Source organism: Clarias gariepinus, chromosome 11 (genome assembly GCF_024256425.1).
Source record: "Clarias gariepinus isolate MV-2021 ecotype Netherlands chromosome 11, CGAR_prim_01v2, whole genome shotgun sequence".
Lineage (NCBI taxonomy): Eukaryota > Metazoa > Chordata > Actinopteri > Siluriformes > Clariidae > Clarias > Clarias gariepinus.
In genome coordinates, this window is record NC_071110.1 from 6,755,250 (window position 1) to 6,985,000 (window position 229,751).

General features: G+C 39.2%; 2 protein-coding genes across 6 annotated transcripts; both read right to left on the minus strand.

Moving 5' to 3' along the window:
- Nucleotides 1-1,508: 1,508 nt before the first annotated feature.
- arfip2a (ADP-ribosylation factor interacting protein 2a) lies at nt 1,509-16,377 on the minus strand. 5 transcript variants are annotated; one of them, XM_053506675.1, is made up of 11 exons: nt 16,194-16,377; nt 13,410-13,512; nt 12,933-12,956; nt 10,294-10,402; nt 10,103-10,165; nt 8,273-8,353; nt 7,993-8,108; nt 6,153-6,374; nt 5,683-5,840; nt 4,691-4,865; nt 1,509-3,447 (listed from the first exon to the last, which is right to left on the minus strand). In XM_053506675.1, exons 1-11 carry the CDS (start codon nt 16,217-16,219, stop codon nt 3,292-3,294), a joined length of 1,233 nt encoding a protein of 410 aa, XP_053362650.1. In that variant the 5' UTR covers nt 16,220-16,377; the 3' UTR covers nt 1,509-3,291. The 5 variants fall into 5 exon arrangements, with proteins under 5 accessions (XP_053362650.1, XP_053362651.1, XP_053362652.1 ...); XM_053506676.1 differs by lacking the exon at nt 12,933-12,956; XM_053506677.1 differs by lacking the exon at nt 10,103-10,165.
- Nucleotides 16,378-65,337: 48,960 nt separating this feature from the next.
- On the minus strand, nt 65,338-194,884 carry dchs1a (dachsous cadherin-related 1a). The gene is made up of 21 exons (XM_053507256.1): nt 194,600-194,884; nt 181,554-183,368; nt 92,311-92,499; nt 90,818-91,049; nt 90,455-90,691; nt 88,978-90,021; nt 86,561-86,736; nt 85,587-85,683; nt 85,016-85,173; nt 80,574-81,423; nt 78,091-78,330; nt 75,071-75,196; nt 74,626-74,835; nt 73,085-73,951; nt 72,298-72,411; nt 71,976-72,187; nt 71,497-71,648; nt 71,273-71,403; nt 70,651-70,937; nt 70,343-70,481; nt 65,338-70,230 (listed from the first exon to the last, which is right to left on the minus strand). Exons 2-21 carry the CDS (start codon nt 183,345-183,347, stop codon nt 67,628-67,630), a joined length of 9,858 nt encoding a protein of 3,285 aa, XP_053363231.1. The 5' UTR covers nt 183,348-183,368; nt 194,600-194,884; the 3' UTR covers nt 65,338-67,627.
- Between the last annotated feature and the right edge of the window lie 34,867 nt (nt 194,885-229,751).

Genomic DNA, 229,751 nt, shown 5'->3' on the forward strand with positions numbered 1-229,751 from the left:
CCTGTTTATCGTGTCTCAGATGCCTTTCATTTAAGCCCAAGCTATGCAGTGCACTTGTACAGAGAGTAGGTGAGGAGGGATTTATAGTGTGTATACACTTACAGTAGCTAACATTGTTTATGACGATCATGATGAAAGACGATAGCTGAGGACAAAAGTCCAAATGCTCATCGTAATTAAACTGTTTAAATTTAGGATGATGATCAGAAGTTAACCAGCTGCCAGGTCCAAACTATGGGGAAATAATGATGTTCAATTACTGTAAAATGGTGGAAAATGTAACTAAGAAGAATGGCATGACTTTGATGGCAACACTAAGTTTAAAACTTAACCTCAATAACAAACTCATACTGCCCAAGTGTCTATATTTAATACATATATACTGTAAAGCTACGCCAAAGTTGGTCCAATGTTCCCAATGGCTCGTTTGAGCATTTAATTTATCCACAAATAAAATAAAACTGTATAGGTTCTGCTACGGTCTGTAAGTAATTAAATATGCAACGAAAATATTTTTTTGTTTGTTGAATCTGCCTACCTGATCCCGTAGTTCATGTTCATGTGGATGAACACCCCCCTCCACCATGGGGTGAGACGTTAATGGTTTGAACCCCAGCCGAGACTTTAGGATACAAGCGTAAATGGTTCAGAAAACAGTTGACAGTGCAGGAGGGTGTAATCTTGGGGTTACATCCTAGATTAACCACCCCCCCACACACACACACACACAACCCAACCTCCACCCCCCACTCCCCAGGGTCAGAGAAAGAGAAGAAGGTGGTCATGAAGCGAGTGTCAAGTGAGTTTAGGGGTAGTGGTGGCTCAAACTGGGTTACCGATCAGAAAGTTGAGGGTTCAAGTCCCAGTACTGTCAAGCTGCCACTGATGAGCCCTTGACCCCTATCTGTTCCTGACCTTGCACTCTGACCTCAGCTTTCTAACTGGGATATGAGAAAAAATAGCCTTATTTCACTCTGCTTTAACCTACATGTGACGAATAACTGAATCTTAATCTTAATACAACCTTTATCTAACGTGTAAGCTACCATTTACCTAGTTATGTTACGCTGTTTAGCACGTCAAAGGGTCAATGGGCTAATCAGAGAAAATGGGAGCCATTGACCTTTGACCTGTTGTGGCTTAAGGAAAGGTGCATACAGTAATGGGATAAGAGAGCATGCTATCTAGAGTGCTAACAGCCTATTAGTGATGAAAGAGTTAATCAGGGACAATCAGAATCTAGAATGAGTTAAAAAAAAAACATTTACACATTAGAGAGAAAGAGTATCTATGTTAAAACAAAAATAAGATAATTAAATTATAATGTGTGTCATTGTTAGTTGACTTTTGCTCTTTGTTTAGGACAAATGTCCCGATAAAGGATACACTCACACTTCACATATAATGCCAAGGGGGATGCAAACTTTTGCAAACTTAACTCTTAACCCATAAGAATGAAATAATGCAAACAATAAATAAATCAGGATGCGTGTGGCATGAGGCCGGCTTTTTTTAAACTGTGTTTAATTTGATATGTGGGACTTTACACTGTAATTTACACAAGAATATACATGAATAAACCTTTGAGAACATGTACTGTAAACAGTTATCCATGGCATGCCTCAAATCTGAAGCACCGTACCAGAGAAAACTCCTGTGCACATACACACGCTTTCCGTCACTGGGCCGTATACAGAGTTGGTGAGTCTAAAAGTCTAACGGTTACATTAATGTTTATGAAGGGCGATCTACATGTGTGCAGAATGTGACCATGCAGGCACTTAAGTAGATTTTCTGGGCTTTCCATTTAGATTTTTCAAGATCACGTGTGTGTAATTCACACTTCCAAGGTTTCTAGACTGTTCTTGGCTATATGGGCCTAGAAGACTGCTTTTAAATGCAAGCACTTGGCAACATTAAAGCAAGTGACAATAAACTATGATAAATAAAAAAAAAAAAAAAAGGCTAATTTGATGACTAATAACATTTTTGAAAAAGTGTCTTTAAAATCTAAAAAATAAACATCTAAGACTAATATGATGATGCTAAATAAACCTACAAGGGGCATTCAAGTGAAAGTGGGACTTGTGATGGCATTTGCAGACGATTTCAATCACAGTCTGGTGATGAGACTCTAAGCCGCAGTAAAACATTTAAATGGTGCAAAACGTTTTAACGAAGGCTGTATGTCTGTGAATGACGATCCCAGCCGAGGTGGCTCTGAGTCCAGTGCAGAAGAGATGCATCTGTCTGTGGGAACTGTAGACATACTGTAATCATCACCATCACCACTTGCAGATTACAGGAACTCACATCCCTTCTACAGTCTTGACCTCGCTCCAAGCCATTTCCACATGTTGTTTCTGGGAGGCCAGCGTGTCAGACGTGAAGCAGGCAGTCCGATCGTGGTTGAAGTTATTTAAGCACTAGAGAAACCCTCAGGTGAGATGAGTGCATTAGTTTTGCAGGGGACTATATAGAGAAATAAAGCTAGATTTAACTCCATAACCTTGTATTTTGCGCCAGCAAAAGTTTTGATTTCACTTGAACATCCCTCATAGATGCAAAAACCACATTACTGAAAATGTTGGTTTAATTTTTACCATCATTGTTAAGAAATCTATAAAATTGCACTTGATCCGGCACATCCAGGTATTTATATATATATATATATTTTTTTATAATATACATTATATCCTGTTCTGACAGTTAAATGACTTCAAATAGATAATATGCTAAATTGATTAATAGTGTTATATTTATTTAACTATTTTAAAAATTGACCTTGGGTAACCTTTCCTTTTTTTTCATAATTACAGCCCAAAACATCAATTTTAGTCTGATGTATTATTCATATTGCATAATTTCAGGCAGTGGAGCCAGACTTAATACTGTTTCCCGCTTGAACTAATATCATTCATGTGGGCTTTTACCAATATCAGTATTAAATCCTCATTACTAAGGATACAACTCGGAATACGGCCCACTCTACAATAAAATTAAGGTCTGTCATACAGTATGTATATAGACAAAAATGCGATTATGTTCCACTTTACTTTGCATGACAAAATAAATTCAATACAAAGACAAAAGGCATGGGAGGCATCTCTCCTTTCTCATTCCTCAAGATAAAACCTGCCTTTAAATATAAACTACATCTTTTACACCATGATAACATTGAATCCTTTCTTCAATTCAAACCCATGACATCTGCCAACACAATCCATACACCACTCCATCCTCCAGCCTGTCTGAGTCTCTAGCGGCTGAGATTAACTGTCTTCCGGTTCGTTACTGCTCCTCCAGCCACGACGGTCTGTCCGAACCGGGACGCTTCAACTTGACGTTGAATTGCCTGAGAGTCTGTTCAAGCTGCTGCTGGTTGCCAGCGAAGTAGGCCGAGATGGCATTGTGGAAGAGGAGGAGCTGCTTGTGCATCACCTTTACCTGCAGCGCACAGGGTGGGGGAAAAAAACAACAACATGGCTACTGCAAATAATAAATATCTCACTGTTTTTATTATTATTATTATTTATAAACAATCTATCCATCTATTTTTTAGCTACTAATATTATATTCACTATATAGATTAAAATGATTTGGCCAAACTTGTTAATTATTAAATTCAGGTGTTTCAATCAGGCATTTTATCCCCTTAGTGAAGGGCAATTTTAATGCTTCAGCATGCCAAGACATCTTGCACAATGCTATGCATCCAACATTGTGACAACAGTTTGGGGAAGACCCTTTTCTATTCCAACATGACTGTGCCCCAGTACACAAAGCAAGGACTATAAAAACATGGCTTGAAGAGTTCGGTGTGGAAAAACTTGACTGGCCCTAACACAGAGCCCTGACCTCAACCCCATCGAGCACCTTTGGGATGAACTGGGCTGGAGATTGTGAGCCAGGCCTTCTCGTCCAACATCAGTGTCTGACCTCATAAATGCTCTACAGAATGAATGGACATCAATCACTCCAAAATCATGTGGACAAAAGATTAGAAGCTGTTATAGCTGTAAAAGGGGGACTCCATATTGAGGTATACTGGATTTGGATACAATGCCATTGCACTGGTTAAACAGATGTTAACATTAAATGTAAATATAAATGGATAAACTTTAGCTACAACACATATTTTAATAAATAAATTACAGTACAACATTGGAACTGTTGCTAAATTGCTTTGTTTTAAGAGAATGTAAAACTTTGGAACATGTTGCTGGGCGTTTGGGTAGGAGACACTAACTATGGTTTGTATTGTTATTTTTTTTTCCTATAACAGCACAACCCCTAGGTGTTTTTTTATACCTTATGTTCAGCCATGTATTTTTTTGGATTGTTTTTTTTTTTTTAAAGCAAACTATTAAGAACTTTTACTAATGTACCATCTTTTGGATACAAATAGTACAAGAAGAAGAAAAAGAAGCAGAAGAAAAAAACAGGGCTGGTTTAATCCAGAGGTTCCTCATATGGCTGGTCCAAAAGGTCTGGATCCATAGGCACTTTTATTTATATGATATATAAGGTCAGAGTTTAATAATTCTTTTCTTATAACAGACCCAATATGACAACATAAGATCTAACAGAATTAATTTATTCAATTACACAATTTTATGAAAGTTGACTTTTTAAACACCCTGCATAAATGTCCTTCCTAACTTTATAGCCTTGCTCAAAGCAAATGTACCTTATTCTCTTCCAGGAATTTCAGTTTGATGGTGACGTCACTCCGTAGCCTCTCGTACTTGTCTCTGTGGATCTGGTACTCCTGCTGGGCGAATTCGATACGCACCACCGCAGCCGCATCACGCGGGCCAGCACTCAGCTCCTCCAGGTCTGTTCTATAGGCATCATACTCCAACCTAACACACACACCAATACAAAATGCTTTAAGTATTTTCATTAGCACAGGATCTGCATTCAATTTAAACCAGTCTATATATAAACTGGATTTTAATTCTTTTTCTGAATCAAAACTCTAGGATCACAAAGATTTCTTGTAATAAAAATTACATACAGGACTGCGCAAAAGTCCTGAGCCAACCCCCCCAACAACAACAAAATGTTTCTTCATAGTTTGCTTCCAGAGTCAGACTTTCTTGTATTCTTTTAAATGTACTGTTGAGCAATACAGTAGTTCTCCAATAGGCCAAGTATTTAAACTTTGGTAACCTAATAAACGAGCAAAGTCTTGAAATACGAGTAGTACGCATGTGCTTTGTCTGCTGAATGTCACATAATCACAACTGAGCCAATGATTCCTCTTTCTCACGCGCTGCAGGATTGTAGGTAATCCATTATTTCTTATGGGAAAATTTACCTTGATATACGATTGCTTTGGATTACAAGAACGCTTCCCTAAAAATGTATTACTGTATATCTATCAGTTAAACCTTGGATGGCAAGCATATATTTATGTAAACAAATTCTGCTCTACAGAATATGTGTATGTGATATTATAGTATAATAAATGATACTTTTGTAATAATTTATTATTACTTTATCAAAATGATCGCAATAATAACAATAGGATAAATAATAAAGATAATAAAAATAATCACATTTTAGTAACAATGAATTCCATCCATATACACAAGGTTAAAAACAAATATCCGTGAACTTTTCATGAACTTAAAAACAAGCTCATTGTGTTTTGTCTTCCAGAGAATTTCGCTTCACCTTGCGTTCTCGTACATCTTGATGGTCATGAGCGTGTCCTCCATGGTTTTGTTCACCAGCGTGTTGATGCTCGACACGAAGAAGTTGATTGCGCCCAATAGCGTCTCTCCGTTTTTACACAACAGCTTTTGTGTCTCTGCATTGTAGCCGAACTCGTCCTGGGGAACGTTGCAATGTGTTTAATACTACACACCTGCGTTTCTCTCCAGCTTATTCAGTAAAACCCTATATAACTGAATAACCAGAGATTTACCGGCACATTTTTTTAAAAACGCTAACATGATTCCACATTTAAGTGAATCATCCAAAAAAATTGGATCTGTATTTATGCACGACTTAACCAATCATTTAAAATATGTATAAATCTTCATGGTGTTTATAACATATTTGAAAAAGCTTTCTCGCTCATTTTCATCAGTACAATCCAGAACAGTCTCTCCATGATGATATCAGCACTGTGTTACGGTTACCTGCAGTTCTGGAGATTTCTGGCTCAGATCGGAGAACGTGTCTCCCAGCGCCTGCTGCGTCTGCACTACGTCGTAGAAGTGCGTAGTGAGCGCCTGCGCCAGTCTCAGGATGTGCTCGTATTTCTGCTTGGTTTCACGCAGCACGTCGATCTGAGCCTCCAGCTCCAGGTCCACGGTCCGCGAGCCGCGACCAAACCTCTCCGAGAACATCTGCTTCGTGCACTGGAGGAGAGAGGGATTCGAAAGTGGATCGTGCAGCAGCCTTACTATGCACAGAGTCATTTACATATTATTTGCATCACTCGTACATTTCCCGCCCTCCGTACTTTAAACTCACCCTGTTTTACTCCTCCTTCAAATGTGCTATTTCAGTGTATATGTAAATGAGCTACTGCTGGGCCACGCCCCTTAAAGAACAGCAGAGCTCAGAAACAAGCAGAGGGGGCTCTTCTTATACAGGTATAAGGTCACACTTTGGGGCGACAATCTAACCGCCTTGATTAAACTCAGGCCAATGGCCACAGGAAAGATATAAAAAGTAAAAACATGGTATTAATGCTAAAAAAGTTTCTTGTCTAGGTGGCAAAGTGAATTTTCATAAATAAAATTTTCTTAATACTTAATGCTTCTTATCTTCTAATCCATGCTTGTTTTTTTTTAATTATATACATAGACGTTTATATTTTCATCAGATAAAAAGAAACACGTTTGCTAAATACAATTTCATTCCCTTTTATGTAGTGTCTAACGTTTTTAAATTAAAATCTTTCAATGATCTTAATTGTTATTCAGATGAAACAATATAAATTTCACATGAACAGACATAAACCTGAAAAAATGTGTATTATTCTAAAAAGCAAAATTGTTAAGATATTACAACATGAAATTGACATGGTTACAGACACTACAATTTTTTATTTTTTTTGCTTTTTAAGATTTTACCAAAAGACTATTTTAGCAACAATTTTTGCAGTTTTTATACTTTTTACAGTTTTTATACTTCTAGAAGCTTACACCAATTTCGATCAATATTCATAAAGAAATATAAAAAATATTTTGCATTTTTAATTATTATTGTTTGAAGAAAAACGGCCATTTTTGGGGGCAAATATAAAATCATCTCTCCAAAACAGCTAAAGTTAGCAACTTGAATTTTTTAGGGAAGCAAGATTGATTACTTTCATGTTGCATAAACTTTAAACGTAGCTACTTTGACACACATATTTTCTGTATTATATGCATGAAATAAAAAATGTAATAAAATGAAAAATTTCAAAAGACAATTAAATTATTGTATAAACAAATTACAATTTTTTTTTATAATAGGTGCACTTTAAGACCATTGTAAAAGGCTTGTTATTCACTGTTAGCTTTTACAGAAACAAAAACCAATACATTTTTCAGCAAAACCAACATCGAAATAGAAATATATTTAAAAATCTGATGTGTTAATAAATCAGTTAATCGCTCTTACACATTGCTAGTTTTAATTACCGTACAGTACAAAGATATACAGATGCACCAATTTTATACTCGTGATTTTTTCCCCAAAACATCTCTCTTTTTTTTCTCTTCTGCAAATGTTTAAATTTAAATTTAAAATTTAAAAGCATTTATTTCTTTGATTTCTTCAGGTTTCAAATCATGTCAGTAGTCCTAGTTTTAACACCACCGTTGTTCAATGGAACCCTTACACAACATGCTATTTGCAGAAACAAAGTCTTGTCAATATTGAAAAACAAAAAAAAGATTTTTGTTAGGTGGTGTTCCCATCTCATACTTATCTCAGCCTGATACACTAATAAACTACGAGAAGTAATGACCTTATAAGGGCGTCTACCTTATAAGTATTGATGCTCCATTTCTTCATACTGTCGAATTTCTCCACTGCAATCCCCCGTGTGGCCTCCTCCGCCATCATGCTCGGATTGCTGTTACTGTGGTGCATGCTGGGAGCTAGAGGAAGTGAGAAGAAATTGTACTGCATAAAAAAGGCGATCATTAACCCCCTGATCTGATTTGACGGAAACATTCCAAAGAATTAACTTTCACTAAGACAGTGCTGATGATTGATTGACAGATGTGAAATGACGTGAATGACAGGAGGACTGCTGAGATACCTGGGTAATGATCAGGCTGGCGTGAGACCCGACCAGCCGCTGAATGAATAGGTGGAAAGTCCCTAGGCTTGGAGCGAAGGTCTGAAATGAGTGCACACGAATGGAGAATTGAGAGATTGAAGATGTTGTAGTCATTTATTTCATCAGGGATTAGATGCAACACATGCAGTGAGATCAGTGGCAATGAGGTTTAGAAAAATGAACCCGAACAGAATACATGGCAAGACGATGGCGTGATGGATATGACCAGTGTGAATGAACAAGCGAGCAAGCGACAGGTTGAGTTCAAGGAGTCGATGAGAACAATCAGGGGTGAAAGGGCAGAGAGAGGGCGATGCCGATAGACAGCAGAGAGGTGATGAAACAGTAAATGTGCAGCAAATCAATGAAAAAAAAAAAAATCAAGAACTGGCTCAAAGTCCAGCTCACTGAAAAGAAACAAATTCTCTTGACAGTGCTGTGTTGTTGCACAAAGCATTAAACCAAAAGTAAGGTCCAAAAGTCTGCGACCACAAAATCTTAAAATCAGACATAGGTCCTAGGTGGCTAAAGTCTTCTGAGTGTACTACTGGCTTTCTTTTCTTTTTTATTAGGGGTCAGTGGTTGAGGCATCGGACTACAGTTCGTGAGGTTCCAGGTTCAATCCCCATAACCACCAAGTTGCCACAAGCAAGGCCCTTAACCATCAACTGCTCAGAAGTATAATGAGATTGAAAAAAAAGAAAAGAAAAATAACTCGTGTTTAGCTTTGACAAAGTATTTAGCATCTGCCAAATGCAGTAATGTAAATACACCAGGGCACAAGGTGGAGTACGTCCTAGACAGGGTGCCAATCCATCACAGGGCACAAGCACACACCTATTCGCCTATACACTACGTTCAATTTGGACATGTTGGACAGGACATATGGGAGAAACTAATACAGGAGAAACTGAAAGGTGACAGTGCTAATCACTAATCGTGGTTTAAACAAGTGTTTATATAGAATAAATATAATAAATAATAAGTGGTGTTTATGGACCTGCTGTATATAAGCAGCATCACAGTATAACATAATCAGCATCGCTTATGTTCAGTACAACAGCATCCCTCTCGTGTTATACTGTTTAATTATATGATTTAATAATAAAAAAAATAAAAAAAATATATATTTATATATATATTCAGCATCAGAATACATTTACATTTTTAAAAATAAAATTATTTGAGTCATTTTAAAAAGATATGCCATTTTAAGTAAAGAAGCTTAAATTAAGGCATGTATAATAAAGCACAGTGGGAATGATTACTGAATTTACAGTAAATCTGTGAGAATTATTATTATTATTATTATTATTATTATTATATTAAATAAGTTATTAATATAGTGTTCTTTATTTTCTCTGAGACAGTATTCCAGAATTTTGGGTCAATGTAAGAGAAATACAGTACAGCACCTCCCAGCTGGATTATCAGGATCCTCTGGACACCTGCCGCAACTTAGAGAAGTGTTCATGATGAGCTACACTGCTTCAGGAGATCAGGAGGTATTTTGATATATATATAGGTATAATATTGTGCCAAACGTTTGGACCTTACCGTTCTCAGAAACATACAAATATATCCAAATAAAATATACTGCGGTTAGTCTTTCCATCATAACATCGCATGCAGATGGTTGTGTCCTAAGCCTGTAGACGAGAAGCAATAACCTTCTAGGTTAAGTTAATAAAAATGACTGAAAATGTTACAAATCTTCTGCCACGTGCACGTCGCTGGGAGAAAGGGAAAGAAAGAGCTGGAAAAGGAAAGATTTGAAAGTAAGTTCATATACAAGGTGTTTAAAGACACCTGGCTTGGGGGTGTTTCCGCATCTCCTTTCAAAATATTCCTCGTTGAAAAGTATAGCTGGGCCTAAAAGCATTTCAACAACAACAAAAATATGGAAAAAGTAAAAAAAATCTCTAGAGACTTGACGTTTAAATTGAAACTAAAAGACATCTGAAGATATCCTAAGTTACAGTAAGGGACTCGTACAGTACCTTTGATGGAGCCGGTGGGGATGATGCCCTCGGCCGATCCTCCGTACCCCCCCGACACGATGCTCGTCTCGTTCAGGTTCGGCCCAGACACCATCACCTGCTGCAGGTCCTGAAGATCACGAACACTATCAGCACAATTGCTTTACTTTTTTTTCTTTCTACTGTTTTTTTTATGACTCATAAAATGTTTAAAACAGTTTCAGCACTGTAAAATATATATTTCCAGTCATAAGTTTGGACACACCTTCTAACTCCACTGTAAAACAATGCTAAAGGCACACAAAATACACAATAATTTCTTATGGACAGTTGATATTGAGATGTATCTGCTATTAATTCTCTGTAAACGGCTCTAATTGGAGGTGCTGGTTGTTAATTGGTGATTTCTGAGACTAGTGACTTTAAATGAACGTCTCCTCTGCAGCAGAGATAAGTTTTAGTCTTGCTTTTACTGGGAAGGTCTTCATGGACAGTTTCATCATGGAGCTTGATGGCTTTTGCGAATGCACTCGACACATTACTGTTCCAGAACAGCTGACCCTCATGTCTTAAAATCATGATTGACTGTTTGTGTTGTTACTTAATTACCTTTTGATCCATTACTGTTCTAAAACGTATGAAATAAATATAAACTACCAGTCAAACCTTTTACTGGAGGGATGTTTAAAACTTTGGATGAACATGAAAATGGTACAGCAAAGGAAAAATCTTGGCTATTGAAATTTTAAATTCAAATTTGAATATGTTATGTTTAAAGAAAATACATTTTTAGATCAAATATATAAACAAAACACAGCAAATTTGAAAACACAACAGGAAAAAAACACAATAACATAAAAAAAAAAACAATGGCAAACAAACACACAAAGAAATGGAATTAAAATAAAAAAATGTAAACCATAACAGCAAATTTGGGGAAAAAAATTACACCAAATATGAAAATGCGACAATTTCAAAAACATGACAGCAAATTTAAAACATGACAGCAAATAGGAAATAGAAAAAAACTTTGAAAAAAATAAATCATGACAGCAAATTCAAAAACACTTTAACGAACCAAAAACAAGGCAGCAATTGTACGTACTAACTTTGTAGCAACAGTTTGGTGAAGACGGATGGGAGTGTCTTCAGTAAACCAAATATATTCTACACACACACACATCTACACACACACACACACACACACACACACACACACACATGCACACATGCACACACACACACACACACACACACACACACACACACACACACACACACTTTTGTAAGCTGTTAGCACCACCTAGAGCCCACTAGTGTAACTGGATGTTCAGAACCGCATCACTTTCTCACAGAAGACCTTGATCAGTATAAATGACACTAATGTCAAAAAACATTAATATCAGACTTTTACATGCCATCAGTGTGATACAATACAGAAACTCAAGAAAAACAAGAAAAGACAGCAACAGACCATAAAAATGTTTTTCACCAAAAAATTATTCAATGGAGAGAAAGAAAGAGAAAGAGAGAGAGAGAGAGAGAGAGAGAGAGAGAGAGAGAGATTTAAAAAAAAAATACTGAAAATGTTGTTTATAAACCAATAGGGAAAGATTTGTTGCTTTTGTATCCCCTCATATTATTATATTATATTATATTATATTATATTATATTATATTATATTATATTATATTATATTATATTATATTATATTATATTATAATAATAATATTAATCATCATCATTATCATCATTCATTATAAATTTTTTTTCTGAGTTGGAACTCTATAAATCCATAAATTCAACACAGTGAAAATAAAGATAAACTAATAAACTACATGTGTGTGTGTTTAAAAAGATATACAGTATAGAGTACACTAAATATTATATGAATGTCCAGTAGGCCTATATATATTTTATATAGTACCATATTAGCATACCTTATTTTCAATAATAAATAAATAAAATGCATGATTTAATTAAAATAAAACACACATACAGAGACACATATACATTTTGATTGGGATTTATATTGTAATATTTAACTATTAACTTTGGTCAACTGTGTTGGATTAAATGTGCTTTAAAAATAAATTTGACATTTATGACAGTTATTTAAAAAACATAACAAATACTTAAATTGTTGACAAAACTAAAGACATAAAGTATATAGTCTTTATAAAAAAAAAGGTATATAGTCTTAAAAGTATATAATAAAAAAGTCTAAGTATAAAAGTATATAACAGAAAAAAAAAATATATATATATATAGTCCCTGACTGTACTCATATTACCCGTGCATATAATCGCAGACTTTTGTGATTAAATAATTGCAGGGGTCCATATTATGATTTAAATTTTTCTATGATTAATTGTGCAGCACCAAATAAAACATAAAGAAGTTTTTTGCTCTAAGGCAGAAATTCCCAATAATGGTCTCGCACACTGCGTTAAAACAAAACCCAAGCTACAGTAGGAACTCACTACAGTATGAACCTCACACAGTAATCATCTTTCACACGTATACAGCTAGAGCTTAACCATTTCAAACATTTTAAACAAACCCACATCTAAACTCTCAGACACACTGAGACACATGACGCTAATCTAAGGACACACTTCCACTTTGTCCTTTATCCCAGCCAATGAAAGACTCCCTACCTTCCTCTCTAAGCTCCAGTGAATCTGTACAAATAAAAAAGAAAAAACGAGACATAAAGACAAAAACACGGCACGTCAGCGTGATGTCAGGAATGAAATGTCAAACTATACAGTACAGTATGTTACACAAGTGACCAGAAGCAATATGATTTTAAAAGGAAAACAGAAAGAGGGACAGGACATTTACTCCATGTCAGGTCTTTGTGTTACGCCTCAATAAAAAACGTTTATATTAGAGAGACGTCACAGAGCGGTATCAGGTTAGAGTAATCGTTAGTGATGAAGTATAACTTTGGAGTTTGAGATAAAGCTGGATGATGTTTTACAAACATCTCGACTCATATAACATGACATTTAAGCGAGACCGGATTCCTTGAGGTTGAATTCGAACCTTTTACATACCATTTTGTTATCATGGTATTGGGATTATCATACCGTATCACATCACCCAGCTCTAGCTTCAGCGTGATCTCTCACCTGCTCAAGACTGTCATCTTCAGACGTCCTCGTGTCTCCGTTGCTGTTGATGGGGATTTCCATCGTGGCAGCTTTGCTCATGATGCTGTCCGTCATGGTGGAGCTTCACAGAGGACACACAGGACACGTCAGTGAATTGTTTAAAGCTGATAAGGTGACAATATAAACAAGTCTTTGCTTTGATCTGTTAATTTGTTCTACTGGGAAAAATAAAGATTACTACTTGTTTTTTTTACCGTTTACCAAAATTTTATAGTGAATTTTGGTGTGTAAAGAATATATATTTCATACGCACAAATGTGAAAAGGAGTGTGAGGCATTACTGTTTATATTTAGATTAAAAAATATAAAGATAAAACATCATTATTATGCCCCATTGCTCCTTGCTTTGCATTGAAACCATTCTTTTTAGCCTTGCACTGTTTGATCATGCAGTTTCAAATCTTTTTTCCTTCTGATTAAGAAAATTAAAGCTCTCAATGTCCTTATATTATATGCTTATATATATATATAAGGACATATATATAAGGATATATATATATATATATATATATATATATATATATATATATATAAATCTGACATTTAATCTTGACATAATCTGACATTTTGAAAAATGTCACATGCCTAACTATTTATCAAGAATATAATCTTTTAAAAAGGTACTGTGCACCTGTGTCAGATCAAACCAGGACCTTTGATTGTGCACAATGACAGAATAAACTGGCACAATGCCATAGTGGTTGGCAATGTCGCCTTGCACCTCCAGGGTCCAGTTTTGATTCCCGTCTTGGGTCTTTGTGCATGGTGTTTGCATGTTCTCCCCATGCTTGGTGGGTTTCCTCCAGTTCCCCCGGTTTGGGGGGGTGGGGGGTTTCCCTTGGCAGGTTTCCTCCCACAGTCCAAAGACATGCAGATTAGGCTAATTGTTGTTCCAAAAGGTCATAGTGTGTAAATGAACATGTGTGTGCGTCTGTGTGTGTGCCTTGCAATGTACCCCGCCTCATGCCCTACGTCTCCAGGCCCCCCACGACATATTTATCCTGTATAGAGGATAAAGCGGTATAGACGATGAGTGAGTGAGAATAACAGAACACAGTTATAAGAGTAAAAATTCACTTTATTTCTCTATATAATCCCCTGCTGCACTAATGCACTTATCCCAGTGTTTCACTAGTGCTTGGACACCATCAAGGTAGAAAGTTTTCTTTGGTACGCCAAAGCGAGTTTTCTTAGGTACTGCCTGCTTCATGTCTGAAATGCTGGTCTCCCTGGAACTCTACTAATGGCTTAAATATCCTAGCTTGACTTGAACGGCCCTTGACAATGTTAATACAAGTAGACTTATTGTCCGTTAATAATAATGTCTGTTTATAAATGCCTTATTTGGCTGTTAATGTATATATTTGTAATGATTTTCCAAAAGCGGATTAGTGCATATATTCATTCATCATTATAAAAGGATTCTTCTGCTTCTTTGTTGTTTAACGGTGATTGGAATCCAGTAGGTTACATTACCGTCAACTGTAGCTCTCATCTTCCCTGGCTCTTAAAGACGATTTTTTCCAGATCAGCCTCCCTTAAAACACCTAATGCATCTCTCCCTGATATTATCTTGGCATCCTCTGCATCTTCTGTGACTCTCCATCTGCTTTACCTGGTACTTTCTTCTCGACACATTTCTCTTTCAGTACCACTCAGCATCAAGTTAGAGTCCCGTAGGTTGCATCTACAGAACCTATAGATCTCTCTCTCTCTCTCTTTCTTCTCAGCTTCCCTGTCCTTTAAAGTGAACTTTGAAGTCTACTCTTTTTCAAAAACAACATTAAATGCTTCCTTTGGAGCAGGGGTCTCCAAATCCAGTCCTGTGGGGCCAGTGACCAGCACAGTTTGTAATTCACCAACACCTAAACACACCCACTGAACCTAGTAATTAACAGATTAGTTAAATCAGCTGTGTTTGAGAAAAAAAAACACCAAACTGTGTTGGACACTGGCCCTCCAGGACTGGATTTGGAGACCCCTGCTCTAAAGGAAGTAAAAAGTAATATTAAAAACAACAATAATAATAATAATAATAATAATAATAATAATAAATATAATAATAATAATAATATTGACAATTTGTGAAGGTGATAGAAAAGTTCAAGGGGGGTGAATATTTATGTAATGTATTGCATTCAGTGAATGTAATCAAGGAAACAACATTTGTATTTATTTATTTATTTATTTATTTATTTATTTATTTATTATATTGCACATTTTATTTTCATTATATTATATTATATCATATTATAATACATATTATATAATATTATGTTTTTATATACTTTATTTACAAATAGATCTCACTGTTTTCCTTTATAAATTACTTTAAACCACAGAGGCCTGTGTGCCTATTAGGTTACCATGGTAACAGGTTTAGGAAGGAGGAACACCGGAAGTGAGGTTTTACGCCCCTCCGACATAAAAAAAAAAAGGCCACGACACGTCGCAGGCAGCATCACACATTATTATTATCATTATTATTATTATTATTATTTTATATATTTATATAATATGACGCATGCGTAGAGCACAGAGAACGCATGCAGATGTGTATCCAGATGTTACACCAAGCTATCATTAACGGTCACACGCGATAGGAAGGTTACAAAATGTTACAATGTGTCACCCAACGTGTACTATTCATCATCATGTACATACATATTTATCATAAATATTTACATCACATGCATGGTTATGAAGCTGAGCTATGAGACGTTATGAGCTGGCATGATTTACCTGGATCCCGGTTCCAGCTTTATCATCGATTTATCTCCGATCGGACCCGCTTTGTTGCTTCTCCCATACAATCAGATATGCTGTAGGTTTTATTTAAGCGTCGATCAGAATTATTTTCCCTTTTACTTTTTTTCCCCTTTAAATCTCTCTATCTCCTTCCCTGCCTTATGCAAAATCCTGCTTGCGTTCTCCAGGCGGAAGTGACGTCACGCGAGGCGCTGCTGCTGCTGCTGCTCTCGTCAGGATCTGTGAGGGGTTTCATGTCGTGACAAACCTTCAGTCTTATCCTCTATCTGCCTGCTTAGATTGGATACAATTATACATCATTTATCTAAATGTGGATGAAATTCAATGTTTATATAAAAAAAATAAAACGCACACAGAACTGTCCACATGGTGTCTCCATCACCACAGGAATCATCACAGCACTTTATTCACTGTTGGGGGGGATTTAGTTTTGAGTCAGCAAGATGTCCATCCCACATGCAGTCACTTCCAAAATTATTATCAACCTAAGTAAAAGTAGTATACAATGATACATGATTTTTTTTTTTCTATTAATGCATACGTTAATGTCAAGGTCACCACCTGTGATACGAGACAATAGGGCATTGGTGGCTCAGTGGTAGGCGTCTCACCTGCCAAGTGGAAGACCTGGGTTCAAATCCCACCCAATACCCAAACCCCCGCCACTGGATGCAGTGCCAGTCCCAAGCCCGGATAAAAATGGGAGGATTAGATCAGGAAGGCCATTCTGTGTAAAAGCTGTGGCAAGTTGTGTGCTCAATAGATGGTACTTGGTGTCTATACTGAGGGCACTGGTGGCTCAGTGGTAGGTGTTTCGCCTGCCATGCGGAAGGCCTGGGTTCGATTCCCAGCCAATGCCCGAAACCCAGCCACTGGATACAGTGCCAAGTGCCAAGCCTGGATAAAATGGGAGGGTTGTGTCAGGAAGGGCATCTCCTGTGCCAAGTTGTAGTGCTGACTGGGTATTCCGCTGTGGCGACCCCTTGTCGGGAGCAGCCGAAAGACCAACAACAACTTGTTTTCTATACTACTTTATTCTGTATACAAGGTTGCGGGGAGGCTTACGCCACTTAGACTGGGGTGCCAGTCCATCAGAGAGCACACACATGTATACAAAACACATTTGCTGGTCAAGCTGGTCAACAGCTACAGTATGCTGGTCTATGCTGTTTTTTTCAACAGGGACACGCTTATACATGCACTACAGGGCAATGTGGGTAGGCCATTGGATGGTCTGACGTGGTGACCAACAAACTAACAAACAGACTGAAACAAACTAACAAACAAACTGAAAGACTAACAACAACAACAACCTGTGACATGGGACTACTGACTGACGCAAAGACAAGAAAGACTGACCGTCCTGTACAAAAAAATTGTGGAATGTGTATTTGCTTTATTTTAAAATATGTACCAGAACTACCCTCTATTTGTCACATGTCAGCATAGCCATTCTTTTCTTTACATAGCTTGTTAGGAAGGTTGAGGTTTAGTGGTTTTGAGCACAGGGTCAGCCATGATGCAGCACCCCAGCAGGTTAAGGTTAAGCCACAAAATATTGCTGGCGTTTGGCAGCGCTGGAGTTTGAACCCCCGACCTTCTGATCAGTAACCCGGAGCCTTAACCGCTGACCCACCCTGCACTAAATCCACCGTATGCTTACCTTATTCTTGGGAAAAAACCCAGACTGGAGGCAACCGTTTTAATTCATCTTCATTAACAGTTTTATCCTGGTTAGGATCTTGATGGAATTGAAGCTTAACCCAGAAACATCGGGCAGGGATGCCAGTCCATGTAAACACACCTGGGGCAATTTACTGTAGCGGTTCCACATATCAGTGTTTTTAGAAGATTGTATGACACCATTTCCCTGCTGAAATTGGTTCATCAGGCCGAGCACATAGCTGCTGAAACCCCAGATCAGACTGTGACGCATCTACAGAGACAGTGCACACGACAGGTAAAAGTAAGGGGCACCGAAACATTAAAGCAGCATGTAGAGTGGAAGGGAGTTGAATGCACACACTCCATTTTCAGGTAATGGTAGCAAGCAGACAGGCAGAGACGTGGATTACTCTAGTAAATTAAAATGTAAGAGTTGACCAGGAGCATTTTTCCTACGCATTAGCTCTTTGTATTGCATCATTTACAATTATAGTTAAATGGTGAGATGTAACAGTAGATGATTAAATGAGCTGACAGCAATACAAGAGCTCATTCATTTCTTTCTAAAAAACAAAGCGGTGCTGGTGTGAACATAAAGAGGATTTATACCTCCAGCTGTGATTACAATAGACTTTTTTAATGAGCTTTTAGTGTTGGGTTTATTAAGAGTCTGAGGTCATTATCTGGTCAAATAACCCTTCTAGAATCAAGTCTTGGCAGGCAACCAGGGTTTGGGGTAAAATGTCCAGATATGGATAAAATATTGTGGACCAAGTTGCAAACGAGCCTCAAGTGATCAGTAATCAAGAAACATGTTTTATATGAGTTAGGGGCCTTTTCCTTGTATGCAATTACAACTACTGATCTCATCATACACCTTTAAACATCTTGGTCATATGAAGGTGGAGCAACAGTGGAGAATCTGGATGCAGTGAACATTTATTTTAATTAAGTTCCAGCACCCCTCCCCCAACACACACACATTTTTAAGGGATCTACAAAAATGGTATATTAATTTGAACAAAGGCAAGATGTTCCTCCAGTTGTTTAAGCAGCAATAAAAAAGTGATTTTTGTGGCATTCAAGTCAAACCGGGACTTTTAACTGTGCAGAGTAACAGAACAGAGTTGTGAGAGTTAAGACTCCCTTTATTTCTTTATCTATTTATTTCTCTATATAATGCACTTATCCCAGCATTTCACTAGTGCTTGGATACCCTGCTCATACCATAGCCGTGATCAGACTGCCTGCTTCATGTCTAAAACGCTGGCTCCCCAGGAACTCCTTTAATGTCCCCAAATTGTGGAAATGTTACGTAGGAAATGAAGCAAGGTCAGAACTGTAAAATGTAGCTGGCAGTGGCAGCGGGCTGCGAGTCACCCTGGGATCTTAATTTTTACAGATGTAAGACGTTCTTTAAAAATGTTTGCATGGTTCAAACGTTTTACTGTGGCTAAGAGTCTTATCGCCGTAGTGTGCTTAAAGTCTTTAGTAAAGAACAATCAGGTTTTATGCCTTCATTCACAAGAAATTTTGATCACAGGTCCTGGTTTGATTTGAACGCCGCTTGTATTTTATATATTTATTTTTGACCATTATTTTAAAGGGTGCCTGAGTTGTCTACATTTTTAAACCGTAATGAGATGGTTGTAAAGAATGAGATATGATATAATATGATATGATATAATATGATATGATATGATATGATATATGATAAGTGAAACCTCTTTATTAATATTTATTCAAAGTTTTTAAATAAACCAGTCTGTAACAGGTGAATAAATAAAAGGAGGAGCGTTAAAGAAAAATAAAACTAGTGTTCTTAATAGTGACCTTCAGCTAAAACAAGTATAAAAGCCAGATCAGTGTGTAACATTTAACAAAGACTGGTATGAAGCTGAATGCACTATAGTAAAACTGACTGGAACTAAAGCATGTCTGCTGAGTTGCCAGTTTATTACACATCTAGTATTGAGTTGCACAGGACTGATGCATTCATGCTGAAATATTAGACCATGCAGAATTTACTGCGTTTCCTATGTGCCACTCAGTGTATCGCTGCACGGTTTTGCTGAAACAAATCCTTTCCTCCTCTCCTCAAATATACCTGATGAAGCTGAGATCTGGGGACTGAGGCTATAAAAAAAACTAATCACTGGAATCCTTCAGTAATACTTTTCTGCATGGTTGTGACATGGTGCATTAATATCTTAGCAGTGTCTTTTTAAGTATAACTAAAGTGAAAATATGTCGCTTGGCAATGCTGTTCAGATACACCCTACTATTCAGACACACTTTAATGTGCATTGGCTGTTCGCAGTTAGGGTATTCCCCACTGCAAAAGACTGCTTCTTAAATTTTTGCATGTTTTTGAGAAGTGAGATAAAACCAGAAAACACAGAGAAAGTGATACCAATTGCACTGTTGTGCCTAAATTGTATTATGTTACTTGCATTAAATTCTGATCGTGCCATTAGCTTGGGTGTGTGTGCAAGCCCGCGTTCTAGCATACACCAAAGTATCTGGTACATTTCAGCACTATACAAGACAAAGAAACGTCTACTTTAAGAGAAATTGGCGATTTGATTGACATGGCAAATGAACAACTATGAATCTTTTTATGTAACTCCTCATCAAGCATGAAATTATTTCCTTTATAAAGATCAAATGCAACTATGAGAGGATTTCAAGTCAAACTTTGAGTTTTCATTCTGCAGAATAACAGAACACAGTTATAAGAAAAACAACAACTTTTATTTCTTCATATTATCCCTGCTACACTAATGCGCTTATCCGAGCGTTTCACTAGTGCTTGGATAAAATCAAGCTAGAAAGTTAGGTAGGTAACTCAGAATGCCGGAGCCATGATCAGGCTCCCTGCTTTACATCTGAAACTCTGGCCTCCCAGGAACTCTTTTAATGGTGGGCCCTGAGACACCTTGTGCGTAATCGACATTCATGAACGTTTTGCATTCTTTAAAATGTTTGCACCATTAAAATGTTTTACAGTGTCTAAGAGTCTAATCACTAATTGGTTCTAATTGGTTCTTAATTGGTTCACTAAATCTAATCATTAATTTGTTTTATTCCTTCAATCAAAAGATTGCCTTACTGTATACTTACTTACATATACTGTATATAACCAGTATTTTAAATAGTACAAGTACAGAAGTCCCAGTTTGACTTGAACACTCTTAAACAGAATTTGTTCAATTTATCCTCATTCTAAAAAAAAGCAAATCCACACACACACACACACACCAACATCATCTACTGTACTGTACATTCTCCAAATTTGTTGCAGTGGAAAACTTTGTGTCAAGACTTTTTACAGTTTTAGTCCAATGGGGAAAAAACACAGAAAAAAAATGTTGAACTTTCCCGACTGTCATGTATATGTTTGCTTGTAATTTTCACACTATTCTCCATTATGCACGTTTACCAAGATTGCTTTTAATCATGATAAGGTGATTAACCCCCTTGAAGCTCACTCAGCACCAAGGGAAGTCATTAATGTCACTGGTATCACTCAACCCAGTGCGCAGTAAAACACTGATAGTAGAAACCTTATTAAGGTGCCACACACATAATTCACATGATGGCAGAGTCACCATAAAGCGCAGTTTATTTGGGATTTGGTCATGTTGGTGGTGGTGGTGGTAGGAACAGGGGGTACTGGGGCAGGCTTGATGTACCCAATAAACTATAAAGTGGGTGTATATATATGATTTATGTTATTGCTTGTCTCTTATTTTCTTCTCAGTAAATCTACAGCATGGGACACATTTCGTGCTAAACATGACAACTATAAAGTCTATCAGAAGTGTTCTTATTCCACAAAAAGCGTAGAATTGTACCCATGTTAAAGTTCATGCAGGGGTAAGAGACACGGTTCACTGTAAAGTCAATACTGCCTATGAATGTTCATGTGTTACTCTTGGCCCAAGCCAATGTCACTCCGGAAAGGTGGCCGTGATCTCTATATGGATCATAAAGCAACAGCGTGGGGCGTACGAGCATCAACATTACATCAACAGCGTCTTTTGAGGCTCAATATCACAGTCTCACAGTCTCCGGGGGTTTGTAGTTCAAAGACAAGACTGATATACAAGTCGGCGAAACCCGTCTAGCCCCTTTTGTCTGAATGAACTTCCCTTATGTCTGCTTTAAAGTCTACTGTAGAAAATGCCATTCATACATCAGATATAACAACATAGTTACATTTTTTCCTATGAAGTCTTGAACATTCAGTATGGATTTGCTTCGGTATTTTTGATGAACCTTACCAAGGCTTTTTTTTTTCTTTTTTACTTTTTTACACCTTAGCAAGGTTGAAATTCTTCATGCTAGAGACAGACGTGAAAAATTCGGAATGGTTTTCTGCTTGACGACTGAAGTAAAGGATTTTAACCTGCAACCCTCGACCTGCATATTTTCCATGCACGTCAAGTCAAATGATGGGGACAAATGAAAAAACAGTTGTGTGGACTATCTCTGAAAAAGTAGGAAGAAAAAAACCCACTACAGACATCTGTTTATTCTACTGAAACTTTATTGATTCACACTGTACCTTAAATTCAAGTAGTTTCATATTTATGACAGTAAATACTTGAATATTGTGTTAAACATTAGTAAGTTATGTTTTTTACCAGGGGGTGCAAATTAAGAAGAATATTCTGTTTTCTCCCCCCAGCTTTTATTTGTCACAAATACAATACTGAAGTTCTTTTCTTTACATATCGCAGCTTGTTAGCAAGCCAGGTTGATGATATGGCAACTCTGGAACAGAGAAGGTTAAGGGGATTGCTCAAGGGACCAACAGTGGAAGCTTGGCTGTGCTGGGGATTAAACCCCCGACCTTCTGATCACTAATGCAGAGCCTTAACTGTTGAGCCACCACTTCCCAGAGCAGCTTATAAAAAAGTGACAGACTGGCCTGAGTTGTAGGGGGGAGTCTTTTATGGGAATCCCTACTCATACAAAAGGCAATCAGCAATGAAAGGATGCTTTCAAACCTAATAATAATAATAATAATAGGGAGGCATTCAAGTTAAACCATGACTTGTGAAAAATTTCTCATAAATGGTGTGAACTCAATTGACATTAGACAGAAGAAGGTACTGTAATACGTCCTACGTTTTAAAGAAGGACATACCGTACGTCCAAGAATGACGATCGCGGCCAAGGTGTTTCGGCGCTCACTGCTGTTTTTCCCGTGAACACCTGATCCTTAAAATTGACCTCGCTCCAAGATGCTTCCACATGTTTGGGCCTCTAAAGGGGTTCCTGGGAGGCCAGCGTTTCAGACATGAAGCAAGCAGTCTAATCATAACTTTGGTGTACTGAGAAAACTTTCAACCTTGATGGTGCCCAAGCACTAGTGAAACACTGGAATAAATGCATTAGTGTAGCAGGGGATTATATAGAGAAATAAAGGGTATTTTAATTCTTATACATTTCAATTAAATGCTTTAAAAGAGGAGGTCTATAAAAATTGCAAATGGAAACCTAAATCTAGTAGTTGTTAGTAATAAGTTATTGTTGGGTCGGCAAAAGCTCCATGCTACTCAGTACAGAGAATAAGCAGTGTAGACAAATGACCAAATGAAAAACCTGAATATCCTGCAACAAGGGACTACAGTATGTGGAGCAAAAAAGAAATAAAACACTCAGGGGCATGTAGTTTATATATAATAATAATAACATAAAAATTGTCTTATGATGTGGCCCAAAGCAATGTGGACGTACTGAAGTTAACATACAGTATATACAATTTTTTGTGTCATAAATTGTTTTTTATTTATTTTTAAAACATTGATTCTTTTTAATTTATTAAAGACCCAGCTATCACCTCATTTTAAAGATTTATTACCTCTGACTGTTATAACATTCTAACACTGGAGTCTCCTTCTACAAATGTTAAACGAATAACATTTTCCATTACAAAAAACCTTTACCATATTTAGACTTGAACTCTGGTCATTATTAGTCTTATATCACATAAAGCATCTTCTATACAAAAATCTACGTACGAAATACTTTTTACTATAGGAGAAAAATAATAGAATTAGTGAAATATAAATCCTGTGATTTGCTTTAAAGCTGGAACTACTGTCCTATCAGAGCTACTAATAGGTCATTAATAGAAAGTTAATCACAACTTTCTGAGCAGTTAAAAATTCTCAAATTTAATTTGAAAACAGTGAACTTGCTGTTGTAACCTGTATTGTTTATTTCTGACGAGGCATGTGCCAGAAAGTGAGTCACATACAGTATTAACATCTTTTGCTCTCAGACGAATCTAACAACTGAACTCTGTAATCTCTTCTTAAGTCTGTCTTGATGATCATTAAATGCGATTCCAGATGTTTCTGAGCAACTGTCTGCGCTCGTCACTACAGCACGACCTCCATCATGATCTACTGCGCTAATCAACGCACAGACACAATAGAAGCTCAGAGAAAGCACAAGACCTCGCTTTCTCAGCCGAAGATTTCTCACCCGTTATGTCATTACTCCGAAGCCAAACAGTTACAAACACGGCTGTGTGTTTACAATCTAAAGCATGTGGCCCTGATCCCTTTATAGTTTTGGTGTAATGCACCATTTTAAACAAACTGTCAGCCTTTTTTCCCTCTCGCGCTTGTGGTCTAATCAGGGAAAGAGACACACCGCTATTACGGGTTCACAATGTGCGTGACTTTCCTTCGAATATCAAGCCTTGGCTGGAAACGAAGCAATTGATATACTGTATAAAGAAACAATGTGATGCCTGGTTGTTCATCTATCTCACTGATCTGGCAATAACACACCTCTCTGTTGCTCTGAAAAACACATGTAGTGTTAATTAAATGAAGTTAGTTTAAGAAAAAGAAGTAAAAAGTATTCTTTACATGGAAAATTGACCGCAATGCCCTTGAAACATGGACGGAAAAATAAAAAGTAAGCTTATGATGAACATCTGATGGAAGACTGATGATGTTCATTTACAATGTGACAACATATTGTGGCTTTTGATCAAAGTGGCTAGTTTAAATGATAAGCATACGGGCTTCAAGTGTGTCTATAAATGATGGACGTTAATCCTTTTGACAATCACAAATACGCTGCATTGTACACAAATAACCACTGTCTTTGTTTAAGGTTGGATTATAACATTATTTGCTTTTGGAACTTTAGCAGATTAGCCAAAGCGTCTCATACAGACAGAAATCTGCCAACAAAAATTGTCATATTTGTCAATTTATAAGTTAATCTTTTCCACATTTTATCACATTACAACCACAAATGTAAATGTACTGTATTGGGATTTTATGTGATACACTAACACCGAGTGGCACACACTGTAATTGTGAAGTGGAAGGAAAATGATAAATGGTTTTCAAAATTTTTCATTCAGCCTCCTGAGTCAATACTTTGTGGAACTACAGTACAGTACGGTACCTTTCACAGCAATTACAGCAGCAAGTCTTTTCGAGTGTGTCTCTACCAGGTTTGCCCATCTACATAGTGAAATATTTACACATTTGTCTTTGCAAAATAACTCACGCTTAGTCAGATTGTCTGCGAACAGCAATTTTCAAGTCTTGTCCCAGAGTCACAATTTAACTCCGGTCTGGACTTTGTTCTAACACTTGAATATGCTTTGTTCTGAACCATTCCGTTGTAGCTCTAACTTATATGTTTAGGGTCGTTGTCCTGCTGGAAGGTAAACCTCCACCCCAGTCTCAAGTATTTTGAAGACTCTAACAAGCCGAAACATCATTCACCGAGCTCTCAAACATCCGAAACACAGATGAACATTTTGTCAAATCTTTTTCAAACTTCTGCCTGATTCTTAAATATTGTTATTACATCATAACAGTATGGAGCAGCCCTCTTTTGTGCTGTACTGGTAGGATCAGAGGGATTATAACTTTTTGAAATTCAACAGCTTCTTTATGCCTCACTGTTATATAGAATAGCATAGCAATGTGGGACTGTTATTCAGCACTTCTGTGCGAGAAACTTGACAGTTATTACAGGATCAAATCCCTTTATTCTTTTTTTTTTTAGAAAGCCTTCCAATAGATATTGCAATGTGGCTGTGGGGATTTGTGTTCCTTCAGCCACAAGCGCATTACCGAGGTCAGGCGCTGATGTCAGGTGAGAAGGCCTCGGGTTCAGGCAGAGTTCTTGCTCTTGCAGGGTTGAAGTCAGGGTTCTGTGCAGGACGCTCTCCTCTCCTTTCTTCATGAGCACATGAGCATTGTCATGCTGGAAAAGGTTCAGGCCTTTTAGTTAAAGTGAATAAATATTGTTATACTGCAGCATACAGTACAAAGACAGCATATAATCCTGTGCTTTCAATATTGTGGCAACAGTTTGAGGGGGAACCATATTAAGCCGTATTAAGTAATTTGGGGTCATTTAAATTAGGCATATTTTCAGATTCCTGGTTCAATAAGCATCATGTCCGATTCCTTAGATATGGAAAAAAAAAGGGGGAAAAAAAGTCTAAATCCTCTTTTTAGAACATTTAAATGAGGATTCTGTGACGTAGTAAGAAAGAGGGAACCCTCAGCCTCATTGTGATCTCCTGCTACTCCTAAAATAACTTCTCCAGCAGGGTGTGGTTTTACAGCCAAAGGAAATGCATGTTTTTCTATCACAACTGAGGTCGCCAGCTTGGATAATGATTATTAAAGTGCTTCAATCGACTGCTGGACGAAATTTATTGAAACTTTTGCAGCACTCACATATCTGCCTGAAGTTTAACCTGATTAATGAAATCAAAATGTAGAATAAAAGCCATTTTAGGAACAGCTATGTGCTAGATTTAATGATCTACTTCTACTACTAAAAGCTTTTAATGAGCTCCTAATAAGCTTTTTATTCAATGTAAACAAACACGTGCACCAATAAATATTCATTGGAAAAGCTTAACTGAATATTTTTACTGGGATTAGTTCATATTTTCACAGCTGAAATAACAGCGCTGGAGTTATTTAAGTGAATTTTAATGTGCTGGAGTTATTTAAAACAAAACTTTATCTTTATGCAATTGACTTTATATCTAAATATATATATGATAATATTATGGCTATTATATTAATATAATGAATTTATATATCATGCTCTTTTTATTTAAGTACTTTTGGTTGTATCATGGTCATCTTTCACGTTACTGTCCTTGCTACTAGATGTTGGAAATTTCCTTTGGGATTAATAAAGTACTCTATCTATCTATCTATCTATCTATCTATCTATCTATCTATCTATCTATCTATCTATCTGTCTATCTATCTATCTATCTACCATCATTAACGGGTACTTATACTAGTAAGTGATAATAGGAACCTGTAGCACAACATTTTACATTACTATATTTTGGATAAAATTAGGACTGAGACACAAAAAAAACAGCTTATGGTTCGTAACATCAGACCATACCATTGTACCATCGAGACATTGATGATTATATAACTGCACATCCAACTTTTTTATTCCTAATTCTCTAATACACATACAGTATAACTCCAGAATTATTGCCAATGCATTTGTGAACGTTATACTAAAACAAAATCTGTTTATACATTTGGAGTGTAGCATGCAATAAGAAAAAAACAACATGAAAGCTTTCATGTAGCTAAAAAACAGAAAACAAAAAGGACTCTTTCCCTTTAAGGCTGCCTGCCAGCAGTTTTGAGCCGGTGAAGTTCGTGAGAACGTGAGGCCCGTAAAACACCAGCGGCATGTGATGAAGCAACACCCTAAAAACAGGAGCTGGACCACCTCAGCAGGATCTCATTCATTTCCCTGTAAAAAGTCACCTGCATAATCAAAAGCCCACTACAGAGCCTGCAAATAAACAGACTTTTTTAGGTGTCATAAATCCTATAAAGGGGGTGGTTTGCATTTTACCCCAATTGCTCATTTAGGGATTTTTTTTATGGCTGCTACCTGTGGTTGGGTCATAATGCTGGTGCAAAGCATGGCCATGCACGCAACAGTATACACATGCAATTTAAACAAGGCCTTCCTGTGTAGTTACAGGCCACGCCTTCGCTCCATGTGCCATTTCCTTTTTTATCTTTGATCCTAGTGAGAATGCGAAGGAAATATGTAGAAGTTTAAATCATCCAATTAAACACAAAAGAATCTCATGCTGGTTACTGCGAGAGTGAAGTGTCACACGGATGTGTGTGTCACATGGACGTATCCATCGAAACAGGATTTAACCTTAAGCTTGATGAAGTCTTCATTTTCCCTTTGGGTGCAAATGTATGATAAAATATGCTCTACTCCTGTCTGTCTGCCCTTTGGGAAATTGCTTAAATGTCAGGAGCTCAGAAACAGCTGCGATCTGCACATCCAGCCTTTCACTACTCAGCTCGGCTTATAACATACAGTACTTGCTAGGCTTAGATCCCATAAGGAAAAAAAATCTAATATCCAGCCTATAAAACAGAGTGTTGGTGTTAACATAAAGTGTTGGGTAGGGACGGGAGGGCTAAAATCTAATATCTGTCAAGAGCCCCAACTCAGGGTACATCCCTAAGACGTTTCCCAAAGTAAAACGAATCCCACAAAATTATTCAAGCCGAGATAACCAATATAACTAACTAATGCTGTGCTTGGTGGGTTTCCTCCAGGGACTCCGGGTTCCTCCCTTAGTCCAAAGACATGCAGGTTATGTTCATTGGCGTTCCCAAATTGCCCGAAGTGTGTGAATGACAATCGGGCATTGAGCTTCCAGCCGGACCCCTTAAGTAACTGCTACAGAAACAGCGGCTGTACAGTATCTCCAGGGTAGGTTGTATCTGTCGCCTGATGTGCTGGATGGATGGGCAACAAACAAACAAATAAATAAATAAAATGTTTGCATTAAACTGAAATGAATTTTCAAAAAATTTAATGCAGCACAATTATAATTTCTCCGTACATCTAATAAAATAACTAAAAAATTTATTCATGAGGTAAACACATTTTAATAGTATTTATTTTTGTAATTGTATCAGTTTTTGCTTAAATAAATATTAATTATTAAATTTCCCTAGTGTAAAATCTCCACATTAGCTTAAGTTACCAGGGTAACGCACAGGTGAAGCGATGGTGATGCCACAGGGTGTTCCGAATGGTGTAATTTTGTCTAAGGAAGTTCTGATATCATAACTGCACACTTTATAAAGAACACTGTGGAATGGAACACAGCCATAGACACTGTCAAAAAATCAAGAGCTTAAATAATGATACGCATCAACCGTCCAAACCGAACAGACCTGTGAAGCAACAACGAAGCACTGAGACAGTGAGAAACTTAAAAGTCCCAAAACACATCGAGTCCAATGGGTGCACCCACAGTAGTGCACCACTAGGGGGTAACCCTGGCATGAATGAGGTACGGGAACTTATTTGCTGAAAATTCACTGTGTCAGTATTGAATAATGAGCAAGATTGTAATCCTAGAGAGATTGTTTTTGGTATAAGAGCAACAAGGACATGCTTTTATACCGGAATAATGAACTTCAGAGTGGTAAGAATAACTACACATACTGTACCTTTGCCTATGGTTACATCACTCCATCCTGTCCTCGAGTGTTTTATTGCTCACTTAGAGGTTTATATAGCAGCTGAATATTTCCTGAAAGCATGGAACGAAATGATGTTTCACATAAACATTTGCTGGTTAATGAGTAATGTATAAGCACTGTAAATGTTCACAAAAGATGCTATAAATAGAGATTAGTTTAAATAGAAATCCAGAACATATAGTATAGAGTAAACTGAGACCATCATCCCGCTCGGGCCCTCATGGCCCTCATGCCTGCTTAATCCCTGGAGCGGTTATAAATCCGCCTATGTGTTATGTATGACTTTGTTTTCTGACCTTCCTCTTGGCCTCCTCATCAGATAAAAAGATGCTTCATGCTTACAGCCCAGACGTCCATCGATCGGCACGGCTTTGACATCGGCACCTGGGAAGCTGTCCTCTAAATCTCGACGACGGCACACATCTGCCGACCGTCTTCGTCTTGATGAGCGGTCCTCCCGTCCTAACCTTTGCACCTCTGACTTCACCAGATGCGGCATTTTAAAAAACACAATGTTTTCTTTTGCCCCTTCCGCATACGTACCTATATGTTTATAGGGTGGAAATGTCTCTTACGGTCATTTGATGTATTTTACAACCACTGTTGTATAACTTTTATTACAAGCCTACTGCAGTCTTTTTTTTATGTTGTTTTAAGGGGATTATATTGTATTATACTGTAGGTGCACTTTGTGAGCGAAAGCAAGGTTATTGTCGTCTTACGAAGAGGAATGCAGATCACACACACACACACACACACACACACATCTGTGTAAAAGCCTTCAAAGCATCTGGTGGAAGCAAAACCACTTCCACAATGGCAGGAATTTTTAAAGTCCATCAGGTCACATGATCACTATATATATATATATACATGAAATAAACTTTTTTTTTGTTTTTACACATTTTGGGTAAAATGTGTTATTTATTAGAAATAATTAATAAATCAATTAATTGTAACAGTTATAGAGTATCAGAGTATCCCAGCTTCTAATCACAGATTTCTATTAAAGCACACATTGTTGTTTCCATAGTAACAAGGTACACAGATAGCACATTGAGCTCACAATCATGTAGAACTGTTGATGTGTTCGTTTTCTTTGTTGCTTGTTGCAGGAGTCTCCAGTGTCAGCACCATTAGATCCAGATGACAAATGAATGAGTCCTATTATAACTTATGAGGCAACTCACTTTTATTTACCCTGACTGGCCACTTCCTTACACCTCGCAAGTACTGCGTCGCCCCTTTTACATTAGTGCACTCATTACTGTAGTGTTTCCATGGTAACAGGAGACACAGAACTTGTGTGGCACATGGAGCACCGGGTTAACACATTAGCAATCATGTACTTTACTGTAGAACTGTTAATGTGTTCATTTTCCCATTTTTTTTGGAAGAAGTTTCCAGTGTCAGCGTTTTCTAAGACTCAAAAATAAAGCAGTAAATGAAGGTTTAATGCAAAAATGGAAAGACTTCAGATTGAATGGATTTGTAGTTCGTGGTAACAACCTGCATTTATTCTGTTACTGTAGCTTCTGAAGCAGAGCCCTATACAGCCCTATACACTGAATATGAATACGAGATCCAAAAACTGCCCCGTCTCTACTTGCATCAAAGCATATCTGTATGTTAATAACGCCGATGAGATAATGAAGTAGAACTATAATTCTGGGCATGAGAAAAAATGAGAATGATCAATCAGGTCCGATTGTTTCTTCTCCGAGTTTAATGTCAGCAAATAACAGTAAGGCCAAGTTGATGTGCTAGATTGCAGTATATCTCCCTCCAGTCTGTCTAGCACTGTATCGTTGGTCTGTCTGTTCGTCTGTCTGATTGCTTGTTAGCTTTATCCATGGCTGTCATTTATTTCCTGAAAAATGTGAGTAAAATACAGTAATTTAATATTTTTAACAGTGGCTTAGTCGTTACTATAGCACCGTGGCCTCGCCCTACAGGGTCTAGGTTCAAATTCCCATCTCGGGTCTGTGTGCGTGGTGTTTGCATGTTCTCCCCGTGCTCGGTGCACCCTAAAAAATGCTGGGTTAAAAACAACCCAATCTGGGTTGTTTTTAACCCAGCTGCTGGGTAACTATTGGACTAACTAAATGCTGGGTTGATTTAACCCAGCAAAATGGGTTATTTTTTTTAACCCAGCAAAATGGGTTAAATATTCAACCCAAATGCTGGGTTGTATTTAACTATACTGCTGGGTTAATTCTACCACATAAATTGGTTAAATGTTCTACCCAGATGTTGGTTCATTTTAACTGGAATGTTGAGTTAATTCTACCTCACAAATAGGTTATTATTTTCATGTTTTACAGTGAATCTGTAAAAAAAAAAAAAAAACTACCCAGGTCTATTAAACAGTTAAATTACTTTGATATACTGGTTTATTACAAAAAAAAAACTTAAAAGTTTTGCAAACCATACATATATGCAATAAACAACATCCTATTAAATGTTAATAGAAAAAACGTTTATTTTTCAAAAGCACAAGAACAGATAATCAACTAACATCATTACTATACTATTACTCACAAGGGCAGAATGGAGTAATAACACAAATAGGCTGAGGCAGCTTCTACAGAGCAGGATCTCTTTGTGACATTAGATATCTTTTCTGCAGAACAAAACTATCCAGCCCTGGTCCCGTTTTAACATACAAACACTGTCTATGACTTTTCAAGTTGGCCTTGCTATTTCATAGCAACATTACAAAAAGTCCTATACAGGTGCACACTACTTTAAATAGTTAATGTCAAAAATATAAAATGCTTTGAAGCACACATCAACCGCCCCAAGTAGTGTGCATTGCTCCAGAGCCTGTCCCACCAGAATGACGAATGCCTGAGAGCAGCGCTGGTCATCATCTCCCAACGTCAGGATGTGCAGTAGGGGTACGGCCTTGACACTTCAGCCTGCTTGAGGTATTCCACCATGTTGGTGCCAACCTTAGAAAGAAATGAAAGAAAGTTAAACATTTGTTGAATAACAAAGATTAAACTGAATAAGACTATCAATTTAATGTGTAATAGGATTTATACTAAATAAAAAAATGGCAAAGCTAGGGTATAGGTAACCTGAAACAAAAACATGGAGACAGCTACTACCAAAAATAAAATAAGCAAAATAAGCATGGCTTTTGGGATAAAGCTCATTTATATATATATATATATATATATATATATATATATATATATATATATATATATTAGTCAGACTGGTTGATCTTGTGATCTGTGTTGATTTTTAGCTAATTACAGAGGAGATGCATTGTCATAGCTGGGGTCATACTGGCACTTTATAATCACCCAAATATTAATACTTCCATCTAGTAGTTATCTGTACAGCTGACTGATAGTTAATTAAGTCTGAGTCACAAGCAACTTTGGTTAAAGAGGGCTACCTGGTTAGCTTACATGCAGCAGTCATATTTACATACTACTTGCCAAATGGGGAAAGGTGTAAAATATTGTTATAACTCGGGTGAAACGCGGGCGACTTTTGACCGCGGAGTAAATTACTATCTAGTGAAAAACGGGAGGGTTAGCAGGTGTGTATATTTGTGAGAGGGTCAGTGTTTTGTAACACCCCAGCATTTTATTGTCTCCAACAGTGAGATTAATAAAGTTCTAATGTTAACTAAATGCTAGCGTCATGCTAATACTACAGTTACAGTTTCGTCACCCTGCAAACATTCTACAGAGAAAGATAAAAAGCTCAGACTTCTTATCCGTTTCTTTCACACACAGGTGTTTTTTTTTTTTTTGTTTAACTATAGCAGCTATTGTCAGCTAAATTAACTTACCTCAGACCAGCCTGAAAGTTTGAGTGTAACATTAACACGGTAACAGTAATAAATCTTACATATAGTAATATTTTTTAGTCATATGTGACTTAGGTGAGTGAACATGTGTATACAGACCTTGTATTTAACGTCATTTCCCCTTAAATGAACCGTCATCAGCGGTGTGGGAGCTGAAGAGAGACACGAAGCTCTGACTGACAGCCGCTGAATCCACCGGTGAACTTTGGGGGAGGAGCCAAACAAAATTCAACCCAGCAGCTGGGTTACACAAAAACTACCCAACTCTCTGTAAATAACCCAGAAAAATGACCCAACAGAGGCAACCCAGCGCTTGGGTAGAAAAAACAACCCAGCGTTTTTTAGAGTGTGGGTTTCCTCCAGGCTCTCTGGTTTCCTCCCACAGTCCAAAGACCTGCAGGTTACGCTAACTGCCGTTCCCAAATTGCTTAAAATGTTTGAATGACAATAAGAATATTTGAATAACAACCCGACCCCTTAAGTAGTTGCCGTGGAAACAACTGATATATGTCCAGGATCAGGAGTGTTTGTCGCCCGATGTGCTGGATAGCACGTGGACGGACGGATAAGAAATATGTTTTATAAAAGCAAACAGCCCACAGTGTTTAGAAACTGCAGTTCAGAAAAGAACGTGTCGCACAGTTTATATGCGCGAAATGAATTTCACACTTTCCAGCACCAACCTCAGTGGGAGCCAGCACAGATAATATATGGGTGTGATGGCACCACTCGTACGGGCACTTACTTTTAAAAGCAAAACTCTTCCTGTATTCTCTCAGTCATGGTTTAGTTTTAACTCTGGCCTGAAGCAAAATGGAAAGGAATGGATTGACATTTGATTTGACTATTAATTAAATATTGACTTTAAAATGTTAAAATTAACTGGGAATACACGCTTATATGAATGCACATCATTAAGGGCCCTAAAAAAAATGATTCTGGTAATGGAAAAAAAAATCTTCTTAATTGCTAAAACGTAATATAATATAGTGAGCTTTTATTCATAAGGATTGTTATTGATGGCAAATTGCTTTAGTGTATAAAGAATAAACCACTGAAATAGAAAAATAATCCACTTTGAGGTGATAAAAGTAACAAATTCGCATAACACCATTACATCATCCATTACTTTCCTATAACAGAAGAGCCCCAAAGCTGTGACTTATTCTGTTTTAAATATTACATATACCAGTCTCTAATGGTTACCTTCTGGAAATACGCTGTCATTTACTTTTTATTTTATTCATTTTATTATTTTTCTCAGTACATCTAATGGACTTCTGTGATACTTGAATTTATAATGACGCTGTGCTTCAGGCTGTCTGTGGGTGGAAAAAGTACTGAGGGAAAAAAAGTCTAGATTGGATGATCAAATTTTGAGTTAATGTATAACAACTCAGTTTGGGTACATCATGGATTTGTAGATGAATAAAAAACGAAAGGACATGGAAATCAATAAAACTATTAAATCCTGTCAACAAATTAATTAATGGATAAGTCGCATTATACTGTAGCTTATGAGGCGAATTACTATTTACTCTCACTGGCCACTTCATTACACTTCGCTAGTACTGGGTTGGATCACAAATGCTTTAATTCTCCATGGCATAAATTCAACAACCTGCTGGGAATATTTCTTAGAGATTTTGGTCCATACTGACATGAGAGTATCACGCAGTTGCTGCAGATTTTGTCAGCTGCACATCCATGGTGCGCATCACCCATTCCACCACATTCACATCTCAAAGGGCTTCTACTGTATTTGAGTGAGATCTGGTGACTAGTGACTTTATTGTCATGTTCAAGAAACCAGTTTGAAATGATTTTGGACATGATCAGCAACAGTTTTCAGGAGGCTATGGAATTTAAACCATGCTCAATTCATAATAAGAGGCCCAAAGTATGCTAATAAAATCTCCACCACACCATTACATCACCAACACCAGCAGGAACCAGTTGTACAAGACAGGATGGATCCATGCTTTTAAGTTGTTTATGCCAATTACTGTACCAACCCTACCATCCAAATGTTGCAGACTTATCAGACCAGGCAATATTTTTCCAATCTTTTATTCTCTAAATTTGGTGCGCCCATGCCAATTGCAGCGTCAGTTTCCTGTTAGGGGCACCTGGTGTGGTCTTCTACTGCTATTGCCCATCTGCTTTAAGGGTGTAGGTTCCGAGATGTTCTTCAGCATACTTCAGCTGCAACAAGATGTTATTTAAGTTACTGTTGTCTTTCTAACAGTTCCAACACATTTGGTCATTCTCCTCTGATCTCTGGCATCAAAAAGGCATTTTCAGCCACCTCCCTGGATAGTTTCTTTTTTTCATACCATTTTATGTAAACCCTAAATATGGTTGGCATGAAAATTAATCCCAGTAAGATATTTATTTCAGAAATACTCAGATCAGCCTATCTGGTACTAATGTCCATGTCACATTCACTCACTCATTCACTCACTCACTCATCATCTATACTACTTTATCCTGTATTCAGGGTCACGGGGGGCCTGGAGTCTATCTAGGCTTAGTGCACGAGGCGGGGTACACACTGAAACGGGTGCCAATCCATTACAGGGCACACATGCGCACACACTATGGGCAATTTGTGAATGTCAATTAGCCTAATCTGCATGTCTTTGGACTGTGGGGGGGAAACCGGAGTACCTGGAGGTATCAGGTTTGGGTGTAGTGGTAGAAGGGGAGGGATGACTTTTTCACAAAGGGCCGGGAAGGTTTGGACAGCTTTTTTCCCTTAATAAATGGAATCATAATTTTACAAATGAGTGTGACAAATATGCCAAAAAACAAAAAAGGAAGGGGGTAAAAACTTATTTAGATCACTATAATGCGTATACAACAGGAGTTCAAAGGACTGCTTGCGTAGACACGAAGTTACGACATGAAGTTAGTAGACACAAGGCTTCCTCTTCCACTGTTATAACGCATCCGATTTATATTTCTCAGAGCTGTTGTGCTTGGCACCCGAGCACAGATGAGAGGCACACATAGGGACTCATGAGAACAGCTCAGAAAGTATGCTCATCCCTGTGAGAGATTAAAAAAAAAACAAGATTAAGTCCTGTTTTCAATGAAATACATGACATGAAGTTAGTCAAATAACCAAATGTCAATTATCTAATCTGTGTAACATTAGTACAGGAAGTGTTCTGGGTCTGAAGTAATGATTTGGTTTAAGATTAAAGCATAGCTCGAGACAAACATCAATATACAAGGCAGACTAAATAGAATGTAGCCCTTGATGGTGTTCTTTTACAGGAAAAAAAAAAAATCAGGGACGGTGCCTAATGCAAAGCATGTCACTCAGAAGTTGATTAGTTTTCTAGAAAAGCATGTCCTGAAGTGTGTTAATCATTTTGTCAATGCACATTTTTTTCCCACTCAAAGATATACATTTTTAATAATTAATGCCAAAAACAATCCTTCCATGAATATTAATTAAATGTAGAAAACCTTCCCTAACAACAGTTACGCACCTTTTAAAAAGCAATTCGTGTAACACCTCTGCTGTACAAGACCCTGTGTACGTTGCTGACATAAAAATTAATAAATCTTAGAACATATTAGAGCTGAATTTCCAGTCAGAGCTGCTGTTCTAACACATTACTCCACACCTTCTGACCAATCAGAACCAACCGTTCGACAGCTCTGTGGTATAATGACCAACAAAGCATAGCAGACGCTTTGTTTTCGCCCACCAAGAATCTATAAAATATCACCGCAAACCGCTCACTATTCATCTTTAAACACACACATACGAGCTCGTTTAACTGCTACTTTCTCGGAAAACAGTTTTCAGTCTTTAGGCAAGGTCATCATCATTTGTTTCTCGTTTCGTGGATGAAGAAAGTAATGCCTCACTCATTACTTTTGGCGAAGTCCTAAAAGCTTTCCGCCATCCCTTTTTTTTTTTTTTTCCACTGGAGCTTATATCAAAGTGATACCTTTTACTTCTTTTGTAGCTAAGATAGGAAAGTACAGTTTGTCCATTCAGGAGGAAAATCTGTATTATTAAACTATGCAACTCTTGCTTTGAAATATACACCAATCCGCTGTAATCTTAATTACAACCATTAGTATTATAATAACCTAGGTTTTAGGTTTCCCTTTTGCCAACAGGGTGACCCTGGCACCTCGGGGAATGGCTCCACAAGACCTCTTGGGGTGTGCTGGCATCAGGACATTGGCACTGGATACTTTGGGTGCTGTGGCTTGCATTGGTGGGACCTCCATGGATCAGAACTGATTGTCTGCCGCTCAATCGGATTGGGACCTGAAGAGTTTAGAGGCCGGGTCAGTCAATGGCTTTGGGCTCTTTTTCTGCTGGGCGCGGTGTGTGGCACAGTGGGTTGTTCTAGTGCATTTTTATCTTGCCTATCAGCCTTAATTTTCTTCACTGATTAGTGATGCATTGGTTTTTCTCTTGGATAAGAAGAAAAGCCTGGTGTGCATGGGTGAGACTTGGGTAACCATGATCCTGTCACCAGTTTTTCTGGAGATTTCAAAACTCTGAACTAACACAAATGGAAATAAGTACTTAATTAACAACAATGAAACCCTTGAAGAATCATGATGAAACTGTCTCTCATGAAGACCATCCCAGGAGAGCAAGACCAAAACTTACCTCTGCTGCAGAAGAGAAGTTCATTTAGAGTCACCAGCCTCAGAAATCACCAATTACTTTAAGAAACAGCACCTCAGATTAAAGCCGTTATGAAGGATTTACAGAGCATACTGTACTGTAAGTAGCAGAAACATTTCTACTGTTTCTCTTTTGTGGATTTTGGGTTCAAAGGGGTTTATTGTGTATTTTGGACATCTTCAGCTTTGTTTTATAATGTAGAAAGAAATAAAAAAAAATAAGGAAAGACCATGGAATTAGAAAGTGTGTCCAAGCTTTTGACCGTACCATGTGTAGTTGCTGATCAATGTTGTTCAGTACACCTGGTGGTGGTGTTGATGTCACAGCTGTTCAGTGTAAACAGTTCTACTATACCAAATGTTCTATGGAATTTCTAGAGAAAGTATGAAATCAAAATCAGCAGTTTCCATAATTAAATAAACATTATGTTGAAATATATAAGAAATATAAGGTATTAGACCTCGTAAGTAAGGACGTGGTGTCCACCAAGCAGATCATTAAAGGTGCCGTAAAATGTGGAATTTTGCATATCTTTTACACTTTGAGAAGTTTGAGTTTCCAAACAAGAGGATGTGTTTCCATAGAGAAAGAAACATCAGGGTCGATGAGGTCTTTTGGTGTTAGTTTTGCAAACACAAGAAGCGGAAACCGGGACAGAAAAAGAGGTGTTTATAGATTTGCCACCCACGAAAACACTCGCCAAACTAACCTTCATTAAAGGTGTCATAAAACAACGAACCATGTTGACATTTTAGCATTTGAATGTGGATTCAGTAACCACTTTCCAAAGTAATTATTAGTGACGTTTAAAAAGTCATGAAAATGAGACGCTTGTAGCAAACATCGCCTTGACCTAAAAGTCACGTTTTTTTTTTTTGTGTGTGTGTGTGTGTGTGTGTATGTTTGTTTTCCAAACCCATCCAGGCTTGGAGACTTTTCTGAAGGCCATATGTAAAGGCAGCTGTGACTTTCGGTCTAACAGGACGGTTTTGAAAGACGGCAAACTAATTTCTCAAAAGCGCATCGTTTCCATCTGGGTTTTTTTTTTTTTTGTGCGGGGCACCGAATTCCGTCCACGCAACACAGCTTGCTAAATTAATTCAGCCCTCTTTTATAAAGGGCGAGAAAAGAGTCAATTACTTTTTCGATGGTTGATGTTTTGCACAGACTTAATAGACAGGAAGACCCTGTTTCAGATTGCAGCAGAAAATGGTGGAATATATTGTAGGTAGAGCAACAGGGCTGTCTGAATGGGTTCATGCACCTAACTGCAAGGTGCTGCATGCTTCCTTTGTTAGGCGATAAATTTCCTCCACGCGCATAGCTGCTTTAAGGGCTCCAGAGATCGCTGACCTCTACCCTCCGGTCAAATGCTTCGTGCATGACCTGCTGTGTCGATATCCTGTTTTCTCGTTAAAAAAAAAAAAAAAAAAAGAATGAAAAAAAAATTCAAAGCACATTTGCATTCCATGGTCTAGTCAGCCAAATGCCAATCAAACATGGACCTATAACCTAGCAGTAATCCTGGAACCGACTCAGGACCACCTGAAAGTCTGGTTTGCTGTGTACCGACATGCTGCTTTTATATACAAAAGGATAATTGCATGATATTTGGACTACAAGAATAACTGCATCATATTTCGGCTTCTCGCTTTGTTGCAAACCATTAAATATTCCCTTTTATTAACAGTGACAGGATCTGGCTTTAGCTTTCATTAAATATCACAGTAAACAGAGCAGCCACCGAGGAGAAACAGCTACAACAGTACCTTTTTGTGTATCTGTTTAAAAGATAGAGCCTGGAAATTTTTTTATACCTGAATAACCTTTCCTTTGTGAGGAGCACATACAGTAGCTTGTCAGATATGCTTCCCCCCCCTTGTTACTCACATACAGCAGTTAGCATTCCTAACACAGCCTGGATTCGATTACTTTGAAATAACGCAGAATGAGCACAGCTGTTATTACTGATATCAAAAATGTGGACTAAACACATTCATCAAGTTTCTTGTTTACAGTATGTCACATCTAACGCACTAATTAAGAGGAAAAAAACACACTTTGAGATGAGCTGTTGTAGAGAAATATTACTGAAAGGAAGTTGGACATGACCTCATGATAACAAAATCACCATTGTATCCCAAAGTTCATTAATTTCCAATGGCATCATGTTCTGAAAGAGATTATTTCTTCTGATTTTCAATAGCTATTAATTGAATAATGATGTTTGATTTTGCTACAATTAAACTTAGATGTAGAACATTCGGAAAACAAGTTCGCTCCTGTAATCACTTAGGATATAACAGCTATAAAATCGGCTCTAGAAATTCCTCTTTCTTAGTGCAAAAATATTATTTATTTCATCATCAAGTGTGGCACAAAAGAACAGCTTGGTTACTAAGTGGTTAGCACTGGTGCATTGCTAGAAAATGAATGGATGCTAGAAAAGGCACTTTAATCAAAAAGGTGTCCGAGCGTCTCACTCATGCTTGGATAAGATTGAAAGTTGTCTTACTATGCCGGAGACATGATTAAACTGCCTGCTTTATGTCTAAAACCCTGGCCTCCCAGGAACTCCTTTAATGTGGCAAACATGTAAAAACAGGTTGGCGTGAGGTCAGGACTGTACGGGAGATGTAGCAATAACTCGCAGACAAGTTCCTATAACTTGCAAGTAGTGTAGTGTTTGTGAATGATAGTGTGTTTAGTTCCCACAGACAGATGCGTCTCTTACTCGTCTCTTCATGCGTCTCTTCCGCTTGTTGGCAACAAGTTGTTGTTGATTTTCAAGCCTCAGCCATTCCATTCTGAATCTTCGAGAAACGACTGTAGTGGTCTCTGAGCCACCTCGGCCATTCACTGCCATACGACCTTCTTCAAAACGTTCAAATGTTTTACTCCAGCTTAGAGTCTCTTTTACTACAGCTTTAAAAGCTTTGTTCATCAGAAAGTTCATCCTGAGTATTAAACCTGTACTTCGTCTTTCAGCCAGCAATGCAGTCAGAGCATACATAATCAACACCTTCAAGCCAATTTTTTTGTTACACACTAATGATGTTCTGGAGGTACGTTACAGATACAGAAGAACACTTTATTTAAATCGCTTCAGCTTTCATCGCGTACCTTTTTTTCCTGCTTTATATTCTCGCGAAAGTCAGAACTTATTTTAGATTTGAATAAGGAAATTATTCTAATTATCTCATTTAGAAATATTCAGCTCAGCACAAGAACAAAAATGCACCAAGGTGCTCGGCATGATGGAGATCCTCATCACTGGCTCTGTGTGCCTTTCAGTTCAATCACTATAAATTGAAGTCGTCTCAGTATGTCAAAATCGTATGAAAAGATAAATATATATGCTCATGTTCTGCAGTTAGTGCTCACATGGAAGACAGCTCCGATGTTCCAACTTATTAAAACGTAGCAGTGAGACAAAGCTTGCCAATGTTTCCTTTCAAATCTAATTCACAGTATATCTTCTATTTGAGGTCAAAAGATGTCCAAGAGAAGACCAAAATGAATTAGTTTTCCTGCCCTGTCTCTAATTATAACCGTTCCGCAAGACAGCTAAAACATTCAAGAGCAAGCCAAATATTCAAGTGTGTTTAAAGTGTCTGCTGATAAATTCAATTTAAACACCCAAGCCGTATGAAAATGTCTCAAGTCACGGTGTGAGCTTCACCGTGCCATTCGAGGCAGCAGAGCTGGAAATGAAACCAACACAGAAGGATGGGATATGAAGTGAAAGCAGATGAGTCTGGCAGATTTTTCACTCTAGTCCCAGCTCTCTTGTCTGTATGCTTTTCCATCCAGCTGGGTTCGGTCCAGAGCTACTAAAGAGCAGAATACTTGACCCTCATCAGGTCAGGACTGACTGACAAAACCAATGCATGAGCACGGACTAACGCTGGGTAAAGCTGGAAATAATCTGAGATCTTTCTTTGGTCTTGTTTAAGTTGGCAGAAACAGTCTTGGCTTTGAGATATCTGATTGATAAAACCAGTGGTTCGTAATCCATAAGACATGAATTTAGGAGGCTGTAAAAGTCTTGGACTGGACACTGTAAATGCTGGGACTGGACACTGTGAATGCTCGGACAGGGACTGAGCAAGCTGACTTTTTAATAATATAATTCGAGGCCAAAAGTAAGGTGTTGAAATTATAAAAGTTATAACAGGACTTTGTTAATTCCTGCATCTCCATAAAAAAAAAAAAAAAAAACATACAAAAAAACAGCTTGCTGCTTTCTAATGAAAATTTCAGCCTTTCACATTATGTTTTGTTTTCCATTCATACGTCTGCATGAGCCAAATCTTGTTATTCACAACCACCCCCCCCAAATTCTTGCTGTTTATTCAAAATCTGCCAATAAGAAGGAACCAGAACAGGGAGCAGATAGAAAGTGTGTATTTTTGTGTGCTCAAGTAGAACGTGTGAAATGTTTGAACATGAAAAGATCACACGAACACGCCAGTGATTATGAGTAGCTGTGAAAACAACAAGCCATTTATCGAGCTGGACTCATGTTTATTACTGTAAATCAATCACAGCATTCATATTTACACTGCACAAATTTGGTATTTATGAAAATCCAGTTAGAAAAAATATACACTATTACATTTGCATACATTTACATACTGTATAAACAGTTTTGATTGCGAAATTGATTGGCTTCAAAGTGTACACCTCTACATGTTTTTAGGCTGACTGATATTTTCAAACCGCTTGCAGTGTATTAGTGTATTTGTAAAGTTGGGTCCTCAGGAATGTCATTTTCCCTTTACAGCAATGACCAATAGTTTAAAATCCTGAAAACATGAAAGTGGCAAAATGTGCAGTTCCTCGAACTTCCACTGGGGGCAGAGTGATGGGAAATTTGAATCATTTTAGTGACTCGGTTCTTTGAATCTCGTTCACCAAAATGAACGAATCTTTTTTTTTTTTAAGTCATTTCGTTCATTTGATCAGAAATGAATTAAAATGTTGCGTTTTCAATAAAAAAGACCCCCAATACGTCTACATACAAAAATTTTGGTTATAGTTCCAGTCATGAAAATATTACAATGCAACTAAGGACATAATATAATAAACAGAACGAATAACTCACCATCATTAAATCTATTGCAGCGCATATCGTCTATGGGAGTCACGTGACAAAGGAGCAGGATGCTTTGCGCATGCGCACTCTCCGAGACTACTCGTTCATCTGAGTCATGTTAAAGATTCGTTCAAAAAGAACGAATCGTTCATGAACGACCATCTAGACGACGTGGTCGATTTGAGTGACAGCTGCCTTGCAACGGCTAACCACTAGTTGAAAGGCAATGACATGTTTGGTATTGATGACAGAATTTAATCAAATGCTAAATAAGTTTAGCTTAGAGTTTAAGCCAAGCTAAAGATTCAAGATTCAAAGAACTTTATTAATCCCAGAGAGAGTTAAGCTAGCTAGCATGTAACTGAGGTAAGTAGGTGAGTTGCTGCAGTAGCTAGTATGTGCTAACTGAGGTGAGTAGGCATAATTTAACCAACAGCTAGGCTTTATTTATTGTGCACGTTTTCCCATTTATGGATTAACCAGGGTTTTCCATCCATTGATCCATTAACCTCTGTAGACTATTGTATTTATTCCTATTTTTACAACCGTGATAGGACCTCTGGTCAATATTTACACACTACTGGCAATTTGGGAACCCCAGTTAGCCTAATCTGCATGCCTTTGGACTGTGGGAGGAAATCAAAGTACCAGGAGGAAACCCACCAAGCAAAGGGAGAACATGCAAGTTCCACGCACGCAAAGTCCGAGGCGGGACTCGAACCCAGATCATAAAGGTGCAACGCGACATTGCTAACCTTTAACTTTGTCGCGATCATTACATTTAAACATACATAAGCAATTTCCATGAATTTTACCATCCCGAAAAACTTCACTCTTAAAAAAAAACGGTTCATACAGAATTTTTGCTTAAAACACACCACCTGCAGTACTGGAGTCCAGGTACTGTCACAGTATTTATTATCCAGGTAGTTAACAGAACATTCCTGAAAGGATTGTTTTATTTAAACTTGGAGGTTTCTCGCAAGGTTTCGTATTTAGGCCAAATCATCCATCTACCCCTTCACGATCCCTGAGCTGCAACATGGAAAGCTGAGGAGAACGGAGAACGATGGTGGATGTAGGATGGTATGTAGTTCATTCTCACCTTCACATGCGCACTGTCGTGTTTGCTTACATCTACAAGCGTCTGAGAGCGTTCAGAGTGTGTCTGACATGAACCTGGGATCGCTTAACGGGCCACAGACCAAGGTGCTCTATAAATCTTTACTGCTTTTTTTCTGGGTTGCTGGCAGAGAAACGTTGGCTACCATGTGAGAGCTCATACAGTGCATGAGTGTGTGTTTAAGTGTCTTTCTAAAAGAAATATGCTGATAGGTTTCAGTGGGTGCTATACAATATCATATAAGAGCTAGCTAGTGCCAACGTTACACCCTTTTAAATGCAAATAACCAGGCGTGTCGAAGGTCTGTCGATTTTGTTTTAAATGTATGTCATAGTCTAACCTTTTTTTGAGGTGAACGATTGCTCAAGCCAAGACAAAAGAGAGGAACATTTGAGGTTTGATTTAAAAAAAACGCATCTTTTCATACAAAATATCAAGTTCATGTCTCACCATATCATTTGTGCCTGCGTTGCATTTTGTGGTGGTTGTGTTCTGCTTTTCCTTCTGTACTCTGAGCTTCTCCTATTCTTATGGCAATGAAACGATGTGAAAATATTGGAGGAATTCTGCTGATTTAATGTCCATATCAACATCAAGCCACATGCAGTCCCACTTGAAATGACCATGCTAACGTCAAACATATTTTCCCATCTTTTTAACGAGTGTCGACGGAGGTTTCTTGTTGGCTGAGATACTCTGCAGCTCATTTTCATTTGCTGGAACAGATTTTTTCACGGATCTTGAATGCTAGAGGCGGAGAGAGTGTAATAAATCTCACAATCATCAGGAAAATCTAAATGAGCCAGTCTACATCGATACTTCTTCTCAGAGTACACTTGCCAGATCAGTGAACGTCAGCTTCGCAGTAATGAAAATTGCTCGGTAGCTTGGATAATAAATGCTTGCTATGGGCCTACAGGAGCACAGCAATGCCAAGCAAATATAAAAAACAGATACGTTTCTAAAAGAAATTGATCTATTTCACTAGACAACAAAAACAATGCATCTGCATAAAGATTGCTTCACAAAAAGACTCAATTGAAACAACATACAGTATCTTTGCACTAATGCACGTTATTCAGTAGTTTCTAATAACTTTTTTGACTTTTGGCTTAAAGATTCTAAGACAGTTACAGATTTCATTTTATTGCATGATCGTTCAAAGCAGCACTTTTCCACGTCAAAACCATGAAGCACATTATGGGAAATAGGCACAGGCTGGTTACTTAAGAATACACAGATGAAAAACAACTGACCTAAACTTTTTTTTATTACCGGGGCTACAATGAAAAGCGTCTCAACCTGGAAAATCTCATTTTAGGGCGATCTTGCTGGACATCAGTTCCCTGCCCCCTAACTATCAGACATCAGAAACATTATCCTGAATAATTGCTTGAGTGCTTACATGCCTGGACAAGAAGTTGTGCTTGATATTGGAACATATAAGGTACACCTCAGCCCTTGTAACTTCTATTCTGAGAAATTTGGCTAAAAAGAACTGTAAAATTCCTGAATGGTCTACCCTGTGATAGTCCTTTTTAGTATTTTGTTCTCCCTAAAGAAATAAAGAGCTATTGTATTGTCTTGTATACTACTTTGTTTAATGATTTTAACAAATTGTTTACTTATTTTTTTTAATTTAACATCAAACTCATTTCTGTAGTTTTTGGATTTTTGCTTTGAAATAAAAACTATTGTTAAAAGTCCTATATTAATAACACTGCTTTGAAATTTAATTAATTTCAACTATCTTGAGTATATGCAGAAAATGTAACATAAAAAAAAATCCTATTATATTTTAAGCATAATTTAATTTATGGGGTTGTTTTTATCTTGTATTTGAACTTTGAAGTATACAGAAAGTTTAACCTCATTATCAGATAGGGGACCTCAGTACAGGGTGCTTACTCACTCTTTGTCTATACTGCTTTATCCTGTATACAGGGTAGCTGGGGGCCTGGAGCCTATCCCAGGAGACTTAAATCTCTTCTCGCCAAACCATTGCAGGGTACACACACACTTATTTACACACTATGAGCAATTTGTAAACTCCAATTACCTAATCTTCACGTTTTGAATTGTATCAGGAAACTGGAGGAAACTGAAATTCCCAAAAGAAATCCAATAACCATGAGGAGAAAATACAAACTCCATGCACATAGATGTGAGGCGGGACTTGCTACCATGCCGCGAACAGCTACGGTAGTTTAAATAATAAAATCAATTTTACCTTAACATGTATTTTACAACCATTTAACCCACCATGGGCAATGAAAAAGTCAATGTTGCAAACAGTGCAGCGAGCAAAACTGCCATTATTTTCATTATTATTTTTGGGGAGAGTACACTTTTACAGTAATTTGGGGTGAAGTATGTGTTTTTTTTTTTTGTTTTTGCTTCTAAGAAAAGTCCATTCATCACAAAGAGATGAATAATTATGCGCACACAGTCTCTCTCAACAATTTCCAGGACATTGTATATGAGTTGCAGGTCATGGAGCTGTTATCGGTATGTGTGAGTCTCCTAGAACTTTCAGGACACATGGGATGGCTGCAATAGAACTGGAATAAATATATAAAAACATCCCTTTGTAGTGACCATTTTGGAGGAAACGTCTCCGGTCTGATCAGACTAAATTGTAACTTTTTAAGCTTAGCAGAATACTTTATCTGATGGAAACCGACCACTAACACCATCGTAAAGTAAAGCACGATGCTGGTATGTGCATGCTTTTTATCAGCAGGGATGAGGAAACTGGAAATTGGTCAGGGCTGAGTTAAGGGGTAATGTATGGATTCAAATTCTGGGCAATTCCAGAAGAAAACTTTAAGTCTCCTCAAGAAAGAGATTTCCATCTGGACAACGAAACTGCCAAAGCTACACTAGAGTGGCCAAAGAAACTGAATGTGTTAGCTCGGGCACACCCAGACATCAATCTGATGGCACAACATAGACTTTTTACTAAGACAAATGGGCAAACATACTGTATCAGGAACCAGATGTGCAATGCTGCTAGAAACATATTCCAGAACAATTCTAATCCCTGACAAAGGTGTTACCAAGTACAGTACTATACAAGGCAGGTGAAAGCTTATGCAACCATCAACCCCTTTTTTTTGTTTGTTTTTGCAATGAATATATTTCACACCTTCAAAAACCTTCAGTGGTAAAATTTCTATATGAAAAATGTTGCAAGTATCTTTTTCATTCTCTATTTTAAACAGAGGATATATTTTATAGAATAAAGATGAAAACAAAGAGTGTAAGGTAATAAAATAAGCCATTATATTATATACAATATTACAGGAAAATATTCCTAGAAGTCTGATAAAAACCTTGCTCATGCCCCTAAGTTTATACCCGTCTGGAAGCGTTTTCTTTTTCTTTTCTTTTTTTTACATCCGACATCCATCCATGGTTTGGAAAATATTTAGGAAGTGGTTGGATACTTTTCAATATACAGTATGTTACACTTATGAGCTACAGGTACAGTTGGGGAAAAAATAGCATTTTAAAACTTTGGAATATTCCCAAAGCCTTACATTTCCAGGTTCTCATATTCCCAGTTTGTTGTGGTTTTACTTTCAATTTCCCCTAATCACCTTATCCACATGACCTCTGCTATGACCATTTTGGAAAATTTTCCTATAACAAGATCTGAATTACTGAAAACAAACATCTACTTATCAGATCGGAGTCCTGTTCGTATGTGGTCTGAGATCGGCTGGATATCCGATACCCGACAATACAACTATACAGCGATTGAGACTTTACTGTGCATATTACCCCTCCAGTCACACGCGCACACACACACACACACACACAGAGATCTCTGAAATGGCACTAATAGCTGTAAAAACAGCATAAAAGCTTTGTATCTGAACTTTATTTCATCATTTTGCTCTAATAATATACTGTTGGCAAGCTGTCAGAGACAATAATCTTGGTGATGAAGGCTTGCAATGCTAGTTTTGCTTTGTATCGCTACTGCAGTAATGGTGTTTTTGTTTCTGGTCATGACGCAGGGAAATGGCAATGAATATGACGTTACCGATGTAGAAAATGAACACGTGGGTCAAGAGTTTTTTTTTTTTCTACTAATAACAGATATGAGTCACGTACAACACGGGCATGAGGGGTTTCGATGGGATCATAGATGAAAATCAGTATTCAGAAATTAGTATTTGAATGCCAAAACGACCCTGTTAACTTCTGACTTCTTTTGCTCTCCATTTATTCTGCTGAATGAATTTCCTGCAGTACTTGGGTGGATCAACATGTTTGTTTTTTCATGCCAGCATTTGAAGGTAATCTCCAGATAGAATTTTTTGTTTTTTTTTACTTTTTTTGCCATAATTCTTGTCATAGAAATGATCAAGCTCTCAGGTTTTCAGGATGCTCCAGAAAGCTTTTTATATTTTTATTATTTTTTTCCTACATAACACATACAAGGGGCGATGAAGTCTAACCAGGGCTTTTAATTGTGTAGAGTAACAGAACACAGTTATTTCTCTATATAATCCCCTGCTACAATAATCAAACATGTGGAAATGGCTTGGAGTGAGGTCAGGACTGTATGGTGGATGTTACAATAACTCCCAGCCGAGTTCCTATAATGTGCAAGTGGTGTTGGCAAATGATTGTGTGCACATTTTCTATTAACAGATGTGTGTTATCTGCAAGTTGGTGACAAGTTACTGTATGCGCCGAATTTCCAGGGTTAGACGTTACAATCGCTGAATGTTCACGTGAACGACTTCAGTGGCCTCCTCATCATTCATGGGTATACGGCCTTCTTTAAAATGTTTTCACCATTCACATATTTTACTGCAGCTAAGAGTCTCATCACTGTACTATGCTTGAAGTCTTCTGGAAATTACATCTTCATTCACAAGACATTTTATTAGAAATCCCAGTTTGACTTGAATGTCCTTTGTATAAAATGTCCTGCAATAGTTTTTTTTTTTAATATTGAGCTTTTAAGCACTCAGGTGTCTAGGTTCAATCCTGAGCCGTGCAGATTGTTGAGGCTTTTCTGGTTTCTTTCTACCTCCCAAAAACATCCTGCTAGACGGATTGCTAATTTGCAGAAACTAAATTGACCCTCCATGCCGACTCTTCCTTCTCCACAACAAAGCTACAAGGCTGACCAGGATATTCTTGCTAAAGACAAATAAATTTTAGTTGTAAGATTTTTGTTCCAACAATACTGTGAAGTTATTATTCCAAAGGATGTGTTTAGATTACTGCTGTTCTAATATCACATCCCAATTTCTTTTAGTAGCTTAGCAGTACTTTGCTTAATGTTCTAGTAACATTTTCAGCTTACTGCTAGGAGCATCCTTCATGAAAAAACAAAAACCATTAGACTTCCAATCACAATATAGTTTAAAAAAGTAAGATATGGGTGATGGTCTGGAGCTGCATGGTAAAAAAAAAAAAAAAAAAAAAAAAAGGTTTGTGGGTGCTTTCTATTAATCAGTTGTGGCTTTAGGAGGGATTGTGGAAGACGTCAAGAATTCAGAGAACTTTCAGAGGGGTAAAGCTCTGGGAATCTTGCTTGGCACTCAAAGGTCAGCTGAAGACGTGACAGTAAAGCGTAGGAGTTACAGAAAACTCAGAGAAGAGACGTGAAGGTGACAGGGTGTGAAAACCCGTCACGGAGAACTGTATTGGTGAAGAATGGTCAAGTAGGTTATATATTATCTAAAATAGAAAATTTTTAAATGTGGTCCATCTTTTGACTTTCGGTTATTGCATGGATTCATGTGCGACATGTGTAACTAGCATCAAGATATGATTTATTATATCATGTATTAGTAATAAAATTTGAAATGACAGTTTTATCCATTTTTCTGGCGCACACAATAAATTCCTATATACAGTGTATGCCCACAATTTGTCTTTGGAATTGCTTGAATAATTTTGTATCCTCTGAAGAGCCTGTGGATTCTCTTAATGTTTCACCGACACCTCCTCCAGCCCTGTACGATATGTCACTGACGTTTATGTTCTTGTAGATAAATATACGTATTGTATGGCTAAGGAAAATTCGTTTCATCTAGAACACTGACCAACTACTTATATTGTTCAGCCCTGTGACTGTATTGTTTAAGATTGCAATGTGTTTTAGCCTTGGACTGAAACATGGTGGTGGTAGCATGATGTTCAGAATTACATGACTTTTGACTACTTAACTCTTAGCTGCTGCTACAGTATCTTCACCCTTTCATTTACTTCTGGGCAGGGTTGTCGTTGTGCCAAATTTTTTAACATTAATTTAATAACTATGTTAAAGTTTCTGGGGGTTGGTGGTAATGGTGGCTCAGTAGTTATCATTGTTGGCTCGCACCTTCAGGGTTGGGGGTTTAAATCTCACCTCTGTTCTGTATGCATGAATTTCTGTCTGTGGTTTGTGGGTTTCTTTTGAATCCTCTGGCTTCCCCCTACAGTTCTATGACATGCATTACAGGCTATTAGTGATGCATAGTATATGACTTGGTGTGTGTGTGTGTACATGTACCATGTTTTACACCAACCACCAACATTAAAACCGCTAATTATATTATATATTAATTATAAACGCTAAAACTTCATAAGTTTGGGTTTCCTTGTGCCATTGGGGCAGCTTTTGGACCTTTAGCGGTGTGCTATGGTGTCTGGCAGACCTGGACATCAGCAGCGGATTGCAAGGTGGGGCCTCTTTGGAATAGACTTGATTGTCTGGTACATCCCATGGATGCTCGATTGGACTGGGATCTCAAGAGTTTGTAGCCCAGATCATTGGTCTTGGGCTCTTTGCCTGCTGTGACTGATGCTCAGTGGGTTGTGGTTCACTGGGTGTTCCTCGTTGCCGGCATGGACTTCCTGGGCGATTTGTGCTGCATCAGCATCTCAGTGGAATTGGACAGGATAGGCTTGGGTGCCCGTGATTCTGTCACCTGTAGAGTTAATGATAAGTGTTGTATACTTAACCTAGCGGTGGTGTTGATGTTATGGCTCATTGTGTACTGTACCTTATCCAAAGGATCCCCTGCCTTTTTCCCCCTGAGGCCCCTGAGATAAGCTCTTGGTCCCCTGTGATCCTACACAGAATAAGTGGTATGGAAAATAAATGACGTTTATGATTTTCGTTTTTGTTAACAAATATTCACTGAAAATTTCGAAGTTTTGCAAGAACAGGACTCAATAAATCCAGTGTGAATTTGTATTTACAATAGTTACTGAAGATCATAATATAGATGCATTCCATTCTTCTTGTTATGTAGTTGTAAGGAAGTGTTCAGGGATCTACATTAGCATCAATGAGCTGATTCTATCTGTTACTGTATGACAATAACCACAGACAAAGCAGCATAATTAAAAGTTGAACATTTTGTTACAACTTCATGGAAATTAATATATATCTGGGCCAGGTTCTGCAAATGAGGCCTAATAGTACTGTATTCTCAGCTTTACTTAGACTTTTTTCTTTTTGCTGGCTAAAAGAAATCATCATAATTCAGCAAAAACTGACTGCGTAAGCAAAAGTGTATAGAAGAAAGCTTCATCAGTATGGTTGAGGTGTGTGTGTGTGGTGCTTTTGTTAGTAATGTGATACAGCTGCACTTCAATTTTGCCTGCGTTATTTTGAACTTTAATGTGATTTCTAATCTTGCTGTTGTCTTTCTCTTTTTGATTCACTGTTCCCGAAATCATATTCAGTCTGAGCTACGACCGAGACGCCACAGACTATGTGCTATATATATATGTACAGTATATTTATATTTTCACATGGAAAATCAATCTACAGCCACCTCCATTTTCTTAATGGTGTTAGTGTAGTGTTGGCTGAGCGATTCCATACAGCCATCCATACATAAGAGTCTGTAGAATGCTAATGCTCGAAAGTCTAACTTTCCCCTAATGCCTTCGCGTGTTCCCCCAGTGGCCCACCCTGCCTGCTTTTCCTCATCGCTATAGCACAGTGGGAGAAACCACACTCCTAAAAACCTTGCCTCCATAAACCAGTCATCTTAAGACCCGAGAAAGAAATGGTATCGACTGAGCACGTCTGAAATCACACTCACAGGAAGGCAGTGCTGGCATTTAGTATATCCTTCAGTAAATCAAAGATGCCATTAAGTATTTTCACATGTAACAGGCCTCCAGTTTGTGGTCCTAATCTTTAATTCTAGACTCCAGTTAGTGGCAGCCTTAAAACAGGTATAAAAATGTTGCCTTTCTACCAGACGTGGTGCGCTCTAAAAATGTAGCAGATGTATGTTCTTAAATGCTGTACATTATAGCAAAAAAAAAAAAAATAATAATCGTTTCGTGTGAATTTGGCAGTAAAGCAGTCAGGAGTGTAGTCCTGATTTATAGGTATTTCTGGCGCTCCCAGAGCGCGCTGAAGCATAAACGTTAATTGGGAACAGTCGATCACAGCCAAAGAGCTTAAAAGCTGTGGATAGCTGACAACTTCATTAGAAAAGATTAAAAAGAAATCAGAAGTAACTAATTAAACAAACTCCTCCTTATGGTCACATGGAACGGAACAAAAACGTGATCCTAAAATTTCTGTACAGCCTGATATTGTTTAAAATGTCCACGAGTGCAAAATTTTTATTATCTTATGATTCCTCTCTGGTGGGCTGTAGAATCACAACAGTTAAGGTAATGGTTTGGAGTTAGAACGCACCTTTGGGTCCTTAAGCCTGATTAATGCTTCTGCATCAAGTCTACATGGAGCCAACGCTGTAATCTACACAATTGGCCTATGGTGTTGTAAGCATTTCTACTTGTGCGCCTGTGTGTCTCTACCTAACCTCTAGTTGGTGGAAGGGTTACTGTGCTACTTACCTGAATCTCTTTCTGAATGTCTTTGTAGTGTAAAACAACAGTGGATCTTGGAGTTGGAGCCAGTAGATGTTAAGCAAAAGTTACTTTTACTGAAAGTGCTGAAATTCCTTAATGGGAAAAGACATCTAAGGAGATGACCAATACGATGTTTAATTAAATAAAAAATTAAAAAAATGGAAGCATAGAAGCCGGAAATGTGCTGCTACCAGGTGGACCAATCACAGTTGATTTGCCGCAATGTCTAGTTACATTTCTGGAGAGGTGCACGTCAGGCTAAACCATAGTCTACGCTGCTATGCGAGACCTACAGCATAGACTTGATGCAGCAGCATAAATCAGCCTTTAGACACAGCCATCTGTAGGAAACCTTAAGCAACGGTGTATTTTTCTATGCATACAAGTTTCAATCTTGAACCCAGTAACTCTTAACTCAAAGCTACGCACACATCACTATATATAATATAAACAACCCCCAAAACTCCTTAAATGTCCCATATTTTAATATTTCTTGAAGTTAACACAGGTCTCAGCGGTCCTCCAAAATGTGTGCCGGTTAACTCTAACTGAAACACCGTCAAACAATGCTTTTTTTCATACCTCTAACCCCTTGGTTTTACTCTTCATGTCTCCATAAAAAAAGCAACTGCCGAGCCTTTTCCAAACGGAAAACAGCAGAGCTTAGGAAGGGTATCTTCTTATATGAGGTCACATTGGGGAAAAATCTAATGTAGTTGGCTTGTTTAAACCCCAAGCAACAAAAATGGAAAATGTATTGTTCTCCAGGTGGATTTCCTTTGGGTGCTCTGGTGTTCTTCCACATTGCAAATACATGCAGATCACTTTGATTGGCGTTCCCAAATTACCTGTAGTGTGTGAATGTGTAACATCCCGTCCTGTTTGTACCCTGCCTCGTCTCTTGGGATAGGTGCCCTTTAAAGGAAGCTACATCTAAGAGCATGGCTGTTGGGTCCTTGATTGCTTTTACAAAATCTATATAAGGAATTAGTATTTGCTGATATTTTCCTTTAACTATATGAAATTACTCATGCATCACCTGCTTTGTTTAATTGAGTTTGTCTTCATTCCTTCTATGTCTATAGAATATGCAATGGCTCAGGCTCATTGATGTAGTTGCACATGTACCTCTCAAGCCTCCCTCAGGCAGCCTGCCTGGTGATTGTCCCACATATTACTTTGTATTTATCCAGGGCATTGGCTCAGGACTTGTGCGTGTGTGTGTATATATATCTTCTGTGAATGATCCAGAGAACTTACCGATACAGTATACTCCATTTCGGGTGTGTGAGATTGTGTCCCTCTTGATCGGCAAGTGTTTAAGTTAAGTGTTGTCAAAGTTTAACCTAAAAAATTAACATAATGTCAAACATCTTACAGTATGTGTATGCTGTATATCCGTTCTTTGTTAACTGTCAGTTGTAACTTGTGAATGACAGAAGAAAATCTGGTTTACCACAAAAAAAATGTTTACACCATACTCTCTCAATTTGTCAGGTCCCACATCTACTGGCTCTTCTGACCACATGACAGTAACGAACCAAGGAGAATAATGGCTAACATGTGGTAAGTGCAAAGACACCTGAAGCCTCTACATCTTTTAAACTGCTGCTCATGCTACAGTACATCACAGGAAAGCGTGACACACTCGGAGGAAATCAGTAACTGCTCTCTTCTGAACACAAGCTCACAGATGTACATTACAGACTAGAGATTCTGGGCCTCTTGAAAGCCTAATGTACTGGACCACCAACGTTGAAGTAACCAACTCTTTTTAATTGTCATAGCATTTTTTAGGAGTCAACTGTCACTCAAGGGCTTCTGGAACCACCTCGCTCTTCCCCGCCCTTTACGCCACTCCTGACGCACATCTAGAGAACATGGTCAGTTTTGCTCTCCTGGACTCCTGGCTATTTAAGGTTGTAGCATCATCGGGTTTTAAATTGGGCAAAGGATTTTCTCCTTTCAGAAGCCCCTGAATTGTACTAAACTTTAATTTACTGGACAGAATTAGAATTAGCCACTTTTAAAAGGACACTGTACAATGCTGTCTTCACGTTTTGGCCAAGTTCTAATGCACGATTGTGTATCCGCTACATTCACTAAGTAAACACAAAGAGAGATGGAAATTCAGGTTTCCCAACGGTCATTTTAAAAAAAACATCATGTGTAGGTCTTGAACAATTAACATCACCATTGGCATGTCCTTAACAGCTAACAAGGACACTGCAGGAGAAGAATGGCCTGAGGGAGAGAGCAGGTGCCAGTGCAACATGATATAAAGACGGAGTCCAAGATCTTTTCAGCAAGACATTCACTCATACTCATGGAAAAGTTTGCCAAGAAAATTCCACATAATAAAGAATAAGAAGCTTGTGGTAAGGCGTATGAATAAAAAAAAAAAAAAACGGGCAGACCTTATGCTTGAAAAGTAAGAGTGGGAGTGTTGACTAGACACCCTGTAGAGAGACACTCTGTCACGTCTGTCAGCCAAAGCTGTTCAATAGCAGGCTAGATGAGGAAAAATTTATAAATGAATACAGTTCGTATCGTGTTTCACTAAATTTGGTTGCTCTTTAACATTTCTTTATGAGACATTTGTCTAGCTTGTGAAAAACAGGTTGGATAAATGATTTTTTTTAGCAAGTTATTAAAATTTTCCGTCTATCAGCCTTGTTAATTCTCCAACTTGTCCTTGCCAAAGATGACAGAAAAAAATCATGTTTAATAATCATCTTGTTGAATTAATCAAAGTTTTTTTAATTATACAATTATGATACCTTTTTGACACTCTCTTCCCATAATTTTAACTCATATATATATATAGCAATGGAAACCACAGATTTTCCTGGATTGAAATAAGTTTCTCTTTTGCACATATCATAACTAAAAGCAAATTCAGAGCATGCAAAGTCTGATTGCTGTCAAAAGTGACAGTTTTCAATTCCGTTTCATTTCAGCTGGGGTGCACGGGCATCATGGATGTTTCTGACAGCCAGTATCTGATTACAAATTAAATTGATTAGACTTGCGTCTGTTTAACCGCAGCATGTCAATCTACAAAAGCGTAGTTAAAGTGTGACATTGCTTGTGTGAGGAAATTCCACTTAACTAGGACACTTTTTTACCGCCGTATTTAACATGATAACTGCAGGAATATAACATAAAAGACCAAAAACAAAATCACAATAGTAACTTTTTTGGTTATATGTTGTGTAGTTTCATATAAAATGCTATATAACCAAAAGTTTGTGAACACCTGACCATTACACATATATGTGGTTCCTCCCCAAACAGCATTTAATTGTAAAGAATGGAACAATTTTCTTTCATGGAAACTAAGATGAGCAAACCTGTTCCAGTGCATAATGACGAACTTGGGTGTTCTGCACAGAATCCTGACTTCAAGCCCACACAACACCTTTGGTACACCCCAGGCCATCTGACTCGAAATCAGTGCCTGACCTCATTATGCTACATATGTAATAAATCCTATCCCAGGAGACGTAGGGCACAAGTCTTTAAACCGTAAGAGTAACCTGGAGTACTAGGAGAAAACCCACCAAGCATGGAAAGAACATGCAAACTCTAAGCACACAGACCATAAGGTGGGAATCAAACCCGGACCCTGAAGGTGCAAGACGAGAATGCTAATCACCATGCCACTGTGCCACCATGACCTCACTGATACCAATATAGTGTACATTATCAACAGAAAAACCCAATACTTTTTTGACATTGTTTTGCAGACATCTAACAGGTGTTTCTGTATCATACATTTTAGAGAGATCATTAAGCATATGTGCAGATCTTTGTAGTTATCTCAAGTTTTTTTTTATTGGCAGCATTTGACGGCATCTTTTGCATTATTTTTCTAGATTATCTTAAACAAAATTTAAGATAAGCTAGAAAAAAAAAAATTAAACACATCATACGAGACAGATGGTGGGAGAATGTTATAGTTGCAAGAAATAGGAAAGGTAGGGGAGTTTAAACATTTAGGGTCAACGTTCCAAGACAATGGGGAGTGTGGTAGAGAAGTAAAGGAAAGATTGCAGCCAGGGTGGAATGGGTGAAGAAGAGTAGCAGGAATGATCAGTGACAGGAATGTATTGGCAAAAATGAAAAGGAAAATTAACAGGACGGTAGTGAGACCAACACTTTGTACAGTTGGAGACAGGAAAATATAACAATTTACATTTGGCAGATGCCCTTATCTAATCTAAATCAACAACCCCATGGTTGTGGGGTTTAAACCTGGGACCTTCCAAACCGTACTGTAGTTGGGGTTGACAAAAGTGGACAGGATTAGGAATTAGAGGGACAGTGCAGGTAGGGGGGCTTGTGGACTGTTGAGAGGCCACATAAAGATGATGTGGACATGTGCAGAGGGAGGTATGAGGGGTATATCGGGAGGAGAATGTTAGAGATGGAGCTGCAAGGCAGGAGGAGAAGAGAAACGCCCAATAGCAGGTTTATAGATGTGGGTAAGGGAGGACATGCAGGAGGTTGGGGGGACAAAGAAAGATGTGGTAGACAAAGTTAGATGGAAACTAATGGATGGCATGGCAACCCCTAACAGGAGCAGCTGAGAGGTGAAAAAAATTCAAGATATGGATGCATGAATTGAAGACAATCCAAGTCAACTTGGATTGCATAGTATATAAATAATTTTCATAAAAATAATAGGTATGCTATACAAAATCAGGATGTTTTTTCCCTAAATCTAATGCTCCACACTCCAGTCCATTAGGTGGCAGTAGTGAAGAAAAAGTTTACATGCTTTTACATCAATCATCTTGCCTTGTTTCCAAGACCCAGTTGAAGCATGAAGAAATCATTTGAGTCACTGACTCTAATGTCTAGCTTACTAGTTGACTAAGATGTCAGTTCGTTTATTGTCCTCCTCTCTACAAGACGCATATTCCCAGAAATGACATCCCAGGCATACCAGATCTTCTCTCCTTGGCTCTCCTCTCTCTTCTCTGCACTGATGAGAGACTGGAAGATGTCTGTATTCACTCCATCAATCTCGTTCTCCATCCAGCCCCAGAGGCCGGGCCAGAATGAGAGCCAGAGAACCACTGAGATGGAAACATGAAGAGAATAAGCAGGACTTGTGCTGATGAGGTTAGAACAACAGAGTCGCTACTCAGGAATAACAGCGTGACAAAAAGGAGCTGATATTTGAGCGACTTTCAGAACTAAAGTGCCTAAAATACTTAGTTTAAATTATTATTCTTGGATTATGTATATTATTCCACTCCAAAAAAACTGTTTTCATCTGCTGCCCACGGTTTGATATATGGACATATATAGATATATTGAGCATTGGTGGAGGTCCACAGTTAGCAGCTAAATCAAACAAACATTTTCCCAGGTTTCTAGTCAAGCACTTGAGTCTGTCATTGTTTTAAAGTTTATCCAGGCATCCTCAGCAAGAAGGTCCCGCACTCCCAGGAGAGCAGCAACGGAAATGTTGTGTCTGCAGCCATCGATCAGTCGTTCTGAAACATAAACAGGGAGAATGGCAAGCATGGCAGGCCACAAGATGAGAGCTGAGGCCATAAACAGCGTCTTGCCTCGTGATTGTGGTGTTGATTTTTTTGGGTTCCGTAAAAAAAAGAGGAGCTGAACATGGTTCTATCCTGCTGGTTCTTTCAGCAGGAGCCTGAATTATGAGTTAAAGCAAGACATTCCGAGACAGCATGTGTTTCAACTTCTTAAAGTCAAAGCCTCTGTTTTCAGTGGAAGAGTCTCGGTTTATGGAACATTAGAATAAACCAAAGTACCTTCTTCCATAAACGTTTGACTCAGTTTATGTAGAATGTTTGGCATGGAACTTGGTGGAGTATGTCATTGCAAAGTGAATTAGGAAGAAATGATGAGACAAGTAAGAGTTAAATACACACTGCGAAGAGAGTTTGGCGGTTTGGTTGTGTTTGATGGCGCGGTAACCCGGCTGTAAATTGTTCCGTAAATACTACGTTTAAAATATAAAAATGTTGCCAAAACCATTTAATCAATTACTTCGTCATAAGGATTTGTTTGGGCTTTTGTCATTTTCTGTTTGCTTTTATAATAAGGCGTGATTGATCCGTCGAGGCAACTTAGAAGTACAAATGATCAAGCATAACCACTAAGCAGCCTAAGCGGGTCTGCTTAATTCGGTTCAGTTTCAAATCTTTGCTTTGCCAGTATTTTGACTAAGCGATGGCATCTCTGAAGACATTTTGGAGCTGATGATGACTAGCCAGCTGAAGTACATTTTATTCTGTCAGCAAGACTGATTTACCAAAACAAGTCATCTAGTGTGCATATCGGTGTAAATATCACCAAGAAACCAGATTTCTCCTTTTTCAATTAAGCATGGCCAGCTTTCGGGTCTGCCTTCTGAGCCAGACTTTCTTTAATGAAAATGAGGCGAGAATGAGGTAGTGCAACGGTTCCATGAGGAATGAAAACGGCTAAACAGAACGGAGAAATTAATCAAAATACTGAAAGTGTGGAAGCTTGCGGATTGAGCAGCTGGGAAAACACTAATGAGAAGCAGCCCAGGGTGTCTGTTAAGTGACAGAGGCTGGAGCGGTAGACATGGAGCCAGAGTCACGGTGGCCTTCCTCTCCCCACCGCTGCGGCGTGCTCGTTCTCTGGCAGCGTAAACCAGGGAGGCAGGGCGGCCTGAAAATGAGAACCAGACCCCTTCATCTCCACCACTGGCTCTCTTCGCCCATGGCTGAAAAAGTTTTTTTTTCTCTGTGTCTTACGTTGAAAGGGAAAAAAAAGTGAGCGTGCTTCAAAAATAGATCAGGCTCGCGTGCCAATGGGGTTTTGAAGACTCACTTTTTTTCCACTCCCTCTAGTCACGCAAGTGGCCTGACAAGACCTTGAAGAACGAGGCAGGAAAAAAAACAACATAGACAGAAGAAAAAGCAGAATCTCTCTAAAGTTTTTTTTTTTTTTTTTGCAGGGGGGGCTGTAAAAGTAGGAAGACACCACATTTTAAATTTCCAGGAACTCGGGAAGAATGCAAAGGTACACAATGTCACATTTTCATTCCAGATTCCTAGCTATCTGCAAACACTCATGTGTGCAGGGAACGTTTAGGCTTTTTCCTGCTTGTGCCAATTTTATAAATTTAAAACCCACAATTCCACTTTTAATACATAAGATTCCGTCCTCTGAGCACACTCTTGGACACTCGTTGATTCAAAATACCATCTGTTTCTGCCAGTGAAGCTCGGCCTGACTCATTATGAAAGCGTCTTTTTAAATATGAGACATAAGAACAGCAGTCTTTCTCTGTTAAATCTATTAAACTCAGCCAGTCGGTATTGTCATTATATTCACAACGCTATGCCAGTCTTATTCAGAAAGGGGGCACGAAAGCACTGCAGAACAACAGAGTGAAATGTTGCAGTTATAGGAGAGTTTATGATAACTTGTCAGAAGTTTTGGTTGTCTAAAGGTATCAGGTTATTTAAGATAGTTCATTAATTAACTATGTTGGTTGTAAACGTTTTGATGAACCTAATCTTATACAGTAGCTGTCAAAAGTTTGTAGACATTTTCAACCTCAATGCTTTTTGTTAAGTGATTTATCTTCTACATTCCAAAGCAATACTGGAGATTTCCAAACTATAAAACACATATGGAATTGGGTAATGAAGGAACAACAACAACAGTAAGTTGACACGAAGGGCAGCTGTTCTGAAACAGTTCTTGCAAGACCAGTATTGTCGAGTGCATTTGCAAAACCCATTAAGCACCATGATGACACTGGCTTTCATGAAGAACATCCTGGGAAAGCAAGACCAAAATGTACAGTACCTCTCCTGCAGAGAAGTTCATTTAGAGTAAAAGCCTCAAAAGTCACCAATTAATAACAACTCCTCGGATTAGAACTGTTATGAAGCTTTGTAGAGCATAAGTAGCAGATACATCTCAATATCAACTGTTTAAAGGAGGTGATTGCATATTTTGGACACCTTTAGCAGTGCTTTACAATGTAAAAAGAAATAAAAAATCTGCTTTTATGTGGCGGTGTATAAATATCCGTAAGGCGCTTCCAGGGTCTGGGTTCGATACCTGCCTCCCCTTGCTTGGTGGGTTTCCTCCCACAGTCCAGAAACATGCAGATTAGGCTAATTGGCGTTTCCAAAAATGGAAATAAATACTTTCTGGTTGGACTACAGAGGTTCTTAGATGGGTGGATATGGTAACATCCCTAATTCTTTGGACTTTACTAAGCAAATTTGCTGGAGGTTATGGTTGAGTTTGGATCTCTGCACAGGGTACAATAATCTTGATGGCCTGGATTTTCAATTAAGTTTCATTTGTAAATCCGCACAGAATCTTGAAGGTGTTGAAATAGGAAAGCAATATTGAAAGACATAATATTGCAGTATTTCAACTTTAATACAGTAGATCTAATCCCATGTTTAAACTGATCAGTTAACTGCTAGTAAATCAGAAGCTGGGAATTGCAGGATGTAGATTACACAACAGGTGTTGACTCAAATCGCTTTCTGCTTCTCATCCAGCAATGGTGCTGATGTCAACAGATGATGCAATGTTAAATTGCTATTTTAAAATGTTCTCACCATACATAACATTTAAGTACTAATATCTAAAAAACTAGGACATGGCCTGGGTACACGTTAGATTTACTGTTCACTGAAGTCTGTATGAATGTGGAATGTTTTTGCTGAACAGCACTTGAATCACAGCTCTATGGCTGGGTCACGATTTGCATTTCAAAGTACTCACTTCATCATTAACACCAAGTCGAACGCTATGAGTCATCCTGATATTGCTCTGGCGCAACGCAACCTAAATATAATGCTTGATGTATTTTCAATTAAAGACAATTAAAACTGGTGTAGGCATGAAGCAGAAGGTGAAAACCATCAAGATTGAAATCAGAAATAAGCAGCAGTAAGGATTAGTCATGCAAATCGAAAGCTTCATACTATTTTTCATTATACAAATTAACACCCCCCTTATTTTATTGCTTTTTTTGTGAAATATTTGAAGCATCTAAGGTGAACAGCTGAAAAAATAGACCTGATCTTTGCAGGGAGCAATCTGAGAAGTCAGACACTGTTTTTTAATTGTGCTAAACAAATACACCTGCACTTCATCTGACATTATTTTAAAGAAAATCTAATAATGTAGATATCTTTCGCCTTAAATTTAAACATTTCTTTTTAATTTAAAACATTTATGCCATGCTTTCATCTATTTTTTAGCATAAAAAACAGACATTATACAAATATTAGTTCAGACAGACATTATTGATTGGATAAGGGGCATTCCCTGAGTGCTGATATGGAGCATAACAGCACTGGGATGTTTAACTATACATACAGTACATAGCACTCATTAATTACTCTCATTACTCTCATCACTCATTAATTATACTGTCAGTCGTAGTATGGGTGAAAGTAGGTTTGTATGATCTGCAGGACTGGAAAGAGAAGGACTGGAAGACAAACTGACTGCCAAAACCCATATTCAGAACCAGTCACATCTGATAACGCTATGTCATTTTAAACAACACTTTGTCTGCTTAGTAATTAAGTCTAAGACGTTCTAAATTGCCTCTGTGTTGTGAACTACAAACCTAATTAGCCTCACAAGGCAAAAGCAAATTTCTCTGCTTATGGGCTCTACATAATTTGTGAAACAAGGGATTTTAATTTACAGTACACCCTACATAGTGCACTCGATAAAGCTTTCCATTTTCTATACAGGGCTTATAATAAGTTGCGACACAATGTTAATACTTCATGTAATATTGTTTTACACGTTCAAATAATGAAAGAAAGAATGTTATGTAATTTAAAGAAAATGACCATTAATTATCATTAGAAGCGGAATTTAACCGATAAAGTTTTAAGTTACTATTGCACCAGCGGTACAAGAAACATTAAAACAGAAGTCTCATGCATATCTCTCAAACATCTGTAATTATCACCAGATAATGGGGATACAAAATAAATACTAAACACGAAGAGATAAATGGAAACACATATAGAGATATTTACACCACACCACTCATAGCAACAATAATAATAATAATTATTATTATTCTAAAGTATGTAAAATGTCCTTTATGTATATCTTTAAGTAAAACAAACAAAGACTGGTGTACAACCCTCTAGCATTACCTTATAAAATATCCATGCATTTCTTCTAAAAGACCAAAGTACATGAAAATACTTATACTAATAATTATTTCTTCAGAAATTACTAAATGACTGTATAACAATATATTTTTTAAAAAGTACCTTATAAATATTTTCCCTTTGTGGAATATGCAGAAAAATAAGGCATACACTTAAGAGTACCACTTCTGCGGCAGTCGATAATACTGGAACACCTTGAGAACAGATGTTTCAATGGATAAACTTTATTTTTTTTGTAAACAAATGTTCATCCGTATTTAATCTGCAGAAATTGCTGCATCTTGATTCCACCTGGTGCTTACTTACAGTTCCTCACACCACTGATGCTCCAGTTTATTTTCAGGCTTAGCCAACTGATCCATCCTTCACAAGCCTCAGAGGTCAGACACCTTGTGCCTTCTGTTTGATTAGGCGATTAGATAAAGTAGGCTTTTGCTTTCCAGTTAAAACGAGGTATTGATTTAATTTAAAAGTAAAACCAAATATAGAAATCAGAAAATATTAATGTCAAGCGTATGCACGCTCTCACCTCAGACCTTATATGAAAATCCTTGTAGAAATTGAAAAACAAACCGGTTGTCACTGCCATTAAAGGGGGAAAAAAAAAGAAAAAAACAATGCGCGAGAAATGCCTGGCAGTTCTGGGTTATGAATAAATTTTAATCAGGCACTTTAACATATACAGTACAAATGTACTCTTGTCCAGGAGACTGTAATGAAATGGTCAGTAAGTCCTGATTAACATTTACATAAGCAAAAATAAAAAAAAACCCAAAACAACAGCTTTTAAACCTTTGGGTTGTGAATTAAAAAACCTGGAGAAGTGACAAGCGAGATTTTAGAGAGCAACATTATTCATAGGGTAGCACATAGTCAGCTTTATGGTGACATTACTGAGAACACAATTCAAATAAATCATAAATCTAAACATCTGTACATTTATTATTTTTTTCTCAAAGACATCATAGATATGGCACATCCTGAATTTCACAGTTAATTGGATTCAGATGTTGCTTGGTTATGCAACAGTACATGACGAGCTATCTATAAGACACCTAAAGAAAAGCAGCACTGGCAAAGAAACAGGGCAAGTTATTATAATACAAACTCATACACACACACACACAAACAAACAAAACAACAAAAAAAAAAAAAATAGATTGGAATAGTGAGACTTACTGGTCACCAAAACTAACTCTACTAGTTGGGCAAAATCAGTTTAACTACTGTACAATGAGCAGCTAGTTATTATTAGGCACACTGGGATTGGGCGATGAGTACAAAATGGCAAGTGTTATAGCTTGATCATATTTAAATGCGATGAGAAAATGTGTACAAATAAAATCTTTTCAAACAGAAATACAAACACCAGCAACAAAATAACAGAATGCAGGCTTAAAATAATACTACAGTTTCTAAAAGTGAAATGTGGCAACACTTTTTATAAAAAGAACACTTTCTCATTTTTTTTCTTTTTAAAAAATTTAACTTAGATTAACCAGTATTATTTATTGTGTATTAACCTTTATTAAGAACTACTTGCTATATAACTAGACACTCATGTAAAAGTGACTAATAAATTATATTATTATTCATGATAATGCACAAAAATGAATAAAGCTATACAAACAACTGAGCATATAATAAAACATTTCATAGCATATGATAAGCCATTTTAGTCTCAAATTATTTATTTTTCTACTAGCTAGTGACAGCCAGAGTCTGTATAAGTCCTCATTTAAAACTATTATTTAGTATACTGTATGTAGCATTACAGTATGAATGTATTAGACACTAATTTAGATTTTATTAGCTTTAACTATTATCAAAATTCCAACATTGAAAGACAGGACTAATTCTACATTATTCCATTATTAATTCATAATCAGTAGTTTGTATAACAAAGATTTAAATTGTTTATTGCATATCATTTTTTTTCCTTACAAAAAACATAATTATTAGTCATTTTTACATAAACGTCATGTATTCGTACGAGAATTTACAAATACAAAGCTATACATATCAAATAACAATTTTAGAAGTGTGTACTTTTGGCTTAATCCATTCTTAATTAATCCCCTATGGGTCGGTTAAAATAAACTGTTACCCGAAATCTTGCATGCATGTGAAAGGAAGGCACAGCCGTGTGTTCTCAACACATTATTAACATTCTCAACAAGGCTTTGTTTAACTCCATTAAGGGTATATTTTCCATTGCAAAAGGCAAAAGTGATTGTAAAAAGGCTATTCACAAATCCAAAAAAACAAGACATTCTTTTTTTTTTTATATAATCGGCAATGTTTTTGATTTTGTATAATATCACCTTTCAAGCTGAGCAGCATTTTCTATTCATCCGAATGGAACTGTAAGTAAACACTGATGAAGCTTTCATTCTGGTAAACTGTATGAAAAAAAAAAAAACAGCATTATGTAGTATATTATAGGTGGAAGTAAATTGTGAAGTTTAATAAATTAAAAGGTATTGGCATGTAGTCAAAGAAAGACTGTCTTTTTCACCAACTGGACTCCAACGGGAGGTTTAGCAAGTAGTAATAACTTACAAATGCCTTTTATGCTGTTTCAGAAAAATAATAAAGCGAAGTAAGGTTTTTCCTGATTACTTTTTTTATGCAAAACCTAAATTAAGTAACAGGTATTTGAAACAACCACAGCCATTTAGTCAAGGCCATATTAAAACCATATTACCATCATTATAAAATGACAATAACTTATACTCATGGACAAAAAAAACTGTACACTTTAGAAAAATTATACAAAATTTTGTACTGTTACAAAAAAAAATATGACACAGCTACAGTATAATTACTATCACGGTCATTACTTTATCACAGATGACATAATTCACTTCTTTAGAGGTGCCATGCACATGCGAACGTAAGGAAAACATTCTGTTTGCACATTTTCCCCTGTCTAGACAATGCTAGCTGAGAAAGGGCCATCGGAATGTTTCCACTGTGGATTGTCCATCGTCTGGAAGGCCAAGAGTGACAATTTAAAGACAAAATAGATTAATTTAAAAATTTGGTATTCCAGGATTACACACAATAAGTTGACAGACATTTTGTTGCAGTTAGACTTACTGGACATGCATGATTTTGGAACAATTTTGACTCTATTATTGTCAATGTCATTTAAATTTTTAATTAATTAAATTAACTTTATTTACTTGACGAAAATTCCTTTTGTAAGAAATTTATATGTGCAATGTTTCTTTTGTCCATGAGTACTTACTTTTACAATATCGTTCTTACTTTTGGTCTGTAGTGCAGTTTTGCAAAGCTGATGCAGGATTAATTTGCAGTTAATTTGCTGTTCAGATGCACATCCAGTTAGTTTCTTCTTTTTAGTTAATTCCTTAGAACTATTTGCCAAACTGACAGAACTGCCTTCAGCAGCAAATGGTTAATAAAAAGCAACATGTCAGACTGCCAAGCAGGTTTCCAGTTCCAGTAAAGCACATTATTACAGGTAAAAAGTTTATTAAAATCAAGTGTTGACACAAGCTGCCATAAGAAAAAATGGTGTATTGACTAGAATGTGAGATGGCTTTTTGTTTGTCCAGCAATTAAAATCTATTATTCGGCAAAAAAGCACTGGCCTTTGGTGTCCAATCCATTTTATGAAAAGCGGAACCATAACTACTAACTTTGTATGGAATACTGCTGTCTTTAGTAATATTAAGTGTTTAAACTTCATGACAGGAGTGCTTATGTTTCGAAAATAAAGCTGCTCCTTATTTCAAATTTTGCTAGCCAGGTTTGTTGTGTATGCCCATTGTGTATAGGGAGAGCAGAATAAGTAACTAAATGCTTTATAGACTTATGTCTGGTCAACCTGTAAGAAATTGGGTCCTTTATAAATACTGAAGTCCTTCATAACATCAAAGAAAAAAAATAAGAGCATGATTTTAACACTGTTAGAACAATTGCGAATGCCAGCTGTAAACTAGAACAAAATCTTACTTATTATTACAGTCACATATATACAAATTCAATAGTGTAACAGTTTCTTCAGAAAACGGTATTACTTTAAGCCATTTTCTAGTCCAAAAAAACCCCCACAAATATCAGTACAAAAATATATCATACAAAAATGTCTTACTTTTAAAAACATTAACATCAAACTTCGCTCCCGTGTAAAATGTGCAAATGCAGGAGATAGTACATGTCTTTTGCTATCTAGCTATGTTTTCTGGAGAGAGAATTTTAATGAGTCACTGTCTGTGTCCTTCATGGTAATTCAATACTGCACCCTCAACTCTCTGGCCAGCCAGTGAGGCAACATGACATTTTACATGACATTATCACCATGTTGGACAACTGTCATGCATAGGGTCCTGAGTCAAGTAGGATGCTTTATGAACAGTAAAAAAAAAATTGAAAATGTTAAATCCTAAGCTCAGTCTCCTCGCTGTGCTCTACTGAGTGTTCATTTGTACTAATAATGGAGGCAGATGGAGCTTGGGTAACGCCAAATGGTGAAATGGCTGGAGAACGGGCTGCAAGTGGGGATAGGGAGGGTGAGAAACTGGGTGACATGGCTACCGAGGAGACTGAGCCATCATGGCTGATTGGTGATCGTTTATGGGTGGACACGTGAGGAAGAGTTCGTCCGACAGCAGGTTTCGGAAGGACAGTTTTAGCCCCAGGATGAGCTACTGATGTGATAAGTGGAGGGGGGTCAATTCGTGGCTTGGGATCTGTTTTTGCTTTGGGTTGAAAAGGTCGACGTGGGTTAACTGGGGCATTTTCATCCTTTAATCGAGCGATTTCGGTAAACACATTTGCCAAGGGCTGGAACTGCGGGCACCAGTTAAGGAGGTAATCCCAGTTGTAGCTGCCTCTCAGTTCCTCATCACTAGCCACTATTGCTGTGAGAGAACCATCCACTATGGGTTTCCCATCCTCTGGGAATGTATAATCTTTAGACTGAGAGATGCTAAGCCCTCTTCCGACTCCAAGGTATCCCCCACCGTCATCCCGATACACTGTTGTCTGGCCTGACAAGAGACTTCCACTTAGACTACCCATCTTTTTCCCTTTAAGCCATTGGTTTATGTCCATGCCAGGCTCACCAGAGATGTCCGAGAGCTGATCAGCATCTTGCTGGATCCCAGAATCAGGCCCACGGGCAGATATATGCTCCTGCATGGAGGATGAAATACTCGAAACCCGGGGATACTCGTTGATCATGCGGATCTCGTCATCTTCTGCTGCTTCTGCCTCAGCCGAGCCTCTTCCACTAGAGTGAGAAGGATCCAGTGATCCTCCTCGAGTGTATGGTCCTCCTCCACCTGCACTCTGGTCTTCGGCATATCCAGGTAGAGCTTGGTGATAAAGTTTTTCACTTCCATGGACTTTGGGTTCATCAAGAGTATCTAGTACTGTACCAGAGGTCAACATCCTAGCTTGAGCCTCTTGGTACTTTTTCCTTCGAGATCGCAGAATGTAGAGCACCACAGCAATTATTATTAAGATCACTATGGCTGCCAAGGATACAGCAATGACACTAGCCAGCAAAATGTTCATATCTGTAGTTAAACCAAAAGATGTGTGAGTGACATCAATGACAATCTGTGCAGTAGCTACACGAGAACTCTCCAGTGGGCTATGCGCTATCACATCTAAAGTCACTTGCCGGGTCTCCCTTTTAGATCGGCCAGCGTGCCGACCATAAGCATCCATCTTGAGGGAAATCACTCCTGTAGAGATGTTAACCTCAAAATAAGGAGAGGTCTCAGCTAGGCTGTAGAGGACAATGCCATCTACACCGCCATCCTCATCTTTGGCAACTACTTGGCCAATGCTCTGCCCCTTCTTTGCTCCTTCGGGGACATGGAAGGCAATGTTTGAACTGGTAAAAACAGGGTCATACTCATCTTCTCCTGTTACATATACTTGAACTGTAGCAGTTGCAGAGTAGTTTCCTGCATCCATTGCCACAGCAACAAAGTGAAACGTGTTCATTTTCTCAAAATCAAAACTGAAGCGGGTTCGTATCTCACCAGAAGTATGGTTAACTATAAATGACTCTTTTCCATTTCCTAATTTATCCAATATGTAATATTTCAGTTGACCAAATGCCCCTGCATCATGATCAATAGCGTGCAGTATGGTGACGACGGTGTTCTGAGGCTGATTCTCTCGGATACTTGCTGTAAGAGTTTTTAGAGGAAAAAAAGGCCGATTGTCATTAATGTCCTTGATCTCTATAGTAACAGGAGCAAGAGCAAAATGGCCCTGTCCATCTGATGCTTGCACAATAAGTATGTGAGATGACTCCTGCTCGTTGTCCAATGACCTCCGCAAACGGAGAGCGCCAGTCCACTGATCTAACAAGAAGAGCTCACTTTCATCTCCAGAGATAATCGAATAGTGCACCTCGCTGTTAGGTGTGGAGTCTGGGTCTAAAGCAGATAACTGAATTACGTCTACTCCAGTCTCAGCACCCTCACTCAGGACAATGTTGTACTCTGCCCTGCTGAAGGATGGTGGGTTGTCATTAGTATCTGTTACTGTGATTACCACAGGGACGCTTGAGCTTTGTTGGGGAATTCCACGGTCTGAAGCAACAACAGTCAGATTATATGTATTCACTGATTCAAAATCAAGCTTCTCAGCCAGCACTAGAGTTCCAACTATCTGAAATCCACGGCCCTCAAGGAAGCGTATGCTACTTTCAACTTGAAACGCATTGCCAGTGTTTCCACTGGCAATGGCGAAGTCAAATCCACAGTTGTCCCGAGACAAGTCTCCATCCATAGCCTCCAGCGTGAGGATGGTGGATCCTGGGGGTTCGTCCTCTGATACAGAAGCTCTGTACTCAGTTTGGTGGAACACCGGGGCATTATCATTGACATCTGACATCTGAACCTGTACTGTGGTAAGACCAGTCAGTGATGGATTTCCACCATCACAAGCCTCGATTACCACCAGGAAAGACGGACGTTCGGAATCAAACTCGGTGCTCTGTTTGATGAAGAGAGTCCCTGTATAAAAAACAAAATATTATGTTTTAAACTAGCATTTGAATCAAATAGATATCGAGCACATGAACACAAACACAATTTTGAGGTTTATAAAGACAGATAACGCTCTTACCATTACTTGGGTCAATGTAGAATAGGTCTCTTGTTGACACTACTCTATATGTGATCTTGCCATTTTCTCCTGCATCTTGGTCAGTAGCAGTCACAGTAATAACAGAACTACCAGCTGGAGAGTGCTCAGCAAGTGTCACCTAAGGGGGAAAAAAACCCACAAACAGCTGTATTCTTAGCTGTTAAAAAAACTTGGACAAAATCAAGTGGCATGAAAGTGTGAGTAGGTTGAGAACATTATTATATGTAATGGCACAATGTGATTTCTGTTCACAACCACAATTATGGAACATTGCAAAATGACTGCACCTGGTAAAGGTCTTGTGTGAAGACTGGGACATTGTCATTCACATCCTCCACCAGTATTGTTAAATTGGCCTCACTCTGGTGCATGGAGTCAGATGTTCGGACAGTCACAGTGTACCACGTCCTTTTCTCATAGTCCAGCTGGTCTGTTAGGGAGACCCCTCCTCCATAGCGATGTATCCCAAACTTCCCCTGGGAGTCCCTGTCCAGGTGCAGTGTATAAGACAGGGCAGGACCAGAGTCCACATCATTCCCTGTCACTTGAGTGATAACTGTCCCAATCAGTGTGTCTGTAAGAAGCAAAATGAAATTTAGATCCTGAAACTGATTTATAATGAGGTCACTTACAATAATACCGTGTGTACATGAATAGGCTATTACAGCTTTTCTGCCTTAGGCTGTCATGTCCATGTATTTGCTTTTAATTTTCACAATCCCAGGAAAACACGATACTACATCCTTCTGACAGGATATGATCACCAAGATCTTTGGGGGGAGAGGCGGTAATTGTAATTGAGTTGACCTTTCAGCTCTGTTAGCCTGGCTGTTTGCCCAATGCAGACCAGAGTGGTTAGATTTCACTGATAACATCAATGGTACTGAGTTCACCAAGCAGTCAACTCACTCTCAGGAACTCGCACTTCACGAGGAACCGGGATAGTAGGCCGGTTGTCGTTCTGATCCACTATGATAACAGTGAGAGTGGCAGAGCCTGCTAATCGAGGGCTGCCCCTGTCGGTTGCCGTGATGACCAGCCTAAAGACACACAAAAAAATGACCAATAATCCTTTTATTTACAAGCAGGACATTGTTGCAACCAACAAAAGTGAGTAACAAATGTGATCATACTTAGTCTGTGTCCAGATTTCTCTGTCCATGATGGCAGCTGTCGAGATACTTCCGGTGAGAGCATCGATCTTGAACAAGCCACTCATGGATGATGACCTGATGGAGTAAGTCACCTGTCCATTCTGACCTTGGTCAAGGTCGTCTGCCAGAACCTGAGGAAATTACAAATTTGGAAAGAAAATACAGGCGGATTTACAACAGCTGCTCCAACGTAATGTGAGACTGGGAGCAATATTGGGTTTGGAACGTTCCTTTTATTTGGGGAAAAAGGAAAACAAGTGAGACTGTTAAGAACAGCTGAGACTATATTTAAATCACTGGTAGTGAAAAAAACATCAATAAGAAAGCAAATTTTAAAACAATTTTGGTCCACAACAAAGCTCTTTTTCTTTAAAAGGCATGGGGATGCTACACACTTTTACCACTCTAACCACTATTAAAAAAAAATAAAATAGAAAAGTAAATTTGAAAAACTATACCTGAATGATTGGGAAATCATATCCTTGTGCCTCCCTAACATAGGCAACATAATTGTGGAGCTGAAAGCGTGGCAGGTTGTCATTGACGTCCTGAAGAATGAGGTTAACTGCCATGAAGGAGCTAGAGGATGCAGTTTCAGCTTTAATCACCAAGCGAAGTCGAGGGGTCTCCTCAAAATCCAACCCCTTGGAGCTCTCCACCCAAATCTCACCTAAATGTTCAAACAATGTACATTGGTGTTGGATGTTGGTTTTTGTTCCAAATCAGAACAAAAACCAACATGTTGGTTGTGTTTCATTCAGAATTCTTATTACAACTTACCTGTAGTGGAGCTGATGCTGAAAGACTGTAACTTGTTGCCACTGAAAATGCTGTAGGTAATGCCACTCCGGGAGCCATCGGGATATTGAGCCTGAATCTGTACCACAGCAGTACCTTAAGAAAACCACAATCCAGATCAAATTACACTGCTACTACAATTTCAAATGAACACTGTCTTAATATTTAAAATATGGCATTTAAAACATATATGATCTTATTACAAAAATGTATTGTGAATGTACAGTTAGAGATTAAATCAGTGGCAGCTTGTTCATTTGGAACGTAGGGAGGAGCCCCATTATATACTAGACACTATATGGCCAAAAGGTTTGTGAACACTAATCAGTACACTCATACAGTATTTGCTTTATGAGCATAGGTACTTCATTTAATCTATCCTTTCCTTCTCTACTGAGAAGGATTTGCATTAGATTTCGATTATGGAAATTTGTCAATTCGGCCATAGGAGCATAAGTAAGGTCACGCACTGATGTCAAGTAAATAAACTTAGGGCCCAGTGTCAATTATCCCAATGTTCAATAAAGGTGAAGTTCACCCCTTCCTTGACAAACCATGTTTTCATATTTCAATATATGACTGTGATGGCAGGGGACCACACACTGTTGGTCATTTACTGTACATCTCCATAAAGTCCTCGTTTATAGCTCCATATATTTTAATAATTTAATTTAATTTAATTACTAATGCCCACTTCTTGGTGACTATTTGTTTAAAAATATAGCTGTTGCCATAAAAAAAACGAAAAACAATGATTTAAGTATCTTACCTTTGGCTGCATTTTCTTGAAGGCTGACGTCCCTGGAGTTGCGATTGAAACGGATTCCATTGTAGCTCTGTTCACGGATATAGACCACCACAACTCCTAATGAGGACTGTGGAGGTGTGCCTTGGTCCATTGCCTGGACTATGAGTGTCCTCTGGCTTTGGGTAAGACCATGAAGTCTCTCAGTGGCCTGAATGTCCCCTGTCAATGAGTTTATAGTGAAGCCTTTTACAGGATTTGCAAAACGATAGAAGACCGAACCATTAGCTCCAAAATCCTTGTCCTCAGCTCTCATGGTGGCCAGTACGCGATGACTGCTAAAGCTGCTGCTGGACACATTAATGATGAGTGGATCTGTAATGAAGATGGGTGCATTGTCGTTCACATCGAGGATGTAAATGGTCACTTGAGCTGAGGAATTGCGAGGATTGCCAGCAGAGGAATCCACAGCAAACACCTGGAAGGAGTAGGAAGCGACCTTCTCCCTGTCCAGTGCTGCAGCGGTGACGATCCGTCCACTATGCTGGTCCACAATGAACATACCTCTGGACTCTTGGCTCAGGAAGTAGACCACTTGGCCATTGGAGCCTTCGTCCTTGTCAATGGCAGTCACCTCAAGAACAAATGTGCCTTCTTGGGTATCCTCATCAATCTCTACCATGTAGCTGCTACTGGTGAAAACAGGACTGTTGTCATTGATGTCCAAGATGCTGATGTCCAAAGTGGCCGTGCTGCTCAGGGCAGGAATGCCCTGGTCTCGAGCCTCCACGGTGAATGTGTAGCGTGCTTTCATTTCTCTGTCCAAACCCTTGGAGGTGGACAGTATACCAGATTTCTTGTCCAGGTGGAAGTCACCTGAAGGGTCCCCATCTTAATAAATAAATAAACCAGTGCAAATCATCAAATCAATGTTTTAATGTGGTAAGTATTCTGTTAATAGTAACTCATTTATATTGCTTTATCAGTTATCAGACTGTGAACCAGGGAAACCTGGACTCAAAAACACCATATATCTAAATGTATCTATCTAAAAAAAAAAAAAACAATAAACTAGCATAAAGCATAACATTTGCGACATTGGCGACATTGCATGACACAAAATATTACTTCCAACAAAACAACTGGACATGAACTGTCATGGCAAGGTGTTAATAATACATTTACATGGCTGTGTCTACTGTATGTACTATACTGTAGGTATAAGGAAAAAATTTACCCTAGCAGTTGTTTTGGTTATATTGGAAGTATACTGATACTGTATCTTGTGCATTTAGAATGAAAGCAATTACTATAAAAGGTACTATAGTATCGAAATCGAAATAAACAGCCACTAAATATGGGGTTCTTAGGAATACTGGATTACTGAAAACCTTCCTAGACCACTTGACAAAATTACTAACTGCTGTGTGTCAATTTTGAGTTTATGATTCCACATAACACATAATCACTTTTATGATCTTAAAGTGGAAGACACATGAAACATCATAAAAAAAGAACACCACTTGTAAACATAAGACTGAATTCATGGCTCCAGCAGCTATTACCTGTGATTTTATACTGCACGAGCCCACTGTCTCCTGAGTCCAGATCGATCGCTCTCAGCGTGAACAGAGTCACTGGCTCCTGGTTTTCTGGCACTTCAAGACTGTAGTACACTCTGCCAAAAGCGGGCCTGTTGTCATTCTCATCCAGCACTGTGATACGCACTGTGGCCTTGGCAAAGTTTGATGGAAAACCGCCGTCTTTGGCATAAACTGTTTAAAACAAAGATTAACATGAAGAGGGATTTTCTTCTTTTTTTGCTTCATCATTTTAAAGAATTTCCTGCTCGTTTCCTACAGCAGCTGTGTTATGACATTAAATTGGCGTAACTGAACACATTTTCACTCATGAATTAAGCAATTACATGCCCGCTTGGCAACTGGTGAAAGAAAAGGCAGATTTTTTTGCTCACTATAATGCTGTAAACAAGCTATTTTCTCTGTGTACCTGTCAGAGTGTAGTCCTCTTTGGTTTCCCTGTCTAGGGATCTGGTGGTTGATATAACACCTGTCACTGGATGGATGGTGAAAACATCATCTCTGAGTCCTCCGTATGTCACTACACCATTGATCCCTGAAATAATAACGAAAACGAAAAAACTATGTATGTGTGTGTTGGTGCATGTGCGTTACAGTACCAGTCAAAAGCTTGGACACAACCATACTGGATTTAAAAAAAACTACACGACATTACATAATTAAGTAACAAAAACAACTACAACATCAGTTGCCATAACGCACCATGATGAAACTGACCTGACTGATAAAAAAGACCAAAACGTACCTCTGCTGCAAAGAAGAAGTTCATTTAGAGTTACCAGCCTCAGAAATCACCAATTAACAAACAGCACCTCAGATTAGTGCTGTTATGAAGGCTTTACAGAGTGTAAGTAGCTGACACATCTTAATATTAGCTGTTTAATGGAGATTATACTGTAGTATTTTTTTGGACACCTTCAGCATTATTTTACAGTGTAGAAAAAAAAATAAGGAAAGATGATGTAACTAGAAAGTATGTTCGAACATTAGAATAGTAGTGTGTGTATGTATTGCAGTTGTTTTGTGTGGCAATTCACATATCAGCACACAGACTTCAATAATTTATATATATATACAGTATATATATATATATACAGTGGAACCTCGGATTACGAGTAACGCAGTTTACGAGTGTTTCGCAAGACAAGCAACAATTTTTAATAATTTTTGCCTTAAAAAACGAGCATTGTCTTAGTTTACGAGCACCGAGTATCATGTTTCACGCATGCGCTTCTTGTTTTAACAACAAGCGTTACATCATCACAAGTGAGCCAACGGTTTTTCTCTCTCTTGCAGCAGAATTGTAGGTAATTGCCTCTCCTGCTGAGTGAATACACACACGCACACATACTGTGTGTGTGTGTGTGATGTACATGCGCGCGCACACACACATTAACGGAGAGACCATTTTTAAAACCGTTTAAAAATTAGCAAGGAACATTCCTAGTCACACTCACGTGAGCGCATACTAACAGGATCACTGCTGTAAGTAAAACAACAACAAAAAACAAATTAAACAGCTCCTCACCTTTGAAAACAATCGCGACAGAGTTTGTGTGTTTATTTGGCAACCTGAGAGAAGGGGAGCTGTAAAGCCGAGACCTATCGTCTCCCCTGCTGGGTCTTAGTGCTTGCAGTGTTTTTGAGTCCGCGTGTGTGTTTGTGTCTGTGTTAGGCAGAGAGTTTGTGTGTTTGTTTGGCAACCTGAGAGAAGGAGGCTGTAAACGCGAGCGAGCCCCCATTCAGCCCCCCTCTTCTTAGGTTGCCAAATAAACACACAAACTTCTCTTTGTCGCGATTGTTTTCAAAGGTGAGGAGCTGTTTAATTTTTTTGTTGTTGTTGTTGTTTTACTTACAGCAGTGATCCTGTTAGTATGCGCTCACGTGAGTGTGACTAGGAATGTTCCTTGCTAATTTTTAAACGGTTTCAAAAACGGTCTACCCGTTAATGTGTGTGTGTGTGTGCGTGCACATTTTACACACATACACCCTGCGTGCACAAACGAAAACCCTTATCTGTCGGGATTTATTTTAAAAAAAATTTAAGGTGAAGTACAGGTTAATTTGTTTAATTTTTACTTTATATTTTGTGTTAATTATATTTATGTATTTATTTTTTTGGGCTGTAGAACGAATAATTTAAGTTTTCATTATTTCCTATGGGTAAATTAAGTTTGGTTTACGAGTGTTTTGGAATACGAGCCTGCTTCCGGAACGAATTGAGCTCGTAATCCGAGGTTCCACTGTATATATATATATATATATATATATATATATATATATATATATATATATATATATATTTTATGTATCTACCTACAGGTGGTGCATTCTAAAATATTCACACTTTCGCAGGCAGAACAGCATCCTGTGTGACAGGAGTGAACTATATCAAATTTCCAGATTTGATATAAAAAATAATGATTTTGAATCAGGATTCTAAAATTGTAATATTAGGAATAAAGAGAATAGCACTACAAATGAAATCGGCACCAAGGTATTGTGATATAAATTGTACTGTCTGGTCCCTGATGACTCCCTTCTCTAATAGATAGATAGATAGATAGGTAGATAAATAGAATAGATTTTAATAAATGTATCAAATGCCGAATGAAAAAAAGTTAATTCATGTTTAAATAATCTACAATCTTTGTTATAAACAGACTTAAACCTAAATCTTCTGACTCCATGTTTCTAATCATTGCTCTTAGAGCATACGCCACAATTGCCGTTTGTCACGGAACGAGTAAATGCGAGCGCTGTGCTGGATCATTTTTTATTTGTTTTTTATTTGTTGTTTATATTGCTGTATTAACAGTTGGCTTTACTGGCTTTCGCCTTAGGTTTTTTATGCCAAGTTGCGTGCTAAAGGCAAACAATCTGGCAAAGCATCACCTGTTTTTTGCCCTCTTCGCTCCTGGGGAGCGAGTTTATAATCCTTCTGTTTTATTCGCTCCTGAGTAAGGCCTGGAGAATGTGGCCCCAACTCCGCCAAATCCATTACTACCAATTAAAACCAGCTGCTTTTATTCACATGCTTAGTTCAAGTGAGCTTGACAAAGATGTGAGAGAAAAAATGACGCTAATAAACAAAAATGCTTGCCCCATGCTTGACAGGAGCAGGACAGACCTCCGACGTACAGAGAAGGTGAAACTAACAGCAGCTGAGCAGAAAGTGAGGTTTAAGTCACACAGAACAAGAATCAGGATGTTTGTTGTAAATCTAGGTTGAAAACTCTAGACTGCACATAAAACTGCACAGGACAGCTTGGTTACAGGTACAGGTATCATGGCTGCTTCAAACCGTATGTCGCTGAAATGTCACATTTCTTGAAATAATTCATTATTTGTTTAGGGTGAATAATACCAATTGAATGTAATTAAAAAATATTAATTAAAGGATTAAAATCCATCAGGGTTATGTCTTACCTTGGTCCAAATCTGAAGCTGAGACCACTAGCACAGTGACTCCTGCTGGCTGGTTTTCAGTGATGAACGCCTCGTAGGTGCTTTCTTCAAAAACAGGCACTTCGTCGTTCACGTCGATCACCTGCACTGTCAATTGCTGAGTACTGGACAGCCGGGGGACACCATGGTCCTCGGCGACAACGGTCAGATTAAACTGTGCCTGCTCCTCACGGTTAATGGCCTTCAGGATAGAAAGAGACCCTGCGGGAGAGTGGAGACCATGCTGAGTGTTTCTCAATGCACAACAACTTAGCATCTTATGTAACTACCTTAATAAGATTTCTTTTGCAATCATTAGTTGATACCATTGTTTTCTATCACTTCAAAATAGAGCTTAGTGCTAATCCCTATTTACATGCTCCTGCACGTAGTTAGCTGCTTGCATGCGATCCTCCCTGCCACATTCATAAACTTAAGAGCACACATGGTGAGCCAACGCCTCTTGTGGTGTCCAAATGAGATGAGAAGTCAAAGAAGGCTAGACAAGAAGAAAAAAAATAACACATCTCCCCACACTGAGCCTTCCCTACCTGAATGCAAATTATTTTGCCTCTGTAACAGCCCGCAGTTTATGAGTTTTTTCCAGAACTAACATTTTAGTGCTGGGAGGGAGGGAGAGAGAGAGAGAGAGAGAGAAAACACGAGCTCAAGACACGCAACAGACTCTGCCTGCCGTGCCCTGATGAAATTAGGGCTGCCCTCGCCTGGGATGCCAGCATAGCAAGAACAGCCATCGATCTGATCTCTATTTCACGCTTTTGCACAACCCACCACACCCGTTTAACCGAGCAGCGGCGATCGGGTTCACTGGAGGTTGTTTTGATTTTGGTTTTTATTTTTACCCGGTCTCTCGCTAGCAGTCGACTAAGATTGCTCTGAGCCATTAATCTGGTTAGAATTACCAGTTCAAATAGAGACAGCCTCTTTGACTCTATAGTGATCCTTCTCCAAAAATCTGGCTCCATGGTCATGCTGGGGTTAATGCCGGGAAAGATTCGCTTTTGGGGTAACAAAAAATTATAAATTCTCATCTTTAAATGAATCGAAACTTGTTACACTGAGGTGCATGCAATGTAGTTCGTGAGAATGGACAGTGAGGATGCTTTAATTTGGAAAAAAATATTTGAACAAGATGAGGATTGCAGTGCAAACAGGGTCTGAACCCACATGGCATACAGGCTCCTGCACATGTTTGAACTGTTTCCATATTTGTGCAGTCTTCAGACTTGTTAGTTCAATGACTGGTGAAGCTCACAACAAAGCCTGCCGGAGGAGAGAAACACGCCGCTCTGTCTGTCGGTCGCTCGGTTTGTCTGGAAATAAACAGGCAGTAAATAGCTACCAGCAGTGTGGGGCATGATGTCTGCTGCGCTCTGCTCTGTATCATGACATTGTACCAATGATATATTACTCGAGTCCTGCACTTGGACTCTTTCCATATGTGGACATGGGCTTTAGGTTGTAGATATTAACACGGACGTAACATTTTTTTACTGAACCTTACACGCTGTGATGCGCAAAATCCAGTGGCTTGCATTGTGGAATTTTTCATTTACATTTTGGAGTATTACAAACTGGAACTGAAATAATGAATAATGACTTTATATTTACAATATATAATACTTTTGAGGTTTCAAAGACATGAAGGAAAATAATTTACCACTCGGTTACTTTTTTTTGTTGCTGTGCTACTACATATGATTGCAAGATGATTTGAGAGTTACAGTATCCTGCCTCATGCCCGGCCAATCATTGAACATAGTGATTTATAGCAGCATAGCCAATCCACCTACTGTCCTTGGAATTTTGAAGGAAACCAGAGAAAGGAAACACTGAAAACATTTTAATTTAGAACAGACAGTAACTAGGTGGCACAGTGGCTTAGTGTCATCTTGTACCTCTAGGTTCTAATTTCGATTCATGCTTCGGGGTCTGTGTGCAGATGTGTGAGTTTGCATGTTTTCCCTGTGCTTGGTTGGTTTTCTCCGGGTTCCCCTCCCACATTTTAAAGACATGCAGATTAAACCAATTGGCATTTCCAAATTGCCTGTAGTGTGTAAAAGAGCATGTGAGTGTGTTTACGTATGTGCCCAGCAATGGATTGGCTCCCAGGCCAGAGTGTACCCTGCCTTATGCCCTAAGTCTCCTAGGATAGGCTCCAATCCACAGTGACCGTGTATACGGAATAACTTTGTGTAGTGGATGAGTGAGCGAGTGAGTGAACAGACAGTAACCAAAGACCGGGATTGAATTGGGGACGCTGGAGCTAGGGCAGCAACGCTACCCATGGTGACCAAATGAGATGATATATATTAATTACTAATGATGAATTTATCAAAAGGTCTAATTCACATGCAGAGCGAATTTTAACCTAATCTTTCAGAACTGGTACTTATATTCAAATAGCATGGATTTTGTCAGATTTTTTTTTTTGCATGTCTTACCAGTATTAGGGTTGATACTGAACTTCCCGTCAGCATTGCCATCCTGTATGCGGTAGGACACGCGACCATTCTCACCCTGATCTGGGTCCTGAGCCATGACGTACAGCAGGACAAATCCCACCGGCTGGTCCTCCATGACACTGACCACAGTTGGTGAGGTAAAAAGAGGGGCGTTGTCATTGACGTCTGTAATAAAGATCCGGGCTGTGACCTTACCATGACGTCGCTGACTCACATCAAGGGCTGAATCAGTGGCTTGGACTACCAGAAGAAGAGAAGAAATGTTCTCATGATCCAGAGTCTGCCCCAGGGTCAGAATGCCCGTGCTGGAGTCCAGCATCAGAAGGTCTGACCTGGGGGGCCACTGCTGAATAACAGAATAAGTCAGCTCGCTGTTTGGGCCACTCCCGTCTCTGTCAGCAGCCTGAAAAGTGTAGATTGAAGCTCCAGGCTCCATATTCTCGGGCATTACAATGGTGACAGGGTCTTCAGGAAATTGGGGTGAATGATCGTTACTGTCCTGCACATCAATCTCCAAAGTGATGAAATGACTCCTGGGAAGTGTCGTGGAGAAATCGTCAACTTCAATCTGAAGCGTATAGCGAGGCGCGCGCTCGAAGTCCAGCTCACAGGCCAGATACACATCCCCAGTTTGCCGGTCCACTACAAAGGTTCCATCCCGATCTGTACCGCCCACCACCGTGTAGGTGACCTGACCGGATTCAGGGAGCAACTGAGCATCCGGAGTTCGCACAGAACCTATGACTGAGCCTGGCTTCGCTCCTTCCACTGGGTTAAGCGAGATGGAGACCAGGTTGGAGGTGGAGGTTGCCTTATTTGAGCTGATAACCTGCAAATAATAATAATAATAATAATAATAAAATAAATAAATAAATATCACAATCTTTTTAGAATTTAATGTTTAATCATGTCTCCTTTGTTTGTGCTAGTTAAAAACCTGCAAATAAAATCAATCTACTAATATGCTGTGGACATTTTTCTTCTTATTTTCCCCATGAAGAATAATTAAAAAAAGAAATCTTGGCCCTTTTACAGGCTCAAACAACAAGCCTTCTGGCGTTAATCATAGTTAATCAGATGGCTTTGCAACTGCCAGGAAAAATAATGCTGGACTAAAGAAAGCATAATCAAAATAGGAAATTATTGGAAAATTTAAATTCAGTATAAGTCATATTTTAAAAAATGATTCTTTTTAAACACCCCTAATAACCAATCAGAGAAACTTCAAAGGACAACTGGTTCACAGTCTAATGGGAAAACCACACGCTTTCCTTTCCACATTCATAGTACGTTCACGTTTGAACAGTTTTGAGAATGAAACAGAAAACGAGACAGTTACACGTATACATGCAGCGCCACACAGGCTGAAGCAATGATGTATGTGAGACCAGACGGTCAGACAGATGGGCAGACACAAGCATGAGCAGACAAACAAGCAGACAGACGACAGAGAGGATGTGGTGCCTGTTTGAGTTAGGGTCTGAGACTTACCACAGTGAATAAATCAACATGGGGCTGCTCAGAAATGTATTACTTATGGCACTTTATTAGGACAGGAAAAATGGGATAAAGAAATTTGTGGAAGACAGAGAGTCTGAGCCAGCAACACAGGTGCTCATAAATGAACTATTGACTGTGACCAGGCTTAACTCCCCACCTTCACCTTCGCTACACTGGCAGAAAAAAACGATCTGCACTGAGCCAAAGGCTCTCCTTAAACTTACCATGACACTGAAGTAATTAATTCCACATTAAGTAATGAATTCGCCATCAAGAACATGAACATGAGATCACTTCCTTTTAGGATTTTTAAACTGATGACATCCGAGAGACCAGACTTAATGGGCTCAAGTGAAAGAGCTCGCTTTAATCTGGTCGCGTATCAATTATCAGTCTCAGTCTTTGTTTTGGAACGCGTACGGAGGAAAATGAAAAGATTAAAAATTGCACGGCGTCGGATTTTCCCAACGTTTCCACGCAGAGATTTACTACTGCTGCCGTCCACCGAGTCTGTTTCTGTTTAACTCGTCCATAAATCATTATCTTCGTTAACAGTCTCAAGGATATTTAGTCAAAGAACTTTTTCACTGCTCAGAGAGCTACTAGAATCCTTTGAATTAAGAGAGCAGAGCGCAGGCACAATTACAGCAACACATCTGACAAGTATTCTCTCGTATTCGCAAAAGTTTCACACGATATAATTCAAACAACCACTGGCATGGGTGGAAAAAAAAAAGAGTCCCTTGAGAGACAGCTACTGGTAAACACATCTTTCTCAGGACATAAGATTAGTCTTTTTGTTGGCAGTAGATTCCAGGAAAGTGGCAGGCGAATTATAAGACCTGATTGTTCGTTATTACACTTTAGCACTGTGGAATTCTCAACTCGTATTAGTCAGCTAGAGAACAATGTTTAAGAACAGCAGCTCTGACAGTAGTGCAGCTGCAAATCATGGGTTTATATTAAAGCAGATGTTAAAATATCTTCCAATCTACAGTAGCAGTTCATTTAATCAGATATTTAACATCGGTTAGATATAAACTGAGACAAACCGATAAACAAGTAACATGTTATGTTAAAAAAGTGCTTTTTTTTCTGTAAATTTATGTAATAAGTGGTGTTCAGGTCAAACCGGGACTTTTGATTGGGCAGAATAACAGAACACAGTTCTGAAGCATGCTGTCCCACAACAACTGATATCATCTCCTAGTGCTGCTGGTCCGTTCAAGTAAAACCTCTCTTTATTTCTCTATATAATTCTCTGCTATGATAATGCACTTCTCGCAGGGTTTCACTAGTGTTTGGATACTATCAAGGTAGAAACTTTGCTTATGATCAGACTGCCTGCATTATGTCGCAAACGCTGGCCTCCCAGGAACTCCTAAAATGGCCCAAACATGAGGAAATGGCTTGGAATGAGATCAGGACTCCCAGCCGAGTTCCTTTAAGTGGTGCAAGAGGTGTTAATGAATGATTGTGTGTACAGTTCCAACAGACAGGTTCATCTCCTCTGCAACTTAGCGACACATTATATGTCGATCAGGAATTAGAGCTCCATTGACTAAATGTTTAACGACCGCAGTGGTCACCTCGGCTGGAATTGTATTTCACGGACATACAGCTGAAGTTTTACTACGGCTAAGAGTCAGTAACTAAGAGTTCTAACGTTGACATTTACAGTATGGCATCTGGCAGATGCAAAAACCTTATCCAGAGCGACTTACATTTTATCTCACTAGACATCTTTATGTTCATGAGACTAGTCCCAGTTTTACTTGAATGTCCCTCATATTTAGTCATTTTGAAAATTTTTATATTTGTGTAATTTCTCTGTAACATAACAATTATCTTAACATTTGTCTTATTCAAAACTTTAAAATAGGTTTATAGCTAATATACCAAGTAATATATCCGTTGACGGGTAAAGAGTTTTTAGAAAGGGTTAAAAGGTTAAAGCTAGAAATAAGCTGACCAGCTTTAATGTATTCAGTTGGTTGGCTCTGTTGAGTGACGTGTATAGCCACGCCCATTTTGAGGGCAAAAGTGCTTTACTGTATGCGTCAAAAAAGCGATGGTTGCTGTGAGCTAATTTGGCACATGACTGCAAATTACTTCATTTCTATTCAAGATTTTTATTTAATTAATGGCAGATATTTGACTTCAGCCAGATATTGAAGGACTGGCAAAGTTTCACTAAATTCTGTTGCCAGAAAAAAAGCCAGTTTTGCATGATGCTGAAACAAAACTGGCTGGATAGACATGCAGCTATACAGACAGAAATTTTTCATGTCCTCCAGTGTATGAAACATAAAAAATATCGTTAAAAGAGTGAGTTTTGACCAATAAACAGAAAAAAAACATATACATTTATTTGTATAGATGACAGAAAATAATAAAGTAATTATTGTGAAACTAATAGAATGTAGGCTGTAATGTGCTTTTAACTAAAAATAATTAACTTGTATTACTGCCACACACCATCACATCTTTTTTTATGTCCATTATGTTTTATTCCTTCTTTAACCACGGAATGGAAAGGTGATGTAATTATGCTATACTTGCACATTACAAAAAATATAACATCACTATTATTATTGTCAACTTCAATATTCTTTGAAACCGAAGACAGAACAAACAAAAAAACTAAAGCCAGAAAAAGAAAAAAGAAGAATGTAATAAAGGTGAATGCCAAGAAAAAAAAATGTGGGAACAATAAAAGGCAAATTCCAAAACATGTGGCTGTTCTGGCACTTAAATAACGAAATATCGCCAGGCGGTAGTCCAGGGGCATTGTGGGCAATGTAGGAAACAGTTCATGCAATGAGTCAAAACCAAAATTGATGCTGAGTAATCCTCCATGCTGTAGCTTGGTTTCACTGAGGATAAAAAATAAAAAAAAAACAGACCTCTGTGGAGCTTACCTGTATTCTCAGAGTAGCCGTGGAGCTGCGAGGTGGTAAGCCACGGTCTGTGGCCATGATGCTGAATGTGTATTCAGGCCTCTCGGCATGGCTAAGTGGGGAGGATGAGTGCAGCTCTCCGGTTATAGGATGCAGAGAGAAGCGTTCAGCCCTGAGACCTGATCAGTAAAATAAATCATGGTTCAATGTCACGTAAAATTTTTATTATTTTTGGTTACTCATTCCATACTCATGAAATAGCATTCTCGCTGCTTCTTAGGGCAGGCCCAATGTGGAATACCATATGTGATATTATTTAAATATATTCATTTAAAATAAAAAGACACTGTATGTGGATATCTGACCATCACATACTGTATATGTACAGTAAATGTTTAGCCATAGAATGTTAAGTGTTTATTGGGTTTTCTTTGCAAGAGCCAAGTTTCCATACTCCTGATTATATAAGCTTTAATGTGGACTATGTGAACAACAAGAAACCAATTTAAAAAAGCAAATAAACACAACCAATATGTTTTGTGCGACACTTTACATCTCATTCCCAACAGTGAAGCCAGAGTATCTCTTTCACCTGACAGTGAGTAGAAAACAGTCCCGTTTTCTCCCTCATCTGGATCTTTGGCAGTGACGGTGCCGAGTAAAACCCCAGATGGCTGTCCTTCCAACACCTACACACACACACACACACTTCAATAAGATAGCAGCCTCATACATTAACAGTGACATGGCCTGAGTATTACTTGTTTTACATAAACCATTACAAACAATCGATATTGAATAATACATATTTTACTCACTGATTCATTCCATAAATGCTGCTTATTTTAGCAAAATTGTAAAGCAAAAGTCGTACTGAATATCAGCTGTGACTTGTTGTAGGCATGAATCTGCAGACATACTGTAGTGCCATAGGTAATAACATTAAAGGAGTTCCACAAGTGAAGCAGCCAGTCCGAGCACAGCTCTGACATAATAGGGAAAAATTTTTATCGAAGCACTAGGACATCGCTGGGATGAGTGCATCAGTGTAGATGGGAATTTATATAGAGAAACAGTGGCAGTTTTTATCTCTTATAACCGTATTCTGTTATTCTATGCAATTAAAAGTCCCGGTTTGACTTGAATGCCCCCTTTCAGAATTTATAATGGTTCAGTTAATAATAGAAAGTTCAAGTATCGACTATTGGTGCTGTCGAAATATACAAGATTTTGTAACTATGGTTTGCCTTCTAAAAATTTAAACCTAAAAATCTAAAAATTCAGCTTACTGGAACACATTGTTAAATCCTTAAACTTATTTTGTCCAGTTAATGAAATCCAACATAGTCCTCCGTTTGTGAGTGTAATTTATGACAAATTTGACCTGAAACACCAATTTATATATTCTGCATCACCCAATACGCTCATCATTTCAATTGTACTTTTCAAAGGTTCTATAAAACAGCAGTTGTTTTATCGCTACCACTTTAGCTTAGATGACATACTCAGATGACTTCCACACAGCAATTTTTACAACATATTACATCCAGTCCTCCATGAGAGTACCTGCATGAGAAGATCTCTGCGGGTGAAGAAGGGAGCGTTGTCATTTTCATCCAGCACTGAGATGAAGGCTGTTCCAGTGGCACTGCGAGGTGGAGTTCCACTATCCTGTACCACCACCACCAACTGGTAGCTGGACTGGTGCTCTCGATCCAGTGCTAATCTCGTGCTGATCTCACCTGCAGATATAAAGGTAAATGGTTAAATTAATGCAAAGTAATACACAGAGGCCAGAATATAGATTTATATCAGAGTACCCAAGCAACCTACAGTGATGGTGTTACTATTATTTAATGGTGGGCCAAATTTATTCTTCAAGAACGATTTAACACAAGTACCACAGTGAAATCACCGTATACTTTAACAGCTACCACTACATTAGGTACACCTGTTCCATGGCTCCTTAAAACTAATTTCTAATCAGCCACACAGCATGTGGAACCTTGAAGCAGATGGACTACAGCAGCATAAGACCATACCGGGTGCCACTCCTGTCAGCTCAGTAAAGGAAACTGAGGCTACATCAACCAAAATTAGACAAAGAAGATTGTAAATATATTGCCTGTTTTAATGAGAGTCTTGATATCTGATAAAACATTTAGATGGTTGGATCACAATGCGGCTTAAACAACATGAAAGCATGGATCAACTGTGCTTTGTATCAATGGTTGATGCTGGTGGTAGGGTGTAATGGTGAGGGGGATATATTCTTGGCACACGTTGTGCCTCTAAGACTTAACTGAGCATTGTTTAAAATTCCACAGCCTTCCTGAGTATTGTTGCTAACCACAGGATAATGTTCCATGTCACAAAGCTAAATTAATCGTACAGTGGTTACTTGAACATGACAATGAGTTTGTTTCACTTAAATGGCCTCCACAGTCACCAGATCTCAATCCAGTAGAACACCATTGGGATGTAGTGAAACAGGAGATTCTTATCATGGATGTGCAGTCAACAAATCTGCAGCAACTACAGTATATGTTGCCATCATGTCAATATGGGCCAACATCTCTAAGGAATATTTCCAGTACCTTGTTAAATCTATGACGAATTAAAGCGGTACTGAATGTAAAAGAGGTCCAAGTAATGAACCTGAAGAGACTTGATAGTGTAAGTATCCGTAATTTAATAGTTGTACAGTGATTTAGGACTGTGCATTGCTTGGAGTGCTTTGTTGAAAATATACTGTCATTCAGTTAATTAATTTTAACATATATTTGTATGATAAAACTTACTGAACTTACAATAATTCACTAATTGGAAATTTGCTTAAAATCTGGGAAATATTTTCAGGAGCAAGCAAATAAAAAAGAGGAGGACTGATGCACTGAGAAGCATTAGTGACAGAAGGTTTTGATCCCACATATGGCCCTCGCCAGCTGTTCATGCGCTTTCCCTCGATACCAGCGGTGACACAATCCCAAACTAGGAGCTGTTTAAGATTCCTCTGCTTTGCGCTTGAGTGGAATCAAACTGACTGAGCATCATTTATCACACTGTAATGATTTATTGTATTCTTTTATAATCACTGAGCACTGAAAATCTAGAACACGCCAAGCTGATGGTCATTTATCATGGTTCTGCATTTCTAATTAATTAATCTGTACTTACTGAAACATTTGGAATGTAGAACGAAACTGGAGACTGTAATTAAAAGTTAAAGGTAAAGCTAGTTTAAAAGTATGTATGGGCTGTGTATACACTAATCAGTAACATTAAAACCACCTAGGTTTCGTGTTCCCCCTTCGCCACCTTGGTGGCTTTGGCCCCTTGTGTTATGGCTTGTCAGATTTTACGGGGCTGCACTGTGGTGTCTGGCACCAGGACATTGGCAGCAGATTCTTTGGATGCTGTAGGTTGCGAAATGGGACCTCTATGGATCCCATGGGACTTTGATCGAATTGGGTCCTGGAGAGTTTGGAGTATGGTTGCAAGTTGCTGTACAAAATTAATTTGCTTTGCACTTGGCTGGTAAACAAAATGTAAAGCTCAGTGGGTCTCAGTGCTCATGGAACTGAAGTGCTTTTTAATACATGCTAACAGGATCTCTGAAAGCTCTCTACACTCACAAATAACTAAAAGTGTGCTAAAATCCATCCAGTCTGTTTTTCTTTGACCACTAGTATTAATTTTTAAACATGTGTGTTAATAAGAAATACATCTCATAGTATTACCTGGTATTGGATGCTGTTACTGAAGTTTAAGTCAGAAGTTTGAGTCAATTATAGAGTTATCAGAACGACTCTGGCACTGGTATCGATTCTACCATATTTTTTCAACACTTTACTTTTTTATTTTACTTTTTAGAAAAGGCATGAGACATAATGTATCTGCAGAAAAGCCACCCAGCTTAGAGGTTGAACCTGAAAATATGTCAGAGTACACTAGGAGGTAGAAAGACAGTGTGTAATGATTACCTGTATGTGAGTTGATCTGAAAATGCCGATCTGGGTGTAAAAGTCGGTAGATGAGGCGACTATTGAGTCCGGCATCTCGATCTGTAGCAGGCACCCGACCAAAGCCTGACCCAGCTGGCAGGTTCTCTCTTACAGCCAAGAAAGCTCTTTCCTGTGTAAAGCGAGGTGAGTTGTCATTTTCATCTGTCACTGAAACACGCACCGTGGCACTACCTGTCGTTTTTTTCAGCTGCCCATGACCAGATGTGACAAGGACGGTAAGCAGGTACACCTCTTTAACCTCACGGTCCAGGGCACTCCTTACAAAGAGCCAGCCACTGTCTGAAATAATGCCAAAGCCTGCTGCATCTCCATCTGGTTGCAGGTGGTAAGCCAGAGGGACTGATCCTGAAACACCAGATCCTGAAGCGATCCCACCATCTCTGTTGAGTGCACGCACTTGCAGGAAACGGGTGTGAAGTGGCGTACCTTCCTTCAGCTCCACGCGGTAGCTGAGAGTGTCAAACACCGGCCCTTGGCTGTTCTCAGCCTGCACATGCACCACCAGGGTGAATGTGGCACTGAGCTGAGGTGCTCCCATGTCCTTGGCAAGAACCTGCAAATCATAGCGTGGCACTGTCTCATACGACAAACTTCCAATTAGACGAATTTCTCCACTGCTACGGTCCACATTAAAGGTTCTCTGAACAACACTTGAGAGCAAGTCGAAGGTCAAAGCACCATTAGCACCAGAGTCAAGGTCCTCAGCTTGAATCTTGTACACCACAGTGCCCATTCTTGTATCATCGAGAAGAAGGATGGATTCGGAAGATGATGGAATAAATGTTGGAGCGTTGTCGTTGACATCTACTACTGTGATACGGACACGGGTTTGACCAAAAGCTGGCGGGTTTCCACTTTGTGCCTGAAGCTCCAGGTCCACAATGGGCTGGAGCTCATGGTCCAGAGGTAGACTTGTTCTTAAAACTCCTGTCTCAGGATCCACTGTGAAGTATCCAGTTGGGTCACCCGAGCAGATGGTGTAGGAAATGTCCTTTGAGATCCCTAAAGACATAGTAAAAGAGAAAGAACCAAATGACAGAAAAAGCCAAAGAGAATACAAGAATCAGAGCCTGATCAGTCCACAAATGTGTTCAGCACATAAACTTTAAAAACCTAAAAAAATTTCATCACATGCAATCATGATGGAGTACTTTGAACGTCCAAGGAAAATTGTTAAAAAACTTAAGTGGTAAAATGGAATTTATGATTAATGTTGACTCTAAATGAGGTGTGTACAATGGCCCAGGTCCTATTTGTACAAGTGGTGTTGAGTGAAGAAAAAAATGAAGGCTGCCTTTCATCACGTTTGGTCACACTGTCCGAAGGGACTGATGAATCTAGGCATGGACCATGAGTTATTTTATGTGTAAGCTGCACTATTGCTTTGCCTACCTATGGAACTTTATAGTAAGCACTTTGTCTTCAGCTCACTCACCGTTTTTGGTGCTGGCACGCACTGTGCCCACTTGAGTTCCACGTAGGGCATCTTCAGATACCGTGAAGTAGTACTGGGTCTGTTCGAACACAGGAGGTGCCACTAGACCAGCCACGATGCTGATGTTAACCTTGGCATTTACCGGAGCCGTGAGGCCACCCCCGTCCTGGGCAGAGACCACCATGGCAATGACCGTGTTTGCCTTTCCATGCAGAGAGCGTGATAGTGATATCACCCCTGAAATATAAAACACCTCAATAAGTTTCAGCAAATTAATAGTCAGCTTTTAAACGAGGCAGTCCTTTAAAAAGATGTATTTTACAATTAAAATGTTTATATATGTTCATATGGAGCTCAACTCACCGGTGTCTTTATTCAGGGTGAAGAAGGGCGAACTTCCCCCAGGCACTGTACGGTACGTCACCCTGCCATTCTCTCCCGCATCGGAGTCATGGGCGATCACACGGGCGACAGAGGTGCCAGGACTGCTCTGAGTACTAAGACTCACAGCATAGTGCACTGGATAGAAGGTCGGCCAGTTATCGTTAACGTCCACCAAATCGACATGCACATAGGTAGCAGAGCTCAGGCCACCCTGGAAGAAGAAAATATGGCGCCATCTTTAATTGTTTATGTCTTCCTACCTTTAACCCTAGTTTGGCAGAACATTATAGGGGTAGCTCAGTGGTTGAGGTGTTAGACTACTGATCAGAAGGTCCCGGGTTCAAACCCCAGCACCACAGAGTTGGGCCCTTGAGCAAGGCCCTTAACCCCATAACTGCTCAGATGTGCAATGAGATAAAATTTAAGTTGCTCTGGATAAGTGCGTCTGCCAAATGCCATAAATCTACTGTAAATGATTAAAATCACGTTGAGTTAATGTTCCAGTGAACTTCGATGTTCCCTGAAGGCATGGACGCTTAAAAGGTAAAGGTAAATTGATAATTTCTCCAGAGAGTACTCCAATCTGTCAGGATAACATGAGTACCATTGTGCGAGCAGTGAATACGTCAGAGCCTTCTTATTTTAAACATGGAAGAAAGCAAGGCATGACTCCAAGTTATTAAATATTACAGCTCTTTAAAGCTCCGCTCCCTGAGATTGCTTTAACATGTCTGCTGCAATTTCCTTTTGCTGCTGCGCAAGGATGTTAAGTGTTATTTAGGCTGCCGTGGCACAAGATGCTGTGCAACTCCTAAAGAATTACCATGAGACCTATTCCAAGTTTCCTCTTGTGTTTTTTCTCTTTTTTTTCCTCATTGCCTTCTTGAATGCAAAAAATCCTTAAGACATTCCTACAAAGGCTTATCTAGCCTAAAAAAAACTCTGGTGAACAGCTTGTGGAGGGATTAACATTAAGTCATGTCAATGTGTTTTTACCCACATTTCTCCCAATTTAGTCATTATCACTTCCCACACCATTATCTAGCTTCTTCCTCTGATACAACTATCGATATCTCATTTCATACAGTAGATTCAGTACACAGTAGAACAACATTGTAAGCCTTCACGACCATGAGTGGTGGGTTCGTCTTTGATTGGGAAAGATAAGACTTTTAACCGCAAACAATTCTCTAAGCCAAAAAGAATTTACATTAATGCACTTGTACTGTAATTATGTTTCCTCCGACATCTAAATATGTCTACAACCTTTATAGCTGTGGGTGATCCCCTCAGATAAAGTTTTTGGCTATTTGTATTCATATAGTAGACACTAGCCTATTCAATCAAAACGTCGGTGACGCTCCTGTGCCGTTTTAAAATGTTTTATGGTTTTGCGGTTAGGACACGATGAAGTTGGTGTGGCACATAAGGTTACATGTTCGGTGTTATTTGATAAATTTTAAATGACTTACCCCATCCACGGCTGTGACAACAAAGTCATAGCTGGCAGGGCCCTGGTCACGGTCCAGACTTGCACTGGTGCAGATCTGTCCACTTTCTTTGTTAATGGTGAAGTGAGGAGGGGCCACGCCGCCAGGCCCATAGGCCAGAGAATAAGACACAGAGCCAAACGAACCACCGTCAGCATCCCTCGCTTTCACCTGTGGAAAGAAGAGTCTCAATAAACTCATACCAATAATCTAAATATGATGGGGTGTCCGAGTCAAACCAGGACATTTAATCGTGTTTCTTTTATTTCTCTATATAATCTCATACGACACCAATGTTAGTGCTTGGATACCATCAAGGTAGAATGCCTGCTTCATGTCTGAATCTCATCCGGTATTATCATTCACAGACATACGGCCTTCTCTAAAATGGTTGCACCGTTCAAATGTTTTACTGCGGCTAGGAGTCTCATCACTGAACTGGGCTTGAAGACTTCTGTAAAAAGTCCAGGTTTGATCTGAATGCCCCCTTGCATTAAAATAACCTAAAGGTATCATACATATAAAACAGCAGATTAGGAAAAGAGATATTTTTGAAGCAGGACCGTACAATCTTTCCCACTATTAAGCCTGCAATTACACTGGGCATTCATTTCCCTTCAACATGCTCTATCCAAACACACACACACACACACACTGCCATACTGTACGTTAAGACGATTTCTATGTCTCTGGAAGCAAGCAAAGAGAATATAATGACTTTTACAGACACACTAGAGACTAAAAATCATGCCAGAGTAAGAGACACTTTAGCTAGGCTTTGAAATAAATTTTCTTTTCCAACTATTTATAGCAAACAGAAAGGCAAAGAAAGTTTTCTAAGACCTTCTGTAATATTTTGCAATGTTATCTAGTCATTTTATAAAAACATTGTACATGCAAATTTGCACAAATAGACACACCGTACAGATTAAAACAGATTTGTCAGATTTAAACAAACATATTGATGCAATTAGGATTTTCACAGCTTAATGTTCTTAATAGTCAAGCCTAATGCCATTATATCATATCCCACATGAACCCAATATATTTAGATCCCAAGCCCATAAGCTACAGAACAAAGCACAGAACTGCAGGAAAATAAGCTTGCATAGCTGAGATGTTCCGATATTTGTTTTTTTTTTAAATCTCAGCTCCTGAAGCTCCTTCAGATATTTTACAATCTACCAGGGGGTGCTATATTAATAAACACCGCTTTACCACATGCTAAGCCTCCCACACTAGCGTGATAGAAGTCATAAGCGCGGTGACGGTTCCAACCTGAGGCAGCAAAGCGTTCGAGTGAGGACGTGCCTCATGGACAAAGCGATTTTCCATGAAGGCTTGGCTTGACTAAAGAAAGCACAAGGACAGCTCACTCCGCTCGGGGTCTCAGTCTAGCAGAGAATACGAGCTCCCGCTCAGCACTCTAACATAAACATTTCCTTCTGGTTGCCGGCCTGATTGGTGACTATTCTGACTACTTGACACAAGATAGGCAAGGAAAGAAACTCAAGTCAGTCGATTTTATTTAAACCCTGGCAGGACTGACATGTTTCTTTTACTTAGGTGTCAGAAAGTTGGCTGACTTGTTCCGTGCATGTCAAATATTTACGATTCTACGGAGCAATAATGTAAAGCATTATTAGGTTACCAAGGATGAAGGATTAAAAGGCATTCAGGACTGAAATCTAAAATTGAACATTTCACTCCCGCACTCTGGCGAAACTGCATCGACGTTCAATGCAGCGGTTTCTGGGAAACACTAATTTAGTGAAAGCCACCATTTCAAGGGCATGTTTAAGTGTGTGGTAAGATGCCCTTGATTACGCTGAGTGCCACCAGATACTGAAAGGGCACCCAGAGGTAATTCGCACTCTCAAGCCTAACCATTTTATGTTGTATTTGGGGCTGTCAATATTAACATGTTAACAAGATTAATCTAGAAATTTCAACACATGTCAATTTTAGCCAAGTTTACTTGGTTTTACTAAGTTTACAAATGGCCAAGTTTGACCTTAATGGCTTCCCATAATCGCAGTGCAGTTACCCAGCTGTGTGTAATACCGTAAAGGGCACGCTTACCACGGATAATACAGTCACAAGAAAACATCACCAGTTGTGCTGAACGTCAAGTTTTATTATAAAAAAGCTTGCAGATGCAAGTTTTGGGCTCAAGCTCCCTATATGAGGAACTATTTTTACAAGAATAAATTAACTGTAAGATGTGGGAGTCATGGCTCAAGTGGTCAAGACTCTAGGGTATCCATCCTTAGATCTGATGATCCGGGCTCGGGTCCGAATGTCAGTGGGTTGCCACGCCCCATACTACCCAGCCACTTCTGGTCCTGTTCGAGAGATTTTAATAAAAAAATAATAATAATAACTTAAACGGTAATCTTAAAGATATTTTATACATTTTCCAGTTCATGCATTTCTTTAGTCCAATGTTGCATTTTATAATACAAGTAAATCTGAGTATTTTAAAATTGTGATTAATCTACAGACTATGATTGTGATTAACAGGATTAAAATTTTTAACCGATTCAAAGCCATGAATTCCTGAATTCAAAAATAATAGCCATGAAGGATCCGGTGGCTATACCTGAAGGACTGGGGAACATATGCAAAATGGGATGCAGGTCTATGTGTATGTGGATGTGTATGCACCATGCATACACATCCATATACATTCACACTTAGGAATAATTTAGAATAGCCTGTCTATCAGCAGACATGTTTTGGGAGAATGAAGAAAATCGGAGAACCTCAAGACGAACCTCTCAGAAATGCAGAAAACCTGTGAAACTCAAAACAGACAGCAAACTCAGTCCAGAATCAAATGGAGTACCCTAAAGCTACAGAGGTAGCACTGATACCGACTATGCTACCATGCGACCCAACTTCTCTTATTTCTCTACAAACAAAAAAAAATACCTTTAGGGTAGCAGATGAAAATTTTATATATATATATTTTTTAAAAGAGTGCAACAAACCCTAATTATAACCCTTACCTCAGGACCACAGACTCTAAAGACATGCGCCTGTACTTTTTAAAAAAAAAGTCAGTTCGCATTTGCGAGCATAATAACAGACATCTGTTGGCCGGTTCAGAAGTTCACCAATGTTTCGAGCATAAGTGGGTCAAATAATCCAGAAACTTTTCTCACATCTACGTTCCTGAATTCCTACATAAATCCACGGTGCTTTACTTGCTTTTCCCTCACGCAGCAAGGCTTAAACACACAACACGTGCTGATATGTCTACAGGCACATGTAAGATAATTCACAAACAAAACCACAATTTCTGATCATTCCATCGTCCCCAAAAGGACAATGTTTTTCTGCCTTAATGGTCACTCGATCCTTTTCACCGCGGGTGAGAAATCGAGACAGTGCTAAATCTGGACCCCTACAAAGAAGCAGCTGTTTTTGCTTTTTTTTTTTTTCTTTGGAAGTGTGACACAATGAGAACTCCATTAAAGTGAAGGTGAGGGCAGAAATTGGCTGGGAGGGGTTTGTGTTGTCTTTTAGAGAGGGCTGGACGAAGGCTTCAAACAAATAACTTAAGATTCAGGAGAGAAAAGATGGAAACACTGAAGCGCATACAAAAGTGTTGGCACAGGAGGATGAGTGGCGCACTGGTGTTCCTCATGACTCTTGATTGCTGGGTGCCAAGATTTTGCTTGTTTTCTTGATCGACTAAGAAAAGTCTTTTTATATCAGGGGGACTTCCAAGAGTCTTGAAGTGCGGTGTGGTTCTGACGGTCATAATCAGTGTTTCGGGCTGTACGTCCAGCTGGCAAGTGCCATTGCATCATTGGTTTACTACTTCATTCAAAATGGCCTTTAAACAAACCAATTAGCAAAGCAAATTCACCGAAATAGTGGCATTCTGTATCCAACGCAGCCAGACTGTGAAGGCACGCTGTGAGCAACGTCTGATGCCCATTACTAGGCCGGCCTGGCTTTACTTAAATTGCCCAATAAACAGAAATTGAACCTCATTTATCATGCTGGATACAAACTAATGCAAGAATATTTAGACAAGAAATATGGGGTTTATAAAAATCCATTGTCTAAGCCAAAAAAAAAGTTGTATTGTACAAGAACTGAGTTCACAAATTTATAATACATACAAGGGTCGTTCGAGTCAAACCAGGACTTGTGATGAACCGTCTAGTGAATTAAGGCAGTAAACTGAATGATATTCACAAAAGATTTTAAGCATGGCATAGTGATGAGATTATTAGGTGCAATAAAACATTTGAATGATGCAAACATTTTAAAGAAAGTGTATGTCCGTGAATGATGATCTTGGCCGAGTTGGCTCTGAGCCCACTTTAGTCGTTCCCATGAACATGCAACATGTGGAAGAGGCGCAGATATATGCGAGGTATAGCCCCGTATATAGTCATTTTAACACATTTGGGGCATTAAAGGAGTTCCTGGGAGGCAGGAATTTCAGACATAAAGCAGGCAGTCCAATCATGGCTATATGATTATAAGGTATACTGAGAAAACTCTCTACCTTGATGGAATCCAAGCACTAGTGACACACTGGGACAAGTGCTGTAGTGTAGCAGTGAATCATATGGAGAAATAAAGGGAGGTTTTTTAACTCGCACAACCATACTGATTTGACTTGTACAAAATTCATTCATAATTCGCAATATAATGTAAAGAATAGCCTATTAATTTAAAGCTTAACTGATCAGCCTTTGATGGAATAATTGGTAAAAATGGCCAAAGTTTTAAAGATAAGACACATTGTTACATTTAAATCGGTTATTTAAATTACATCATAAATTGTGAAATTGTTCATATTAACTAATTAATACAAATAGATTTTCAATCAGCGCAAAAGTAATGGCACCCTATAAAAGGAGGGATTGTTAGTGTCTAGAGAAGCCGATTAATTTTCTTGCTTTGGCTGAGCTGGATCTTTGGAAGACTTGCACATGCTACAATTACAACGTTCTCCTATATTTATTTATTTGTTTTAGCTATTTTGTTGTTTGTGCAAATCGTTATATGCAAATCAGCTGTGCCGTAAACATGCATCTAATTGTTATGTATAGATAAATGCGACATTGGTTAAAAACTTTGATTTTGTGTGACCAAAATATCAACACACAGTGCTGTGTAGTGTATATTCCTTTTTCTTTATCCTAAATTTGATGGATTGTGCATGGCAGTGATATCCGTCTTCTCTATATCTTTGGAGCAACACATTAAAAACATTCACACTGGCCAAAAAGACATTCTTCAAAGGTCTTTGTTCTCACTGATAAATCACAGTATAGCTACATCACATTATATGTGTTGCGTGATGTTTTCATTAAGACATGCATGTACTATTATACTGTATAAAGGCGAGTATTGTCTTGAACGTGAACCACATGGAGCATTACATCAACGTGACAGAGGCAGTCAGTAGCGCTGGCTAAGTGTTATGTTCAATAAGAGGAAATTACAAAATACACACAGCCATCGGAGAGTGTGCTGGCATCGTTTCAAAAGTGACACGGACTCCCCATGAAGTAAAGCAGAGAACAGTATGATGCAATGCAAAGGGAAAGAGAGAGCCAATTATAATCTTTTTCTGCTAAAAGATTATAATTGCACTGTTCCAGGAACACAACATCAGTGTGGTTTGTTTATATTGCAAGCTTTGTATATATTGTAATGAACAGAATATACAAATAGAAAAGAACGGTGATGCCAAGCCAAGGTTCGGATTAAGGGCAAAGCGACAGGATTGTACATTACTGTCAAACTGAGATATCTAATTTTAACTATATGCAACACTTTTCACACAATTTAGGCATTGTACCTGAGTACCTATTCATGAGGATGCCTCGGGGTCTGTGTGCATGGAGTTTGCATGTTCTTCGCGTTCTTGATAGGTTTCCTCCGGGTACTCTGGTTTCCTCCCACAGTCCAAAGACATGTAGATTAGGCTAATTGCCGTTCCCAGATTGCCCGTAGTATGTGATTGAGCGTGTGAGACAAATTGGTTAAACAATTTGTCCAGATTCTTTTATTTATTTTTATGGCAAACTACCTACCCCCCCCCAAAAAAATAAACACTCTACATTATTAAAGTTCATAAGTGCTGAATATTTTTTCCTTATTTGTTGATGTTTATTTAATTTTATTTATATATATTTTTTAAGTATGTAATAAAATGTTTGTTTGTTTCTTGGCAAATCCATGCAAATCTAACCTTATAGTAAAAAAGCAGGCATAATTCATAGCGTTCTTACTAAGCGTTCTACCTAGCGTGCTTTTTTTAATTCCTATTGTATTTGTATATTTTAAATATGCAGACACTAAGGAAACAATTTCCTTTGGGATTAATAAAGACTTATCTTATCTTATCTTTTTTTATCTTATCTTATCTTATCTTATTTTATTTTATCTTATCTTATCTCTTAAACGATCTGGTAAAAATTATTGTTGAGCATCATAAATCACAAAAAGTGCATGAAATGTGTAGGTAAAATTTTCCCTTAGATTATAGTAATCTATAACTTCTATCCTGACTGTCCATAAACACTGATGCTATGCATGTAATGTTATGTACTGTACAGTTTGTAAAGAAGGTGTAGGCTGCATAGATTTTCCTCAACCACCTAAATATTGCAACAGCAGCATTTGTGCAGTTACAGTGAATGTGGTGCTGCATAGTAAGAGCTGGTTCTCAAGTGACGCCTAAAGCTTAAAGGGGGGCTCTAGCACAGTCTTCATTCAGAGTGACTGTTACGAATGAAGCCATGCTAGCTGACAGTGGACAGTCAATCTCAATATGGCGTTTTATTACAGCGATCAGTCAAATCACGTGACTCAATACAGACACCCGAATAAACGGATGCATTTATGATAGATGGCTATATATATATATATATACAGTATATGATAAATGGCTGCTGAAAATAATAAAGAAAGGCTGAGAACGAATAAGGACGAATAATGTGAAAGAAGGATTAATGTATATTTGATAATGTTTATTATATAAAAAAAAAGACAATTTATCGCAGCTGTTGGCTAGACTTTCTCTCTTTAACTCTCACTTTCTCTGTCTCACTCTCTGGCATTAGATCAGAGAGGCAGAGAGTTAAGTCGAGGGGGATGCTGAGATACCTCCCACTGTCCGTTGCCTCCCTGACCGTCGACAGGAAGGAAAGCAGCGGGTCTCTGCATCAGCTCAGAGCCATAGAGCTGAAGCAGTTCTGACACACACACACACACACACACACATACAAACGTGTGGGAGACAGCTAAAAAAAATTCTACGCAGGGAAGAAAAAAAATAAAGGGAAAGAACGAGTGCATGAAAGGCTCACATATTGTGGAGGGAATAAAGCCAAACTTTTCCCTTAACAAGGTAGAAATCGTTTCAAAGGGTTCTTTTATGCTACTTGTGGATACGATGTTTACTTTTTCCCTGATCTAAGTGCTAAAAAGCTCTCACATAGCGCTTTTAGCCAAGAATTCACTTACAGTAGATGAGCAAGACAAAGGTCTTCAATAGACTTGGCAGTTTTTTTATTCGTATCATGGACAAATTTTGTTTACGCCCCAGACAGAAAGAAGACAAATGACTTTTGTGCCAAACACGGAATTCTTTATTTGTACATTTAAATAAGATTTGTGCTATAAAGGATCACCCGGAGTGCATATCAAGCTAAAGTTACACAGAAATTCCCGGAGACATACAATAGTGAATCATCAATCCTCTGGTCTGTAGAGGTTTTCCTTCATCTTTTATGTCTTCTCTTCCCTATGACCAGAAGATAATCCAGAAATGGGCACAGGCGCTTTCAAGTTAGCGCTCAATATTTCTCCATAATATCTTCTATATAATAGATCGGCGTGACATCAGCGGGGCCATCCTCCAGATTTGTGGAGTGCACGGCGTCTTCCAGATGTCTATTAAAAAGATTCGGCTGTATTATGACATCTCTGTAAAACATCATATACATGTCAAAACCGCTGAGTGTCTTTATTCGGGTTTGTGAGCACCGCAACCTGGATTGGATCCCAAATATGTAACCGTGTGAGCCTCGGGCCAAGACGCTATCATCAGCATCATCGTGATCACATGCTGACCGGTCAATGCTGCAACCGAGTCCAAGTGCCTCCCTGAACCCCTGAGCCAAACGTTCTGAGAACAGCTATGGATATTAGGGATGTAACCTGAGGTTTAATAGAGAAATAAAGAAATGCATTTTACGAATTGCCGATGCCCTGGTTTGCTTTATAAACTATTAAACAAGAATTAATAGGATTTGAATGCTTTTCAACAACACCGCCAAAAAGGATTAAATCTGAGGACTGGATTGGGTCCAAATGTTGTCTTCTTCAATCAAATAGATTAAGGGCATGCTTTATTTTAGATCAGGCAATGCAAAAAGTGCAATTTATCAAAAAAAATCTCAAAAACCCTCTAGAGGACCCAGGTGTGAAGCGGTCTTGGAGCAGCCAGACTTTAAAAATAACAAAGTCTTCACGCATTGCGGCTTTTTTGTCTCTCACCTTGACGTGGTAGAAGGTGCAGAAGTTTGGCAGTAGAAGAGAAGAGTGCTAATTCAGCATAACCAGAGGTAAGTACAAGGAGGAGCACCGACAGACCGAGGAATAGGGTTTCGTTCTCTCCTGTCCTCCTCGCATGTCAGGTTTGTCTTTCAGCCGGGCCTGCAGCTGGAGGCGATTAAAACACTGGACAATTTATGTAGGAAGAACAGAGGGCATGTTTTTTTTTTTCCTCTTTAAAAAAGACATGCGGTAGAGCAGAAAAAAAATATATATAAAAAAAGAATCAACACCAAAATAAAAACAAGGAAACTGCACATAAATATACCTACATGCCATGGCCACCACATCCCAAAGGATACTCAAAAGAAGAAGAAGAAGAAGAAGTCAGGGCAGCTTTAAAATGACCAGCCAAAGTAAATCCACTCATACAGCTGAACTTGTCCACCAAGGCAGACAAATTTCCCCCAAAGCTTTTCCTTTGGCAGGATACCTAACCAAAACCAAAAGTTCCAGTGGGAAGGTAAGCTGACAAGCGCTTCCACCCCATCAAGCGTGACAGAGGCAGCACAAAAAGTCACCGCCGGCATCTCTGTCTCGTGCTGTGCATCTCCGATTACTTTCTAAACGTTAAAGGGAAAAACTCATTTCTGGCTCTTTTACACGAGTGTGCCGATCAGTGGCCTGGTTGCTGGAATAAAACGAAAAATAGAGCTCTTGGGGAAATTGCTAGGTTTCATTTGTGGCCTCGCACTCACTTTAAATAACAAATCCCCCAACAGATGTGGATGCTGCTATTACGGGTCAAGAATCGAAGTATGCGTACTGTATGTGAGGGAGTTTTAGTTAAAGGGTTTGGCTTGCCATCTATAGCTGGGTGTAATATTTCCATGGCTCGTGAAATTGTTTGCTGTTATATAGCCGGCAAGAGTCTGACATGTGGTTTAAATCATTAATCTTTGCGCTTATCTTCACACCACTCCCGCAGCTTGACGGGGCACGGTTTCAAAGAACGGTTTCAAATCGACTCCTCAACGTCCGTCCAAGGTGCTATACATGACCGTGACTACATTTTGAAACTTTGGGTTAATAGCACCAGTACTTGCATAACCACTTTTTACTTCTAATTAGCTGTCAGAGTCAATCTTCCTTGTGTAACGACCATGTAAGTCTATTGGGTAATGACTAGAAGGGAAATTTTAAAACTTGTAAATATGAGTGATGTTTAAAAGCTGTGCAAGGGACTCCAGTTAAGAGCTATCAGTCTCTCTCAGTTATGAAAGTTCAAACGCTTAACTTTGCACTACCATGCGTTGGTATGTTTGTTATTTTTGTTTTTAAAAAATCCACTTTCCTTGTACCTCATCCATCCAGTAGCCAATAAAACAGACATAGTAACACTTTTGTTCTAATGTAAAAAAGATTTTTATGCAGCCAAATAACTCTAATTTGCTTTATAACAAGGTTACTCTTCCTGAGATTTTATTTTTTTGAACGATGGCTTTAATTTTATTCTATGTGGGCTGAAGGATCAATTTTGTTGGAGACACTTGAAGATTGCCCTTGAGAGAATTTGCTGTGCTGTCTTGTACGTGGCAGTCTGTTACCACAACTCTTGGTCTTGTCAGAATTTTAGTTGGTGTCTATTTTGTTTTCATTGGTTTTATAAGCTTGTTTTTACTGTTGGACTGTACCGCTTGTTCTTATTCAGTGGCTGCTTTCTGCACGTACCACTCTTTATTCGCCCGTCATGCTTTGCTTGGCTTGATAGATAACTATTCTTATTGGACCACTGGCAAATTACCGATCAGAACTAGCACCACCACTAGCACCACCACTTCACTAAGTTGTAAACATTATTTGCAACAAATCAAAAGGCATAATTTATCTACAAATCCGCCTTTCTAGATCATAATTCATCTAGATTTCCATCCAACAAGTTTATCAATCCATCAAACCGTTTATCCATCCTTCCAAGTTAGTGGCGCGCATCATGATTAGGTACAGTACTGTATGTGCGGTACCTCCAAAAAATTTTAATCTGACTTTTAAATCTGACTAACCACCCCCAGTAATTCTCATGTTATTGTAGGGGTGGGAGGTGGGTCAGATTTAAAGGTCACAGTACGAAGAAAGTATTTTGAGTAGAGTGTTTCAAGAAATAGAACCACCTAGGCTCTGAGGAAAATATCACAGATAGATACAACCAAGAAAGAACTGCAAGACCTAGCAGGATTTGGCAAACTTTCATCCAGAACAGCTAGGACTGGTTAAAATTACTCTCGGACCAGACTGGATTCATTATCTGTCTTCAGGGGTGGGCTGGATTTGTCAATCTTACAGCTGGGAGTGGGAGGGATTGGCTAGATGTTCTACAAAAGTACGCAGGGTTGGCCAACCTTTTTACAAATGTGTAGGCAGGATTGGCCTGTTTAGAGGGGGGACAAGATGGGATTGGACAAGTTGGGCCACACTGGGTGGGAGGGGGTAAATTTGTCTAATGTCAGGATTAATAATTATTAATTAAACTTACTAAATAAGATGACAGAATTGGTCATACTTATACTGGTGTGAGTCGGAATTTATCAAAGCTGCTGTAGGAGCAAAGAAGATAAGGTTATTGGTTTATTGTGGGAATGAGTGAAATTTGTCAAATTTACTATGGGAGAAGGTAGAATTGGGTTTTGCAGGCATAGCTTAGATTGGTCAAATGAACTGCTGGAGCAGGTGGGATTCATAAAATGTAAGGCAGGAGCAGGATGGATGGGTCAAACATACAGTATGCTGGAAGTGGGTGGATTGGTTAAAGTAACTGCAGGAGCAGGCAGGATTGGGTAAGTTTTCTGCAGGAGTGGCCTGGTCTGGGGAGGACTAGTTAACCTTACTACAAAAGTAGGCAGGATTACAGCAAGAACTGGGGGGTTTCTTTAAACTTCCTGCAGGAGTGGGTTGGATTTGTCAAACCTACTCCAGAAGTGGATGGAAGTGATTACATTTACTGTGAGAATGGATGAGATAGGTTAATGGTTAAATCAGTTGATGGCAGGTGGGACTGGTCAAACTTTCCACAGGAGTTTTTAGAGATCGTCGGTTTACACTGGTCAAATTAATTGCAAGAACAGGTTGACTTACTGTGCCAGTGGGCGGATTTGGTCACATTTAGTGCAGGAGTGGGTGAATTGTCAAATGCATTGCATATGTAGGAGTCAAACCTTCTGTAAAAGCTGGCGAGATTGGTCAATAGCATTTGCAGAAATGGATGAAAAATAAAAGTTCTGCTTATACCCCAAAATTATAATAGCTCAGACTACATATACTGTATGTAGACTAGGCACACATCTTTCTATCGTACAGCATCAATAGATATGTCTTCAGAAACCATGCTGATTTGTGATATTACAGACCCTACTAAAATCTTGAAATTTACAATTTAAAGCTCATTTAAGGCTGCTTGTAATAACACACCTACAAACTGTGATGTTCTAATTATATTTACAAGCTTCCAATTTTTTACACCAATGCACTCTGCTGTTTACGCTGCTGTGTGCCAGGCCTTTCGGAAGCAGGGCTTGCTGTTGTAAGGAAAATGAAAGAAAGGGGACATGAGTATCTATTATAAACTACACTGTGGGGACTGCACTGATGTGGCTTATGGCAGGGCTGGAATTCTCGAATTGGCTCCTCGAGGTTGTACAGAATGCCTGGGCCCACAGAGCCTGGCATGCACAAACACAAACCACTTCCTGCAGTTCAGTGCCCACGTAAACAGCATTTCTCGCTTGATGTGCAGGTTGTGTAGGACAGTAGGGTTTTTCCCATAAAACAGGAAAAAAAACTTGATATGGCCATCTTACTATACCATAGAAGATAATAAGTATACAGTAAGCCATAACTTGTCGGTTACTGGCTGTAATTATTTAATTGTTAGAAAGACTGTGTCAAATCCAATTTTTTAGATTTTGAGAATCATCATACGAAAAAGTAGAAACTCAAATAAACAATATAGCACATGTTCCTAAATCTTAATTCCACATATCGTCATTAAGGCATCCTTTTTATACTGTCTGTTATAGTTGGAAATTACCAGGGATCACCCGATTCAATATTATTACTGTACTATACCTAGATTCCGATTCGATTTGCATTGTGATTCTGATTTTAGAAATATACTTATTTGTATTTTTTTTTTCATATTTTGTTACAATTCAAAACAAATAATTTGATACGCAGGGCTGTTCGAATAGTTAAGAGCACAGCACCAGTGGGATTTTAGAGAAATGACAGCATTTTACAACCTTAAATGTACCTACTTATAGTCTATACTGTGTTATCCTGTATAGAGGGGCCCGGGGGCCTGGAGCCTATCCCAGGATACTTAGGGCACACTCACATGCTCATGCACACACTACAGGCAACTTGGGAATGCCAATTAGCCTACTCTGCATGTCTTTGGACTGTGGGAGGAAACTGGAGTACACAGAGGAAACCCATCAAGCACAGGGAAAAGATGCAAACTCTATGCACACATCATCAAGGTCGGAATCAAACCCTCAACCCTAAAAGTGCAAGGCCACAGTGCTAACCACTTAACCACTGCCCCTTACCCCACTGTGCCACCTACCTTAAATGTAAATAGATACTGTATATATATATATATATATATATATATATATATATATATATATATATATATATATATATATATATACTTTAAATGCATTTTGGGATCAATGTGGAGATACAGGAATAGAAAAGAATTGTTATACAGCACTGAATCTTTTTTGTTTTTGTTTTGTTTTGTTTCTACAATCTGTATCTGTTTAGTGCTCCAAAAGTTTGTAGTGAGATTTGGATTAGACTACAGTATGCACAGTGACTGGTTGTTTTTGTCCTAAGCAATCAGCAGTGGTGGGCAATGTACACAAACCCTGCAATTGAGTTAAAGTACAGATATCTTAGGTAAACTACTGCTCACTTAAAAGTAGACATTCTCCATTTATACAAAAGTACTTACCTTTAAATTTACTCAAGCACCAAAAAAAAGACACAGCTCACAGGAGCTCTCTCTCACTCTTTCTCTTTCTCTCTGTGCTATCCACATGTAAATGTGCTGTTTTACTGCTGCCTGCAACCACCTCTGATTTTGATTTCAAACACCTGCTACATAATTAAGTGTTTTACAGAGGGAAGGCAATGGCATTTTATTACACATACAGTAATAGTCAGCAGGTGGCCTCTCATTTCAAATATTATACAGCATCGCCATGAACAGATCTAGAGAAATAGAAAAAAACAGATATTTGCTGTAGGATATAATGGAGTAAAAGTAAAAAGTGAAGTACGGCTATGTTAAATACAGTCCGTACCTACAGTATTGAAATAAATGTACTTAGTTATATTCTGCCTCGAGCAACTGGGATATCATATCTGACGACTTGCTTCAGTCATGAATTTCAAAATCATATAAAATAAAAACATCCTGATGACATAGTTGGGCGAGCTTTGTTAGGAACAAAACAAGTAAAAAAAAACAGTTCACTTAATTTTCATACCGATGTTAAAACTCCATATTTCTGTTAGTTCTGACTGTAGTTTGATTTTGTGAAAAGTGATGCAAACTTTTATACTCCTTCCTTCTTCTTTGTCACAGTTTTCATCTCAAGATTTGTTGAAAGGGACTTTAAAAAAAAAAAAAAGAAAGAAAGAAAGAAAAAGAAATTTACACTTTGTCTAAACACCCCCTTCGGACTGTTTATCTTCACGTAAAGACTAAACATCGTAAACGCTTTCAGGTGTTTTATGAGAGGCCAGAGGGCTGTGTTTATGGAAAGTATATTTCCATTGCAACTTGGTTTTAAGCTCGTGAAAACAGTAATCATGGAAAAGTTGATCGGAGACAATGGCCGTGTAAGCGTGGATTATGATTGAACAGTGCTGGAACACACCGCTGCAAAGCTGAAGTCTTTCCCGGACATGGCTACGGCTTTAACCGGGCTGACTTTGAACTATTTTCAGTAGATGTAAGGTTTTATTGTTTTTTAAAAGGGCAGAGTACAAGTTAGAAAAAAAAAAAAAACACCTGCTTTTAACGGTGTTTGAATCGCTGCCATCACAGTTAAACTCTTTACCTCGTCATGGTTTTGTAGACTTCACACTGTTTCCACAGTCGCGTTCTTCCCTGGCGACTGTTTCGAATTTATAATTCTACGATCAAAGCATGTATTTATGAAGAAACAAACAAATACGACACCAGCCACATTCCGTCTTTGGTGTGTTTACAGACTGGGGTTAGCGGGTTGAAATTTTGAATAGGACTCATTTAGGCGGATAAACATGACAACATGATGAAAAGCTCAGCGATCATTTCAGAAAGGAACGGAATCACAACAACACAGTGTCACATCCTCCGAGGGCAGTTCGTCAGTTCAATATCCCACTGCGCTTCATTGAGATGGAGTGGACAACCGAGCACATGCTTCGAGCATCGCACCACAACAAGAGAACGTTCGCGCCGGCTGACTCGACAAACACACTCTGCCCTGACACAAAAAGGGTAATTACCAATATTTAGCACATGTCTGTATTTTTCTGACCTGGCGCCATCGTGTATCCGCAGAGAAGCGCAGCTATGAAGTCTTCCATCAGAACAAAAGTTTGGCTCGTGCTCTGAGCTGCATCTGCAACTCATCAACAAAACCATCAGCCCAAACACAGAATGTGCCACAACATTGCCTCACACTCCTCCACAAAGCTGCACAACACTGAAATGAGACACACAACAGCATATTGCCTTCCAAGTTCCCTGGCAACCCCACACACGCACGCACACACACACACACGTCTCTATTCTTTATTATTCTGGCCTCAGGCAGAAGACAATATGTAGGTACTGGGGTAGACGTTGTAAGCACCTGGCAACAATGCGTCCTCTGACGGAGTCAGGCCTTTAATCAGAGTCTCCGTGGAGGAGGGGAAAAAAAAAAACACCCTTCTCATCCCTCCACATCAACATGAGGTGCCCCTGCCAGCTCCGTGAGCCTGTGCTACATTTAACCCTAGTGGCTCGTACTACGGCAGCTTCCAGTCAAGCTGCGTTTCTGTTTTAAAAGCCAGTTTGGGTTTTGTGCCAGTATGGGGACTGTGGGAACCTGTATTCACAAACCAGCCACACAAATGTTGGAACTTCTACACATGGTGGGGAGCCAAAGCGATGCGGTACTTCATTTGTAGCACTGGAAGAAAAAAAAAAAAAGTCTTTTTGTAGAAAACTATAAATAGGATTAAAGTGTAAAGTCAGATGGCTCGAATGTCAGCAGGAACGAGTAAATGCCAAATACGAAATGTTAAAGAACACGAAGTATGTTGAACCCTAAGAGTCTGTGCCAGGGTTACCAGGTAGATGGAAAAAACTCTCTCTAAATCTCAAGCAAATACCAACCGTCTAAAGCCTTCATTCTTTGTTCTTTAACTCACACAGTCAAATACTTGTTATATATTGGTGTATTTACAAGAAATATCAATTATGCAGTTTCTCTAAACAATTATTTAACCAAAGGCGTGCTTTTTGTTAGCATTTGGCAGACCTCCTTCTCCAGAATTCCTTCTAATCTCGATCAAACACATTCCCAAGCTACTACAAATAGAAGGTCTAAGAATAAAATCAAATTAAAACCATGTTGAAGTGAAAATAGTATGAGTTGGCTCAGCGCCAAAATCATCAAGGATTTTACATTTAAGTGCATAATGCATAATTTTAGAACATTCATTTAGTCATCTGTATCCTGTGTAGAGATATCTCTGAATGAGAAAGTGTGGACATGGGAGAGAAATCCTGTCCATCAGACAATAACAAGGGGTTTGGGTCAAACTCACCGACGCTGGAGCTGTCAGGTAGCAGTCATGCAAACCTGCTGTACGGATTGCATGGCATATTTTGATACAGGCGGCTCGTGGCTTAGTGGTTCGCACTGTGTGCATGGAGTTTGCATGTTCTCCCTGTGCTTAGTGAGTTTCCTTTGCTTTCCTTTCACAATTTAAAGACAGGCAGATTAAGGGAATTGGCATTCCCAAATTGCACATAGTGTGTGAATGAGTGTGTAAATGTTGACCGGAGATCCTACATGGAAATAGGTACATTGCTCACCACTGGCCTTGATGTCCCTAGTTGGACTACAGAGGTTCCAAGATGGAGGGGATGGACGGATATATCTGTATAACCTGAAGCCTGACCAAGGGAAGGCGCAAGGAATGAATGGGGTGTCAACCCATCACATGGCACAATCACACACACTCCCAATCACAAACAATAAGCTATGTGGAAATGCTTATCAGCCTATTCATGCATGGGAGAAAACCTTAGAACCTTAGTACCTTTAGCTCATGTGCATATACAGTAATATATCAAATTAACATAGGCTTTCTCTAATACACCAGTTTACCTGATAATCCAGTGTTTGAATTAAAAATCACAACAGCCCGCAAGTCCCTAACACACACCCCAACATCAACCAGGTACCATGATCTAAATGAAAACTGTTGACATGGCAACCCTGTTCTTACTCATTTCATCCATAATATATTTCATACTCAAAACCAAATCCTGTTTAATTCACTTCTACCCGCCGCAGAGTACTTTTACTTTATTAACCTCGTTATCTCATTTTCAAGGACTTTTCCCGGCTCAATAAACCTGTTAAACACACTCCCCGCATTCCTATGTGAAGGATGATACAAACATCATTATAGCGTACGCTGGCTCTCAAACATCTCCAGTCCGAAACGCTCGATACACTGTAGCAGCCGCTCACTGCAGAAATTAATCATTTGGAGTGTCGTGGAACGGAGCGGACGCCGAGACGAGAGTCTCTCGCTGTCAAGAGCGTGTGGGTCAAATGAAATAATCTCGGTTTACCAAAACGCTCCGCATAAACAGTTTCAGGCCCATGCCATAAACACGGTTACACTCTGCTGCCTTTAACAGATAGGTCTGAGATACGGGTTTGTCTAAAAGGAGGTCACTGCTCCTTTGCTGCAGTCCAAGCAGAAAAACACACTCGGGTAATGTAGATGGCGTAGACAGTGTGTGTTTAGATTCAGCTCTGTAGTTTCGCTGGCAGGCGCATTAGTGAGTAAACAGATGAACGGTTTCGTACACATGGGGCCAGGGGGAAAAGAAAAAAAATCATAGTTTAGGATCCTGCTAAACGCTGCCAAAGTTGTGTCTAAAAGACTTACAAGCGTAACCTTTGATTAAGAATAATTAAGACATCTAGTACAAATCAGATTTTTTTTTTCTTGCTCAATTCCGTAAAGGATCTACACCGGAATAATGATAAGGTGTAGGGACACTCGGGGAGGCATGTGTTTTGATGGATGAAGTGCCTAATGCACGTTTGTGTGTGCTAAGGCCTGCACAGCTGTGAGTGTGTCTGAAAGTGAGATTAATTAAACCCAGTCTGGATGTAAACCAATAATTATCCTTGTTAGCATTTAAAATTTGCAGCGCTGTGTGGTTTTGTTATGTCTACTTTCCTATGGCTTTTTTTTTTTTCCTTTTTTTTCCTTCAAAGGAAGCTGAATCATAAATGTTGCTTCGAGAAAAACTTGTTATTAAGCCGCTCCAAATATGGGCTTTGATAGAATTTTGTTCTCAGGGCTTCTGCCCAGCGCAAACAAAATGATTTCAGCGAAGTCTGATTTTATTGTGCAATGATTCATTGGAATGCAGTGGGCTGAATCAGACAAAACACTGCTGAATCTAGATGGAAATCAGAGCAGGACATGAACAGCTGACTGTCCGGTTAGGAGCTGGCGCACAATCATCAGTACTCGACAGCGTGTCTGGACAAACAAATGAGCTTAGTTTAGGTGCATGCTAACCAAGTGGAGAAAAATATTATTAAGCCGGATTGATGAAAAAAAAAAAAAAAGGCAGTTTAAGAGCGTTCGTTATTCCGGCTCTCGCTTCTCTGCAATGTGCTTTATGGTAAACTGCTTATCCAGCTTCCAACAGGACACAATTTCAACAACTCCCAGATGTTTTATAAATTATAGTGACGGTTCACTTCCAGGAGAATTGTACATATGTGATTTGTGTGCCACTTTTAGCATACCCGATATGTCAGAAAGCGAAAGAAAAAAAATTGAAAAAGGAAGGCTGTGAATAACGGTAATAAAATCCTCATGGACGTTTCATCAAGTCTGACATAAATTAAAACAAAAGAACAAAATGAGTCTTTTCTCACTATGAAATTTCATACAAACTGTCAATGCGAGTGAACATTTCCATTTATTAATGATAAGTGGCCGTTATACAGTACTCAACATTATCGTCTACACGGTTTTATCCTGCATCCTGAGTGGCAGGGGGCCCGGAGTCTATCCCAGGAGACTTACTGTAGGGCTTACTGAGGCGGGGTACACATACACTTACACGCTACGGGCAATTTGGGAACACCAGTTAGCCTAATCTGCAGGTGAGAGGAAGTGTGAGAGGAAACTGTGAGAGGAAACCGGAATACGGAGAACACCTCATGCACACAGAGGCGGGAATCAAGTCTGAGGGGAATCGAACCCAGACCCTGGAGGTGCAAGGTGACAGTGCTAACTGCAAGAGTGTCGTAAAAAAAAAAAAAAAGGTTAAATTAAGAAAAAAAATTATAAATAAAAAGCAGTAAGCAGTAATTAACGACACAAAGTCAATAATTAGTGTTATAACGGTCCTCATTGTTCCATCATCTTTATCCTGTGTGCAGTGTCGCGATGGGCCTGGAGCCTATCAAATTGTTTTCCCTAGAATACTACTGTTTGGAAATATTTTTTTTGTACTGACTTAATACAAAAATTATAAACTAAACATGCAGAACAAAGTTTTGTACTTTTGCCCAGTACTGTATGTATTATGCACTACAGTACACCTTAATTAGTAGTGTTAAGGGTGTGAAGTAAGGAATAAAACACCTAGCGATGTGCTACAGTCAGCACAGCCTCACTGAAACTGGATCGATTGGAAAGTTATTACAATCTTTAGCTATCCATTATTTATTGAATTTGTGCCCACTGAGGCTTCAGATTCCTCTTCGTTGCTGACAGAAGCAGATCCTAATGAGGTGTTCTGCGGTTGTAGGCCATCTGCCCTAAAGATGTACTTGTTTTGCATTCAGAGATGTCTTTCTGCTCAACAGAAGTTGTAAACAGTGGTTGTCTGAGTTAGCGCAGCCTTCCCGTCGGCCTGAACAATCAGCATATCATCAATTAATCATCACAGTTATGTGAGTAAAAAGTTCCTCTATTTTTCCACTGTATATAATCCCCTGCTACACCTATTTCAGTGCTTCACTCATCCTTGGATAGTGGTGATGGGAAGTTTAAATCATTTTAGTGACTCTTTGTGAGTGAGAATCAAAATAAATGAATCTTCTTTTGAGTCATTTAGTTCATTTCCTTCTTTTGTTCAGAAATAAAATAAAATGTTACATTTTCAATAAACAGGCCGCCAACACGTCTACATACACAAATATTACAATGCAGCTAAAGAAAAATTATGATAAACAGAATGAGCAGCTCACCTCTCATATCTTCTGGTCCGAATTGTTCGTTTTTTTTTATCTATTGCACTGCATAGTGTCTATGGGAGTCATGTGACAAAAGAACAAACGACTAGAAGTAGAAGAGTCACTGAGAAGAACCGTTCAATTCTCTTCCCTGTGTACTGCACTGCATAGCGTCTATGGGAGTCACGTGACAAAACGATTCTGACCAAAGACTTAAAGGTAACTACTCATTTCTATTTCCTGTACGTAATCAACTGAGGCTTTGCGATGCTTTACGAATAGTTCATGAACGACCCATCAATATTGGATACCATCAAGGTAGAAAGGTTTCTCAGTACGCCGGAGCCATGATCAGACTGCATACTTCATGTCTGGCCTCCCAGGAACTCCTTTAATAGTCCAAACACTTGAAAATGGCTTGGAGAGAAGTCAGGACTGTACGGGGGATGTGGCAATAACTTCCAGCATGAGGTCACGCATTGTCCTTCTTTTGATGATCAAACCGGTCTATTTTTTCCAATTAAAGGGCCATTAAAGGAGTTTCTGGAAGGTCAGCGTTTCAGATGTGAAGCACACAGCCTGATCCTGACTTTGGCATATAGAGAAAACTTCATAAAACTTTATAAAATCCCATAAAGAAAGTCCCAGATTACTGTATATGTAAATATTGTCTATACTTTCTGTTTCTCCACAAACGAGCAACTCTAATTTAGTCAAGGGCGGAGTAAATATTGTAAAAAAAAAAAGACTGCCAAGGTTAATAAAATAATTTTTCCAGGGATCATGTTATATTTAATATACAGTATGTTAGTTATTTAAAATTAACATATGGTCAAATAATCACAAAATTCTAGAAAATTTGCTATTCTTTTAAAAGTTTTTTTTTTTCCCCAAGCTTAGAATATAAGAACATCTTTAATAAAAGTATGAGTTCGAGTCATTACTGATTTCCTGTTTATCAAAATCAAATATCTAGCTCGAAGTGTAACACAAGCGATGACATCCTTTTTAGATTGAAAATGCCACTCTAAATTTGAAACACAGTAATTGAAATCGATTTTCTCCCCTGTAACTGTGATAGTGCAGGAGTTGTGGCCTACTATACAGAATGAATTTTCAGCCCAGGTTCATGCATTGTGTCAAAACTTTCCCAGCAGTTTGTGAAATGAAAACATGGCTCATGGAACAAACTGCAAACTCTAGAAAGATACATTTGGTTACTCTTATTCCACGATGCTATGACTACAGTATGTAGGACTATCGTAGATACTGTATAAAGACTGAACTTCATGCCTGCATGTGTTATCAGACTTGTCCATATTCTGGGCATTTCTTATACAGTCCATTTGGTGGGGAACCCCTCACTTATGAGGCCAGAACAGGTTCTGCTCCTGAAGAAACTCAACACTCGGGACGAGTCTTGAAGTATTTGACGTTGTCGGCTTTCTGCACCATTTATGGTTGAACGAAAGATAACTGTGAGGAAAAACAGGGTCAGTGGGCCCCCTGCACAACGGGACCTCCTTCTAAATTCATGGCTATCACTGATCGGTTGATAAGGCAGCACAGCTCATTTGATCGCGGACCCCTTCCAGGTGGGTAATTACTGTCTGCACCGGGAACCCCAGCCAGAATTGCGATATTGCGTGGCGTAAGACTAGGCGCTTGTACCCCAGATGTTTAACATTTTTCACACGACTGGACTTTTTGTTATGATCTCAACATTTCGCAGGTTTGGAAATAGACAGGATGTTGGCCTCACTCTCGTAAGCCTAGATGTCATTTTAAATGTCAAATGTCCTCTTTTTTCCCCTGTTTTTACATCTAACTTATAGTCTGTTTGGCTTTTTTTGATTTCGTTCACTTGACCTGACATTGTAAACATTTTGCAAACAGTTTGCTCACAGTAGTGTTCCCTGACTCCTTGGCATGGCGTGCTTTAATCAGCTCTTCTGGCTGGTTGTCACAGAGGTTGAACAATTTTTCACAGAAAACAAACTGCTTTTTCTTTTTTGTTTTTATCTTTGGGTGGAGACTAAAATGGAATTCCCTCCAGATGTTACTGGAACTTTTTAATGAAATTTTGTTGGCTTGTATTTTAACACTGACTGACGAAGTCAATCAAAGAAGAAGGAAATGTATTCAGACATTTATTGATCATAAAACAGGAGTGTTGCTAGAAAAGAAAAATTACCACTGGGACTAGATTCATATAAAGGGCGATCTGATAGGATTACCTACTGTACTGTAGAATGGACATCCTTTAGGTAGTAAACTTTGGCATAAACCTGAGCTTAAACAAGGACATCGGTACCACTAACCCACTCTTATCATCACTTAATATATTGTAAACGTAAGTAACACCAATATAATCATGATACATATTGTCACTAAGACATATTTCGTGCTTAGATACTTAGAAGAGAATTTATCTAACAACTTATTATCTAAAGAACTATTGTTCGTCCTAGTTCTCCAATTTTAGATTAACGTTAAGTTGATCCCATAGACATATATTCATTCTGTATTCATACAATGAACATATTCATACAATATTTTTAAACCTGATATAAAGTCTACACTACAAACACAAGATCTTTTCTGCTAATCACATTTACTAAAGTTTATATTTCTTTTTTCTTTTACAAAAATTATGGGAGTAAAAACTACCTTTATTTCTCTATATAATCCCCTGCTACACTAATGCACTTATCCCAGCACTTATTTCACTAGTGCTTTGATACCATCAATGTGAAAAGAAACCATCATCATACTGACTGGTTCACATCTCAAATCCGGCCTCCCAGGAACTCCTTTAACTATCAACCCAAACATGTGGAAATGGCTTGAAGTGAGTTCGGGACTGTACGCTGGATGTGGCAATAACTCCCTGTAGTGGGTGTTGGTGTGTAAAACGGATGTGTGTACAGTTTACTGTACCTGTAACAGATGTGTCTCTTCTGCAAGTTGGTGAGTTATCTGTCGACAAGGATCAGAGGTTCCACAATCGCTAAATGTTTATTTGAACGACTGCAGTGGGCTCCGAGCCACCTCGGATGGGATTGTCTGTGTCTATTGATGTACGGCCTTCTTTAAAACGTTAACGCCATTCAAATGTTTTACTGTGGCAAAGAGTCTCATCATCGTAATGTGCTTTAAGTATTTTATAAATGTCAATCAGTTGTATGCATGAGAAGGTTCATCACAAGTCGCGGTTTGACTTGAACGCCCCTTACATTCATTCCCAGTGCTAGTATTTGTGAAATGGAAATATCTTGTATCTAAAGTGCCTAATTTAACTTTTTTTGTAAGAATAAATTAGAGTTGTTACGATAAAACAGTCAAGGTTTCTAAAAACAGCACAATGCAAAGAATTTTACTCCTGAGCAATTTGTCAATCCCATTATTTTGCTATTAACAATGGCTTACTTTTTTGTTCCATTTAGATTTCCAGTTAATACTGTGGAATGGGTTGCGAAACCCATTAATTCCTGCTATGCAAGTTCCCCTAAATTAATCCCTCCTCTAGAAACAAACGAGTGCGTTATTATAAACCTTTGAGACCGGATCTACTGTCAGAGCTGCTGTAAGAGAAAATTAAACAACATATTAGATTTTAAATTTAACAGTGCTTTGGTATAAATTACTGTAAGCCAACTAGGATTAATGATCCACAGACTGAATCTTAGACAGACCTCTGCATTCAATTCAATCACATGGAGGCTACCGGGTAAGCGTCAGGGTCAGGGGTCAATCAGACGGCCAGCTGGCCCATCATGACCTTTCACCTCACCCCCATCTTTCCTGTCCTCTTTTGTGTCCCATTCGCCAAATATAGTCGAATGTATGTCAAATGTAAAACTGCTCCAGAACATAACAAAACATTTGTAGTTGAGAGGACATCTAGACGTGTTACAACGATGCCTCCAATTTCAGAAACAAACACAAGGCCGTAATAAGGAGTAGAATCTGAGGATGGATGTGAATGATCCCAGATCCCAGATCCCCGCTTTAGTCCTAAACACTAACAGCCATAAATATCCTATTTATTTATTTATTTTTATTTATCTAGTTATCTATCTACCATCCAAACTCGTTATCTTTCCAGGCCAGATGATATTTTTTAACTTCATAATACATAATTCTTTCTTTACAATTAGAAACACATCCTATTTAGATCCCTCCTAGCCATGGAAACATTCTTCAAAAAGCCCACACAAACTAAAGTCATTATTAAAATAAAAAAGGACCTTGAAGACTGAAAGTTTTTTTCCGCAAGCGCTAATCTTGTTTTTTCCCTTTAACGTGACGCAGCGCCGATCGAAGCTTATGCACATGGTGGAGCCTGATGAAAAAAGGATGCCGATTTCATAGCGATCATCTCAACCAACCAGCTCCAACCCGGACTGGGCAACGAGTCAGGTTTCTGTACCACTGATGCTACACTACTTCTCTGGAGAGACTTCAAAAGCAGAGTATCTGACTCTCATATGCTGATAAATAGGCCATGGCATGTCCGTGTATCTGACAACCCAATCTGGTACATGTGATTTTATTTATTTTGTTTAAACCAGTAACAGCTTGTGCGCACCAAATATTAAAATTCTTTGTTAAGAAGCTTTAATTTGTGGACTAATAATATAATCATGTTCCTGGGGATGTGTTGCTGTAGGAACATTTTCAACCTTAAGGTCATAAAGTTACTGAGTTACTGTTAGCAGCCTGAAGTTGATTATTTTCCAATTACAGCATTGCCCTGAAGTTTTCATTTATCCTGTACAGGGCTTTGGGAGGCCTGGAACCTAAACCAGGGACTTCAGTTCATCACAGGGCACAAGCATGCATATTGGCAATTTGGAAATGCCAATTAGTCTACTCTGCATGTCTTTGGAGGAAACAGGAAAATCCAGAGGAAACCCTTCAAGCATGGAGCATCATGCCATACGAGGACCCACAACTGTGAATGATGGAAAACTGTCTGACTGACACTGGAGACTCCTCCTGTAAGGATTAGCTTCAAAATATCAATGGTTATGAATTTAATTTGATTTATGATTGAATTCGTATTATTAGCTATTTCATTTTCTTATCTTTATGTAGAGCATCTGCAATACAATTCCCAGTGAATCAGCTGTTACTGTGAAAACCACAGTATAACATCATGATAAGATTAAATGTTTTATACTGTACACACAGAATGTCAGAGCAGACACACCTTTCCGACCAATCAGGTTTTAAGAACTCAGGAGTGCTGTGACTGTAGTAGTAGTATTATCCTACTGCACCTAAGTAAAATATACAGCGTGTTTCCAGCGTGTGCAGCTTCACAACAGAGCAGACATTCCCACAATAGAAGTTTTCAGCTGGGATCAGCTGACGTTTTAACTGCCAGGGAATATCTCATCATCTCCAGAACATTTTGACATAAAACAGCTTAGCCATATGAAACTGATGACAAGAACATTAACGGGGCAAAGTCCGTGTCTTTGATTTTTTTTTTTTTCCAATGGATTCCAGACGACGATGCGCGAGTTTTCAGATGGGCCAGCGTTGCCAAACCAGACCCTGCTGGTCAGCCTTAAGGTTCAGTCTGTTAAGCCATGATTTTCATTCTCGATTGACATTTCCCTGCACGACACTGAATAAAACGGGGTCTTGGTCTCCATTCAACCTCCTAAAGAGAAATGTCAGTCTAAAAGGAAACGACTAGGGGTCTAGTTTATGAAAGCTGTTCCAGCATACGCCGTAGACTAGCTTTAAAACGGCAGAGTGATTTCTAATTGCATTTACTAACACCTTCAGACGCTGTGTCTTGTCGGTAGTGTATGTCACCACAATGGAAGATTCAAGACGTGTTCTTTAATAAAACGCATAGATCAAAGCAAGGTTCACTGAAATCAAGCCCACAAAGTAATGAGATACATAATGTTCTGTCGGAATACTTTTTCAGCCTCTTTACTCACAGTTCATAAATCAAATGAATAATAATTAATATCTGGATGGATAATGTCTGAATGCGTTTGTATTCCTAGTCTAAACTGGTGCGAGCAAAGTGTTCTGCGTAGAACGGCTGTACATCCTGAGAACGAAAGTCTGTTCGTTTTTTATTCCATCCAGCCCACTCTCACTTACACATGGCTCCTGTGGCTCTTCAGGGACTTGACCTGTAACTTGACATAGCAATTTACAATCTGTTTCATTGACTTAAGATTCGATAACCAAGCACTAAGCCACTTTTACACCAACACAAAGGCAAATCCAGTGCTGGAGAGATTTGTCGGGCGTTAGGTTTTACCTCTGTTTCATTCACAAACAATTCAGTATTGAACGGCTTGTTAAACAATCGATAACATGTACAAAATTTTATGCACCTCCAGGGTCCGGGTTCAATTCCCACCTGGGTGTCTGTGTGCATGGAGTTTGCATGTTTTCCCTGTGCTTGGTGGGTTTCCTCCGGGTATTCCAGTTTCCTTCCACAGTCCAAAGACATGCAGATTAGGCTAATTGCCATTCCAAAATTGCCCATTGTGTGAATGTTACTGTGTGTGTGTGTGTGTGCCCTGTGATGGATCCTGTCCCTGTCCAGAGTGCACCCCGCTTCGTGCCCTAAGTCACCTGGGATAGGCTCCAAGTCCCCCACCACCCTCTCTACAGGATGAAGCGGTATAGATGATGAAGGAGTAAGCTTATCTACTGGTATCCTTTAAACATGTGCGACCCATCACATCCAATCAGGTATTTGTCAAATTTTATGCACATTTTCAGATTTCTTGTCCAATTCCAGGTTTATTGCTGTATCATGTTCAATGGCTGAGATACGACCCGTGGGATGTTGTTTACGAGAATGTTCTTAGAAAAAAAAACATCATCAAAATCCTTTCTTTTTATAATAGTTCAGTGTGGATTTTAGTAATGTAATGTAGTAAGAAAGAGGGAAACCTCAGCCTCATTGTGACACCAGGATTTCCCTGCCAGCCCTGGAAATAACTCCACTGGCCACATGGTTTTTACAGCAAAACAATTTTTTTTTTTTTTTTATTCCAACTGAAGTCATCAGCTTGGATAGTGTTCGTTAAAGTGCTTTAAAACATTGTTTTGGATTAACACTTTCCCAATTCCATTGGAGGATCAGTATTTATCCATGATGTTTCCCGAAATGTAAAATCTGGCTAGCAAAACTAACCTGTACTTTGACTTAACCTGTGACGTAATTCCTGACTTGATATGACGGGTCACGTTTTTAATCCAGTGAGTATACAGTAATTACTAATTCTCACATCCTCAGTAAGTGTTTAATGTTTAAATCATTGAATATTCATGTTTTGTTTTTTTGTTTTGTTTTATAAATGCCTAATGAATGATATCCCATCACTCAATATGCCCCGCTTGTGCTTAAACCTGCCAAAAGTCTTTGTCTTCAATCAACAAATGTTCTTAAGGCTTCAAATAAGTCTTTGTAACCCTTTGATTTCAATCCAGAAGTCTTCTTTTTTACTCAAAAGAATTGTTATAGGCAGCGAGATGTGGCTTAAAAATATAAAAAAGGTGCAATGTGTAATCTCAAATGGAAAGATACAGTATACTATACAGTATGCTCCTAAATCTGTTATTTTTCCTAAGAAACACTGACACATAGGACACATTGAAAAAAATAAAACAAAATAGTCATGATTATGGATTAATATTAATTATTAATAATTATTTTTTGGCTTGATCAGACTGCATTTCCATATGAACAATTCAGAAGTCAGAACAAAATGCCTTAATAAATATATCTGAATGAATTTCTTTAATGACTAGCACTGTCGCCTCGTACCTCCAGGGTTAAGGGTTGGAATTCCCCCTCCCGTGTGTGTGAAGTTTGCATGTTCTGTGCATGGGATTTTTTAGGGTACTCTGATTTCCTCCAATAGTCTGAAGACATTTCCAAATTGCCTTGTGTTTTTGTGCCCTGCCAAGGTTTGGCACCCCATCCAAGGTGCCCCTAGCTCTCTGGGATAGGCTCCAGGCCCACAGAAACCAATTCAATTAAATTTTATTTGTATAGCGCTTTTAACAACCGAGATTGTTGCAAAGCAGCTTTACACAATCCAAAGAACTATTTACAATAAGTTTGTACGAGATGTGAACGTGTATGAATCAAAATAATAAGATTGTCCTTGATAAGCAAGCCGATAAGGACGGCGACAGTGGCAAGGAAAAACTCCCTGAGATAGTAATAGGAAGAAACCTTGAGAGAAACCAGACTCAACAGGGAACCCATCCTCATTTGGGTGAAACGGATAGCAGAGATTGATCTGCATCATACTGTGTGAGACTGGAAGTTTAGTTTTACATCAGATGTGTTTAAGTTAAAATTAGGTGGTATAGACAATAGATGGATGGAGTTTTCATGGAGGGATGATAATCATTTTATGGCATTTGCTTATGGTTTTAACTATAGGTGATGTCATATGTTTAAATTGTGATACATAGTGATTTGGAAATAATTCGATCTCATCATATATCGCATGTTTGAGATTTTGGCGCTGACCAGGTGCTATTCCTCCCAAAAAAGAAGTTAAAGCTCAGAGCTCAGGGCACATTCCTCCGAGATCATCCCGCTGGCCTGTTCTCTCCCCATCTCCACCCACGTTGTCTCGCTGCAAGGTTACGCAACACGGTGAAACATATTTCAGCTCAGATACATGTCACGCACCAGACACTGCTCTATATATGGAGGTTAATGAAATCCCGTGACACAAGATTTATCGCTGATGCGTGTCCATCATCGACCGTCCATGTCAAAACACACATGGTTCATCAATCAAAAATAGATTGTTATGCTTTCGTGTTTATGTACAGTATTAGGCAAGACTTTGAAAGCACCTGTGACATAAAACACAGCCTTTTCTCCAAGATACGCCTCCAAACGCTTTTGCCACATCTCTAGATAAACCTGTCAGCATCTGTTTCTTAATGCCAGATGCTCCCTCGCAAGAACAATGCAAGGGTCTAACGTGAGACGGACCAAAAACAAGGGGGTGGAACCGTTCCGCACGCTGAGATTTCATTAGAGGAGCAAGTTAGTGGGCCTTGACCGGATGAAAGCGTTGGTTGTCCAACGCTGAATGAGAGGGTCGTTAAGTTCTTTATTAGTTAAAGTGAGCCACACAATAGCGAGATTGAATTAATAACAATCAGTGGTGCGTACAGCGATTTTAAGTGAATTACATTCAAGGTGACGATCATGGATAACACTAAGAAATACTATTGCAGAAATTTTATTAATTTAAATACCTTTTATTCAATAAAATTAATCTATAAAGAGTTCTTTGCATAGTAAGATCATGAGTTACCGTATGAATATCTACCACTCTAAAAGTTTAGAAAAGTACAGTATCTTATATAAATAAGCAGAAAAAAAAACGGGTCGTGGGGGCCTGGAGCCTATCCCAGGTGCCTTAGGGCACGAGATAGGGTACACCCTGGACGGGGTGCCAATCCATCACAGGGCACACACACGGGAATTTGGGAACGGCAAATTGGCTGTCTTTGGACTGTGGGAGGAAACCATGCAAACTCCATGCACACACACCCAAGGCAGGGATCGAACCCTCGAGCCTGAAGGTGCAAGGCGACAGTGTGTTCTAGTTCAAGTTGCAGAACTTCTGCTGTTAAAACCCCGTCACGAATTGGGTGAACCTAGGACGAACTTGTACAACTTGCCAGGAACACATTAGAAACAGGTAAGGGTGTGGTATTGTCTCTTCTGACTTTAGGACGTGTTCAAAAAAGTTAGCAAAATATGGTCGAGGCAAGACGCAAGAAGAACCTAATAAGGACGTAATAATGAAAGCATTGATAAGTCAAAGGCGTAACGAACACCTCTTACAAGCATGCTGCAGACGGGAACATTGTATGGCGTCCTGACTGGGTTGTCATTGCGGTGTCTCTGCATTGTTGCTATGTCAATAGAGTTCTCATAATGACGTCTCCAGGCTTGTGCTATGGTCATGGTACAGTAGGTCCAGGCCATGTTGTGGACGACCACATTAAGTTCATATTTCATTCCTTTGATGCTTACTACGTTTATGGCATGCAGGTTGTCAGCACGTCTATATTCCTGAGAAATTAGTGTAAATACTGGATCCACTTCTTCACACATTTTCGCTCCATTCCTACTGCATTCTTCAATATTTTTAGGATGCTCTGGGAACTTTGTGGTCTTTTCGTGGGCTTAATTAAACACAAACATGCAAAAGATTTGCACTTTCCAAAAACAGCTTAATGCCTGAGTCTCCAGCTACTGTTTATAATCTTACCTCAAAACACTAGATACATGTATACTGTAAGTATATAGAACAGATTTTTTTTTTTTTTTCTCAAAAGCTGTTGCTGTAATCATAAATACTGTCTTGTGCTAAATCAGGGATTAACAATCGGATTATACTTAATATCCTGTTAAGAAACTGTTTATCTTTACACTCCTCTTACCTGTACATACAGTAGTGATTCCTAATCCCCTTATCCAGTGTCACCCAGGAGAGCGTGGGTTCTTCACCATGTCATCTCATGCAGCATTTCCCTCACAACCGTCGCCTCTGCCTCGTAACAACGTGTCTTGTTGAAAGCACCATTCCAACCGCAATAGTCTTGAATTACGTACAACAATAACAACAAGCAACAAGCAACAGCGTCTTTCAGTATCTGATTTCTTCAGAGTTTATAATGACTGTTCGACAAGAGGTTCAGCAAGTTCAATAAGTTCTTGCCAGATTTGATGCACTGTTTCCAGTCCAAATTGCGGTTGAAAACTCACCCCAGTTCACTGTAAATCAGCCTTGAAATGTCACTTTGACAAATTACAACCTCCAGCCCATGGCCATTTTCTTTTGGCATGAAGCAAAAATAGCATAGTTAAGGGGGATCCGGCTTAATCTGGCAACACTGGCAGTGGACAGAGGTGTGGATGGGTGGCACGTAGCTGCTTATTAAAAATCAAATCATGTCAATTTTCATATATGCATATACTGTATAGAGCAATCGTAAATAGAGACTAGTTACTGAAATGAATGTCAGTTGAATTTTCATGTAAGCGTAGCTTCATTAGTAGTGTAATTATGTCAACAGAAGTTCCTCAAAAGGATAATAAGACAAACGTGTGTGCGTGAGAGAGAGTGTGTGTGTGTGTGTGTGTGTGTACAGACTTAAAGGATGAGACCCCAGGACTTGGAGACGCTGGTTGGAGTAAATAAATACAGAATTACAGACGAAGACAGTAGAGTATTTTCAACAAAAACACATCAAAGACTATCTGTCTAGACAGCCTGCTTCCCCACCGTTGTATCTGGCAAAAAGGAAGACCCTGGGCTGACGGGAAAACGTCTAGCGCAGCTTAAAGACAATTTGGTCATATTATGGCTTTTCTATTAGAGGGGGGAAATCTGCTGATGAGGCACAAAGGGCTCGCTGGTTATGGAAATAGAGCCACATAAAACAACGCAAAGGAAACGCACATCATTCAACACCGATCCGTATAAATAAGTAGCTCTTTAATAATTTTAACAAGGTCTCAATTATTTTGACACGCTGTAATCTAGTGTACTGTACGTGAGGTTCAAAGAAAACCTGGGGTTCGTCTATTGAGGGGAGACAGTCGTTTTGGATCGCCGCGGTCATGACCTGCAGTTTTAGAAAGAAACAGGATCAAAGCTTGAGAATAAATTCAATGAGACTTTTCAAGAGGAGTCTTCCAAAGTTCATTATAGAAATCAAAACTATGTTTAAAAGTGAGGAGCTTAGGATTAAACAGCTGTGTGACCATAGGAAAACCACTTATTAGTGAGACTAATCAGGAAAAAAAAACATTCAGTTTGCTAGGGAGGTATAAAGATTGATGGACTTTGGAGCAAAATAGGTCATGTGATCATAAAAACCCAGGTTGTACCTATTCCAGGGTGATAGGGGCACGTCAGGATAAGGAGGGAAGGGACGCACCCATCATGCATAGCGGCCACTGTACAAGCCTCTGGAGGCAGCGTTATGAGCGTTAATGTATGAGCAATACATTATTATTATATACTATATACTTATAGTAAATTAATTAACAGACTGCATTGATATTGTTTATTTTTCCTTTTTAATAATATCGTGCTTTGTTCTTCGTTTACAAATAAACAGCTGTAAACGAGCAAACTGTAATGGAGAGCCCAATATTCTATAACCTCCAGGATTGAATAATGGATTTATATACACTACCAGTCAAAAGTTTGGACACACCTCCTAATTCAGTGTTTTCTTATTTACGTTTAGGCAGACGCTCCTATACAGAGCAACTTACATTTTTATCTCATTACACATCTGAGCAGTTAAGGGCCTTGCTCAAGGGCCCAACAGTGGCAACTTGGTGGTTGTGGGGTTTGAACCTGGGATCTTCCGAACCGTAGGCCAATGCCCTAACCACTGAGCTGACCCCTGGCCGTTTCTTATGTCTTTTATTTCTTTCTACACTGTAAGACAATGCTAAATGTGGACATAAAATATACAATAATATCCTTTGAACAGTTGATATTGAGATGTTTCAGCTACGTCTGCTCTGTAAATCCTTCATAACGGCTCTAACCTGAGGTGCTGGTTGTTAATTGGTGATTTCTGAGCTGGTGACTCTAAATGAACTTTTCCTCTACAGCAGAGGTAAGTTTTGGTCTAGCTTTCCTGGAAAGATCTTCAGTTTTAGAAGAGACAGTTTCATCCTGGAGCTTGCTGGATTTTGCAAATGTAATTGACATTCATAAAAGAATGTCTTGCAAGAAGTGTCTCAGAACATTTCTTTAAACTGTTGTTGTTGTTGTTATTTAATTATCTTATTCCATATGTGATATTTTGTAGTTTGGAAATCTCCAGTATAGTTCTCGAATGTAGCATGTGTTCATGCTAAGATCTAAGAAAACCTTAGAAGACCTAACAGTACAAAACAAAGACTATTGTTGCATTAAAAGAAACAAAGAAAGCAAAGAGAACAAGAAGAGGATTAAAAGTTAAATCATGGGATCTTGTGAAGTTCGTAATAATTTAAGCTCATTTGATGGACTAACGAATCTGTTGTCACATGATCGCTGAAAAAAACGTATCCTCTAGTAAAAGAATAAAGGACTTTAAGGCAGCAAGTTGGTGTATGATAAGAAGATCAGTGACTATTCAAGGGGATTATATGTCATTTGCAGCAGAAGTGTGTGTGTGCGTGTGTGTGTGTGTGTGTGTGTGTGCAAAACCACCATGTGCAAGCTTAAACATGGCACAGCCAACTTCTCACATAAAATTCTGCTGTGCAGGCCTAAAACCAGTGTCAAAATAAACCAAGATTGAGTGAACAAACTGCTGGTTGTGTCTTGGGGCGAAACGTGCTTAAACGATGAGTAAAACCAACATGAATGCCAGGCTGTGTGACACATGGCTAATCTCATGCTAACTGTGCAAACATTGATGAGATCACGCTGAATGTGAGTGTGGATATTATAAAGCCATATGGTCAGCAGAGGAGTAACTCGGGGATAAGTTGAAGCCACAGAATAAATGGATGACTTCATGTACTGATTCCTAAAAATCGCATTTTTAGGCTTTGAGCAGAGTTCTAGTGGTTGGCACTCAAACTTCCAGCTTTGGCTTTTTCAGCAGTTATATAGAGTGTATATATATATATATATATATATATATATATATATATTATTGCCTAAAGGCAGGAGCAATGCACATTGTGGTGTTCTTGCTTAGGAGGCACTTTTGCAGAAGGATGTAGTCCTGACTAACACAGCCCTGAACACGAGAATGGATTTCATACTTTTTCTTTCTGGAGACTTTCATTACTTTTATTACCGAAGAACACAGCAGTTATTCCTGGTTCATGCATTTTTTTATTATTATTTTCAGAAAAGAACATTATTTTTTAATATATTTTAGACATAATGCTTTTTTTTAATAGAAACCATAAAAAACAAAGTCCAGATGAAAATGATTACGAGTAGAGATTATAACTCAACTGTTTACATGGATGCTCATCTTAGAAAATGTGCATTTACTTGCTCAATCTGCCTTAAGTATAACGGAAGTCGAAGAATTTTCTCCAACTTTAAGTGTAAGTTAGGCTTCCCACCTTTTTTCGATAAACCCCGCCTTCTGTGTTTTAATTGGTTACTAGAATTCAGTCTTGCCTATGATTGGTTCGATTTTTTACTACCTATGAAATGGCGAGCCAATCAAATTCCTTAACCAGAGACCCAGTGGGAAGGTGGGTGAAAGTTGTTCTTATGTAGTTTCTTTATCAGGAATGGAAGCAAAATGTGTGTTTCAAAAACCTGTTATCACTTAATGTTACCCTTATATTGGGGCAAATGTGCAGACAGAATATATATTCATTCCAACAAGAAAGAAACAATCAGATGAATTGTTTACATGGCAAAAATTCACATACTGAACAGATTATTAAAGGTTTACAACACCCCTGAAAAGAAATTAATTCCGATCATCCCGGATCGAGTTTACACGATGCATTTTTATTCCGATGGGGCTATTGTTCTGTTTATTAGTGTAATACTAGGTTTATGTAAATGCACCTAGTGACTTTTTTATTATAACTATAACTTTTCTTACTAGGGATGCACCGAAATGAAATTCTTGGCCGAAGCCGAATAATAATGAAATGCTTGGCCGAAGGCCGAATACCGAACGCGGTGTTTCGCATTTTTTCCCATTTATTTTGCCAATTTATATTAATTATTTATTAAATAGTAAAAATTAGCTTTTTACTATTTTGTGTTGCTTTTCAAAAAAATAAATCAAATAACAAAAATACAATTTCAAAATATTTATTTAACACTGAACATTTTTCATTAACATTCCAGCAGATATTATACAAACAAAGCACAATATAACTTAAAATAAAAAAATTAGTAAAATGAAAAAATCTTTTTATTTGGCCATCTTTGAAGCCCCCCTTCTTGAATGTTAGGGCTATAACTGACTGCTGAAAGAATGTAACTCTGTATGTCTACAACAACAAATGTGCATTAAATATTGCAAAAAATGTGGATTCGCTGCTGCTGTTGCCGTAGCCGCCGCCGTGTCTTTCTCGTACTCTGCATGATGTTCGGGGTGTCTTGATTTTAAGTGATAAATTAAACTTCAAGTACTGTACGTTTTTGCAGATGCACCCCCTCTGAACAATTCAGCAGAACAGTGTCTGCAAACGGACGTTTTTGCCTCTTTCTATGACACTTTAAAGTGCTTCCACACTGCTGACATGTTTGCTGCGTAAAGCGCGCGCCTCTCACTCTGCGCGGGTTACTATTTGATCGCGTCATTAAAAACGTCATTGTTCTGCAAAATTTATTCGGCCTTTTTACTTATTAATAAAATAATAGAATAATTTCGGTTGCCGAACATTCGGTTCATCCCTATTTCTTACAGTATAATGTATTATTTGCTGTAGTAAGTTTCTAAAACAAATCATTTGATCTAGTCATTTAAAACACCTAGCTGATTGTTAAAAAGGGAACTAACTAACTTGGGTGGCAATTATTTAACTAACACTACTGTATGCTATACTGTACATGCACAAGCTAACTATACTAACACTTTAATAGCATATACACAAAATACACATTCACTTCAATAGCCTTATGAATAAACTTAGATTTTGATACTTATTTAGGTTACTTTTTTATTCATACTGTAATTCTTGAGCTGCATTGCTATAGAAATGATCAAAGTATACATTACAATTTTGTCAAAATTTCTAGATTTTAAAATGTATAGTTTAGACAGGGTAACTTTTACTGATGTTACGCTGTGTAGACAAATACTTCCTGTTACTCAATCATTTCTTTTTGACCTTTTCATTCACCGGCAAAGTATTTCAGCAGATCATACTGAGTCATCTAGTTTTCTAAACATGAACCGGCCCAAATCCTGTTGCAGATTAACAAACTAATGACATGGCTTGTTTTAGAAGAAGATGATGACAAAAATAAAACTGCATGTTTAAAAATGATTAGATAGAAAAATATGTGTTTATTTGGACAGGTTCAAAAGCCTAGTTCACACGTACATGGGTATTTTTAAAAATGGGGATTTTCCTTTATTTAGCTTTTTTTTTATTATTTAACAAAAACATGCTGTCTAAGGCATTCTAAACCAATGACAAATGGCAACTGCACTTACTCACTCTGGCTGTGATAAAAACAGAAGAAAGACATTTTGCTGAAGCACGTGCTAACCAGTTGCTCTAGCCAATTGGAACGACATCCACTCACCACTATAGAAGCACCTGTGTGCAATACTGTATGATTACTACTGCAAGGAGTCTACCATTTAAGATATTTTAATTTAACATCTGTTAAATGTTAATGTTTGAGATATTATAAAGCTGCATAATCTGTTTCCTTTAACTAGTTTGTTAGTTGTAATGAATGTACCTTACAGCACAGTGAAATTATTTTTTCACACATCCCAGTTAAGAAGCTGGGGTCAGAGCACAGGATCAAATACCCCTAAAGCAAATAGGGTTACGGGTCCTTGCATAATGGGTCAACAGTGCCAACTTGCTGGTGCTGGGGCTCGAACCCCCGACCTTCTGATGACAGCCTTAAGCGAATGAGCCACCACTTCCCTTTATAATAAAAGTTTTTTTAAAAGGATTTTAATAATTAATCTCATTCCATGACTTTTTTATTTAATTGACTGCACTACTGTAAAGCCAACCAGGATGTTTGTGGTGGTTGCTAGGGTGCTGCTAAGTTGTTTTAGATGGTTACTAGGGTCTTGTTAAGGGGTTGCCATGGTGTTTCAGGTGGTTGCTAGGCTGAAACACCATAGCAACAACCTAGCAAGTCCGTAGCAACCATCTTATACACCTTACAACCCACAGGAACCCCTTAGCCTAACTCACCTTAGCAACACCCTAAATCCTACGAAAAGTATGGCACACTATGACATTCACCAAAGAAGACACAGTGTAGGCTCTTACAAGCCCGAAACCCTAAAAATAAACCAAACCACTCAAAACGATTGTTCTGTTCAATGGTGCTTGACAAAAGAGTAAAGGTTAAGTGGCACTATGAAACAAAATATGATACTTAAGCCATAAAGTAATCACATTACAAGGTAACTGTTGTTGACATCCAGTTATGCTAGCTGCTTATCCTGACCTATGTAGGCAAGGACTTTTATATTTGCATTCGTCTCCCATAACACAGGACAGTTAAGAGAACTAAAGAAGAAGAACATGCATAAAGAAGTTTATTTAAACACCGAGCACGATCTGAATATAAGATTTTTCCATAATGTTCGTTTTAATTCTTTAAAATACCTCCCGAGAATTAACGTGATACCTGGTGTGGTGAAATACTGCTGCCAGAAGAATTCCTGCGTCTTTCTTGGATTTTAAACTGAATAAAGTAGCATTAGGGGAGTTGTTAGGAAACGTGCAAGTGCACTTAATGCAAAATCCTCAGACAAACTTTGTGTGTCTGTGCAGTGGCCAAAAAAGAAGAAAAGAAAAAAAAGTCCTTGGCACATGCAACTCCTACAAGTGGAGCGCTAAGTGTAGTTCCCTCAGGAGATTGTGCAGTAGGTCTTTCCAGTTTAATCATATCAACGTCGCATTCCTGAGCGTTTGCATTGGACGTCTGATGTTTTTTTGCGCAACGAGATACACCAACGTGCTGCTCGTTTCCAACCGACAGCGGGCAACGGTTCAGAGATTAACACAGCTGTAAAACAAACTTCACACGTTGCGAAGCGTTACGTTCTTAGCTGACTTAAGACATGCTCCCTGCTAAGCAAGAGACTCTTTATGTTGTTTTGCTTTGCAGTGGAGGAGAGCTGGATTGAAAGTGGACATTCCTAACAATCCTTGATGGAGGTGCTGTGTGTTTTTCTGTGCGATGCCAAAATATGGAATTATGACCATCCATGAGCATGAACGTTATGGTGAGACAAAGTGGTAAAGCTGATTACTGTGCATCATGCCGCAATTTGCCGCATGCTGGTTTATCCAGTAGTACAATGGCTAATGCGAAAGTGGGTATAGCTTTGTTTTAGTTTAAATTAACTGACATCGGACGTTAACATTGCACATGTTGGTGGAGTGACTCTTTCTTTATACAGTACAAAGGCACGACTCAACATAGGCTCCATCACAAGCCAGGCATTTGCGCTATCGTTAAACCCAACTCTTAAATCCTCTTTAAAAATCCCCTTTTGTCGCAGTCGATGGTCCCCCACTGTGCTAAAGAATGTGCACGGAGATGACACCATTGACAAGAGCGATGTGCACAGATGGATGAAGAAATTTAAAGGAAGGCAAACCAGCACTGAAGATAAACCACGCAGTGGGAGACCATCAATTGTGACAAAGGGGATTTTTAGAGAGGATTTGGATGAGTTGGGTTTAATGATTGCATAAATGCATGGAGACTACTGTGAGTTTCTCTAACCATGTGCATTTTAAACGACTTGCCAGGTAATGCATTACTTTTGGTCTAGACCTTATATTTTAACTGACTAACGTTTTATTAAAGCAGATTATAAAGTAGTTATTTCTGATCAAGCAGTTTAATTAGAATGAGAGGATTTCCATAAGAGTTGATATAAAGCATGACACCACCGGGATGTATAACTTCATGCATCACTTCGCTGCTTCCCAGGTATTCTAATACTCTTCAACCACTGATCAAGGGCACTACTTGAGGTATGGAACAAGGGATTCTACACCCGACATACTGTAGCACACTAGCTTTCCATTTTATTCTTTCGGGATTTAACCCATGAAGAGTTAGTTGGATGAGGCTAAAAGTCTAATGAAAAAAGTAACAATTTCAAGAGAAACAGTAAAATGAGATTTACAGGACTGTCCATCACCTTCATAGTTTATTCTACTCACCTTTTGGCTGCATAGTACTGGGAAGAGTTTAATACTACTGTACTTTCACCCATTAATTCCATACCTGATAAACACTAGTTACACAAAAGAATATGTGATGGTGAAGCAAATTAACTTGTTCAATAAACAAACAAATCATAATCTTTTAAAAATAAATGGCATTTGAAGAACTGATATCTTTGGCACACAGGCTGCGCCGTCCTTTTTGCAACCTCATGACAGCCATGCTGATATTCAGTACAACAGCACCCCCTCTTGTGTGATATTGCTTAATTATTTAATATGATCATAAACTTAGGTATTTATACATTAGTGACATTAAGAAATTAACAAGCAATTGTATCACTTGTATTAATTAAAGCAATAAGCCGAATAATCACACCTGCATTAAGCCATATTTAAAGCATCACTGAACAAAAACGAACAAAGAACATTTTCATGTTCTAATAATGTTAAAGAATAAAGTTCCGGAAATATCAACATTTTTAACATACTGTAATTTTGGACATCAGATTTTTAGTCATGGAATGAGGTTCTATTTTAGTACATTTAAACAAGCATGAGTTAATTAACATTACCAAAGTTTGATTTATTACGTTTATAGTTAGTAGTAAGTTCAAAGGCAGTAAATTCCTAAGAAATACTTAGGAAATTGTTACTTTTTTAAGAATTATTACCTTAGGAGCATGCCATACTTGCACGGTGGTTTAGGAGTTGACTTTGTCACCTTGCACCTCCAGGTTCTGGGATCTACTCCCGCCTCGGGTCTGTGTGCATGGAGTTCGCATGTACTCCTCCGTGTACTCCGGTTTTCTCCCACAGTTCAAAGACAGGCAGATTGGGTTGATTGGCGTTTCCAGATTGCCATAAGTGTGTGAATAAGCATGTGAGTGTGTGTGTGTGTGTGTGTGTGTGTGTGTGTGTGTTTGTGCCCCGCGATGGATTGGCACCCCGTCCAGGGAGTACCCTGACTCGAGCTCTAAGTCTCCTGAGATAGACTCCAGGCCCCCCCACGACCCTGTATACAGGATGGAGCGGTACAGTATAGACTAGATGATTAGTCGATGTCATACACAACACGCAGGGCTACACAATTTGATTGCGACATGAAACTATTAAAAGTAGCATTTTGTATTCAAACGTATTTATTTACACCAACACCAAATTATGTTAAAAATGATGTAATTAGCATCTTTTCCTCCTTTTTTAGCTTGCGGATATTTATTTATTAACAATCAAAAAAAAATTATGATTTACTAACCTTACATAAATTTTAGACTCTGTGTGTATTACCTGTAATTAATTGCAGCCTTTTTCAAAAGTCCCCATTGCGATTTTGATTTTTATGCGATTAATTGTGCAAAGCACTTAAATTGGAGACTCCTTCCATAAGTACCTAATAAACTTTACTCTCTTCATGTGCATCATCTGCAATACAAGCCTCTGTATTAGTTACTGTAAACCCTATAGCAAGTAAATTGACAGAAACATGTTATTACTATGTCCAGCTAAGTGAATCTTCTTGTAAGGCTCAATGTAAAAGAATTTACAGCACGGTTAATTATGTTCTCGTGGATGTCACGTATATAAATCAAACCACGGAAATTTACAGTAAAAGCCGGACTTGCACTATGGAGGCCCGGAGAGAGCCGTTTACCTTGAAAAAGTACAAAGAATGAACTCAAGCGTGACTCTTATCACCCAAGAACAAACAATAAAAATCCAATACATCCAAGCTCGATTTGGACCTTCCAACTATTCAACAAAAAGACACTTTTATCTCCCAAAACCCATTCGGAAAGCGCGATGACCTCATGCAAGCGTTCGTACAGGAATGAGATAAACGAGCACTTAACTGCAATCAGCGCCGTGCAAAAGGAAGATGTATACCCTGTAATGCATCAGAGCCTATAGTTGCACGCACATGCCTTTCATAAAAACTTGGGACAAGGCCATGAACACAGTGACCTGACAGTGAGTTCACTTCACGTTCAGGGAGTCTTACACTGTTTGTGATTCATGTTCGAAATAAGGCCAGTGTGAATGGAAATATGGTCCCTGGAGGACTCCAGATGCACCATAAATGATTCGGGAGGCCAGAAAGGAAGCTTCTTTCAAACGAACATGCGAAAAAGTTATAATTTTAGCTTGTTGGTAGGTGGAAAAGAGGATAAGGAGATAAGTCCACAAAGACAGCACTGAAATAAATTTCATATCTACGGCAACCATATTTGCTTAGGTTTATTATGATGGCATGCTGGATACGTCCACGCTTGGAACTTTCCCAACATCAAGACGAGACAAGCCAGCGTTTGACCATGCGTGAAACCCACAAAGTCATAAAAAGTTTGGTAAAATTACACCGTCTTTCTCTTAAAAGCACGGAGGCTCATTTCGGTGGTAATTACAGCTGAATGTCCAGGCTTTGAACTTTAGTTTCCGAGTTGGCCGTGCTCAGGGAGAGGAGCTCCAGCTGTCTTTGGCTTCATCGATTCTCCAGATGGTACTTGAAGAAAGGCTCAAAAGAGCCTACTCTAGGGGCTAACTAGCTGGCCCTGACTGAAGAATCCCCTGTATTTGAATTGGGAAAATGTTTGGACACGTGAACGTAAAAGTACCCCAGAATGCAAAGTTTTAATCTGTTTAAAAATAATACTCACCAAAAAATAGACCTGTAATAATAATAGAAACTACTTCAATGGCATAGTTATGTGTGTTCGTCGCAGTGGCTGTGTAGACTAGGTTATGGGAAAATATAACTCATTATTATTCTCACTCGCATATTTATTTATTAAATCTCGCACAGTATCGCAATGTGGTATTCTATGTCGCCAGAAATTTTTCACGAACTAAATCTGTGTATTCATAGCTAGCTTCAAAAACGTGCTCAATTAGAAAAGCACGTTCTTCGAAACCAAAACACAAGGCCGATGTTAAGCAAAGAACTTCTCAGATACGTACAACACACTGGTGGCGCCAAACAAAAGCGCGTCAACTCTACTACTGTACTACTACTCTTTGTGACCGTTGCGGAGAGACTTTCTGAGCGCACTATACCGTATCTTAACACCTCATAAACTATGAAAGACCATCATTTCCTCCCACCAACTCAAACACAACCTCACGTACCATGATACTAGCTGTGGTGTTGTACACACAAGAAGAGACATTTGTAAGGTGGTCAGGTCTGTTGCTGATTTTTTGACCACAACCAGTTATTGTTGGTCTTCCGCCTGCTCCCGTTGAGGGGTCGCCATAGTGGACCATCTGATCCGCACGCAACTTGGCACAGGTTTTATGCCGGATGCCCTTCCTGATGCAACCGTCCCGTGTAATTCATGCTTGGACTGGCACTGCATCCAGTGGCTGGGGTTTGAGCACTGGGTGGGAATTAAACACAGGCCTTTCACATGGCAGGCGAGAAACCTACCACTGAGCCACCGATGCCAAGTTCGGACATAAATCAGTGATGCTTTAAAACTGTAGCGCGTTTACTGTAGATGGCAATATCGCATATTCGCAGCCAGTCTTGGTGGAAGATTTTTTCATTACTAAAGTCTCCACATTAGAATATTCTTATATAATTAAAAAACCTATTAGAGCATGGGAAACCATAACAACCACTCTTTTCTTTATCAAAACAAAAGTAGTAGTAGTAACGTTTTCCTATCACTTTCTTATCATAGTCACTTTGTTTGCACAATGTCCTCGATAGAACATAACAGAAAAGCACTAGCTAATGTCTTAGAGATTCAGCCACAGATAACACAGTCTGGTCTCAAACATCACCAAAACCATTTCCACTTGAGGCTAAAGTACTGGCACACCTGGTTCTGTTTACGTACATGGATGTGTCGTGACCTGTATTTTTATTTTTTTTATTTTTAAGTTTTTGTCCAGCTTGTGTTTGGGTACGCTTCCATTTGAGCAGTGTGTTAGGGAAGCAGCACACACGCATACTGTACACACACACACGGACACTTAAACACATTTGGCCGGCATACAGACAACACAGGGTTTTGATTTGTTGCACAGCGCAACCACCCTCTGAGACATTTCTTCAAATACATGCAACATATGCACAGAGATGACCTGAATCTAGTCACTGAGAGAATGGATATTTCCTGCATCCGAACTGATAAGAAAAAAATGCATGAAAAAAAAAAAAAAAAGGTCTTGCTGTGGGATTCCTAAGACACAAATTCTAATTCTGAAAGAGGCCAACACTCCCATCACCTAAACTTGGCCAGCGACGCCGGTTTTCAGGGAAGAGAGGAAAATGTTATGCCTAAATTCAAATAGCAGAGGCATGCTTTCCTTCACGAATATTCACTGCTTTGTTCTTTAAATTCATCACTCCCATCCTCACTCCCCCTCTTTCACAAGCCACACACATACAGGATGACATGCGAGAAACACCACCCAAACATTAACTCTCATAGTTATGCAGTGATTGGGAACACATGCCCAAACTGACCAAACTGCAGCAAAATCAAGCAGCAGCAGAAGTGTACCAGTGCTATTTTAAAATGATGCCTGGTTTATTCTATTTGATTGAATGCAATGCTCAGTTGTTTGGGGAATCTTTTTTCAGTGACAAGCACCTCAGTAATAATTTACAAATCAAATTAAATGTTTCAATCTTTATATCCTTCTGACAACTTGCATGGGACACATAATGGCATTGCGGTGTTATTACAAGAGATCTGATTTGTAAGCTGTCACCTAAAAAAAGCTTTACAGAAACCTTAAAGCAGCGTTCTATCCCTATATGAAAATCCTTTGTAGAATGACTTTTGTAGAAGGTGAAGTCACCTTTTAGAATATTACTTGTCTTTAGTCTTAAAGTAGCAGATATTTTCTGTTGTCAAATATCAAAAGTAGGTAATTTAGGGAGTGGCGGCTCAGGTGGCTAAGGCTCTAGGTTGTTGATTTGAGGATCTGAAGATCCGGGTTTAAGCATCGCTGTTGGTGGATCACCAAACCCCGTACTACCCAGCCATCAGTCCCAAGCCCAGATACAGTACATAGGGAGGGTTGTTTCAGGAAGGCCAAACCTCTGCCAAATTTTGTGTGGGTCCGATGGTCCAGCTGGGCGACCCCTTGGTGCGAGCATCCGAAAGAAAGTTACATCAATATTAATTTAACTTCGATGTGCTTTTCAGGTTGGACAGGGAGTTTTTAAATACCAATATTTCAGTGACCTTTGGTAGGTCACCAAGAGGTAAACCAATTCAAGAGGCGGTTCCTAAGCAGCCCCAATAGCGCATTTTTATTTATTCAGTCCCTTTGGCGTAAAAGCAGTTCCTTATTCCGTGTCCATTGAGCTCTGCAATGATCAGCACTTGTCTGTGCTTGGCGGTCGGCAAAAGACAGGCATAACGTCCCCATCTCGAATTGGTGCAGTAATGAGTAACAAAGACGCTTAGGGAAAATGTATTAGAGTAAAGGTACAAATTTTATTTAAGACATGTAGTGGAGTGAAAGTCAGAGTTACCAGAAATAGAAACAACAAAGTAAAGTACAGATATGTCAAAATTCTACTTAAGTAAGGTAATGAAGTATTTGTACTCTGTCACATTACTCATCTTTTTCTACAACTACAAGCATCTTGAAACGCAGTTCAAATTGAGCACATTGTGAATGTGGTTCGTAAACTGTCCTGGGATGAGGACGTGGCAGTTTACGATCAGAACAGCAGTAATCAATTAGTAACTCCCTTCACCAAAAATGGGGACTCACAGTACAAGCATCGCCAATAACCGGACTTTGGGGTGGCGTGCCTTTCTGATAAAGTCACAATGGTTACTCAAGGGTTTGGTAGGTGGTTAATGGTTCTAGTGTCCTCATCACACGTCAGCTAGACGTGCTTAAAGGAGTTCAATAACTACCCATTCTGTGTACATGAGCCAAACTATGCCCATAATTGTGTAGTGCCTTGCTGACTAACAGGGGAAAGAGGAAACCTAACCCTGCCACCCAGCAAGCGGACCCAATTAAATCCCTTGGACTATTAGAAATGGCTTTGATGATGCTGGGATTCAAACTTGAGATCTCTCCACTCAGGAGCCAGCATTAATGTTTTAATAGAACCATAAGAAATAGACTGTGGCCTGAAAGACTGTTGCACCATTATCATATTACGGAACAAAAACACTGACTAAAATTTTTGGAAACGATCGCAGTCTGTAGGTTTGAAAATTGTGGTCAAATGAAAAGTCCAGTAAAATGACTGGGGTTTATTCATCACCTTTAATGGAGGGCTCATTGTGAATGTTTCATTTACACATGCAGATCTTACTAGCGCGAGTCACTTGGTCGTTTCAGCAAGCCTAACACCACATTGTAGGTCCAAGGCTAAACACAAGCTGAGCCTAATGTATATCCATCTATTCATCTAAATCTATTTATACAGCCATTTAGTTACCCTCCTGCACATTTATTGTCTGTCAGTCTGACCATCCATCCATCCATCCATCCATCAAAATAGCTATTAATCTCCCTTTCTACCTACTACCCTCCTGTTAATTTGTTTGTCTATCAATTCATCAATCCATCAACCCATATCCATTTATCAATTCATCTACCCACCTAACCATTAATTTTTCCATCCATACATCCATCCTTGCAACCTCACTGATATCTATTAATACAGCCATCCACCCACCCACCAAATCCATCCATCCATTTATTCATCCATCCATCTACCATCATCTACCTTCTTACCCACCTGTTCATTTGTTTGAGCATCCATCCATCCATTTATCTGCCAATCTATTCATTTTTTTATCCATCCATCCATCCCTGAATCCACATTGATTAATACAGCCATTCACCCACCCAACCTCCGTCAATCCATCTATACCTCCACCCATCCACATATCTATTGTTGTATCTTTCATTCACCCTCCCACCCAACTGTTAATTTGTTTGTCCATCCATGCATCCACCCATCCATTCATGCTTTATTTATACTAGAAGTTATTGCATATTTTTTTTTTTTTTTAATAATACTATTAATCTATTTATTTAGAGTAATCCAAAACAGTGTATGTTCAGACAGAAAGCTGTATAATGCAAAACCTTACGGGAAACAGTAGGATGAGGAAAGGCAAGGAATATCAGTCTGGGTGTGATAGTCTAAAATGACTGAGAGTCAAGAATCAGACAGGATGGCAAGTGCAATAAGCTGCTAAAAGGCTAAGCCACATTCCACTCGGTTTGTTTCTAAGAGCAATTAGAGAATACCAGTGACAATATGATTGCCGGAGAAAGAGACTGAAAGAGGGCAAAAGATGACAGGGTGACCATGTGATGATGTGATGAAGTTTTGCCTAAATTACTGCTGAATTCGGTTCCAGTTGTCATGGAGATGGCCCTACACTGAACCTGGGATATAACAACCTAAAAGAAAAGAAATAAATAATACCTTTTCATAGACATTTTGATTGCAAGCAAGCAATTTGATCATTGATACTATTAATAGGCATTCTGGTATTTGCATACGGACTGTCTAACGCTGAACATTTATAAACAGTGGCCACTTCATGGTTAAAGTAAATTATGCGATATAAAACATGGTAGAACTCCTGTTTTTCTCCCCTATCTTCAGTGACGAGGTTTTTTAGGAGCAGAAGGAAGACTCTTGTACCACATCCAAAACATATTGAAAATGTATCATCTTTTAACGGCAGCATGGAAGTCCCTGCTTTATGCCTGTTATATATCAGAACAGGAAATAACTTTTCCTCAATGTTTATAGGGATTTTAACTGAACATTTGATGAAAAAGAAAAAAGGAAGCTCTATCAGCCAAAGAAATCCAAGGTAAATGCATTCCGCAGCGGCCGGGGCAATACTTTGGAAACAAAGAAATCGATTCTCCTTAGATCAGCGCACCTCTTCAAATATTTATTGGCACATGGCAAACTCTAGAACGCATTTCTGTATCTGTGTGGGTGAGTAAAGAAGAGCTCTATCGACAGCATGTGGGTTTTTCCCCATTACTATTAAGGATTCCTCTTCAGAAGCACAAGCATAGGGACACTTCATGAAGCTTTATATCTTAGATCCTTGATTCTGAATGGTCATTGGTGTTGATTAGTCCAGCAGTGTTTAAGAGTAACACAAATGTATTCCTACTTCAATGATGGTTTTTTATTAAGAGTATGGCCTATAGTTGACCTCATACCACAGCAAATTCAACATGGAGAAACATTTAATGGAAAAATAGCAAATAAAACATCATTACGTCTTGTGAGGTTAATACAAAATAATAATACATTTTTTTTTAATCTGAGAAATTATATACAATTCTCAATCCTGATCTTATTATGGAAAACTTTGAAATTCCTTATACTGGAGACTCCTTCCACAAGCGTTAACTGAATGTTAATTTAATTGTTAATTTAATGGGAACGTTAATTAGCCCAATCTGCATGTTTTTGGACTATGGGAGGAAACTGGAAAATGTAGAGGAAACCCACCAGCATGGGGAAACAGATCCGCCTGGAGCTGCAAGGTGACAGTGCTAACCACTAAGCCACCGTCATGCCTTTAATTAATTCACCAATGTTTAAAAAATAATGATAATATCACTGAATCGGGATATTTATAAACTCGTAATACATATAGAATCGATAATACAAATCGAATCATCAACTAGGTATCGTGATGATATCATATCCCTGGTGAGTCCCCTCCATTTTAGCTATAGAGTAAAAAATAATGTAGAGCATTTTCTGTATAAATCCCTGCAATTAAGCTGTTATTATAGAAACTGTTTAATATATTATAAAACAAAGGGGCAGCCCAGATATTATTGTAGCCAGGGATATTTTGTCCTACTTATTTCACAACAGTAAAAAAAAAAATAAAAATGATGAGGGTATGATTGCTTACAGCTGCAATAACGGCAGTGATAAGAGGACCTTCTTGAATTTCTTTCTTGAATGCTTGGTGTTAACGAAATGAAATGAAATCTCATGGGTCATTCCTTAATTACTAAAAATAGAGACCAACCAGCTACATCTCGCCAACCCACTGTGGATATTTTCCTGTAATAGCACCGTTCTGTCATGTTTTATTCCTTGCACAGTTTATAGATAAACCACTGTACACTTTGTTATGTGTCAGCAGTATAAACTTTGCTATGCAAATCTCATGCCATAAACCAAACAAGTGGCATTTGTTCAAAATCCTGCATTTACAGGAAACTTTTGGTTGGTAGCAACTGATTAATTTACTAAAAAAACAAAAAACAAACCTCAAGACAATCCCAATGAGCGCCAAATTCCCTGCCAAGAAACCTCAGCCGTCTCCAAGGCCAACAAAGTAAGAATGGATGGCGCGTGGTAAAGAAATCTTGTTAGGCCCACTGTTGATGGGCACAGACTTTGTGGCTATAGGGACAATGCCTGTACTTTGTTGCACCGGGGTCATTTTCATCAATTAGCCCGCATAGTGCTTAAAGGCTAATCCGATCGCACGCTGCAGCCTTTCTCACGCCTGCTAACGCCGAGTGAATAAGCCTCGCTGGCTGTCGTAGCGGCAGGGCCAGACGCAACAACGTGGCCTTAAAACCTGAATGAGAAATGAGCAAAGGGAAGATTTAGATTTAGTGCGCGGAGTGTAAAGAGGAACGGTAGTAAACAGAAAATCCATGACTACCTTAATTTGCTTTTTTTTGCAAGCTTACGTTCTGAAAGCTATAATTCAACTAGCGCAGCAGCTCTTTCAGATTTCTTGAATGAATGCTGTGGGATTCTAAATATAGAGAGTGTAAAGTGGCCAGCCAGGACCAGCCTATCATTTCCAGAGCTGTACTGCAATCCGTCATCGCAGTTCAGTGAATGAAGTCTCGCGCTAGCCGAGTCGATGTAAATAGCGTATATCATGGTAAACATCTGGCGAGTGCATTGATGAGCTCAGCCCAAATGGGAGCACGGAGTATCAAATGCCCACTGACACATCTGAGGCACACTGAGATAACTCTCCTCTGGGTAAGAGATCTCGCTGATTCATTGAAGATGAGGTGAACTTCATGCTAGCCAAACTGTGAGTCACTTTTTCCAGGGATAATGTGTGCCGAAAAAACTGAAGAATTAAAACTTCGGTTCAGCTGAGGGAAAGGAGTGCAGTTTGGAGCCAGTAACACGTTCTAGGACAAACTTCGGCACAAAACTTCATAAATATCACCGGCTATAATAAATAAGGCACTCCTGTACTCATGTCCCGTCTTTATACAGTATGGATAACAATAGGAGGCTCTGGCTGAACGCATGCACAGGCCCAGCGAGCTGGGATATTAAACAGGCACTAATCCATCGTTCACTCTTGCTCAACGTAGCTGACAGATGCTTTCGCTCTTATGTGGATGGAGGCCACTCTCATATGACCGGCACTCTGAGTTAAAATAGATGGATCGGAGGTATATTCCACCAGCTTGTGCAGATGTACATTGATTAAGTAAGCAATAAAACATTTCAGGGTGTGTTGTTATACAGTAGGAAATTAATCAGCAATAAGGTAGTGTAATGTGTTGCTACCCCAATGATTGTTTTCCTTTAAGGGTATGTCTTAAATCTGACCTAATACCACAGGAAATTTAACATGGTGGAATGTTCATGGATAACGAAAACAAATAAAACATTTATCCATCTATCTAGGAACCTCTGCAGTCCAACAAGGGGGCCGTGGAGGCCAGTGGTAACCACTCAAGGCCAATGGTGACCACTGTATTTATTCCCATTTTTACGACAGTGGTAGGACCTCTGGTCAGCATTCACACACTATGGCGATTAGCTTAATCTGCATGTCTTTGGACTGTGGGAGGAAAACAGTCCAGTGGAAAAACAGAGGTACCCCAACAAGCACTAGGGGAACATGCAAACTCCATGCACACAGACCTCGAGGCGGAAAGCGAACTCGGATCCTGGAGATGCAAGGCAACGGTGCTTAAAACTAAACTACCGTGTGGCCAAATAAAACATCATTCCCCTCATTCTTTTAAGAGATTAATAAGACAGAAAAAAACCAGCATAACTGAATTTTTTTTATCTTATGATGGAAAACTTTAAAATCCCTTACTTTGGAGACTCCTTTCATAAATGTTTCATATACGTTTACTTTTCACCAAATCAACATTTGATATATACCAATCAAAAAATATTATTAAATATTATTATTATTATTATTATTATTATTATTTATACATGGTAAAATGTTTCCATTCCTCATTAATCGAATTAAAAAACATCTTAAAATAAATGTAATATCAAATCGGGATATTTATAAACTTTTGATTCTTACATAATCGCAATACAAAACGAATCGGCATCTACAGTACTGTAGGTATCGCGATGATATCGTATCGTGTGATCCCGGGTGATTCCTGTCCCTATTAGCTACAGAGTAAAAGATACTGTAAGGCGTTTGCTGTATAAATCCCTGCAGTTAAGCTGTTCCTAGAGAAATCATGCTAAAATATTATAGAACAAGAGGGATGTACTTACAGACAGCGCTACTAATCTGCTGACCAATCAGATTTGAGAACAGCAGTAGTATTAACTGAAACATTTCCCCACTCTGAACTACAAAAGGTTCATGCAGGTTAAGTCCTTCCTCTGTCAACCTAAAGTCCATGCATGATCTTTATTTATATTAATTACCTGCACATATATTTTTATAGATTTTTATTTTCAAACCTCAATTTTATTCTCGGTTAAGCTCGTAACTGTAAGTGAGCTATCCTGGGGCCTGTTAGAAATCTTTTACAGCAATTAGTCATGCGGAAGCCCAAGGGAACCAGATAAAGCTGGCACACTGGAAGTCATTACGGCAAGAGCCTTAGAGCTGTGTGTGATTCCGGGCTCCTCACTTACACGCACACGACTGCAATAAGCCTGCAATAAGCCTGCAATAAGACCAGGGTTGTACTGTAGTTGCAGATTATAGTATAGAACCAGTGAATGATAATTTTGAAACATTGTAGTAAAAAATGCTCGCAAAAGCAGCGAAATACAGTAAAGACGCCTGTGTGTCTGTTTATGGGTCATTTTACAGATATGATTCATATGCTGCATACAGTATGCTGTATGATGTAATTAATAGGGCCCACCCAATGCGATATTATCATGATACCCAGACGCTGTTAGTATGACGGTTTTATGGATATCCCGATTCAATATACTTTTTAAAAATATATATTTTATTATAGTTCTAAAAATAATAATAATTTATTATAACACAGAATCCTGTGCTGCCTGCCAACGTGTGAATAGTTTAAGGTGCGCCACCTGTAGGATTATGAGGAACACCAACATTTTACCACCTCAACTGCAAACATACAGTATGTAAATTAAAAAATATATATTTTTTTTATCTATTTTGGAGTCAGTACGCCAATACTGGAATGGATTGCCACACAAAATCAAGTTGATTTCCCACTTCTCTGTTGTAGTATTTAGCACTGTGGCCTCAGACTTCCGAGGTCATGGGATCTGTGATGCCTGCCTCAGGTCTGTGTGCGTAGTGGGTTTCTTCTGGGTACTCTGGGTTCTTCCCATACTTCAAAGGCATGCAGAGTAAGCTAATTTCCGAATTGCCTAGTTATGTGACAAAGTGTGTGTGCCTGTGCGCCTAGTGATAGATTGGCACCCTGTCTCGTGCTGCCAGTCCCCTGGGATAGGCTCCAGGCTTCATGTGACCCTGAATAGTCTAAGTGGTGTAACGAGTGGTATATGAAAAAACGGAAGTAATCTGTATATACAGTATGTATTGTTGACTAAATCAATGTTGTTAACTGTAACAGGTAACAAGACATTAACAATTTACTCGGTTCCCAAATGCATCATTTTTTGTAGTCACTTAAACAACCACTGATGATCAATATTTCAATCCCGGTTACTTTAGGATACATAGCCGTTTACACTAAGACTTTTGTGCACTGTATTTCTAGCAGACGGCGGACTGTCGGTAGATAGCGAGATTACAATCGGCAGCATATGAACTGTGCACAGACCGTCCAGTGTATCAGCGAATTTGGAGACAAACCGGGGGAATGCGAGGAAGCCAAGAGGACAGAGGAACCTGCCGGGCAATCTTAGAAAAATATTGTTCTCCACAGTGGTCAACTGGACTAACTCACCATGACATTTAGCTCCCTTCCCCCATCACCTCATCAGCTGCCCCTGCCAATGGTAAGCCAAGCAGGACCCACGAGATGAGGACTTGAAGTGCGGGGGGAGCCAGACCTCCCGTTTCTCAATTTCAGCCCTTGGGGAGTCAGGCTTGTGTACCGTTTCACAAACAAGCCAAAGGCCAAAGTTCCAGGATGTGGGAGGAAGTTGGGGAGGGGGAGTATGTGACGAGTGAAGACCAAACAACAGAGCAATTCTCCAGATACATCAAGGAATAAATTGTGCCAAATATTATAGATGTGTTGATCGAATAGCTTGCAACATACTGTAGGATTAAGGAATGCTCTTACCTATTCATCTGCAAGAACCAAAGGTGAATGGAATATTTGCCGTATAAAATAGTGGTTAAGCATAAGGGTACATTAAAGAGAAAAAAAACAAGGAAAAAAAACACTTTCCAGTAGATTTCCCAGCAGTGATGAGAAGGCTATGACACAAGATGAGGATTGAAGTTGTTGGTTGTTTGGCACGTCACCAGACTTAAACACTCATCTGTGACTGGCTTGCCGTTGGCGCAACTTGAGTCTATGTTTGGGTGTGTCTGGAGCCAAACGTGACATAGAGTTGGGTTATACATCACTGTCACCGTCACACATGTGAAGTGGTGATGACAAAAAAAAATAACTAGTGCAAATACCTTTTTAAGTCAGAGAGAGAACAAAATAGCACACAAAAAGTCTGGGACTTTTGGTACTCAACTTCATTCTGGGGAAAAAAAATAGTATCCTTCAGGTCAGCAGACTAATCAGCCTCTATCTAAATGTAGGAGTTTGATTTACGCTTTAAAAATTTCAACAATAAAACTGATCACGATATTTCTATACTACAGTGTAGGTCTTTAGTTGGCTAGATTGCTAGATGCAAATGGTTGACATTGCCAATACCATACCACAATGTAACACATGCAAAGGGAGGCATTATCCACCTTCTTCTGCTAGGATTGGCTAGTGTTGCTCTGAGTGACAGGGTTTCCCACAAACATAGGCAATTTCTGCTCATGGTGTCATCAGGATTTGAACATGCACCCTCTTTCTGTTGAGCCAACAGGAACCATGAAACCATAGCTTGCATTTCAATCGACCTTTGAATCCTTGATTTATATTTAAAAAAAACTTTGGTTCACTTTAAGTGATCCTGCTTGTTACATGAAATGAATTGCATCCATATAATATCCTATATTAACCAAAGATCTGGTAATAACCTAACCATCCACTATAGTCAGTCAAGATCAAGAGTTCCAGCATTTTTAATCGATCTGGATGGTTCTATGGAAGTCAGACGTCAGTCTGAGCAGGAAGAGAGTTCCCAAAGTGCTCTGAGATCTCCGCAGCACATATCGGTCATCTCCCCAGGAGTCTGTCACTGCCAGATCGGGGACCTATGTAGAGTATATTAACCTCTACTGTTGGCCTGGTTTCCCCTGGAGATATTTAATAACCGGTGAGAAATCTGCTACTCGACTCCGGTTTCAGGCCCTGACAGCTGCTTCTTTGAAGAGCGCTCTAGCCATGGACCCGGCCCTGTCTCGGGCTAATCAGAAAGCTCTATCTCTGGGCTATTGACTTGCGCGGGCTTTGGAGCACAGAGCCCATGGCTGGATGATTTGGCCGTTTCATTTAGGACGGCTTTGTACAGAGACACTCTTCATTTCCTTCTCAAGCACACAAGCGAGGGCAGACATCCAGCATCCCACAAGCCTCAGACGCACCCTGCATTGACCTTCCCGGGTCCCTGGCGAAATGCATTTGTTCGTGTCTCAGACAGAGCTTTCGAGTTCAGAGATTGCCGATTTATCTGCACAGACGAGCTGCTAATATAACTCGGGATCCTGGTGCTTTAGGTCTTCGGAGGAAACGGATATGATAGGTTCCACTTACAAGGGATACAGGCTTTATACCCTCTCAATCCTCTGGGGCATTAGCTGTGCCTCTGGTGAACTGGGATCAAAAGAGAGGCCGCTACGTCGAACCTACAAACTTGAATTCGAAACAAAGACTCGACTGATTGCGTGGAAACTGCATGGCTTTAGAAATTCAACAAGGATTTGAGAAAACAAGAAATATATAATGGAGTTCACAGAGACTATGAGCATTCGTTTTATCTAACCCTATAAAAATGTCAACTTTGAGTACACCTTGGCATATTTAGAAGGTGAAGAGGGTGCTTTAGGTTTGAACATAGACTTTACATTTTTGCTAAGAGACACATTATAGGATTGCATCTGACATGACTATGGTTTAAAGGAACTGAGGTTTTTAAAGAATATATGACATGATAGCGGCAGTTTGTAAAAGGCAAACTACTCAAAGGGTTGCTAGACAAATCAGATTGCTAGTTAGTTTGCTGATGGCATTTTTAATGTATGCTTCTAATAAATGAATTAATGAGGACATAATTATAAACTAAAATATTTCACTGAAATTCAACAATTTAAACGTTTAAATTAGTGCTGTCAATCGATAAAAAAAAATTAACTAATTAATCGCACAATTTTTTGCAATTAATCGTGATTAATCACAATTAAAAGACTGAAACTTTTTGGATATTTAAATGTAAATAATTAATGTAAACTCAAGACAATGAAACTATTTAAATTCAAATATGATTGTTTATTGGAATTTTTGTTTAACCTGTAACACAGATTTTCTCATGTAAACAACGTACCTGCAATAAACCATCAATGTTCTCCAAATTAACTGTTGGCTTGAAAGCCATATTTATTACAGAAATAAAAACACAGGTATGTGCCATTTGTGTCATTTGAATTTCAAAACAATCAATGCAATTTACATTGGCGAGGCCCTGTAGAGATTGTTTCGGTGGGGTGTTTTGCTTTTAAGTGATATGTCAAAGACGAATTACTTCTCTGGTATTTAAATTTGGCTTTGCAAAATGTACAGATTACTTTTGTTTTATCCACAGAACCATCCGGCAGAGTTTTATACTGAAACCTTCCGTCTAAAAGTCCTTCATTGGTCTTATCCATACTTCTTTGCACGTTGAACACACGTCGGCCACAACAGGAAATAAAAAAAACTGCAACCGCGTTAATTGCGTTAATTTTTTTTAATGCATTAAATATTTCAAATTAATCGCATGCGTTAACGCACTAATTTTGACAGCACTAGTTTAAATGCATTATTATAAGCATTCGTCCCTGCGTTTTTTTGCAAAATGAGTTATGCGAATAGGTCTTTTTGCAAATACGAAACCATGTTGGTGGTAATAATGCACACAGTTCAGTACATTTCACCCAAAAATAATACACAAGCCTTTGAAAGCACAACCCTGTACTTTATATAAGTGGTTAATTTTAGATCCAGTGTGCAGAAGTGCAGAGTGTCATTTTCCAATTACTTTTTTTTCTGTTATTGAAACTTGACTGTATAATTTTTTTTAAATGGTGGTGACCTTCTCAGAACCCATACTCATTTATATCGGTAAAAGCAATTACCTGCCATATTAACCAAAATATCACAGATTCATGGGAAGTTGAGACCAAAAAAAAGCAAGTCTGTGTTTTCTTTTTAAATTAGACTGCCGCATTGGTTGATCAAGAAACCGTCATCCATCACTGAACATACACATGCTCCTCTGCAATCTGTAAGCTTAGGATTTTGCACAAGACTCAACCTACACATGGCTCAGGAACAATCTGGCAAACATGAAAAAGACCACCCTAATCATCCGTCCACACTCTGCTTTGTTTGAGAGAGCGGTGACTTCAGCACCACTCCATTCCTAGCACAGAGCTAATAAGCAGACAGTAACCAGGGACCAAAGGATTGGCGTGTCATTAAAGAGACCGAGCTTGTCTTAAAAAAACAAAAAATAAAAATAAATAAATGCTCGACGCGAGAGAGCTCAGTCGCACGTCAGCCTCACCCAAGAGCAATTACGTGCAAATGGGACGGGTTCGTTGGTATTTTTCCATTTTAAAAGATCATCTATTCATCACCACGTTTACGTCCAGCCCCCTCCTCACTTTCCAATTTGCCGAGGGGTGGATGACAGTTGTTGATGGATTGGGCTTTTGGTGGCTGAAGCAGGCTTGGAAGGAGATTGCTACCAGATGAGAAGACCTTCATTGCTGTCTCCTGATTTCTGACGATAGACCCCCATTTTCCCCTCGCTTTGATGAAAGTGATGGTAAACTCCCATGCACACCCATGTAGCCCCTCCTCCCCTTCTCCACTCAATGTAATGGTAGACTCCTGGAAATGATTACTTTTTACAATCCCAAAATTAAATTAATATGAACAGAGTCCAAAGACAGCAGTGAGAATGGCGAACGAGCGAGCGAGCTAGCTGCAGAAAATGAAACAGTTGTCCAAACTAAAAAACCCCATCCTGGAGAAGCCACGTTTGTTCTTGCGAGCCTAGCCAGGAGGCCGGAGACACACATCATGCGGTAACATTTAGAACGTAGTCTGTTGAAGGGGGTTAGGGGGAAGGTGGAAAAAAGGGTCGCGAGGCGTATTGTAATGAAACAGATTGTTGCTGTGCGAGATGTAATGAACTGTTAAAGAGAGAAACTTATGGATAGGGGAAAAAAAAAAAACTTTTAAAACTTGCTCCACAGAGAAAGAGGATGCAGTGGCAGCGGATGCCTGTAGTGTAGCGCCATAATGAACGACTTTTAAGTGAGTCGGGAAAAGAGAAGACCCGAGGTTCTGGTTATTAAGTCTGGAATTTTTATAATAGAGCGAGTGCCTTTGAGTGCCTGGAACAAGCTGAGCTAATCTCCTCATGAGTAATGGGACTTAGTTTTACAGCGAGAGAACTGCAATGGTAGAAAAGTCATATTTTACAGCATGTGCACGCACTTAGATGAGCACAAATACACACACACACACACATATATACATACACCCCTTAATCAGCTGTAAGCAGATGGAGTGTATCAGATTGCACCTCATGCTGAGGCCGAACGTAAATATTATCCTCTTCATAAGAGAAGTATACGTACTAGTGCAATCCGAGAGAGCACGAAGACAAAAAAAAAACAAAAAAAAACGGCACGTTATAATCCTGTGGTTTGATCAGCGCACAGTGCCAAGTGCATTAACGAAAATGAACGTAAAAGAGCGCATGCATCTTTGTTCAGCGAGACCAAAGGAGGTCCCATGAGCTTTTTTCCACAGCACCAACAGCGCGCTATAGCACATTCTCTGTGGGTTAGATAACTACATGTCTCAAGTCTCCACCGACTATTTATATTCTCCTTATTTTTCGGAAGAAAGATTAAAGAAAAAACAAGATAAAAACACGCCAAACACGTTTTTTTTTTTGTTTGTTTTTTTGCACTAAACATAAAAATCCACCCCCTAAAAAGTAAAAACCTCATTTGTGGTCAGGCAAAGAGACAGTGAGTTTAAGAGAGAGAGAGAGAGAGAGAGAGAGATAGCCATTTAAAGAAAAAGCCAAGCGGTATAAGGAAGGAGAACAATGTCAAGATGACATACGCAAAGAAATGAATTATTGTCTACAAAACATATCTAACGTGATCCAGATGTCTCCCTGAAAAAGAGAGAGAGAGAGAGAAAGAGAGCGGTGGGGAAAAAAAAAGGCTGTGTACAGGCTGCTTAGTCCATTTAAAGTCTGAAGATTTCCGAAAGAAAAATATTTTTCCATGAAATCCATCCCGAAAAACTGAACGTATACGGCCTGTTTGCACTTTTCCTACGCATTAACATGACGCACACATGCTTAACAAAATGTTTACCGCAATTCATCATGTGCAGATTAGACCTTCATCAACTTTCCATTTCTGTTCATTTAAAACTGAACTACTGGATCCTGAAGCTCGCTTGCTGCCAACCATAACCAGGCATCATGCAAGCTACTGTGTTTTTTTTTGTTTTTTTAAATAATCACATCTTCTCCTGAATGGAATGGCAGAACAGGAAGTCATGTCGAAGTTGATGCTCAGATAGTACAGTGCTGCGGAATTACTGCTTTGTCGTTAATATTAAGCAGTACGCACTCATTTAACCTGCGATGAAGCTGTGCATAATATATCAGTTCCAATGGAGGAGGCGTGGCCTCTGTAACCGACAGCCCCCGTGAAGTGGGTGTGGCCAAAGTAAAAAAAAAAAGCTATAGAAAGGAGGTGTGTCCTTTGTACCAGTCAGTCCAGGTTAATGTGACATGTTTACTGTGCACAGCAGTTTAAATATAAAAGGTGTGGCCTCTGTAATTAAAGTGGGTGTGGCCTCCATGTCTGTTAGTGTAGTTTTCTGTAGTTTGGTACATCAGTCTGTCTATTGCAACTTTATATGATATAAAGGCGTGGTCTCTGTGACGGTGAGTCCAAGTAAAGTGGGTGTGGCCTAAGCATCTGTCAGTAAAAAAGGTGTGTCCTTTTAGCCTGTTAGTGCAAATAAAAGAGGCGGGGGTTAAACCGCAATGCAGTGTTGTGGCCTATGTAACGGTGTGTTCTCTGAGTAAAGTGGGCGTGGTCCCAGCATCTGTCAGTAAAGAAGGTGTTCTCTGAGTAAAGTGGGCGTGGCCACAGCATCTGTCAGTAAAGAAGATGTGTCCTCTGAGTAAAGTGGGCGTGGCCACAGCATCTGTCAGTAAAGAAGGTGTGTCCTCTGAGTAAAGAGGGCGTGGCCACAGCATCTGTCAGTAAAGAAGGTGTGTTCTCTGAGTAAAGAGGGCGTGGCCACAGCATCTGTCAGTAAAGAAGGTGTTCTCTGAGTAAAGTGGGCGTGGCCACAGCATCTGTCAGTAAAGAAGGTGTTCTCTGAGTAAAGAGGGCGTGGCCACAGCATCTGTCAGTAAAGAAGGTGTGTTCTCTGAGTAAAGAGGGCGTGGCCACAGCATCTGTCAGTAAAGAAGGTGTGTTCTCTGAGTAAAGTGGGCGTGGCCACAGCATCTGTCAGTAAAGAAGGTGTGTTGTCTGAGTAAAGTGGGCGTGGCCACAGCATCTGTCAGTAAAGAAGGTGTGTTCTCTGAGTAAAGAGGGCGTGGCCACAGCATCTGTCAGTAAAGAAGGTGTGTTCTCTGAGTAAAGAGGGCGTGGCCACAGCATCTGTATAAATAGTAATAGTATAAAAGTAAATCTTTGTCTTGTACTGTTTAATTCCATGCATCATATGTACTGTATTAATATCGTATGAAATGCGCACACATCACATACACTCAGGTATACACATCGAGCCATTCTAGCTTCTAATTAAAAACTTCAGCTTGGTCGTATGAGCACGATTTCCAGCAGAGATGGAGCAATGCTGCAACAGAGCCGCTGCCAAAAAGTGAGCAAAGCCTTTAATATACTCTGGATTATATTGTAGTGTTACAGAATTACTTCTTTTTTTTTAGTGTGTGTGTGTGTGTGTGTGTGTGTTTTGACTTGCACCATTTGGCGAGGTGCAGGATCTTGCGGCAAAAGTGAATCATTGTAGCCAAAAGAAAACAGTGACACAGTAAAATGAACCCTTGGCTTCATGTGGCTGCTGCACAATGCCAGCCCCGCACAGGCTGCTCTCGGTGCCAGTGGACCCCAAACAGAGAAACTGGGCAGGCATCGCCCACCAGATGGCTTTGTGGTCTCCTCCTTCTCGCTCGTGGCGCCTGTGAGGTTAGTGGGCGGCCCTCGCCGAGGCTCCTTCTCCATCCTGAACCTATTTTTACTCCAATCTCTCTCTCTCTTACTCTCCTTCACCCCTCCCGCCACTCTTTCTCTCTCTTTTATTTTTCTTTTCTTTTTTTTAATCTTCATTCCCCAGCACCCCCCCCCCCACCACCACCACTTTCACTCATTCCTCTCTCCCGCTGTCTCTTTTTTTCATTCTCTTAAGCCGCGAACCGTTCTTTGTGCGTGACAAACGAAAACTAAGGAAAAAATATATGGAAGGAAAAAAAAAAGGAAAAAAAAATCAGCACGGCTCTAAACTCAACTGCTGATTTGGATCCCAGTATGTCTCGTTAACTCGTCCTTTATTTCAGATATCCCGTTCCTCGTTAGATATTTATTTTGTAGCTTTACAGCCTGCCAAAAAAACATCCAGAACTTTTGTTCACTAGCTTGGCGGCTAGCAAAGAGCGAAAGAAAAGTGCAAATGTTTTACCAAGCAGATCCCCTCTGCATGAGATGACATCTCCTCAACGTGTTTCCCAGCAGCCATACCGGCTTAGACGAGTGCATTCACATGCATTGGTCTGAGATCTAAACAAATCTGATGTCTGAGAGGTGTCTTGATGCTTCCGCGAGAAGCTGTTTAAGTAAATCCTTTCAGGGTTGCCAAGTACGCTGGAGTGACTGTCACACCAAACACTGAGAAAGAGAGAAGAGCTCCAGTGGCTCTTTCTAAGACTTGCATTCAAAAGCTCGAAATGTCACAATTATGGATCCCAGGAAGCGATCATGTGTTTAACCAGCTAATCTGGCATGAGGAGTCAATTCACGTACAGCGCCGCTACGTGTATGACCCCCCTCTGCTGTCGGGTGGCATCATTACCATCACAATGCCTCTGGGATACACGGGCCGCCCTGAAGCTAATGATTTATAAAAGATGTATACTGCATATCCATGCATAAGTACTGTATGAATGGTGGGGTTACTTTTAAGTGCGTGACTTTTACTCTAATTATAATCATGATTTCCAAATTTCTGGAGTCTGGACTGGTCAGATGCGGACTGTCGACCGGCCACATGGTGGTAGACGAAATCATGCCAGGATATGGCAGGAGCACAACCGATGAAACTACTGAAGAACTACAGAACCACAACCGCACAGACCACACAGAGGAAAAAAAGGAAGAAAGCTGGGCCGCGCCGTTGCCAAAGCCTTGAAGAAATCGTCTGCGTGTTTATTTTGCTATCAGCATCTCATAGCAACTGAAAAGCTCATTTTTCTGTTCGGTGTTTTTCAGCTCAATTCAGCAATCAAAGCGATGGATGTTGGGAAGTGTGTAATTCGTAGTCGAGCGTGATTCACACTCATTTAGTGTCTATAAAAAGACGCAAAAATAGCCAGGAAGTTTACAGTATACAGAGTTGTACAATCTGTTTCTACACTGTTGGGATGTGGTTCGTCCAGAATGAAATGAGATTTAAGGACACTAAGTCTAGCTCTACATGTTGTAAAGTGATCAGTAACCTCTGGTCAGAAGTGGATAAAGTAGCAGCACTGGCACACAAGACAAGCAGGTTTTATGCCCACGCTTTTTTTTTTTTTTTTTGCAGACAAGCAAATAAAACCTACATCTTATTATCTGGTTTGTAGTTATATTGAAACTTCCTAAGCTTAATGGTGGTGTGCTGTAACTCAGATGGAGTAACTCCTAACCTCAATACTCATTTAAAATCCCACCACCTGCTGCACTACAGTACACACATCAGGCAAGGAATGATCTGTTCACCCCTACCTCTAGAACATTTTTGCAATAATTAGACCGCAGGGACGAATCAAGCAATAATCAAGCAAAATGAAAAATAAGTAATCCTATAACATAGGAATGCCAAGAAGCCTAATCGGCATGTCTTTGGACTGTGGGAGGAAACCTGTGCAAACTCCCTGCACACAGAGGCGGGAATCAAACCGGGCTGGAAATCGAACCCAGACCCTTAATGTGCAAGGAGACAGTGTTAATCCCAAATTTTTGCCAAATTATCAATAATAATTATCAATAACTTGAAGGTTGATCTACTTGCACTCTTCTACTTTGTGTCTATTGGTAGCTTACAATCCGACAGTGCCACCTACTGTACAGGAAAGGAAAGATGCACGATTATACTCGGGTACGGAACAATATTACTATTACTATTATGTGTAAGCTGGCCAGGAGAACGTGGAAAAGTGGGGAGCAGTGAAAACGTACCCAGACATAAAAATAAGGATAGGATTGAAATAATCCCCAAAGGATTTTATCTACTGTTGCCAAAACTTATGCTTGAATTACTTGTCTTGTAACATGCATCGCTCTGTCTGTAGTTCAAATCCACTACAGGACTAGTACTGTCATTCCTAGCGATGCCTTTCATCAAATTCTCATGTCCAATTATCAGTCACATAAGCGAGATCCAAGATCTCTTCCCAATATAGTCATCCATATAACAATGCGATGTTTCACACAAGCTCTCAAGCATAGATAATAATATTAATTAGCATGAAGTATACAGAAGGTTTTCCCTGACGTTCCTCCCAAGCACAATGCTCATTGAGAATGGTTACCCATGAGGTGCGGAGGAGGAGGAGGAGGAGGGGGGTTTTGTGGGTAAACACACCCTATTGTGTTCTGCTGGCATCAGTGCACGCTGTACGCTTTGGGAATTAGTGGTGTAATGTTAAACCGTGACATTTCTGTAATGGGCGCTGTCTGTCATGCGATGTCAAGTCACACATTTAAAATGGTAGCTGGCCGCGGTGACGGCTGATTCAGTCGCAAGGGACTAAAATAGGAAATATGGGAACGCCATATGCTAAGAAATAAGTCGGTATAATTGCAAATTGTAAATTGTTTTTGTAATTATTTAGGGAAACATTATTACCTATCGTGGTTAGTTTTTATTCGGTAAAGTCAGACAGGGGAAAATGTGCTTAGTTGTTAACAGCAGAAGGCATTTTATAGCGTTTTATAGCAAATAAGCAAGAAGTTCAGGCTGCCTTGGATAACAGAGCGCTGCAAGAAGGTTTACGTAGAAAATCTGGGACACGCTCCATAAGCTAGCCCACGGGGAACTGCAAGAACACGGGCTTGGGTTAGCCTGCCATTTGTAATGCGCCAAAAATACCTCCGCAAAATCCTCCATCAAATCATCACCTATCGAACGATTCATGGCTGCAAACTGGCACCTTTCTAAATTAAAGATTTGCGCTTTTTTCTTCCCAAACCGCCTCACCCATATCATTTCCCAAAAGACAACAACGTAAAAGCATAGAGACAAAAAGAACCACCGAGGCCAGCATTTACCCCTCGACAAGCCCCCTGTTTCCATGAGAACCTCACCCCAACAGACTGGCTTTCTCCGAGAGATTGACAAAGAGGAAACACAGAAAGGGTGCTTGTTGACTAGTCAGAGCTCATTTGAATAACACTTGCAACTTCTGTTGTGATCCAAGGCATCTGTAACAAGTGAAACGTTAAAAATATCTCCAGGCGAAAGAGATGTTCCATTTTCGGATTGAAGGAATCAACTCACATAACGATTCGAAACAGGAGATGAAAGCGATCCGAGATGTTGCGCGACAAAACAGTTCCTAGATTTTAGCAGAAATCCTAAACATCGCCTCATTAGCTGCGCTACAGTCGTTCCTAAAATATCTCCCAAGGAAGGAGACGTCTGTGCATCAGGCATGCGATGTGAAATTCATTCGCAACTCTTTCCACTAAAAGGCTTCACACACTTACAGCCACCCAGGCCTTTTTTTTTATCAAGAGAGAGAAAAAGACCACACCAAATCCCCTCCGCCATGGGGCCTACGTCGGCGACCACCTTTAATGAGGCTCATTAAACAAGCCTACCATGAACTTCGCTGTGGAAAAAAAAAAGAAAAGCGGGCTCATATGGGAGGGGAGGATAAAGAACCGGCATCGCCACTAGACACATCAAAGTCGCAACAGTTACGAGCGAGTGTGAAGTGTTCATGAACAGGCGTGCGTAAAAAAAATAGGCTCTAGCGCAGAAGTCTCTGAGGCTAATGAAGACATCAGGGAGCATTCACATTGAAGAAAAGTCTAACAGGAGGCTTAAACACCAAGCCAGTCTACTTCTACTAATGCTGTAGACAGTTTAATAAGAGGAGGGTTTCTTTGTACTCTTGGTAGCTTGAAAATATTACATTACTTATCTTGGTGTAGTATTGTGCTGAGAATGGAAACGTTTATATTCTGGGGACAATTTTTTATTTTTTTTTTATTTTTCAACCTGGATAAGTCTTGTGTTCTTTTATGAGGGCTGTTCAAGTCAAACCAGGACTTTGATTGGGTGGAATAACAGAAAAACTCCCTTTATTTCTCTATATAATCCCCTGCTACACTATTGCACTTATCCCACGTTTCACTAGTGCTTGGATGCCATCAAGGTAAAAGGTTTTTTTAGTACGCCTGTGCCATGATCGGTCTGCTTGCTTTATTTCTGAAATGGTGGCCTCTCAGAAACTCCTTCAATGGCCCAAACATGTGGAAATGTCTTGGAGCAAGGTCATGGAGCAACCAAGTTCCGGTCTTCTGCAGGTTGGCGCCTTTGTTTTTTTTCAGGTATTCCACTCGCTGAATGTTCATGGGAACACTAACTAAAGTGGCCTCCGAAGCACCTCGGCCGTGATCGTCATCCAAATGTTTTACTTCGGCTAAGAGTCTCATGACTGTAATGTGCATGACGCCTTCTGTACATATCAATCGGTTTTACACCACGACTAGATTGAAATCCATTTGAAATGCATCATATCAGGGCATTTATTAAGTGTAATAGTCTCCCAATTTTACCAACCTGACGAATTTGTTACCACTGGCGCCATTGACGTTCCACCCCGGCTCGAACATTACGTCGCAACTCCATCTTAAGCCAGCGATAAACTAAAGACTTATTCATACCTCAGTATAAACAATATTCACATAATATTCCGACTGCTTTTTCTTTCCGCAACAATACTCATTGAGGTAATAACAATGTTTAACTTCCTGATGAAAGATTTTCCACACAATCAAATCGTTTGTTCCGAGAGAGCGCTCGCCCAAAAGCGTTCTGTTCCTTTCCCCGATCCAAGTCAGACACGATGCTGCTGGTCGACTGCGTGGTGGTGAATAGATGGGTTTGGTTTGTCTAAATTGGATCAGGGAAGTCGAGGCTGGCCCAGCTGGTGGTGCATCATCAGGCCCCAATCCAAGAGCTTGTATAACAGGAGGGTTCCACACAATCCAATCACCGGAGCTTATCCTTTTCATTTCAGACGTGTCCTGCTGAAAAGTTAACTAAGATCTCAGCAGCTGCTGCTCCTGGCTCTGTCTCGGCTTAGCGCTGCGTCCCAGTGTGCTTTGTGCCATGGCACTCATTTGCAGCAGGAAAACGCCAAATCCTGCCTACCTTTTTTAATTTTATTTTGCAAACCTTCTTTTACAAGAAGAATAGATTGGCATGTGATTTACAGCGCTTGTGACTTTTGTAAAGGGTTAGGGTTAGATTTTCTGGTGCACTCATCCCCCTTACATAATGGTTAGAGCTGTGTGATTTAGTGGATTGTGCAATTTAATCGATCTTTTGTTCGTTGATTCAATTAATCGAATCGATGGGTCAGTTTTGATGGGTCAGATATGATTCACAGAACTGTTAAATTGCCCAAAATTACTGAATTGTCAAAAAAAATGTCCCACAGCTATTGCAAAAATAAATACAAACCGCTTCCACTTTCTTCCAATACTCGCCTTTTGCGAGAGTATCACTTCTTCATCTATTGAGTTTATGGTCGACTGGTGCAATACCGCCACCTAGTGGACAGGAGTGCGGAGCAAAACATCGGCAGGCCAAAAAAGATTTCTTTGCACAAAACGTGACATTTAAACATTATACAGCATTTTAGCATTTATTAGAAACTTGTTGGCATTTCTTTACACACTGAAAATCACAAATTCTGAATCAACAGTCTAGATATGATCCACAGCTCTAATGAGCATACACTGTTAAACAAAACATTAAATATTATGTTTACTGCTTATATTGTGAGGTTTTCTGTAAGGAGTCTCCAGTTTTAGTATTTTGGAACGGTGAGTTTTTCTGACCCAGAAAAAGTCTTTCAGTCAGGACAGATTTACGCTTTAGTGTCATATTACCGACGGTTTATGACTCCTATGATGTCATAAGTGATAACAGAATCATATAACAACTCTAAACTAATTGTAAGTGTTGGCAAATGGGCTAGTTTAAGAGGAATTAAACACTCTAGGGCATGCTGTTAGAGAAAAAAATGGTAACAAAGCTTTGTTATGGTTAGAGTAAGTCCTACCACGCCATCACTGATTATTTTTCTACAACCCAATGCCCTAAAATGGTGTATTTTTACATCCTGACAACTTTACACCATTTACATATAGAATATACTGTATTTTATATGACACACTTTATATTTACAGTATATGTACTGTAGTTCTATAACCTGTGAGCACAAAGAAATTTCAAATATTTGTAAAATGAGAGTTTGTACTTTTTCAGATGTCTTTAAAACCTTTATATTTTATATATGTCTTTTTAAAGGACATGGCTGAAAACCCATTTAATGATTACATCACATTGTAAAACGGACGTAAAATGGACAGATTACAAGGATCGTTTTGGACAGATTACAAGGATCGATTTAGCAGATCGATTTAAGTCATAACGGACATCTGTAATCAGTCGTACTGTCTGATGGGTCTCGGCGGCTTGGCGGTCGATAAAGTGCATTGTGTAGGTGTGGGATACAGAGTATCGCTCCTTTATACTCTGATAGCCCCTCTCTTCTTTGACTGTCTGATGGAAAATGGATGGTAAATTCAATCTAATCACACTGGCACTTCAGTGGGCCGCCCTGATCGTCTATCAAAAGCCCGGGCAGACAACCAGACCGGGAAGAGAAAGTCTCCACAGCCAGACACAAACCGGAACCAAAAGGAGAAAACACATAATAAAAGAAGCACAGATGGGGGACGAGTGTGCTTCCTAGGCTACCATGCTGGCACTGGTAATAGCTCAGTATACATCACACGCTAGATAAACACACTGGGCACAAAGAGTGGTGGCTTATTTTGTAAAAAAAAAAACAACAACAAAAAAAAAACAATAAGATAGGGATAAGACTCAACCAGTGTGTGACCCCTTAGACCAAGATCGGTGCTTTTCTATAGAATAAACTCCGTCTCCGGGATACCACTTTCATTAATCACAATCTAAATCACAGAAATGCATTTACCGTAGCTAGTTAAGAGGGTACGCACTGTCTGGCCTCGAAGGGACGATGATAAACACAAAAGAAATGGGATGTTCGGTTTCCTGACCAGACAGGAAGCTGATTGATAACTGAGGCAGAGGTGAAGGCAATCAGGGAACAATAGGAGGAGCAAATAGGAAGAGCACGGAACATGAGGTAGTCCAGCTGCATCAAGAAAGTTTCTTAATAATACTGTGACATTCACTGGATGGGAAAAAATGTAAGATTCATGGCATCCTTGTCTCAGTCTCAGACACTCTAGAAGTCTAAAGTCTGGTTTGTGTGACTATATTAAGCCCGGCTGTTTCTAGGTAGTTGCACAGCAGACTGTTTTTGTTGTCGCCCCTTCCTGTGAGAGTAGGCGCCTCTTGGTTATACTGAGTGACAAAAGTTTCCAGAGTCTCTAGAAATATCTATCTGGCCTGCAAGGCTGGTTTTTTATAATTAAGTTTTTATCACATCCCATTCCTAACCCTAGCTGTTTTAACTGGATGCCTGTTCTGTACAGTAAATCCCCAACATACGAACAAGTTCCGCTCCGAGAGTTTGTGCGTAAATCCAATTTGTTTGTAAGTCCGACATTGTCTGGATACTAGAATACTAATATAATTAGCTATACGCAGTATTAAACTAGCTTTCATGTTAAAAGAACGAACAATGTCTTACAGGATAAAGCTGAAAAAATCCTTTATGCCCTCTCTTTTTTTCTCTCTATGTCATTCCTCCATCCTCTACCCGTCCAGCCTTTCACTCACACACTTCAGCCTTGCCCCCCCCCCAAAACCCCCTTCCCCGGCCATCCCTGCCCACTCATACTTTCTTGCTGTTTCCTCCTCTGAGCTCTTAAGAGTCTCCTTCCGGACGTTCTGCATTTTATTTTTTTTTTCTTTTCTTTTTGTTCCTTTGTGCTGGAGCGACCACTCTGAGGACCAGTGGTGCCAAGGAAGTGTCTAATCATGTGTATGTGTGTGTGCCTTAACTAAAATGTCATTTATTCAAGAGAATACTGATGAATGGTAAATATTCATGGTTAAAGGCGTATTTGTGAGACTGCGGGTCATGGGTTCGTTTGCTTTAAAAGGAATTCCAACAAAGACACATCAGGGTCTGTAACTCAGTAAGAAAAATAAATAAAGAAATAAAAATTACTCATTCCTATCAAGACAAAGCATCATGATTTAAGGTTAAAACCAGAAAATGTAAAAACATTATACTAAGAATGAATTAATTAATAAATGAATAAATGAATAAATGAATGAATGAATTGTGCGCCGTTATTATAAGAATTTTTAGATGATTTGACATGGCCCATCATGAAGAGTAGCTTTATTTGAAAGTAGGAGTTTTGCTTCTTTTACATCCAACAATTACAGTTTTATTTTTATGAATATTTATTCTAAGAACTGACATTTCTCATAATGGAAAACCTACTGACTGTTACAGACCGAGCTGGCATGTTGGCGTAGATGTTAACACCGTTGCCTTGCACTTCCAGGGTCTGGGTTTGATTCCCATCTCGGGGTCTGTGTGCATGCGTGCTTGGTGGGTTTCCTCCGGGTACTCCGGTTTCCTCCCGCAGTCCAACCACATGCAGATTAACCTGATTGGTGTTCGCAAATTGCCCGTCTGGGATAGGATCCAGTATACATAATAAAGCGGTATAGACGATGAGTGAGAGTGAGTGATGGTTACAGTTTGGCGACTCCTTCTTTAAATATACCCGCAGGCCTATTTACACAAACCATTTTCATGTATTATAATGTCCCTTGTCCTTGCTTATTATTAGTCTTAGATGTCCCTGGGAATGAACTTTTACTATAGATCGAGCGATGGTATTAAAACAAGCAACGTGTGTCTCAAAGGTATGATTTTGTAAAAATATGAAGGTGAGTTGTTTCAGAATTGAGTCTAAATGGCAAAGCAATCAGGCAACACCAAAGAAAAAAAAAAGGCAAAAACATACTCATAAAATGACTCATCAACTCCCTGGGTTTTGGAATGACATGAAGTTCGCCTGTCCAGCAATCAAGGGAGCCGTTTCCGAACTTCTTTTTGGAACGACACGAAAACTAATTGCTTCGGTACAGATTCATCTGGGACACTGAACTCTGCACACTGGGGGAACACCACCAGAAGAGAGGCTTATAAATAATGAAGTGCGTGTAAGTAGTGCTGACAGCGATGGCGACAGAGGCTGAAAGTCGATGCTGACTCTGCTAGTGATTTATGGCACGCTGACTCAGACAAACTAAAACAATTTACCTGCACTAAAGCGTCCAAAAAACCCCTGCATTGCTCCGGGTTAATAAAAATGGCTTTCTGCGGTGGGTACCTTTCCAGTCCAAAACAAACCACTTTTTTTTCCCTTTCTTCTTCTTCTCTGAATCTTTTCAGGTATCCAATTGTTGACACTCAATGTATTAACTTTGGGATGTATTACTTGAGTAACAAATCAGGGCTATTTTTGCTTGGAACAATATTCGCCACAGCATGAAACAGCGCAAAAATTCAGAATTGGCATACAAACTACACCATGCAACAACGTTTTATATCGATATACAACGGTCAACGAGGTCTTTGGGAGAGCTGCAGGTGATTGTTTGCCAAAACTGTTTGGTGTAATGGCCTGAAATTGGCTAAGCATGCATCTCTCTCTCTCTCTCTCTCTCTCTCTCTCTTTCACACACACCAAAGGAAATGAAGAAATAAAAGATTTGCCTTTTTTGCCATATACTGTACACTGTTTTCATTGTTGCTAAAAATGGATTGAAGTTAATTTACGGCTTTAAGACCTTGTCCATGTGTACACAGGTAGTACATGGAGTTTCCCTATGCCCTAAGGTCTTTCTTTCACATAAAAACTGACCTTTTGGAAAACTCCATCCAATGTGATCATGGGTAGAAGCTCTGTTTTCAGTGTTGACTTTTGGGGTGGGGGGGAAATGTGTTCTTCTGTATTTTACAGTGGAGCGTGACATACTCTGTGACATACTCAACTTTTTTAGGCGGGGGAGCGGGGGGAATAGTCCAATTAGCCAACCCGGCCTCACGTTTAGGTTTATATCGCAAGCTGTTGGCTTGCTATGAGCTTGACAGCGTGTTGTTTTGGTTTCATATCACAACAAAGCTTTTTAAAGATTGAAAGACTTTTAAGTGAGGACTAGGTCTTAGTAAAACCTCAAACACCAACACCAGCATGACCACTAGCAATCACAAAAAAAACGGAGAAATAACCAGAGGCTAGGACTAAGTTTGTTCTAGCCCAGCCTATAGAAATTCATAAACTGCTAGGTCAATTAATATATGAGTGTAAAGTATTTGCAAATATATGACCTTGTATGCAAATACATCTGCGTTCCAGTTCATCCGCTGAGCTCGATGGGTTTGAGGTCAGGGGTCTGTGTTAGGGCCAGTTGAGTTCTTACACAGCGAACTCATGAATCCATGTCTTTATAGTCTTAGCTTTATGCAAAAAAGGGCATTCCCTAAACTGTTGTCACAAATTTGGAAGCATAGCATCGTCCAAGATGTCTTGGTATGCTGATGCATTAAAATGAGGATAAGGGGCCTGATTCAAAGGCCTGAGTTCAATACAGAAATTAACAGATTTGGCAAAATGCATTTGTCCTTAAAGTGTATGTATTTATGTATGTATATTTACATGCCCACTCTTAACCCATTTATAACCGGCAAAATAATAATTAACTGACAAAATACTATATATATATATTGACTAATCAGATTGGAATAGAATATAAACACCTTAATCTGAATACCGACAATCCAAATAAAATTAGTACCCGAAAAAATCATTCAGGATAAAGGCTGGGCAAAATGAAAAAGAAGGGGTTGTGTGTGCAAAAAAACTTTGACCAAACTATTCTTTCTCATTTATAGAATAGTTTACAAACAACAGTCTTAAATATCCTAATTATTAAAAAAATCATAAAATTCTGACCTGATGGATTATTATTGCATACAACATCCTAAAGATCCTGAAGCAGAGCATCGTCCTGCATGTAAAAACAAATACGAACTGCTGAACAACTTTTCCGATGGTCACAAACTTTCCTTCTCTGCCCACTTAATAATCGCTCTTGGAGAAAGTTTTGCTAAAAATGAATCATTTAAAACAGCACGAACAGCGCAGTTAACCTCAATGACCTCACACACTTGTTGCAGTTATAGTAGCTGGCGATAAAACCTTCACGCATGGATAGCGTGTACATTGTGTAATGCAAATCCAATGCAAGTTTTTACAGATTGGTGAAAGTTTGTAGACCCACAACACATCATCAGCAGTGAGTAAGAAGGTACACGTGAAATGCTAGTGGTGTACTGAACTGTAATCATCCACAATCATGGTTCAGCATGCATGTGAAACGCAGATTCATTGCTAAGCTTAACCATCATGGTGCTGCTGTATGGCGTTATACAGTGTTTGATCACTTTACAGTGCACAGATATTTAACTTTATGTGTATAAATTATATTTTTTGCTCGGTCACACCATGAACACAAACTGTATTCTCTCTCTCTCATATATGCTCACCAGAGTTGCCAGATCATGCAACCAAAGTCCCCCCTAGGCAGAACTGAAATCCCACCCACTCTGGAAAAAAATGGGTTAAACAATTACGTCAGTACCAAAACTTACTTTTATTCGCTACAAATTATGTAATTTCTTTTTACCTGCTTAAAATACCCTTTTTCCCCCACAATGATTAAAATAATGAAAATAATCAAATTACTGCAAAACTGCCAATCTGGCAACGAGACTGGAACAAGGTTATATTATTATTATTATTATTATTATTATTAATTTTTTTTACAAAAACAAACAAACAAAAAAAGTGATCATTAATTTAATTTAAGTGTTAATTAAAGTGAATAAAAGTTTTTCAGGTTTGTTGCTGTGGTTTTGAGTTTTGCTTCTCAGTTTTTTTTTTTTAATGGCTTGAGTTCATTAACCAGCTTTTTTTAAAACATACTTAGCCTCTCAGGACAGGTTTACTTTTAGGTTGTGTTTTTCTGGGTAAAAAGCATGATAATATTTACATTTCTCAACCAGATGTTTATACATTCAGTGGTTTATAATCTACGCACAGAACAAATATGTTTTATCCACAGTTACACAGGACCTCAGTGGTTATATGGACGTCCCTATATTACATCATATAATTTAAAGGGCTGAAAATGTGCGCAGTACGTACAGATAGATGTTATAGACATTTTATGATACTCTTATATACAGTAGGTGTATTATTCACTACTTAATATTTCATATTTTCATTTAATTAACTACATTACACCACTACATATATGGTTTAATGCTAATAATCTAATATAGTTATATTATCTCTCCAATAAGTATGGTATAATTATACACATTTTGTTTTTAAGCTATAAATGATGTTCATTATATACTGCCGTACGGTTCTGGAAAGTTTTACTACAACAGTTCACTTTATACTATATGTCTTTATATGTATGTCTCACGATTTGATTTTTTATGCCACTGTAAGACCCATGCCCATAGCTGCTGGCCAATGATTAAACAGCCCTGTAATGCTCGGCCATATAATAGGTTTGTGCCAAAACTCGAAGACCAAAGGACTCAAAAGCGCAGCAACGAAACTGAAAAAAACTGAGCATCGAAACTGAAAAAACTGAGGACCGAAACTCAAAAATGCAGCAACGAAACTGAAAAAAAAATGGACCAAAATTTTAAAGTGCTAAAAGGAAACTGAAAAAAAAAAACAGCAGAAAAACAAAAACAAAAAAAAAGGAATAATTTTTAAAAAAATAAATCTTTTTCTTTTTTATGCTATTTTTTATTCACTTTCGATTTATTTACTTTTATCCATTTCTTTTTGGCACAAATTTAATTCCATACAGGTTGAGCAACATTTTATTTTGTTTCTATAATATAATTCTTTTTTTAAAAGAAGTCCGTTCATACCTTCTTTCTTTAGTTAGCAGTGAAAGAAAAAAAAAGGGGAATCCAGATTAAAAAAGTAAGTAAATAAAAAAAAAGAATTTACAATGCCTCATTTTGACCCTTAATAACTGAGTATTATATATTTTATTGTAAGATTTCATTTAAACATTATATATATTAAATGTTGTTTTTATTTTAGACCACACACAAATGTTCCTTGCTTTACGTGCTCCTTAAGTGCTCTTTAAGTGCTCTTCTACAAGGGATAAATTGAAAGTGACATTATATTTGTCTCCTATTTGTTCCTGATCTGGGGAACGATCTGATCCGTGACTCGAAGTCGTGATCCGATCCGTGAGTTTTATGATCTGTTGCACCCCTACTGAATACAAAAGCATCCCTTGGACAAACAAACAGACTAAGTATACCCATCATCGTTATATAAAACTTAGCACAATGTGCTGCTGACAGACTTCAACATTAGGCTTGACAGGTTTCGATAAACAAAGTGTGCATTTGCACTAGAGTCAGTCTTGGCGCAGGACTCATGTCATGTGTTACACATTTCGCCCACTTTCAGGTCAATCAGTATAAGAGCTGCGGAAAGAACAGTGCCGGCGATTTTACCCTAAAGATAAGCACAGGAGCAAATCCAAGGAAGCTTTCTATGATCCCATCTGCGAGTGCTGCTTATATACGAAAACGGATCTCTAAAGCTCTGAACTGCACCACAAAGCACTGGCATTTTGGAGGTGCTCTCAGTCTCAGTCCCAGAGAGAAGGCTTCAACTATGAAACTATGAAGTACGGGCCAAATGGAAACCAAAGCCCTCATTCTGAGGCTGCTTCAACCATTTCTCTTTCCAAAGCCAGGTCTCCTTGCAGATGATTCGGCGTGACAGATCAGAAACAGAGTCGCATAACGACTGTACTCGACACCTTTTTCTTCCACGCTTCCTAACACTTGATCCTGACTTGAGTCATGGCAGGAAACAGATGTCCGTACCTCATTCTTTCTCGACGGCGCCTGTTTTTTGCAGGTCGTCGTCCATCGCCTAACACTCTCGTATCATCGTATCTTGTCGTCGTCTGTGCCACTGCTCTAAAGAAAGCTCTTTTGTTGTAAGGCTGAAAATCCATCGAACAGAACGTAGACGTTGTCATTTAGTACTTTTCTGGGCAATCCATCTTCCTCAAAAGTCTTTCTTCGAGGCTAAGTGAATTACTTTTTTAATAGAGGAAAAGTTAAAGCGGCTAGGCAAACAGCTAGTAAAATGCACAAGAGGTCAAGTCGTAGGTCATTATCTCTCCATTCGCATTCAGCGAGAAGGTCCGAAAGGTCTTTTCCTTCTTCCGTGAGATGGACAGTTTAATATCGCTCTCATTTATACACTATAAAAAAAAGTGTATGATGAATGGTGTCGCTGCTTTGGCGGGATTCACTAAACGTCTCCGATCTTTATCCTATGATATGAGTTACATGCGAGGTTCTTGCCTATCATAAATCCTCTCTTCCTCCTGCATTCCTGCAGGTGATGATTCGAGTCCCGCAGGTGCATTCTCGCGTTGATCTGGAGCGAAAATATACGGCGGTTATTGCTGCGCCACTTTCCACCTTCGCACATAACACATTTATGAAGTCCTAACAAAGAGGCCCACCAGACAAATATGTCCCGTGATTTATAACACGACTCGGAGCGTGCTATGAAAAAAACAAGAAAGCGCATTCCTGTTCATTAAAATGCATCCGAGACTGGCAGAAAGATCCGTGCGAGCTGATCTGCGGGCGATCTTAAAACCAGATCCAGAACGAGGGTGTAGATGCCAAAGACAGTGGCTGTTTACAGCTTTGAGAAATTATAGAAACGAAGGAGCTACCTAACGGACGTTCTCCAGGGGTGTCCATTAAACACGCTGCTGAAGGGATTTTGCCAAAACACTTTAAAGCAAATTGATATTCCATTCTTCGAACTTTAAATCTGGACAGTTTTAGTGCGGCTATGATAGTAAAAGATGGACAGAATTTGAGACAAAAACTGACTTTTTAATTGTAACCAAAAGAGCGGTTTTCACACTTGGCCTGCACTTTATTCTGCATTTCGGGGGAAATCTGGAGTCGTTCGATTGGCGGGCTCGAAATCACAGCTTCACGTTCGCACATTTGATTCCAAAACTCGCACGTATTGCACAATTCCACATAAAGGATTGCTAAAAGTCTGGGACAAGGCTGCTTTTTATTTTTTCCTTAATATTATACGGTGTGGAGCAGTGCATTTGTGTGTCTAAAGCATGTTATCATCCAGGAACACCTGCAAATAATGATCGAATCTTCGTGTGAAAAGATTTTTAGCCAGGAAGGCCAGCTAGAAAAATGTGTATCTTTTGCAATGTTTTTTGCACCACTCAGAGTGCAGACGTCTTCCACACCTGATGCAGACGACACCACGGCTGGACCTCACACCATCTTTTTTCTCAGTTGTCTGGACCTTTACAGTCTCTACGTCTTAAATTGCAACTAATGGGAACTCAAAAAACCCACAAAGCATGTAAATTAGACCATCTGCATGCGTGAAGGTCCCTACAACAGGTCAGGAAGAGTTCTTAAAGTTTCTCCTTCCAACATTTCCCTTGTACATTCCTTCTCTTTCTCGTCACCTCCTTGGAAGCTCGAAGCGCGTATCTGTCTTTGACTTCGAATCGACCACAGCAACCGTCATTTGCTCAGTGTGGTTTGATCAACTAAGCATCAACGCAGTTCATTTGTACAGGGCTTATAATATACTCATATATTTTAGATGAAAAGCAGTCAAACCCAATTAGCCTCAGCCACCTTAACGCGCCCCATTAACCGTCGGTCTTAGTTCCAAACTAATCGATTCTAGACATAAAATGGGATAATCTGACCGCAGCCAGTGGCTATGGACCTCACTCCTGTTCCCCAGCACTGTCAGCACTGCGGAATATTCTGCCTCGCTCGTTATTGCGACTGGCAGAGTCTAATCGGAGGACTGAGACTGCTGCTGCTGGCAGGCTGCGGGGATGCTTTCTTAAAAGAGCTCTGGCTGCTGCAGGAGTTCTCTTGGCGGTTATGACACTTCAGCCAAAAGACATGGAAGCAGTTTAGGACTATTATGAATTGCATTTTCGTGTAGGAATGACGAGAGGTTATTTGATTTCTAGGTAGGCAAAACATGGATCTGAATTCCAATGCTTAAACCCACATCATGTTGGCGCAATTAGAACACACTATATATATACTGAACTGCTTTTTTGTTCTTTTAAACATAGACATGATGTTTTATTGTTCCTGAAACCTTACCAAATCTTTACAGTCCCAAATCTCCAGCTTTTCCTTGAGGAACTGTCTAAATAACTGTGTGCAACCAAGCAACAACAACAACCATTTTGAGACGGCATTATATTCTAAGAGGTTTTTGGAATAAGAGTTTTACACTTTTAACAGACAAAAATCACATATCATAGAATAATTCAGAGGCTTGGATTCCGTACCATGACATACAGCCAATTTAGCGCCATTGAGACCAAATGCAGCCAATGAAAACCTTTTCTCAGTGTAATTTTTGTTTGAAATTAATATATCAGTGTGAGCGCTACTATAGTACGCTGCCTAAAAAACGTTGGCATTTCAGAAGGGCCCGATTCTGCATGGCTTGCATCAAGCAAAGAAAACAATAAAGAAGACAGCTAAAATGACTGGGATTGGGTTAGGAACTAACCAACACATTATTAAAACCTGGAAGGATAGCGCCGAACTGTCAACTTAGCTCATGAATGGAGATCACTTAAGCGTGTAGAAACTAAGCACTTTTCCCCTCATAGTGCAACCAAAACTCACAGGATTGAGCCTAAACAGCTGCGTCACCTTGTTAGTGAAGCTAATCAGATAAAAATGGCTTCAGTTTGCCAGGAAGCGTAAAGATTTTTGGATTTTGGAACAATAGAAAAAGGAATTGTGGTCGATTGAGTCCAGATTCACCCTAATCCAGAGTGATGGGCGCGTCAGGGTAAGATGGGACGCACATGAAGTGATGCACCCATGATGCATAGTGGCCACTGTACAAGCCCCTGGACGCAGTGTTATTCTTTGGGGTTGCTTCATTTGCTCGGGTCTAGGCTCATCAACGTTATGTGGCAATAAAATGAAGTTGGCTCGCAACCTAAATGTACTAAATGACCAGGTTAACCTTTCCCTGATGGTATGGGCATTTCCCATGCTTTAATTAGGAAAGAGTGGTTGTGGGGGCCTAGAAAAAAATTTTTACACATGGCCTGGCCCCAGATTGCATGAGGCATTCAAAGTAGTGATGGGTCGTTTAACGACGATTCGTTCTTTTTGAACGACTCTTTACCGTGACTCAGAAAAACGAGTCATCTCGGAGAGTGATTTGTTCATTTTCTACTGGGCACACATGCGCAAAACCTTTGTGGTTTATATGCAGGAAACAGAAATAAGTAAGTTACCTCTTGAGTCTTTTGGTCCGAATCGTGTTTTTTTTGTCACGTGACTCCCATACTATGCAGTGTAGTAGATAAAAAAAAAAACGGAAAAAAAACGAACGAATCGGACTAGAAGACTCATGAGAAGAACCGTTCAATTCTGTTTCCTGTGTAATGCACTGCATAGCGTCTATGAGAGTCACGTGACAAAAGAACGAACGATGCGGACAAAAAGATATGAGAGGTGAGCTGCTCATTCTGTTCATCATTGTAATATAGCTAAAAGTTTTGTACTGTTGGGGGTCTGTCTGTTTATTGAAAATGTAACAATTATTTTATATCTGAGCAAAAAGGAATTTGTTCATTTTGATGAACGAGATTCAAAGAACCGAGTCATTAAAAAGCGTAACGTGAAGCTCAAGAGCTCAACAAATGAACTACAGTAGTTTGCCATTAAATAAATAAATAAATAAATAATAGTTGCCTAGAACTCACCCTGAGGAATGTTTCTGTTTCTGCAACCCTGTTTTCTGCATGAGCTCAGACAGCGCTGACTGATGACATAGACAGAATGTTGTAATATTCTTTAATCACAGGCCTATCATTAAATAATCATCATCACATACTATGAGAAATAGACTTCAGAACTATAGACTTTTTTTTGGATCATCTCATACACTGGGACAAGTAATGATCCTAAAATCACCCTGAGCAAACTTTTTTTTTTATTATTATTATTATTTATCCAGAAATGTAAAAGAATTATGAGCTGTGATTACAAACTAGAATGTTAAATACATACAGTAGTAACACCACGCTTAACGCTTAAGACATAATGTACGTTATGTATTTTTAGGAAAATGTAACCGGATTCTGCGAAGGCAATGTGGTAAATAAATGCAGTTCTCCGTAGACGGATTTACCAACCACTACGAAATCCAGACAAGAACTTGTACCATAGGGACAAAGGGACTGTGTAAAGTGGGGGGGAAAGGAAATCGGGCAAAAGAGATAAGTGGTTTGAGTGTGTGAGAAATGAGACGGAAAAAAGACACACAGAAAATCAGAACAAAGAGACAACACAGAGACGGCAGACAGAACGAGAGCAGAGGGACTCATCCTCAGCCAGCTCCAGCTGCCCCCTCTGGAAACAACGCTCATGTTTTCTTTCCCTCTTACCCTCTCATCTCTCACCGAGCTCACACACTCCCACGGACTTTTGGCAGAGAGCTGCAGAAGCTCTGCTCACCTGCAACAGACAATCTGGAGAGTAGACCACAGCTTCTGTCTGAACGCACGCTGAACACATTCCCACCCAAACTCCAATTCGAACACACACGGGATCACACAGAGCTTTTAAAGCCTCGGCAGAACCATGTTCCCCACAGACGGCACAGTCGGAAGCGAAGAAACGCAACTGTTTGCTCGTGTGAATGACTCCGATTGTACACTTTCAGGCTTAAAAAAGTGTACAAGGCCGAGCCGGAGACACACCAGGCGCTTCGCAGCATTTGCAGTCACGTGTCTCGCTGTAAACATTAATTGTTTGCTTTATCTCCATCTTTGCCATTTGATAACGGTTACTGCAGACAGCGGGTTAAATAGACCATAGCCAAACAATCAGCTTTCAGGAAATTGTGTGCTTTCATGCACAAAAAAAAAGACAAAACAAATATCTGCTTTTCTGATGATGGCTGAAAGTTCCATGGCTTAAATGAAGGGGTCAACGAAAAATGCAATTTACACAATTTTCCACTTACCCCAGCCAAAACGCATTTGGTCTCCGACATTTGCCTCTTCAATCTGGCTACTGAAACTTAGTGCATGGAAAGAACTGTCATTTAAAATGGCCAAATGGTAATATAGCATTCCATGCACTGATTAAATCTGAAACCCCTGCAGGGGGACACTGGGCATCAGGCAGGCACACATCCACAGGCGGCAAATACCTTCACATATTCATTCACACCGAAATCAAAATCACCACTGGGCATGCTTTTGAAATAAGGGAAGCCTTGCAGATATGGACGGGAAGAACTCAACAGTAGACATACAATTGCATAAAAAAGCCAGTGTTGTGGACTCAAGAAAGAATCTTTCAAATATCCCTATTTTAAGACATGAAGGGCAGCTGTTCTGGAACAGCTCTTGCAAGAACAGTATTGTGTCAACTGCATTTGCAAAACCCATCAAGCACCATGATGAAACTGGCTTGACTTGGATTGTGAATTATGAGGCTTGAGTCTTACTTGCGATTTGTGAAACAATGGTTTGATTCTACCTCTTGGTAAAGTCACACCTGAAAGTTGAAACATGTAGATGGGTTCAAGACTGGGTCGCAATCTCCACACTGGGAAGAATACAAGAATGGAACTACTGTACAGTACATACCAACACGCTTCATTCAATTTAATTTAAGTCTTTTTTTTGTCACATATACCTTACTGCACAATGAAATCCTTTTCTTAACAGTTTAACTGGGGTCGGAGTGCAGGATCAGCCATGATACAGAATTCCCTGGAGCAGACAAGCTTAAGGGCCTTTCTCAAGGGCCCTACAGTAGCACCCTGGTGAGGCTGAGGCTACCATTTCCCAACCAAGCTCCTTTTTATGGCTTTAGACAGTTTGTATTTATCCCAGTTCCAATTGGTATTCATATATGGCCCAAAACGGATGAGCGATTGAGAGTGTAAAAAAAAACATAAGTTAGCCATCCAGATCAGTCACACTTTCCGCAGACAGTACATTAAATAATCTTGAATCAAAAACAAGCAATCATTCATTCATCATTCATCAGTGACCACTGACTGGATTATGGTTTATCCAGGAACATGCAGGACAAAGTAGAAAAACATGCTGTAAGGGATAGCCATCCATTACGGGGCACCACACACACAAGAACACAAAAACACACATGTTTATGAACACCTAGGGGCAATTCAGAGTAACCAATCTGCCTGCTACCATGGTTTGAGGACGTGAAAGGAAACCAGACTCCCCAGAGGAATGTGGGGAGAACTTGCAAAAACCTTGCATAAACAGTAACCTGAGCTCAGGATGGAACCATGGCCAATGGAGCTGTTAGGCATTACCCAATGGATAACCACTGCCACCATCAGAACAGGCAACTTTCAGGAAATATGGTTCATGCCAAGCTTTCGAACCATGCTGTTAATGACTGTTCATAAACCCGAATGGGGATGTGAGTATATACAGTAGGTTAACCTGTGAAATGTCACTCATATAGTGTCACATGTCAAGCTCTATCGATCATCATGATCAATGGGGTGCAACTGCATGGTGTTTGGTGACAGCCCAACAGTGTAAAACTAAGTCAGAAGCCAGACTTCTCAATTATGGTTTCATACAGTATTGGTGGAGACCTTATAATGCACATAAATTCATGATACCATTTCTTGTTTATTCTATTTGTTGCTCTCATTCCATTGTAAACACCTTGTTTTATAGGAAAGAACCCACAGAGGTACAGTGGGTAGTGTTGCCAGTCAATGTTCTATAGAGATTGAGAGAAAAATCGATTCAGTTACATACTGTACTGATCTAAGTCATCTGGTTGAATCCTGAGGTCTAAATAATGTCTCACATGTTCACCATGTTCCCAGCTGGGTCACCTTCTGGTTCTCGAAAAAGCAGGCCAGGAGGTGGATTGTCACCTGTAAATTGCCCCTGGTTTCAATGTATGGTTGCATCCAGCTTCATATTGGACAGGTATCCCATCCAGGATCTCCCACCTTGCTTCTAATGTTCCTGAGATAATGCTTGGTGAATGGAATTACTTTTCTTAGTACTTTCCACTTTTCCATACCAAGCTACTTACTTTTATTATAGTCTTCGGCTTGCTTCTGGTTTTTACACATACTCAAAAACTAAATAATTCATCAATCTGTCTTCAAATGTTTAAACGTAGAAATATACAACAGTACTTGCCTATTAAGTAAAACCCCTGTCGAAAGCTAAGAGCAGATAACTGTCCAAAGAACCCTTGAGGAACCCATTAGTAGTCTTTTTTTTAAATAGGAGGTTATGCTTGGACTGCATCCTGCCTCCATTGTATAACGCTTTGGACAACAGTACCTGCCAAAATGTAAAAATGTAAATGTAATACACACGTACAGAACAAGAGCTGATGGCTGCTTTTAAACAGTTCCTGAATCAAAACCACTGACTGTGCATAAGTCTTTCCTCTCCCTCTTCCCGTCATGTTGTCTAACAACTCTAAAGTGTCCTAAATATGTCAATACCGAGTACTGTACAGCTAGCGTTTTCACTCACACTTCACACAATTCAGCGCTAGAGCTCCCAGAAGACTCCCAATGAACCTACTGAGATGAAGCACACGATCTCTGACCTGGATATCCCCGACTGTCCATACACGGGTCCGTGTTAAGGCCAGATACAACGGCACCACTTGGCTTCACCGTTAGTGTCTGAGGAAGCATTATATTTGCTAAACATTAAGCAGCACATCTCATTTCCTGCAATTTGCCTGCTCTGTGTAAACAGTGCTTTAACCACAGAGCTGGGGATAACGTGAAGGCACGGCAGTTAGCGGGAGGAGAAAAGAATCGTAAAGAGAACCTAAAACCAACATGCCTTAATAAGCAAAAAAATAAAAGGGCTCACAGGGGCAGAAGACAGCAGTCTGCCACTGATGTAGCTATACATTTTCTGTCTTTCAGCACTTATAATGGGTAGAAGATGGTGGTCACCTTGATTACATGGTTTCAGTGAAATAGCACTAACATAAAGTAGTAATTTTAGCTATTTCTGAAAGCTCTTAATTACCCAGAGCATCGTTTTCAAATGTGAAGACTTTATGGAACCATTTAGTGGACAGATACGTCCTTTTTTTTTTTTTTTTTTGAGCAGCTTCCCATAATCATTAAATGTTATTAATGTTCTTTTTCCTTAGCAAAATGGATGATTTGTAATTTCTTACATAGGTAATCGCTCCAAAGTATTGTCTAATTATCATATATTTTGGTTCAAGTGGGATTGTTGAGCTACAGTATGTGTAATCTATCTATATAGCTATCTGTACTGTATATTGCTCTGCTTGATCAGCATTTATGGTACCTCGACTGTCTACTTTGACCAATCACATCGTCTCATGTGTCAGCTAGTTGAGCAGTTAAAGTTTGACATCATGGATGTACGAAGTAAGGTATACAATTTTGAAGCGTGGAAATGGTGGCACGTTGGCGTAGTGTTTAAGCAATGTCACCTTGCACATCTAGGGTATGGGTTCGATTCCCACCTTGGGGTCTGTGTGCAAGAAGATTGTGTTTACATGAGTGTGTGAATGTTGAAAAAAAAGGAAATAGATACAATAGTCACCACTGGCCTCCACAGTCTCTAGTTGGACTACAGAGGTTGGATGGAAGGATAAAAGTGTAGAAATTGCCTCCTCTTGCTGGCAAAAGACCACAAACACAAAGTAAGAAAATGAAATGTATGATGGATTGCTCAGTTTTTTTTGAATGGTGGCTGATGTTTAAAAAAAAAAACCTTGAACTTCGGCTTCCATTCACATTTTTTTTTCCAAGAAAGAAATAACTATATTTATTTATTTATTTATTTATTTTTACTAGTGTGTCTTGGTTGGCCTTACTTTGATCACAGAATTCATAGTTTACGTTGTTGTTGTTTTTTACCACTACAGCCCAAATCTACAACTTTGTTAGCTACAACCTTTATTATTCAAAGCTCTCATTTTCATGCAGAAGAAGAAAAGAGCAAACGCTCGTCTCTCTGTGCAACCTTTTGTTTTTGACCTCTCCATCTCCTATCCTAGAAGAATTCATCATAAACCCGATTTTAAGCTCAGTTTTTTTGTCAGACATTTGTCACTATGCGGAATTGCGTGGCAAGAAAAAGCTTTGCCCTTTCGTTAATGGTGAAGGCGTGTGACCAAGTCATTTCATATCGAGAGATTGGCAGTTTGATCACAGGGAAAAACATCTGATATAAATACTGAATAAGGAAAGGAACAGACATCTGAGCATGAACAAACAGCCATATGGTAGTGTGTTTGCTGCCTAATGAGGCTTAGAGACTTCCACTGTATTCCTGACCTGGCAGTCGGTCCACAGGGAAGCCTGGTGAGGTCTTCTGCTACCTAATAATATAGAAGGCTGGGTCAAAAATGATCTGAATGATCTGAATTGAACTTCCTAGGGCGAGCACTTTACCACGGTGCCACTCAAAGGCCCTATGCATTAAGCTTTTGCTGTAGAATTGATTTTAATTCAATTGATTTATTTTTAATTATTATTATTTTTTTTAATGATTAATTTTTTTCAAGACACTTTTTCCAGCTTTTGTATTCCCTCCGTACAAATGTTTTAGTCTGAGCTGCGATCACGAATACACCGCTGTCTTCAATTCTTTCAGGAGACCAAACAGGTAAGGGTCAAATGGAGCAAAATCAGGACTACAGGGAGGTTGCTTTAACCTCTCAAGATGTGTGTGGATGTTCATTCTCATGCAAGATCACGACGCTTTAGATAGCAGTCCTCTGCGTTTACCCTGAAGTTTAGGCTTCAGCTCTTCAATAAGTATCGCACTGTCACTGATTGTGAAACCCTTTTTCCTGATAAATGTTCCATTACTGGCTCTTGAGAATCCCAGAAAAATGTAAGCATCAGGTTCCCAGCTGAAGGTTGATCTCGGTCGGCGATTGGTTCCATACTCTGATGTTTACTCTCAGACTCGTAATGATGAATCCATGTCTTGTAAACGGTAATGATTCTTTTTAATTAAGGTTAACCTTCCAGAGAGTATCACTCCATGTTTTGTTTGCTGATATCCAAACTCTACTGTTTATGGACTTCTGTAAGTTATGTCAGCACCAGGTACACTCCCAGACCAAACTAATAACCGCATGCTGCTTTTCTTTCGTACGAATCACAATCCAGTAACGAACTTATGCAACACGTTCACACCTGCACAGCCTTAAACGGAAAAGCGCAGATAAGATAAGATCCGAAATGCGAATCATTTTTGACTCGCCCTCGTCGCTGAGACTTCAATATAACCCTGGCATGAGACAGAAACTGTTCAAAGTCGAGTTTAGCAGTTGCGGCTTTCTTTACAGCTTCGTCTGTTCGAAATCCAACAATACTGCCCTTACTCTTTCCTACATATTTGCATGGGAGTGGGTTGTGAAGAGGAAAAATACCCATTTTTTTCCCACATTTTTCACAGTTCATCAAAACCACGAAATAAATGCCTCATTCAAAACACTCTACACAAGGCAGACTCAATGACCTAAAATTTACAGTTCCTGAAATAATATTCCCATATCTGCGGGAACACTTGCGAGCTTATGAGAATGTGGGCTTATGGAGGTTTTTCGGGGCGCAAAAGAAATTCCAGTTTTACAAACTGCATGCTGCTTTGGAGTCAAAGGAAACACAACCTAGTTCAATTTAACACTGTTCTGAATGTTCATTATACCATCGCAAAACTTAAAAAAAAAATAGAAATAAAATTTGTTTTTTAGCTTCACACTAGAGTAAATCATTACCATACAGACCACATTTTGACAGAAAAGACAAAAAAACATTTTCCCACGACCAAAAAGCCGCATAATGGATTTTCAATGCACTGGGACGTAACACTACAACTTTTTTTTTTTTTCATTGAAATTGATACATAGACAAAGACAGAGGTAGTGAAGCACAACAAAAATATAGCTTAAAATAGCTTAAAAGGTGATGGAATTAGATTTTATTCTAATAAAAAGTCATTCTCCTAAGCTGTTACAAGTTTTTCCTTGTTCCATTTAACTTTCACACACTTTGGTTGCACTATTAAAAAAAAAAAAAAAAAGGAAAAGAAAAAAAAAAGTGCTAGCACAGTTGCACTAGAATAACTCATTGGAAATAAGGTTCAGAGATGTATTATAAGCACTCTGAGTTCATTGCCCAATCTTTTAAAGACAGATTAAATTTGATAGTAGCGATTCCTTTCCAAGGACCGCACCACAGGGTTACCAAGACGGGCAGGAAACATTTCCAAGGATACATGGAAAACTGAAAGCTTCCCTTTCCATAACGACCAGAACAATATCACGATATTTCACTTTGGCTTACAAACATCCAGAACATCCAGGACCCTGGAAATGATAAGTGCAGCCTGATAAAACACAGCGCTCAAGATTTGTTCCCACACTCTCCTAATGATTTATGAAGTGTGATCAGATAACAGCTCAGGAGACCCAAAGATAAAAGGATGAAGCCCCGTCAAACCCTGGTCACTTCCATCCCCGGGTAGGCGCTTGTCACCATTCATTTCCCCACTTCAGCTGTCTCGTTTTTCCACTGGAGCCACCATAATCTACAATCAGCCATGCACACAGTGGGGCGATTCATACCTCCCTCCCCAAGCTTTATTTTACCAGCACGACTAAGATGAAGCCTACCATGTGGGAACTGTTATCAGGAATTCATCAAGCACCCAGACAGAGAAGAGTCTAAATGGTGAGTGTCTCGAGCATAAAGCAACGTAAGGTGGCAAGGAAATGAAGTGTACCACTAACAAGCCTGTTCTACCAGGCGATTGTGTAGGGTACTCAATCAATCTGAATGGAACAAAGGCCCTTCTTGGTTCATTGTGAAGCAGGAACCTGCAGAGCAACCACACTCCATCTCGTTCATGGGCCTTTTTATTCGATTCGTTAAGGAATGGGAGTCTTGGTTAAATGCAACAATTATGCAGCTGCTTCACATGGCCAGGATGAAAAACTCTCATCACTTTAAATACCGGACACCGTCAATGCCGCAGTCGGAGGGCACAGTTAACTGTGGACGGTAAAGTGTTTTAGAACAAGATGCACAGCAGCGGCTCAGTCTTACGTCTGTCTCGATCGTTTATAAAGTACAACCTTTTTAGCCATCTTTCTCTATATCATCCTCTTCCTAGAATTATGTGAAATTATACAGTTAATAGGTGTACGTATGCATCTTTATAGCGTTGCTAGATTGCATAATGATGAGCTCCACCCCCCCTTGTTTGGTTTGTTTTTTGCATATTTGTCCCACTTAAATTATTAAGATCATCAAACTAATTTTGTTATTACACAAAAATAACCTGAGTAAACACAAAATGCAGTTTTTAAATTAAGGATTTCATTCATTTTTCATTTGATTAAAAAACAAACTTAAGGGTTTTGGAGTGGCTTTATCAAAGTCCGAACTTAAATCCAATTGAGATGACCTTAAACAAGCTGTTCATGCCTGAAAACCTTCCAATGTGGCTGAATTAAATACAATTTTAAAAAGAAAAGTGGGCCAAAATACTGTACCTCCACAGCGATGTGAAAGACTCGTTGCCAGTTATTGCAAACTCTTGATTGCAGTTGTTGCCGCCAAGGGCGGCACAACCGATTATTAGGTTTAGGGAGCAATTACTTTTTCACATAGGTCCAGGTAGACTTGGACAGCTTTTTTCCCTTTAATAAATGAAAGGCATTTTGTATTTACTCTGTGTATTAATGTAATTTGTTTCATGATTTCAATCATTTAAGTATGACAAATATGCAAAAGACAATAAAAATCAGCAAGTGGGCAAATATTTTTTCATGGCTAAAAAAAGCCAAAAACAAATATTTATATATAAGCCGTGAAATTATACACACACACACAAAGTTTGCAAAAAAAAAAAAAAAATTATACACACCTTAGGAAAAGAACAATTTGTATAAATATGTTATTACTAAATGCATTGTTAATATATTAATATATTATAAAATATATAAGCTATTGTTATATATTAATATACAGTCTAATAATATTATAATAATGATATGATGACATTATTAATATTATATTAATATTATATATATTATAGTATTTTTTCCCTGTTTTTTGGCTGACTGTATATTTTTTTTAATACCACACAGGATGCTGTGCTAAATGTGTAAATAGTTTAAAGCACACCACCTGCATAACTATAGTTGAGCAAAATTTTACCACCTCCAGTACAATCTTACTAAACTTATTTTTTTTTACATTTATTTTAAACCTAAACTTTTGGAGTCCGTGTGTCATTTCATTAATGGACAAATAAAGAAATCGCGATGTACCATAACTGAATCGATCTTCAATGCATATGTCAGTATACACGTGGTTATATAAGGTTTATATATGTCTGAATTTGACACCATGAAACCACAAAATTTACAGTAAAATATATATTTTTTTATACATTGTGTATTGATCAACTTCATAATACTGTGAAAGAATAACATTGGCTTTAATTAAGCATCCTTCCATAATAAGAAAAAAATCGTTCCCTTTTCTATCTGCATTCACAGTACACCTACGCCAATTCCATTTGGACGATAGATTTGCATGGTTGAGTTTAAAGGTGATGGGAACCTCTTCTACGCTGCTCCGTTAAGCGGAGAAGACGCTCATCAAGAGCATTGCGGCGACGCTTGGATGTGGGTTTGGCAGCGATTTGCACCGTCTGTGTATCATCTTGCTCCCAACTGCTTTCGAGCTGTAAACCAGCTCCCATCAACTGCATCTAGTTATGGCAGAGCGTGAGAGACAGCTTGCTTTGGACCCTGGCCTTGGCAAGCGTACTAACCGAAACAACATGTTTTCACAATTGCTAATTCATAGAAATCTGTATGACTCAATTTGTAAGGAAAGTTGTGAATAGATAAGGTAAGGGGTGGGGTCAGCTGGTGTAGCTTTTCTTATATGCATGCAATATGCTGTTGAATAAAAGAGAAGGAGCAGGCTTTGAGAAAAACATGCTGGTCCTGTCTAACACTTTCATGTGGGTCGCGATATCACGTTCAACTCTTTACCACTTAGCAGATACAACAATGTCGTCTTGGATGACTCTTCACACCTTAATATTACTTTAAAGCAATAAATCATTCAATTCCGAGTCCATTCCCTACTTTCTTTCCATCTGCTGTCCCCTCTATCACTTTACACTAAGCTGAAGTCAATTCTTATTTGACAATACACTCACAAATTTTTTTTATTTCATTTTATTTCATTTCATTTTAATGCTTCTTTACTGGTCTTTCCAAAGCAAAAAAAAAGAGGAAAAAAAAAAACTTTAGAAACACAATGGGCACAAATTAGATGAAATCACATCCAGCCACTCAAGCCCTTTTCTCTTAGTTTTTTGTGCTCGACCACATTTTTCACAGACAGACAAAAAGACCATTTAGTCGAAATTAAGGCCCATTCATCATACAAAAGCAGCTCGAGATTGGAACAAACTGTAAGTGCTGTTAAAATCTTGACTGTGTCTAATTTACAGGCAGGGCCCGCTGCTAAAATGAGCTCCACCATACCCTCTTCGGTACCCTGGAAACCTTTGTGAGGTGAAGACGAGGACAGCCAATAAAGAGCAAATCTTTTTCAGCCAGAGGACAGCAGGTAACTAATAACGCAAGGACTCCAATTTAAACACAGCTTTTCACTAAACTGTCCCAAATGTCCGAATCCCTTTCAGCTGGTGGCAACATCTGTTCGGATTTACAAGATCAATAGATAGATCGATAGATCGATCGATAGATAGATAGATAGATAGATAGATAGATAGATCGATAGATAGATAGATAGATAGATAGATAGATAGATAGATAGATAGATAGATAGATAGATCGATAGATAGATAGATAGATATGTGGGTCACTGTACATAAAGAAGTAGAAATCCTACCTCTAAGAAGCATGTCCCTGCCGCAGCGTTCTCCTTAAGGGATGCGTTGTAGAACTTGCTTCCAAAAACTGGTTCATTGTCATTAATATCCTGAAGGAGGACTTTAACCACAGCAGTGGAGGACAGAGGAGGTCGACCCCTGTCCATAGCCACAACGATCAAACTAGGAGCAGGGTCCGTCTCATAATCCAGCTGCGTAAGCGTGGTGATGATGCCAGTCACAGCATCGATGCTGAACCAGTCGGAATGAGTCTTGACATTCTGCAGGATACTATAGTGGACATCTCCATTTGGACCTTGGTCTTTGTCTCGCGCTGTGACCTGTAGCACAAAGCTCCCCGGAAAGATTACTTCTGGGATTACCTGGGTGTATTCATGTTGGTCAAATGAAGGCGGGTTGTCATTGACATCGGTGACCTGGATGGTAAACGAAGACTCCGCTCGTAACGGAGGGGTTCCAGAGTCTGTCGCCATGACCCTCAGTTCATAGCGGTCCCGTTCTTCCCGGTCCAGGATCTTATCTACACATATGAGGTAGATGATGTTATCTTTAGTGGTCAGAGCAAATTTTCCATCTCCACCCTCCAAGGACACATTGACATTGGAGTACTCTCCATAATCGGGGTCTGTGACAGAAATCCGCGCTACATACTGGCCAGGCTGTGCACCTTCAGAAATGCGCGGTGAGCCATCTTCACTTAGGAAGATGATGGTCATGGTGGGCTGGTTGTCATTATAGTCCCGCACATGGATGGTCACAAAGGCGTTGGTGACCTCAGGTTGTGTGGCGTTGTCCCTCGCCTGAACGACCAGCTCATGAACCTTCCTCATCTCGTAGTCCAAGGGCTTATTCAGTGTTATTACCCCAGTCTGGGTGTTGATGACAAAGTAGCGATCAGGGTCACTCTGTCTCCTGTTAATCTCATAAAGCACTAGGCCATTTTCACCCTCGTCAGCATCTGAAGCAAAGACTTGCAGTATGTTGTTGCCTGGCTGCAGGTTCTCAGAGATCATGGCATGATACCTACTCTGGTTAAACACTGGGGCATTATCGTTGATGTCCTGCACAGTCACATCCAGGATCATCTGGCCAGTCTTTTTAGGAGAGCCACCATCAAATGCCTCCAAGAGGAGAGTATAGGATGATCTTTTCTCCCTGTCTAAAATGGCATTGACTACCAAATCCAGATAAAGTACTTGGTTAGAGCCTCTTCTCGTTTCAAGAAGAAACGCCTGTCCCACATTTCCATCTGTTATAATGTAACCTTGAGTTGTGAGCTGGTCCTTGTCTGCATCCAAGGCAGGTTCCAGGGGAAATTTAGTACCAATGGCGGTCTGTTCTGGTATTTTAAAGGACGCCCGTTTTTTGGAGAAGACTGGAGCATGGTCGTTGATATCATTGACTAAAATGGTCACCTCCACTGTCAGAGCTGTCATGGTAACTGCTATGAAATTGTAGCGATCTCGTAATTCCCGGTCCAAGACCTTTGCCGTCCTTATGATACCTGTGCTCTCGTCAATGTCCAGGTCTGTAGTAACATCTGTTCCTTCATGATCCGAGATAAAGTAAAGAGACGCTGTAACACCTGGGGGCAGGCCCGCGCTGATGTCACCAATGACAGTACCTGCTGGTTGCTCTTCGTCTAGCTGAAGCTCGAGTGTACCAGGAACCATCGAGGAGTGAACCGTGAAGAGGTCAAGAGCCACACAGAGGAGCACCAGCAACCTGCCATCCCATGTTCTGTGTTGATAGTCCATTATTGTGCTTCCTACTCCTGTTAGCACTTTCTTCATTTTGGCTGCTTCTTATCAAATCTGAAAGGACAAAATAAGAAGCCATTAGCTCGAGAATCAAAGGCCTGACGTTTATCTATAATGATTTCCAGAAGTTAATATTAATTAACTTTTCATACAGAGCTAAAGGTTAAATTAGGAATACTTGACGAGCATTCGATATTCACCATAGGCCTAACTCCTAACCACAGAGCAGACACATATTTAAGTAAATTATTCCTCACCTAATAAGTCAACACTTTACTCTATTAGCCAAGAGGAACAAAAACCACAGGTCCAGTGGACAAGTCCAGAAAAAAGACAACACAAGCCTAGTTTATTGCTTTTTCCTTTTTACGTGGATTGAATAAGCATGGAACCTGTGCTACTGGCCAAGACAGCTTCATCGTGCTTGACGTGTACAGTAACACTACCCGATAGTACATGAGTATACAGAGTTAGCGGGCGTAATGGAGACTCCGGGACCTGCGAGAATGTTGACACACACTCACAAGCGGGGTGTGAGCCCTGATATCAAGATTCTTAAAGACCCTATGCAGCACTGAATACTCCCTCTGCAGCCATTGCTTTTACTGTGTTACTTGAAGAATGTCCTCTCGTACTAGCCGTTTCGGTTCAGACATGCACTCTGATCTTAACCAGAAAGTGCTGCTCGCAAGGAAAAACATCTTTTTCTTCAAGGGTCCTGAACAGAAGTACTGAAAGTTAGGTAGAGTCATTAAAGCGTAACGGCTGTAAGGATTACAATCAGGCCACTGAAATGTGAATTGGCATAAGCAGAGCGGTCTACTCTCACATGTGCTCTCTTGGCACATGCAAAATCTTTAGCGTTGCAAATTTCTATTGTGCCTTGAAGACTTACAACCGGGTAGTCATTAAGTTTCTCCGTGCCTGAATTTAACTCTTTTTGAATACTTCCATGTTTAAAAACGGATAATTCCCTGTTTTCCATTTAGTTAATGAGGTGTAAGCGCAGGTGAAAATAAATAAATTAATAACATATGAATAGCATTGCTTTTTTTTATCATCCTTTTAAAAAGATTAGATTATCTAAAGATTTAGACTTCTCCAAAAGACTCGCTGTACAGTATACTACAAGAGCAAAACATGTTTAATGGTCTGAAACACTATAACAAGATTGAGTCACAAGCTCCACGCTTTTTTTTCCCTTAAAAAATTAATCAATACACATCACCTTACAGCTGATCCGTCTAATTAATTAGCCTGATCACCGGTGTTGGATTAGGCCTGGAATTAAATTCTGTAGGACATCTGATTTCCAGGAACAGGTTTAATGATCACGGGTACAGAGGCAGAGCTGCCAACATTGCTAGCAACAAAATCCAAGCAGCCCGAGAGAAATAAACAAAAAACAAAAGGGAATTTTATCACAAACATCTGCTACTTAACAATAAGAATGCATTCTTCAATTAATTTGCACTAAGCGGTGGATCTGGAGTCTATACCAGGCATGAGATGGGAACACACCCTGCATAAAATATCAGTCCATCACAATTCACCATGCGCACACATTTTAGAGGAGCCAGTTCATCTACGGGTATGTTTTGGGGAAGCAGAGGGAACCTGGAGAACACGGAGGAAACCCGCAAATACAGGAAGAGATTTGTAATTCCACATAGACAGTCACACAAACTAGGGATTAGGGTTACAGATTTGACCTTAAATGGTAGTCGAATACCCTAACAATCAATAATCAATGAACTTTCTTTCTGCTGCTGCCATCAAGGGGTCACCTAGTGATCCGCACACAACGTGGCACAGGTTTTACACCAGATGTCCTTTCTAACGCAACCCTACCATTTTCTAACCGGGGCATGCAGTCGCTCGAACCCGGATCCTCAGATTAACAATCTAGAGACCTAGCCGTCTGAGCCACCACTCCCCTAACGATCAGCGAATAAAAAATTTAGCACGAGCAGACAGTTTACAAACTGAGTTATTTTGTTTCGCCATTTATTTTTAATGAAGTGAGTTCAGGGCCAGTTTTAAAGTCATCGGTGCGATTACTTAGAAAAGTAACAGCTTGAAAATTGATAATGAGCACTTGATCATTTCCTGACAGTGAGAAGGGTTCAGAAAGATCCCTCCATCTAAATGAGCTATAATAATAATAATAATAAAAATGAAAGGGGTTTTTAATGTCTTGGAAAGTGCGCCCTCTTGTGGTGTACACGTTAATAAGCATACAACCTACAGAGAAATATTAAGCAAAACAAACATTACCGGGTACGACTTTTTTAACTGTTTAAATTCTTACACCATTAATTGGTTAATGATTAATAATTCACATCAGCCATTAGGTGATATCACTCCCTTAATAATAATCAGCTCCTAAGAAAAAAAGTTTTAATTTGCTTGAAAAAAGATTTAAAAGGTCAGATTTCATCTAGATAAGACCAATGTGAAACTACTAGCAGGATCTGTATATTCCTATGTAAAAAGAACAAATATCTAATTTCCCGGTGTTCCCTATATGTAATCACAATACCAAGAAGTCAAAAATCATAATATGTTACGAGCGCAGTAGTAAATGGCAGCCCCTCTGTAGTCACTGAAATTGTATTATGTATGTAAAATGATTGAAAAATGAATCTAAAATGAAACTAAAACTGCTTAAGAGGTGCACATTGCACATGATACATAAGTCTCATGCGAGTACGTACTGTATATGTTTCGCGGTTGGTGGTGGTGCACGTGCGTGTGCGAGTGACAGATGTGTGCCGCGCGCCTGATTGTGGTGGTCTGTCTACCAAACAGTGGTGACAGTCTGTGCGTGTGTGTGTGAGTGTGTGCGAATGAGAGAGTGGGGATGGAGGGCTCCACGCAGTCTGGCCTGCACCCTCTTTGGCTTTGCTGCATTATAATTGGGGGGTGCTGGAAGGCTGCCTGTGCATATGGGAATCCAATCCTCATTTAAGTCTGTCAGCGGCGGAGCGACTCAAACGCTTACACACACAAGGAAATGCTCACACATGCAGAAGACAGTAGGAGCACATACACACACACACACACACACACACACACACACAGACACATGAAAAACCTTTAAATCTTGACACATGCTGTTTTCGTGATGCAATGTGCATAATATGCAAAACTCCCAAATCGAAGAAGAAAAGAATTGTTTTTATTCCGACACAGAGGTCGTACTTCAAGCAGCTGCCCCTGGAATAGAAAAGGGGGTCTCTAGAGCTAACTAATGAATATAACAGACCTCAACAGGCCACACTAGCCTTACCCAATGTCAAATGAAGCTAGACCACTACGGTCCTCCGTCCAAGATGGCTTACTTATTCTTGCATTTAATACCTAGATAAAATATACGATATGAGGAGTCTACTGCTGACTCGATGCCAATCTGCGGAGGAGCTCGGTATACACCGCACAGCCAGCCTGATCAAAAGCTCTTTTTTTCCCTCCGAGGGAGTTCCCATCACTTAAAAAAAGCTGTACATGCTGCTGCCAAGGGCTTCTCAAAATATACACTTTGAAGATATTAGGAGTTCATCCTGCCAAGAGGTGCGAATGCTCGATTGAAACGTTTCAGTCACAGCAACTGATAGGAAGAAATGAGAGGACCAAAAAACAAGGCTTTCTTGAAGACAGGTCAGGGCAAAGAGAGAGAGAGAGAGAGAGAGAGAGATTTTCTAAACAGAATGATGGCATCACAATTCTTCAGCTGGAGGTTAAATGTGGAACCCTACAGAGTGTTTTTCCCATCTGTGAAGATTCGAAGAAGCGGTGAACTAAAATGTCACTGTAAACTAATCTGTTAAAAACGTAGCTACTTGATTTTTAGGCACTGTGGACACTAGAGTGTGATTTATTTATTTTATTTTTTTCAATATTTTCGCCCTAAGAACTGAAAATTTGAAAATACAAAGGCATTTTTAGGCATACGAGCCCTTAAAAACTTGTTCACGTTGGTGGAAAACTTTTTTTGCATTTTGTGCAAGATTTATAGACATACAGTAGCACCGTGGGTCCCAAGGATGTTAACTAGGATGGTAGCAAGTTTGGTTTTTAAAGCAGCCGATGCCAAGAGAAATCATAGATTAAGATTAAGTGAGGATTAATATCTATTCATTTCATAATTTACTTCATTTACATGTCTTTTATTAATGTTTTGATTGGTTTTATATGCAAAAATACGATTATAGTGTGATAAATTGGTAATATTGGTAATATTTTTGGGTGGCTGGAACAGATTATCTGCATTTACATTATTTCCTATGGGAAAAAGCGTTTTGTAATACGTAAGAATTTTGCTTTATTTTGTTTTTTGTTTTGTTTATTTAAGATTTCAAAACACAATGATGTCATTTCCATCCATGTATCATTCATGCACATGCATGGATCTCTCTTTAAAAATTTTTTTTAAAAATCAACAATAAAATAAGGTAGAAAAAACATCAAAGAAAGTAATACATCAGTGTAAAAAAGTGCCGGTTGTTAAAGGGGAACATAACGAATAAGGAAACAGCTTAGACAGATCAGGATGCTGGCTTTATTATAAACATTGTTTAATGTTTATGGTGTTACGACACAAATCTGGAAGATTACCCGAGACAAGATTTTCATCTTTCCTGACTATAGCTCCAGCTTTAGGTCACACGGTTGACCCTACAGCCCAGATGACAAAGCGCACGTGGTCCGTAATTATACAAAATGGCCCAGTTCAAGGGAAAAAGAAAACATTGGCTTTGTAAATGCCACAATATCTAGTGTGATGGGATCTGACAGTGCTAAAGTGAAAACAGGCCTGCCTTATTTGCTTAAAAAGCATGCCCAAACAACACGGAACGGTCATTTTCAATTCCAACTGACCCTGAAAACCTCAGGGGGCTTTTTAGCTCCCCTGTAATGATGCTTCCAGAACATGTGAACTCTTACACTCTTCCTATCTCTCCTGATGCGTTCATCCTTTCAGCCAGTAGTTCTGTTTCACAGAACGGAGCCAAAGTGCTGACAGAGGAGGAGGGGGGGAAAAAACGTAATCTAAACACCGGCAAACAAAGAACGCCGTCAACGCTGTTACCATTCTGCCAAAGCAAAAACAACCACATCTGGCCTGAGCAACTGCGTTCCCTCTCTCCGCTGCGTTCAGGATGTCATCGTCCCGCAGGCGGATGTTCAGCGTCACCTCACAAACACCTCGACTATCAACACTGGAGATTATATTTAAAAAGCATGAGCACAGAGCCAATCAAAATCTACTCCGAAAGTTTACATTACTCCGAAGTTCATTTATTCGAAAGGGTAAATGAGGAAAAGGCCATGCATTTGCCAAAAAGTGTTCTATCTAGGTCATGAACACGATTCTTTAAGTCTTAGAGCTAATGTTTTTCCTGACGTCCCAGAGCTATTTAAAAAAAAAAAAAAAAAGGTCTTTCATTTTTTATGGCTAATGTTATATTTATAGTTATTTTTATTACTTGATTAATTTAATTGACTAATTTACTAAATCACTCTTATTCCTAATTCATAAGGAAAATCTCTACTACCATGAGACAATTGCCCTTATGACATCCAATTTGTGTATTAATTTTATATTTTATATAGCTTTACAGTTTTTTAACGGTTTATTTACATCCTTTCACTTTATTCTTGATATTCTTGGGGGAAAAAATATGCTGGTGTCAATTTTTCTAGTGTCCAAATGTAAGTAAAGTTTCCAAGCAGGACCCCTTTAATAAGCTGATAAACTTATTTATTTATAAACTTACTATTACTACTACTACTATACAATAATAATAATTATTATAATGATTTGATTAATGGAGTTTGCATGTTTTCTTCGTGCTTGGTGGGTTTCCTCCTGGTTCCCCGGTTTCTTCCCACAATCCAAAGCCATCAGATTAGGCTAACTGGCATTCAAGACAAACATCAACTTTTTTAACCAACCAATAACATTGATTATCAATTATATACCAGTAAACTAGAGACAGGATGGTGGACACCCAAGACTTACCAATGCTCGCAGAAGCCAAACGCTATCCTGCCCTGCCCCATCCCACAAAAAAGCCACATCGGCCATGGTAGAATGGTATCAGAACACCCAGCGCATCACGGCTAGCAAGATGGTTGATCCAGGACTTAAAAGATCCATGGAAAAACCCAACCCACAACACCCAAAGAAACTGCTGCTAACATCCTGGTGCTCAACCTCCCATCACATCCTTAAAGGTCTTGTGAAGAGGGGAACCCAAAGCCTGGGTAGCTGAGTCTCCAGTGTTTACAATTAACAATACTGTAAAACCAGAATACTGTTACACGACTATGAGAGAGATATTGCTTTTGTCCACAAAGCAAAGAAGCCACAGCTGGATAGAGTGTTGAGAGTTGCCACGGTAATGCCGAGACTGACTGCCAGCCCGTAGTGAGTGTGGTAGAATCTTATGGGCCGGTGCTGGAGCTGGAGTTTCACATGGCGAACAAAAAACAATGTTTATGGAGCGATACACGCAGCGTAGTTTCACTAAATATTAGCAGACTCAGAACATCTAATAGAGAAGAAAAAAAAAAGCCTGGCAAAGAATGAAGTGTTCGCAATCAGTTTTCTTATATCTAACATGGAGTATGTAAAATATATGACGCTAGGGAATTATTTAAAAGATGTTGCTTTTGGGTGGTAGGATGAACTCACATGACTCTGTTGTTGATTATTTTTCTATAACAAAATGTCCCTAAGCGATCTATTCCTTAAAACTGAAGTGTCAGGAGGATCCTCAAATATCTACACTGTGCCGGTGCAGGACATCAAAATGATTAATTATTATTATTAATAAAATGATGATTATTTCAGTAATAGGACTCTACACTGAGTGTAAGATGTCGTCACTGGGTAGACGCCTTCCTGCAGATGAGATAAGACCGAAGGAAGGATGGAGATCCACAGGAGCCGATAAGGCTGGCAGGCTAAAAGGAAAACACCCCGGCACTCTCGTGTTACAAAACACCCTGACACGCACGGAAAAAATAATAAATAACAGCGCCTCTCTTCACGGTTTATCCACCGGTTGGTGATCAGCTCTTTCCCACAGCCTCCCCGACCCGGCGTGTGTGTTTGTTGAACTGTTTATGGAGGAAGGCTGGACAAAAACAAGGCACTACGCGTGCTGCAGGGGCCTTTGAACATGACACCGGCTGACACAGCTTCAGTTACGCTGCACTGATTGGAAACATCTGGCGGCTCCGAGCGAAAGAGTTCAGTCCAGAGTTTACGGAGTTCACCCTGCGCGATTTTAATAAAACGCAGCCTGGGCGCTCGTCGTATCTATAGGATGTATCGCTCCCGCTATCTCCCTAACCATATGGGGAGCTGGACTTTCCAATAGTTGCACCTACTGCTAATAAATCAAAACGGTGTGCGAGTTAAAACATGTTGCGTTTGTTCCCGGTCTTGGGCCCGTGCCTCGGGACATGAGGGAAACAATTAGCACGCACTCCTTAGCTTTGATAGCTATCGCGTTTATGTTCTTTATCACCTGGGAACATATCTTTGTTGTGCTTTACCATTTCCAGAGCTACACGTACGTCCAGATTTATCTTGATTTATTGCAGGACAAGAAGTCCGCAGAGGAAACAGCCCCTGGGTCACGGTCGCAAAAAACTAACCATGGTGACACTGGGGCGATAAAATGCCCTGGGCTGGGTTGAAAAATGGCCCGGAGCCTATCCAAGGAGACTAAAGGGCACGAGGTGGGGGTAAACCCTGGATGGGGTGCCAATTCATCACAGAACACACACGTACACTAAGGGCAATATCTGGAACGCCAGTTTAACCTAATCTGCATGTCTTGGGAGGAAACTCGGAGGAAACCCACCAAGCATATGGAGAACATGCAAACTCCATGGACACAGACCCCGAGGCGGGAATCGAACCCGGACCCTGGAGGTGCAAGGCGACAGAGGTAAACACTTAGCCAACGTGCCACCTTCATGCACAGGTCCAGTTTAATTAAAAACTCAGAGCAACAATCATCTGGTGTCCAGCATAACCACTGTGGAAAGTCCTAGCAAGATTTTGTGGTGACGATCTCGAACATTTCGTTACCGAGCGAAGAAAACAGTGCAATGCAAAGACTGCGGAAGATTCCGCGTTGTCAGCGAGGTGCCCATTTGCAGCCAGAAGAATGAACCCCAGAGTGATGTAAAGTTATGAGAGGGGTTGTAATGACTTTTTTCACTGCTTTAACAGAACTCAGTTCACCTAAGGCAAGAGTTGAGGAGTGAGTTACTACTCTGAGGGGAAGAGTGTCTACTGACATAATCTCTGGATTGTCTTGAAAGCCCAGCGTCGACTCAGAGCATCTATTCTTCGCATGTTTTCTTTGTAAACTCTATAAATTTCGCTCGAATCCGGTAACTAATAAAAAATGGCTCAAGCGTTAAACTCCTTCCCGTCGATTTGGCACTCGCTGCCGAACCAAATTTTCTCTTCGTCTCCTCTGAGAGTCACGTTTTGCTGATAGATTAGCTGCAATCCGCATTATGTTCCCTGGAATGAAACGTTCCCTTCTCCCTAAAAGATCATCATGGAAAATGACTCGATGCTTAAATACATCGTGTTGTTTTTTTGTTGCTTTTTTTTTTTTCCTTTTTCAATCCTATGGAGAGAAAGGTGCGCCAATCAAACGGGGGATGACGCACAAGCTGTGTGAATCACGAGCCGGAAAAACAAGCGAGCAAATGTTTGCCATTTGACAAATGATCTAAGGTAGCTGGGGGGAATTGGGTTGTAGTGCCTTTTTCTAGTCATGGAGAAACAGTAGCCAAGTCATGAGCATTGCAAGACCATAGAAACTTTTATTTTTTTCTTTTCAATGAGACACTGGAGGTATAGTAACCAGAATTCATTAGTTAAAGAAAAACACACTCCTGGTGCACGGGCACGGCGCTGCTACTATAATGAATATTAATTATGGTAACCCTCGGAGGATGATTAGGAATGTGGTGTGAAGGAGCCCCAATGTAGCGCTCATACAAAAGCGCAGCGCTGAAAAGAATTCCACTGATGGCAATCTCACCAAAAGATACAGACATCTCGGGAGATGAAGGACAGATCTATATGCATGGGCATGACCACTGAGAAATAAATGAAATCAGAGCGCAGTCGCTGTTATTCCACATGTGGGGAGTTCCTTCAGGTGGGTGGCTTTTCAGAAATGGACTTGTGCAAGCAATGAAGAATATAGTTTGGTGTAGAGAGCCCGATGTGAAATATTCTCTAATCCACTGTAATTTGATTAAGCGAAATCACCAAGCGTGGTGTTCAACAATCTAAACTCCTACACTGGTCATACACTGTGCTACTTACACACGCAGACGTGTAACTGGCAGCGATTCACACTCATGCATCCAGCAGCTCTTAGAGGAAAAAAAAAAAAGTAAAAACAAAAAGGGCTCCTGCATGCAATTCACTTAAAAAAAAAAAAGTTTTGTGGGAAGAAAGAAGAAAACGATGGCAACAATGTGTGCTCTTGTATGCACTTCAATCTAAAAAAAAAAAAATTAAGAAATAAAATTAAAAGAAGAGGGAATTTATCAGATTACACGGTGCTGCTGTATACCAATCATCATCAAATCAAACGTCCAAAGAGAGAGAGACAGCGAGTGAGAGATATTACTGCTACATGGATCTCTCTCTTACACAGTAAGGTTTTGTCAGAAACAATACAAAGGGAAACAAGGGGGAAAAACACAGGAACACACATCTAGCTTTAGAAAGCACAATATTCCTGCATGCAATTGGCTCAAAAAAAAAAAAAAAATTAACATAAAGAATTGAAAATTAGAAGTAAAAGTAGAAAACATGGCGCACAGTCCTGTATGCACATGCACTTTTGAGAAATCAATTTTTTCGAAAAGTGAACTACTACCACTACTACTACTACTAATTATAAGAAGAAGAACAAGAAGAAGAGGAAGAATTATGGTAAATTATTATTTTTTTAAATATGTGAATGAAGGGGTGAAAAAAATTAATGAAGGAAGGAAGTAGGAAGGAAGGAACAAAAAGAAGGAAAACATTTTTTTTTTTTTAAAAACAAGAAAAAAAGAAAGAAAAATATCAAGGGAACAATAAAGAAAGTAAGAAACAAAAAAGGAAAGATAAATCTTAATAAAAAAAAGGAGCAAGCAATAAAGATGTAAATATAGAAAAACAAAAAAAAGAAAGAAACAAGAAAAAAGATTTTTTTTAAATCTAAGAAACAAGAAAGAACGAAAAAGGTAAATAAAGAAAAATCCAAAAAAATTAATAAAAAATCCAAAATAAAGAAAGATGTAAATAAAAAAAGGGGAAAAACGAAGGAAAATAGAAAGCAAGAAAGCAAGAAAGAAAGGTAGATCAGGGTACACACTGCCCTTGCATGCAGTGAACTGCCAAACCTTCCGATGTAAAAGAAAGAAAAAAAGTAAAGAAAGAAAAAAAAATGATCAGAACACACAGTGCACTTGGATACAATCAGGTTTTTCTTTTTTTTTTTGGAGAAAAAAAAGCAAAAGAGAAACTGGGCAAAATACACAATGCTTTCTGCAGAGTTCACTCTCAAACATCAAGCTTTTGAGGGAAAGAACAGAATATAAAGCTACAGTAACTAAAGGCCTGGCAGCAGTCAGAGTTACACTGTGCACATCACCTCTCTCTTTCTCTCTCTCTCTCTCTCTCTCTCTCTCTCAGTGAAGGTTCCAGCATTACTCAGTGTTATTCCTAATGAAGTGGACACTGTGAGACGATGTCCTCACATCATTCAACATGCATGCAATCAGTACACACACTTAAACGCCAAACAGCTTATCATTAGAGTCGTGCATTAATAGATAAATTAATTAATTAATAATAAGTATGAAGGATGGGGCAACAACTTGTCTATACACTCTGAGAGGTGTGTGTTCATCACCTTACACTGGCAGCAAACATAAGGATGTGATGTCTATAGGAGGGTTATAAATAATTATATAAATATAATAATAATAAAAAATAAAAACAAAAAGACTAATACACTTTGAGGATGGTTAAAAATAAGGTTAAGCACACTGAGCAGAATCATCCCCAAATATAATATATTTATGAGATCATGATGATGGCATGACGTCATCTCATAATTAATAATAATAATAATAATAATAATAACATATTCATTTTTAAATGGATGCATAAAGTTTATACACAAACCAGAGTCTCTCTCTCTCACACACACACACACTAGTAAGTGTTTCTTACTTACACTCATCTGCTCTTGCTTTACACGGAGACTGATTTTCACCAAAAACTCTTCACTTCTTATTCAAGGAGTAAAACAAAAGAGATGCTGAGACTCTATCCTCTTAAATTATATCCATCTCCCGATCTGCTCCGTGTGTGTGTGTGTGTGTGTATTCCAGGTCTGAGTGTGTGTGTGCTGTTGAGTTTCCAGTTGTCAGTGTGTGGAGCTCTGCGCCGCTCTCTAAGCGGATTTCCCAGTGAAAGTGCTGCTGCTTCCAAACCTCTCCAGCATCCGAACTCTTCACTCCACACTTCGGCGGACGCGCGGTGGAGGCCCCGCCCATTTCAACACCAAGCCACGCCCATGTTTCTTGTTTGAATACCTAAAGCGCCACGTGCGAAGTCGTAGCCACGCCCCCCTCTCGCTCTCAGAAGAGGGAGGATACTCAGTTTCAAAGAGGCTTTGGTGCCCCCTATCTGCAAGAGCGGAAAACTACTACTGTTTTTACAACAACAAAAACTAATTGCTTCTTTAGCAAAGTTACAAAAAGTTCTCTTTATTTTTTTTTTAAGAAAAAAAAACTATATATGCAAATTTCTTTGTTTTTGTTTAGTGATTTATTTTCTACATTCTACAACAATACTGAGGATTTCAAAACTATAAAATAACACATATGGGATTAGGTAATTACGTAACAACAAGAAAAACAACAGTTAGTTGTTATTTTAAGAAACAGAGGTCAGCCTTTCTGTAATAGTTCTTGCACGAACAGTATTGTCAAGTGCATTTGCAAAATCCGTCAAGCACTATAATGAAACTGGCTCTCATGAAGGCCGTCCCAGGAGGGCGAGACCAAAACCTACCTCTGCCGCAGACGAGAAGTTCATTTAGAGTTATCAGCCTGAAAAATGACCAATTAACAACCAGCACCTCAGATTAGCGGCGTTATGAAGTCTTTACAGAGCAGAAGTAGCAGAAACATCTCAATATCAACTGTTCAAAGGAGATTAATGCATTTTTTGGACGCCTTCAGCATTCCTTTACAATGTATAAAGAAATCAAAATCAGGAACCATCATGGAGTTAGAAAGTGTTCTAAAACTTTTGAACGATAGAGTATATATACTAAAAAACAATTAGTACTTCTTGAATCCCAAAGGGGAATAGTAATTTTCACATGTATCCATATCCCAGTATTTCAGTGGTTAGCATGTTCTCCCCTTTCTTTGTGGGTTTCCTCCAGGTATTCCGGTTTCCTCCTACAGTCCAAAGACATACCAATTAGGCTAATTTGTGTATCCCAAAGTCTTCCGGGATAGGCTTCAGGCCCCTTTTGACCCTGTATACATGATAAAGCCGTATAAATGATGAGTGAGTGACATATCCTAGTTAGGATGTTGAGGTCAGAAGGTAAGTAAGCTAGGATACCGGCGCCCCTGGAGAAGACAGGGTTAAGAGTAGCGCTCAGGGGCTCAGCAGTGGTAACTTGGCAGTGCTGGGGCTTAAACCCTCAACCTTCTGATTAGTCTCCTTTGAAAAATTGCTTTGAAGTTTTAACATTAAATAGATCCTTAGACTGGTTACTTTGTTACTAACCAGAAGTTTTTTTAAAGCATTTTTTTTTAGGCAGAAAGTTCATTCCACCACCAAGGTAAAATAAATTAAAGTCAGATGTTCATTTTTGCTTTATTCCTTTAAACAGCTTGAACACTTCACATTCTAACTGAATATAAATTCTTCAGGGCGATGATGCAACACAATGTGACACAAGAGCAAAATACACAATAACATTAGCTGACGTATAACGTTCAGAAAAATCTGTGAATGTATACCATCCATCTAGGAACCTCTGTAGTCCTACTAGAAACTGTGGAGGCAGAAGGTGACCATTGTATTTATTCCCATTTTGCACTACGCACACACTACGGGCAATTTGGGAACGCCAGTTAGCCTAGTATGCATGTCTTTGGGCTGTGGGAGGAAACCCACCAAGCACGCTGAGAACATGCAAACTCCATGCACACAGACCAGGACTCGAACCCGGAACCTGGAGGTACAAGGCGACAGTGCCGTTGTAAAGTAAATCACTTTACCAAAAACAACTAAAGAGATTGTTAAAAATGTGCACATTGTTGTAGGATAGTGCTGAACCGTCAACCTTTAGAAAGAAATGTGCTCGGGAAAAATAAAATCACAAATGAACACGATGAAATATCATGTAGCTCTTAAAACTCAGAGCATTTTTGCCATTATTTGTTTTTTTAGCCAAAACACAGTATTGGTGCTGATTTTTTATATATACATTTAATATGGAACATATGTGTGCCAAAGAAGATACTTCTGAAGTTTATGCGACAAGGAAGTGACCGATCTTGCTTCCCTAAAAATTCACGCCGTTTTGGAGAGGTGATTTTTTTTGTGCTCCAAAAACGGCCATTTTAGAGCATTATGCTGTCTGACTTTAAACAATATTCACTTAAATTGCATTATAAAATTTTAAATGAGTATAGATACTAAAATTGGTGTAAGCTTCTTAGAGCATATGACCTGTAAAAATTGTTGCTTAAATTGGTTTGTGGTAAAAACCTAGCTCAGTTCAAACCTCATCATCAAAAAGCAATTGCCACTGTTGGGTCTTTACTCAAGGCCTTTAACTGCTCAGATGTATTATGACACAAAAAAAAAAAGTAAGTCGCTCTGGATAAGAGTGTCTGCCTAATACCGTACATGTTAATAAGTACAAGTGAAATGTACATTTTTCTTTGATTGGTATTCCTCTAAACAGCTCATACACTCATACAAAAGAATGTAATTTTCTTTAGGGCATTAGTGCAACACAATGTGACACAAGTACAAAATATACAACACATGCACATAACAGCTGACGTATAATATCAAAATGTAGCAGAAAAACCAAGTGTGATATGCACTGCTTACTGTCTGGCCAAAAACACCTAAGGAGGTTGTAAAAATGGAATCAGATTATTATTAAATTATCATTATTAAAACCTGGTGATATACAGTACAGTATTTTTTTATAGTCCCTGTAAACACCTGCTTCTGGGCTTACCAGAAGGTAGTGATCTGTGGAGTCAGAGAGCAACATAATAAAACGATGTTCAGATCAGGTAACAAAAACACACACACAGGTATTTACACTGCATCTAGTAAGAGCTAATGAGCTAGTTTGTCTCTGACAGCATTAAGAATGCAGCACTCCAAGGCAGATACATAGAAGATAAAAGTTAAATTATAATAAAACAACAGATACATTTTGCATATATTGCCTTTTTGCTCAGTATCTACCTTTTTAAAAAAAAAAATTATAAAGCTGCTTTAAAGGTCCTATATATTCCTTTTTTTTTTTTTTTTTTTACCAAGTTAACATAGGTCTTAGAGGTCCTACAAAGTCTACCTGTTCATGCTGCAGGTCAAATACCCAGCAGAGGAGAGCTGAGAAAGCTGAGCAGGGGCTCTTCTTATATGAGGTCACAACAGGGGGTAGGGGAGCTTTCTTAAGCCCAGACAAAACAAAAATAGAAAGGACAAAAAGCAAGGAAAGTTCTCTCTTTCTCTTTTTTTTTTTATTAAAAAGTGAATTTTGCATAATAAATCTTTTTTTAGTGCTTAGACAGTGTACACTTTTTATTATCCAGGGTGGGACAAAAGTCTGGATACATTTCCCCTTATAGGACATTTTATATGTTTGTTTTGTTTTTTGTTTTTTTCTGTTTTTACTATAGATGCCAGATGGCTTTAAAACTAACAATAGAAGATCAAATCTAATAAAACTCAAGACAGGATTCTTCACAAAGAGAAGTTCCTGCCAGAATTTACAGCATTTGTTTGCCTATGGATCCAAAATTTTGGACCATGCTGTACATGGACATGGACGTGGATTTCCTTTATATGCTTATTCTAATGTTTAAAAAAAGGAACAAACTAAGAGGATGGTCTGGCTTGCTGTGAGTTGGTGAGTGTGGACCCTGCAGACTTGTAACTAAAGTTTTATTTCTATCTGCCAATTGTCTGTTTGGAGGGAAGCGTATACTCAGACTTTCATCTGCAGCTGAAGAAAAGCCATGACCTTGGCTTACGTCCTTGGCCTGTTGGTCCTAAGAGACAGCGCAAGCAAAATCACTGTCTGTCTGCGAATAAATCCTCCTGACATCAGTTTAAGTAGAACACTGCTGAAGTATTTATATGAAGCAGACTCCAGTCAATAGTTCCATTACGGCGCTGTGAAGCCACACTATTCCCAATACTACACCTACAGCGCCCTAAAAATGACTGTGTACATTATGGAAATCCTTATACAGTACCTGCTCATGCAATCGCGTAGTGTTTTATAGTTTCATGTCCTGTCTAAAGTGTTCATCATTTCCTATAAATGTCATCGTAAGTTAAGTCAAAGACCTTAAAACTACCGAATGCAGAGTTACAATGATGTATTCCAGCTCAGGCGGACAACATGACGCCTTATCAGTGTCATGATAATCATAATTATGGTTATGTATCTTCCATCTTCCAATATTTTTTATTATAATATACATTAAATAAAATAAGCAAGAAACATTAGCTTTATTAAAAATATATGCAATCAATGATATGATAGAGATTACTACTAAAGCTACTGATTAAGGGAACCACTTATTGTGTGGAACAAGGGATTCTTACTTTTTTAACTTACCCTACTGTACAAATCGTACTTGCGTTAATTTTTCACTATCTAACAGCAGAAACACAGTAGTTAACGTAGCTGATATTCTTAGGCAGAATATTGAAAATATCTTAAAGTAAATCTCATAGGTTTCTCAGGACTGTCCACTACGTCCATGGTTTATTCTCCTCACCTTTTGGCTAAATAGTCACGGTAAAACTGTTAATTAGACTACATCTGCCAGTCGAGGAATAAACCACTCTTAATAAACTTACAATAAGTAACCTTGGACCCTGGAGGTGCAAGGCGACAGTGCTAACCACTTAGCCACCATGCCTCCCTCAATCCTAATTAATACTTGTTAAATGTAATGCAATAAATAGCCTTAGATAATCTTAAATTAAATGATAAAGAAACATTAGATGTATTAAGAATAAATGCAATCAATTACTTTTTTATTACAGTTCTTTAACTGATAGATTGAGTTCCTCCGTTATGGACATATAACATTTTTTTAAAGGAATTGGCATGATGGAGAAAAGTGAAAAACTAGGGAAAAATGATAGAATTAAAAAAAAGAAAAGTTTTTTTTTGTGACTGAAGTAAATCTGCTGAAATGGAACAGCTGCTCAGGCTATTCGAATACGCTAGCATATCTGGTAACAATTTATTTTTTTGGGATTGAGAAGACATGGATTCAGTGGACATGGAATTCATGAACAAGACACACTTTAGGGTATTAGGACAGGACATGAAGCACTCTCGAAAAAATATACAGAAGAGCTTATTTATATAAGTGTTGTTTCGGGGGGGTCAGATAGAAAACTGAAAAGGAAATTGAGTATAAACAATGCATTTATCAAGATGTAAAAGGACAGAAGAAAAAAAACAATTCACTCCGGATTCTCATCCTGTAACAGATTGACATATGAGGAAAAGGAAAGGAAGAAAAGAAGTTAATCTATACACACACACACACACACACATACACACACAGTCAGCTGAGGAATCACAAACCACATGCCTGATCATAATTTACCTTCATGTTTCTGTTTCTGTTTAAGTAGATGTTATGCCTTGTGAGCAAATTAATGTATAGAAAAAAAAAAAACTACTAGATCATACAATATACAAAATCTACCCATGTCAGTAAAACAGTGTTTATTAGTTTTGGTTGAAATACTCTTAAATTTACATAAGAAGTGATTAAAGAAGTATTTAACAGTTACAGTTCATGTCTGCATAATTAAAATGGGGCGTGGCCTAATTCTAAAATCAGAATGATAATTTTTAGGTGCAGTTGTTCATGATGCATTAATAACACCATATAAACAATTTACCTTATCTACATCATTAACTCAAAAAGTAAAAAAATAACAAACCTGCTATTTAATCACACTACTTTGTGTGTGGAACAAGGGATTGTTTAACCTACAAGTTTCACCAGCTTTCGATTTATTGCTGATATTCCCAGGCAGAATAAGTTGAAATATCTTAAGATAAAGATATTTATCTTAAGACTTTACGTTTCCATTACCTCTTTATTCTGCTCACATTTTGGCTACGTAGTCCTGGTAAGAATTTAAACCTTCTTACACTCACGGTTGTTCACCAGCCCAATGCATGTGCTGGTGATACAGTACATGTTGGTGTAGCAAAATAACTCAGTAAATATACAAACAAATCATAATCTGTTGATAAGAAAGGCCTTTTGCAGAACTTCTGTATAAAAGCAATGTCTCACTAAAGCTTGTGCTGATATTCAGTACAACGGCACAACCGTTACACATTTGATTGGAGATCTAGGGAAGAATAAGGTGCTGGATGCCACAAGGGCTAAATTCTTGTAAATAATCACTTGAGACCTTGAGACATCAACTTCACAAAACAAACAAACAAAAAAAAGTTATTTATGTTTTATACTTCCCAGTCTTGCCTTAGCTATGTTCTTGGAATCATCTTCTTGTACGCTGCCTGGCCAAAAAAATATGTACATATCCTAATATTTAATTAGACTGCCTCTAGCTTTCATTAAGGCACATCTTTGTTATGGCTATGTTTCAACAACCTTATGCAATGTCACATTTATTTTCATCCAAAGCTGTGTAAATCCTTGGCCAAAAACTTGTATGGATGATGAAAGAATCAAAACATTCTAAAGTCATCTCCAAAGACATTCAATGAGATTAAGGTCAAGGCACTATTGTTGCTTTAGCACTATCCTTCCAGGTTTCTAATAATGTGTTGGAAAGTGCTTCAACCAACTCCAGTAATTTCAGCAGTCTTCTTAGTTGTTTTCTTTGCTTGATTCAGTCCTATAATTTGACACGTTTGAAACAGTAATGTCTTTCCCATGACGATGTGATGCGTCGTCTGCTACTGTATGGGTGTAAAAGAAATGAGAAGATACTCACTACATCACAACAATTATTTCCAGCTGAAAAACATATAAATCACTGCAGCAATTATCAAATCCAAGTATTTGCGTATTAAGATTTAAACAGAAGATTTTTTTTTGCTTTTAAACAAACAGATTTTCTAATCAATTCAGAACCAGTTGTCAGTAACTAAGAAGACTCTGGTTTATAAGCTGCATCAGATAATGACAAAAAGACTGATGTGGACGGTGCTGTTCATCAGAGTGAGAACTCATTTTCTACCAATCATTTCATGTTTACCAAACAGCCATAACATTATGACCAATTAATTGATTAACACTGAGCACCAATTATACACCATCAAACTGGTGACAGGATCATGGGTACCCAAGGGTTACCAATGTCCATGGGGATCAAAGGTCAGGCCATCAGGTCCAAAAAAGGTCAATGTTGGCTAGATAAGATAGAAAAGCACCTCAACAGCTAGTGCACCACAGTCACCATGCACAGCGCCCAGCATGAAAAGAGCCCACGGACTCAGACGCGGCTTTAAACCTCTCAAGATCCCAATCTGATCTAGCATCCATGGGATGTATCAGACAAACAAGTCCGATCCACAGAGACTCAAAATCACCCAAAGCATCCAGTGGGAATGGTGATGTGCCTGACAACATGGCAAAACCCATAGGTGGAGTCACACCTACTTTAGGGTCCATTCGATGTCCCATCAAGCACTTCAGGCTAAGGGGACTCCCCACCCTGGACTATTGTTTCTGTGGCAGTTACTTATGAGGTCGGGTTGAGAGCGTGACATCTGTATCTAAACACTTGGAGTGCTCGAGGGTCTAACAATGGCAGCCCCGTGGCATCAGGGCTTGAACCAGGGACCTCCTGATCAGTAGTCCTACACTACTTAAAAACTAGGCTTTTTTAATTTTAATGTTATTGCTAATCGGTGTATTATGCTGTGAATCTTTAATAGAAAGCAAATCAATAAATTGTTGCCTTAAAGTGGAACTGCATTATTTTAACTCGATCTTCTCCTTTTTCACTTTTGAGGAAACCAGAAAATAAAATGCCAGAACTTTATGGTGGTTGAGAAACATTTCTGTCCAGGAAGGTCTGTAGTCTTTTAAATTATTCACAGCAGAAAACATCAAACCCTGACCACGTGAAGGCCAACACACCCTTGTGTTTGAGAGAACGACTTTCAGTAAACAAGATACCCAGGAGTACAATAATCTCATGATTCAGAACTTGATCCATGATAAGGATTGCAACATTTGTAAATCATACATACTGTACATGTTAATCTAGTAATAAACTAAAGTAATCTGCATTTACATTTTCATAAAAAAAAAAAATGAACAAAAGAAAGGACACATACTGAAAAGCATAAATCTCGTACACCAAACACCAACCAGCCAGGCGATTTTTGTTTTTTTTTTATCTCCAAGCCCGATACAGTAACAGTATCTGCACGCTAACCTGGAAAAGCAGAGCATTTTTAGATCTGACTCACTCTTGCGGAACGACTGCCAGAGCGCGAGACACAAAACACGCAAAGATAAATGTCACATTGGGAGTGTTTACTGTTAGCCCAGTGGTAACGCTGATTAGAGAGATCTATCACAGGACCATATGTAGCCAATATGACTGAGAACAGCTGGAACAGGGCTCCTATAAACTCTCAGGACTGTGTCTTATAGCTTCACTGTGATATATTAATGTTCAGGATTGAGACCATTTAGACATATCAAGATGTCTGTCATCTCTACAGAGTCGTTTTTAACTGCAGATATGCGCAAATAAAAAAAAAACAGATCACATGATCACTCTATTGAATTGATACTTTTATAGAAACAGTACTTATATTGGTATAATTTTGGTAATGTGTACTATATGGTATACATTTTTCAAACTGTGGCACAGGAGCAGAAGACTTGAATTAGTAAGGCAGGCAGTTGATTTTTTCTACAGCGCATAGCTACAGTATAAAAAAAAATCATGATCAAAGCATGACAATCACTTCGTAAGGGAATACATCTTTAGCCATGCTCTGGCATGACAATGCCCATGTGAGCAAAGCAAGTTCCATGAAAGCATGGATTTCCAATGTTGGAGTGGGAGAACTCGAATTGTCTGCTCAGATCCCTGACCTCAACCCTACTGAACACCTTTGGGATGACGTCAAACACTGACTGCACTCCAGGCCTCCTCAATTAAACATCAGTACCTAATCTGACAAATGCTCTCAGCGTTGAATGACCACAAATCTCCACCCTTCCCAGAAGACTAGAGATTATTATAAAAGCCAAAAAGTGGGACTAAACGTGGAATGGCATGTTTAACAGGGACATATAAAAGTGTGAATGTGAGGTGTGCACAAACTTTTGGCTATATATTGAGTATTATATGCAGAGAATCTAATTTTGGCCCGAACATGATTTTCTTTAATCTTCATTTGGCTCTCTGGCAGAATTAAAGTACTGTCACAGTTGATGGATTTTCCTAGACCTCCAAACAAAATTATGACTAACTCGTTTAAAATAGTCATTAAAACCGAAAATTGTTATTTTCTGAGTTTCCAGAGCAAAGTAAGTATGCCTATAATACAGTGTAAATTCATCAGGTTCCAAAGTAAATCTTGTTTTGCGTAGTTCATGATTGCACTATATTGCTATATATCTTCTTATTTAATTAGCCATCCCTACAAAAAGACCCAGGTATCCTAGCAACCCGATGTTACATGGGTAAAATCTAAATGAACGCTCTTTCATGTATTTCATTTAGCAATCAGATTGACATTAGCTAAAATGTTCTCCATTTATTATTATGGATTAGCACTGAAGTACAAGGAGTGCTATCCGGTTAAACTAACATTTTCAAATGGTGTAACTCCAGAATAATTAAGTAAGTCCTCAGCAGGAATGTGTCCTAAGCCATCTAGCATCTGCTAGATGGACTTAAGGCGAGCTAGATAGGTCGATTAAAGCAATCAAAATTTGGCAAGTTACGTAGCTGACTAGCAAGCTATGCATGTTAAATACACATTAGAACTGTGAATCATACTGTATGTAGACTGTCGATTTGATTCCTTTTGGTTTTTGGGACATTGCGCTTCTATTCGCTCCTATTTTTAAAGTTTTAGCTTTTAGCCTTAGCTAACACAGCATAGAATGGGAAGCTATTGTGCTATGTTCTCTTATGCCAAAAAAGTGCCCTTGTTTAGGGTTAATGGTTGTTAAAAAATCTGAAGTGTGGGTGATACATGAAGTTATACGTCCCAGTGGTGTACTGCGGCAATGCAGTGCTGTGTCATTTGTAATTGGTGTTGTTGAATTTTTAAATGCCATGTCTTATAAAAACCATAAATCTTCGCCCCACACTACAGTTAAGGAAATAGGGATATTGTACTTTACCATGCCTAAAAAAAGAAAAAGAAAAAGGCAGTGATACTCTCACAAAATTAATTTTTGAAGTTTTTTTTCTTTTCAATTCAGTATGCACCAAAATATACAGTACTGAAATGAAAAGACGAACAATATTACCTTATTGTCATCTGCGAGTTTGTTTTTCCTTACATACACACTATTAGCGTGTCGATTTACCACGGTATGCATAATGTAAGCGTTTGAAGTGTGTGTGCACTGCTGTTTATATCATTCACACAGATTCCTAAACATTTACCATAACAAATGTCGCTGCAGACTCCTGCAAAAGGAGACAATTTGCTGGTACAGTATAATGCAGGCACAGTTCCTGGTGGACCTTTACAGTTAAACACACTCTGCCTTAACATTGCCCAAAAGTGGCATCAGGTGGTGTAAGACCAGGGAAATGGGACGGCTATGGGAAGGAATTGTTCTGCCACATTTTTCAAACTTGGTCCCTGTTCACGATCACTTCCGTATGAGCGGAAATAATTCTCAACTATAAATACTTCTTCCTCCGTCGAGAGACCCATTTCCAATAAAAACTACACCACACAACTTCCATTTCATTTGCTTTGCAGAAGATGAAAGCACTTTGTATTTTCGCCAAAAGCTGTTGGTACAGTATGTTTTTAAGGACTTTTTATTACAAAAAGATGTAAGGTTACCAAAATGTGCAAATTGATTCGGAATCAAAAACTGACCCATTGATTCAATGACACGAACCGTCCTACAGTTTCAGCTGTCCAAGTCCAAACGGACAAATCAATTTCAGCTCTAACAGTTAGCAGGCCAACTTTTGTCATGATAGGAAGCTGTTAGACCAAATGACACAAATATGGAGCTCTTCGGACCAACTGATTCCCTCCAACCACAGCCATTTTTTGTTGGTTTGGAAAGATGTCCATTAAATGTAATAACAAAAGAAAAAAAGGGAAAATGTTTATAAACATTTCTCCTTTTCTGACAGCAAAACGCAACAATTTACAAAACAAATTCGAGCTTGCACTTAAAAATCACTAGAGTTTACCGCTTTTTAAATTGTGTTGACTTGATCATTTGAACCTGCTACGTCCATGAGACCAATACACCCCTACAGCAGCAGGAACCCAACAGTTCACGCCTCACCTGAACACTTTTCATTCCTAACCAAACTCCGGTTATCCAAAGCATCACTTCACTGTCCCACCGAGTCAATATTTCTAAAGCAATTTCTAACTTATTAAAAAAAAAAATCTCTATCTTGAACATTCACACAGAACGCTAGCTATATGCCCATCAAGGTTGACAGAGGGGGTATTACTTCATTTTAGATTGGAAGCCAGTTTAATGGAAACCCAAGGTTGTGTAACGTCTGGTATATTACTTTGAGGTCAGGCTGCCATTCACAGCACGCAGTTGCGGCCATTGTAATTCTCTTATGCTAGCTATTTTGGTGCCTGCTGGCTGAGTCATTCTGCAGAGTAATATAAGAAATGCCTAGGATGAACTTTTTGCATCATTTGATTTTATTATATTTAAGTTTATTTACCTATGGGCTCTATTCTAGGCCTCATTAAGTACCTCAGGTACTTCGTGCCGGGGATGGGATGTGCACACAGGGAATAATTTAGCAATAATAATGCGGTATGTCATTTTATTACAGGGGAATAAACACTATCCAGACCCTCGATGGAGGGATTTTTAAAGCCACTGCTTTAAAACAATGAGATACGAGTTTGGCTCTGTTGGTTTTATCTATAAAATTCAAGGGACCCACATCGGTACAGTGGTCTGGATGGACAAATATGGCGAAAGCTGTCCTTTTATCATGGTGTTTGGCTTAAAGAGGATATAAACACCATGCTGGAGTTCTTCTGTGAATAAACATTAATGATAGATGCCCACTTTACATGTAAACACTGCGATGCCAGTGTATATCTCCTGCTTGATGCCAGATTATAAAGTAGCGAAGGAACAAAAGAAAGGGTTTGCGTGTGTGTGTATACAGTATGTGTGTGTTGAAAAGGATAACCTTCGAAGGCTTCGGAACTGCACTGGGTTTACAGATGGTTCAAATTAGTGGGGCGATACTCTGACCTTCTTGTCATCTTCTTGTACCCAAGAAGCAGGTTCTTGTGGGTTTCAGACAAAAGCACTTTTATGGGCACCCTGTTTAGTGTTGCTATAAAAAAGAAACTGCAGCCGTACGAGCGAGCCAATAAATCTAGCATAAGGATGAAAAGAGAGAAAGCAAAGCAGAAAACGAAAATTTCCTAATGCCTGGATACCTTCAAGTTAGAAAGATTTTTCATGATTTGCTTTGTATACAGTACCTGCTTCACGTCTGAAACGCTGGCCTTCCAGGAACTCCTTTAATGGCCCAACCATGTGGAGATGACTTGAAGCGGATGTGGCAATAACTCCCTGCCGAGTTCCTGTAATGTACAAGTGGTGCGGTGGACAGTATAAAGTTGTGCATTGATCTTCAAGAACGGAATGCCTAATCAACCCAAGTAATACCTTTTCCTAAGAGCTTTCCACTTGCTTTGCTAAATGTTCCTGGGAACGACTGCAGTGGGCTCTGAGCCACCTTGGCCGGGACATTCATGGACATACGCCTTATTTTAAACGTTTACACCATTACAATGTTTTACTGCAGCTAAGAGTCCCAGCACTGTACTGTGCTTGAAGACTTGTGTAAATGTCAATCAGTTTTACGCCTCCATTCACAAGAAATTTCAACACAAGTACCAGTTTGACTCGATCACCCCTCGTAGATTTGAAAATAGCCTTCCTAATGCTTTTTGGAAAACTTTTTTTTCCCAAAAGTTAACATGAAACAGATTTAATGTTTTCGGGTTAAGAAATGATTGTAGATCTTTTCCACTATTATATAGTAATGAAAACTACAGCCTTCCCTGGATCGTGATACAGTATGTATTTCTGTTACCATATCTTTATGATGTAGAAATTTGCATTTAAATGTCCATTCCATATATATATATATATATATATATATAACTGGCTGAAAAACTCCATTTTGGTCGAAGTCAATTTTTTTTGTCATTTTGTCAACTGTACTTAATTTGACCTCAATCATAGTTTGTTTTTAAAACTAATGATCTGGAGTATAACTCAAAAGGATTTAGGACGCTGTACATTCATAATGATCAACTATTAAATAATCTATCATACTGTATACAGTACTGTGCAAAGGTCCTGAGCCACCCTCAATTTCTTCATCGCCGTTGTCTTACTCATCATCTATATCGCTTTATCCTGTGTACGGGGTTGCAAGGGGCCCGGGAGCCGATCCCAGGAGACTTGAGGTACGAGATGGGGGTACAACCAAAATGGGGTGCCAATTTAGGAATGGCAATTAGCGTAATGTGCATGTCTTTGAACTGTGGGATGAAACCAGAGTACCCGGAGAAAACCCACTAAGGACAGGGAGTACATGCAAACTCCATGCACACAAAGGCGGGAATCGAACCTAGGCTAACCGAACCTAACGACAGGCTGCAAAGTTATTTAAATAAATGTGTTTTTTTTTTAAATGATTGTTGTTTAAATAAATTTTAAGTTATTAAAGATATTTAATTTAGAAACTCTAGACATACAGTACAGTGCAAGAGTCTTAAGTCTATTGAGGCTCCGTAATAAATTAAAGTACAGTAAATACAAAACAAATGGGGATAAAAGTTTTATTGTTTATGTACTGTAACAACCCCAGCAGCAGCCTCATTTCCCCTCTCGTCTGTTCCAACCACTCAGCATTCAGCATCACCAGTAAACTAATCACCAGCCTGATCCTCCGTCACTTGTTGTTTCTCACTGGTTCATGCCTTAAGTTAGATTTTTTTAATGTTTAAATGATACATAGGTCACTGTGTGGCTTAACAATATATATATATATTCTCCTCTAAATCTGCTCAGGTACAAGGACTGGACTAAAAATGAGAGACAAAAAAAGTCCTTGAAGGAGCCTGGTGAATTATTTCTCAAGCCTTGTATTAAAAATACAAGAAAGTCTGGCTGCTTGGAAGTAAAATATGAAATAAAAATCAGGGGTGACTCAAGACTTTTGCGCAGCGCTGTAACTGCTTCTTCAAACCTACAGTAATAACCATTCCACTCTTTTGCAGTGTAAAGATTATCATCAGTGCATGTCCGCTACCAAAGAGCTCAACACTACCGTAGCGTTTTTTCACCCGCCACTATAGAGCAGGATAAGTCTGTCCACTTTAATTAAAGCCGAGATATTTTGTTAACCTGTGGACCAGGAGAAACAGTGTTCCTTTCATTTCGCCTGTCAAAGTCAGACGGCACATGAAAGAAAGCCACACGTATAAAGGCATCCTCTACTACTCCAGAGAATCCGGAGATGGGGAGAAGTAATCGTGCCGTCTCGTTTACCCGGCGTGCCAGCGAGACGAGCAGACTCAGGACTCAACCTGGCTCGGTTGAAAGAGAACAGAGTTATTGTTTCCTCAGTAAGAGGCTGGGGTAGAGTCCAATTACCTTTGGACGGAGATGGAGAGATGTGCGTTACAGAAACCCACCGGGGCCTTCCGTCACTTCAAAGCGTCCGGCTTATCGACTGTTTGGATCAGCAGGCCTTCTGTGTTTGTACAAGATAGCCTGATAGGGAACATGTAAGCAAACACTTTGTCGGCTGTCGATTTCTAGCACTCTGCTATCAGCGTATTATAAACACACTTTCGTTTATTTAATTCCCTTTTTTTTCCCCCAAGGGATCTCAAGTCCCACGTCCGACTTTTCCTTTTAAAAGCATTACAGTATATACGAATTATATATAACTATATAAGAATTATATGACGGAGGTATGCTCGAGGACGGAGTTGAGATAATGATTGATGGAGGTTGCTGAAATTTCTTTATTGCATTACTAAGAAAAAAGTTGTTCACAACAAACAAAAGATTTGCACGACCTGCGGTACTACAAGGCGTCTCTTTAGAGAAAAGAATAATGTATCCTAGCCGCAAGTTACTGCTTTACACCTCTACACAAACCAGCAGCCAGAAACACTCATGTGTGAGATCATATCGGTTTTATTCACGAGCCGTTCCAATTCAGTACTTCATTTGGTTATTTATTCTACTGGATTAAACCCAAGCCTAAAGCTCGAATTGTTGAGAAAGTTTTGCTTTGGATGTAGGACTGACTAGCTGGAGCCCCTAGGCTGAAAGGGTCCTTAAGGGGATAAGACTAAATAAAGACAAACGTAGAGGTCTGTAGAAGTCCACCCACAAATCCACGGAATGTCTCTGTTTGGATGATGAATGCGATTCCACTTCATCTTCCCAGCCGAATGCGAAATACGCTGATGACTTGTGAAAGCCTCGGAGAACAGCAGCATTGTGATACATGCAAAAAAAAAAAACAAAAAAAAAGAATTCCTAAAGCCAAGAAGAGTAAAACAACACCAGGGAGAATAAAGTGCCTAAACGCATTCTGTTTAAGCGCAATTCATTTTGATGAGTCAGGAATGCAGGTCCCCCCCCCCACTCGAGCGTGAAGTGTCACAACAAGTGCACTAGAACAATTCACTTGTGTAGGAAAATATTCCTGCTATGTGGAGGGAACAAAAGGAGACAGGGTGAGTGAAGAAGACGACGAGGAAGAAGAATCCCCTTTAGATGGGGTCTCGGCTCAACGATCCTCAGCACGCGTGGGAGAAAAATGCCGTTTAGTCTTTTGGTTTGACTCGAGGTGAGACGTCCAGGACCACACAGGAAATGCACAACTTTGCTGGAAACGGGGAAAGCTGAAAACATTGAAGTGTAACATGATTTATTTAGATGGATTCAGTTTATGTGAAAAACAGTGCTGCTGTTAGAAAGGTTTTGGTATTTAAAAAAAAAAGGGAAAGTCGTCTGACCTGATTTAGAGAAAGATATATATGAATGAAATAAATAAAACCTGCTCTTATAGGAAAATTATCATTAACTCTAAATATGAAGCAGAGTTACTGTTACCACCCCAGGTTGATAATTTTTCAATAACAGAACATTCTAAATGGATTAATTCCTATAATACAGCTACAACTTTCTAACTATTTATGATTTATTATTTTTATTATTATAAAATTATTATTATATTTATATTAAAGCTATAACACATTACTTTAATAAAAAGGCACCATTTTAGAGAGGTTAAATTATTGGCCTGCATTAAGCAAAGAAAACAACAAAGGAGATTTTTAATTACTGGTATTGGTTTAAGGACTGTGAAACACACACACGAGCACACGCGCCAACAAAAAATAAAAAATTCTGAAAGGATAGCGCTGCAGGATTAAAATTGTGGAACAAATTTGGGTTAAAAATAATTCAATAAACAAACAAACAAACAAACAAACAAACAAACATGCCGGAAGATCACTTAAACGCTTGATAAAGTTGCATTAAACAACAAAAATGAAGCAAAATCATCAGGAGAAATCTGAGCCATGTTTAATAGTGAAAGTAAGAACACTCCCACACACCATGTAATATGAATGCACAAGATTGTAAGATTGTGACAAGAGTGGACTAAGAATGGATCAAGAACTGGACACCATGTTTCAGTAATCAAAGCTAAAGGTTATTGAATTGATTGACCTTTTTTTTTTTTTGGTCTCGCAGTGTACTGTATTTGTAACTCAGACATCAGTGTCTGGTCATTTTTCCCCCCTAGTTACCGAGAAACTGGAAGGCAAACATTCTTTATGTACATTTTAAAATCTGTTAGTTTATGTACCAACCTCAGCAGCAGCCTCATTTCCCCTCTCGTCTGTTCCAAACACTCAGCATTCAGCATCAACAGTAAAACTTGTGACTCCTTCAATAAAAAAATGCCTAAATTTAAGTTTTTTTTCTTAGATACAATTTGTCGTTTATTTTGTTAGAACGTCCATCATCCGAGTAAGTAACTGTGTAAATAAGACTATAGAAATAATACTGTAATATCAGAACAGATGCATGAACTCAAACTTGTGATTTGTCTTAGACACTACTATTTACAAACAATGAGAATTCAGCATGAATACCGTACTAAAAGGATTTAAAAAAAAATCTGTGAAGTAAATGACATTTCTTTGTCTTTATTATGTTTGGGTGTGCAAACACGGACTGTTACGTCCAAATAAGGACAAAATAGTCATGCTGTGTTTCGTTTCAGGACTACATTCCCATTGTGCATCTCCTGTTTTTTTGTACATCAAAGAATCTATTTTAAGTTGTGGTTTGTTCCATGTTTGGGTTCTTTAGACAAAATCCAATCCGTCCGTCCGTTTCTAATAGGATACAGGATCTAGCGTGCCTGGTAGGCACCCACTCACGGGATCGAGAGACGGCGACGGATGATGATTGAGCTCTTCCTCTTTTGACTCAGACAGACAATTCCATACTAGGCATTGTTTTTGTGAAATCTCCTCCTGACCACACACATGGACCTCAGAAGATCCGGCAGGCAGTAGTGAATCAGTAGATTTCAGATCCACAAATAACAGCAGACGATGTGAAGGAGTGGTGAGATTGGACACGACTGTATCCTGCCTACTCAATAAATAAACATCTATTTAGCATCGGAAAGGCAGTGAATCCTGATGTTTCAAAATGAAAGAACACAAATGTTAAAATCAGCAACAGGACTGCGGTTACTAAAAGCATTGCATATACCTTAGGAAAGCTACCGTAAACCAGTACAGTGCAGTAAATCAAGCATTAGCAACAATTTTCAAATACGATCCTGAGCTTGGGTTCCTTTCTGTGGAGTCTCACTTATACTCTGGTGTGCACTCACCTCCCAAAAACGTGCATGTTGGGTTAGCTTTGTTAGATTCGCCATAGGTATAAACCCTGAAAAAATAAATAAATAAAAAGTGTCCCATTCACACTGTGTGTGTTTACACTGTGACCTCAGGATACGCTCCAGATCCAAGGCAAGTGGACCTAATCAGGATAAAGCACTTACCGAAGAAGTAATAGTTTATTTAATTTTACAATCCATTTAGAAGCTGCTTTATCCTGTGCACATGGTTGTGTGTGTGTGTGTGTGTGTGTGTGTGTGGGTGTGGGTGGGGGGACGGTTGGAGCCTATCCCAGGAGACTTCAGGCACAAGGCAGGGTACATGCCGGACAGGGTGTCAATCTATCGCAGGGCACACACACACACACACACACACACACACACACACACACACACACACACAGGCTTTAGGCATTTTATTCATTTATTTATTTATTTTAATCTTGTTACACATGCAAGGTTAAGGGCCTTGTTTAAAGACCCAACAGTGGTAATTTGGTGGTCATGGGTTTGAACCTGGGACCTTTCGAATAGTCCAATGCCTTAACCACTGAGATTAATAATATAATATAATGTAATATAATATAATATAATATAATGTAATATAATGTAATATAGACATATCCACCGCAGGATTTACTACAATCAACAAATTCTTTCTCTCTGGTGAAAACAAAACATCTTCTGGAGACACGTCTCAACTATAAGTGAATCAAATTGAACAACAGTTTCGGCGGTGAGGTGTGTGGGCAGCAATTCTCTTCATGGTCATTCTCAGATGTCCAGCACAGTAAAGACTGAAGAGCAATAATACAACCAGCAGTTTGAGGATACATATAAAGATAAAAAAAAAAATGACATTTATTTACCACCCACCCACCTAGGACATGTGGAGACGGTGGGCTATAATGTGAAAATAAATAACAGAATGGTCTTGTTTTAATGTAAATGCTGGACTGTGTAGGCTCTCCTACCTGAATCGTTGTATTCACAAAGTCATCCTAAACTCAGTCTGGGAAAGAACCAAACTAATTATACTTCCCTGTCACTTCATTTTACATTTGTTTTGTCTTTGAAAGGTTTTAAAAGGGGGCGTTTGAAGCACTTATTGGTAAAGTCTACAGTATAGTCTAGCTTGAAGCTGAGGCTTTTGCAGTCTTGGAGTTTTATTCATTCGTACATAAGTAGAAAAAGTTACAGTTTCATAAGCATGAAATCTGTGCAAATTATGTTTGACTAAAATTAATGATGCTTATACAGTAATTGCTACTTGTTCATTGCCTTCATGCAAGTGCAACGGCATAGTTAGTTAGATCCAGACACACCCACGATCAACAATACACAGCCTGGAACAAGGATCTTCCTGATTTTTTTTTTTTTTTATTGTCACACTTAAATAATAGAGATCATCAAACTAATTTTAATATTACACAAAGATAACCCGAATACATACAAAATGCAGTAAAAAAAATAATAATAATAAAAATAAATGAATAAATAAATAAATAAATATATATATATATATATATATATATATATATATATATATATACTGTATATATATATAATTTTATTTATTAAGGAGGGAAAAGCTGTGCAAACCTACCTGGCACTATGGAAAAAAAGTTTTTTCACAGGATCAGGAAGGGGCAAATACTTTTTCCAGGCATTGTATGGTGGATTGTGGGTGTGTCTGGATCTAACTAACTACACCATTGCACTTGCATGAAGGCAATGAACAAGTACTGTATGTGGTATGTAGGCACATAAAGTGCATCATTTCTATTTCATATATAAAAGCGTTTTGCTGATCAAAATAAACTTGTCGAGAAGTAAATGTTCTGATGAGGAAAGTTTAAGATGTTGGTTGTTGCCATGCTGGAATTATTAAGGCACTATTTTTAAAGTGTAACATTAACAAATGGACAAACGCTTAACAAATAAATGGCTCCAAATCAGCTGCACTTCTACAGACTTTAACAAAAAGTACACTGTGACAAACATGGTGGTGGTGTGATGATCTGGGGCTTTTCAGCTTCAGGACCTGGTGGACTTTCCATAATTGATGGAACCGTGAATTCTACGATTCAATTGCTCTACAAGAAAATTTTAAAAGGAAATGTTTCGTGATCAGTTTGTGACCTTAGGATCAAGCGCACTTAGGTTATGGAGCAGGACATTAACCCGAAACACACCTACAGGTCCACCTCTAAATGGCTCAAAAAAATCTTAATTACTTAAAATTTGAGAGTGGTTGAGTCGAGACCAAGAGAAGAGCGGGCCAAAATTCCTCCACAGTGATGTGAAAGACTCAACAGCAATTATCGCAATCGCTTGATTGATGATCAAAACCAATTGGCTGAGAAGCAAATGTTCTGATCGGGAAAGTTGAAGATGTCGAAGCCATGCTGGATTTATTAAGGTACTATTTTTAAAGTTTAACATTAACAAAAGAAGAAACGCTTAAATAAATGGCTGCGATTCAGCTGCACCTTCACAGAGTTTAACAAAAAGCATACTGTGACAAAAATGCAGTCAGGGTCCTGTGGCTGGTTTGGTGTAAAATAAAAAAAAGAAACAGTCCTGTTTCAGATCATTACTGGATCAGTTGAGCCGAACTAAATGCTGACGATGGTGAGAAACCCATTTCATTCTTGATTTCTTTCTGAAATGAGTCTGTAGCCAAAAACACACTGTTGGACTTACACAAGGACTGCATTTGTGTGCCTCATTTCCCTCCGTGCGTTCGAACACTAACGTATTAGCAGTGGTTTCGGGAATAGGTGCATTTCCTGGTTATCCACTCAGTGCTTACAGATTGGTCCTGTCTGTGAAACACACACTCATCAACATCACACTCAACAAATGTATGCCACATCATTCAGGAGTCGAATACCAGCTAGTAACCTTTAAAGGAATTTAGCAAAAAAAAAAAAAAAAAAAAACATGCTTGATTTTGTATTTACCAAAAATCAATCAACAAGCATTTGTTGGAATTTTATAGTTTATTTTAACAATTAGTCCTGATTCATGATTTGAAAAAGAAACAAACAAACAAACAAACATAAAAACCTGTGCAAAGTGTGTGGTTTGATGTGTGGTTCGTGCCTTTCTTCAAGTTCGTGCAGAAAATATACACAAATGTTTGAGGCTGTTGTTCATTTTGTACAATACCACTTGGGCATTTGGGGGCTTGGAGCCTGTGCCGGGAGATTCAGGGCATAAGGCGAAATACCTTGGACAGGGTGCCAATCCATCACAGGGCGCACACACAATAACACACTCACACGACTAACAATTGGAACAACAATTACCCTAACCTGCATGTCTTTGGACCGTGGGAGGAAACCGGAGTGCCCGGAGGAAACCCACCAAACTCCACGCACACAGAGGTAGGAATCGAACCCAGCTGGCAATCGAACCCAGGCCTTGGAGGTGCAAGGGAACAGTCCTAACCACTATACCACCATGCCGCCGGATTCTTAATATTTTAAATGTAATAATAAAGTGTTATTTTTATATGCTGCTGTATTTTTGTAATTTTTTTTTTAAGGTAGAGACATACAATACCATGCAAAAGTCTTGTGCCACCCCTTATTTCTTTATATTAAATACAATTTGATTTAAATTAAATTGAATGAATTAAATGAAAGAAATGTGAACAGTTATTTTACTGAGACAGCCTGAAAAGTTCACAAAGATAAAAATTAAAAAATGCTTGTATATGTAACTACATCAGCAGCAACCTCACTCCCCCTCTCATCTGTTCTAACCATATACATTTAGCAAAACATATATATTTTTATCTTAATACACATCTGAGCAGTTAAGGGTTAAGAGATGTACCTTGCTTAAGAGATTTGAACCTGGGAACTTTTAAACTGTAGTCTAATGTCTTAGACCACTGAGCTACATCTGACCCTGAACTGGTCAGCAGCACCAGTATATTAATCACTGGCCTGATCATCTGTCATCATCTACACCGTTTATTCACTGGTTCATGCTTTATGGCAGATGTTTGGAGTTATGGCTGAATGATTCATAGGTCACTGTCTGACAAAAAGAAAGTCTGGCTCTTTGGAAGCAAAATATGATGAAATGAGGGGAGGTGGTATCTTATATACAGTACGGCTAGAAATTGAACAAAGTATAAAATGTATTAAATAAATAAAAACAGAATTAGACTGATAGCATTACGATGATATAATATCCTACGGTCCAGTTTAAATGTTGTGGTCTGGCCGGCTTACCCTTTTTTTCCCATTTGTCAGTTGTTAGAAAACTAACACTCTATTCAAGTTTCACCCTCTCGCACTGTTCACGTCAAATCTTTTCACATCACAAACATCGTGTCCATGATAAATGTGTGGATGCCTCACAAGCGCTTTAACAATTTACAGAGAAATTCGCTCAATGTGAGTCCGGGGAATTGTATTAATGTTCAGTTATTAGCTCACCGCAGTAGAAGCTTGACTTTTCCATAAACAACGAGCGCAGGCAGAAACGTAAATAATTTCCCGGTTAACCTCATCAAAATAGAGGCCATATGCAGCGCTGCACAGCGCAGAGACTCGATTTCATTGTGGGCTCGCCTTGCAAGTTTGACGTGACGGTCCCATTCATTTGAACAGGGACGCAGGTTGCCAAGCTTCCACCCAAAGATGCCATTGTACCAGCTGGACTCGGACGTCTCCAATTGACCGATTTGACTTGCTTTGATTTCCGAGCTCGGGCGATATGCCCAAGTCGCAGTCAGAGGGGAGTCTGGGGCCATTTGTTTCTTTAACATCATGAACGGGATTTCTTTGAATACGGCGACCTTTGTGGTCAGGCTCATGTGCATAGATTTACATAACAAGAAGAGCAGCAGATGAGAGAGTTTAGCAACAGGAGCTGTCAAGACGTCCTAACCCAGACAGATGACTTGGCCTCCTCCTGCTCCTTTAATAAACGAGGGAATAAATAAACCAATCCAAACAAGTTAATAAAAACGACAGCTCTCGGAGTGTGGTCTTCATTAGTCCTATGATAATCTCAAGCTGACGTCCATCCTGTTATTCTGAGACAGACTGGTCTTTCAGTAAATCACACAAGCGCTTTGATGCTTAATGTAACTCAACTGAATAATGATCCAACATCAACATGTGCCTCCCCTCATCCTTTCATTACAGGACACTTCCTTTAAAAAAAAAAAAAAAAAAAGAGACGACTCAGCTCTTTGAAACGAGACATAAATAGCTGAACAACCCACACACAGTGAGCTTGTCAAAACTCATAACAAACCATAAAGTGCATCGCTGACACCAGGTCTTGGAGGTGTTTCCGTGTCACGGTGATGATTTAAAACGCAGAACATATGGAACACAAAATGGGTAGCGCGACCAGAGAGAACACATTACTCCTAACTTCCACGAAATTTTGGATACAAGGCCGCGCGCTTACACGCAAAACCTGGCATTCATTTAAATCCCCACAATCCAAACAAAGGAAACGTCATGATAGGAAATTCTCAAGGTTTTTTTTTTTTTTTTTTACATGTGCGTGTGGGTGTTTATTTAACACTAAGAAAACAGCATGCAGAATTATTATTATTATTATTATGAACATTACACAAATCATACCAAAAAGGACAAGAAGACTGTATGCGTGTATGTCGTGAACTGTGTATGGAATATTCAGATTTCTAGGTGAAAGCAGACATCATGAGATCGGAATCTTCTCATTTCATTTCACTGCCAATTCTAAAGGATGTCTATCTTCTCCAGAGAGAGACAAAGATTAATGACGAACAAAGAGCTGAGTCGGAAAGCATAGAACAGCTTTGGGTGTGGAGGGAGACGTGAGAAGACGTGTATCCTGGGAGAAATCTTTCAGTATTAATTAATTCGAGCCAGAAGTATTAAGGGAAATACTCCACAAGCAAAATATTTACGTATCAAAATGAAAAGTGAAAATTAGTAAGATATAAATTATAAAAAATTCCTCTAAAATGCACTGCCTCTTTTAAAGGACTTGTCATGGTTTATTTATTTACTTATTTGGAGATTCATTAGTTAATCAACTAATTAACTAATACATTCATTTAATTAATAAATTTTCCCATTTTGCTTCTGAATTCCGGGAAATAGGGTGCCAATCCATCGCAGGACTCACACATACACACACTCATTCACACACCACAGGCAATTAGGGAACACCAATTAGCTTAATACTGCATGTCTTTAGTTCTGAGGTGGGAGCACCTGGAGGAAACCCACCAAGCACAGGCAGAACATGCAAACTCCATGCACACAAACCCAGGCGGGAATCAAACCCAGACCCTGGAGGTACAAGACGACAGTGCTAACCACTAAGCAACGTGCCGCCAGGCTCGAACTCGAAACCCTAAATTTACAGCCGCAGGAGTGACGCATCGCCATCGTCCCGTCTGTCTTCAAAATAATAAACATATGTTGGGGTTTGCTAGTAACTGACCAAGTTGCATGTTTACACCACTTTTTTTTTTTTTTTTTTACTTTTCAGATGTGTAATACAAAATTAATCCAATTAAAGAAGCAGCTCTGGATCTTTATTTGAGTTTAAACAGCAGAAAAGATGACTGACGGATGGACAGAACTAAACAGAAAAAAAAAAAAAAAGGTTTTCCAATAAATCCCACCAAACCACAATACACAATACGGAACGTTTCCCAAAACTGGTCTTTACTTTCGATGTTTTTTTGACAGTCACACTTTTATATGACACATTTTTTGTTTGTTTGTTTTTTGCTTTTTTTCCCCTAAAACCAGCAAGAGATCGGATTTTCCTAAAATATATTTCACAGGACCGCAACTCTCCGTTAGACATTATTCTGGAACTGTAGCGGTAATCAGTGTGCTATTGCAAGCATTCATTTTCAAAATCACAAAACCCTGAAAACTCACTGGATTCTCATTGGCCAAAACCCAACTTGTGGTAGACAAAGATTTTACTGCATGTTTCAGGTACCTAAAAACAATCCTTGTTTTTGGCAAACTGTGCGACATTCTGCTGCTCAAGTCATCATAATGCTAAAGGATTGTCCCAGACAGTAAAACCCTGCTGTCTGCTACAGGCTTCGCAACTTTCACTTCATCCTGCATTTAGAGCATTAATACCGTGTAGTCTCTATCAGACGCTGACCCGCGTATAACCTCAGCATCATCCGCGATATCACCCACGAGAGACGAGTGAGCTAGCAGAGCGCACTGTTGTGAAATCTACACCCTGATGTAACTGGAAAACTGAAGCCAGCATAGACGTCTCAGGTCACAAAAGACGTGAGGTCACACAGCTGACACAAGCCACTTCCATGTGCTGGGGAGTCACTTGGGTTCTGGATGAGTGATGTACCTTTGGCTGACTTCACCATGAAACAAGATGAATAGACAGATGTGACGGCAAAACTGAGGTTCTTCAGTCCTTTTTGAAATGAAATAAAAGAAAGTTTATAGCGTATCTAAATCCTCTGCGTCTTCTCGGAAATTTACTCTTATCCACCTAAAAATTTCTCCCACCTGCTATCTTTCTTTTTTAATTTTTATTTACATGTTTTCTTATTCATAACTCCTATGGGGGTATGTTAATTCATTACAGGAGGCACTGAAGAGGCTTGGGGTGGAGCTGGTGCTTTAAAGGTTTTCAGTTTGGTTGATGTCAGTGCTCTGTGTGGGACACTTGCGTTCTACCTTTCCAAATAAGGACCACCATGTCTTCATGGACCTCTCATTGTTTGGGTGACTTAGTCCTAGTGAAAGGAAAGTCTGTATTATAAAGTCTACAGACAACCAAGACGTTGTGTGTGCTTCTAATGTTGTCACAACAGTATGGGGAAGAACACACATATGGGTTTGATGGTCATATGGTGTATGTACCAATGGCACAGCAATTGTTCCCACTACCACACAAATCGGACAAGATTAAAAACATGAGCTCAATTCTCATTTCTTTGCACTGCGAGTTGGTTCAGTTTGGGTTCTCCCAAAAACATCTTGATGGTTTGATTGCCTCTAAGTGTGTATGCCTTCAATGACCATTATCCCCATGATTTGGCTGACCAAAATAAAGTGCTTAGTGAGGATGAATGAATAAATTATACCTATTAGGGATTAAACTACGTACTGTAGCCAATTGTACAGTATTTCATAAGTATTTATATCCAATGCTGATAGCGGAGGCCTAAGCATTGCTGATATACTGTACAGTAGTGACCTGAACTTTTTACATTACGGCATTTGGCAGATGCCCTTTCCAAAACGACTTACATTTTAATCTCATTATACATCTGAGCAGTTGAGGGTTAAGAACCTTGCTCAACGGCCCCAAAAGTGGCAACTTAGTAGTGGTGGGGGTTGAACCTGAGTCTTTCTAATCAGTAGGCCAATGCCTTAATCACTAAGCCACTACTTTTTTTATATGCTTTTATTATGTAAACCCCATAGTTGTGGTGTTTGTGTACTGTTCCTTTTGCTGGTTGGTGTGTAACCCTGGTAACCCTGGTAGTGCCTAATCAGTCCCAACTGGTTACAGAATGTACACAAACTAATCTCGTGTAGAAACCAGTTTTGCATTAAAATGCTTATATTATGCCAAGAACAACTCACTTCTGCCAAGTAACTGAATAACATTTATTAATTATATACAATTAAACTGCTGACAAGCTCATTGGCACCCAAAGCTTACTATGCCTGCGAGACCAAAGCCTGGTCCGATCCCACAGAAAAGCCAGAAACAGAAAAAGAGTCAATGCTGACCACAAAACAAATGTATCAGAACACCCAGTGCATCATTGCATGCAGTGCACAGGGCATAGCAGGGAGAAAGTTCAAGGTTGTTAATCCATGCTCCAAATTTCCCAAATCCCAGCCATCAGCACTCAGCATCGGACAAACAAGTCTGATCCACAAGGGCCTCATCCCACCAACCCATAGCATCCAAAGAATGGTTGCTGAAACAACGCACGGAGGAGCATAAACAGAAGCTTTTGGATATCTGCAAGCTAAATTTTAACCAATCCTCTAAGCAAGATGAAAGTTTTTTCAACATGCAGACCAAGAAAATCAGCTGGAGTATTAAGTTGTTAATCCAACATTGATCTACTCAGTATGAGATCAGTACTTACAAGGGTTAATAATATTTACTATATATAAAAAGTATCATTCTACCGGAATCCTGTAATCACTTTTCCCTCTAAGGAAATGGAGGAATCCAGTCGTAAAGCCTTCTACGGGTAACATAACAGTTATCGTTTTCTGTCCTTCAATGGAGCCAAACGAAAAATAAAGCTTATGTATCCCTCTCCTCACCATAAATCAGCGTAAAAGCATTTTAATTTGACCCCGACTGTGAAGCATCGGGCAATGAAAACATACCCGCGAAGCGCTGGAACCATCAGGAAATATTTACCGAGATGTATTAACAAGCATGCGAAATGGCTTCCTCCCTGGTGTTTACATGCTCTGAGTGGTGGACATATACATTTCAAAAAGCCTGTGAAAATAAATGGCTCGTAATGGGATCACAACATCCCTGTGGCTTAATGGGAGGATAATGGGAAAGACGCGGATTCGGACGCTATTTTCAAATTAACTCCACCTTATGGGACAGATCGGAGCTTTGTTGTGCACTGAGCCAAGGATGCGTACCGGTAACACGACTCCCAGGATATGTTTCGAAGCTATTATAAAGTAAAACTTGTTTTACCTCGATGGAACCATTTCAAGGTCATGTAATTTACAGTGCTTTGCTGAGACCCCCCAACCCAGCATCCCCTAGGCTACTAAATGAAATAAATACAAACTACAGCTCCGGAGACATCCTAAAATAAGTCTAACAGGTACACACCACGTAAGAAGTTCACCCGAATGTACCACTTTGAAGCATCAACCAATGTTTTATGACGTGAAAAGTCATAGCTGTGTTACGGCGTACGGCACAAACACTATAATCAGTACCACGCAATTAGGTCCGCTGACCAGCCCGGCTCTAAAAATACACCAGCTGCTTCATCCATCAGAGCTTCGACTACTTGAAGCATGTGATTCTCTGAACTCGGATCGTGAGTTATGATGATGTAAACATGGAAATCATAAGTCAAAAGCATGGTGGAGGTTTTTTCAGGAGACGGCGGATTTTTCCTCTGCCTGTCATGTGGGTTTTGGGCTGCAGCACTGAGCATGAAAAGAAGGAAGCAATGACTCACTGTTTTGGAAAACTGGTGTACACAAAGGCAAGATCAAGCCTTAAAGGAGATAAACGGAGATTGAAATGACTGAAACTGTGTGGATGTGTACAGCTTGGCGTGCCTGGTGTTTATTGTGTTTTCAAAACGATATCAATATTCAGGATTTTAGGAAGAAGAAAAATAGCTGAAACAATGAATTTTTCCCACCACTCTTTAATCCAGTAACAAAATAGTGGAGTTTCTTCTCTGAAACATAAATCTTTTTCATAACCCAATATATGTTCTTGGAAGAAAAAAAACAAAAAATCATGACGATTCATGGAACAGTTAACAGTTTGTGAAATTTTTCTAGACATTCTCTATAAAATTGCCAAATTGCTTCTTATACCTATTGCTCCCATACCTCATGAGAGATAACAAATAAAGATGCCAAAAGGCAGAAAATCTTTCCAAACTACTGCTCATTGTACATCACTGGGCAGACATGCACATTCGGAGGAACACTAATGAATGCCCATGAGAAGTAATAACGCCAACGGATGTTTCATTTTCAGGATTGGACCTTATGATCTACTAGTAACTGGGTGAATGCTTTCCTGCTGAACTAAAAAAACTAAAATCCATATATGAGGTAGTATCAAAATGTTCAGAGATTCATGTCTCACAGATCTTAACGCTTTTGCCCCACTTCCTTGACCTGGCAGTAGAATTCGCTTGACAGACTGGCCCTGGGGACGAATTCTTAAAGCAACAATGTGTTGAAAAAGACGATGAGCATGCACTTGGTCGAGCTGTGGACCTGCTGAGAAGATTTTTGCTTCATCTCGGGGTCCAACGCATACAACCAAGTATCGTCACTGGTAATAATGCTCGCATGAAAGACAGGTTGTCCACGGCACAATGACAGAGTTCTTGGCAGACTTTAACGGTTGATGTTCCTTGTGCTCCTGGTCAGTTGCCTGGGGATGAACTTGGCCAGAACACAGTGCATGTTCAAATCACATGTGAGGATCGCCTGCAGCAATGTTGTGGAATGTTCTCAGATGATCATCATGCACAAGTTGCTGAATGGTTTCGACGTTTTCACGGGTTGAGCTCGGTGAAGGTCTTCCTGATATCTTGTCGTCTTCCAGTTATGTTCTTCTACTCTTGAAGCACAAATGCCACTCACAACACCTCAAAAGCCTCATTGCACTATTGCCGCAAACTTGCAGAATCATGTCAATCGTCTCTGCAGTTAAACGTTAAAGTCTGCCAAGAACTCCGTCATTGTGCCGTGGACAACCATGTCTTTCATGCGAGCATTATTACCAGTGACGATATTTGGTTGTATGCGTTCGACCCCGAGATGAAGCAAAAATCTTCTCAGCAGGTCCACAGCTTGACCAAGTGCATGCTCATCATCTTTTTCAACACATTTTTGCTTTAAGAATTCGTCCCCAGGGCCAGTCTGTCAAGCGAATTCTACTGCAAGGTCTCTGAAAGAGGACAAGGGGCAAAAGCGTTAAGATCTGTGAGACATGAATCTCTGAACTTTTTGATACTCCCTCATATATGGATTTTAGTTTTTTAGTTCAGCAGGAAATCATTCACCCAGTTACTAGTAGATCATAACGTCGAATCCTGAAAATGAAAAATCCGTTGGTGTTATTACTTCTCATGGGCATTCATTAGTGTTACTCCGAATGTGCATGTCTGCCCAGATTTGTCCAGTTTAATGCAGAATTTCATGTTCACTTGTAGTTCTAACTAGCTGTCCATGATGAGATAGCAGTTAATTTTATCATAATAACGCCATGGTAACACAAGTGGCCAGAATAGCACCAGTTGCACAGCCCCCGATGTCCACAGGACAGTGTCTTTTGGCACACTGACTTACTGTATGGTCAGTGCTCCCTGTGACTGTATGTGCAGCCTTGTACTGCCATCTGTTGGTTCCGTTGATAGAATATTTTATATAAGTATTTAGCATCAGCATTTTTTAAGGATAGCTGGATGTAAGATGAGTGTTACTAGCATTGAGGCGATTCCTCACGCAAGCCCAGTATGTGCGCACACCCACATTTACACCTGGTGCCAAATGTGTTGTTTTAAAAAAAAAATAATGGATGTGGGTGAAAATCCTTGGACACCAAGGCACAAAAATACCTTTATTGGCATTCTTTAGTGCATATCCACAAGATTCAGTAAGACTAAAGAGATGCGGGATTATCCCCTGTGCAGGATTATGTGGGCAAAAATGAGAAGACATTCAAAGGTGGGTGCTACTATAAAGGAACATGAATGAAAAATAGTCAGTTTGCTTTCAGATTAGATAGCTTTGTAATATTCTGAATGGCAAGACTTCCATATTGAACTAGTTGATTAAAAACATCTGAGGGTAATTATTATGCCTTTTTTTTTCCCCCAGTCACAAAACATCACCCGGGACAGGAAGTGTGTTCAAAGAGTGTTCAAGTCAACACAACACAGTTATGAAAGTAAAACTCCCTTCATTTGTCTATATAATCCCCTGATACACTTATCCTAGTGTTTCACTAGTGCTTGAATACCTTCAAGGTAGAAAGACTTCTCGGTACGCCGGAGCCATGATCGGACAGCGTCTGAAACGCTGGCCTCCCAGGAACTCCTTTAATGGAGCTCCATAACATGTGAAGAAAGAGGGGAGCAAAGACAGGACAAGGTTCAGGCGTTCCACAGTGCCACTCGACAGCAACGTTCTTTCAGCTCTTTCAGCGAGGTTTTTTTGAAGAAGCCTTTCCAGACTCCTTTAATAAGAGGTCTGACTTGTAAGATTTGTGCAGCTGTAGCTCTCAGTGGGCAACTGATTTTAAGTATTTCGACCATTCCAGTACTGAATGAACATTAGTCATCTTTAATACCTTGCCTACTCCTGTAACACCAAGGTAATCCCTTAAAAATGGATCGGTGCATGACTTACATTACAACCATGTTGTGACCACGGACATGAGGATCCTTCAGACTTTGGGTGCGATTTATTTTTAGCCTGCCGCAGTTATTGAGCTGAGGGTAGTGCTACAAAGGAGAGCTATAACAAGGTTGCACTGCATTTAGTCCTGTTTGTTTGATGCATCCTCGTTGTTGTTTGTGGTTTCCAAACATAATCCCTAACAAGCACGTTTTTATTTAGCTAATGCTTTCCCAATGGTGACCGCTCAGCCCAAAATTGTGTTCTAAATTGCTGTTTTCCTTTTTTCAAAGTAACAGAAAATTGCATCTTTTTCTTTGCTTTCCTTTTGACTAAAATACCCTGGTTTATCCTATTTTTTGAAAACCCCACCTCTACGAACGCTTAGCTCCATTTATACACTACCTTTATTGTTTTAATCCCAGATTGCGGATCGATTTCCCATACAAGATCAGGCTACTTTTTAAATTGGATTATTGTGAATGGGAAATCTCCCAGGCACTACGGGAATCTTTTAATGAGGGACAGGTGCGCTGGGATGCTGTCCAAATCCAGCTTCCCCACCCACCCCTCTATTTTTTTATTTTTTATTTTTTTTAAATCCTTAGGGCGTTTTGGCCTCAACCCAGGTTGCTGAAAATTGCTGAAATTAGGACCTCGATGGACGTTCAAAAGTCAAAACGAGAGCTCAGTCTATACGCTCTGACTGCGCCGAATTCCTCTTCAGATATTTCACCCGATTACCATCTGGTTCTGCGCTCCACTCTTTATGGAAGTTAAGGAAATTGTTAACCGCTTAAAACATATATTCTGTATATCTTGTTTAACCTAAATTTAGCATAATCTGTCTATGATTTGTTCCCAGTTGAGCTTCGCCTCCAGATTTCCGTTCCTTGGATTTTAGTTCCAAGGTGCAGAATATTCCTAGAAAGTTGCAAAGTGATCAATGACTTAACCAATCTACAGTTGAAAAAAATAAGCCATGTATAACAATTTTATTCCTCACACACCACAGCAATTTATCGATTATTAGATGGAAGTGGAGACCTTTCATATATAAAGTAGAAGAGACAGAAGAAGTAGAGAGCATTTTGTCATTTTCACAGAGAACGATTGAAAAGATAATTAGGATGTATTTTTGCAACTCGTAACGTGCTTGCATGTCTGATGTCAACACCAGACGTAAATCTGGTTAAGCCTCGTCTTCCTCTCCTGCATGCTCCCTTCAGAGATTAGAAAAACACTTTGCTGGATATTATTCCCTGTTATTCTTTTCTTTGACCTATCTCTGCCGACTATCTCCATCTCTCGGTCTCTGCACGCCATTAAAATAACATCTCTAAGCCAGGGTCACTGAACCGAACATCGGAAGTATTGTTCATCCGTGTCTGACCTTTGCCCTCCATCCCTGTACTCGGCCGTATTTGTTTTTCCGTGTAATTACCGTTTTCCTCATTTAGCACTCTGTCTTTTATTCTAGGAGTATGCCAGGAAACTGAAATAAAGCTGCCTTGTATCGTATCTTACCTGCTTTCTTTTTCATTTCGGATGGATGAAATATTTTCTTGCGTGTTTTGATCATTCCATTTACACACAAGAAAGCTCTGGTACTGACCTAATTCGATGAATGAGATGATTTTACACAGAAGGCCATGAATTATAAATCCCTCTAACACGTCCAGTCTGTCCTCCGTCCCATTTTCAGGATTACATCGTGGAAAATGTGTCTTCTGGCTGCGCTCCTTGTGCTCTGTTTTTTCCTGGAGTGGTTAAACCCCAGACTCTTTGTCTTGCTCGTTCTGGACGGTGTTGTGTCCTCTGAGCTGGCCGATGAAGGATAGCAACATTATTATAAGCACAAACATGGATATGAGTGTTTCAGCTTACACATACACTCGCAGGGCTTATGTGATATAGATGAATGACCTGCTTGGGGACAGAAGAATTTCTCTTTCTTTAGGGAAAGTTAATTCAATTATTTATTCATTTTCAAGCAGTGGTGAGAGCTGCTTGGATAGAATATGTTCTTAGGTAATTCTCATATTTCCTTTCCAGAATGTAGCTGGACTGTATGGTAACACTGAGGGGTGTTCAAGTTAAACTGAGACTTGATGAACCTTTTCGTAAATGAAGATGTAAAACCGATTAATGTTTACAAAAGACTTTAAACAGAGAATGGTGATGAGACTCTTACGCGGTAAAACAGTTGAACGGTGCAAACACTTTAAAGAAGGACATTTGTCAGTGACTATGCCAGCCGAGAAGACTCACTGTGAACTTTCACTGAGTAGAACACCTGGCCCTTGAAAATCAACGGATAATGTGTTGCCAACGCATCGGTCCCTGGAAACAGTACACACAATCATTCACCAACACTACTTAATACCTTAGCTGGGAGTTATTGTCAAATCCCCCGTACAGTCCTGACCTCACTCCAAGCCATTTGGGCCATTTAAGGAGTTCCTGGGAGGCCTGGGTTTTAGACATGAAGCAGGTAGTTTGATCATGGCTTTGGCATTATATAAAGGAATAAAGTGTTTCATAACTGTATTCTGTTGTTCTCCACAATGAAAAGGTCCCGGTTTGATTTGAACGCCTCTCCCAGTTTGGGGCTTGTCTTAACTGCATTGTTCAAAGGCTCTCGTGCTGAAAACCAGCCCACAGAAGTGAGTATAAAAGGATGTTCAGAGAGCCAATTCAATTTCAACCTTAAACATTCTGAAGGTCGTAGCCAGAAAAGTGCAGGAAGACCGTCCGATGCTCCGAATCCCACAGCTGCATAACTTTCAGTAATCCTCAAAAAGCAGCGCGGTTGGCTTGGGTGGATGGTTTACCAACGCAATTATCCACACAAGTTTCTTCTGTAGCATTTGAACATGACTTGATTTGCTGCTCTAAGAAGGCTCCAGATCAGATTTTGCTTCGGGCCAGCCCGCCCTCGAATTAGTGCTGCTTTTAAACCTTTACAGACATACGATTCAAATATTGAAAATTCAATAAGCCTTCAGACATGCGAATTTGCCCCGTCTTGGCCTACGCAGCAACAACATCTGCATCTTCCGTGAGGTGGATCGCTCCACATCTGGGCCGCATCCCGATGCTTTTTAAGGGGGGAGCGAGGACAAGGAGGCAGCTGCGCCCTACGGCCCCAGGTGGTAGCAATTGGCAACGTGTCAGGCTGTTTGTGAGAAGACCGATCTTTGATCCCTGGCTGCTGTGTTACCTTCTTAGACCATGGCCCACACACACACGGTGGGAAGCCAAAAAGCCTTTCGGTAAAGCTTAAGCACGAAAGGGGAAACAAAACTAACACTGGGCCTGACTATCTGCTAAACACTGGCATGCCTTTTGTGCGACATCATGAGCAAACCAATGGGTATTTTTTTCCTCTTCAAAGGGCTGGGTGTATACAAGAAAACTGGGTGTATACAAAAAAAATTAGGAAAACTCCTGATATCTAAAATTAGGGCTGTTAAAAATAAACCTGACTGAATATCAATGCAAGGATCTATATGCTGCCGCCTTAATTGCTTGGCCGATAAATCATGACAAGATCCAGTCAAAGCAATATAAAACACCCGTTCTTGCAAAAGCATCTTCATAAATAATCAAAGCGGGGTTTCTTTCCTCCCGCCTCCCGAATGCTCAGGTGTGTAACTTTTATTGCCTGGAAAGGAGCCCCACATGCAGCAGTTTGCCTACCATCTGGACTCCTGACTCTCGTGTATACACACACACACACACACACACACACACAGGTCAGATCCTGCATCCAGT

What these genes read in the sequence shown, in the direction of transcription:
- dchs1a (XM_053507256.1), bottom strand. Translation starts at nt 183,347, where the DNA reads ATGAAGAAAGTGCTAACAGGAGTAGGAAGCACAATAATGGACTATCAA. An exon ending in GCGTGCCAGCACCAAAAACG is followed by an intron (nt 90,022 to 90,454) that starts GTGAGTGAGCTG and finishes CTATGTCTTTAG; the next exon opens with GGATCTCAAAGGACATTTCC. An exon ending in ATGATTTCCCAATCATTCAG is followed by an intron (nt 71,649 to 71,975) that starts GTATAGTTTTTC and finishes TAATTTCCTCAG; the next exon opens with GTTCTGGCAGACGACCTTGA.
- arfip2a (XM_053506675.1), bottom strand. Translation starts at nt 16,219, where the DNA reads ATGATAAAGCTGGAACCGGGATCCAG. An exon ending in CCCCACCGGCTCCATCAAAG is followed by an intron (nt 10,166 to 10,293) that starts GTACTGTACGAG and finishes AAATGCTTTTAG; the next exon opens with GCCCAGCTATACTTTTCAAC. An exon ending in CGGAAACACCCCCAAGCCAG is followed by an intron (nt 8,354 to 10,102) that starts GTGTCTTTAAAC and finishes CACTCATTTCAG; the next exon opens with ACCTTCGCTCCAAGCCTAGG.